Genomic DNA, 231,793 nt, shown 5'->3' with positions numbered 1-231,793 from the left:
CTCCCAAATGGTGCAGACACTCCCACTACCAAATGATGCAGACACTCCCACCACCAAATGGTGCAGACACTCCCATCACCAAATGGTGTTGACACTCCACCACCACCAAATGCTGCAGACATCAACCACCAAATGGTGCGCACACTCACACCACCAAATTGTGCAGACACTCCCACCACCAAATGGTGCAGACACTCCCACCCACAAATGCTGCAGACACTCCCACCACCAAATGCTGCAGACATCAACCACCAAATGGTGCACACACTCACACCACCAAATTGTGCAGATACTCCCACCACCAAATTGTGCAGACACTCCCACCACCACCAAATGCTGCAGACATCAACCACCAAATGGTGCAGACACTGCAACCACCAAATGGTGTAAACACTCCCACCACCAAATGGTGGAGACATCAACCACCAAATGGTGTAAACACACCCACCACCAAATGGTGCAGACACACCCACCACCATACACCCACCACCAAATGATGCAGATACATCCCCCACAAAGTGGTGCAGACACTCCCACCACCAAATTGTGCAGATACACCCACCATCAAATGATGCAGACACATCCACCACAAAGTGGTGCAGACACATCCACCTCCAAATTGTGCAGATATACCCACCACCAAATGGTGCAGACACATCCACCACCAAATGGTGCAGACACATCCACCACCAAATGGTGTAGACACTCCTGCCACCACCAAATGGTGCAGACACTCCAACCACCACAAAGTGGTGCAGACACTCCCACCCCCAAATTGTGCAGTCTGATCCACCACCACAAAGTGGTGCAGACAGATCCACCACCAAATGGTGCAGACACTCCCACCACCACCAAATGGTACACACATCCACCACAAAGTGGTGCAGACACTTTCACCACCAGATGCTGTAGACACTCCCACCACCAAATGGTGCAGACACTCCCACCACCAAATGGTGCAGACACTCCCACCACCAAATGGTGCAGACACTCCCACCACCAAATGGTGTAGACACACCTACTCCCAAATGGTGCAGACAGACCCACCACCAAATGCTGCAGACACTCCCACCACCAAATGGTGCAGACACTCCCACCACCAAATGGTGCAGACACTCCCACCACCAAATTGTGCAGACACTCCCACCACCAAATGGTGCAGACACTCCCACCACCAAATGCTGCAGACACTCCAACCACCAAATGCTGCAGACACTCCTACTCCCAAATGGTGCAGACACTCCCACTACCAAATGATGCATACACTCCCACCACCAAATGGTGCAGACACTCCCATCACCAAATGGTGTAGACACTCCACCACCACCAAATGCTGCAGACATCAACCACCAAATGGTGCACACACTCACACCACCAAATTGTGCAGACACTCCCACCACCAAATTGTGCAGACACTCCCACCACCACCAAATGCTGCAGACATCAACCACCAAATGGTGTAAACACACCCACCACCAAATGGTGCAGACACACCCACCACCATACACCCACCACCAAATGATGCAGACACATCCCCCACAAAGTGGTGCAGACACTCCCACCACCAAATTGTGCAGATACACCCACCACCAAATGGTGCAGACACATCCATCACCAAATGGTGCAGACACATCCACCACCAAATGGTGTAGACACTCCTGCCACCACCAAATGGTGCAGACACTCCAACCACCACAAAGTGGTGCAGACACTCCCACCCCCAAATTGTGCAGACAGATCCACCACAAAGTGGTGCAGACAGATCCACCACCAAATGGTGCAGACACTCCCACCACCACCAAATGGTACACACATCCACCACAAAGTGGTGCAGACACTTTCACCACCAGATGCTGTAGACACTCCCACCACCAAATGCTGCAGACACTCCCACCACCAAATGCTGCAGACACTCCCACCACCAAATGGTGCAGACACTCCCACCACCAAATGGTGTAGACACACCTACTCCCAAATGGTGCAGACAGACCCACCACCAAATGCTGCAGACACTCCCACCACCAAATGGTGCAGACACTCCCACCACCAAATGGTGCAGACACTCCCACCACCAAATGGTGTAGACACACCTACTCCCAAATGGTGCAGACAGACCCACCACCAAATGCTGCAGACACTCCCACCACCAAATGGTGCAGACACTCCCACCACCAAATGGTGCAGACACTCCCACCACCAAATTGTGCAGACACTTCCACCACCAAATGGTGCAGACACACCCACCACCAAATGGTTCAGACATCAACCACCAAATGGTGTAGACACTCCTACTCCCAAATGGTGCAGACAGACCCACCACCAAATGCTGCAGACACTCCCACCACCAAATGGTGCAGACACTCCCACTACCAAATGGTGCAGACACTCCCACCACCAAATGGTGCAGACACACCCACCACCAAATGGTGCAGACACACCCACCACCAAATGGTGCAGACACTCCCACCACCAAATGCTGCAGACACTCCAACCACCAAATGGTGTAGACACTTTCACCACCAGATGTTGTAGATACTCCTACTCCCAAATGGTGCAGACAAACCCACCACCAAATGCTGCAGACACTCCCACCACCAAATGGTGCAGACACTCCCACCACCAAATGGTGCAGACACTCCCACCACCAAATTGTGCAGACACTCCCACCACCAAATGGTGCAGACATACCCACCACCAAATGCTGCAGACAGACCCACCACCAAATGGTGCAGACACTCCCACCACCAAATGCTGCAGACACTCCAACTACCAAATGGTGTAGACACTCCTACTCCCAAATGGTGCAGACACACCCACCACCAAATGCTGCAGATACTCCCACCCACAAATGATGCAGACACTCCCACCACCAAATGGTGCAGACACTCCCACCCCCAAATTGTGCAGACACTCCCACCACCAAATTGTGCAGACACTCCCACCACCAAATGGTGCAGACACTCACACCACCAAATGGTGCAGACACTCCCACTACCAAATGATGCACACACTCCCACCACCCAATGCTGTTGACACTCCCACTACCAAATGATGCAGACACTGCCACCACCAAATGGTGCAGACATCAACCACCAAATGGTGCAGACACTCCCACCCCACATGGTGCAGACACTCCCACCACCAAATGCTGCAGACATCAACCATCATATGGTGCAGACATCAACCACCAAATGGTGCAGACACTCCCACCCCCACATGGTGCAGACACTCCCACCACCAAATGCTGCAGACATCAACCACCACCAAATGCTGCAGACATCAACCACCATATGGTACAGACATCAACCACCAAATGCTGCAGACACTCCCACCACCAAATGGTGCAGACACTCCCACCACCAAATGGTGCAGACACTCCTACCACCAAATGCTGCAGACACACCCACCCCCAAATGGTGCAGACACTCCCACCACCAAATGCTGCAGACACTCCCACCCCCAAATGCTGCAGACATTCCCACCACCAAATGCTGCAGACACACCCACCACCAAATGGTGCAGACACTCCACCACCAAATGGTGCACACACTCACACCACCAAATGGTGCACACACTCACATCACCAAATTGTGCAGACACTAACATCACCACCAAATGCTGCAGACATCAACCACCAAATGGTGCAGACACTCCAACCACCAAATGGTGTAAACACTCCCACCACCAAATGGTGGAGACATCAACCATCAAATGGTGCAGACACTCCCACCACCAAATGGTGTAGACACTCCTACTCCCAAATAGTGCAGACACACCCACCAACAAATGCTGTTGACACTCCCACCACCCAATGCTGTTGACACTCCCACCACCTAATGGTGCATATATTGAAGATAATATTTGGTAATCGTAGTCCTAAATAACTATTAAAAATAGCTATTTATTTATAACCTAATGGTGCAGGCACTCCCACCACCAAATGGTGTAGATACTCCCACCACCAAATGATGTTGACACTCCCACCACCAAATGTTGCAGACATTCCACCACCTAATGGTGCAATTGGACAGTTTCAGTTTCTGTATTCTCATGATCATGATGGAGACTACTATTCACCTGGCATTTATACCATTGATTCAATTGTGAATCCAAAAAATGATACTGTATGAGCAGAGCTGGTTTCGGATATACTTGAATCAGGTATTGGGAAGAATCATTATTCATTTTCCTGTTCTGATAGGTCATAGGTTGTCTTTTACAAAATTCTCAGAGAATTAAAAAGATTTGTGAGTCTCAGAGTTTCACAAAAAATTATACAGTAATAGTTCTGATTGGATGGACAAGGTGAATTATGCCCAAACATCCTCTAGTAGTCGGGTGAGGAAATATAATCAAGTAGACATCCATCTTTTTTTAAACTGGGAATCATACGAGCTACTAAAACACAAATCCAACTCATCCCAATTGGTAGTATAAATCCTAGTGACCTGAATATTTGTTTACGATAAAAATGTAAAGTGACAAAAAGAGACAATGATTATACATTTGACCTTTTGTTTTGAATTATTACAAAAATCTGGGTTTAAAAAGTTGTATTTGGCACCAACACTGTACTGTCATGCAACATAATGGATCTCTATGATAGTACATAATAAACAAATGAATATTGTCAGGTGCTTTTGGACTGCTCCAAATCAATGTCTTCTTGTATGCATCTTTATCACTGACATCTTTTTGCAAAAATAACAAGACAACGTAATGTAATAAAAACAGATACATTTATTAGTTCTCCTCAGTATAAATTATCTCAGCTTTTACTTCTTTTGACACATTGCTTACTGATGCCATTTTCACCATTTATTTCAGCGATCTACAGTGGCTTTCAATCAGAAGGCGATGCGTTAATCCAATTTGCATAGGAAATATCATAATAAATACAATTATTTACATGCAATATTACACAAGTTAGTTATTTTATTGTTGCACCCACCGTTCATTTACACACTCCATGTTACAGTAAAAGTATAATAAGTAAATAAGTGTGTAATTCAGAAGTTCATCTTGATTGGTCAGTTATTTATAGCATGCACACAATAATTCATGATGATTGGTCAGTTGTTTATAGCATTCAGACAATCCATTATGATTAGTCAGTTATTTATAGCATGGTACAATCACTGTAAACGTAAACTGAAAAATTAAGTCAGAAATATCAGGATTATTTTTGAAGGATTCACCATGACCAAACACCAAAAATTATCACTAAATTTATCATGGTTTACATCAATTTGCAATGCATTATGGGAGTTACTAAATAGACCATGTACATACATCAGCCAGGAAGATTGAAATGATAAAACTGTGCAAGATGAGAACTATAAGTTGTTACATCAGAAAGACGTGTCACATGACAACATGGGTACAATAAATAGTATAAAAATATATTAGTACAATGCAGTGGCATTGTTAGAAAATACATAGAAATTTGATTTGACTTTTAAAATTTTAAACTAACCTAAGGTTTAAATCACAAATACATATTCGCAATTAATTGATGGAAGATCTCGTCTGAATCATGCAATTAAATATTACAATAAGTTCTGTTTATATTTGTTATGTATATACATGTGATAGGAAACACTATGCTTATCACATTACTGCATTGACACACATGAAGAAGTAAGTCTCCTAATTTATGGTATATTCTGTCTTGAATGCACCAAGTGAACACAACAATGCTCTAAGATGAAACATAATTTTGGCTTTACTGGCTTTGGTTTTCACTATTTTGATGTCAGAGTTCAATAATCATAAATACCATAAGTCACTGAATATAGGGAAATATAGTAATATATGTTAATATTTTTAACTAAGATAGGTGTGCTTAAATACATTTCAATAATTAATACAATTGTATTACTGGTACACAGCTGCAGGAATCCTTATATCAAAGTTTAATGAAAGCACTTTTTCCACAAATCAGATGTAAAAATTTGATATTTTATGAAAACTTAATTTAAATACATTCTGGATAACTTACTGAGAATTGCTTTTATTCTAGTATAAAAAATATTATGGGGGCACAGCCACTTAAAGTTATGAAAGTTATTTTTGATATGAATAATACATCTTGCTTACATGCACTTAAATAGAAGACATTCCATAACTATAGTTTTTATGTAAATGTGAAATATAATATATGTAAATTATATAAATCACAGAGTATAACACAACAGTTGTAATTCTCTCTAAACTCATATTTGTACATGAATGGAAGCCCTTTATGTATGTACTAAAGCCTGGCGTAAAAAAATACAAAATATCCCATAATACTTCAATCAACATCTCCAAAGTTGAAAACTGAGGCACAATTCTCAACTGCACATTGATTGGTTAACATTCAAACTCTCCTCTCGGATTGGTTAACATTCACACTCTCCACTCAGATTGGTTAAACCAACTATAAGTGAGATCAAATTATATTTTTCACATGCACGGAGTAAACATCACGCATATGTTACAAGACAGATGTTGTTCAAGGAACACTTTGCTTTCTAAAGATGTTACCATTGGTTAATATTTTAATATTTAATATTAGAATAATAGGAGCACAGTATTTTAGTATTTCTACTGTGTTTTTAGACGTTCACTCCGTGAATTGTGTTTTGAATGGTGACTCTGACTGTAAATGTTGTATAAATTCTCTGGAATTCATTCTCATAATAGGATTGTCTAACACTGATACCCCCATACTGGTGAACGCCATGGTTTGGGCACGGGTATGTGACTGGGCAATTAAATTGTTTATTTCATCCATCCTAGTCAATACTCGTTGCTGATTCCTGTAATTAAAAAAGAAAATATCCTATTAAGATTTATAATAAGTGTTGCTATGACAATAAGCAATAGATGTGGATTCCACAATAGAAGGGGTGATGGGGGTCATTTAAAACCCTGTTTACAGCAGTTCAGACCCAATCCCACGATGGACTGCATGCTAATGACCTCATAATGTGCATACCTTTCAGATGCCAGGGTATCTCTAGACTTCCTAATGTTCTGTAGATGTTGTCGTAAACCATTCATCTCATCATGTAATGCCTGTATTTGTAGTTTTTCCACAGCTCGGAACGCTTTCTCCATTGACAAATCATTCTCTAGCTGAGCTAGCTGCAATGTACAAGTGTACAAAACATTGTCAATGAAAACTCTCTGTCCAGTTTTCAGTGACTGTCAGCATTAGTGCCAAATAATTATAGACATGATACAAAATGGAGCCAGTTTATTTGCGTGATTCCCTCCTTTATACTAAGTTACAGTTGCTTGCAGTTGCAATTATGAACTTTCATAGTGTTGATAAGGATAGTGCATTTCATTGAACAAACATCATTACTCCACGTATCATTGCTGGAAATATGAAAACATTTGGACTTTTGGTTTCAAACTAGTTGTCGAAAATAAATTTTTTTACCAAAAATGACAAACATATCCGCTAAAAATCCAAATTTGCATATTTTGACACAAATTTAACAAATCTGACAGGAGACCACCCCACGTACCTTTGCTGGAAATATGAAAGCATTTGGACTTGCAGTTTTGGACTAGTTGTCGAAAATAAAATTTTTTACCGAAAATGACAAATCTGACAGAGGACCACCCCCAAGTACCTTTGGTACAAATATGAGTGTAATTGGTCAAGTACTTTTAAAGAAGAAGTCGTTTAAAGGAAAACATTACCCAGGACACGGGACGGATGCCGTCGGAGAGAGGATTTGTTTCTAGCCCTTTGATGTTCAAAACAATAAAGCAGATAGGCCTGTCGGCTGAGATAGCTCTGCTGTTAGCAATGCACATGTCAATTAAAGAATTAAAGATATCATTAGAAAAATTCGAAAATATCACTTTTCACCAAAAATGACAAAAATATTTATCAAAATTGAAGATATCATTACAAAATGAACAAATCTAAGTGAGGTTTACCTGAGGTAGCAATATGTATAACATCAAAATATTCGAACTCAGTTTTTAACAAGAATATAAAAATATCACTTTTTACCAAAAACATTCATCAAAAATTTGAGAGAGATCTATATGTAGTACCTATATATACGATATCAAAGCAATCAGACTTGCAGTTTTTAACAAGAAGTGGAAAATATCACTTTTTACCAAAAATGACAAAAATATTCAACCAAATTAGAGAATTGAAGTTATCATCACGGAATAAACGAATCTAAGAGAGGTCTACCCAAGGTACATATACACCAAGTACATGTATCAATATCTTCATCTCATTAAACCTTGATATTACCTTTTTATTTTCATCTGCTCCACTTTGATTTTTCAGTACATCTTTTTGTTGATCCAGTTGTTTTTGAATTTGTCTGCTCAGATCCAAAAGCATCTGTTCAACTTCAAATCTGTAAACAAATAGTAATGACTTCAATGATTAATATTAGTTTATAAGTGAAACAGAAGCTCTCCACTAGTTATACTGTCATTACATGGTTCACAATTACCATATCATTCAATTTTATCCAATTTTTTCTTTGTATGATTGACTACTTTTTTGAAAATGAGCGTGTCTACTTGAACCATGTTGAGTGGCCCTGAAACCTGAATGCTCCAGACAACCTTCTTATATACAATGAATTAGTAGTATATGACGTCAAACTATGCACATTTGATCTGTCAAGTATCACATGACATTGTGGAGCTATGGATGTGATAAAACAAACACTATGAATTATGGGATAATCAAAGCAGTGAGGAATTTGGAATGATTCTCACCTTGACAAGCCAGATGGAGGTTGTTGATGATAGTGATTATAGATCCTAGAATGGGATGCAGGTCTGTAATACACCACAAACATTCACAAAAGTTACTCAAAGGAAAAAACAAATAATTGGAAACTCCTGACAAAATCCATAAGCAATTCAGTTTGTTCAGACTAACCTGTTTTGTAATTCTTTGTGTAAATCAAATTCAAGTTCAATACTGCTTCTTCTGCTGTTTGGTAACCCATCTTGTAAATCCATGTCATCAAAACTTCTGACAGAATGAAAAAAATATTGGGAGATGTTGATGTAACCACGACTTCTGTCGAGTTGCGCCAATGGGTGTTAGACCCATGGGGTTAATTTTTTGTCCTCAAATGAGGATATTAGTGTAGGTAGGCCACACATGATTGGGTTAAAATCACCTAGAGTAGTTCATTTTGTATTGTGAACGAGACCCTCATTTTTATTATTTAGTCAGCATTGAGTTGTATTAACCAGCACGTTTTTGTTTTGAAGATCTTTCTGGTGTCAAGGATAATTTGCATAAATTACGTCGGTGACCTAGTTTTTGAGTTATATTTATATTTTGAGTTATTTAAATATTTGTCTTGTATATTCCTAGGAGTAAGCAGTATTTTTTTTGTTCATTACCATGCTATTTTGATAGGGAATTTTCTTGTGTTATAAAATTTATGAGTGTGTTCTAATTTGACGCAGTATGGGCTGAACGGCGTGACTTTTGTTGACAAGTTGGTCTTGGAAAGTTGCTATGTGAGTGACGTCATGATTTCAACACGCGTAGGGCATGACCAGTTTTTTTTTTTAGAGGGTTTTGCTGCGCACCGCTAATGACTTTGTATTGTGTCAGCGCGTTGTTTTTTTTTGCTCCATAGGTTGTATTATTTTATAGTATTATTATAATTTTAGATGATATAAATTTCGTAGTTAGGGTTTAAATATTTAGAGTTGCAGGGATTTTAGATTGGTCTCCCGGCCTTCTTGCAATTGGTACGAGCCTACCTAAGAGCGAGACGGAGGCAGGCGGTTGTTATGGCGGATGTTGTGAGCTGACGTGCGACAAGAAGTCTCCGGAACATTTTGAATATTTCTACATTTTTGACGGACTATGTGCTCGGAAACTCAATAATCAAGCTGCAGAGAAACTCAGCGTGGATGTGACAGAAATTCCGGATCTTTTGAAGTTTTTCAAGCATCGTTTATTGTGCACGAAGAAATCAAGTTTGTGGACCGACAGAACCGCCGTTGAAGATACGTGAGTCCCGTATACTGTGTCCATAAAAACTTCAGTTGGACCCATTTAGATAGTGCATGCCATATGTTTTATAATCTAAGGTTCCTTAGTAATTTCCCCGTATGAGTTGTTTTTATGGAAGCGTATAATTTTAATTTTTGCTACGACATTTTATGTATTTTATCGTCCTTTGAATTTACTGCCCTATAGAGTACACTATCAGTGAAGAGTTTCGGGAGTACCGGATTCAATGAATAACTTGTTGCATTTATAGTGATTTTCTCTTGATTGTTCAATGAATCTGGCTACTTAGCATTTACAAATTGTTGTTATACGGGTTTGTGCGTTTAAGCGTTAGGGAGCATAAACCGTATTACTATTGCGTTTGTTACCTATTCCTGTTTTGAGAACTAAACATAGATTGTTCTGTGGTATATCTTACGTAGACCCCTTTAACTATTCTTATGTTTGGCCTATTTGTTAAAGGGAGAGTACTAAATTTTTATACTTACTGACATTGTGGTAAGTTGTAAATTTTGAGTGGATTCCTGTTACTGATAGGAGAAATTGAATTGGGCATTTAGTATTTTCTATTTTGAATTTACTAAGTAGTCTGTTGTATACCTTTTGCTGCTTTAGGCTAACTTATATTGATGTTGTATATAGTTAGCCAGTGTGCAATTTTTTGTTGTTATTTATTAAATCATTTTTTGTGAGAAACTACTCCATGTGTGTTTGGTCATACACCTTCCTTGCACTGGTAAATATAGTGAAGCTGTCCATGCCATAACCCGAACCTGTGAGATAAATTTGTCTGCTTCGAGTGCCTCTACTGTGACGTTAGGGAGACCTGTTGTCACTGGTTACAAAAGTCATTGGAAGGTCACTGAGAGAGGGCTTACATTGAGTTAGTTCCAGCAATATTCCATAATATTGATATTGACTAATTCCAACTGGCTACTTGAGTTATATCTAATGATGAGGAGCAATTTGTTCCAATACAAACAAATAATTTATTTCCTTCACATCTATTTGTGACCAGTTATCATGCAATAACTGACTTTAAATGCTTTTATTATTGACAACATATACATACAACAATATGAAATATGTAAAAATCTCAGATAATTAGATTTCACCTGTGTTGCTGTAGTCTCTCTTTTGACGTCAACCTTTCTTGGGATTGACTGAGTCGTGTCTGTAATTCCTCTTTTTCAAGTGATACTTCTCCCAATTCTCGCTTTACTTTCAATACATCATGTGATTTCTTTGTTACTTGCTCCCTGAAACAGGTAACATGAAAGCAATTAATAGTTGGTTAATGTACAATATCAGAAATAGTATACACAGACATATATATGTGAGCTCATATAGAAGCAGACTGATTGTGCAAACAAGCAGTGAACATTCACATCTAATTCTCTCTGTTAACATTCAGTTTCTACAGCAAATTCAAATTTATGAGTTAATATGTTAATTATGTCAGAACCAGAAGGGAACAGCAGTAGATAAAGTGGGGTACAACTGCACAAACTCTGTGAGGGTGGGGTACAACTGCACAAACTCTGAGGGTGGGGTACAACTCCACAAACTCTGTGAGGGTGGGGTACAACTCCACAAACTCTGTGAGGGTGGGGTACAACTGCACAAACTCTGTGAGGGTGGGGTACAACTCCACAAACATTGTAATTTGTGACACTAATGTCATCAGTTACTATTTTAAATGAAAAATTAACTACTGTTGCAGATATCCTCAAATAAAAAATCAATGGTTACAAACTGATTTTCTATTTGAATAAATATAAATTAGACATACATCAGCACTAATGGGATCTGAAATCTTACCTCATTTTGTCTAACTCTGCAGTAAGCTGTTTTACTTGATCCGCTAATTGTCTACGCTCACTCTCAAAAGTATCACTGTTAAGAAACAATTACAGAATAACAAGGATTTAATATAATAGAAACAATGTATCTGATATTACCAAGTTCACTGTCAACTGCTTCCACCGCAATCCTCTTCAGGATATTCTTGTTTCCATGAAAAACACAATTTTGTGTTCATAACATTGAACTGAAATAATACAACATTTGTCCTAATGTATTGGTGGGTAAGCTTTAGATGTAAGACCATCTCAATACCAATAAAATAAATCTTTTACCTTTTGTGTGCAAGTTCAGATGATAGAAATTTATTCTTCTCCGACCAATGCTCCTGTTGACTGTCAAGTTGCCTCTTTAGTGATGACACTTCAAGCTGAAAATAGAAGATGTTTTAATTTTAATATTTACCCCTACATTGCTTACCATGCAGCATTTTGTAGTCGTAGTGTGTTAATGTGTCCCAACTACATGGAAGGATACATTCACAAATGAAGTCACACATCCTGGCATTCAGGGTCACACATCCTGGCACTCAGGGTCACACATCCAGGCACTCAGGGTTACACATCCTGGCACTCAGGGTCACACATCCTGGCACTCAGGGTCACACATCCTGGCACTCAGGGTCACACATCCTGGCACTCAGGGTCACACATCCTGGCACTCAGGGTCACACATCCTGGCACTCAGGGTTGTACATCCTGGCACTCAGGGTTACACATCCTGGCACTCAGGGTTATACACATCATGGCATTCAGGGTTATACACATCATGACATTCAGGGTCACACATCCTGGCACTCAGGGTTATACACATCATGGCATTCAGGGTTATACACATCATGGCATTCAGGGTTATACACATCATGGCATTCAGGGTTATACACATCATGGCATTCAGGGTTATACACATCATGGCATTCAGGGTTATACACATCCTGGCATTCAGGGTTATACACATCATGGCATTCAGGGTTATACACATCATGGCATTCAGGGTTATACACATCCTGGCATTCAGGGTTATACACATCCTGGCATTCAGGGTTATACACATCATGGCATTCAGGGTTATACACATCATGGCATTCAGGGTTATACACATCATGGCATTCAGGGTTATACACATCATGGCATTCAGGGTTATACACATCCTGGCATTCAGGGTTATACACATCATGGCATTCAGGGTTATACACATCCAGGCACTCAGGGTTACACATCCTGGCACTCAGGGTCACACATCCTGGCACTCAGGGTCACACATCCTGGCACTTAGGGTCACACATCCTGGCACTCAGGGTCACAGATCCTGGCACTCAGGGTTGTACATCCTGGCACTCAAGGTTACACATCTTGGCACTCAGGGTTATACACATCATGGCATTCAGGGTTATACACATCATGACATTCAGGGTCACACATCATGGCACTCAGGGTTATACACATCATGGCACTCAGGGTTATACACATCATGGCATTCAGGGTTATACACATCATGGCATTCAGGGTTATACACATCATGGCATTCAGGGTTACACACATCATGACACTCAAGGTTACACATCTTGGCACTCGGGGTTACACATCATGGCATTCAGGGTTATACACATCATGGCATTCAGGGTTATACACATCATGGCATTCAGGGTTATACACATCCTGGCATTCAGGGTTATACACATCATGGCATTCAGGGTTATACACATCATGGCATTCAGGGTTATACACATCCTGGCATTCAGGGTTATACACATCCTGGCATTCAGGGTTATACACATCATGGCATTCAGGGTTATACACATCATGGCATTCAGGGTTATACACATCATGGCATTCAGGGTTATACACATCATGGCATTCAGGGTTATACACATCATGGCATTCAGGGTTATACACATCATGGCATTCAGGGTCACACATCCTGGCACTCAGGGTTATACACATCATGGCATTCAGGGTTATACACATCATGGCATTCAGGGTTATACATCCTGGCACTCAGGGTTATACACATCATGGCATTCAGGGTTATACACATCATGGCATTCAGGGTTACACACATCATGACACTCAAGGTTACACATCTTGGCACTCAGGGTTATACACATGGCATTCAGGGTTATACACATCATGGCATTCAGGGTTATACACATCATGGCATTCAGGGTTATACACATCATGGCATTCAGGGTTATACACATCATGGCATTCAGGGTTATACACATCATGGCATTCAGGGTTATACACATCCTGGCATTCAGGGTTATACACATCCTGGCATTCAGGGTTATACACATCATGGCATTCAGGGTTATACACATCATGGCATTCAGGGTTATACACATCATGGCATTCAGGGTTATACACATCCTGGCATTCAGGGTTATACACATCATGGTATTCAGGGTCACACATCCTGGCACTCAGGGTTATACACATCATGGCATTCAGGGTTATACACATCATGGCATTCAGGGTCACACATCCTGGCACTCAGGGTTATACACATCATGGCATTCAGGGTTATACACATCATGGCATTCAGGGTTATACATCCTGGCACTCAGGGTTATACACATCATGGCATTCAGGGTTATACACATCATGGCATTCAGGGTTACACACATCATGACACTCAAGGTTACACATCTTGGCACTCAGGGTTATACACATCATGGCATTCAGGGTTATACACATCATGGCATTCAGGGTTATACACATCATGGCATTCAGGGTTATACACATCCTGGCATTCAGGGCTATACACATCCTGGCATTCAGGGTTATACACATCATGGCATTCAGGGTTATACACATCATGGCATTCAGGGTTATACACATCATGGCATTCAGGGTTATACACATCATGGCATTCAGGGTTATACACATCATGGCATTCAGGGTTATACACATGGCATTCAGGGTCACACATCATGGCATTCAGGGTCACACATCCTGGCACTCAGGGTTATACACATCTTGGCACTCAGGGTTATACACATCATGGCATTCAGGGTTATAAACATCATGGCATTCAGGGTTATACATCCTGGCACTCAGGGTTATACACATCATGGCATTCAGGGTTATACACATCATGGCATTCAGGGTTACACACATCATGGCACTCAAGGTTACACATCTTGGCACTCAGGGTTACACATCATGGCATTCAGGGTTATACACATCATGGCATTCAGGGTTATACACATAATGGCATTCAGGGTTATACACATCATGGCATTCAGGGTTATACATCCTGGCACTCAGGGTTATACACATCATGGCATTCAGGGTTATACACATCCTGGCACTCAGGGTTATACACATCATGGCATTCAGGGTTATACACATCATGGCATTCAGGGTTATACACATCATGGCATTCAGGGTTATACACATCATGGTATTCAGGGTCACACATCCTGGCACTCAGGGTTATACACATCATGGCATTCAGGGTTATACACATCATGGCATTCAGGGTTATACACATCATGGCATTCAGGGTTATACACATCATGGCATTCAGGGTTATACACATCATGGCATTCAGGGTTATACACATCCTGGCATTCAGGGTTATACACATCATGGCATTCAGGGTTATACACATCATGGCATTCAGGGTTATACACATCCTGGCACTCAGGGTCACACATCCTGGCACTCAGGGTTATACACATCATGGCATTCAGGGTTATACACATCCAGGCACTCAGGGTTACACATCCTGGCATTCAGGGTTATACACATCCTGGCACTCAGGGTCACACATCCTGGCACTCAGGGTTATACACATCATGGCATTCAGGGTTATACACATCCAGGCACTCAGGGTTACACATCCTGGCACTCAGGGTTATACACATCCTGGCATTCAGGGTTATACACATCATGGCATTCAGGGTTATACACATCATGGCATTCAGGGTTATACACATCATGGCATTCAGGGTTATACACATCATGGCACTCGGGCCACACATCCTGGCACTCGGGGTCACACATCCTGGCACTCAGGGTTATACAGATCATGGCATTCAGGGTCACACCTCAAGTAATTATCACATGGCATATTGTGTTTCTAATGGATATTTACCTGATACTGGTTCAACTGGTCTTGTAAAGCCTGTGTTTTGTATTCATGGGAATGTGTTTTAGATTCCAATTCATTTCGATGTTCTTTCAATTTCCGAAGTCTGTCTTTCTCAAAGCTAATAGTTGCCTCAGCTTTTGAGAGTTTCAACTGCATGACATTGATGTCTTCTCTGAGTGCAGCCTAATAATGTAACATTGGATACATGATATGACTATAACCACTGGCTAAGTGCTGGTTACTAAAACATTTGTATATAAGTTAAAACATTACACAAAATCCATTCTGGATTAAATGCCGAATTCCAGCACAGTCAGCGGTACCTTAGAGTACCGGTACAGTACTTTTAGGCAATTTTTAAACTGAATCAGGCAATATATTAATGATGGACATGAACAAAACCAAAATGGCCAACAGTCAACCATTTTTGTTAAAATCATTATGCATGATCATGAAACAAGATTTGAATGAAATGACCCTGTTCATGCATCTCTGAGGAATATGGCCCGAACACATTTAAGAATTTGGTAATTTTGAGGACGAAAATGGCCGCCAGTCAGCCAAATTGATGCTCATATGCAAGTCATAGTCTGTGTGTTGAATTTGAATGCGGTCAAAGCATGTCTGAAAAATGACTCCAAATGCACAGATGGACAGAACCTAAAGTTAATAGTCCCAAACAGGGACTAAAATTAATGACAAATTCCAAGCACTGACTAAGTCTGTAACAACCTGGGTATCTGATTTTGGTAACAACTGAAAGTGCAGAGAAGAAGACTAAATTAAGTTTGACCAAGTAGATATTCACAGGATATGAAAATAACAATTTTAGATCTACCTTTTTCTTTCTTTCCTGCTCCAACATCTCTGAAAATGAATTCAATTTTTGTTCTGCTAATTTTCTATTTGCTCGTTCTTCTGCCAACTGTGCTTTGAGTGTACTGATGGTGTTTTCCATCATTTTCAGATCTACTCCAATCTGTGACTTCGATTCAAGAGCTGCATGGTAATTCTGTTCTGCGGTCTGCAGTAACACTTCAGCCTGAAGATCAAATAAGATCAAAAAAGTTGGACATGTTTTAAGATAAAATGTTACAATATGTCAAATCAATAAAATGTTCAATATATTTTCATTTTAATAGTAACTAGTGCACATGTATATATAGCTAAACCTTTTCACCACCATTGCAACATGTATTATACATCACAAAGTAGTTCCCCTAAATGTTGGGTTGAATAGATCATTTTTCGTTTCGTTTTTTCAAGAAATTCAAAAGTTCAAAATCAAATCATTTGATTTGAGCCAAAAAACATTTGATACGCTCATTTCAATATTTTGTATAACTTGGTCCAAATAATGAAATGTGAACAAATTGACCAATAAGTTCCAGTAATTTATTTGTATAATGTAACAACTGTGGTACAATTTACAGTTTTGACTGTGGCAGAGAATGCAGAATGTGACTACTTCATTAATAAACAATTGATACATGTACAATGTGTGGTGTAAAACACAAAGCTACAGTACTACTACTACCACATTACTAAGAGCATCCACCCCTGTATTATGACCCTTCCTACCCTTAACTGTACAATGGTATATTCTATAATGAATGGAAGACAATGGGTTGACTTAATGGTTTCTCTGCTGAGAAGGGGTTGCGGGGTGTTGTTGCAGGTTTACAGAACAACATTCATGTTTTTACCTTGTCATCAATCTTCAAGGGGAAGGAATGAAAATGTTCAAGAATAAGAAAAGAATGAAATGAAAAAAAAAAGGATAAATGGAGTTATAGGAGTGTACACAATGTAAATGGAATTTATCAGAATCACTTTGGAGTTAACTTCATTGGGTACACTAAACCATTTATGCTAATTTTTAAGCAACATTTATAAGCATTTATAATACAGCAAATTTGACTAACACAAGATAACACAAAAAATATTTATTTTACAAAATTATATTATTAATTGTTCATTTATTGGTGATTGTGTACATTCAACATGTGCAAATGATCTTATTTATTAACCCTTGTAACACCAAAGCTAAATTTACCATGACCTATATAGCCAATGAAAACTTAAGCCAATTAGAAAATACATAATAAATGTACAAAATGTGAGTCAAAATCAATGGCCTTAAAAGGGTCAATACAAATTTAAACATGTTCCACAATGAAATTAAAAAACTATATTGAAAAAATGTAGGAAAGTCTGGACAATTTGGGAATTAATATCAATTATAGTCAATAGGTGATGGGACTGCCATTTAACACGGGATGAAATAAAACCAGGAATGGAGGTGATAATCTTATTGGCATTTAAAACTAGTATATATGGTTACCATAGCAACAAAAACATGAACCAAAGCAGTGGAGTATACAGACATGAGCAATGCATCTAATATAAGTTTAGTAGCTATCAATTTAAAAGCAGTCAAATACATATACATGTATATATTGTTTTATCTCATAGTTCTCACCTTCTTGATATTGTGGGTGAGATCTTCCTGTTCACGTTCTTTGTTTCTCATTAGACTACTTGTAGCATCACGTTGTTGTTTTAATTGTTGTTTCAACGCTACATTGATATTCGTTGATCTGTCTAAGGCTTCTTCCAAATCATTCACCATGTCCTGTTTGCTTCTTTTTTCCGCCTTCAATTTATTCACTATTAGTTTCGTTCCATTCAATTCTTCTTGTAAAATCCTGGCCTGAGATTCCAACTCCTGGCGTTTTCTGTTGTGTAACATAATTACAGATTTATTCATACAAAATACATCTGAGTTTTGTGTAGATTTTTGCAGATTGTGTGAAACCACAATAACACATTGTGATTGCCATGACAGAAATGACAAGTGGGTCTATTGTCATAAAAATAAATCATATTTAATAATTCAGCACACATTAAATGCAATTTAGAAAAGATAAAATAAATATGGGGCTGCTTGTTTAAAAAAAAAATCAATGAACTGAACATTGATGACATACTAGCATACCTTTGTTCAGCCTCTAAGTCGAGCATTGCCTGCCTAGAAGTTGAATAGTGTGCATCTCTTTGGTCCATTTGCCTTCTCATCAATTCACATTCATCTCTTAAGTGTTGCAGCTCCTTCTTTGCCATGTCTCTTTCTTGTTCAATTTGATGTTTTTCTCTTTCATACTGTCTATTTAAGGTTTCCATAGTTGTGCCACTATTGTCATGAATCTTTGTGATGTAGTGGTCCTTGTCCGATAATTTCCTGATTGTTTCCTGGAAATCTGTATTCAATGAGTATCAATGCTGTTTACTTTGTTTTTATTTCAATTTATATTACTAGTATGTGTTTTATTCCATGCAATACACATAAACAATGACTTCCAGAGTCTTTCTTAACTTTTAAATTTATTCACTCCAAATTAATACACCTGCAGTGGGATTTAACATCACATTTCATATTCTGGAAACATATCAGGACTATATTCATTGATCCATTCACATCAACAGCTTAGTGTAATATCAGCCAGAGACGACAATCACAAGCACCTACAGACCTTAACCAAGGTTCCTCCAAAATGAATTTATTCAATTATTAACAGCTCTGATGATGATAATAGACACCCCACATACATCACCTTATATCTTTGCCATTTTGCATTTATAAAGAACACAATAGAAACAGGCACACTGCCATGAGTAAACATTACATTTAGTTGATAAAGTGTAAATTAGTACCCTTATAGAGTTGATCTTTTTCTTCTTGTAGTTGAGCTGCATAGTCTTTACTTGCTTCCAACGTAGCAGTGGTTGTATCTAACTCTATTTTGACATCACGTATTTGGTCATTAAGTTTCCTTTTCTCTGTCAGTTCCTTCTGCCATTCTTCCTGCAGATAAAAAAACAAAAGTTCATTAATAACAATCCACAAGAGGGCAGAATACACTAGTATTTTCCAATTGACATATTATTTTATAATATTTCTTTATTAATGGACAGCGTAGTGTTTCATCCAATCTGATTAAAATATTTGGTGGGAAATTTTTTTATTGATTTTTTGAAATTATTTTCAGATATTTTTTCACCATTTTGGCATGACATTTCAATTTTGTCTGATACAAAAAAAACAACAACAATAACAAAAGCAGATTGAAGTTACACTAAAACTGCTGAGAAATTAGAGAAACCTGGTGTACAGCGTAACTTACCCGTAGTTTTTCACATTGTTTTCTCTCTTCAGCCAACATTGTATTCAAAACACTATGTTCCTTTCTCAAGTTTTCCAAATCAACTTTTGCTGATGCTAAATCATATGACACAGATGACACTTTGTCACTAGATTCTGATGCTTCTGACAAGTTGAACTTGGTGTGAGACAATTCTGAAGTCAGAGTGTCTTTTAGTCTTTCTGAAGCATTTAACTATAAGAAATGAGACAAACTTATTAGCTGTAGACTTCATTTACAACCCACACCTGATAGTGATGCTGTATGTAATGGATGTCCCATGCATCCATTTTAGATCCATCAAACAGTTGTAAACTAAAAACAATCAATTTTGTCCATATATGAACTGACATTTTTAAATGTGACATGTTCTGCACAAACTCAATGACGTCAATTTTGATCTAACAATTGCAAGAGTTTATGAACATTTATTGTTTAGAGCAATGCCTTGTTCATCGAAATAAAATGAGATTTGTTAGTATTGTATTTAAACCATAGAAGAGTTTACGATTGGTTACGGTAACAACAGTAACAAGTCATAAACCATTAAAATTGATCGTCATTATTACCCAGTAACTAACGTAAAACATGATTATTTTGTATTAGCTACATGTAACTATAGTCCCACTTTTAATTATAACCTGTACATTTATTGGGTGTCTGAAATGGACGCCAAATCATAAAATAACATACCAGTAACATACATATGTATACCACAATGACATCAAAGCATATCTGAGATATGTCTATACAAAAACATAAATTGTGCTTTCTGGCGATTTTTAAGGTCTAAAAAGCTGCCAAATGGTCAAATTTGATTTAATTGAAAAATTAATTTGACAAGCATATACTGTCATTACATGTATATACACCAACTTTGAATGAAATTCATCAATTAGTTTTCTACCTTAGCCTTGAGTCCACTGATCTCTGCTTGCTGAATTTTACTATCAGCACTGTGTTGTATTTGATATTTCTCGTATTCATCTTTGACGGTGGCTAGTTCACTTTCCAATATTGTCTTTTCAGATTGTAGTTTGTATTTTTCATTACACAAATACTCATTAACTTCTCTATCTGCTGCTGATTCTTTCATCTGAAAATATAGACATCATAAATATTAAAGCATAGCTCTGCTTTAATTAGTCTGATTGAAATCTCACACTGCCCTCTACTGGTGAATCCATGACATGAAATACATTTGTATTTACTTTGCACAAGCAGCAACGTAAGAGTAAATATATTTCAGGAATATAGCAGAAAATCAGTCAGTTGTCATAGCAACAACATTACATCATAGCTTTATAACGTTACCTTAACAGTCAGATCTCTTGTAAGTTTCTCAATTTCTTCTCTATTTGCTCGGTTTTCAGCAAGTAATAAGGTCAATTTTTGTGCGTGAGAAGAACTCTCCATGGTATGCTCACTGTACAAATAAAGAAATATTTATGATTATTTGAATACAGGAATAAAACAGATTACAATTACTTAGTATTGATTATGTTTTAAATGTCACTGAGTTTAGTAAAAGCTTTAAGAATTTAAGTGAATAGGTCCATAATTTTGAAAGTTTTTTGGAATTTTAAATTTAATCATTAGCAGTACAACAAATTCCAACTTGCCAGATATGGTTATGTACGCTGAACTGAATTACAGTCATTGTCCCTGCCTAAAGAACTCCAGTCAACTTGTTGTTTTCAGCAATTCAGAATTTTATTTGAAAGAAAACTGATAGAATTCCACAGTGTGTAAGAATACTATGTGAACCATTGGTTTATTCATACCTTATGAAAATCTAAAACTACACATTGCAGCTATGCCAATATATTTTATAAAAACAAAGTAAAATACTAAATCTACCACAATATTTGATAAGCATGATTGGCAGAATAAAACGCTGTGGTTATTATAGTCAAGAAATAGCTGTGTTTGAATGACAGAGGGTTATCTTGTAATAAACTCAAATTCATGTCATATACTACACACCCTAGAGTGTTTAGATGATACTTAGAATAGTGACAATACATACATGCATTAACAAATGAAATAATTGTATGTACTAGATTACAATGATAAAAACTAAACACAATGATTCATTCACATATTTACACACAGCCCTTGGGGAAAATGGTTGATGTATTACTTTGAAGAACACCTTCAGTAATTCATTTGCCAGTACAATAAATCAGTGATTCATATGTATTGAATGTAGTATTACAGAACAATAATATTTTCACATAATCTTACATAGAGATACACTTCTAATAGAGTAAATTATTAGAGAATTATAGAGGTGTATGGTAAAGTCAATAAAAACAATAAATACCTGCTTGTTTCACACAGATCAATACTGGGTATAGAAATACAAACCAATAGGATAAATATATAGGCAGACATGCAATGGAAGAAATACAAGGTCAAAGGTTAAAATGAATGCCCACAATAATACACACAACTATATGCCTTCCATTAGGTTTATCATACTATAATGCCCTTCTAGCAGGTTTATCATACTATAATGCCCTTCTAGCAGGTTTATCACACTATAATGCCCTTCTAGCAGGTTTATCATACTATAATGCACTTCCATCAAGTGTATCACACTATAATGCTCTTCCATCATGTTTATCACACTATAATGCCCTTCCCTCAGGTTTATCACACTGTAATGCACTTCCATCAGGTTTATCATGCTGTAATGCCCTTCTTGCAGGTGTATCATACTATAATGCCCTTCCATCAAGTTTATCATACTATAATGCCCTTCCATCTGGTTTATCACACTATAATGCCCTTCCATCTGGTTTATCACACTATAATGCACTTCCATCAGGTTTATCACACTATAATGGCCTTACATCAGGTTTATCACACTGTAATACCCTTCCATCAGATTTATCACACTATAATGCCCTTCCATCTGATTTATCACACTATAATGCACTTCCATCAAGTTTATCACACTATAATGCTCTTCCATATCAAGTTTATCACACTATAATGCCCTTCCCTCAGGTTTATCACACTGTAATGCACTTCCATCAGGTTTATCATGCTATAATGGCCTTCTTGCAGGTGTATCATATTATAATACCCTTCCATCAAGTTTATCACACTATAATGCCCTTCCATCTGGTTTATCACACTATAATGCACTTCCATCAGGTTTATCATACTATAATCCCCTTTCATCAGGTTTCTCATACTATAATGCCCTTCCATCAGGTTTATCACACTTTAATCATGTTGTCAAACTCATATTTCACAAATAATTGTGGCTTTCTAATTTATTCTGCTTTCTATTTACAGTTGATCAATAAATTCTGCTTCTGGCATAAGGGGGAATAAACAATAACAATTCTGTGGTGTGAGGTATTCAGGTGGTACAACATGACATTAATGACATTTCATCTATCATAGGTTGAGACATTAATCATCTTGCATCACATCAACTAACATTCGCTAGATGTCAAAAAGATTAAAATTAGTTCATATAAAAAATGATCTTCTTTTTATCATAAAAAATGTGAATACCAGTAGTACAAAATTTTTTAGTTTAGGGTAGTTTTTGTGATATATATATAATATACTTACGCAACAATTGTCTGCAATGAATCTATCTGCTTTTGTCGTCCCTCAGCAACTAGTGTTGTCCCGACAAGTTCTTGTTCTAATGTCTCTAATTCTAGTTGTTTATCTTCAGCCCACTTGGTTGCTTTGTCTAATTCAGCTTTTAAAGATTCAACTTCCTTACTTTTATCTTTAGCTACTACATTAATATTATTTAACTGTTCCTGCAATGACTCCAACTGGTCATGTTTATTCTCCGCCATAATCTTTGATTCTTCCATTTCATGGACTATTTGTTCTAGTTGTCTATTTCTGTTTTCAGCGAGTCCACTTGCACCTACTAGCTCCTGCTGCAGCGAGTCAATTTCATGTTCTCTCCCCTTTGCTAGTTTCTGTGAACTCCTTAAATTTTGTTGTAAGCTTCTTATTTCTTTCTGTCTATCTTCTGCTAATTTTCTTAAAGTGTCTAACTCCTTTTGAAGAGATTCTGCCTGTTTTTGTCGCACTTCTGCTAGCGATTTAACTACTTTTAACTCCTGTTCCAGAGATTCTTTGCCACTGGCTAGACGCCTCACTTCATCTGCATCCTGAAAGATACATTCAGATTTTATTTTAGCAAAGCAATTTACACTAGAAACTGCACACACAATAAATGAATGTTGTGATAAAATAATTGCTTCTACTACACACATGCACATTAACAGTAGGTATGATGACAGAACACAATGATATCATACCGATGCCGACTCCAATCCAATTCAATATTATATTGTATACTAGCGGATACTTTATCTACTGAGAAGAACTGCACATCTAATACAGACATTCACCTAACACATTGTATTGAACACAATTTTGGACAAATCCAGCAAAAATCAACCAAAAATATAATTTGTCATTAGAAACATTAACAGTTTTTTTTTTATATCATCAAAATAGGAAGGCATCCTGTCAGATAGGTGATAAATTATTAAACTTTTTTATTTGCATTTCAGCAAAACTGACCAATGAAATACATAGAATTGGTATGACATACCTTTGAAGCCATTGACTGTGCACTGCTTTCAAGTCGTTTGATGAAATACATAGAATTGGTATGACATACCTTTGAAGCCATTGACTGTGCACTGCTTTCAAGTCGTTTGACACATTTCTTGGCATTCTCCAATTCTCTGGCGGTTGTTTCAAACTTCTTTTGCATTATTCTTTTCTCTGTATTCAGGTGATTGTGTTTTTCTTTCCATACTTTAATTTCAGACCTCAAGGTAGCAAGCTATTTGTGATCAAACAAAACAACTTTTCATAACCACCGATAAAAAGTTTCCAATCAATTCTCATATCATGCACTTGACTCAAAAAATAACTACTTGAAAGACAGGTGCATGCATGTCCCAGATTGTCACAATGTATTTATTCATTTTCAATAAGGAGTGATTTAGTGCAGGTCTAACATAACCAATATATACAAGCAGCTTGTGTATTACATAATGATACAACATGTAACTATATATGCATATATTGGTAATACATATGATCAAATAATAACTTTGAATTAGGGGAGGTTCTATTTAACTCCTCTGCCAAGACGTTTGTATCTAAATTGAAAATGAACTGGGAAATTTTGTGTATAAATAAAGTAAATGTATATGTTTATAATAGTATTTTTAACTTGAACAAGGTTTAGACATATTTCAATGTATACACTCCATGCTCTGTACACCAATCTATACCAAGCACCAATAACTTGAACGAGGTTTAGACATATTTCAACGTATACACTCCATGCTCTGTACACCAATCTATACCAAGCACCAATAACTTGTAGGATATATAGTAGAACGACCCAGCATTCATTGGTGAATTATGATATATACACATCATACAGTGCATATATTATTAAATATTAGTTATTATGTATTATTATACATCCGTGACTGTAACGCATAAGTTACAGCGTCCCATAATTTTGCGGTATTGCACTAGGTATTTTCATGCTACCATATTAGGAAACACAAATTCCAAATATGGAACGATTACATGTGTAAGCGTCCTCTAATGAAACAAAAACAAACATGGTTGCCCCCAGGGTTTGACTGAACCTTCACTAAATTTGTTCTAAACATTTTGGATTTCGACATTTTCATGATATATTCCTGGGAGGAAAAAATGTATAATAATAAGGTTATTATGAGGATACTGCAAAGTATGCACTCAGACAGTACACGGTCGCATCAACCTCCACTGCGCATTGGTCAATACTTCCACTGTACTGTCTTCGTGCATACTTTGCACTTTCCTTGTAATAACCTCATATTTATACTATTATGGCACTACCGGTACAATAAGTTAGTCTTTAGAATAATTTATATATAAAACCGTCTCTTTTTCAACAACAAAAACCATTAGCAAGTTAACTGAAAATTGTAATAAGTATAGGGGTTTGTTAATTCGTTTAACCATTTTACAGATACATGTACTACATGATATAAAATGGATGTCAAGGAAATCCACTCAGCTGAAACCTGGGTACCCACCGTGAAATTGAGGTTTAAATTCAACCCCTCAGCAAGTTCTGTTGATGTCAAGTTCAGAGGTAATTTTGTTTCTACTCAATTGTGCATTGTTTCTTTCAAGGCTCAGTTACCAAACTTTCAGCGGAGTGCTCCCCTCCTCAATTTAACATAACAGTTATTTTCCAGATTCCTCCAATAATTAGTAAAAGTATAAATTGGTATATAAAGAGTTTATTCAGTTATATGTGCCCCTCCCCACACACCCTTATAATGCATTATCACTACTCAAACATTACCTTGTCCTCAGAGTTGGAATAACTAGCAGTAGATGCCTTGCGTAGAGAATGAATAAAAGAACACAGCAAAAAAGAATGATTGTCTGAGATGAATACAAAATGTACATAAAACTGAATTTTGAGAATGATATAATGCAAATAGAGATGTAAGAAAAAGTGAAGACATTTTTACATAGATCACGTCTGAGTTACTGCTACAAAATAACACAGCTCTCTAATGAATGTGAGATGATTCAGATAATGATTACAGAGATACACACAACACAATATATTAACACATGGTGTAGACAGGATGAGCAGTCAGGTCTCAATTATCTAAGATTAGCATAGACAACCTGGATAATCAGTGGAAGACTGTAATGATACTTGAAAGACAAATAACACATTTCTTCATTTTTTTTTTTTTTGGCAATCCTGAAACCTTGGTGTATCATATTTGTCAATGCATGCAATGGTAGAACAGAACATTGCCACATTGTACACATACCTGGGAATCGGGGGTTTTAGCTCTACTTTCTCCTATTTTACTTCTATCTATTGGTAGGTTTGCATCTTCCATTTGTGATGTCAATGATAGTACCTCTCCTTCTAAGGAATCTTTATCTTCTAATACTTTATTGTATTCTTCTTTTAATTGACTCATTTCAATCTGTAATGACTCCACCTATAAATAACAGAAGTATGATTTACTCATCTCAATCTGTAATGACTCTACCTATAAATTACAGTAGTATGATTGACTCATCTCAATCTGTAATGACTCCACCTATAAATAACAGTAATATGATTGACTCATCTCAATCTGTAATGACTCTACATATAAATAACAGTAGTATGATTGACTCATCTCAATCTGTAATGACTCTACATATAAATAACAGTAGTATGATTGACTCATCTCAATCTGTAATGACTCCACCTATAAATTACAGTAGTATGATTGACTCATCTCAATCTGTAATGACTCCACCTATAAATAACAGTAATATGATTGACTCATCTCAATCTGTAATGACTCTACATATAAATAACAGTAGTATGATTGACTCATCTCAATCTGTAATGACTCCACCTATAAATAACAGAAGTATGATTGACTCATCTCAATCTGTAATGACTCCACCTATAAATAACAGTAATATGATTGACTCATCTCAATCTGTAATGACTCTACCTATAAATAACAGTAATATGATTGACTCATCTCAATCTGTAATGACTCCACCTATAAATAACAGAAGTATGATTGACTCATCTCAATCTGTAATGACTCCACCTATAAATAACAGTAATATGATTGACTCATCTCAATCTGTAATGACTCTACCTATAAATAACAGTAATATGATTGACTCATCTCAATCTGTAATGACTCTACATATAAATAACAGTAGTATGATTGACTCATCTCAATCTGTAATAACTCCACCTATAAATAACAGTAATATGATTGACTCATCTCAATCTGTAATGACTCTACCTATAAATAACAGTAATATGATTGACTCATCTCAATCTGTAATGACTCTACCTATAAATAACAGTAGTATAATTGACTCATCTCAATCTGTAATGACTCTACCTATAAATAACAGTAGTATGATTGACTCATCTCAATCTGTAATGACTCCACCTATAAATAACAGTAGTATGATTGACTCATCTCAATCTGTAATGACTCCACCTATAAATAACAGTAGTATGATTGACTCATCTCAATCTGTAATGACTCCACCTATAAATAACAGTAGTATGATTGACTCATCTCAATCTGTAATGACTCTACATATAAATAACAGTAGTATGATTGACTCATCTCAATCTGTAATGACTCCACCTATAAATAACAGTAGTATGATTGACTCATCTCAATCTGTAATGACTCTACATATAAATAACAGAATTATGATTGACTCATCTCAATCTGTAATGACTCTACCTATAAATAACAGTAGTATGATTGACTCATCTCAATCTGTAATGACTCCACCTATAAATAACAGAAGTATGATTGACTCATCTCAATCTGTAATGACTCCACCTATAAATGACAGTAGTATGATTGACTCATCTCAATCTGTAATGACTCTACCTATAAATAACAGTAGTATGATTGACTCATCTCAATCTGTAATGACTCCACCTATAAATAACAGTAGTATGATTGACTCATCTCAATCTGTAATGACTCTACCTATAAATAACAGTAATATGATTGACTCATCTCAATCTGTAATGACTCTACATATAAATAACAGAAGTATGATTGACTCATCTCAATCTGTAATGACTCCACCTATAAATAACAGTAGTATGATTGACTCATCTCAATCTGTAATGACTCTACATATAAATAACAGAAGTATGATTGACTCATCTCAATCTGTAATGACTCCACCTATAAATAACAGTAGTATGATTGACTCATCTCAATCTGTAATGACTCCACCTATAAATAACAGAAGTATGATTGACTCATCTCAATCTGTAATGACTCCACCTATAAATAACAGTAGTATAATTGACTCATCTCAATCTGTAATGACTCTACCTATAAATAACAGTAGTATGATTGACTCATCTCAATCTGTAATAACTCCACCTATAAATAACAGTAGTATGATTGACTCATCTCAATCTGTAATGACTCCACCTATAAATAACAGTAGTATGATTGACTCATCTCAATCTGTAATGACTCTACCTATAAATAACAGTAGTATGATTGACTCATCTCAATCTGTAATGACTCCACCTATAAATAACAGTAGTATGATTGACTCATCTCAATCTGTAATGACTCTACCTATAAATAACAGTAGTATGATTGACTCATCTCAATCTGTAATGACTACATATAAATAACAGTAATATGATTGACTCATCTCAATCTGTAATGACTCCACCTATAAATAACAGAAGTATGATTTACTCATCTCAATCTGTAATGACTCCACCTATAAATAACAGTAGTATGATTGACTCATCTCAATCTGTAATGACTCTACCTATAAATAACAGTAGTATGATTGACTCATCTCAATCTGTAATAACTCCACCTATAAATAACAGTAGTATGATTGACTCATCTCAATCTGTAATAACTCCACCTATAAATTACAGTAGTATGATTGACTCATCTCAATCTGTAATGACTCCACCTATAAATAACAGTAGTATGATTGACTCATCTCAATCTGTAATAACTCCACCTATAAATAACAGTAGTATGATTGACTCATCTCAATATGTAATGACTCTACATATAAATAACAGTTGTATAATTGACTCATCTCAGTCTGTAATGACTCCACCTATAAATTACAGTAGTATGATTGACTCATATCAATCTGTAATGACTCTACATATAAATAACAGTAGTATAATTGACTCATCTCAATCTGTAATAACTCCACCTATAAATAACAGTAGTATGATTGACTCATCTCAATCTGTAATGACTCCACCTATAAATGACAGTAGTATGATTGACTCATCTCAATCTGTAATGACTCTACCTATAAATAACAGTAATATGATTGACTCATCTCAATCTGTAATGACTCTACATATAAATAACAGTAGTATGATTGACTCATCTCAATCTGTAATAACTCCACCTATAAATAACAGTAGTATGATTGACTCATCTCAATCTGTAATGACTCTACATATAAATAACAGTAGTATGATTGACTCATCTCAATCTGTAATGACTCTACCTATAAATAACAGTAGTATGATTGACTCATCTCAATCTGTAATGACTCTACCTATAAATTACAGTAATGCAATGACTCAATAATATGAATCTATGACACTGAGATGTAGAATATAATAAAAACTAAATTGTGCAGAGACTGAATAATGTTTTGAAAAATATTGAATTTATCAGTTTCAAAATAGTAAAATGATTATTGTTAACTTTGCATTATTTTTTTTAATTTGTTCAGTATTATTAATACAAATTTTAATATTCTCTACCATATTCTCTGTTACATTAATTAGGATCTTGGTGTTGACAACGAATGCAAAGTATTCTTAGGAACTCAGTATTGACAAGGAATGATTTCTGACCTGAGATTCTAGAGACATTGAATTATTCTCTTCCCATTTGACTTCATGCTGTGCTTCATCTAGCTGTGTTTCCATGCTATGGATTTTACTGTTCAGTTCCTCTGTCTCCATCATCAATTCAGATTTCTCTTTCTCAAATGAATTTATGTCATTCCTTAGTGACTTTACCTGCAAAAATAGTGATGTATCATGATATACAACCTTATAGTATTGCACACTTTTCATATTGTATAGTTTCTAGACTGATATTCTAGAGAACTTTTTTTTTTCTGAATGTCCCATGGGGGGAAGTACAAGAAATGTAGCTATAGGGCCAAGCAATTACTTGGACTTTGATTTATTATTCACAATGGCGGCATTGCATTGTGGGTAATGCTGAGCATTACCAGGTAAGGTAAGTGAATGTTAATCTTGTATTTAGTTTCTCAATAACAAAAGTTATCATTCCCTTTAAAATATGGATCAAAATATTTGTGCATAATTAGCATGGTGCATTTGCATATTGTGAAATCAACATAGGAATTCTGAGGTGTACTATTTTTAGGTCCAGGGTTTACACAGCTTCAAACTGAGAATGTGATGCAGGGCAAAGCAGATTATAATTTTTATACATTTTTTCTTCTTCTTCTTTCGAATTAACAATTAAAATTTACAAAAACTTACCTCAGTCTGCAAAGACTCTATCATCTGATCTTTTTCATCGTTATTTAGACGACTGACTTTTAACTCAGTTTGTACTTGCTGGTACTGGCCTTCCCAGTCTGAGTTGTGATGGAGAAAATCTTGTAATTTGTCAAATTCATTCTGTATGCTCTCAAGCTCTGCTTTGGCTTTTTCCTTTAGATGGCTTTCATGAATCAGTTGTTTTCTCAGCTCCTCATTTTCCTGCCTTTGTTGGGCTGTAAAAATGTTTATTTAATTGTTATGCTATGCAAATGTATTTATGTGACTTTTTTTACCTTAAAGCATTGAACAATAAGAACAGACTAATAATAGTTGGGGAGTTATGGCTAATTTACATATGAATGTAATTTCCATTACAAAGAGAATGATTAGCATATTAACTGTAATCAGTTTATAATAATGCTATAAATGAAAAAACAAAATTTTGCAAAAGTAACTTTCAGCTTTACTGTCTTGTAATTCTGAGATATAAAAAATTAATGATAATTTGTTTTTTGTGCAATTTAAGCAGTTAACAATAACTAATAACAGATAACTACCTTCTCGATAAATAAAACAAGGTCTGTACCACGTACAGTTCTTAAAAGCTCTGGACAGACCATTGCTGAATGGCATAACTCATGATGACATAATAACAGTAAACCATGGTGATATTTTACACACAATTATGCAGTTATTATATCAATAATGGTTTTCTATTATACACAATACATGTGACCAATACAGTATCATATAATTATCATAGAATAACCGGTACTAATTACATTGATAAAAATTATCTGAAGAACTTTAGCTATTTATTAATGACAGCATAAATTTCCATTTACATCAATTACAATAATGAAACGTAGTGACAGACTAACACATAATTAGAGAAAGCATGCACCACACTAATATGATAGGCATTAAAACATTAAAAACCTGATTTACCCTTAGCTGCACCTGCCAGACCCCATATGAAGACAGTATACAGTACTTCTATCACTGGAAAACCCAGATCTGGCAACATTACCTCCCCAAATTTACTGCGCAATACAGACTAGTTGTGATTGGTAGACACGTATGTTACACGTCAACAAAAAATTATTTTAATTCCACATTAAAAAGGGGAAAACGGTGACACCTGTGTACAGTATTGTATACTTTGATGGTTAAGATATGTCAGATCAAATATTTGCTATTATCACATACTATAAGGGATTGTCACATTGATGAGGAGAGCTTCTAAACAACTATTGCCAAGGTTGTCATGAACTTTATTGAACTTTGCTTGTTTTTATAACTACATGTATATTTTATTATTACATAATATACATTTCATTCATTCATATTACCATGGTAACTCTGTATGGATTTATCTAATGATTAATATTCTCCCTTGAAATCAAATGGTTTCCTTTTCAACATTATATACTAAAAAGGTCACATCAAGGCCATACATGCATTGTATTGAATTATACTATGATCACTACCAGAGAAACATTTTACAAACAAATTGGTTTCCATGGCAACGGATTATTATCCATATAAATTCTTTTACAGTAATGGTGCAACTGCAGTCATTTGTATAACTAAATAATAGTTTAAAACATAAACAAATGTTTCTCTTCCTGAATGTCAGAAAATGAAGTCAAAAGGTCTATCATATGTATATCATGGGAAATCAGATTTTCATATCATGAATGGTATGTTTTAAATACTAACCTGGTGTGAGTATACCAGACTTCTCAGCTCCACCTCTGTCTTCCAATGCCTAGAATTGTTGAAAACCATTGTTAGAATATCCATGACATAATTACAATTTGTGAAATTAGGTCATCATACCATGGCATATAGGATATTAACATAATATATGCACAGACATGTACACAGATAATAGACTAGTTAGTAAATGCATAGAAGAAACATCTTGGGTAAAAATAAAAAGTTGGATACCCTGAGTGGGAAGTATTGAAATGCTAGCTGATAGAGAACATTTAGAACACTCTGTGTTAGTGCCAATAACCAATAAAGCCAGCTCACAATACATGTTGTATTTTATCATCTAATTACTATGCAAATATAGTATACTTGGTATTAAAATACCAGATGGTGCATGATAGACATATAATATAGATTAGTTTCGTGAATATTACGTTTTGAACTTTAATAGTAATACCACTGTCTCTAATCTCAATAATCTTTTATAATCAATATGGTTTCTTCAATATTTAAAATGTGGAAAAATTAATAGATACATGTGTATACACTTGGCCATCAAACTCGCATGTCTCGCATTTCATGACCAAACTATAAAAAAATATTTGAATAAATGAATTTGTAAAAACTAATAGTACAGAAAACTGTGTACATCAGGTAGTATACAGTATAGAGGTAAAAAACATCTGTACATATCAAAATTAAAACTACCAGCAATGTCTACATACCGAATGATAATAATGTAACTAAGTCTAGATAACTCATCCTTTAAATTAATTAAGACTACCTGCAAAACCATTTATGTATCTGATCTTTTATCAAATACAATGACTGATAACCTTTATCGTGTTCTAATTTCAACATTACTTACAAAATACAAAATGAAATGCACACAATAGAGACACAGTCACTTATATGGCACTAGATTTATTACAGATGAATAGAGTCTGTACTCAGTAAATTATCAGTATCTGTAGCTTTAAAAATGAATATTGATAGTGTCTATTTGTTATTGCATACTCTGTGAGACATATGGAGGAAATGAAATGATGGCCAATAAACAATGTATTGTTCTACAATAATAGAACTATTCATAACATGTGAAACATGCAATAAACATATCTCAACAATTGAGAAGTTTTTATCATATTAAAAAAAAAAACTATTCTGGTAAGTTAAAATGAATGAAATAAATCATCAAATGTGTGAAAACATCACTACTGCTACTACTATAGCTGTCTTAGATTACCCCCCCCCCCCTTCTCAAAACACACACACACACACACAAACACACATGTATTTTTGACATAGAGGGAGGTTATATTCACAGAAGTCAAGGTATCTTTTTCACAAGGGATTATATACAAACCTTTCAACACTAACGGGGTATATTATCATTACTGATATCTTTGCTGCAGTGTGGTTTAAAACTCGCATTAACAAATTTCTACAATATACAAAGTGTTTTCCATCTGTACTACTAGTACCTAGCGTAATGATCCTGTTTCACCAGAAACTATTATGATAACTTTATGCTCTGACGAATTTCCCATGATTCACCTCTACACTATGCTAATGAGATGATAATATTGCATTGTACCACCTGCAAGTCAGTGCCATTGATGACACCAAGAATACGCAAAATTTTCACCATTTCCACAAATTCCACAGTCCTATCCATATTCACTTCCAGATCTCCAATGGAACACATACTGATGGACTGATTCAATCATAGATCCAAGGTTGCCATTAAAAATCCATGTTATTGATTATATCACCATAGGACCATGAAATGATGTAGAAATGGAAAATAAAATGTCCACCATGTTTTCAATCTCTGCACACAGCAGCTGGTTATTGTTATGTAAATATGAAAACTACCATATGGAATATGTACAATATGTAATGGAAACCAAATATTATGATGAGAAAGTGTACATGATTCAGAAAAAGAATTTGCATATTGTCATAACAACAATGATGATAGTCAACCCTACACAATTTTAATAATAGGTAATTTTGACAAAAAATACATAAAAAATTACTGCAAAATGTGAGAGCCATTATTAATCTTATTTGGGGATTTATATAAAAAATTATTTTAATGAAAATCACTTTGGGTGAAGGTTAATTTATTCTACACCTGTTACCAAGTGATCTAATTGTGTCATACTGCATGTTTCAGGGGTCAATAATTTTTGTATGGGGGGGTCTATTGATTCTGGAGGGCACAATTATTAAACACAAAAAATACTAAGTATTTGGTCAGATAAAATTATTTTTGAATTTCTACATGTTAATTAATTTCTTCTGTTGGGATAACCATACTATTGTTTACATTGTTAGTGATAAGAATTCCCTGCACAGATTAATATCACTTCACCCAATATTGGTGTTACTACAACCTTGAAATGTAAAGTAAAAGTGAACTCCGATGTCATTGAAGTGCTTTTATTGATAAATAGTTTAATCTCTGCATGAATTTTAACAGCCACTGTTTATTGGGTGATATCAATACCTGGGCTAGTGATTCATAAACATGACATCTCTAGTTCTCTACAATGGAAAATAATTTTAACCAAAATCATATACCGGTAAACCACATTACAGCAGTATAGCGCCACCTAGTGTTATATTCAAATCAGATTGTGACGAATAATATTCAGCTGCATTTAATATTTGCCAACTAATAATGGTAATTACCTAGAATGTAGGTGCTGTGCACTTAAACTGTTCGAACAAAATTAAAAATTATCAATGCTTGAATGTTAAAATAGTATGTGCCAACCAAAATGATGACGAAGGAATGATATGAAAGAATAGTACATTCCACTCACTGGAAAGTAACAAAAAACAGAAAATTGCTTTAAAAAAAAAATATGCATAAATATATACAGAATAAAATTCAAAACTATCCAAAAACAGACGAGTATTGATAATTTAGAAAGCTCTTAGAAAATTGACGTATTTTCCAATGGAATATGCCAGGGGAAATGGCCTGTGAAACCAAATCATTCTGAGATATAACATAAAAACGAATTTTTTCGGCTGAATGCTTTCCACCATGATAGAAGTAAATACTAGAATGTGCCACAGCAAAGCAATGACCGAAAAAATAATACAAAATAACTGAACATACTGTAAATGACTAATTTTCACTGGGTTTAAATTTCACTGATTTACCATTCCAGGCATATTCAGTGGGTTTTAAATTTATGTTGTTATACAGTAATTTAGATAATGTGTTCTATGCTAAATGTTACATATTCACTGGGTTTTAATTTAGCGCATTTTCCAGTCAGCGAAATAAGCAAAATTAAAACCCAGTGAATAATTAATCCTTTCACAGTACATCCTTTTTCTATGATGAAACACAGTGGATGAAACTAACAGATCGACTTGACGAGTTTAAATAAGACATCACTCGTGTCAGTACTACTCTGATACCGGTAATACCTTGATTCTACCCTCTGGTTTACGTAATCAAATGTTTTAGCATTCACCTCCAGGATCAAAACATCTCAGGAAAGTGTCAAAATGCCACAAATGCCGAGCAACCACAGAAACGTTATCCATTTTACGTTCCAGTTAGAAGACTGCTACTTGACCTCAAGTAAAACTTGTTGACCTTCAACCTTTAACATTTGATAGAAAGTTCCATTATGTCCGTTGTGTTTTTGAGGGAAAGGGAAGCCGCATTAATTTGTTCTAAATTTAATGTTGCTGTTGTAATGACTGAGAGTACTATGTACAGCAAAATATACATAAATATATAACATTATAAATAAACTCTAATATAGTGCATATACAATAGCACAGTTTTTGTACTGATTTTCCCTTTTACCTGAATTTCAGGCCCTTGAGAAAATGTAGTTGCCAAATTCGCTTTGCATTCTGGGATTTCTTTTGAAGCGGAAGTTTTGAAAATGAACAACATACAGCACAGTAATATTTAGACCTTAGACTGTGTCAGTGGGGGAGGGGCTTAATTTGTCAGAAATAGATATGGATATGCTTATTGTTTACTATTATTACTGATATTGTGTATCGTGTTATATTATTATACTGTTTTATACCGCTTAAGCTTGAATGTAACAAAACGGGATACGACCTTGAACACTGTGCTATGAGCGAACGTGAGAGGCAACACCACAATATTTGTATTGACCAATCACAGTATTGTATACTTGTATCTAAGTTTCCCTGCTCGAATTCAGAATCCCCACGAGGGTATATAAGCATCTATTGTAATTGTTCAGGGCTCTTCTATGTTATGTTCATGAATAAACAACTTGTGTTGTACTATTGAAAGTACTTGTCTTGTCTGACTGCTGGTATTATAAAGAATATTACGTCCAAAAATATGACTTCCCACATAATTGTCTGTCTTTAAGTTCATCTTATGATTCTCAAATTTATTTTTGCTGGGTGCAGGATATGTTTTTAAAAACTTTTTTTTGAGCTTTTTCAGAAAATTCCAGTTTTGTAGGAGTGAAGTTTTCACAGTTTCAATTCTTGTTTGATCTATGTTTATAGATATCTTACCTGATAATGAGGTTGTGTGCCTGGTACCGTTCTATGTTCTATCTGACTGCAAGCCTCATCTAACATTCCTGATGATACAGAACACCGAGATGAAGCGATGTCCTCTTCAATGCCGGATGACATGCAGTCCAAAATACCGCTACCGTTTGGAGTTCCACCTGTGCCGCTGTCATGAAGTCTACTTACGGACGGGTGAGTTCTATCTGGAGTAGTGGTTCTTACTGTATGTCCTGCAGATAGTAAACCTGGCTTCATTCCAGCTGCAATAAACAAGTTCCAGTTGCATTGTTATTTTTTATAACTTTTGCCACTTTCCACAAAATAAAAACAACATGACATTTTTTCTATATTTTTCTATATAACACAAATTTGTGTTCATTTTTTCTAAATCGAAAAGTTGGCAGAAAAAAACAAATATTGTTGTTCAAAAAGTTGCAAGAACAAGAAATTAATGATGTTCATGTACAGTGAATTTCATGAATGCTTGAACGTTGAAAACATAATGTATTAATTAACGCATGGCTAATGATTGAAAGACACTTGCAAAGACTTGTGGGTAATACCTTTATGGATGTTACCAATTACTTTCTATAGCCAATGTTTTTAGATTTGAATGAAGAATGAGGCTCTTCCAGTGTAAATATTACATACATTTTTATGAAAACATTTATGCCTTTATGAAATTCATTGTATTTTTAGTCGTAGAATTATATTAGTTGTATAATTTATACAAAACTACACAGACACATGACCAGCCTATATACCTCTTGTCACTAGAGATTCTTCTGTTTTAAAGTTACTCTTTCCAATAGTTGATCCACTTGTGTATGTCTTTGGAGTTGACGATGACTGTGGACGACCATATTCCATTGAATTACTCCCAGTGCTTAATAATGATGAAGTTGATCTGGTGCTATCTGCACTGCGCCTTCCCGTCAAACTTGATGGTAAACCTACAAGAAAATAACTTCTTCAAAATCTTTTTGTGGGCTTGTGCAATTATAGATCATACAAACTGTTTGAAGTGATAACTCACCAATGGGTAAAGTACACTTTATAAATAATCTCATACACTGAAGATAACATTCCCACAAGGAAATCAGAATTCAGACGTAAAATACCACTATAACAAATTTGAATTGTCGTGGAAATGTTTCTCTTGGATCTCTCACTCTAACTTTTGGCAAAGATACGATATGGGTATTCAAATCTGCTATTGTTGCGAATATTTTTTGAACTATGTATGTCTTAGCCATCAATATTAGTCAAGAAGATAATGTTTGAATATTGACATTAGTGATTCCAAGATATGGTACATCAAAGATGATATGATCAGCATCACCATGTATTATGTTATCATATTATATATATTAGAAACATACATCAACCAACAATTCCTTATTGCATGCTAGAACTTTGAAATATGTCTTGCTTTGACCACAGACTTGTTTCTATCATTTACAACTTTTAATGGAGTAAATACCAGTATCACAGACTTTACCAGTATATTCAATTTTTTTCTATCTTTGGTGTAATAATTACGTGTTACTAATAGTAACAGATGAATACTAATAAAAGTAAAATTTAAACAATGAAAAGTTGCTTACCTGAAGGTGAATGATCTCTGTTACTTGAGTGATACATTTCTGAAGATTTGGTTTCAAAGTTTTGTGGACTTATTTGGCTTTCAGAAATGCTGAAAAAAATGAATAATTTTGTCATGGTCAGTCACTGTTCTGCAATGAGTTATTTGTATGCTATCTAGAAATGGTTAGTGAATATTAAGATTTTCAGAGTAAGTTTCCTTCCAGAGACATCTGTGAACACATTGCATGAATACATGTATCTTTTATGGCTTTCATACAAATTGATAGGTATATTTTGCAACCAAATTTAGATTTGAAGAAAAAGGGGTATAGGGACTATAAGAGAATCAAACAGAAAACTAAATTAACAAAATGTCAAGCAAACATAGATCATGGGCGTTGGTAACTGATAGTATTGATGTCATTAGGCTGACACAAAAGTAAATGTTTGTTTTTAAAGTGTACAAATAAATATTACTAGTTGTTATAATAAGAATAATACCAAAACACATTACACTTAAGTTTAATTGTATACATTGCTGCAATTGTCATATTTTATGTAAAACAATGTATTTTATTCGAAATAAATGTAAATGAAGAGCAGAGTTTTATCTTCATAAAAACAAAATAATTATAAAAGATGAACACTTGGTGGTGCCCTAAGTAAATTTAGCAAATACTCTCGTACCAGGTGATACCATTTTTAGAAATTCAAGCTCAAATTTAATAAATTTTTCATCTAATTCTGTTTGTTTATTATTACAGCAAAATGACAGAATTTGAATTATTTTGCTTTTATAAAAGATAGGTTTGGAAAATATTTATTGTTTATTCCTAATCAAATGCCTGTTATTTCATTTAGAAAAACATAATGTAAATTTATTCAAAGCATTACCTGTTATATTGCTGAGGTTGTATATCTAGTGTTGGACCACCATTTTGATGTTCTGTATTATGTCCAAAAGCAGTAGTACTCTGTAATTCTGTATTATGTCCAAAGCCAGTAGTACTCTGTAATTCTGTATTAAATGATGAACCAGTACTATTCAAAATTGTATTTTCTGGAAAATCACTACCAGTGTGTTCTTTTAGGTCTCCTTGACTGATGCCAGATGTATCTCCACCTGAAAAATTGAAATAAAATTAATTTTGTATCAAAAGATAAATCCTACTATAAATTCAGTACATGCATGCAGGCATACAGGACTTCAAAAACTACAAATATATGGCTTTGTTTCAAATTGATCATCTGATCACGGAGCTCCATGATCTGACCAATCACAATAATTCTTTATTTGACTTTTGTGCAGATGAACTTGAATTTGGACGATCTTATAATGCCATGTAGCTAATTAGTGTTCATAAATATAATGCTGAGAATATTCAACTGAAAATTGTTTCACTGTGGCTGTGGATATGTTTTGTACACCTAACTAGTAATATCGTCAGCTAATTGGCTGTATTGCAAGCAGTGTTGCTTCAGGAAGCCAGATTTGGAGACAACATTGCTTGTAACACAGCTGCATTGTTAGCAAATGGACTAATTGTCTACTAATTGAATTGAATACTAGTACTGTCAAATTCACTGAGCTGCTAGGGACATAAACATAACACAAAATATGATAGACTACAGTCTACTCACTTCCAGCTACTTTAGTCTGTATTGGAGCACGTTCTAAATATCCCTGCCTGCCCTGTGAATAGCAATAAATAACAATATGTGAATAGATTGGTATACACATGCAGTACGTCACTCACTGTGAAGCTCACATGCAGTCACTCGTCTCAGTCAATTGCTCACATGATCAAGGCAACTACTAATTCTAGATGTGTGAATCTGTGTCTCTGCTGCTCATTAATATTCATGAAATTGGAAACATAAACATAAACAAATGGGTTTCACTAAACACAACAATGGGGATTAACAATGGTTTACAGGGACTGTGGTCAAAATGCTTGCACAATCAACTTGAATGAGTGCATGGGGAATTGTATGCGGTATGATGAGTACATCTTGGATTGGTTATAGAGACTGTGATTATGATGAGGATATGGCTCAGATTTTGAAAGACGGAGCTACGTCACAATTCCCCAAACGTTGCCAGGACCAAACACAAACAAGAATAGACAATGAATTTTCGAATTAACACCACTAGTTTGCCCCAAGCTAACAAAAAAATCTTTTGTCTTCTACTGAATTCCATTGGGTACCAGACTTAGATGTAGATTTAATTTTACTTGCATGGTTAACAACATCCATAAATGTGACATTAGTTCGCCAAAATATTCATGTACATACATACATACAGTACAGTATATGAGAACTGTGAGTCTAGCAGTCCTGTATGCTATGGCTGACGTGCACATGATGCATATAGGGCTTCCTACTCAATGAATAGAATTACTGAAAAGATCCAAACCATAAAAATACAAATTGTCAATATCAAAAATTCACTCAATTGTCCTTTAAATATTCTGCAACAAAGTCAAACTCAAGCAGTTAACAAAAGAATGACAACTGAACAAATCATTCCCCGGGGTAAAAATTAAAATACATAGGATATGAAGTAGAGCATTAGTATGGATGTACCAGTACCTCTATATATAGTGAGTATTGCAGCCCGTCCACATATCTGATGTCATTCTAAGTTGTCTAGTTTGGTATATTGATAATGTTTCCAGACTTACCTACTTCCTCCTGTGTCTGTGTTGTGCGACTATATTACAGGTGAAAGATGTTTGGGTGAAACCATTTAAACAAGTGGGTGGTCAGCATGGCATAAGTGTATAAATATTAACTTATTGCATAACTAATAAATCTACTTAAAACACTTTACTATCTGTAATCATGAAAACATAAAAGAAGCTTCATTCTGTAACGATATCAATTACAGATATTCAGTTTTTTTCTTTATTTAACAGTGCACCCCTTTGATAGAATAGAACATTCCTCAATTTTCTCTTCTAGTAACCCTGCTTTTACTTGAACCATAGAGCTTCATGCATGAAGTGAAATCACTCTCTGTACCTGATTATTTTTGTTTCAAGTGGTAATTTAATCTGCTTTAATCTGTTACTGTACCACTTGAGGTGAAAGAAATTTTGCCCACCTCTTCCAATAGACCAGGTCCATACCCTTCAGAAATAGCCTACCTAAATAGTTAGAGTCAGAAATATGAATGAATATGTTGTGATCAATACATTAGTTTTCCTGTGTAAGTTAAATTCATGGATATTTTTCTTACTTTTGTTGTGGTGTATTTAACCATGGAAGGTAGTGATCTAACATACTACATTTTGGAAACTACGCATTCTGCCTGGGCAAACTATTTTACCTTTATTCCAGGCATGCTAGATTTCCACTTCTTCAAGCAGAATAAAGTGAAAATAAACCAATAACATATTCTGAGGCATTGTTAATAATCTAATCTGATTAAAATCTGATGTAGGTATAGGTTCCAATTGTTGTTTTTTTATTTTTATATTTCATATGTAATCATATTGTTAGTAATCATGATTAGATGATACCTGCAAACACTATGTCAGCCATTTTTAGTACCGGTATCACTACATTATTTTTTTTTATTTTTTTTAGAATTGTGTGTACTGGTAGTTTTAAAATGTACATTTTTATGTTCCAGGATTCATTACCTTGGCTTAACATTTTTGCAACTACTGTAAAATACTGTATTTTTGCTGAAGGAATGAGTCAGTGAAAATAAAATCAAGCGAATGTACCAGGTTACCTTTTTCCTATAATTTACATTCAACTTGTCAAAAATATGTGAAAATAAATTCAATTACAAAACAGCCAAAAAGTCTTTTCATCGAAAAATTAAGTTCAGCTAAAATAACAATTTACAGTAAATGACATCTGAGTGTGGTTGAAGTATATGGTGCAACTATGAGGGCGCTATGCATATTGAATTATCGGACAACATCACTGTACTGATTGGAATTCTTAGTACCTTCACATTGTACATGTTATTGCACTGATTTAACCCAAAATAGTGTATTGATCCTATGATTGATAGCTGGAATAAATTACATTACCGGTTATATTAAATTTAAAGGCAATAAATCTTGATCATAGAATGAGCTATTGTCTGTACAGGACATTGTGTGCTTTGATTGATGTCATCAATTTCTTTCATTTTAGTACTTGGACATAAATACGTCATATTAATTAGAATTATATTGATGTTATTATTTATTTGAGTTTACTGATTGCATGCAAGGGAACTATGTCCTAAGATAAGGTACTCAGTAAAACAGACCAGAAATCCTGAATAGTTTTTTGTGCAGAAGAATGACTTATTTATAGATATTCTACATTATAATATATTGTAGTACCGGTAGAAGTGGCATCCCTAATAGAAGTCGGACCCATTCTTTTTAAACAATTGGGAACCAAAAAATCATCATTTCTCATATGTGTAGATGCTCTAATAGAAGCCGCACCCCCTCTATTGGATTGTACCATTTTAATAGAAGCCGCGGTTTCTAATACAGATTTTACAGTAATGTCTCTTCATAATGTCTAATTTCTGAAAATGTCAATTTTTCTGTCAATGTATAAATCACACTTATCCTGGTGTTTATAATAAACACAGGCAAGTAATGCAGCTGTGTGAGAGAAATTTTTGCATGCTTTCACAATCAGGGAAATTTTATATCAAGTTTTTATAGTAGGAACATTTGTACTGTCAAAGCATTAATTTCCACCAGTATTTATTTTATTATATTTTACAGGGTTTTGAATTTTGAATTAAACTTTAGTATAATTGTACACGTCCATATGGATTTAATTTAGCACATTCACTTATCAGCAAAAATAACAAAACTGTGAATAACAAGTAACCTGTAGAATACTGTGTGGGTAATATTTTTTATATTGATTTTTGTTGCATTTGCAGCAAATAGTTACCAAACAATGAGAAATCTATAGGATTGAATATACCCCACAGCTGGCTTCACATGCATTGTTCATAGTTCATATGGTGCTTACACCAGGATTTAATTACAGCACCTAGGCGGTATGTGGTTACAGCTTAATGTTCGAGTAATCGCAAGAAATTGACATGACAATAGAAATTCATTAAAGACTGCCACTCCCATGCAATTAACAGCGAGTGAAATTCCTGGGATTGAAACATATATTTTGAAGTCACTGGTGTAGGCAACGAATAACTGCAAGTTGACATAAAGACGAGGTAGTTTATTTAATCAGTGGTCAACTAGAGGCTGAAATTATAATTAATTTGTTTATTTCAATTTCTCCTGACGTCAAATAGAATACACTGGTGAAACACGGTAGTAACTGTGGGTGAAAGGATGTTTTGGGGTGTAGTTTACATTGTATATAGAGTGGTAGGGTCGGGTGTAATGTGTTCATTTCCAACTATTATGAAGTCACGTAGAATTTCACTTAATTTATTTTTTCTGACATGTTTTCAAGCATTACATGTGAATCCAATTTTCACTGCGCTGTGTCTCAATAGAGTATGAGGGAAATGGCATATTCACTGGAATTTATTTCAGGGGAAAAATGTTTTCAGTGATAATGAAGTATTATGACAGATACCCTCCCCGTGGCTTTCATTGCGTATGGAAGTTATTTTCACGAGTGATGCGGTGTATCCTGCTGCCGTACTTTCACGAGCGAAGCCACGGGGAGGGTGTGGGGTTCTGTTATTATACACATGTCCCATATTTGATTATTTCATATTAAAAAAAGAACGTGCAACAAACCGGGATAGAAATTTAGATCGGGGAACCCAATTGCCCATTAATATGCTCCAAGACAGTGCTGCGACGCGACCTAGCAACGCTTGTCAGTGTAGAACGCGTGTCGCTGTACGTGTGAAAATAAAATAATCAGACGTCTAATTTAAGTCATTGTCCGAATAAATAACTCGGGGATGTTTAAGCGCGGTGGTCGTAGCGCAGCGCGTGTTCGAATTTCATGTAAATAAACAATGTATTTTACACGCGTTGTATACGTCGCTATGAGTCCCATATCGAACAGGACGCGACACGACGACTGTCGCCCTTTAGTTGGGACCACGACAGAACCAGAACTTAAACTGGGCGACTACGATACACTGTTGATGTTGAAGTTAAAAGTTCCTCCACAGATCTGTGCATTGGCAAACATGCCGTGCAACTGCAGTACTCCACTGACGGAATGACTTTCGTTGAAATCGGTCGTCGCTGACTCGTGAGCTGCACACTACAACCTCGTTTGTGATGTTGCTTGCTTGTCGTGGATGAACTGAGTCTTGGTTACCGGTTAAATTTTCCTAATTTGGCGTTGGTAATCTTTATTTGGAACTGAGTAACGCTGCAACGTCGCCAACAGAAACCTCATGGTATATCGATGTTGATGGTTGCGGCTCCATATTAATCGGAGATTTTACTGCGGGTCCAGGCAGCGGGTGGATCTTCCGAGAGCCCTTCAAGATTTATAAAACTCAGATTCCAGGTGGTCAACAAACATTAAGTTCTCCCAATCCTAGTATTCTATGTGATGTACATCTAACATGCCAAAAATGCTGGTGAACGATTTGAACCTGACAAAAATACTTGAAATAGATACCAGGAAGGGGAGGGGGGTAAAAGAAAAGTTATATAACATTTTATTATTCAATAATTTATTAAAATACATAAGTTTGTCCAACTCCCTGTGATACAACACCTCAGACATAGCTCATTGTACTCGGCTTGAGTGTGGGCAAAAAGTTACTATTTGAATTTTTGATATCTGTTTTCATTAATGAGAAAGTTGACCCCGAAGTTAGAGTAACTGTTCAGCAGGAATGGCTTTTTAACTCTTCTGTGATTTTTTTTGGCTTGGCTGATTTTGTCACGGTTCATACTTGACAGGCAGGTCGTACCATCACTAATTGGAAAAACAATCCTGACCCACCGCTACCATGGCAACAGCCAAAGTCTTGTAATAGCAGTGCCCAAATGATCATGCCTTTCATTGTGGCTACGTTGCGCACTGGTAAGAGATCACCGGCGCCGACATTGTTACCACTGTCAACGGAATCCCAACGCAGCTTTGAACTTTGAATAAAATGTAAATGCTGCCTCCAATCTAGAAAATACTATAGCAAAACGGTTGGAAATAATACATTTAACGGCTGAATACGTCCTAACAATAAAATAAAGTGACTTCTAATGACTGCCATGTTATTTTGCGAACCTCGTATAAGGTGCCCGGTTTTAGTTATAAACAGACGTTAGCTTCACGTTCATGTCCCTTCCATGATAACAGCCGAAAACATATTGCTTGTTTTTTTACCGGTTTTCATTGGCAACCGAAGTATTTTTATTTTGTAAACAAATTTTCGTCTGCTATTTTTATTCAGTTCAAATCGTTCAGCAACATTTTTGGCATATTAGGTGTACATCACATGGAATACTACGATTGAGAGAACTTGATGTATGTTGACTGATTTTTATCATAGTACGAAGTACCAGGAAGTTACTCAGTTCCAAATAAAGATTACCAACGTCAAATGTGCAACATTTGACTGGTAATCAAGATTCATGTAATCCATGGCTAACAAGCAACATCACAAGCGAAGTTGTAGCATGCAGTACCAGTAAGTCATCCCGTCAGTGCAGTACTGCAGTAACACGGCATGTTTGCCATCAGCATTGTATTCAAACGAATCACGTGGTGTGCCGTTCTCGTTCAAACCCGGGATTCGATCAATAGGGGAGTCCCATTAAAAAAACACATTGCAAATCATGCAAGTTCAACATTTTCAAACCAATATACTAAAACAGAAATGCTCAGAGATGCAAATGAAGGATAGATATTACTTTTCACTATACACATCTCTGTTGATACTATCCCTCACATATTCTACTCCCAATTACTCCTGCGTAAAATGGACTAGCCTCTTCATGTTGACATTCAGACTAAAATCACGTGACAGGCTGTTAAAATTGGCTGTTGTATACTCTTTCGCCGGTCTGGAAAATGTGTTTAATTAACTCACATTCAAGCAACAATGCAGATTTCCCAGTGGGAGTGAGACTATTCGACTATGTCACTAAAAAAATAGGGGTGTTTTCAGCAAAAAACGAAAAACCCTGGAATACACACAATATACTGAATTTCGGAACAAATCGTGCATTACTTACAGCAGCAGAATACCACAGAAATATCAGACGAAACATGAAAACACTATATATTGTATTTCAGCTTGAACCCTCTATATTGCAATTCAAGGAATTAACCCCATATGTGTATCCATTTCCCACCTTGGTATCACCCACCCCTGAAAACAAACTCTTAATACCACGCTGAAGCGTTTGGTAATAACATATGTCCATTATGCTTGGTTGGATGGAATTGTTCAAGTTGACTATGTATGTATCAGCAGAGAGACATGGGATAACTATCTGAGGACCGAAACAAAAATATTATGTTTCTGATCATCATGCAGTTATAAATCTGTGTAGAGCAGCATTTTTAAAAAAGTATTTCTCAGAACAGTGTTCTCCACAAGGGGTTTTAGGTGGGCGGCCCGCCCATCAAGCTGTACGGCCGCCTAGTAACTCTCAACACCCGCCCACCAACGTACATCCAGCTGAAATTATTTGTTAAAAGCTTGCATTGTTCTTCCCAAGCCTAAACAAAAGAGTAGTTGCCCAACCCTTTATTTTGCTATTGTTTCATGAGTCCAAACATAAACAATGACCACTGGAAGTCTGCAAGCAGTTATCGAGTGTATTCATGGCAATGTGTCAATCGCCTGACTTCATTGTCGCCCGACATTGTTGCCACTTATTGCTCACGATACGCAACTACAGTGGTTTCAATTTACAGCTGTATTTTTAATAATCGTCTTCCGATCACGAAAGAAAGAAGTAAATACGAACGAAATGTATATGCACAGAAAATAAACAAATATATTAGCAGATTGTATGTAAACTCGAACAAAAATTAAAATTCTAGCCGTATTTACAACGTTCGCTCGATTTTCATCATGAAAACAGCATGGAGAAGGCAAACTGGTGACCTTTTGGCCTACCCCATTCAACGACCGTCGGCCACCCATCGCTGTTGGCGCTGTAACGATTTAGTATCTAAGTTGCATAGGGGAACAACGCATTCTGGGTGTTCGTGTACTGAATTAGGAAAACGGTAATAAACATCAAACTTGGCTGCCGGATTAGTTTACCGCGAGTATTTGTAATTGAATAATATTTTAGTCATCTTTTCCACGTACTTTTTTCAATTTATCCATTTTTTATGTCTAATCTTTCGAGAACATAGCAGATTCTTTTATTTTGCCGATTGCTAGCATTTTTTCTTGAATTCCAAAAACAACGTGTGAAAACGCAACGTATCGTGATCGTACATGCGTAAATGCCGCCTGTCGGCACGGGTGAGTACTGATGGCACAAATAAAAAATGTTATGAGTTTTATTTTGACAAATCGTTCGTTTTGGCGTTGGGGACAAATCACATCGTATATTTTCTACATTAATGTTTTGTACTTGCTCTTGGTTACTCGAATTGCATTTCATGAACGCAGAATAATTTGCGAACGTATAAATCACCGATTTCAGACTTTTTGCATTTCGTAAATATTAATAGTGACCAATCTGTTTGTATTTTAAAAAATTGTAACATGTTTCAATTAAATTAAAAAGAGAATAGTAAATAACTTAGTGTGTATTGCAGTTCATGACATAAATGCTAGAATGCTGTATGTAAATGATATGCAAATTAATATGCAAATTTATGCTAATTAGGCCGCCCACCAGCTATTTTAGATTGTGGAGAACACTGCAGAATGCTAGAAAAATTATATATTGTGTATAGATGTACAATATACCCGGTACTTACCATTCTGACATAAAGACCTTACAGCCAGTGTATAGATATAATAACCTGTACAATATACTTGCCATTCTGACATAAAGACCTTGAAGCCAGTGTATATATATAATAACCTGTACAATATACTTGCCATTCTGACATAAAGACCTTACAGCCAGTGTATATACCGGTATATAATAACCTGTACAATATACTTGCCATTCTGACATAAAGACCTTACAGCCAGTGTATTTATATATAATAACCTGTACAATATACTTGCCATTCTGACATAAAGACCTTACAGCCAGTGTATATACCGGTATATAATAACCTGTACAATATACTTGCCATTCTGACATAAAGACCTTACAGCCAGTGTATATACTGGTATATAATAACCTGTACAATATACTTGCCATTCTGACATAAAGACCTTACAGCCAGTGTATATACATATAATAACCTGTACAATATACTTGCCATTCTGACATAAAGACCTTACAGCCAGTGTATTTATATATAATAACCTGTACAATATACTTGCCATTCTGACATAAAGACCTTACAGCCAGTGTATATACCGGTATATAATAACCTGTACAATATACTTGCCATTCTGACATAAAGACCTTACAGCCAGTGTATATACCGGTATATAATAACCTGTACAATATACTTACCACTCTGACATAAAAACCTTAAAGCCAGTGTATATATATAATAACCTGTACAATATACTTACCACTCTGACATAAAAACCTTAAAGCCAGTGTATATATATATAATAACCTGTACAATATTCTTTGCCATTCTGACATAAAGACATTACAGCCAGTATATATATATAATAACCTGTACAATATACTTACCACTCTGACATAAAAACCTTAAAGCCAGTGTATATATATATAATAACCTGTACAATATACTTGCCATTCTGACATAAAGACCTTACAGCCAGTGTATACCGGTAGATATAATAACCTGTACAATATACTTACCACTCTCATATAAAGACCTTAAAGCCAGTGTATATACATGTATATATATAATAACCTGTATAATATACTTACCATTCTGACATAAAAACCTTACAACCTGTGTATAGATGTAATAACTTGTACAATATACTTACCACTCTGACATACTTTACTATAACACCTGCTACTCTCCAACCAGTTCCCTGGAGAAGAAAAATAGTACGTCTTTTATCAAGATAAAGGGATAAACATTTACTTTACATCTGACAAACCTCTTACCTGAATTTGAACTTCCTAAAGAAGAAATAAATGCACAGATTTCACATTCTCTGCAAGTGCATCAATAATTTATAGTGTTTATTCTGTATTGTACTCTTAACCAAGACGTTTTTTTTCTAGAAAATATTCAAAATTACCAATAATTTACAAATTGTAAATTTACTTGATTTGAAGTGAAATGCATAAATTGGTTATTCTTTATAAATGCTCAAAATATACTGGTATGCATAATTTTCTTTTCACATTTCATTTCTGTTCATATCCAGGATAGAAAAGCAATTTCCTTATCCGTTTTATTCTAGTTTCCTGCATTCTAGATTAATATGCTATTTTGGACATTTTAGTTGAAACAAGAGTATTGATCAAATTATTTGCTTTAATGGAGGCCATTAAAAGTAGAACTGGCAATAATAGCTTTATGTTTTCAAAAACGAGGTTTTAAATGTCATTTTAGAGGTCATTCATGAAAAATGTATAACATTGAAACCACACTGCATGAACACTGTACTGCAGTATGTCATGCAGAGTGGGATACATGAATTGAATGTTTCACTCAATGTATGACAGTTTATCAGATAAATAGAACATGCCACAAACTGTGTATTGCTGTTTGTATGACATGTAATTAGAGTTATCAACAAATCCTAATGTGTTAGATTAAAATTATTGGATTTACGTTGGTTGGTTATTAAAGATGCAATGTGGATGAGAACATGTAATTTTTAACACCACTATTAAGTTGCCACAGTATGTTAATAAATACATTGGATTATGAATTATTATGAAATAGTAATGAACACATCTGAATATTGTTTGATGATCAATGACATTCTTTAATATGCATATTTAATATGCACTGGTTGTTTTGATAAATAACATTCACCACAAATGCTTATTAGTTTTTTTTCATCCAATTAATACTACCGGTATGCAGTATGCTGCAAATCAACATTCTTACTTCATAATAAATTATAACACAGTTCAGTTCCAGCGTGCTATCAAACAACAATATTAAAACATATTTTTTTCCATATTACATCTTTAATTTAACATGCAGTATGTATGAGTTGTCTCATAATTTGGTGGTTTTCTCAATTTCTGCTGTAGTGTAGACAATTAAATATAGTTGAAAATGAAAATTAAAACTACACTTACTTTTCCTTTATGGAATGACTTTGGTTGTTTTGTTTTGTTATCTGTTGACAAAAAACATTTTATTATTAAAAAAACTGAATGTTGCATATTTTAGGAGTTATATACCCTTAACGCCAACTGGTATAGTGCTGTGTTATTTCCCCTAAACAATTAACTACTGGCAAACATCTGATAAAGAACTCCATCATTCATAAACAAATCAGCCTATCAGGTTGGCTATGTACATTTCCCAGAAACAGTGTCAGTTAGGTGACATGCCAATAACTTCCACTAAATATAAGATGAATTCGTGCAAAAATGATTCAAAAGATTCATTGCTCGATTAACTGTCATAAGATTTCAGATGAATAGATAATAACTATTATTAATATAATTTGTGTTAATAATTATTGCTTTATATAAGGGTTGTAGTGAGAAATTTATGTTTTGGGAATATCTAAAAATAGTAATTTCTAGCAGTTATATTTCAGTATTTCCACATTTATTTCAAAAATATAACTTTCCTATTTCCATTCGACAGAAATAATACTACTGCTTCTTTTTAGAGTTTCTCAATTTGAACTCTAGATGGCGCACGCAAATACGTAATTTTAATGCATTTCCCCTGACATACGAGTGGGATAATGTCCGTGACGAGTCATTGCATACTCTATGTATTTGTGTTGTTTTTTTCGCATGGGTTTCAAAACAAAATAATATACATCAGTAATGTATGGTTAACATGTGATTTTAAAAACATTCCAACATTTGCATAGTTTTGGGATGAAAACTATGATCTTGGCTTTCAATACGAGAAACGCGTTACATCTTTCCAGGATAGAAATACAATTTATGTACAGTAAAGTGCCACCTTTTACAATGCATTATTTTCTCATATGAATATTGCCCATGACATCATATTCCAGTATTTTATTTGTATCATTATTTAGTGGTAGTTATTGGCACATGACCTTGGGAAGGTCAACGCACTGCGTTAATAGTGCAAGGTAGAACTCCACACCTATAGGAGCAAAGCATCTAATTCTCATTCTACAAGTATTTAATCTCGGCAACACACCATGAAAGAGACTTAGTGGTGGATTAATAAAGAGTAAATTTATAGCCCCAGGTCGTTCTTTTACACACAACAGGTAAAGTATCTAAGCTGATTCCCTGAAGCAATGAGTGCCATGTGAAGAATGAAGAAACATGAATATACCCAGGTTCTTCCACGTACAACAGGTAAAGTTATGTTAAGAAAGAGTGACAGTAGCATTCAGAGTTGCTAGCCTAGTTCAGCTATTGGTGCTAGCATTGCCACTTACTGACTTTCTCGATGTTCGGAGGATGCACTGTGGTTTGATCACGACAACAACACGTACAATATATACAGGACAAAACGAATACATAAACATTAATTGTATAAAATATAAATATTAGTTATTACACAATTGCACCACTCAGTATGACAATTTAATGAAGTGATGTGTGTTGGTAGCACAACCATCTGTAATAGAGCAATTGCATATCCAGTGAATATTGTGAGGAGATTCAAAGCTTGTAAAAAAGTAAATATACATTTGTGGGATTGTTGAATTGAGTGTAAGACTCTCTCTGTAAATCGTCCGTATTCGTAATAATTTGGTTTACTGCATAGTGGTATGTATCTACACTGTATTTAAAGGATAGATACCAACATTCGTCGAAGTATTTTACATTTACGTATATTAAAACAACCCAAGTGATATAAAACAGGTAAACTACTCCAAGATCTAATCCAGCAAAGTGTGGATACCTGGTTATTAATATTTTCAACAACAAAAACCATGCCTGAAAAATGAATGGTCGCTCTTTGGATTATAGCTTTGAAAGGTTTAAGAATCGATTATTCAATCATAAACGTATATTACATTGAATTCGTGGCAATAATGTCTTCCGGAGAAGTTGCCTTTGAATTATTAATGGATCAAGCCATATAAAAAGTATGCCATTCCGCTTCCGGACTCGTACTTAACCGTGACTGCCTCGAACGCAACATCTATACCTACATACATTTTGTATTATATTTAATGTTTATATGTTATATTGCGCGTTCATATTAAAATGTAATGGATTTTATTATTGAGATTAATAAAAAAATGTTTTGTTTTTGTTGTCAATATTTTAGTTGTTATAGTGCTTGTTATTAAGATAAAATTACAGTAAAATACATGTGCGCATTACATATATTTTAATTAACACTCAATCCAATTATCTTATTGTAATAAATTAATTCACTGCAATGATAATCCTACTGCCGATAATCGGATATCAAATTATATCACGGCGTAGAAATATGACGTACGGGATTAGGGTGGTCACTGATGTTGACTGTGGTATATATAGGGTGAACTTTTGACTCGAGTAGGATTATCGTCGGATGTTGCCATCACTCGGGCTTGTCGCCCAAAACTTACAAGTGGCCGTATTTGGCACCGGAAATTCCAGGAATACAGTTATGAGAAAGAATAGTTATATTATGAGTCGTATATCTGCCATGTTTCTTTCGCATGGTCACGACTGGTCGAGGGAACGACGTTTCAGTTCTTTTCCAAGTTCGCATTATTTTCGCCAAAGCAAAAAAGCTTATTTTGTCAAAAAATGCTCAGAAGTCAAGCAGAATAACAAATGACACATCAAGACAGTTTGGCAATGGAAAAGCTTGTTTTGGAAGTTCAATCTGAACTCAAATAAGATGGATTAGGGGATAATTTTTATTTAAAACCAGCCAACCTAATGGTCGTACATGTTTTAAAGACTTCGCTGTAAAAAAAAAATGTGTCGGCAATAGGCTATATAGAGGGACTGTGAGCTAGCAGTTAGTGCGGTGCAATACACCATATACCTTGGAAAACAGGTCTATTAATACACATAAACATATTTTTCTCGGATATTATCTAACGTGAAGTGTCTACTCACAGCACGATACGAGTCAATGTGACACATCTGAGCTGTATATTGTAACAAAACTCACCCTTTCCAAGACGATTGCGTTTCTTTTTTGATAGTGCGACAGATTTGTCTTCCTCCTCTGTTTTCTTGGTGTGTTTTCTTCTGCCACCTCGCTGAAATTATCATTAAGAAATGAATGTCACAAACTGTGAATTCTGATGCTTCTCGTAATAAATAAATTCCAATAGTTTGATTATATGAATACACAATTACAAATCAGAATAGTTATTTGTCCTCGATACCGGCATGGCCCAACCAGGCTACAGGACAATCTACAATGCCAGTGCGTCTTCTCTCACCTCGCTATGACTGTTTTCCTCTTCAACTACCGTTTCTAGTCGTTCTGTAACGAATACAAAATAATTCCGTTAGCTACATGAACAAATTGACTGCAACACATCGCCCATCTGCCCTTTGTAGCGCATGCAGGTGTTTGTCGCTGTCTCAGGCGTGTCTCCATTCGTCAGAAAAATACAACAATGTTATATTGTAATGAGTGCCATTAATATTGAAGTAGACATCGGCTTTTACCCGATACGTAGTTGCTTGGGCCTCGTTGGTCGTTCTTCACACGACGATATCCGTCATGTTTGATGGCAGGTCTCGTAGTATGTGCTGCGTTAGCCATATCTACATCCGTCATCTTAAAATATAAGACCGATGAACACATTCATCCTTTTCGATATTCTTGTAATCGATCGTTGTCATATCGTCTTTACCTTATCACAAAGTGTGCCGTAATTAACGTCACGTTGGCAGGTGAACATTTATTGTGAACAGTCGGAAACTGGGTAGTCGCCAGGTGATTTCTTGGTTGCTGGGATACTAGATTTTTAGATGAAGATTCTTTTTTTCCATCAATTGACAAACCATGACAGCATTGCGATATTACCTATTATTGTTTAAGTTTATATTTTTTGGAAGAGCATAGTATATTATTTCATAGCAACCGACAACGCGTGTTTAGTTCATATTTGAAATGCAGAATAACGTGTTTGTCCAATCTTGATTGACGCTGCCAATTCTTTTCTTTTTTGCCATTTATCTTGTTAATCGTATACTAGTAGTTTATTCAGGGGATAAGGACCTCCAGAAGAGTCTTTTGGCGACGAGCTGGTTCTCGTCATTTATTTCTTCAAGGATAAGATGATCACGTACCACAGCGCAGTATGTGTGTAAAAAAGCTTACAGTTTATATCAATATTTGTTTCTTTTTTCCTTGTACATAAGTTCAAGCTGATATTGATCAACGAAGTCTACACCGTAATCACAATGGCTCTCATTGCCATCGGACGGAATTTAGTTTATGTTAAACCCAATACTCTTTTCTAGTGTCTTTGGTTAAACATTACACACTATATACTGCACTTAGTTGTATGTTACATCGTTCAGTTGTATGTCTTGGTCGTGTTTCGTTTTATCCATATTTGCCTATAATGGTAAACCAGGTTCTACACTTTTCATTCAGGAGAAGAAACACGCTTATTTGATAATTACATATTTTTGAAGATTTTCCAACTCCGATGTGTCAGATAATCAATGCTGAACAAAACGACATATTGATTGTTAAAATTACTTTGATTTGCGTAATTAAATATTCATCGTGAAATGTTTCACTCATCTTTAACAATTCTTAACATGTACAATGTTCTTAAAATGTACAATATTTTTTCAGCATTAAAGCGTATTCCTCAAATTATATATATTAAAAATGTATTCTACGGCGTGTTTTTCTGGAGCAAGGAAATGTCTAATATGTTCCGTATGTGCATGGCCACCAGATGGCGCTGTTTGTCTGGATCCGTCCCCCGACTAAATAACAGTTGCTGTGTACATGTTTAATGCTTCTAACTTAACGTGCACAACATATCAGGTTAACTGCTCGCGCAATAATCGAGAGATAACACATTGACCAAACACCTGCAAGGCAAGATAAATTCAAAATTTCTCAACTTATGCCTTCTTAGTCATCGCCAGGATCGCCTGGGGCGTCTGGCGATTTCCAACGTATTTTTTTTAAGCACGTAATAGGAGCATGTCCCAAGTCAGGTGTCATGTATTTCAGACACTAGCAAACAGTATAATTGTTTAGCTTAGTATGGTAAGTTACTATTTAAAACAGCCGCCGTATTTAGTATATGCTCAAAAAAATGAAATATAGCAATGTTAATTTCGGCTTATGTGAATAAAATTAATTTTCGTAGCATGTGTATTGAAATTGGCGTCTTGTCGTTGCGATGGGGTATGCCATCTGATGCGGCCCAGCAGTTTTGATTATATATAGAAAGTGTGATAATGTAAAATGGTCGTACGTGTCGTTTCTTGATTTAATAGCATGGATTTTAAAATAACTTGTGAGGTTGGAGAACATGGCCTTCATAGTAAGGTTTGATAGTAAAAACACTAACTTAAGCAAGACTTTCGTTTTGATGTTTAAATTTCTAAAATAGTGAATACTACTTATCTGATTTTCACTTATAAAAAGTATTGTGTTACGGTATTTTCCGTCAAACTGTTTAAAAGAAGACATATTACATATGTTGGTTACTCATAATTATTGGACACCGGTTCCAAAATTTGAGTGAGGGCGCTGTATCTAAAAGGAGTTGTTAATAATGATTAGAGGGTTAAATGACATTTTAATTAGTTTCTTCTGTGGACCAGTGTTAGGAACTACCTGACAGGTGTATCGCGTGCTTTTGTCTGGAAGACCCTCATTCTGACCACTTAGGGTTCCAATTGGCAAAGTATGTTGATTAGAAAAAAAACACGATTCAGTTCACAAGGGGGAGTTGTTTCTTTAAAACATATATCGAGGGATTGTTTTGTAAAAACTTTAATTTCCAGGTATATTTTGCCAACATAATGAGTGCTAGGCAAACCAATGCAAACAATGACATGCTGCTCCCACCCGTAGAGAATAGCTATCCACGCAGGGAACATTATTCTCCAACACTATACAGCTGGTAGATGTGTCTCAATTAATACCGAGTAACGTTGACGGTCAAAACAGGTGAAAACTTACAGCATTTATGCCAGGTTTTATGCTTGGATTTGCCTGTAAAAATAACAATATTTACACAATGTTTGATTTCATTGAAGTCGGACAGTTTGAGAACGACACATAAAGTTCGCCTTGGCCTCACCAGAGCCGAACAACGATATCATTAGTCTCGCCTTGTTGCACTTTGCGTGTCAAAACATGAAAGTATCCCGTGGTTAGAAAGAAACACAGTCGTTGGAATTTCATCTTTTATTTAGTATTCATTGTTATTCTTTTCACGCGTTAGTGCTTTCAGCGTCCACTTTGCCGAACAGCAAGGTTGGCAAAATGCTGTACACGGTACTAGGCTGTGTTTGACGATCAGTGTTGACTATTATACGATATCTTGTTGACAGTGTGAACGATAAACAGCAAGCACAGAACGGATTCAAATCCATTTCATGATCTGATTCGGGTGTTTGTGTGCAAATAAATTTGGGTTTTATTACTCTAATTACAGGGATACGATATACACTCTCATCAACCGCTCGTTATCTCTTCCAATCAAATCAGTCTACGTTATCATTAGATCGCGTCTTAAACTTTTAATGACATTCGACATTCTGGAATCTCCTGGTAACCGCCATAAAGATCGTGATGTTACCTAGGTATGTTCCGTGCATGTACCACTATAGTGGTTGATATCAACAGGGTTGGCCTTTCAAGGCTATACATGGTTATCATGTGATTTTTGTTTTAATTTCACTATAGGTTTCAGAGCAGAAACAATGTCGGAACACTTTCAATTCAATTCAAATATGTTTATAAACATTCTATTGCGACCCTAGCTACCGAGCGTCAACTCTCTGAATGTTAATGAAATGTGACCATTTATAATAATAAGTTAATATTATTTCTACTTCAAATATATCTTCGCAATGCGCTCAAAGTCACAATGCGCACAGATGGTACACGCATTTTTTATATATTGCTTTTAATGGTTATGATCTGAGAAATCTAATAACAAATTGTTAGCGAAATTAATAAAAGTAAACCATGAAAGTAACACATGGTGGAGCCGTTGAATATAATACGCCAACCCTTCAATAATTCATAATCATGATCCTAGCTAGATGTGTTTACCGGATTTAGTCATACTTGTAATATTTTTCTCCAAAACAAATAGCGGAATGTTCTTATTTATCTTCGAAAATACCAGACTATAGTCTATATACACTATGTTTGTTATTTTAAATAAGAGATTCTCAAAGCTTGGAATAAAGGGTGTACCTACTATCTTGCAACAAACTAATTAGGTGAGTCTACACTGTGAATATACTCAGTTGGATTGTTAGTTTGTAACCATGTCACCACTATGTAGAGGTTAAAACAAATTAACCCTCTACTTACACATTCGTACACACTGTATTCGTACTATAATACTTGCATCGAAGCGTTCCAAGTTGTGATATACAATACGAAGGCGCACCCTCTATCGAATAAACGCCTCAGTGACGTCAAAATGACGTAGATATGTGTAAATAATGTCGCTCAAATTGACAGCTCTGTTTGGTTGGGAAGTTGTTCGTCATTTGCAAGAAACCGGATCTCTAAAAACAAACTTTTATTTACGTGTGACCATAGATCAAAACAATGAACGGCGCCATTAGCACCCGTTACATCACATAAGCGCTTCGTCGCAAGAGGGCGGGACTCATCGTAACGGCGTATTGTGTCAACGCCTGCAGAAATAAGCACGACCTTGAAAACACGGCTATGTTCCGAGCATAATTAACACCACAGTCCCTCTATCAGTGATATCAGTGACAGAGGGACTGTGTTAACACCTAGCTACTACGAGGAGTACATGCTTATATACACACATGTGAACCTGACCATTCATAACAAGTTGAATGTGAAGTTGGCATACAGTATACGGTGTACTAGTATAAAACTTGAATATAGTCGACAATATTGATCGCCTGTCTAATATGTGTCTCCAATTCCTATGCACTAAGGCACTGTAGTCTAGTAATACGATAATCGATTCCTATAATCTATAATAACCTTTGAATATAGACGTAGAAGTAGTTATAATGAAGGCAAAATAAAATGCCAATATGTCAGACGTGTATTATTTACTTATTTTACTTATTTTGGCAAATATTTCCATGGATTCCATTTCGCCCCAAATGTTGGTTACGAGTTGCTTTGATAATAGACTACTAGTATATGGAGTTTATGATTTAGTGTGTAAATAATTTCTAGAGGTTTTCACCTCGTTTGATATTCTGCCAGAAACTCCTGCATGAGATATGACGTCATTGAATCGCCATATTGTTCTGTTGTATACGGGTACTGATGCGAGGCGTCGTACTCGACAAAATGCCATGGCAACCAGACATACCTCTCTCCAAACTGACTGTTAGGATGGAAAGTGACATGACTGTAAATAACCCAAAATATTTGGCATTTAAATGAATTTTCGACCCATCACCAGTTGTCGACATACATGTATATAGTATATATAATAAACCTCGTTTCACGGTCGCAAAGTAAACATGGCACAGTTGACTTTATATCATCATTAGTATCCTGCTCCTGCTCAGATAAATACCCATCAGTGTTTTAGAAGAAGTAGACAGCCTTGGAGTGTACTTGTAACAGGACATTATTCCGTACCGATAGCCTTGGAGTGTACTTGTAACAGGACATTATTCCGTACCGATAACCTTGGAGTGTACTTGTAACAGGACATTATTCCGTACCGATAACCTTGGAGTGTACTTGTAACAGGACATTATTCCGTACCGATAGCCTTGGGGTGTACTTGTAACATGACATTATTCCGTACCGATAACCTTGGAGTGTACTTGTAACAGGACATTATTCCGTACCGATAACCTTGGAGTGTACTTGTAACAGGACATTATTCCGTACCGATAACCTTGGAGTGTACTTGTAACAGGACATTATTCCGTACCGATAACCTTGGAGTGTACTTGTAACAGGACATTATTCCGTACCGATAACCTTGGAGTGTACTTGTAACAGGACATTATTCCGTACCGATAGCCTTGGAGTGTACTTGTAACAGGACATTATTCCGTACCGATAACCTTGGAGTGTACTTGTAACAGGACATTATTCCGTACCGATAACCTTGGAGTGTACTTGTAACAGGACATTATTCCGTACCGATAACCTTGGAGTGTACTTGTAACAGGACATTATTCCGTACCGATAGCCTTGGAGTGTACTTGTAACAGGACATTATTCCGTACCGATAGCCTTGGAGTGTACTTGTAACAGGACATTATTCCGTACCGATAGCCTTGGAGTGTACTTGTAACAGGACATTATTTCGTACCGATAGCCTTGAATATTTATTTGTCCGAAGAGCACCTATATACCTGGACAAGGTACCATTGCATGTTTCGTCATAATACTTCAAATATAACCCTTAAAATTTTGTAAAAAACAGTTAATATACTCAATCAATATGCACAGTTTATTTACGTCTAGCAACAAATCAAACCGAACACTTCTGTGACGCTGATTTACCTTTCCTTATTGTGTTGTATCCGGTAATATTCTAATTTGTCTCGATGACGAGAACGGGGGTCAAAATACTGAATAACAATTATAACAATATTATAACACAGTCCATCTGTAGAAGGATTGTGTAATATATATTTATTTATTGTGTTATAAATCATAAAAATCCAATCAATTTTCCTCCAAAAGAAGTCTATGCTCTAATAACATCGTGTTATTAGTTTTACATATGCTGACCTGCGATGCAAGAAAATGTTATTAACATAATTCGAATGATATACACAATTACAGAGTAGCTTCAAGTGTAAGAGTGTGCTGTAATTTTTGGCATCAGGCAACAACTAACAGAGTGGAAAGAATATTCTGATGTGAGACATGAATTGTAGTTTTCAGGGAAAAGTTACATGTAATTAAGTTACTGCATTCAATGTATCAGATTTATTTCTAATCTATTGTAAACTGACAGCACATCTGTATCATCATTACAATATAAACCATTGTGTCATTATAAATAACACGGGTCAGAGGTCATCATATATTCTGTAGGACGATAAACTATTTTGGTTACAGTGTTATGTAACATGTGTTGTTTATCTATTCATTTTGTGCACAGTTGGTGTTCTGTCTGAAATGCACACTGAAATGAACAATATGACACACACCTGTGCACTGGACCACACGTGGACTGAATAATTTATTCCAATTCCATGCTGATATTGTAAAATATGGGTTTACAACACATACACCAGAAAGTGTAATAGTTTGCTTTTCAGAAAATGTTAATATCACATTTTACTATCATAAATGATAGATATCATTCCTTAACAAATATTCCACCTACACGTTCTGGTGTATACAATTGTGATGTGTGTGCGGCTTTTCTGAAATCTACAAAATCTTAGCAAATATAGTAAATAAGCAGTCTAGCACTCTGGACAGGTTTGCATTTATTTTTTGTAGTAGTAATAGATTACGGTGCAAGCAGAGGCTCCGATAAACCTATCGTGTACCAACACTCACTTTCCAGTTTCTGTCGACTCGCGTATGTATTTGCTGTTTCTATTTGTTAGACTGCTCTCATCGGTATTCGTTGTTGCCGACCAGACATCATTCCCCTGACGGAGATTATTTGTTGTTTTGTTTAAACATCTACCTCTTTTATGATGGTCATATTTAATTATGTTATGAATAAAATACAGATATTATAAATAATAGGTCATTTCACGAAAACACTACAAATACGATTTTAAATTACATAAAAAAGAAAGCAAACAAAATGATGGGAAGAACATTAAACTCAACACTTGTACAGGACAGCTATTCGAGGCTGAATATTCTGTCCCCAGATACGAAAGTAGGTCAAGACGCAGGCACGGCTGACAATGGAATAGTTTTAACGTCCAGTCCCATTTTACGCGTCTAATAATAGCTACATTGATTGACACGTTCTTATCAGTACTCTTAGAAATTCTCACATTTGTCACACCGAGTTGCCTAGGTACGAGAAATCATTTTTTTATGTGCGGCTGTTGAAATTAATTAATGCTCTATACTATCTAATTCATAAATTAACTCGGACTATTTTGTTCATTTGACAGCATGACTGTGGATGCACCATAACCTTTAACGAGGACCTACAGTGTCTTTTATCAGCATGGAGCAGTGCCAACGGTGATACTAAGTATGCAGCAGAAGTCACATGTTCGCAAGTTAAATATTTCGGAAAGCTTTATGATTGGTTGCCATAGTTGTTGCAAACATTATAAAACGCTGACCCAAAACTAAATGATGTGGTAAAATACTGTTTTTTAGTAGCGTATTTGCACTGCACTGCGCTGACCATTTAGAAGCACTACACCAAATAAGCGTTCTCCCACAGAACGTCAAACGTAGATACCGTCATAAAACCAGGCGCCGGATTACAATATACAGTAACAGGCTCTCGTTCTCTATATCGACGCTTGGACGCCTTGTAACCTGTCAAGTTGTTTTTATTGATCTCTTGTTAACATATTGACACTTTGTAGTTTGTTCAGTATATATTTTAAATGGATATTTAACCCTGATTAATATTACACGTCATTGACATTGGTTCATGTTTTTATTATTCCAATCTGTGGTTGTTACGTCATGTCACCAACATAATAGCCACAACATTGGATATCCCATTATACAATTGACAAATATGAACTTTAATGCAATTATAATATATCGTTTTCCCGGATATAGCTACATTATTTTATATATTTCGTATGAATCAGCTGTGATGATAATAGTTGTCTGAAACAGTGGCGTCTGTTTAGTAAGGACGTATACCGCAAAGATACACACAATCGACAATTTTTCGTATTTAATTTAATAAAATAAGCAGACTCACTCAGCCCTGTATAATGCACGAATAATCAAGGTCATTTTAATATTAAAAAATGCCTGTCAATAATGGCTAAATACTTTTAATGCAATCACGCCGTTCAGTCAAAATATGTTGAGAAAATATAAAAATGGATGATTCATGATATTGGATGAAATATCGTGACGACGGTGTCCATTCTTTATACGTGATATAGAAAATAATATGTACAATACATTGACACTCAAAGTCTGCGTTCCGATTGCCCGAAAATTGTTCCGAAAGTATGATATATGCAAGACACTGTTTTAGACAAAAATATATTTGTTCTAATTTTGAGTACATATATTACGTTGCATGGCGGACCGTGTCTTGTATCCGCATAGAAACGACGCAATGCGACTGGTTCGCCATCTTGGTTTCTTCTACAAATACGTTGTTTACATAGACACAAAATATGTCGTGTATGGTTTTATTGATTTAATCACTCATTAATGCTGCTTTAAAAATGTTTCAAATATGATAGTACCAGATAATTAAATATGTGAAAGTCAAATATGTGTTATCTCACTGGTTAGTATGACATGTATATAAATACATAAAATGAGATGTGTAAGGGGCCTCTATCAATCTAACACATGCCCTTCGCAGGGTGCAGTTAAAATATCGAGATTTCAAAAATAGCAATAATTACATTCAATATTTTAAATATTTTATTTCTTCAGAGTTTGATGTTTTATTAACTCGAGACTTTATCTTTCTAGTACATTCTCGTATGTACGGCAATAAATTCAGTGACAGCTGTCATGCTCATTTTATGAAATGTACAACAGAGAGCATGTTAGACTTTGTGAAACAATGCGATAAAAATTACTGCAATCATACGCCAATACACCACCCCCGGGGACTGAGTCCAATAACATCGAGGAGAGTTCGCACCATTGTGAACGCCTGTCTCGCCAGGATTTATCGTTTCCCTGATTAAATCGTATTTTACGGCCGTGGTGAGTAATTATGATTTAGTAATATAGGAAAACGGGAATATGTTTAAATTGATTAAAGTGCTGTCACGCTAGAAGACTAGTGTATGACAGTGTGCGCGCTCACCCTAGAAGACTAGTGTATGACAGTGTGCGCGCTCACCCTAGAAGACTAGTGTATGACAGTGTGCGCGCTCACCCATGCAATTCGCCTTTAAAGGGCCAACCTTATTAGATACCTCTAATGCGTGTTTTTATTTTTTTATTTTTTTTACTACGTTGTTGAACTTTCACATCAATATCTCATTTTGGATAATGACATTATTATTACGTATCGGTAAGATTTTGGTTACATGTAAACCCGATATTGTGATTTTTTTTCTTTAATGTGTAATACCTAAAAATTAAGGACGACCACAATTGCCATGGATACACACATATTGCACGTATATCTGTGTTATTAATAAGATTATCTGTCAGTGGGTAGCAGTAATCTGACACTGACCAAATCATGGCTTGATTATTGAATATGACTGTCAAACGTGAGTTTGCTGTCTTCCAAGACAATAACCATGATCTCAACGAAATAAGGTCACTTTTGCAACGTACATGTACCCTTATATAGGGTATATGCCAGTATATGCAGCATGGATGGTGTAGTATGAATACTTACTTGGTACTTCATTATACGGTGGAAGAACATCCATCTCCGCTGATATCCCGGTATCATCAGATCCCAGTGACGTTATGGCAGATTGTAGTTCCGCAAAGGCTTCCAAGTGTTCAGGAGTTGTCTGTCGAAAGCCAGACATCGTATTGTCCTTAACTGTAAAAATCAGTACGAAAAGGATAGACCCTAAAATAAATATATGACCGTTTTACCATAGCCTGGTTAACAAAGGATTTCTCTTGTGAGATGGGTGACCAGAGGGTGCAAAAACATATCCGTAAGTTCTGACCTATGCCATAATTCCTCAAACTGGAATGTTTTCAAAACACTACCGGTTTCGATAAACGACTTTGTTGATGTGTAATGGAGCACCGAATGAAAAAGGTCAAATCCAAAGCGCCATGTTAACGTAATACAATCAATGTACCTCATAGAAGCATGATCGACTTAAGCTTGGCAATGAGAGTGTCTTGGAGGTAAGTTACTTCATAATGGCCTCGTGCCCTCGTAATATATCATGTAATCCACAGGAAGAGAAACACAGCTGGAACGTAGTCCTTTCAAATATGGTTGTTATCCAGAGCTGATTTTCAACGTGAACTGTTACAAACCAGATTAACATAAAACTGGCTGTCATGTATAATCCTTAGTGACATGATGTTTCAAGTGTCCCCGGCACGCCAGTAGTTAGGGTGTGTTATCGATGCTCGTATATGTGCATATGTAGATGAGAGCGTCAGGGAAATTGAGACGCCCAGATCAAGTCATACACACAATGTACACACGCGTTGTAAACAGTACATATAATGCAAGTAAAATGCAGCCCTTTCAAAATAGACACAACTAAATCACATACGTCACAAACGAGCGGAGGTTCCCCCTGAGGACATACCGATTCCGACGGCAGGTCGGTTTCCAGAGCGAAAAAAAAAATGGAAATGTATGTAACTTCCTAGTTTACGAGTTATGCATGGGTTGACAAAAGAGCGTTGTATACTTTGTGTAAGCTATACGATAGCAAACTGCCAAGGCAGCGAACAATCTCTTTTCTAAAGGAACACATAAAGCACACAATAGATCTATGCGTGCCCCTCACAAAGGATTCTATAACCCCCTATTATAATGACCGCGTCCCGGTGTTGTAATTTCAGTGGAATTGCATTACTGATAATATTGTACTTGAACATTGGTTTATTTATCAACAGTGTCTGATTTCGGAAGAAAACTATAATTATATACTGTACACTGACTATCACACTTTTTATTTAGTTATTCTTTGATTTGGCGTTTAACGCATCGTACGTACTTAAAACAAAACAAGAACGCAGGGAATGTACACATGGAAGCTGCCACGTTGTGATTGTAATGATAATCATAATCTGAAGATAGGGAAAAGTGGAACCACAAGACAAGAAAAGCTGAATAAACTTCCTTTACAAATATATAGGATTACACTACAGTAATCGAGTGATTTACTGTCCTTAACACAGTGAGAATGAGGGCGCTGTTTCAATTGCGGACAACGATGCTTCGATTTTCATTTGTATAGTTATTGCTATAAGAGTAAGAGTAAGCATGACGGAAGCCGTGGTGACCAAATCACGTGACATTACAGTGCATTGCCCATCACACGGATTTACGTACGTTCCTGGCCCCACTGTCACAGCATTAGACTCAGACTGGATCGAAATCCTTAAATTTTCAAGTTGATTACATTGGTACATTGCTGTATCACAAGGATACACTCAAGTAGAATTAATTATTCACAATTATCATAAATTACAATATGATTGATGTAAATTAGTTGCAATCCGTTCAGGCCATCGAGGTATTCCTGTATATTTAGTAAATACTCATTTACGCACTCAACTATCACATGATTTCTGTACAAACTATTGCAACATACGAGTAGTTACATTGTTGCTACGGGCGACACTTCCACCATATGAACTTGAAGATGCATTTGCTTCTGTTTCGAATTCGTTCATTACTCAAGATGATGTACATACCTATATAGCCTGTGCGATTCATGATAATATACCTTTGTGAACTATTTTATTGGTACTTTTATTTTATTTTATATAAACGTTGTTATTTATTGTTTTCTTGAAGAAGATATTAGGAGAATAATAATAAAGTTATTAGGAAAATAATAATAAAGATCATATCGCACGGTCTGTAGCTGCCGTGAGAGGGCGCAACTCACGTTTATTGGGAGCTGAAAATCCTAAAAAAACGACCAGTACCATTTTAATTTTGTTTTTCGATTTTCCATCGCTATTACTGTGCAACCTACTACTGGTAGAATTAATAGGCAGTGTATTATATATTTATAGTAATGGCAATGAAAAAAAAAATAGTACTGATCGATTAATTTAGATTGTTAGACCTCAAGTGACTTAGGGTCTTTCTGTGTTGGGTTATTCTACGAGCGATGATACAGTGGTTCACCTGTCTAGTTTTTGGCGGGAAAAGGATACAAAACAGTGGGAATTGTTTTTGTTTTTCTGTAGTTTTCAGCTAGATTTGTCACGGATGATGTTGCTTGCTTCTATCAGATATATTTTTGATTATGTATATATATATTCATTTATTTATTTATTCAATCGCATTGTGAGAATCGGATATTGTTAACCTTTCAGACACCGAAATATACATGACATATTTTTCTCTTGACGTATTCAGAAATCCGATTTGGCTCTGTGCGCGCTTGTATGTGCACAACGATTGACGTCACATACTCTTTCCCATATATGGCCACTTGCGTTGGTTGTCATAGTCATATAACTCATTATATCGCTTGGTGGCGCTGTACAAAGGAAGTACTGAACGTTGAGATTTTTAGTGTGAAGGTCAACTGCGCCGTTGAAAAAATATGACGTAGGTTTTACTGATTATCTTTGACGGCTGCGACTGGTCGCCAGTCTGGATAATTTTGGTATTGAAAATGGTACTCAGGTAACAGTTAAGGCACGTAATTTACACGGCTTTCTAGCATTTTTTAGTTATAGGAAGAGAACGAATTTTGTTGTGATTGAATTATCATACATGCGCGTTATTTACTAGCTGGCAAATAATCCTGTCTTATGAAATCTCATGAAATATGCACATTTTATACCCCTATCCAAGTTTTACTTGAATGGAACTCCACCACCATGAACCATGAAGGTTTGGGTCAACTCTTTGATGAAACCAAATCATCGTAAACTCATCCAAATAGCACATGTCGGTTATTGAATAGACTGGAATTATCAGAAAATTATCTAGTTTTTAGATTGCTATTTATAGATTAATACTAGACATGCTGGGACTTAGGTCATGATCATTAAATTCAGAATTCTCCAATAATTAGCTAGTTTTTTGATCTATAATAATCCCATAATTACTACTTTCATAACGACAAATCTGACTCGTGTTATCAAATATTGAATACTGCATAAACCTTAATTGGGTTTGTATTATAGTTCGATAATTGTTCTATAATGAAAAAAATATGCATTATATTACATGTATACCAGGGATGATTCCGTGAAAATAAAATCCAGTGAGAATATACTTTTTTTTCCTATATTTCACATTAAACTCATCAAAAATCAGTAAAAATAAATTTCATACAAAACAACCAAAAAGCTTTTTTAGCGAAAATAAAGTATTTCACAGTATACAATGTATATTTCTGCATTTCAGCCAGCATTTATGTGCACAAAGGGCTTAAATGGCTAAACTTAGGTGGGTTATTGTTTATGGCAAGCCAAGTATTGCAATATTATTAAAAATGAATTTTTAAAATCCATTTTTTTTTCCCTAAATGCAATTTATGTTTGTAAATTCCTTATTTCATTTCATAAAATGCGATTTAAATTTATACAATCCATATTTCATTCCATAAAACGCAATTTATGTTTGTAAATTCTTTTTCACATTCCATATAATTATTATTTTATTTTCTAAAATTCGTATTTGATTTCATCAAATGTATTTCTGTTCGAAGAAGTCCTATTTAATTATTTATACCCCATTTTGTTTTGTACAATTTATATCTCACTCGGTAATGCATTTATATGTTCAAAAAAAGCTTGTTATTTTGTGTTATTCATTTTACTTCTGATACACCGAATTGTGCTTGGGATAAATATACGTTTCATTTCTGAACCAAAAATATTTCATTCGTAAAATGTATTTTACATGCATGATTCTGTTGTTTTTTTTTCGTTCGACAATTTTCTGTTTTGGTTCATAAACCATAACAAACTTACAGGGCCTACAATATATTGTATGCCTTGGCGGTGGCGGCGCTGTTCCGCAACTTTTGTTGATCAAACATGGTGGACTTTATAAACCTTGGTGCACAAGCCGAGAACTTTGAAGTTTGGCAAGATTTTTCTCCAGTATAGATCAGTTATGTGCCACCGTAACTTTAGTAATCAAGATGAAGCTTTCATACTGTGAGACTGCAGTCTTTGAAACAAAATTGAGGGAATCGAAAAACGCAATTTATGGCACAACAACAACGCAATGTAATGCAATATCACAACGAACGTTTCAAATGTTCGCTCAATCTTCCATGTTTATTTGGTGATTCAACCTAGGTTATTTATTAGAGGCGCCCGGGGAACCAAAATTTAGCGTGAATGGTTTTCCGAGCTGAAAAGGTCGTGGTAAAAAAAAAGAAAAGATTTTCCATTTTTTAGGTGATAGTTCATTGATTCAGCCCAGTGGTAATATACAATGTAGCTTATTTATTTGAGGTGCCCAGGAACCAAAATTAATAATAACCAAGAGGCAAGAGAATAATTAAGCCAAGGCATTTTCCATGTAAAAATCTGTAAACTATCTGGTTTTACACAATCAGGGAAGTTCAAATTACTAAACAAAGTACAGGATAACGAAGCTGAAATAACCAAGAACTAACACATACCAAACATTATATCTCAAAAGTTAATATTCGTGGTGTATTTTATGTCCAACCCGATCGAAAGTTGGAATTTGTTAGTGCTCTGAATATCCAAACATATTTTAGTATAAGGTAGTAATAGCTACATGTATAGCATCCATTTTAATGGTACACAGGACAACACTGTGGAGAAAGATTTGTGAGACTGGCAGTAATGTATCACCTTACAGTAACTTCAGTGATGATGTCCTTGATGGTATTATTCATCAGATATGCAGTGATCATCCACATTCTGGGGCAGTCATAATGATGGGTCATTTGCGGGCAAGGAATATAATAGTGCAACGCTACAGAGTCAGAAGTTCACTACACAGAATCGATCCTGCTAAATCAGCATTGCGTTTGGGCCTTATGGCCCAACGACGACTTTATTCTGTTCCGGGACCTAATGGTCTGTTTTCTATCAGAACCGAAGTCCACTTGCATCAGGAAATTGAGACCTCAAGGTTAATTTCTTAAGTCTCCCTCTGTGAAGTGGGAGGCAAATTACCCCCACTTTCATCATCCATACTCACTCTAATGTGAGAGGGACACGACACAGGACCAGACGCCATTTGTGAAATGGCGCTAAAAATGACTTGTTGCTTGTGTTCATACCAGACAGCGCCACTGCAGACGCAGTACAATTGTAGGCCTCTCTAAGTTTGTTACGATTTATGAACCAAAACAAAAAAATACAAAAACAGAATCTTGCATGTTAAATACATTTCACGAATGAAATATTTTTAGTTCAGAAATGAAACGTATATTTATTTCAAGCACAATTCGGTGTATCAGAAGTAAAATGAATGACACAAAATAACAAGCTCTTTTTAGCTCCGCTGTCGACTTTGTCGAGCAGAGCTTATCATATGAGTGATTGTCCGTCGACGTCCGTCGTTCGTGTCAATCTTTTACTTTTTCGACTTCTTCTTGAAAACTACAAGCCTGAATGCTTTGATACTTGGTGTATATGTATCTGGGGTAGACCTCTCTTAGATTTGTTCATTTCATGATGATATCTTCAATTCTCTAATTTTGGTGAATATTTTTTGTAATTTTTGGTAAAAAGTGATATTTTCGACTTCTTGTTAAAAACCGCAAGTCCAATTGCTTTGATATTAAATATATAGGTACTACATGTGGACCTCTCTTAGATTTGTTTATTTCATGATGATATCTTCAATTCTCTAATTTTGGTGAATATTTTTGTCATTTTTGGTAAAAAGTGATATTTTTGACTTCTTGTTAAAAACCAAAAGTCCAATTGCTTTGATATTACATATATAGGTACTACATGTGGACCTTTCTCAGATTTGTTCATATTGTGATGATATCCTCAATTCTCTAATTTTGGTGAATATTTTTGTCATTTTTGGTAAAAAGTGATATATTCACTACGTTCAATTACCCACCATAGACTCCGGTCAGTCAAAATGACTATTTTGAACTGTAGGCATTAATCAGCGATTCTGCCAGTGATGGAGAGATAAAATCTAGGTCAGTGGAAGCCCCATGACCTCGAGATTCTTTTACCCCTTACGTCACGAACCCACGTGACCGAGGCCATATGGCAGTGCCATAGGTAGCCATCCATCACTCTTCATTTTTCTCCGCCTCGACGGGGAATGATTCTGAGCGGCTCTGCCTGGCTCTGTTGCTTTTTCCTGTCCGGGTTTCTCGCGTGGGTCGTTGCCGCAGCCCTGGCATCCGACATTCTAGCTGGTAGGATAAGTCTTTCTTGTCTTTTACCCTCGTGTCGTTTTCCCCTTTGTGTGTTATGCTTTCTACAACAAAGAAATTAAAACCCGGCGCCACTACGTAATCACATGTTGATTTCATGGCGGCACCTTTTACAACTGTAATTCGTTTGCCCTCATGCATGTAGTCTTTTATTTTTAATGTATTTAGTGTACACAGCAATTGCAGGAATGGAACCCGCATACAAAGTGCTATCGTTGTTTCACGTGCGTTCAGGGTTCGGGTCTGCCCAGAGAATATTTGTAATCACTGGGGTTCGGAAGCCTGGGAGTCGTTCCAGCAGTATGTCAAGATAGCCGAGACTGACCACGGCGCTCGCTCGTGAAAAGGAATACCAAGAAAAAGGCCCGATAGTGGGGGTGCCGATATATTTCGGTCTCCCCCTGCTGATCGGAGGGCATCTACACAATCTGTTTTTTCAGGCAGTGGGTTACCCAACTTTACCGGCAACAGCGAGGCTGTGCCCCTGGAGGTCTTTCCTCCTATGGGTCCCGCGCTGAGTCCCGTTGTGGACCCATCCTCGCACGGCACCGGTTTTGCCGCTGAAATGAGGGCATTGGTCGAAGGACTGTCAGGGCAAATTGTGTCCCTGGCAGGCTGAGTAGATCACCTGCAGGCGGAGCAAGCTGTCTGCACTGCCGCCTCTCAGCCAGCAAGTAGGAAGAAACACAGAAAGCACCGTTCGCATTCTAAACACGTCTCTTCCGGGGAATCTCCCGTTCCCAGCCGTGGACCTCCCCGCTGATTCGGGGGAGGCCGAGGCTCAGGCTAGTGGCAACAGGTCTCCTCGGGAACCTCAGACACGTAACACCAACGGGGACGCTGGTAACCAAGACTCCGTTTTTGGGGCAGGGCGTTCGGGACAGGACATACATTGTGCCCCCCTGCTTTCAACCAGCCAGGGTTCACCACGCGGTACCGGACTGATTAATTTACCTTCAAGTCCGAGCTCCGCTGTGGGTTTCGACTTCCTTCTCGCTGACCCACAGGCGTTCCCAGAGGGAACCGACCCTGTCATGAGACGCACTCTCGAACATGCTCTCGCTCACATATTTAGGGTGAGAGGTGGCGTCGCGTCGGATACAGTGGGTACCTCGGGCGGTCCTTCAAAGTCCACATTGCGTAATGACTCGGTGAGCCGCGCCGTTGGCGTGATGCGGAATATTATCAGTCCAGGTGACGCTATGTATATTCCCCCACCCTTGATCCTAAAGCAGCCGCTTATGGTCGCTTCGACACTGATGGGATCACAGGCGCCGGGATCCAGATTGACCCCATCCGCACGTCTACCCTGGTCCAGCCGAGCGCTAAGCGTGGGGGACGGCACGCAGACGGTAATCTTTTGCATAACTCCTTCCGCTGGACTAAACGCTACCCCATCGAGGTAATCTCGGATTCGGAACCCAAAGAGTTATGACCCATCAATTTCCTTCAATTCGTGTGTGCCACACTGGAGCGCATTCTTGTGCGCGTCCAGGGCTCTGAGACCTCAGACGCAGAACGCACTCGCCTCGTAGACCAGGCGACACAGCTAATGGTAGGCCACCGCACGGGTATGTGCGATATGGGCCTGCGTTCGGCAAGAGATCAGGCTACAGCTTAGTAACCCCAGTAATCTCCCGGGAGGCTCACCTCACGGTAGAGGAGAACCCCCCCTCTTGCAACTGCCGAAACCATGGCCACAGATCCCTGTCGCACACAGATTGCGCCGGTGCTTTCCGGCAAGGAGGCAACGGGTAACCGATCCCTGGACGCTCCAGGTAGTCGTACGCGGTTACAGAATACCACTGACATCTCTCTACCCCTGTCAGTGTCCCCCCCGTCGGGGGCACTGCCAGGGTATCCCCACAAGGCGGATGCAATCAGACAGGAAGTAGACAGTTTGCTAAGAAAGGGCGCCATACACAGAATAGTTCAGCCGGCACTAAGTCTGGGCTTCTACTCAAATGTATTCGTAGTACCAAAATCTACAGGCGGCTGGCGTCCGGTTCTGGACCTAAGCAGACTAAACCAGTATGTGCTTCTCGATCGGTTCCGCATGGAGACACCATCCAGTGTCCTACTCTCCATCCATTGTCTCGACTGGCTAGCCTCTTTAGACTTATGCGACGCTTACCTGCACATACCGATGCACCCAGCGAGTTGCCCTCTCCTTCGACTCGCCCATCTGGGCCAAGTATTCGAATTTCGGGTGTTCCCCTTCGGGTTATCCACAGCGCCCTACGTGTTCACCTGAGTGATGAATCGGGTAGTACTGCTGCTCCACCAAATGTCGGTACACATCAATCCGTACCTAGACGACTGGTTGATACACAACCCAGACAAGGGGTTATTAGCCAGAATGTAAGGCTTACACAGAATTTACTTCACCAGTTGGGCTTCCTAGTAAATCACAAAAAATCCCATCTCGACCCGACAGTTGGTGTTTCTGGGCATGGAGTTCGACACCGAAGTAGGCCTGGTTCGCCCATCTCAAGCGTGTTGCTTAGCGCTAAGCAACCTAGCAGAACGCCTAGTCAGCATTCCTTCAGTGTCTCTCCAAGAACTAATGCGGCTCATCGGAATGATGACCTCCGTTCAAAGGGTAGTTCCGCAGGCCGCACTATGCAGCCACCCGGTCCAACGCTCGTTATTGGAACACCGAGCTCACCTACGGGAACTAAACAGGCGAGTATCGATCCCGGACCAAGTAAAGGAAACCCTGTACTGGTGGTCGTCACTGACCAACCTCAGACAGGGGGTCCCCTTGGACCCACTCGTCACAACTATGACTCTGGTAACAGACCTCTCCCTCCAAGGGTGGAGAGCGCATCTATTGGACAAACAAGCCCATGGAATATGGCCCTCGCAGTGGGTACGGGACCACCATATCAACTGGCTCGAGCTGAAAGCAGTGCACCTGGCACTTTCACGCTTTCGACCTGAAGTTTGAGTCCTGCTCCGCACAGACAACACAGCGGTGGTCTCCTACATCAACAAGGAGGGGGGACGGTTCCCCATCGTTGTCAGTCCTAGCAGAGCAAATTCTCCTTTGGTGCCTGGAATACAATGTGGAGCTAACCGCACACCACCTTCCAGGGGTGAGAAACGGTCTGGCAGACGCCCTTTCGAGGTGCCTCAGTCTTCAGAACACAGAGTGGCAGATCCCCCAGTGGGTTGCCTCCAGGCTGTTTCTGCTGTGGGACGGTCCAAAGATAGACCTGTTCGCCACACCCCGGAACGCCAAGCTCCCGACATACGTAACACTCCTGCCGACACCAGGAGCCTGGGCCGTGGACGCCTTATCGATCCCCTGGTTCCACATGGATGCGTACGCCTTTCCTCCTTTCCCGCTAATTCACCAGGTACTGGAGAAACTTCGACAGGAGCCCACCTGCATACTAACTCTGGTGGTGCCCAATTGGCCGACCAAGGCCTGGTTTCCGCTCCTGCTGGAAATGATAGTCGAAACACTGGTAGTACTGCCGGACATACCGGACTTGTTGTCCCAACCGGACGACACACTACCAACATACATACATACATACATACATACATACAGACATACAGACATACAGACATACAGACATACAGACATACAGACAGGGTAACTGCAAAGACTCCCTTTTGTGCTTCGCACACGGGAGTCAAAAACCTAAGTTAAGACCCAAGAAGGGTGGTGTCTCACCTTGCCTGTGCTGTCCCCGAAGCAAGAAGCCAATGCTGCTGTGGTGACAGGGTTCGGTGCGCCTGAGAAAGCTAGACCCAAGCCGAATGATAAGCTTGAAATAGGACCAAAACAGTTCGCATGAGGGAGTAGGTCGAAAGAAGCGAAACCTGGGAGCTTCCAGGAAGTGCTAGTGGAACAGACAATCTGCCCGCAAGAATGCCGAGACTGACTTATCTCCTATGCGCATGGGCCCCTGCGGTCGTTCGGGCTGGGTCAGTAACCAAAGCCTGTCCCGCTATGACGGGGCCTAACCTGAAGAGACCCTGCTCAATAGATTGGGTGTCTCTTAGGTAGTAGTTGATGAAGATGTTCTGCATTCTCTAGAAGCCTGCCTTCAGGATGTGTTCGAGGGGGGCGCCTGACGCCGGCGCTAGTGAGTTAGCAATCGCACGAACCTCATGCGCTCGTACTTGGTGTCTCTGCAAGGACTGTGTTGAAGATAGCGTATTATAGACCTCCAGGACAGTTGCAGTAATCCATCTGAAGATGGAAGTCGGGGAAGCCGGTTTATCCTGTTTGCCAGGGCCGTAACACAAAAACATGTGTCCGGTTCCTCGTCTGGATAACCTGGTACGGTTCTCGTAGCAACTCAGCGCTCAGACCGGGCAGAGAAGCAATTCCTCCTGATCCTCCAGACAGACAATATTTGACAGCCGGGGGATTATCTAATTATCTAATTTTGATGAATATTTATGTCATTTTGGTAAAAAGTGATATTTTTGACTTTTTGTTGAAAACAGCAAGTCCGATTGCTATACATACTATACATATTGTTCATTTTCTAATGATATCTTCAGTTCTTTAATTGAAATGTGCCTTGCTAACAGCGGAGCTATCTCAGCCGAGAGGCTGCTTGTTGAACATATAAATGCGTTTACCAAATGAAATATTAATTGTACAAAAACAAAATGGCGTCCGAATAGGAATTCTTCGAACAGAAATTTGATGAAATCAAATACGAATTTTAGAAAACGAAATAATATTTTATGAAAATTTTATGTAAAATAGAATTTACAAACATAAATTGCGTTTTATGGAATGAAATATGGATTTTACAAATGTAAATCACGTTTTATGAAATGAAATAAGGAATTTACAAACATAAATGTAAATCGCATTTTATGGTATAAAATATAGATTTAAAAAAACAAATTTATTTTTAATAATATTGCAACACTTGGCTTGCCATAGTTGTTAGACAAGGTACAAAAAGCAGGGGGTTCAGTATAAACTACTTCAGGTGCTTCCCTGTGATGATTATTGGCAACTAATTAAATAGGTTCAACTTCTAGAAAGTAAATAAGAGAACATGTTCATTTTGTTTATGGTTGAACCATGTAGCTAGGGGTTATGATTGAACTGTATTTTATGTCCCACCCCTCTTGATACCTCCTTTCCACCTTCCCTACTTTTTAATGTAATGACTCATCTCTTAAATCAGATGTTCTATTTCCTTTAGCCTTCCCATAAGTCCTGATAACCACAACTCGCATCAAAGGGACTGTGCTTAACTACAAGTATGGGTGAATGTCTGAAACTTGATCAACCCAAGAGAAAATTGTCAGGTATCAAAGATGAAGAAAAAACTAGTAGTTTGGAAAACAAAACTGCAAAAGGTAAACAAATTTATTTACGTTATTCAGCATCACCAGTAGATGAATAATAATAACTTTATTATACTACTATGCCATAAGAGAGTCCAAGTGATGCACAGTGCATAACTCTGGTGTCAACGTGACTAGGGGGCAAGTGTCCAGGGTTGAACTGGATAGCGGTTGAGGTGACTATAAATCAAGAATTCTATTTGCTTATGGTCTTTATCATTGGGATTGTGCATTGCAGAATGCAAATGCTTGTAATACATTCAATTGTTATTCTATTTTCTATTTTTGTGTTTTGTAGTATTGTACCCAGTTGATCTTTTACTAACTGACAGAGATAATGACAGTAATGGGAGACGGAATGAATATTATGATTCTATATGTTCAGTTGACAAGGATGATGTAGAGACTAGGCAGTGTCAATACTGTAATACTCAGGTACATATTATGAATCCATTTGTTAACATGACAAATTATTAGGCATTATCAAAACTGATAAATTTTATTGTTAGATGATGTTTACTACGGTATACGTTATGTTTCATTCTTTAGATCCAATTATCGTCTTATAATGTTTTACGTAGTTTAATCTTCACTGATGTATTTGGTGAAGACTCACATGGTACACTGCTCTTAAAATGTTGGAATTGTAAAGAAATAAAGAACAGAAGTGAGTTCAAATATTTGATCAGTCTGTAATTCCGACAATGAATAATTCTTAATGATAGGGTAAATATTTTACAATACCTTGGGTGGTCAGTGTGTGATTTTCTCAGTCCCCTGAAAACTTAATTTACCTGTAGAATGACAAAGTAGTATTTGTTGTCATAACTACCGGTACAATAGATTGATACAATATCAATACTAAGTGGGAGGGTTGTCACCTGAACATGCGTGAGAATTGAGTCCCAATAACAACGCAAGCTAAACCGCAAAGGCTCATGGGTAGATGCTTGTTTGTAAACACGCTATGGCCATTTGATGCATGTGCAGGTGACGACTCCCCCGCTTTAATCGTGTCATTCTAAAATTGTACATGAATTATTAAATTGCATCTTCTTTTTAGTCCCCGTTCAGACGTGTGTCCGTGTGTACGTGTGTGCGTCCGGACCTGTATCTTAGAAATGCCTGGACCAATCACAATCAAACTTCACACATACATGATATTATACAATGTACATATGCACGTCAATTTGTTTCACGATCTGATTCAAGATGGCAACCATTTTTGTGCTAAAAATCATCAAAATCAAGCATTTCTCGGCTGTTTACAGATGGATTTTGTTCAAACTTGGTATATACATTAGACATATATATATCTTTATTTCGTACTGTGGCCATTGGCCTTATGTACAGATACAAATAAATACATAATAAATTAGATTGGAATGGTCGCAGAAACAAGTAAAGAAAAACAAATATAAAATCATAATACATAACATTTGCATAATTAAGTGTTCTCTTCAAGCATAAGCTGACGTACTTGAAAACTATAAAATATAAATTTACCAAGGTTTAATTGTATATATGGGGTTTGATTCTGAAATAATGAAATAAACTTTATCTCTGTAGGTGGGGAGAAGTAATACTGTGCAATAAACTTCAACCTTAGGGAGCTATATTTGGGACAAACTAATGTAAAGTGGTATTCGTCCTCAATTACATTACAGCCAAAAGGACACAACCTCTGGTTACGTGGAGTACCACTGGCCCTACCCTTTTCAATTTGTAGTACATGGGACGAGATCCTTAATCTACATAAAGCATTTCTGTATATTGCATAAGACTGACCAATATTTGTAAGATATTTCTCACATGTTAATTCATGTTTCACCTTACAATAAGTTACTAGTTTGAGATTTCTATTAATTTCAGAGCTCCAATCTTGTCTGGAAATATCAAAGCACCTCTGTTTAAATAGTTCCAGGAATGCAATAGAGTTACTTACATATTGGTCAATCCAAATATGTCCAAAACCATATTTATAGAGAAGATTTTTAACTGTCAAAGCCCAGCAAATAGCACCTGCTCCTGCCATATTAAGTTGAAATTTATACGATTCTTTTAAAATATGTGGAGAAACATCACGTATTAGTTTTAACCAAAAACGAATAATTTCAACATTTACATACACTCTAAGATAATGCCGTCCAACATTAGACATTATAGGACCTTGATGCACATCATTTTGTTTTACGATCTGATTGAAGATGGCCGAATGGCGGCCATTTTTGTGCTAAAAATCAAGCATTTCTCGGCTGTTTACAGATGGATTTTGTTCAAACTTGGTATATACATTAGACATTATAGGACCTTGTTAGAACATTTTTCTGATGAGAATTCAATAAAGTTTGGTGCATGAATATTAGGACAATTCCCTGGGCTGTTTTGGATTCAAATCTGTATATATTAATTGTGTATAAAAATACTCATATTTATGTTTCAGCTATTGCTATATACCTCAATGGACAGTGGTGGGAAACAGAAGACATCTTGAAATCAGCAACACACAGGAAAGATGGTTGGTCTAAGGTAACTCTTATTATAGCTGGTAACTTACATGCAGTTCATGCCCATTGTTGATCTATTACACCAGGTAAATAGTGTCTTGGCAAATTTACTAACAATATGTTAAACATTTACTTAAAAAGACAAATTTATCTCTAAACGAACCCCCCTCCCCCCCACCTGAATATTGTACCTAGCCCCCTGGTGAGTCTGATAACAATTAACATCAGTAAAAATGTATTATACATGTATACCAAGACTTAATAGACAGCTATTCTTGAATAATATTCAAACACAAGCTTTAATTTATTAAAAGTATACAATGCATTAGGAAAAGAACTAAAATAATAAAATAAAAGGAAGAGTGTTTCTAAAATGTTAGTACACAGCTATTTGCACAGGAAAGTGTAATGACAAACTAGATGTTTGCTTTTAAGAATTGTCTTATGGAAGGCACTTTTTTGAAGTAGTGATATTCTGTGAAAATGTTCCAAATGATTGTTAAATTGAGGTAGTAAGAGGGGACAAGTACTACCGTAAAATCTGTATTAGAAGCCGCATCCCTAATAGAAGTCGCATCCATACTATTTGAATAATTGAGAACTAAAAATTCATCATTTCTCATATGTGTAGATGCTCTAATAGAAGCCGCATCCCCTCTGTTGCATTGTACCATTTTAATAGAAGCCGCGGCTTCTAATACAGATTTTACAGTAATAGTAGTTTAATTGTAATTAGGAATTTCCCTGCCAGTTACTAAAGCATGCATCTATGGCAATGTATGTAATATTTACTTGTGGGATTAAGTTAGCGATATTGATGTGAACTTCTTAAGAATATTTTTTTTTTTAATTTGATGTTTTTGATTTACCGATAATCACTGTTTCTTAACAAGAGAATAATCTTTTAAAGTGGGCTTTATAATTCATGTGTGCTTCATAGTTATGGAAATGTAGTCAAATTTCATAGACTCAATTTCATGAATGTATCTCAGTAATTTAATTTTTAGCTCATTTTGGTATGAATGAATAGTGTACTTTGTACATCATTAGCTTGGAAAGGTGTTGAAAAATGATCTTTCTTTAGTCATGACTGCCAGAAATAGTTACTATAAAAGTTCAATAAAACGTTTCTGTGTATTTGGCTGTGGATAAACAGATAATTAATTACCAAATGTATACGATTTTGATCAGACTCCATTAATATACATGTATCCGATCTGCAAGGACTTTTATAGTAGGAACAAAAACTAATTTCACCAAAGAGGCTACTAACATGAAACAGATGGCATATCAATTAATAATTTAATTCAAGTCTCTATGTTGAACAGTTTTACAGTGAATTGATTGGCCATTGTGACAGTGTATTTATGGGATATACATGCCTTAGAGTACAGTTCTCTCTACATGCCTTAGAGTACAGTTCTCTCTACATGCCTTAGAGTACAGTTCTCTCTACATGCCTTAGAGTACAGTTCTCTCTACATGCCTTAGAGTACAGTTCTCTCTACATGCCTTAGAGTACAGTTCTCTCTACATGCCTTAGAGTACAGTTCTCTATACATGCCTTAGAGTACAGTTCTCTCTACATGCCTTAGAGTACAGTTCTCTCTACATGCCTTAGAGTACAGTTCTCTCTACATGCCTTAGAGTACAGTTCTCTCTACATGCCTTAGAGTACAGTTCTCTCTACATGCCTTAGAGTACAGTTCTCTCTACATGCCTTAGAGTACAGTTCTCTCTACATGCCTTAGAGTACAGTTCTCTATACATGCCTTAGAGTACAGTTCTCTCTACATGCCTTAGAGTACAGTTCTCTCTACATGCCTTAGAGTACAGTTCTCTCTACATGCCTTAGAGTACAGTTCTCTCTACATGCCTTAGAGTACAGTTCTCTCTACATGCCTTAGAGTACAGTTCTCTCTACATGCCTTAGAGTACAGTTCTCTCTACATGCCTTAGAGTACAGTTCTCTCTACATGCCTTAGAGTACAGTTCTCTCTACATGCCTTAGAGTACAGTTCTCTCTACATGCCTTAGAGTACAGTTCTCTCTACATGCCTTAGAGTACAGTTCTCTCTACATGCCTTAGAGTACAGTTCTCTCTACATGCCTTAGAGTACAGTTCTCTCTACATGCCTTAGAGTACAGTTCTCTCTACATGCCTTAGAGTACAGTTCTCTCTACATGCCTTAGAGTACAGTTCTCTCTACATGCCTTAGAGTACAGTTCTCTCTACATGCCTTAGAGTACAGTTCTCTCTACATGCCTTAGAGTACAGTTCTCTCTACATGCCTTAGAGTACAGTTCTCTCTACATGCCTTAGAGTACAGTTCTCTCTACATGCCTTAGAGTACAGTTCTCTCTACATGCCTTAGAGTACAGTTCTCTCTACATGCCTTAGAGTACAGTTCTCTCTACATGCCTTAGAGTACAGTTCTCTCTACATGCCTTAGAGTACAGTTCTCTCTACATGCCTTAGAGTACAGTTCTCTCTACATGCCTTAGAGTACAGTTCTCTCTACATGCCTTAGAGTACAGTTCTCTCTACATGCCTTGGAGTACAGTTCTCTCTACATGCCTTGGAGTACAGTTCTCTCTACATGCCTTAGAGTACAGTTCTCTCTACATGCCTTAGAGTACAGTTCTCTCTACATGCCTTAGAGTACAGTTCTCTCTACATGCCTTAGAGTACAGTTCTCTCTACATGCCTTAGAGTACAGTTCTCTCTACATGCCTTAGAGTACAGTTCTCTCTACATGCCTTAGAGTACAGTTCTCTCTACATGCCTTGGAGTACAGTTCTCTCTACATGCCTTGGAGTACAGTTCTCTCTACATGCCTTAGAGTACAGTTCTCTCTACATGCCTTGGAGTACAGTTCTCTCTACATGCCTTAGAGTACAGTTCTCTCTACATGCCTTAGAGTACAGTTCTCTCTACATGCCTTGGAGTACAGTTCTCTCTACATGCCTTAGAGTACAGTTCTCTATACATGCCTTAGAGTACAGTTCTCTCTACATGCCTTAGAGTACAGTTCTCTATACATGCTACAGTCAGCTCATAGACTAAATTTTTTCGAACAGTGTATTGGTTGTTTTGTTCTGCACTTTACACTTGTTGCCATAGTAACTGTCACACAGGAATACTTGAATTCTGCAAACTTAGGCAGTGTTTTCTACCTATCCATGATTTTTTATCATTATGTTTACTGTGTTGTAAATTAACAATATAAATATTAATACTATTAACTATCCCTGCACAATGTTCTAAGTAATAACAACATAGAGAGCGCTATTTCCAAAAACTAGGCTAATTTTTTGACCATCACATAACATCACTAATTAATGTGCTTAATTTGATCATGCCATGGCATTCTATACAGTATGCCGTACAGTTTTAGCCATGACATTCTATACAGTATGCCGTACAGTTTTAGCCATGGCATTCTATACAGTATGTCGTACAGTTTTAGCCATGGCATTCTATACAGTATGCCGTACAGTTTTAGCCATGGCATATAATACAGTATGTCGTACAGTTTTAGCCATGGCATTCTATACAGTATGCCGTACAGTTTTAGCCATGGCATTCTATACAGTATGCCGTACAGTTTTAGCCATGGCATTCTATACAGTATGCCATACAGTTTTAGCCATGGCATTCTATACAGTATGCCGTACAGTTTTAGCCATGGCATTCTATACAGTATGCCGTACAGTTTTAGCCATGGCATTCTATACAGTATGCCGTACAGTTTTAGCCATGGCATTCTATACAGTATGCCGTACAGTTTTAGCCATGGCATTCTATACAGTATGCCGTACAGTTTTAGCCATGGCATTCTATACAGTATGTCGTACAGTTTTAGCCATGGCATTCTATACAGTATGCCGTACAGTTTTAGCCATGGCATTCTATACAGTATGCCGTACAGTTTTAGCCATGGCATTCTATACAGTATGCCGTACAGTTTTAGCCATGGCATTCTATACAGTATGCCGTACAGTTTTAGCCATGGCATTCTATACAGTATGCCGTACAGTTTTAGCCATGGCATTCTATACAGTATGCCGTACAGTTTTAGCCATGCCATTCTATACAGTATGCCGTACAGTTTTAGCCATGGCATTCTATACAGTATGCCGTACAGTTTTAGCCATGGCATTCTATACAGTATGCCGTACAGTTTTAGCCATGGCATTCTATACAGTATGCCGTACAGTTTTAGCCATGGCATTCTATACAGTATGCCGTACAGTTTTAGCCATGGCATTCTATACAGTATGCCGTACAGTTTTAGCCATGGCATTCTATACAGTATGTCGTACAGTTTTAGCCATGGCATTCTATACAGTATGCCGTACAGTTTTAGCCATGGCATTCTATACAGTATGCCGTACAGTTTTAGCCATGGCATTCTATACAGTATGCCGTACAGTTTTAGCCATGGCATTCTATACAGTATGCCGTACAGTTTTAGCCATGGCATTCTATACAGTATGTCGTACAGTTTTAGCCATGGCATTCTATACAGTATGTCATACAGTTTTAGCCATGGCATTCTATACAGTATGCCGTACAGTTTTAGCCATGGCATTCTATACAGTATGTCGTACAGTTTTAGCCATGGCATTCTATACAGTATGTCATACAGTTTTAGCCATGGCATTCTATACAGTATGCCGTACAGTTTTAGCCATGGCATTCTATACAGTATGCCGTACAGTTTTAGCCATGGCATTCTATACAGTATGCCGTACAGTTTTAGCCATGGCATTCTATACAGTATGTCGTACAGTTTTAGCCATGGCATTCTATACAGTATGTCGTACAGTTTTAGCCATGGCATTCTATACAGTATGTCGTACAGTTTTAGCCATGGCATTCTATACAGTATGTCGTACAGTTTTAGCCATGGCATTCTATACAGTATGCCGTACAGTTTTAGCCATGGCATTCTATACAGTATGTCGTACAGTTTTAGCCATGGCATTCTATACAGTATGTCGTACAGTTTTAGCCATGGCATTCTATACAGTATGCCGTACAGTTTTAGCCATGGCATTCTATACAGTATGGCGTACAGTTTTAGCCATGGCATTCTATACAGTATGTCATACAGTTTTAGCCATGGCATTCTATACAGTATGCCGTACAGTTTTAGCCATGCCATTCTATACAGTATGCCGTACAGTTTTAGCCATGGCATTCTATACAGTATGCCGTACAGTTTTAGCCATGGCATTCTATACAGTATGCCGTACAGTTTTAGCCATGGCATTCTATACAGTATGCCGTACAGTTTTAGCCATGGCATTCTATACAGTATGCCGTACAGTTTTAGCCATGGCATTCTATACAGTATGCCGTACAGTTTTAGCCATGGCATTCTATACAGTATGCCGTACAGTTTTAGCCATGGCATTCTATACAGTATGCCGTACAGTTTTAGCCATGGCATTCTATACAGTATGCCGTACAGTTTTAGCCATGGCATTCTATACAGTATGCCGTACAGTTTTAGCCATGGCATTCTATACAGTATGCCGTACAGTTTTAGCCATGGCATTCTATACAGTATGCCGTACAGTTTTAGCCATGGCATTCTATACAGTATGCCGTACAGTTTTAGCCATGGCATTCTATACAGTATGCCGTACAGTTTTAGCCATGGCTAATGTAATATTGTTTTTCTTGGCTAATTTCAAACCTACTTTAGCCTCTTCTCAAATTTAGAGATGAAAAATCACAAAATCTATTTTTTGTAGAACATTGAAACATGCTACTGTAACATTTTCTATTTCACGTTAGCAGTATGTTTTCTTGATGTTTAATTTACATTTCTGTGGATGATAACATATTTTTAGAATTATGACCATTTTCGCAGTATAATTAATGATTTAAAATTACTCTTATAGCCATTGGTGGCAACAGTGACATAATTTATTGTAGTTAAATCTGAATTAAAGTTGTATTTGGCAACTCGCACAGAGTTAGTCAAAACCAAGGACATGGTATACTTAATTTAAAGTCAAGATCAAGGTTTTATTCTGCCTTAAATGATTCAGTACAAAAAGCACTGATTTGATTTAATTTTTTGTTTTATGTCAGGTGACAAACTTTGGAGAGAGAATAGCCCTCTTTGTATTAAATTGTATCATATTTAATTCTTGGGAAATAGAAAAAGGTGATATCCCGTACTCGTATCATACTATGGATGAGAATGCACGGTTATTGTGGTACAATAATACAGCCATTGGATTTTATACTTACAATAAAAAAGGTAAAGTATTTATCAAGTCATTGTTTTTATGCATGACCCATAAAGGTCACACATCCTGGTACTTGTGCATGACCCATAAAGGTCACACATCCTGGTACTTGTGCATGACCCATAAAGGTCACACGTCCTGGTACTTGTGCATGACCCATAAAGGTCACACGTCCTGTTACTTGTGCATGACCCATAAAGGTCACACATCCTGGTACTTGTGCATGACCCATAAAGGTCACACATCCTGGTACTTGTGCATGACCCATAAAGGTCACACATCCTGGTACTTGTGCATGACCCATAAAGGTCACACATCCTGGTACTTGTGCATGACCCATAAAGGTCACACATCCTGGTACTTGTGCATGACCCATAAAGGTCACACATCCTGGTACTTATGCTTGACCCATAAAGGTCGCACATTCTGGTATTTTTGTCAAGTTGAAAGTGTTTTTCTTTTAGTGTAAATTTTTGGAGATAAGTAGTACCGTATTTATCCACCCACCCTCAATTTTGATACACCAAAGAAACTGAGGTCATGTGTGGGCATACACCTGGAGGTCTTTCTCCACACTTGTAATAAAAAACAATAATAAAAACCTATTTTGTTGGTTGTATTAACGATTCAAACAAATCTTACAGGGAGCCACGAGGCAAGTGTCACACTTGTCCGGCTTTAGCATCATCGACCATAACCAATGTTGCAATATTGTAGCAACCTGTACCTGAGAGAGTGTTTGAAATCACATTGTTTTGGCTTTATAAAATATTTGGTAGCAGCTTGCGAATCAATATCTGGAGTCAGCATTTTGCAATGTCACACCGAAGACTGCCAACTTTTTTACCATCTTTCATCACAGCTATTACATTTCTGTCATAAAAATTATTCTGTTGTTGAAGAAAAACAAATCGTCCTATTTCAAGCCCACCGCAATATCCATATAGTGAGACATTCCAGCCTCCGGATCTTGCTGAATGTTTTACTTTTGTTTCGACTTCTTCTTAAAAACTACAAGCCTGAATGCTTTGATACTTGGTGTATATGTACCAGGGGTAGACCTCTTATAGATTTGTTCATTTCATGATGATGTCTTCAATTCTCTAATTTTTGTGTATATTTTTGTCATTTTTGGTAAAAAGTGATATTTTTGACTTTTTGTTAAAAAACGCAAGTCCGATTGCTTTTATATTACTTATATAGGTACTACATGTGGACCTCTTTCAGATTTGTTAATTTCATGGTGATATCTTCAATTATTTAATTTTGATGATTATTTTTGTCTTTTTAAAGTGATATTTTTGAATTCTTGTTGAAAACAGCAAGTCCCATTGCATTGATACTATACATATTGTTCATTTTCTAATGATATCTTCTGTTCTTTAATTGAAATATGCATTGCTAACAGCGGAGCTATCTCAGCCGACAGGCTGCTTGTTCTGATTAGACATTGAATTAAAAGTGCCAAGCTGACAGACAGCGAAATCCATGGATTAAATATGCTAAGTCTAAATTGTGTGTGACGACATCGACAAACTTCAGATGGCAATGAACGTTCAGAGATCTGAAATAAACTATGAACTTTCGTAATTTTTACTGTGTATATTATTATTGATCTTGTATGACTGTTGATCTGGTATTGGTCAAAACTGGGAATAATTTTACGTGGTTTAACTGTGACATTTTAGTTCATTTTGAGTTTTTCGCTTATTTGGGTATGTTTGTCAGCGGAGAAATCCTAATTCAAATGATTCCTCACTGTACATTTTTGTTATTTTTGGTTTATTTGTCACATTATAATCAATAAATTATTTTTGTTTTACTTCTAGTGTTGCATATTGTTCATTTATTTTCGTTGCATGTTTTCATTTGCCATTCATTCCCTGCCGCAGTTCAATCTGCATGTTGTCAATTTTTGCGAATTTTCAATTTTTTGTTATACAGGGGCTGTCTGGGCCTACGCCCACCCCTATTTTTTGGCATTTTCCATGTTCAGGACCCTGAACTCTTCAGATTGTCGCCATATAAACAAAGTGCTATTTGCATAGAAACAGGCGATCTGTGCAAGTGACAACGGCCAATACAATAGTTCATGTGTGAGGTCAATTATAGCCCTGTCTTCATACACCTAATGTTCAGTATATATAATTTGTTTATGCAGGATCATCAGTATTTGACTATGGTCCTCCCACTTATGAAATAGCGGTAATAGACACCATATTTATACGCAAGCAATATCGGCTTAAAGGATTTGGTACATCTGTGTTGGTGGATTTCCTGAGAATGAATCCTAAAGAAAACATTGGATTGAGTCACCCTGTGTCAAATGCTATGATGACAGGTAAGTCAATATATATTGTCACTTTGTGTCAAATGCTATGACAGGTAAGTCAATACATATTGTGTCACTTTGTGTCAAATGCTATGACAGGTAAGTCAATACATATTGAGTCACTTTGTGTCAAATGCTATGACAGGTAAGTCAATATATATTGTGTCACTTTGTGTCAAATGCTATGATGACAGGTAAGTCAATATATATTGAGTCACTTTGTGTCAAATGCTATGACAGGTAAGTCAATATATATTGTCACTTTGTGTCAAATGCTATGATGACAGGTAAGTCAATACATATTGAGTCACTTTGTGTCAAATGCTATGATGACAGGTAAGTCAATACATATTGAGTCACTTTGTGTCAAATGCTATGACAGGTATGTCAATACATATTGTCACTTTGTGTCAAATGCTATGATGACAGGTAAGTCAATACATATTGAGTCACTTTGTGTCAAATGCTATGACAGGTAAGTCAATATATATTGTCACTTTGTGTCAAATGCTATGACAGGTAAGTCAATATATATTGAGTCACTTTGTGTCAAATGCTATGACAGGTAAGTCAATATATATTGTCACTTTGTGTCAAATGCTATGATGACAGGTAAGTCAATACATATTGAGTCACTTTGTGTCAAATGCTATGACAGGTAAGTCAATATATATTGTCACTTTGTGTCAAATGCTATGACAGGTAAGTCAATATATATTGAGTCACTTTGTGTCAAATGCTATGACAGGTAAGTCAATATATATTGTCACTTTGTGTCAAATGCTATGATGACAGGTAAGTCAATACATATTGAGTCACTTTGTGTCAAATGCTATGACAGGTAAGTCAATATATATTGTCACTTTGTGTCAAATGCTATGACAGGTAAGTCAATATATATTGAGTCACTTTGTGTCAAATGCTATGACAGGTAAGTCAATATATATTGTCACTTTGTGTCAAATGCTATGATGACAGGTAAGTCAATACATATTGAGTCACTTTGTGTCAAATGCTATGACAGGTAAGTCAATATATATTGTCACTTTGTGTCAAATGCTATGACAGGTAAGTCAATATATATTGAGTCACTTTGTGTCAAATGCTATGACAGGTAAGTCAATATATATTGTCACTTTGTGTCAAATGCTATGACAGGTAAGTCAATATATATTGTCACTTTGTGTCAAATGCTATGACAGGTAAGTCAATATATATTGAGTCACTTTGTGTCAAATGCTATGACAGGTAAGTCAATATATATTGAGTCAAATGCTATGATGACCGGTAATTCAATACATATTGAGTCACTTTGTGTCAAATGATATGACAGGTAAGTCAATACATATTGAGTCACTGTGTCAAATGCTATGATGACAGGTAAGTCAATATATATTGAGTCACTGTGTCAAATGCTATGACAGGTAAGTCAATACATATTGTGTCACTGTCAAATGCTATGACAGGTACATGTAAGTCAATACATATTGAGTCACTTTGTGTCAAATGCTATGACAGGTAAGTCAATACATATTGAGTCACTTTTTGTCAAATGCTATGATGACAGGTAAGTCAATATATATTGTGTCACTTTGTGTCAAATGCTATGACAGGTAAGTCAATACATATTGTGTCACTTTGTGTCAAATGCTATGACAGGTAAGTCAATACATATTGAGTCACTTTGTGTCAAATGCTATGATGACAGGTAAGTCAATACATATTGAGTCACTTTGTGTCAAATGCTATGACATGTAAGTCAATATATATTGAGTCACTTTGTGTCAAATGCTATGACAGGTAAGTCAATATATATTGAGTCACTTTGTGTCAAATGCTATGACAGGTAAGTCAATATATATTGTCACTTTGTGTCAAATGCTATGATGACAGGTAAGTCAATACATATTGAGTCACTTTGTGTCAAATGCTATGACAGGTATGTCAATACATATTGAGTCACTTTGTGTCAAATAATATGACAGGTATGTCAATACATATTGAGTCACTTTGTGTCAAATAATATGACAGGTAAGTCAATACATATTGAGTCACTGTGTCAAATGCTATGATGACAGGTAAGTCAATATATATTGAGTCACTGTGTCAAATGCTATGACAGGTAAGTCAATACATATTGTGTCACTGTCAAATGCTATGACAGGTACATGTAAGTCAATACATATTGAGTCACTTTGTGTCAAATGATATGACAGGTAAGTCAATACATATTGAGTCACTTTGTGTCAAATGATATGACAGGTAAGTCAATACATATTGAGTCACTTTGTGTCAAATGATATGACAGGTAAGTCAATACATATTGAGTCACTTTGTGTCAAATGATATGACAGGTAAGTCAGTACATATTGAGTCACTTTGTGTCAAATGCTATGATGACAGGTAAGTCAATACATATTGAGTCACTTTGTGTCAAATCCTATGATGACAGGTAAGTCAATACATATTGTGTCACTATTGTTACATTGTATCCCCTGGCATATTGCAAGATGGGATATAGCGTACGTCCATACAAAGTCATATCAGGAATACTATAAAGGTATTCAACCTGTGCTTTATTGAAGTCATTCAATATAAAACTGTTGACATACTGAAGCCAAACAGTCTATGCACCACCATTCCTTGAACTTTAATCAAACAAATTCAGTTTATAAATTACATTGTGACTGAAAGCTGCAGTGAGAATGTGTTACCTTGAGTGTCTTTGGTAAACCCTATTAAGATTTGTACTTTCAATATCTAAACTTGTATTTTTGACTATATCTTCAATACAGTGTGTCACAAGTACCTTTATGAACACCCCAATATTCGAGACCGGGTATGGCGATGTATCCCTCCAGCTGGAGAAAAGTACCGTAGTAATATGTGGTTGGAACTGGTACGTAGACAGAAAGAAGTGTTGAACAAAAAGACTGAAGTCACAACAACCATTAATACAAAAGAGAAAGTTGCATCAGATACAGTGAATAAGCAGAACTATTAAAATGGTTATTTACTTAACTCTAAATAACCTACATGTCCAGGTGCTACCAGTGTTTTTTTATTGCTGTATTTTTTCTGAAAATTTGACAGGTGAAGATTTCATAAGTTTGGTTTTCAAACATGTATTTACAAGTTTTAAAATTCTTTTTTTTAGCATTGGAATTATTAATTTGTATCGACTGGCATCCAGTCTTCTTTTTAGCTCCATTGTCGAGCGGAGATTATCATATGAGTGATTGTCTGAATAAGCTGAATTGTTTTCATTGACATTGTCATTTACCAGTACTTGTCACATTATGTACACTGTAAAATACTTCATTTTTGCTTGGAATGAATTTCGTTACTTTCGCTGAAGGAATGATTCAGTGAAAATTAAATCCTGAGAACAATACATTTTTTCCTACATTTTACATTCAACTCAGCAAAAATAAATTCTATACATAACACCCAGCTAAAATAAATTATTTTACAGTAACTTACCCAAAAAATATCTAGGTGCTGCCAGCGTTTTTTATTCTGAAAATTTGACAAGTTTGTTATCCTGACTGGTTAAACATTGTTGGAATTTACAGAAAACTGCTGAGATTGAGGGTCTTTAAACTGACTGGGTATCTACTGGGTCTTTCAAATAACTGCTGAGATAGAGGGTCTTTAAACTGACTGGGTATCTACTTGGTCTTTCAAATAACTGCTGAGATAGAGGGTCTTTAAACTGACTGGGTATCTGCTGGGTCTTTCAAATAACTGCTGAGATAGAGGGTCTTTAAACTGACTGGGTATCTACTGGGTCTTTCAAATAACTGCTGAGATAGAGGGTCTTTAAACTGACTGGGTATCTACTTGGTCTTTCAAATAACTGCTGAGATGGAGGGTCTTTAAACTGACTGGGTATCTACTTGGTCTTTCAAATAACTGCTGAGATAGAGGGTCTTTAAACTGACTGGGTATCTACTTGGTCTTTCAAATAACTACTGAGATAGAGGGTCTTTAAACTGACTGGGTATCTACTTGGTCTTTCAAATAACTGCTGAGATTGAGGGTCTTTAAACTGACTGGGTATCTACTGGGTCTTTCAAATAACTGCTGAGATAGAGGGTCTTTAAACTGACTGGGTATCTACTTGGTCTTTCAAATAACTGCTGAGATAGAGGGTCTTTAAACTGACTGGGTATCTGCTGGGTCTTTCAAATAACTGCTGAGATAGAGGGTCTTTAAACTGACTGGGTATCTACTTGGTCTTTCAAATAACTGCTGAGATCTGTTATTGATTTCTAACTTTACTGTTAATCAGTTTTGCAACATTGTAGATAAACCATTGTTTTACTTGATGCAGTTTATTCAGACATATATCCAGTACACCAGTAAATCCATCCACTGACCATCTTTGTAGTGAATGCACTACATAGTGTTTTTTTTTTTAAATGAGTCATTTTGGAGATTTGCTTAGCATCCATGTCTCTGTACAGAAGATCACAATTTGTGTTGCCCAAACCAAAATATTACCATTACATGGTCTCCCTTATTAAGTTTAAACATTAACTGTCAGAACATCTTAGAGTTATAGCTACTGGGGTGCATCATGTTCAATCTATGTATGAAATTTGAACAAAATCCATCGATACATGACCAAGATTAGGTTCTGTAATGGCAGAAATGTTGATTTTGATGAATTTTTAACATTGAACATACAATGTATGACATGCATAAATGGCCAATAAATTCTGATGTTTGTACTAATGCAATCTGTCTATACACAACTAAGGTCTGGTTCTGAAATGGCAGAAATGCTAATTTTTAGCTCCGTCGTCGTCTGTGTCAATGTTTTACTTATTCGACTTCTTGAAAACTACAAGCCTGAATGCTTTGATATTTGGTGTATATGTACCTTGGGTAGACCTCAGATTTGTTCATTTCATGATCATATCTTCAATTCTCTAATTTTGGTGAATATTTTTGTCATTTTTGGTAAAAAGTGATATTTTCGACTTCTTGTTAAAAACCACAAATCCAATTGCTTTGATATTACATATATAGGTACTACATGTGGATCTCTCTCAGATATCTTTAATTCTCTAATTTTGGTGAATATTTTTGGTAAAAAGTGATATTTTCTACTTGTTAAAAACCACAATCATTTATGGTGAAAAATGATATTTTTGAATTCTTGTTGAAAACAGCAAGTCCCATTGCATTGATACTATACATATTGTTCATTTTCTAATGATATCTTCTGTTTTTTAATTGAAATGTGCATTGCTAACAGCGGAGCTATCTCAGCCGAGAGGCTGCTTGTTTAGGATTAAAATGGCCATTATTCTGCTCAAGGTGATTCATCTTGAATTGACAAGTATCTTTATCTCAGTTCATCTATAGTATATATAATGATGTAAACATATGTTCATCAAGAATCCTAATCCATGGAAATTGTGTCTTGTGCAACCAAGAATGCATATCTAGACGAAATGTGTCTCATCTCTGTACATCAACACTATTGTACACAAATTTAACTTCAAATAATTAATATTCACCAAGTCTTTTGTAACTGTTTACAATTTTGTGGTTTATATAGTTGAAGAATTGAGACATTTTCACTAGCATTTCTATTTTATGTTTTCCTGATATTTATTTATGGCAGGTGAAAGTCTAAAATAAAGGCAAGTTAAACATGACAGTTCTGTACAGTTTTTAGTAACTCTGATCTATAAACAAATGTAGATTATTCAGTACAATAGTTTTCTATCGCTTTTTTTTTTTTTATGGTGAATGATATCTTATTGTATTGTCACTGATCAACATAATAATCAGACACACTACAAATTGTAAGTTTCTAAACTGGGTCTATTTACTGACATGTCTCAATCTACATACAGAGAAGAAATAAGTCAATAACAAATGTACATCCATCTCAAATGATCCAAACACAAATGGCAGAATGAAGCTGCTCAAATTAATCTATAAAACAACAAAATCTCTTGCGTTGGTCTACCTATAATGCTACATACTGGTACTGTAGATATGGAAATTATTCAGTTTTAGATTTGCTTAATTTGCAGAGCTGATGGTTCAGTGTTGTCGCAAAGATTTTTGAACAACTATGAAAGTACAGGTAGTATTGTCTGAAGATGAATATTCAGTTCAAAAACTGCAGGTCTTCAAACATTAGTAAATCCAAAATTAACATGCAACCTTTCAACCTCGGTGTAGTTTCTTTCAACATTGTGACATACCGGTAGGAAAGGTTATCAAGAATGGTATTACAAATTCAGCAAAGATTTCCAGTTTTACAGTACTTTCTAATTAACCATAATGCATCATACGTGTCCAAGTGTAAATAATCTGGATCACAGAAACGGTGACAAACTTGAGTGGAAAATTGGTTAAAAATTAGCCCACTTTGTAAATAGACAATCTCCCTAGTTCACTACTAGGGTATATATTTACTGTTACACATCTTTCAAGATGCCTTCCAGTTAATTGTTATCGTTTGCATATATCATCATGTCTGTCAACTTTAGTACACATCTTATTTAAATTTATTTGATAATTTAACAATATATGCACATCTCTAGTTATTAAAAAAATGCAGTCAAACCTGTGTGCATATAGTGACCAACCAATGGAACTTAAATAAACTGTACTCGAGTTATTTGATTCATGAACAAAAATATGATAAATTCTCAGTTTAAGAGACAATTTGGTAACATATATTTGAAGATGGGGCATAAATACAAATGTATGTTTACTGTGATTAATTGAAAACACTAGATATGTGACGGTCTTTGGCCATTTTGTCCTTTCATATACACATGTCAATTTGGGAGGCGGGTGTTACAATATATAGGTTACCGGTACTTCGCGTGCCAATTGCATTGACCCCCCCCAAGATGGTCAGTATATAAAGGTGGTTACTAAAACAGGTTTGACTGTATTATCTATTAAAATGAAACAAGTTATCAAAATACACTATAAAAATAACATACTTTCATTAAGTCAATCTTAAACTCTTAAACATTACAGTATTTCACAAATCTATTTTTTGCCTTTTCTTAAAAACTTCAATATACCACAATTATTGACACTAATGACAGCCAATAAGCTAAGTCATATAAAGTACAGAGGGTAATCTAATATTACATAGGCAGGCCAGTACTGTGTGCTATATTGATACAAAACAAAATTGTCTGAAAAGAGCTTATATGGTAGAACTCCAAGAACTGATAGTTCTCCTTTTAATTTAATGCATGATTGCCACCTTTGAATTTGTTGCTCACCTTAGCACTAATATTTCTAGAATTATCACCTTCATGCTAATGTTAGCAGTAACATAGCTAACATTCTTGCTAAAATAAACACTAACTAAATCATTTGGCATAGTCATTGTTACTATGGTTACTATCCAATGAATTGCACAAAAATAATGTAAATCTTGAAATATGGATATGTATAGTTGCACCCTCTTGTTAAAAATAAAGTTTGGGTGTATTTTCATATATATATATTTTTTTAACAAAATTCACATTTAATTAATGGAAATTAATTATCTGCTACAGGAAATTGATAGATGAGGGAAAAAACAAAAATAATCTGCCAGTTTATTAGGAGCTCCCTGAAATCTGAAAAAATTACATACTTGTAATCAGTTTTTGGACTCAACCATTATTCCTTAGGAAGATTTATGTACGTTATCCACCTACTAGAACATTCATAAATATTAACTTAATTACAGCTAAAAAAGTGGTTAGATGCTCTTCAAACATTCAAAGTAAGAATTCCACTTACAGACATAAATCATCAAAGAAAAACATTTTTACAACTGACAGTAATTTGTTATAAGGAATTGATAGTTCACAACCATGAATGTCTCATCTTTTATGACAAATAGGTAAATCACAGCCTGCACATTAATTCTATAAGTTCTGTGACTTCCCAACATTCATAGCTGTATACTCATCCACATCTGACTCTTCACTAAAGTGATCATGATCACTGTCTTCTGTACTCACTTTACTGAAACCTTTATGGCGGTTGAAAAACGATCCCAAGTTGACATTTCCATGACTGGTGGAGCGATAACCATTACTGAAAAAGTACTTGATATTCTGTACACGTAATTTTCCTTGTGCACGCAGTCGGAGAACCACTGTAACCAATGCCATGAGAACAATTGGAATAGCAAGAAGTGTCATAATTAACAAAGTTGGCATCATGTCCTTGCCGGTGTCATGATAGTTGTTATATAAGGGCTTTGGTAGGTCACCTTTATCGATTTTTATTTGGTCTTTATTATTAACTGTAATATTCACATCTGTCAAGAAAGAATTAAAACAAATTATTATTCATAAATAGTTCAGTGTAGACAAGTTACCAATTTACACAGGGTTTGGGGTTTAGAAAGGTTTCCGGTTTCACAGGGTTCAGTATTGGCAGGTTTTCAGTTAGACAGGTTTCCAGTTTCACGGGGTTCAGTGTAGACAGGTTTCCAGTTTCACAGGGTTCAGTGTAGACAGGTTTTCCAGTTTACACAGGGTTCAGTGTAGACAGGTTTCCAGTTTAAGTACAACTTAAATAACTTGTACTGTACATTAATCAGGTAAATATTTAATATACCGGTACCATCTAAAGTATGTGACTACATCATCAAATTATACCTTTTTAATATAACATTATAGTCAGAGTGTATTTGATAATTTGGTGATTTAAATGTCAAGCATATCTTACCTTTTCTAAATTTCCATAGTTTATTTGGGTTTATTTCAGTGATATAAACAGCTGAGTTTTCTGCAGTCACCGCTATGTCATGGGGTGTCATTAAACCCTATAAAAACATGAAGACATTTTATTTAGAAACCTTTTCACCTTTTTAAGAAAACCATAACCAAATACATGTATAGATACATAGTAATTACCTTTTTTAGAAACCCATAACCAAATATGAATACACAATAACCTTATTTAGAAACCCATAACCAAATATAGATACATAGTAATTACGTTCTTTAGAAACCCATAACCAAATAAGGATAAACAGTAATTACCTTATTTACAAATCCGTAGTCAATAGATGCACAGTAGCTAGCATATTTAGAACCCATAACCAAATAAGGATATACAGTAATTACCTTATTTAGAAACTTACAACCAAATATGGATACACAATAATTACCTTATTTAGAAACTCATAACCAAATAAGGATACACAGTAATTACCTTATTTAGAAATCTTGTAAATAGATACACAGTAACTAGTGTATTTAGAACACATAACCAAATAAGGATACATAGTTACGGCAATTACCTTATTTAGAAACCCATAACCAAATATGGATACACAGTAATTACCTCATTTGGTTTGAATGTCTCGATCACTTTACCAGTGTCTAGTTTGATAACAATACCAAGAGGTTCTTTACTTCCAGATTTCATAACTGGACCATTTATCGCATACAATAATCCACCTAACAATTCAAATGTACAGTGATATTTAAATACATATGGACAATTATGTTTACTTATAATAGTGTTGCAAGCTGAGGGTGCCACGCTTAATTGTTAATGTTGTGTCCTTTAAAATAAGATCTGAAATAAGGACGGGCGTACTGGAAAGGCAGTAATGTCCATTCATAACAGTATGTAAATTTGCCATAATCTGGGTCATGTGAGTGAAGCAGTAAGCAGGCAATTACAAGTTTGCAGATAGCTCCATATTCACAATTGGGATTGAGTCAGCAAGCAGCACAGTACAAAGTACAAACAAAGTACTGTCCTGTGCTCGTGAAAAGATGAATAAAACAAAAAAAAAAGCTTTCATTTCACTTGAAAATGGGAGTTACGCCGGATATCTTTAAATTATTCTGTGCAAAAATAACATCATACCAATTAACCATTTTATGTGGATGTGCAAAAGAAAAATAAAGTTGAGATCTCGACACATGTGAACATGTTTATTGACTTTAAACTCTGAATTACAGGTAGGTACCTTTATTTTCTACGATTCTGGGCCTGATTATGCATCGTCCTAGCATAAATTTTGAGATATATCCCTGCCATAGGAAACAACGATAAAATTCCCTAAAACATACATGCTTATTTCACTCCATGTTGTACATTGATTTTCTCTGAACACAGTATAGTGACCGCATATTTTTATTCCATTTTCCTCATCCTTCTGACATATCAAATATACAAATGAAGAAGATGACAATATTTTTACTTCTGTGTAGCATTCTACCTTAAAGGTAATTTAGCTTGCTTTAAAAACTGCTATATATAATAATACATTAGCAATATAAACAGGTCGCTATATGAGACCCAAGACACCAATGGAAGAGAGACTATGCACACATTGTAACCAAATAGAAGATGAAATACACCACCTAATAGATTGTAATTTATACACAGAATATAGAAACACTTTGTACAATGCCATAGGATTAATCAACCAAGACTTCAGAAACAAAAACGAAAGAGAAAAATTTGATTATATAATGCAATCAAGAGATAAGACAATTATATATGCTCTAACTAAATATTTGTTTCAATGTAAAAAAAACAAACACTGACTAACGATGTCAAAACTTATTATCAAAGTTTGTGTGAAAGGACTAATTTCACAATCAAAATACTAGTAGCATAGTCTAATGTTGCTATTTTTATTATATATTCTTTACTTAATACATTACTATATTTTCTACATTTCAATTTTTACATTACAATTTTTCATTTCAATTTTTCAACTTCATTGATGTACATAACCAAAAAAAAAATGTAATATTTTCTTTAAAGCACTATTCTATTCTATTCTATTCTATTCTATTCTAATATAGCAGGGCTGCAAGGATTGGTGAATAAGGCAGACACCACTGATTATAACACATTGAATAATTTAGCTGATTCCTATCTGTTCTTTTACTGGTCTGAGACTGAATCTGAAAAAGTGGCTTACCATTCATTGGTGTGTAATCTATAGCAAAGACTCTTCCATCAAACTCTGCTGGATGGTATTCAATTACAAAGTCACCATTTGAACTTTTGAAACACTGTATACGTCCATTTTTTCTATCAGCAACACAGACTTGATTTGTATCATCAATGTACACCAATGAATGAGGGAGATTAAAAGTACCAGGTGGAGGAAAACCTAATCCGGAAATATAAACATTACATAGTTTTAACTATTTTTCTATAGCTACAATGTTATACTTACCAGGATAAGGTGTATCAGGAAAAATAAACTACAAGTACCATATTTGTTCTATTGGTAGCACATGTGCTCATGTAAATTACAGAAGCAAGTTTATTGGCAAAATATGTGATATTTTGATGAATCAGTGAAATTTTACATTGTCAAATAAGGGTTATACAGCAAATGCATTTCTATTTGAACAAATATGGTACATGAAATGTCACAAATCATAATATACTAAAGATATTGGCAAAACCATAGACCAATTAAATATGCAAATGAGTTCCTGGGTTAAGTGAACTGAAAATTCCTCTTGTATGTACACATTATATAATTCCATTGCATAAAAAAATAACCCACCACAAGTAAAGACAACACCAAGTTTTAATTGAACCGAGAAAAGGTTGATGATATGAAGGTTGTCAGTCAACGATCATAATGAAATGAAAAACAAATCAACATGCATGTGACTAATAAAGGCACAATTTTGATGGCAATTTAAAAAAAAATGAAATTGACTAAAAGGTCATTGCTAGGGCTGAGTAGTGCTTGAAAATATTTTTAACAGACACACAAATACACATGCATATTCAAAAGGGTAAACTTGCACACAGAAATTAAAAACTTACTTTTAATAGAATGTGTTGAAGGCTCTCCCCACTGTAATATTTTCTCACCCTGTGGAGAATACTTAATAATGCGTGTATTGCAGTATCCATCGGCAACAAAGAAATATCCAGTGTACGGATCAACCGCTACATCAGCCGGCTTACAAAAATGATCATCATCATTTCCTGGTTCTAGTTTAGTTCCAAGCTCAATCAGTGGTGAATTGTTACCCCCTGGTGGGAATTTGAAAACTTGATGGAGAGCGACATCAGTGATCCAGATATTGTCATCATTATCAAGGGTTAGTCCATGAGGTAAATAGAACAGATTGGAACCCCATTGATGTTTGATTTTACCTGTCTTCTTGTCTATTGTTATAACTGTATTACCAATTATTGGTCCATCCGCAGCGAATTGAAAATTATTATTGGCGTCAAAAGTACTGTAAAATGAGAGGAAGGCAGATAAATGGACTAACAAGAAGAACTATGATGCATATTTTCAGACTTTTTTTAAGATTTGAATATATTCCTATTTGTATGAAATGCGAGGAAACTTACGTGGCATCCCAGATTCTATCTTTTCTATGAAATATCACAACATCACCATTCTTATCCAGATCTACAGCAGAAACTTGACCCAGGGTCATGTCTGACAATGTCAACCAATCTTGAACTTCCTGAAAACCACCTGTACAAATAAATATGCAAGATTTGTTTAAATTCAGCCAGATCAGCAGATAAATAAAAAAAAAGATTGGACATTTTAGAAAAATAACAAGCGACCTGACGGTCGAAATACAACTGTTGTCCAACAAGAACATTGTGGTAGTCAAGTCAAGCAACGCTAACCCATAAGTGTTCTTCTTTGAAACTGCCAGCTCAAGTCAAGTATCAAAGCAAATTGTCGAAAAAAGCATTTTTTTAACAAAAATTGAGAATTAAAGATATCATCATGAAATCAACAAATCTGACAGAGGTCCACCCAAGGTACCTATATACCAAGTATCAAAGCAATTAAGCCAGTAGTTTTCAAGAAGTCAAAAATAATTTTTTTTTACCAAAAATGACAAAAATATTTGCCAAAAAGTAGAGAATTGAAGATATCATCATGAAATGAACATCTCTGACAGAGGTCCACCAAAAGTACCTACATACTTAGTCTCAAAACAATTGACTTGTACAGGTAGTTTTCAGGAAGAAGTCGAAAATAGCATTTTTTATCAAAAATATGACAAAAATATTTGCCAAAAATAGAAAATTGAAGATATTGTCACCAAATGAATAAATCTGACAGCGGTCCACCAAGGTATCTACATACCAAGTATCAAAGTAATTGACTCAAAGTTTTCAAGAAGAAGTCTAAAATAGCATTTTTTAACAAAAATATTTGTCAAAAATAGAGAATTAAAGATATCATCATGAAATCAATGAATCTGACAGTGGTCCACTCAAGGTACTTATATACCAAGTATCAAAGCAACTGAGCTAAGAAGTCTAAAGTAGTCTGAAACAGCATTTTTTACTAAAAATTACAAAAATATTCGCTAAAAAATAGAAGTGGAAAAAGTCGTCACAAAATGAAAAAATCTGACATACTATATCAAAGCAATTGAGCTGGTAGTTTTCAAGAAGAAGTTGAAAATGCAATTGTTGACAATCAACGAACGAACAATGACGGACAATCACCTATATGAACAGCCCTGCTCTGTCATCTACAATGACAACAGGGCAAATAATATTCAGGAAATTATGCATTGTTAATTTTTATTTCTCAGCACTATATTCTAAAATGTCTGCTTGCAAAATTGATGTACAGAAAATAGCAGCATATCAGGTTAAAAATATTTGATACATATTTGATCAATTTCATTTGGACACAACCTTCACTGTTGTCATGGTTAGAAGTATGACATATGTCTTCATCTTTTAGGCTCTTAGTAACAAACATCTCTAAAGCACATTTTTACCTTGTTTGTTATTATTGTTTTGCACCTCGGCTGTTTTTAATGGTGTGGATGTTGTTTGTACTTTCTCATCCGTTTGCTCATTATGGTTTATATTAATCTCCTCATCTTCCTTATCTTCCTCCTGTTTATTTTCTTTCTCCTCAGCCTTGATTACATCATCTGGTTTGTCATCACTTTTCTCCACAGTCTGATCCTCATCATAGTAATCGTCATAGTAATTATAGTAGTTCTCATGGTGATGGTACTTGTCTTGTATCTTGTCTTGAAGGAACTCATTTGGTGGAGGGGGGATGTCTGAATCTGGTGGGAACTGTACATGAATGGCTTTTTTAGAGCAAGCCTGAATGATGTCTTCATTTTCATTGTCCATGTAATACATTATATAAAAATTACACATTTCATCTTTACTAGTTGAGCTGAAAAAATAGAGAAAAATGTAATACACATCTATTAAAATTGTTACATATCAGTTTATCAGTTTGTAAATACAACGATAACCCTGGCCATACAGCTCAGTGCTTTATAATCAAAATTATGTAACATATATTTCAAACACTGATACAACATTAAACCAGCTTTCAGTTTTAATGACAATTATAACTACAAATTAGACAGACATGTAGTCTATATGCAAATAAACATCTTTTATTATGAAATGATTCAGCCAATTTATTTCAGAACTTCAAACAAATGCACAATCTATAATGTAGTTGTAAATTTTGATTGTAATCTGTCAAGACATGTCAGAGACATGGTTCTAAAACAACAATTGTTAATACAAAATGACCGTCAGTCAGCCATTTAAAAAATGATCTGAAAAACAAAATGACATGGATCAAGGCTTAAGATCAGTTCAGGGTCTTTGGGGTTTTTCATATGGTGGCTTCTGCGCATGCGCCAACCAAGCGCTGGTTTATGAAATAAATTATCAGCAGTCCCTGACTGCCCAACCTTATTTTCTGTCTATCGCTTCCTTGACTTAGCCTAGTTTTGACAGTTCATTTAACTTGAATTTAACCATTTTGATTGTCAAACAAATGCATTTACATATGGGTGACATGATATATGTGCAAAGTTTGAAATTGAACAGTCAAGGGCATGTCAGAGATATGACTTTCAACATCATTCATTACAACAAATGGAGACCAGTCTGCATTTTTAAATCTGATCTGAAAAAAAATAATTATGTATACCAAGGTATAATAATGTCAAATTTATGTTTGAGCAAAATCCGCCTACATACAGAACAGAACACAGAAAAAAATTCCTCTATACATTGTTCAAATACTCACCTGACTATCAAACATTACCAAATGGAGAATTGTTTATTAATGTTTTCTCTAGTGTAGACAAATATATTTGTAGTATTTTAGCTAATTTTGTTTTTCAGATTTTAAAATTATTTTAGATTAGTTGTGATACTGTATGTTTCTTACGTTGGACTTTACTCAAGCATTGTTTTTGTGTACGTTCCAAATAAAATATCCTATCCTATCCTATCCTATCCTACAATGCTTGGTTTAGATGATTTTGTAGCACAAGAACGGCAATCATTCAAGTAAGCTGCAGATCTGTACTCAATTAAAATTGTGTGTACAAATCTGAAATAGAGTTGATCGACTTACCCAACATTAACAGAATGGTCCAGGTTCTCACCACTGAATGTACATCTTGCAGCTAAAGCATCATTACGCTGAATTTCAAAGTCGCTATCCATAGGGTAAAAAGCCTGTCATGTACAAAGTAAAGATTAATTGTCATGGCAACTACCTCACTCACAGAGATTCCCAGTGGGACATTTGGTATTTTCATTAATGCTTCCTATTTATTTTCACTTCTAGATGTTTTAGTAATGTGGTTACTAGGGTTCGGAATGTAAATCACTAAAGCTGTGTTATATATACAAAATATACAAAACTGGTGTTTGAATCCATTGACTGGAGACTACAAAATCTAAACCACTTATTTTGCTAAAAAATTATTTCTGCAAATTTTGGAATCAGGTAAAATCAGGAAATTGGAAAGCAATGATTATGCAATATTGAATCATCGTAACATGAAACATTGTTTACAGGATATTTTATACCTGTGGCCAAAGTGGGTTGGCTTTTCCTAACAATGACCATCGTCCATTGCGTACTCTGTAACCACTGACCACTCTACCATGGTTATGGGTGTGAACACGGAATGCAAAAGCATGGATTCTATGTCTTTCCTCATATGGACAGTAGACATCGGAATGGACATCTGAAAAAACATTAAGTAATACAAGTAGGATTACCATAAAAAAAGTTCCTTGAAATAATTGAATTGAAAATAATTGTAATTAATTTTTTAAATATTATTTAATCTGGAATTTGATGGTTGTGGTATTTTCTTTATAGTCAAGCCAACAAGAGAGGGCAGTAAACCGCTTTCATAAATCAGTGAATTGAAAAATGTTGTAGCAGTGAAAAGTTCAGAGTGAATCACAGCAACTTTCATAAAATGTTGTCTACACAATTGCCATTAAACTAGAGAGTATTTGATATGATAAATAGGGGTGAGCAATTTTTTGGTTTAAAAATGAATTAGTATGCAAGGAATTCAATCCTAAATTAAACATGTATATGGCTTACCCAAAAACCAAGTTTTATGAAATCAGTTGAGTGATTATTGACAGAAAATTGCCTAATGTATGCAAATTAGGTAATTAATATGCATAGATTTCAATCTTAAAGTAATCAAGTCATTGGATTATACACAAACATCCATGTACCAAATTGCATTTAAATTTGCTGAGAGATACTTGTGGTACACCTATAAATTGCCTAATTTATGCAAATTAGGTAATTAATATGCATAGATTTCAATCTTAAAGTAATCAAGTCATTGGATTATGCACAAACATTCATGCACCAAATTGCATTTAAATTTGTTGAGAGATACCGTAAAATCTGTATTAGAAGCCGCATCCCTAATAGAAGTCGCACCCATTTTTTTTGAATAATTGAGAACCAAAAATTCATCATTTCTCATATGTGTAGATGCTCTATTAGAAGCCGCATCCCTTCTGTTGCATTGTACCATTTTAATAGAAGCCGTGGTTTCTAATACAGGTTTTACAGTACTAGAAATACTTGTGGTACACCTATAAATTGCCTAATTTATGCAAATTAGGTAATTAATATGCATAGATTTCAATCTTAAAGTAATCAAGTCATTGGATTATACACAAACATCCATGTACAAAATTGCATTTAAATTTGCTGAGAGATACTTGTGGTACACCTATAAATTGCCTAATTTATGCAAATTAGGTAATTAATATGCATAGATTTCAATCTTAAAGTAATCAAGTCATTGGATTATGCACAAACATCCATGCACCAAATTGCATTTAAATTTGTTGAGAGATACTAGAGATACTTGTGGTACACCTATAAATTGCCTAATTTATGCAAATTAGGTAATTAATATGCATAGATTTCAATCTTAAAGTAATCAAGTCATTGGATTATACACAAACATCCATGTACCAAATTGCATTTAAATTTGCTGTGAGATACTGGAGATACTTGTGGTACACCTATAAATTGCCTAATTTATGCAAATTAGGTACATGTATTCCTGTATTCAATATGCACCAAAAACTAATCAGGCCTGTGCATTGTGGGACATTGTGCCCTGGGAGGGCATCTATGTACCAAGTTAAATTATTGAAACTCAACAATTGGTTCTTGAGATATCAGTAAAACAGACATACACACATAGACAGACATGGTAACCACAAAGATTTTGTATGCTTCACATGCAGGAGTTAATTAAAGAGTTAACAGTATGCAAAGCACCATGACAATACTTACTTTCTTCTCCTGGATTGATGTTGACATCCATGCTGACTAATAAGTAAATACCAGCTATGAACCGCTGACTACAACACACATACAATTTGAAAAATGAGAATGGTATAATAATATTATCAAACATGGTCGGTATTTAATTTATTAGTGATGAAGAAAACACAATGGAGTAAGCTTTTATCTAAGTTATAATGTTATATAATTAAGTGTATACATATTTACTTACGGAGTGTATGTCATAAATAATTTAACTCCAGATGTATCCATACCACCAGCTTAAAATAACAACACATTTGGTATTAAGCAATGTATGACTTAAGTATATTAAAATAGTACCTTGGAAGCTATGAACGTGTACCTGGGAATCTATGAGTGAGTGCCTGGGAATCTGAGAGGATATCTGACAATGTATGAGTAGGGGCCTTGGAAGCTATGAATGGGTACCTGGGAATCTATGAGTGAGTGCCTGGGAATCTGAGAGGATATCTGACAATGTATGAGTAGGGGCCTTGGAAGCTATGAATGGGTACCTGGGAATCTATGAGTGAGTGCCTGGGAATCTGAGAGGATACCTGACAATCTATGAATAGGGGCATTGGAATCTATGAATGGGTACCTGGGAATCTATGAGTGAGTGCCTGGGAATCTGAGAGTGGGTGCCTGGGAATCTGAGAGTGGGTGCCTGACAATGTATGAGTAGGGGCATTGGAATCTATGAATGAATGTCTGGGAATCTTTGAGTGAGTGCATGCCTGGGAATCTATGAATGAGTGCCTGGGAATCTGAGAAGATACCTGACAATGTATGAGTAGGGGCCTTGGAATCTATGAATGGGTACGTGGAATCTATGAGTGAGTGCCTTGGAATCTGAGAGGATACCTGACAATGTATGAGTAGGGGCCTTGGAATCTATGAATGGGTACCTGGGAATCTATGAGTGGGTGCCTGGGAATCTAAGAGTGGGTGCCTTGGGGTATATGAATGTGTACCTGGGAATCTATGAGCGGGTGCCTGGGATTCTAAGAGTGGGTGCCTTGAGGTATATGAATGGGTGCGTGGGGTCTATGAATGGGGCACCTGGGAATCTATGAGTGGGTGCCTTGGAATCTATTATTGGGTACCTGGGAATCTATGATGGGGTGCCTGGGTATCATGTGAGTGGGTGCTTGCTACAAGAGGGGGGCTAGCTGGGAATACATGAGGATGTATTTAGGAAGTGGAAGCTTTGAAATAGATTGGAGGTTGCATGGAAATACACAAATTTTCTGTTTTTACTTTTTTATTATCATGATTTTATTCTTTATTGTAATTTTATCTATATCTCAACAGAGATTCGATAACAATAAAGTTATTATTATTATTACACAAAAGGGTGTCTGGTATCACATGAGTGGGAGCCAAGGAACACTATAGCACAATTGACACAAAATAAATAGGTCAATGCACTATGTGTGTGATGACACCAGTGAATAATTCAATTTTTCAACCATTCTGGGCATTACAATCAAGTTTTATTCAAGAATTTGTTGTAACTTGAGGAGAATATTTGACAAAAAGAAATACATACCCACAAAGTCATCTACATTGTTATAATGCACTTGTAATATTAAATATTTTGAATGACCAGCACCACCAACTCGGAATCCAACACCTTCAGGTAGCTTTAGAGCAGGAGCATTTCTGGCCCAAGCATACATGATCTTGGTACCACCTCGACAGATTCGAGACTCACATTCCCTGCAAATTCAAACAAAAGATTTCAGAGAGTAATCAAATGAATCATGGCAGTTCATGGCTTTACCCCTTGCAATATAGTGTCACAAAATTCAATTAGGGTAATTCTGATTAAACTCTTTTGGTGGTTACCTGGGTAACCATAATATTTAAAATTTGAACCATAGAACTATGAATTGAATCTTAACAGTTCTTCTGAGTGAGATATGGTTTGAGATTTAAAATTAAACCAGTTCTCCAGAATGGGATAGGGTGAGATTTGAATCTTACCAGTTCTCCAGAGTGACATAGGGTTGAGATTTGAATCTTACCAGTTCTCCAGAATGGAATATGGTTGAGATTTGAATCTTACCAGTTCTCCAGAATGGAATATGGTTGAGATTTGAATCTTACCAGTTCTCCAGAATGACATAGGGTTGAAATTTGTATCTTACCAGTTCTCCAGAATGACATAGAGTTGAGATTTGAATCTTACCGATTCTCCAGAATGGGATATGGTTGAGATTTGAATCTTACTAGTTCTCCAGAATGGGATGAGTTGAGATTTGAATCTTACTAGTTTTCCAGAAAAACATAGGGTTGAAATTTGAATCTTACCAGTTCTCCAGAATGACACAGAGTTGAGACTTGAATCTTACTAGTTCTCCAGAATGGGATGGGTTGAGATTTGAATCTTACCAGTTCTCCAGAAGGGGATAGGGTTGAGATTTGAATCTTACTAGTTCTCCAGAATGGGATAGGGTTGAGATTTGAATCTTACTAGTTCTCCAGAGTGACATAGGGTTGAGATTTGAATCTTACCAGTTCTCCAGAATGACATAGAGTTGAGATTTGAATCTTACCGATTCTTCAGAATGGGATATGGTTGAGATTTGAATCTTACTAGTTCTCCAGAATGGGATGAGTTGAGATTTGAATCTTACTAGTTTTCCAGAGTGACATAGGGTTGAGATTTGAATCTTACCAGTTCTCCAGAATGACATAGAGTTGAGATTTGAATCTTACCGATTCTTCAGAATGGGATATGGTTGAGATTTGAATCTTACTAGTTCTCCAGAATGGGATGGGTTGAGATTTGAATCTTACCAGTTCTCCAGAAGGGGATAGGGTTGAGATTTGAATCTTACTAGTTCTCCAGAATGGGATAGGGTTGAGATTTGAATCTTACTAGTTCTCCAGAGTGACATAGGGTTGAGATTTGAATCTTACCAGTTCTCCAGAATGACATAGAGTTGAGATTTGAATCTTACCGATTCTTCAGAATGACATAGGGTTGAGATTTGAATCTTACTAGTTCTCCAGAATGGGATATGGTTGAGACTTGAATCTTACTAGTTCTCCAGAATGGGATAGGGTTGAGATTTGAATCTTACTAGTTCTCCAGAATGGGATAGGGTTGAGATTTGAATCTTACTAGTTCTCCAGAATGGCATAGGGTTGATTTGAATCTTACCAGTTCTTTAGAATGGGATAGGGTTGAGATTTGAATCTTACTAGTTCTCCAGAATAGGATAGGTTTGAGATTTGAATCTTACCAGTTCTTCAGAATGGGATATGGTTGAGATTTGAATCTTACCAGTTCTCCAGAATGACATAGGGTTGAGATTTGAATCTTACCAGTCATTCAGATTGGGATATGGTTGAGATTTGAATCTTACTAGTTCTCCAGAATGGGATAGGGTTGAGATTTGAATCTTACTAGTTCTCCAGAATGGGATAGGGTTGAGATTTGAATCTTACTAGTTCTCCAGAATGGGATAGGATTGAGATTTGAATCTTACTAGTTCTCCAGAATGGGATAGGGTTGAGATTTGAATCTTACTAGTTCTCCAGAATGGCATAGGGTTGATTTGAATCTTACCAGTTCTTTAGAATGGGATAGGGTTGAGATTTGAATCTTATTAGTTCTTCAGAATGGCATAGGTTGAGATTTGAATCTTACTAGTTCTCCAGAATGGGATAGGGTTGAGATTTGAATCTTACCAGTTCTTCAGAATGGCATAGGTTGAGATTTGAATCTTACTAGTTCTCCAGAATGGGATAGGGTTGATTTGAATCTTACCAGTTCTTTAGAATAGGATAGGTTTGAGATTTGAATCTTACCAGTTCTTCAGAATGGCATAGGTTGAGATTTGAATCTTACTAGTTCTCCAGAATGGGATAGGGTTGAGATTTGAATCTTACCAGTTCTTCAGAATGGCATAGGTTGAGATTTGAATCTTACTAGTTCTCCAGAATGGGATAGGGTTGAGATTTGAATCTTACCAGTTCTCCAGAATGACATAGGGTTGAGATTTGAATCTTACCAGTTCTCCAAAATAGGATAGGGTTGAGATTTGAATCTTACCAGTTTTCCAGAATGGGATAGGGTTGAGATTTGAATCTTACCAGTTCTCCAGAATGACATAGGGTTGAGATTTGAATCTTACCAGTTCTCCAGAATAGGATAGGGTTGAGATTTGAATCTTACCAGTTTTCCAGAATGGCATAGGTTGAGATTTGAATCTTACCAGTTCTCCAGAATGGCATAGGGTTGAGATTTGAATCTTACCAGTTCTTTAGAATGGGAGCAGGTTGAGATTTGAATCTTACAAATTCTCCAGAATGGGATAGGTTGAGATTTGAATCTTACTAGTTCCCCAGAATGGGATATGGTTGTGATTTGAATCTTACCAGTTCTCCAGAATAGGATAGGGTTGAGATTTGCATCTTACTAGTTCTCCAGAGTGACATAGGTTTGAAATATGAATCTTACCAGTTCTCCAGAATGGCATAGGTTTGAAATATGAATCTTACCAGTTCTCCAGAATGGGATAGGGTTGAGATTTGAATCTTACTAGTTCTCCAGAATGGCATAGGGTTGATTTGAATCTTACCAGTTCTTTAGAATGGGATAGGGTTGAGATTTGAATCTTACTAGTTCTCCAGAATGGGATAGGGTTGAGATTTGAATCTTACTAGTTCTCCAGAATGGGATAGGGTTGAGATTTGAATCTTACTAGTTCTCCAGAATGGCATAGGGTTGAGATTTGAATCTTACTAGTTCTCCAGAATGGCATAGGGTTGATTTGAATCTTACCAGTTCTTTAGAATGGGATAGGGTTGAGATTTGAATCTTACTAGTTCTCCAGAATAGGATAGGTTTGAGATTTGAATCTTACCAGTTCTCCAGAATGACATAGGGTTGAGATTTGAATCTTACCAGTTCTTCAAAATGGAATATGGTTGAGATTTGAATCTTACCAGTTCTCCAGAATGACATAGGGTTGAGATTTGAATCTTCCCAGTTCTCCAGAATAGGATAGGGTTGAGATTTGAATCTTACCAGTTCTCCAGAATGGCATAGGTTGAGATTTGAATCTTACCAGTTCTCCAGAATGACATAGGGTTGAGATTTGAATCTTACCAGTTCTTCAAAATGAAATATGGTTGAGATTTGAATCTTACCAGTTCTCCAGAATGACATAGGGTTGAGATTTGAATCTTCCCAGTTCTCCAGAATAGGATAGGGTTGAGATTTGAATCTTACCAGTTCTCCAGAATGGCATAGGTTGAGATTTGAATCTTACCAGTTCTCCAGAATGACATAGGGTTGAGATTTGAATCTTACCAGTTCTTCAGAATGGCATAGGTTGAGATTTGAATCTTACTAGTTCTCCAGAATGGGATAGGGTTGAGATTTGAATCTTACCAGTTCTCCAGAATGACATAGGGTTGAGATTTGAATCTTACCAGTTCTCCAAAATAGGATAGGGTTGAGATTTGAATCTTACCAGTTTTCCAGAATGGGATAGGGTTGAGATTTGAATCTTACCAGTTCTCCAGAATGACATAGGGTTGAGATTTGAATCTTACCAGTTCTCCAGAATAGGATAGGGTTGAGATTTGAATCTTACCAGTTTTCCAGAATGGCATAGGTTGAGATTTGAATCTTACCAGTTCTCCAGAATGGCATAGGGTTGAGATTTGAATCTTACCAGTTCTTTAGAATGGGAGCAGGTTGAGATTTGAATCTTACAAATTCTCCAGAATGGGATAGGTTGAGATTTGAATCTTACTAGTTCCCCAGAATGGGATATGGTTGTGATTTGAATCTTACCAGTTCTCCAGAATAGGATAGGGTTGAGATTTGCATCTTACTAGTTCTCCAGAGTGACATAGGTTTGAAATATGAATCTTACCAGTTCTCCAGAATGGCATAGGTTGAGATTTGAATCTTACCAGTTCTCCAGAATGGGATAGGGTTGAGATTTGAATCTTACTAGTTCTCCAGAATGGCATAGGGTTGATTTGAATCTTACCAGTTCTTTAGAATGGGATAGGGTTGAGATTTGAATCTTACTAGTTCTCCAGAATGGGATAGGGTTGAGATTTGAATCTTACTAGTTCTCCATAATGGGATAGGGTTGAGATTTGAATCTTACTAGTTCTCCAGAATGGCATAGGGTTGAGATTTGAATCTTACTAGTTCTCCAGAATGGCATAGGGTTGATTTGAATCTTACCAGTTCTTTAGAATGGGATAGGGTTGAGATTTGAATCTTACTAGTTCTCCAGAATGGGATAGGGTTGAGATTTGAATCTTACTAGTTCTCCAGAATGGGATAGGGTTGAGATTTGAATCTTACTAGTTCTCCAGAATGGCATAGGGTTGAGATTTGAATCTTACTAGTTCTCCAGAATGGCATAGGGTTGATTTGAATCTTACCAGTTCTTTAGAATGGGATAGGGTTGAGATTTGAATCTTACTAGTTCTCCAGAATAGGATAGGTTTGAGATTTGAATCTTACCAGTTCTCCAGAATGACATAGGGTTGAGATTTGAATCTTACCAGTTCTTCAAAATGGAATATGGTTGAGATTTGAATCTTACCAGTTCTCCAGAATGACATAGGGTTGAGATTTGAATCTTCCCAGTTCTCCAGAATAGGATAGGGTTGAGATTTGAATCTTACCAGTTCTCCAGAATGGCATAGGTTGAGATTTGAATCTTACCAGTTCTCCAGAATGACATAGGGTTGAGATTTGAATCTTACCAGTTCTTCAAAATGAAATATGGTTGAGATTTGAATCTTACCAGTTCTCCAGAATGACATAGGGTTGAGATTTGAATCTTCCCAGTTCTCCAGAATAGGATAGGGTTGAGATTTGAATCTTACCAGTTCTCCAGAATGGCATAGGTTGAGATTTGAATCTTACCAGTTCTCCAGAATGACATAGGGTTGAGATTTGAATCTTACCAGTTCTTCAGAATGGCATAGGTTGAGATTTGAATCTTACTAGTTCTCCAGAATGGGATAGGGTTGAGATTTGAATCTTACCAGTTCTCCAGAATGACATAGGGTTGAGATTTGAATCTTACCAGTTCTCCAAAATAGGATAGGGTTGAGATTTGAATCTTACCAGTTTTCCAGAATGGGATAGGGTTGAGATTTGAATCTTACCAGTTCTCCAGAATGACATAGGGTTGAGATTTGAATCTTACCAGTTCTCCAGAATAGGATAGGGTTGAGATTTGAATCTTACCAGTTTTCCAGAATGGCATAGGTTGAGATTTGAATCTTACCAGTTCTCCAGAATGGCATAGGGTTGAGATTTGAATCTTACCAGTTCTTTAGAATGGGAGCAGGTTGAGATTTGAATCTTACAAATTCTCCAGAATGGGATAGGTTGAGATTTGAATCTTACTAGTTCCCCAGAATGGGATATGGTTGTGATTTGAATCTTACCAGTTCTCCAGAATAGGATAGGGTTGAGATTTGCATCTTACTAGTTCTCCAGAGTGACATAGGTTTGAAATATGAATCTTACCAGTTCTCCAGAATGGCATAGGTTGAGATTTGAATCTTACCAGTTTTCCAGAATGGGATAGGGTTGAGATTTGAATCTTACTAGTTCTCCAGAATGGCATAGGGTTGATTTGAATCTTACCAGTTCTTTAGAATGGGATAGGGTTGAGATTTGAATCTTACTAGTTCTCCAGAATGGGATAGGGTTGAGATTTGAATCTTACTAGTTCTCCAGAATGGGATAGGGTTGAGATTTGAATCTTACTAGTTCTCCAGAATGGCATAGGGTTGAGATTTGAATCTTACTAGTTCTCCAGAATGGCATAGGGTTGATTTGAATCTTACCAGTTCTTTAGAATGGGATAGGGTTGAGATTTGAATCTTACTAGTTCTCCAGAATGGGATAGGGTTGAGATTTGAATCTTACTAGTTCTCCAGAATGGGATAGGGTTGAGATTTGAATCTTACTAGTTCTCCAGAATGGCATAGGGTTGAGATTTGAATCTTACTAGTTCTCCAGAATGGCATAGGGTTGATTTGAATCTTACCAGTTCTTTAGAATGGGATAGGGTTGAGATTTGAATCTTACTAGTTCTCCAGAATAGGATAGGTTTGAGATTTGAATCTTACCAGTTCTCCAGAATGACATAGGGTTGAGATTTGAATCTTACCAGTTCTTCAAAATGGAATATGGTTGAGATTTGAATCTTACCAGTTCTCCAGAATGACATAGGGTTGAGATTTGAATCTTCCCAGTTCTCCAGAATAGGATAGGGTTGAGATTTGAATCTTACCAGTTCTCCAGAATGGCATAGGTTGAGATTTGAATCTTACCAGTTCTCCAGAATGACATAGGGTTGAGATTTGAATCTTACCAGTTCTTCAAAATGAAATATGGTTGAGATTTGAATCTTACCAGTTCTCCAGAATGACATAGGGTTGAGATTTGAATCTTCCCAGTTCTCCAGAATAGGATAGGGTTGAGATTTGAATCTTACCAGTTCTCCAGAATGGCATAGGTTGAGATTTGAATCTTACCAGTTCTCCAGAATGACATAGGGTTGAGATTTGAATCTTACCAGTTCTTCAGAATGGCATAGGTTGAGATTTGAATCTTACTAGTTCTCCAGAATGGGATAGGGTTGAGATTTGAATCTTACCAGTTCTCCAGAATGACATAGGGTTGAGATTTGAATCTTACCAGTTCTCCAAAATAGGATAGGGTTGAGATTTGAATCTTACCAGTTTTCCAGAATGGGATAGGGTTGAGATTTGAATCTTACCAGTTCTCCAGAATGACATAGGGTTGAGATTTGAATCTTACCAGTTCTCCAGAATAGGATAGGGTTGAGATTTGAATCTTACCAGTTTTCCAGAATGGCATAGGTTGAGATTTGAATCTTACCAGTTCTCCAGAATGGCATAGGGTTGAGATTTGAATCTTACCAGTTCTTTAGAATGGGAGCAGGTTGAGATTTGAATCTTACAAATTCTCCAGAATGGGATAGGTTGAGATTTGAATCTTACTAGTTCCCCAGAATGGGATATGGTTGTGATTTGAATCTTACCAGTTCTCCAGAATAGGATAGGGTTGAGATTTGCATCTTACTAGTTCTCCAGAGTGACATAGGTTTGAAATATGAATCTTACCAGTTCTCCAGAATGGCATAGGTTGAGATTTGAATCTTACCAGTTCTCCAGAATGGGATAGGGTTGAGATTTGAATCTTACTAGTTCTCCAGAATGGCATAGGGTTGATTTGAATCTTACCAGTTCTTTAGAATGGGATAGGGTTGAGATTTGAATCTTACTAGTTCTCCAGAATGGGATAGGGTTGAGATTTGAATCTTACTAGTTCTCCAGAATGGGATAGGGTTGAGATTTGAATCTTACTAGTTCTCCAGAATGGCATAGGGTTGAGATTTGAATCTTACTAGTTCTCCAGAATGGCATAGGGTTGATTTGAATCTTACCAGTTCTTTAGAATGGGATAGGGTTGAGATTTGAATCTTACTAGTTCTCCAGAATAGGATAGGTTTGAGATTTGAATCTTACCAGTTCTCCAGAATGACATAGGGTTGAGATTTGAATCTTACCAGTTCTTCAAAATGGAATATGGTTGAGATTTGAATCTTACCAGTTCTCCAGAATGACATAGGGTTGAGATTTGAATCTTCCCAGTTCTCCAGAATAGGATAGGGTTGAGATTTGAATCTTACCAGTTCTCCAGAATGGCATAGGTTGAGATTTGAATCTTACCAGTTCTCCAGAATGACATAGGGTTGAGATTTGAATCTTACCAGTTCTTCAAAATGAAATATGGTTGAGATTTGAATCTTACCAGTTCTCCAGAATAGGATAGGGTTGAGATTTGAATCTTACCAGTTCTACAGAATGGCATAGGTTGAGATTTGAATCTTACCAGTTCTCCAGAATGGCATAGGTTGAGATTTGAATCTTACTAGTTCTCCAGAATGGGATAGGGTTGAGATTTGAATCTTACCAGTTCTCCAGAATGACATAGGGTTGAGATTTGAATCTTACCAGTTCTCCAAAATAGGATAGGGTTGAGATTTGAATCTTACCAGTTTTCCAGAATGGGATAGGGTTGAGATTTGAATCTTACCAGTTCTCCAGAATAGGATAGGGTTGAGATTTGAATCTTACCAGTTCTCCAGAATGGCATAGGTTGAGATTTGAATCTTACCAGTTCTCCAGAATGGCATAGGGTGAGATTTGAATCTTACCAGTTCTCCAGAATGGCATAGGGTGAGATTTGAATCTTACCAGTTCTCCAGAATGGGATATGGTTGAGATTTGAATCTTACCAGTTCTCCAGAATAGGATAGAGTTGAGATTTAAATCTTACCAGCTTTCCAGAATGGGATATGGTTGTGATTTGAATCTTACCAGTTCTCCAGAATGGGATATGGTTGAGATTTGAATCTTACCAGTTCTCCAGAATGGCATAGGGTGAGATTTGAATCTTACCAGTTCTCCAGAATGGGATATGGTTGAGATTTGAATCTTACCAGTTCTCCAGAATAGGATAGAGTTGAGATTTAAATCTTACCAGCTTTCCAGAATGGCATAGGGTTGAAATTTGAAGCTTACCAGTTCTCCAGAATGGGATATGGTTGAGATTTGAATCTTACCAGTTCTCCAGAATGGCATAGGGTGAGATTTGAATCTTACCAGTTCTCCAGAATGGGATATGGTTGAGATTTGAATCTTACCAGTTCTCCAGATTGGGATATGGTTGAGATTTGAATCTTACCAGTTCTCCAGAATGGCATAGGGTGAGATTTGAATCTTACCAGTTCTCCAGAATGGGATATGGTTGAGATTTGAATCTTACCAGTTCTCCAGAATGGCATAGGGTGAGATTTGAATCTTACCAGTTCTCCAGAATGGGATATGGTTGAGATTTGAATCTTACCAGTTCTCCAGAATGGCATAGGGTGAGATTTGAATCTTACCAGTTCTCCAGAATGACATATGGTTGAGATTTGAATCTTACCAGTTCTCTAGAGCGGCATATGGAGCTTCACATCCATAGAGTATCATATGATGAACAGTGTTCATATCAGCTTGTGGTTCATAATGCACTAAAAAAAAAGTACAAGTAAATGTGAATAACCAAAAAACGAGTCATTGAAAATGACACAGTCCCTGTTAAATTTTTGAAAGTTCTCTTCGTGCTTGTCATATTAAAGTGGAGGGGTTGTCGCAAGTGTGTCCTTGAAAGTTGAGTCCCAAGTGGCGTATACAACAGATTGTTTATTTGCAGCAAATTTGAACATGTGTTGCGTGACGACCCCACCGGTTTAAGACATAGCAAAGAAAAACATAGATCACAAGTGAAAGCATGTCCAAGTTATCACATTTTAAACAAACAAGATGGCCGCCAGTCAGCCATATTTGATCAAATTGCAAATTGAATTGACATGTACATGTATCCATTTATGACATACTAAATATCAATGAAATTGATACATAAAAACAGTCATTATTCGGGCATCCTTGATCTGATTATGAAACAAAATGACATGTATAATGTATGTGCCAAATATGAATGAAAATGGTACATAAATCTTGGAAATATAGTAGTAAGGCCAAAAGTTCAGATGGCTGTCAATCAGCCATCCTTGATCAGATTTTGAAATAAATTGTCACGGACATGTATCCTAACATGTAATAAGGTATGTGCCAAATTTGAATAAAAACTGAAAAAGCATGTCCAAGATACGACATTTAAAAAAACAAACAAGATGCCTGCCAGTCGGCCATCTTTGATCCAATTGCGAAAGAAATTGTCATGGATATGTATCCTAACATGTATAATCTATGTACCAAATTTGAATGAAAACTGACAAAGCATGTCCAAAATACGACATTTTCAAAAAACAAGATGGCTGCCAGTCAGCCATTTTGAATTGAATCGCTAAACCACTGCATGCGCATATGTCCCACATAAAGTACTAGGCACATGCAAAGAATGAACAGAATCGGTCCAAAGGATTCTGAAATATGACTCTGGACGTATATGGACGCACGAACGGACGTACGGATGGACGCACGCACGCACGGACGGACGGACGGACGGACGCACAGACATACAGACGAACGGTCAGAGGACATGTATCCTAACATGTATAATCTATGTACCAAATTTGAATAAAAACTGACAAAGCATGTCCAAAATACGACATTTTTAAAAAGAAGATGGCTGCCAGTTGCCCATTGTGAATCGAATCGCTAAACTACTGCATGTGCATATGTCCCAAATAAAGTACTAGACACATGCAAAGAATGAACGGAATCTGTCCAAAGGACTAATAATATGAATGGAAATATTCCATTGTGGGTGACAGGGTATTATTTGAGTGTTCTAGCTTTTACCCAAATTGACCTTTTCTGAGTTTAGTTCCCTCAAATGTTCAAGTCTGCCATGAGAGGGTGCTGCAAACACATTTGCAAGTATTGAACTGTTCAGTTTTTGAACGATGGGATCAATATGACGCCTATACTGATGTATGTAAATTAACTGATTCACAACTCTATCGCTTAAACTCGCCCATTTGTCAAATTTTGCACTGAACTATCTGAGTTAAATGTCTGTGTTTTGAATATTTTATTGGTGGAAATGTGGCAAAGTAAAACCTTGATTATAAACATTCAGTGTTGAATGATACGAATCATTTCTCAATATCAAGTCCAATACATTCTGATAGACTGTCTTACACCCGCTTACAGTAAAAAATCAATATACTTTTCCTATACAAAGAGCTAGGAAATTGTCAATTGACTGATTGGTAGATGAACCAACCAGAATTCTCATTAAAAGCAGATCTTCTGAAAGCTCCTATAAAACTGTCTTTGAAAATTTTACTGAAGAAAACGTAGACCAGACATGGTGAAAGTAATTTTTTACTAGATTTGTATATATACTACACATAAAAACGTCATGTAGTCTACTCATTGATTACAATCTTGTATGTGTAGCCTATATGATAAATGAACAGTAGTGTTGCTATGGTAACAATGAACAGAAGAACACATGGAGTAATCTTACAAATAATTAACCTATTAGCAATGTTGTGTGTTGGTAAGAATATCCACCTCTACTTGGGGCACAGACGGGAAACTACAGATGAACCTAACCAGACTTACCAATATAAATTTCCTCTTCTGGCATCTTGACAGATGTACAAAGATATGTATCAGTCTGCAATGCAATGTTGAAACATTAGTTTTAGTCTTCCCTCCAAAAAGAATAATTGTCAAAAAAAAACTGAGAGTTTTATTAAAAGACTGCAAAATATGATCAAAATATTTAATTTTTGTGAAAGATATACTGGTAAAATAATATAAATTATAATGAGATCTAAAAATAAAACATCTTGTTCAGTAACATTGCTTGAGTAACTGGATAGGACATGATATTAGTGGAATGCCATATTTGCACTCAATAATAAAAGGCTGGTCTCCAAGGCAACAATAGTAGCTATTGTTCTGCTTTTCAAAACAACCATTAGGCAAAGCTACTGCTGAAAGCAATATTTTTTTCATTTAATTGTATTAATAAATGCATACAATTTTAAAAATCTGTCTATAAACATTTAATTTGCAAATGTGCATATATGGCTTCCCAGCATACCTTCAAGGTCAAAGTATCTTCTATACCTCTTAAATATGTAATTCATTTGAATTGTTCAAGTAATGAACATGCACAAGACATTTAAAATAAAGTTCACCCACAAGAAAGTTAAGTTAGATACTGACTGTCAGATGCCCAACTAACTTCATCATCAGAAGTGTTCACATCAAATTTACAGCTATGCACAGCTGAGAGGTCAAATATTTTACGAGTTTATACCCCAATCAAAACTAATATATATCATGAAATGAACAAATCTGATAGAGGTCCATCCAAGTTACAAAGCCAAGTATCAAAGCAATCCAGCTAGTACCCGGTAGTTTTCAAACAGAATTTTACCAAAAATAACAAAACCATTTGCTACACAAAATTAAGAAATTAACAACCACCTATATGAAAATACTAGAGATTTTACCAATGATGATAAAATTTGCTTTGTTATTTGTGAATCACTACTTTTACTGAAAAATAAACTACCAGTATGCACCAAATCCATATACGCTGGTGGAATGGAATGTAATGGAGTAGAGTGGAGTGGCGTATACATGTAGTCTATTTTCTTGTGATTACAAAAAACATTGAGAATTTTCTAAATGTTTGTTAGCATTCAGATATTTTTTTTTGAAAAACGTAAATTTATTATTATTATCTTTAACCATTATAATTTATGTATTTTAACTGCTGATGTAGTAAATATACATTAAAATACATACATTAAAATTAAATGTTTTTTTTTTAATATTTTGTATATATAGTTGAATGACCTTACCTGTTTTGGAGAGACTTCAGGCATAAGGAAGTCAATACTGAAAATGTCAGTTTCTCTGGAGATGTCAACTCTGTGTTGTCTATCATAGTATGGTTCACATAGCATACACGTCAAACACAACACCAAAACAGTAATGATATGCACAACAGCCATTGCAAATCTTCAACCAATGTCTTCTTGGTTTTTTTAGGATTTCAGAGTCGTTCTTTCATCTTTGTTTTATTTTTCAGTTGCCTTCTTTTTTGCCAATAAAATCTTAATTTTGTAACAACCTTCTTATTTGGTAATCAATTCCTAATTTGGTATTATTCTCCTTATTTGGTAATCAATTCCTAATTTGGTATTATTCTCCTTATTTGGTAATCAATTCCTAATTTGGTATTATTCTCCTTATTTGGTAATCAATTCCTAATTTGGTATTATTCTCCTTATTTGGTAACCAATTCCTAATTTGGTATTATTCTCCTTATTTGGCAATCAACTCCTAATTTGGTATTCTCCTTATTTGGTAATCAATTCCTAATTTGGTAATGTACATGTATAAGGGATTCCCTGTAAAAAAATAAATGAGAGAAATGAGAAATCTTTGTGCATTATATTGTGTAAGGGTTGTAATAATTTTAACATAATTTTGTTGGAACCTATCATATTCAATATTGTATATCATGTTGAATAACAGTTAGTAATATTAAGGTAATAAATGTTAGCTATAAATTTGGAAGCAAATTGTTTGTAATTTTAACTATAGTCGTGTTCAGGCTACACGGAGTACGGGCTAAACTTTAAGATAATCTCATGTTTGCATATCGGCTAGATCGCATTCACAGTCACAAGAGGAAACAATGGTTAGCACAGGGTAACAAATGCCCAAACTTGTTAAGAATATACAAACCAGTCTTTTCAACTATGATTACTCAGTACAGTAACAAGGAAGGTATACATATTTAAGTTATAAAACAATACCAAAGTCATTTCGCAAATGGCATACCGAAATGAATACTAATGAACAATAGTAAATCTTCCAAATAGACATTAAATATAATGGCGTTTTAGGCCCTTAGCCCGAGCTAAGGGTTGGCGAACATTTTAATAGTTAGCCCACGCTAAGGATCTGGACCAGGTCTTAGAAGCAGACAAGATTTAACACATACTTAGCGTTTCTTAGCACTAAAATTTTGTGTTGAAATTAGAAAAAACTTTTAGATATGTCACAAACATGTTTTGGCAAGGATTATAAGTATTGGTTTGTTCAAACCAATTGTGTACAATATACTTTTCAAACTGTGTAGGGACTATGTACCTTCAACTGTGCGGGGATGCCGACAGTGTACTTTTAAAATGTATATGAGGACATTGTACTTTTTCACACTATGTGGCATCAGTGTATACACAATCTGTTTAGAATAAATGTACCTTTCATCAGCATGTAATGCAGCTATACTTTTACAAATAATTGAAAAGATATTAAGAAAGATTCATTTTACTGTGAAGTATCAATAGTTACCAATGTGAAATTTTCACTTGTTGTTTTTGAGGTAAATGGGAAAAATAAAATGTTAAAAACTGTTATTTTGAGTGAAAATAAATTGACAGTATCAAAATGAAAGTGGTCAGAGCAATAAAACAATGCAGCTGCATTAGATGAATTGCCCATATATGTCATTTGATACCCAGATTTAAACATAAATGCATTTGACCTATAACCTTTTATCAAATTCCATTCTTAGTGTATATTTCCTCTATAGCTCAGGGCTTTCTACGACTTTTCTTATAGACCTGGACTTTGTAAAGCAGATAATGAACTTTTCTATTAGCCGCAGGGATTACCGGTAATCAATATTTCCTATATATTCAAAATAAAAATTATGTAAACTGACCTGATGTTTTAAAGAAATTCAATTCAGACCATGTATTGACAATAAAACCTAGACACTTATAGATGACAGTGTGATAGAGGATTTTTTGAATTTATAACCTTATAGTATATTATTCATCTTCCAGGGCATATCGCTATGGAGATGTCTCCCATGGGGAATGTTCCATTTTCAGAGGGGCGAAAATTTACATAACATTATTTTCACATATGGCTTATTGAAATCATTTGAGACTGATTAATTATTTTACCTTTAATTGACTGGCATAAAATGTGTATACTTAAATTTATTATCTTATTACTTATATTTTTATCAATACATTTGAGATGCAAAAATTTTGAGAACAATTTGTGCACAAAAAAATTGTGAAATCAAATAACAATTAAAAAAAAACACAAATATACCGGTACTACTGGTATAGTGGAAAGTAAAACAAAAAAATTTCTACCATCTCCGTCCCCAGAGTATATAATAGTTATGCTCTAAAATAAACACAAATATAATTAGCTGACACTGTCATTTTGTAATTCTTCAGATTTCTGCTGGTTTTTATTAATAAACTGTGTGTGAATAATTTATGAGCAAATATTAAGGTGGAATGATACTCAAAAGTCAAAATAATGTCATTTTCTTATTTTCACATGTTTCATGTTTCAAGGAGAAAATTAAATAAGTAAATGGTAGGTAAGATACTGTACCCAGCTCTGAGGAAATTGCATGTTTTAATTGTCTGTTTTAATTGTCTGTTTTAATAGCCATTTTGCCACCAGACTTTCTTGTCCAAATTGTTTTGCACTTTATATATATATATATATAATAATTCATTTATATTCTTCAATATTTCTGGAAATGAACCCTAATTTTGGAGCCAACAGAGACAAAATTGAGTAATTTTTCAGTTTTTACTCTCAATCTTCTGAAGAAAAGTGCAGACTATAAACAGGACTACTTTGTGAATTTGTGATGAAAAGAGAGAACTGGTGGTGAAAAGGTTAGAGCATTTTAACATTGTCTCCTATGGCAAGAATATATCTCAAAATTCTGTCCAGAAGTATTGACAAATAGACAATAATTTCAGTTGTTTTACAAAGACAAAAGTGTTTTCATTGTGGCTTATAAAATCCACTGCTTATTTGCCTTTTTATGAATATTGTTTAACAGTTTTCGTAAACAGATTGCCAGTGAACAACAAGTAATGTTGATTAATTCTATTTTAAAAATAACAATAAATGTTGAAAAATTAACAAATATTAAATATTAACAAATATTAACAAATATTAAATATTAAATTTGGAAGAACAATGTGACTAGAAATGTGAGCTGAATATAAAGAAATACTGTTTTCAGTATGAATAAATACTAGTAGCACTTTATCGTGTGAATACATAATAATTCCTGCTGTGTTTGAAGAGATAATTAATTTGTAGTGAAATATGTTAGGTTTGATTTAAAACGATAAAACTCAATCAAAAATACATATGGGGACGCTAGCTGTCATGTTGGTAGTTCATGATGACAAAATTCACATTTCCATTGTTATATGGACAGAATAATAGTTGGTATATATCTGGACATAAGTGTGTGTGTGACATGGTGAAAAAAGCTAAGATGAAGCATTCCCTCTGACTGTATATATGAATAACTCGTGTAAAGAAATGTCATTATCAGTTGCTTGTTACATATAGCAGAGAATATTCCTAGCGCAACACATATTCCATGTAAAAACTTCAGTGTGCAAAATAATATTTACAAAACATGCTGTTGTATTTATTTATTTGTCACACTTGCAAAGTCATTTGGAATTGATTAATGACATTAAAGAACTTGCATTTTTATTACTAAAAAATATCTTATTTTCACTTGGAATTATTTTCTGTTATTTTCGCTGAAGGAATGATTCAGTGAAAATAAAATCCAGCGATATTTTTGCTGAAGGAATAATTCAGTAAAAATAAACTCCAGCAAGTATAACCTTTTTCGCCAAAAATCAGTGAAAATAAATTCCATACAAAACACCCAAAATGTCTTTTCAGTAAAATTAATTCCAGCTAAAATAATGTATTTTACAGTTTTATAACTCAATATAATTAAAATAAATTCGACATATACAGACTCAATCTATTCCTTGATCATGCCATGAGACAGATTAAAACTATTTAAAGTCAAAACTAATCTCTAAACCATAAATAAATCATGTTACTTGTTTGGTGCGCATGGATAGGTAGTTCTGTAGCTGCCTATATTACTAGCATTAGTTGCTAACAGTCAGCAAGTATATATTGATATTCAAATAAAAATAGCAAAGTTATCATTTTCAAGAAAAATTGGCAGCCATCTTGCATTTACAGTCAAAAGCTGGCTCTTTTACTGGGGTATATTTACATACACCATCCAGATCTTCAGCATTTATATTTAAAAAAAACAAACTAAATTTCATATCTAGGAGCTCTGTGTCATCTTCCTTTATCAATGCATGTCGGCTTATAATATAGTACTTAATATGACTTGAGATCATATTAATTGGACTCAGTTTGTGGAAGTTTTCATGGTGCAACAATTCCATGTACTGCATGTGTTGCTTTCCTGTGATAAGATGCTAGACAACACTGCAAATTATATACACTATAATCAAAACTATCATGTAAGTGTTAGTTGATCAGAAATGCAATGAGAATTACAGAATAGAAATTGTGTTTAGCGCGGCGGGGGGAGGGGGGGGGTAGAATTATGTTATAATCCGATTAAAATCATTCGGTTCAATTTTTAATATCAAACATCTAACATCATCGGCAACCAATCAGAATTTATGTTAGGTTGCTTTCTAGTAAGGCCTTCTTTAATTGGTTCACAAATCCCATTAGAGGATGTGTGTGTGTGAACAGGACTTGTATGGGTAATGTTGAGGTGAAATGTGACTCTACAGTGGTTTTTAATCAGATTGCCGAGGTTGAGGACATATCACATAATTGCATCAAATTAACATGTCACAATCTTCTTATAAACCTAGAACATAATAATGAACACATCTGGCATTTTGTCAGAATTCTCATTAAGTTTAGAGAAATCCCCGATGATGAAGAAATAAACATTTATTCATCCCAGAATGCGCATGCTCATGGTTACCATGACAACAATTTCCTCTTTGACAAATGGATGAAAAAGAACACAAATTTCACAGTGAATTAATTTTCCCAACACAACAGAATTGGCTGAAATACACATTTAGGTACATATTATATATAAACAAATCGTGGAATAATGTATAAAACATTTCAGCGTTCAAGTAAACTATATCATTTGAGTTCTAGACATGGCAAATAATAAATATTCATGTTGCACACTTCAGTTTAAAATGTGTGCATAGTATTTTTAGATTTTTTGGTGAATTTTAGTGTAATAAGAGATTAATTTACATGCCAAATCAGTTTTTTGGTTCGAACAGTATTTATTTTGAGAGGAATTTATTTTTTGACTAAAGCCTAAGAATTTGCCAATCATTGACAATATTTGAAATTGCCAAAATTACTTTGAAAGGTATCACTTGGGACACACTATTAAAAAAAAAGTATTTTATCATGTACAGATCAAATATACATGTATATCATATTAACCAACGAATGTCTAAGATGCATCAATGAATAAATGAATAAATGGCCAGACGAATGAACGGACAGACAGATGGACAGACATGGTCTAATCTATATGTGTCTCCGTTTTAAAACTTCATCCAAATGTGGACTACCAATAATAAAAGTGATACTAATATTCAGTTGAAACATTGTAGCAAAGGCATCAGAGGTGAATTATAAATTCACAGACTATTATTTGTAATAATAACTGAAATTACAGCCATACATGAGTGTTGGGAATTCTGCTTTAAACTATACTGATAGCTCAACTGCTTTGAAATAGCGCTTAACAAAGAAAGATCATTTGAAATTTTAAGCCAAAAAGTCTTTTTAAATGACATTAGTCCAGCTTAAAACGTTCAAAGATAAGGTACCTTATATATGTATTAGAATCAACTGAAAAAGATGCAATCTATTTGAAAAGCTATTAGGCTTGAAGACGACATTATCCAATTGCATAGATACATGTACTAGCATTCCTCTACTAGCATTCCTCTACTAGCATTCCTCTACTAGCATTCGCCCAATAGAAGCCTACATGTATGTATTTCCTCTACTAGCATTCCCCCAATAGAAGTCTACATGTATGTATTTCCTCTACTAGCATTCCCCCAATAGAAGCCTACATGTATGTATTTCCTCTACTAGCATTCGCCCAATAGAAGCCTACATGTATGTATTTCCTCTACTAGCATTCCCCCAATAGAAGTCTACATGTATGTATTTCCTCTACTAGCATTCCCCCAATAGAAGCCTACATGTATGTATTTCCTCTACTAGCATTCCCCCAATAGAAGCCTAGATGTATGTATTTCCTCTACTAGCATTCCCCCAATAGAATTCTACATGTATGTATTTCCTCTACTAGCATTCCCCCAATAAAAGTCTACATGTATGTATTTCCTCTACCAGCATTCCCCCAATAGAATTCTACATGTATGTATTTCCTCTACTAGCATTCCCCCAATAGAAGTCTACATGTTTGTATTTCCTCTACTAGCATTCCCCCAATAGAAGCCTACATGTATGTATTTCTTCTACTAGCATTCCCCCAATAGAAGCCTACATGTATGTATTTCCTCTACTAGCATTCCCCCAATAGAAGTCTACATGTATGTATTTCCTCTACTAGCATTCCCCCAATAGAAGCCTACATGTATGTATTTCCTCTACCAGCATTCCCCCAATAGAAGCCTACATGTATGTATTTCCTCTACTAGCATTCCCCCAATAGAATTCTACATGTATGTATTTCCTCTACTAGCATTCCCCCAATAAAAGTCTACATGTATGTATTTCCTCTACTAGCATTCCCCCAATAGAATTCTACATGTATGTATTTCCTCTACTAGCATTCCCCCAATAGAAGCCTACATGTATGTATTTCTTCTACTAGCATTCCCCCAATAGAAGCCTACATGTATGTATTTCCTCTACCAGCATTCCCCCAATAGAAGCCTACATGTATGTATTTCCTCTACTAGCATTCCCCCAATAGAAGCCTACATGTATGTATTTCCTCTACTAGCATTCCCCCAATAGAAGCCTACATGTATGTATTTCTTCTACTAGCATTCCCCCAATAGAAGCCTACATGTATGTATTTCCTCTACCAGCATTCCCCCAATAGAAGCCTACATGTATGTATTTCCTCTACTAGCATTCCCCCAATAGAATTCTACATGTATGTATTTCCTCTACTAGCATTCCCCCAATAGAAGCCTACATGTATGTATTTCTTCTACTAGCATTCCCCCAATAGAAGCCTACATGTATGTATTTCCTCTACCAGCATTCCCCCAATAGAAGCCTACATGTATGTATTTCCTCTACTAGCATTCCCCCAATAGAAGCCTACATGTATGTATTTCCTCTACTAGCATTCCCCCAATAGAAGCCTACATGTATGTATTTCTTCTACTAGCATTCCCCCAATAGAAGCCTACATGTATGTATTTCCTCTACCAGCATTCCCCCAATAGAAGCCTACATGTATGTATTTCCTCTACTAGCATTCCCCCAATAGAAGCCTACATGTTTGTATTTCCTCTACTAGCATTCCCCCAATAAAAGCCTACATGTATGTATTTCCTCTACTAGCATTCCCCCAATAGAAGCCTACATGTTTGTATTTCCTCTACTAGCATTCCCCCAATAGAAGCCTACATGTATGTATTTCCTCTACTAGCATTCCCCCAATAGAAGCCTACATGTATGTATTTCCTCTACTAGCATTCCCCCAATAGAAGTCTACATGTATGTATTTCCTCTACTAGCATTCCCCAATAGAAGCCTACATGTATGTATTTCCTCTACTAGCATTCCCCCAATAGAAGCCTACATGTTTGTATTTCCTCTACTAGCATTCCCCCAATAGAAGCCTACATGTATGTATTTCCTCTACTAGCATTCCCCCAATAGAAGCCTACATGTATGTATTTCCTCTACCAGCATTCCCCCAATAGAAGCCTACATGTATGTATTTCCTCTACTAGCATTCCCCCAATAGAAGCCTACATGTTTGTATTTCCTCTACTAGCATTCCCCCAATAAAAGCCTACATGTATGTATTTCCTCTACTAGCATTCCCCCAATAGAAGCCTACATGTTTGTATTTCCTCTACTAGCATTCCCCCAATAGAAGCCTACATGTATGTATTTCCTCTACTAGCATTCCCCCAATAGAAGCCTACATGTATGTATTTCCTCTACTAGCATTCCCCCAATAGAAGCCTACATGTATGTATTTCCTCTACTAGCATTCCCCCAATAGAAGCCTACATGTATGTATTTCCTCTACTAGCATTCCCCCAATAGAAGTCTACATGTATGTATTTCCTCTACTAGCATTCCCCCAATAGAAGCCTACATGTATGTATTTCCTCTACTAGCATTCCCCCAATAGAAGCCTACATGTATGTATTTCCTCTACTAGCATTCCCCCAATAGAAGCCTACATGTATGTATTTCCTCTACCAGCATTCCCCCAATAGAAGTCTACATGTATGTATTTCCTCTACTAGCATTCCCCCAATAGAAGTCTACATGTATGTATTTCTTCTACTAGCATTCCCCCAATAGAAGCATCTCCAATTTAAGTATGGTAGTTGCAGGTGTCAGGATCCAGGCAAATACCACAACTTATCAAGGTTGGTGACTTACCCAGGGGTCGACTGTCTTGTAAAAGGGGGTTCATGCATTGAAAATAGTTAAAAAGCACATATACATGGGTTTATTTATATTACGTTTTCTTCATTGAAACACATCATAGGATTTATGTTCGCATGGTTTCAACTCATTGCAGCGAATTAGCGAGGGGTCACTGTATATGTACTGTACTGTATTGTTAAAATTAGAAACACTCCTCCTTCTGATAAAGAAAAAGTACATATATATTTAGCTATACTTGTAATCTTGACTATACACATGAGCAAATATAGCAAGAGATGTTAAATTTTGCCAAACAACAAAAGGTATGGAGGGGGGGGGGGTTCCTCTGAGGGTTATTTCCTATGGCAAACATTGATTTTTTTAATCTTGTATTTGAAAAAATTGCTTGTTTTTTGTGTTTTCAGTTTGTAAAAAATATCCTACTTTGGGGTACAGGGATCCTCCACTTACCTCACTCAAAATCTCCACTCACTGCAAAATTATTCACGGTGAGTGGATGATTTCGTGGCGAGTGGGGTCTTTTGCAGAAATATTTTTTTTTTTTAATTCACTTGAGACAGGAATAATTGGATCTCTCTGACTGTAGCCAGTCCTACAATAAAATATCTGCATTTTTTGTCAAACTTTCCCAATTTGAGAACACCCCTGACAATAAAACCAACAATTTTATCACCAACGACACAATTTAGAAATATTTGTTTTCTTCTAGCAGAACATTTTTAAAAAAAATGTTCGCCAAGTAAAAAAAAAAATATGAAATTATCTATTTATAAGAGCCAGTAAACATAAATTAGCCAGACATCTGAGTTCGTTAGAGGTTCAATAAATAAATGAATAAATAATTAATTAAATTGAAGTGTTTACCTATAAATTACTGAATACAAAGTCAACATCATATAATATCCTGTTAATTAAATACCAGTAACACTATAATTTCCTCTGAGCGACTTAAGCCAGAGTTTTCCATGATATTTTGAGTAAGTATATACTTTCATTGTAGGGTAAACCTCTATTTTTATGTTGTTTTTTTTACCAGACATTTTTTCTAGTGTTCAGCTTTTAATAAAACCCTATGAGGCCTGGAGTAATTTTTTAATGAATAAAATACTTATGTCAATAATTTGTAACATTCTCAAGTTAAATTGCTTAATTCCCATCAAATCACTGATCTAATTGTTCATTTTAACCAAAACTTGGTTGGGTTTTTCTAATTTTAGCATGTTGTATTACTGATGTATTTAGCAGCTTCCAAATGTCAACTCTCCATTTACTAGATACTAGATTGTAGACTGTAACCTTTCCTTGAATATAGATAAGGTAATTATATCACACATCAGCTGAAGGGGACATCACACTGAATAACAAATCCTAACCCACTGCAATCACCGTTCAACCATCCAAACAGAAAACAACAAGATTTATAATCGTTCAAAATTTTATGATGTTCCAATAAAAAAAATAATATTTAATTTAAAGTAGAACGCAACTCAAAAACAAAATATTGTCATGGAATAAAAATATGAGGTCACAGTACTGGGTTCAGATAAAATCCATGTACAAAATTGAGTGAAAATAGCATAGTTTTCTGTTTTAGGGCATATTTTGACATTGTTTCCTATGAAAAGGATATATCTCAAAATATAGCTCAGTGACATATAGAGAAAAATGTGATATGTAGTGTATTATACGTATCAAAGAATTAACAATATTTTTAGAGGTCTTTTATCGAGGAAATGCGTCTATGGAAACCGCTAATATGTGACATTTTATGCATACTATTTTTCAAAAATCAGATTGACAGTGAACCAAAAAAGTCCACACAGTATTGACTAATACTAAAACAATTAATTGTAGACTGATTTTGACACTAAATTTAGTCCCTGCTATATCTGCTTAAATATGTGAAACACTCACGAGTACTATACTATCTTAAAATACATTATAGAAAAAAAATCATAGAATGAATTTTGGTATAATTGTAAAGAAAAGAGCTTTCAAAAAATGTATTTATAATACTATGTCCTGCGTGCAATGTACGTGGGTGTCTTATTTCAAAATATATTGACTTGATCTAGGATGCCACTTAAACAACACATGGAATACACCAACACTATCAGATAAATGGTAAATAATAAATCTGAAATAAATACATGTCAATTGATATTATAAAAATGACAATTCCTAAAGGTTTATTCATTAGGCACTGATACATGTTTTACGTTAATACAGACTTCCATTAATTCATTTTTTTATCAGAATATGAAAATCTATAATTACTGATCTTCTTTGACTGAATGAATGTATTTGAGAATTACCATAATTATAAAAGGGAAGAGTGATTTCATGCAGGTGTTATTCAGTTTGGCTGAATGTAAAAATGTTACACAATCATAATATCTATTAAAGAAAGTGAAATAAATGCTAGTACTCACCAAGATCTTCACTGATGAGAAATGAAAAAATAAATTCTTAATTTCATTCAAAAAACCAACTGACAGAAGCGATGCAATAAGGATCAAATGACATAAAAAAATTGGTGTGTAATATGAGACAGAATGCAGCTAAATAAGGACACCTTACAGAGTCATAGATTTCTTCAATGGCTGCTTATCTGGAGATGTGAATACATTATGTACCATGGATGACATCAATGCCCAGGGCCCCAGAACATGTATGGAATAATAAGCTAATCAATATAGATTTCAGTGATTCTTATAACGCATGATTAAAAACATCTAATTTTTTGTAATTTAAAAATACCGGTTGATTGTTTTTTTCTACATATAAAAACAGATGTGATGTTATTATATATTTATTTATTGGGAGGAGTGTGATAAATTCGACAAAATAATTGGAAAATCTAAGAGGAAGTTGCGGCTATCAATGTAATTCACTACTACCCTATAGTGATATATACAGTTTTAGAGCATACATGTTTCAAGCAGGAATATCCTTGGGTAAGGGGGGGGGGGGTTCTTAGTTGATGTCATTAAAATGAAGAAACTTGAGCCTAACAATGGAAGTTACATGAATCAAGACAGTACTAGTAGTATACAATTAACAGTAAGGAACCAATCTCCATATGGTATGTCAATTCTATTTGACATTTCAGGGTTTGGTTACAATACTACTCTAAATAACTGATTGCTTTCTTTCTACTTTGAACCTTAGATACATACATGCAGGCATTTCATGGAAAATGTATATTGTTGTTTTAGCCTGACCACCCAGGAGATGTGACTACCAGCTCTTTTTAATTGCCACTTTTACTCAGTGGTTAGGTTTTTCATGCAGCGAGCTGGTTTGGAATTTCTGCTACTATATTCTTCCAGCTTTCATGATCTTCCGATTCTCACAATTCATGACTTTGTTCACATACATACACCTTGGGAAAATTTAGCTGTTACAATTCATGGTCAAATACAAAAAACAATTTATTTAGGAACAATTTGAAATACATTGGTCATTTCTTACTTAGTAGAATGTTAGTCAAAAATATGCCCTCTCTAATCCATTCAAGCGATTGTGTAATTAAGTAAGTAAGTAAGTAATTCTTTATTGCTATCGTATCCCATTTGAGATCTTGACATAAAGTCAAAAACATGTAATAATAAAAAAAAAAAATGAAAATAAAAGGAAATACTAAAAATACTGTAAATGAATGAAATAAAGACATATCTCACAATAAGAGATAAATGAATAATTGTAATATAATGTAAATAAATGTGAATCTGTGTTTCGTGGTTTTTTTTTTGAGGCAGCTGGTACTGAAGTTATTGTTTAATTTTTTGCTCCCTAAGCATAAAGCAAGTATAAATGTGTTTTGAAACGTCTTTAATTATGTGATCGTTTTTATTATTTAATATGTTTATTAATGTCTCTCCATACATTTTATGTTTAGTAAAAAGGCTTGTTCTTTCTTTATCATATAACTGGCACGTGAAAAGGAAATGTTTCTCATCTTCAATTTCTCCAAGATCACAGACAGGGCATATTCTATCAGAGATGGAAATGTTTTTGTATCTGCCTGATTCAATCTGTAAACGGTGGGCACTTATTCTAAGTTTAGTCATTGCAGCACGATATAGTGGATTTTTAATTATTTGGAGGTATTTCTCAAAAGAAAAATCAGTTTTTAATTCTCTGTATGTTCTCAATTTGTTTTTGTGATGCACGCCCTTATCATCGTCAAACAATTTTATTGTGTATGTCTAAACAAAAATATACAGCATAGAAAAAGATATAGTCTTTGTTGGTACTTTTTTTTTATGTCCTAAACACTGCACATACCAAACAGATGGGTGAATTATGTGTTAATGAAAATAATTTCATGGAAGGGAAAAGAAAAAAAAAAACCATTTAAATGTATTAATTAAAGTTGATGATGCAGTAAAGAATGTGGAGATTTATGAATATAGTACATCCCTTAATTTCAATAATTTAAATGGAATGAAAAACAATTCAGATATGTGATTATATCTGCAAACAGATATGTTCCAGAAATGCTGAAGCACATATAGAAAACATAGTTAAACTCTGGTGACCTTGCCCTTTGTTATATAATATCATTCCCTTTATCATAGTTTGTTTCAATATTAATATGCATTGTCATAATTAATTTTGAATACAAACATGCAGTCTACCAGATGTCCTTGATAGATGTAAATATCTTACAAAAACATTGGTGCCTAATTTGTTTATTTATTTTAAGGGACACAATTTCCAGCTTTATTCAAAGTAATTTGGATATTTTAGTATAAAAACATCTCAGAAAAAAGTGCTGCATTTAGCTGTGAATAGATTCATAAAACATGCAAGATAACAGAAAATCTTAGCTGGCTTTTGTCCAAGTATTTTGTACAGGTGTCAAAAATTAATGATTCACTGAGATAAATATGTACTGCCTTATTACCAGGGTATATTCATTGTGTGACTACTTTATTATTTGAAAAGTAAAAAAACGCCCTCTATGAATAGCTATCATGTTGCAAGCTCTGCTTTGTATGCAAATCAACTTAAATAGTTAATTGGTGTCCAGTGGAGGGAGAAGTCAACAGTACTGTTGCTTCCTGAGAATCTACATCTTCAAACACTGCAATCTTTGTTTTTGAAGTTCATTTTTAAATTAGTATCATAAAAACTCTATCATTCTGTTCTAATAGCTGAAAAAAATTCCTGTGAATTTTCATTTGTCAAATGAATTGTCAAATAAAGAATACATATTTTTGAGTACAATTTTCTTTTCAAAATGTGGATGCAACGTTTTGCTTTTATGTATTATTTATGTATTGTTTTTGATTTGATAACTTTGGACTAAACAGATTTTTTAATTAGCTTCAGATCTTGATCAAAGTTTGGCACCCCGTTCAAAGGACTGCTTATATTGATTTTCTGACATCTTGTTTTCTGTAAAGATTTTATTGGTAGGTTTGCAAATGTGTATCAGACTGTGCAAAAACTCTCTCCATGAGTTGGTTTTAAAACCCGGTATAGTATTCCCATGGAACTTGGGAGATACATTACCAAGGATATTATTACAAGATAAATGATTTGCTACATTGAACACAAACAATGCATATTTCTACTGGGATCAGTGACCACCTGAACATGTATCACTAATGATCAGTCAAATGATCAGAAACAGTCAAAATATTTTATCAGATTTTCTCAATTTTGCATGATATTTTCATACAGGACATCTGTCGTTCATACTCAGGGAAGACTTTATACTGAAGAATAAGGTTACTAAGTTTGATAAAGTTTGGAATAAAATTAGTAAAGTTATTGTGCACACAATAACAATTATCAACGACGATGACGACAACACCGGACAGAATTTTTCCCCTTAATATACCTTTCCTCTCCATCTTTGATGGTACGGGCAAAGTAATAAAAATACTGTGCCTGCCAGTTGAATATTTAGAATCCAATCACAACAGAAATAGATATACGTAGGTAATAACTCATTGTTTATGATATTAACACAATGTGTGAATCAAATATGTCTGGGCATGCTCGAGAATAGTTGGTTAAATTTCATTAACACCTCACCTAAATATATGAAGAAAACATGAACCTATTGTATTAAATTTCAATAATTGTATGTGAGAAACAGGAAGAACACTTGCTGACTACATGTACATACATGTACTTATGTTTTAAAATGAGCCTGTTTTAGTGTCAAACAGTGTTCTCCCCAGGCCTTTCAAGCACTGCGGGCCCGCGTCGCTTAGACAAACAGCTGCGTCGCTTTTGTTTCGCCCGCGATCCTTGAAATCCTGCCCGCGATGCTCATTCACGTTGTATTGTTTACAAGTGTCAGCCTCATCTAGCACATCTTTAAAACAATAACATGTATTGATCGAAAGGTAATCCCGCCTTTGTACATAGTTACCCTTACAAAAACAGTGATAAAAACGGAAGTCTACAAGAAGTTACCAAGTCTATCAAGGGTGCGGAGCTGGCAAACCCAAAATTCTAGGGTAGTAATAATTTGCCCATTGCGTCGGGATGGTCTATCCCGAGTTGCTGCACTGCGGTTAATTGCGTTTTTACTACTTCATCGCCAGTGACACTAATTACCAAGAATTAAAAAAACAAGTGAAATTGAGTCGCATTGGAAAAAAAAACTGTAAATAAATTGAAGTAAAAATTATTCAACTGCAGACGAGACGGACTAGGAAAAAACGAACCCTGACCTCTAGAAATACCTCATTCATAGTGCGTCATTACCGAGGAACGCCACCCTAAGGCGACATAACGCATGTAGTGACATCACAACCGATGCATGCTGGTACTACAAACCCCACTTTTATCACAGTGAACAGATCTGCATAAAATCAAATAAAAAATGTCCATAATAAAAGTTTCTTGATTTTTGTCACCATTTTAGTACCAAAACATTCCTGTAAAATTGGGATAAAATAGTACCAAAACATTCCTGTAAAATTGGGATAAAATAGTACCAAAACATTTCTGTAAAATTGGGATAAAATAGTACCAAAACATTCCTGTAAAATTGGGATAAAATAGTACCAAAACATTTCTGTAAAATTGGGATAAAATAGTACTAAAACATTCCTGTAAAATTGGGATAAAATAGTACCAAAACATTCCTGTAAAATTGGGATAAAATAGTACCAAAACATTCCTGTAAAATTGGGATAAAATAGTACTAAAACATTCCTGTAAAATTGGAATAAAATAGTAACAAAACATTTCTGTAAAATTGGGATAAAATAGTACCAAAACATTCCTGTAAAATTGGGATAAAATAGTACTAAAACATTCCTGTAAAATTGGGATAAAATAGTACCAAAACATTTCTGTAAAATTGGGATAAAATAGTACCAAAACATTTCTGTAAAATTGGGATAAAATAGTACCAAAACATTCCTGTAAAATTGGGATAAAATAGTACCAAAACATTCCTGTAAAATTGGGATAAAATAGTACCAAAACATTCCTGTAAAATTGGGATAAAATAGTACCAAAACATTTCTGTAAAATTGGGATAAAATAGTACTAAAACATTCCTGTAAAATTGGGATAAAATAGTACCAAAACATTCCTTTAAAATTGGGATAAAATAGTACCAAAACATTCCTGTAAAATTGGGATAAAATAGTACCAAAACATTTCTGTAAAATTGGGATAAAATAGTACCAAAACATTTCTGTAAAATTGGGATAAAATAGTACTAAAACATTCCTGTAAAATTGGGATAAAATAGTACCAAAACATTCCTGTAAAATTGGGATAAAATAGTACCAAAACATTTCTGTAAAATTGGGATAAAATAGTACCAAAACATTCCTGTAAAATTGGGATAAAATAGTACCAAAACATTTCTGTAAAATTGGGATAAAATAGTACCAAAACATTCCTGTAAAATTGGGATAAAATAGTACCAAAACATTTCTGTAAAATTGGGATAAAATAGTACTAAAACATTCCAGTAAAATTGGGATAAAATAGTACCAAAACATTCCTGTAAAATTGGAATAAAATAGTACCAAAACATTTCTGTAAAATTGGGATAAAATAGTACCAAAACATTTCTGTAAAATTGGGATAAAATAGTACTAAAAACATTCCTGTAAAATTGGGATAAAATAGTACTAAAACATTCCTGTAAAATTGGGATAAAATAGTACCAAAACATTCCTTTAAAATTGGGATAAAATAGTACCAAAACATTCCTGTAAAATTGGGATAAAATAGTATCAAAACATTTCTGTAAAATTGGGATAAAATAGTACCAAAACATTTCTGTAAAATTGGGATAAAATAGTACTAAAACATTCCTGTAAAATTGGGATAAAATAGTACCAAAACATTCCTGTAAAATTGGGATAAAATAGTACTAAAACACTGGGATGAAAAAATTATTTTTATTTGTGTAATCTTATCTGAGGTCATGTATTTAGGACTAGTGTTACTGGTACATCATATGGTATTCATGGCAAATATTTTATGTCATGTAATCAGAATACAGAGTAAGTAAAAAGTCATGTATATTCTGATTGCATGTAACGCATGTCAATTACAGACAATATTTATATATGATGAAGAGTCAAGATGTTATGAGATCTGTTGGTATTTGAGAATCTGGAACATGTATGCATACCAATGTGAATGAACCCATGTGAAATTAGAAAGAGAAGATAATAAAAATTATATACTTCTGGAGCTGTTGATTAATTACACAAAACATTAAATCTATACGGATGAAGTCATTAAAGCATCAACTCATGGCAGCTTTTATGAGTTCCATAACCCAAACTCAATAAAATAAAAACTTGTCCAAATACAGTTTAATCAACACAAGATTTTTATAGAGTGTTGAATTTGTTATTTCACATATTCACATCGATAATATTTAGCAAATCCCAATGTATCAGCGAAAATAATTGTAACCCAGTGAATAATTAATGTATCAACAGTGAACAGCTGGATGGAACGTGAAGAACACATAAACACATAAAATAATTACGAGAGTACCAACACGTGTATTTTCTATCATTTATGTACAAAGAATGAACCTATGTACCTGTCATAAATTATGTACATGCTTCTACAGTTACCAACTAACAGATGCAGCCTCTCAGCTGAGATAGCTTAGAGAAGCATACAATGTCAATAAAATTATTAAAAGTAAATGGTTTAAAAACCTTGATTTGATATTAAAAAATATAAACCATTCTTATCTTTTAAATGAAACAAATATTATCTCATTATCAAAATTAAAAACAATTGATGAAAAATTAAAAAGAGTTAACAACTGAGTGGAAAAATGAAATGAATAAAGACAACAGGAAAAAATCAAATTCTAAAAATAAACTCCCTAACTTTTTAAAACCAAAATAGAACAAGAAAACTACTTACCGGGTAATAATTATGAAAAACAGTGAACTTTGCAAATCCTTTAGAAATTTAGAAAATTTAGACTTAGCAACCACTGTCTGAAAATTGAAACAGGCCGGCATACAGGATTGGATTTTAAAGACAGAGTCTACAGTATGTGTGACAATGACCATGTTGAAGATGAACAACATTTTGTCATAAATTGACCTCATTACAATGAAATAAGATTAAAACTTTACCTTGAGCTAATAAATGTATACCAAATTTTGACAAATTTAGTAATGAAAATAAATACATATCATTACTAAGTGACGAGAAAATGTCAATTCCTTTAGCACAATATTTAAAAAACTGTTTTTAATATAAGACTGCAGCACCAACATAAACTAAGCCAGTAACACATTGCTTGTATACAAATTTTTATAATATTTTTTTCTTTATGCTTTTTGATTCTTTACTTTTTATGTAGTTATTTTTCTTTTACTAATATTTGATTTGTAACCCTTTTCATCCCCTCCGGGGGATGTTGTGTGTTAATAAATAAATAAATAGAAAAAAAACGCTTGTTACCTTTAAGAAACAACTTCAGAAAACAAAAGCAAAGTTTGCGACATTATTGAAATTGTAGACTGTATGACAGTTGAAAATAACTTCCATTCCTTGTCCATGTAGTAAATTCAGAAGTAACAACTTCATAATATCACTGTGAACTGTCCAAGTACTAGGCCTACTTTCAACAGTACATATATTTTTGGCCACCAGATTGCCAAGTACTAGGCATACTTTCAACAGTACATATATTTTTGGCCACCAGATTGCCAAGTACTAGGCATACTTTCAACAGTACATATATTTTTGGCCACCAGATTGCCAAGTAATAGGCATACTTTCAACAGTACATATATTTTTGACCACCAGATTGCCAAGTACTAGGCATACTTTCAAAAGTACATATATTTTTGGCCACCAGATTGCCAAGTACTAGGCATACTTTCAACAGTACATATATTTTTGGTCACCAGATTGCCAAGTACTAAGCATACTTTCAACAGTACATACATTTTTGGCCACCAGATTGCCAAGTACTAGGCATACTTTCAACAGTACATATATTTTTGGCAATCAGATTGCCAAGTACTAGGCATACTTTCAACAGTACATATATTTTTGGCCACCAGATTGCTTTATATTTCTTTTAGATAAATATTGAGTATTAATTTCATGAATTTGGTTACACTGACATTGTTTGTAATTGAAGCATATGACTCTACTATTATGGATTGCTGCAGGAGTTGATAGACTTTGTTTACCTTGAATCTTGTTGACAAATAAAAGGAACACATACTCTGAACACTGACTTAGTGACAGCAGCCTGTAGTCAAGTCCAGATTAGAATATATGTGAGGGAGATACAAATTCTAGGTTTACAAAATGAAGTTGCTACATTGTCTCTGCCAGACAAATTTGATAAGGTCTAGAGCAGTAGTAAAAATGTTACAACAGATAAAGAAAACAAAGACAGACATTTGGAGAATGCCAACAACATCTTTCAAGTGAAAATAGATCTCCAATATCTTGTATACTATCCTTAGCAACAGATGTTACCAAGTTATATATATATCTGTAAAATAAGCAAGCCAAGATTTCATATGACCTCAATTGATGACACACTTGTAAGTGGGTTTTTATGTGCTATTGGTAAGCATTGTATAAATAGTTAGTGTCATCTTATTAATCAAAGTTGATTTATTAAGTTTTAAGTTTCATGAAACTGTCTACTTCTATGTATTATTGTGAGGTGAAGGACTAATGTGGTGTCCATCTGCCAATTGATATAAACATGGGATGACTGGATACAAATAAACATGTGCAATCAGTAGTAAAAGCAATTTACATTTATTTAATAATTTTTTGCTTCACAGTTCTGGTATTGTAGTTATTTAGTTCAAAAGCTGATGATAGTTTTAAACTTGATTGCTACGTGTGAGCTCACATTTCAGTAATTACATATTGCACTGTAATGCAGCGTCTTTTATTTAAAGTCTATTTGTTCAATGTAACCATTTTGAGCATTTATTAAATAAGAAAAAAGGTAAAATGATGATTGCTAAGTCATAAATAAAGAATGTCAGCTGGTAGAAGCTGGAAGAAAAGTTGCATTGCATATTGGGAAAATGGTTATACACCTTTTCATTGGTCAAGCCATTTTTGAAAGGGGAACGGTAGGCAAGAATATCTGCACTACTGTTTCAGTCTTTGATACCTCATTAGTTTGTCTGTAAAATAATAGGTTCGTTATAATTTGTAATTTCCTAAGGAATCACTAATCACCCTCTTATTCTTATAAACAGCAGGCAATATAGACAATAGACCCACTCATGAGTTGGTGTCTATTTTATTAGTGAAAGGTAATACAACATAATTTAAATCACTTGTGACTTGTACACTATTTCCTTCAGTCTAAAATTGTAAGACGATGACTAAACAGGACATGATCTGTACATGATTGGAAGAGATGTACAGAACATAGCTGCCTCACAGATACCTAATTAAGTAATTCATACATATATTTTATAAATATGCATTTCTAAGTATTTTGCTTTCTGTTTTTTTCTTCTTCTGTTTGTTTTTGTCATGGAATGACAGCCATGCTTTATTGTACTTTGATCTATGTTCATTTGTTAGGATATGACTTCAATAGAAAATATTATTACATTGCACAGACAAAATGCTAATCCACATTCTGTGCATTAATGTGTATGAATACAAATACATACAAACAAACGGTACGCCATATGAACCAATTTTTATGTGTGTACGCAGCCATGAAATATGATATATATCATTTTTGTTCTATTAGTACCACATGTGTTTATGTAAATGACAGTGGTTTAACTGTCTATGGTCAAAATAGGCAATATTTCAATGATATAATGATTTCATAGATAATATAGCATATGTACAGTATATTAAATATGGGGCTGTGTAATATGAATCAAATAGTTGAATTTCCACTATATGTGTACCAGTAATTGTATTGAAATAGCATTAATTTGAATTTATCTGACTTGTAACACATTGCAAGCTGACTTTGATTTTGATACATGTATGTCTATGGAGGCTTTCAGTGGGAGATGTGATAACATGTGAACCTACTACTGTGGAATACTTTATTTTTGCTGGAATTAATTTTCGCTGAAAAGGCTTTTTGGGCGTTTTGCTTGAAATTTATTTTCACTGATTTTTCATGAGTTTAATGTGAAATATAGGAAAAAAAGTATATTCGCTGGATTTTATTTTCACGGAATCATCCCTTCAGCGAAAATAGCGAAAATAAATTCCAAGCGAAAATAAAGTATCCATTTTTAAAGTATAAACCTATTGATAATTTTTTGAGAAAATTGGTCATAAATCACATGACAATGTTCATTGTATAAATTCATGGAGCTATGGTGTATTTTGAGAAACTAATATTTTTCAAAATCACTATTTTTGAAAAACAATTTCATAGAACACAATTGCACTGGCATTTTTTGACAATTTTTAAAAAACAGACTTTTGAAATAATTCAGAACAACAAAAAGTACCCAATCATTCACAGCATATTACTTTTTCAGCCTGCAGACCAACCTACATTTTGAGATATTGCATAATGTCTCTGTCATAGGATCCTATGGTAAAAGCGTTTATTACTGACAAAATGGCCACTTTCCACTAAAATACAATAAAAAATTAGTCTTGTGCATTTATGAGGAAGCTTCTAACAACATTTTGAAATGGGATCTATCGAGGATGCTTTGTTTGGAAAATTATAATATTGTGTTAATTGAGTTATCCACGGCGTGTGCATTATGGCTTCCATTGCCATGGTTACTGTGAGTAAGCATTTTGTTCATTACTACTGGCATAAAACAAACTATTACGTAGTATAATTAGATAATAGATGGGTCGATCCCGTTGTAGAGATTTCTTTGGTCGAGGTGGAATTTGACTTACCTGAGATATCTGCAATTAGCAATTATAACACGTAATCCCAAGAAAATAACACAACATACTTCATCCTGTCATACTTTTCGAAATATACTCTCACGAAGGACAGCACAAATCTGAAGAAATAATTCGAACACCGTGAAAAGAATTTTGAAAGGGAATCTTATTAGCGAAAATGAAAAACAAAAAAGTATCCCTAAGTTGCTCTCTATTATTTTTTATTTTTTAGTGTTATTTCAAAATAGAGAAAAAAATAGTTACACATTCAAAGATGTATATATATATGTACAATATATAGAGATACAAAATGCATAGAAAACTTTGTGAAACTGTGATATACTTGTGAAATTAATTGTAGGGGGAGCATAACACCCCCTAGCATAGCACCAACAATATTACAATGTTTGGCTTAAGCATAGCGCCCTCAGTTTCCGGTCGTTTTAATTGACAGGAAAAGTTAAAATTACGCGGATTTCAAGAATTAAGTATATGCATTGCTTGTCAATTTTATGACTTGCAAGGTAGTTCATTTTTTTATTAATGAATATACCAAGAGTTTTAAAAACAATGTTTGCAGTAAATGAATCTTTTGTGAACGAAGTAAAGTTTTCACTACATGTTTGATGGCGCTATAACGTTCGAGCCATAACATTCGAACGTCTAGCTTAGCAACAAAACATTCGAACATTGGCTGTTGTTTACGTCGAGTTTTCCGCCAAAATTCATATTATTTCCAAACGGACCACTGTCTGGACGCTCCATAATGACTACCTTGAACCCTAGCAGGACGATTAATAACTCGGATGGTAAATGTTTACTGGAAAATTGGGTTGAGGAGGTGAGTAAGAAATGTAGACGGCAACGATTAACAAATTCGATTATAAGTTAGTAATATTACAGCTTGTGAAATCAATTTACCCCTACCTCTGATCCCAACTTCAACCAGACTCCTACCCTCCATTGCCCCCTCACATTAATTGTATGCTCTACTTGAGAACAACTGTAGTTATCGGGAGGGGCATACACAACCGAATAGGGGGCTGGAGGATTTGAGTAAAGGGGTGGCGGTACATTGGAATATTTATAATGTACTACCATTTGAGTTTTCCAATCATCGCATGGCAATGAATATAACTTATAATAATTATTTCAATGTTGTTCTTTAATAATGTACATGTATGTTGTCAATGAAGGCTATAACCATAATGCTGGAACACATTCTGCCACCATGACCATGTGAAAGTTGCAGTCAAATAACAGTACGTTGTAGAGCTGTATTTGGACCTATTGTGTGCTCTGAATAGATGTAAATTGTGGGAATTATGCAATACATGTTTAATTTTCAATGCTTTTTAGAGCATTCAGTATTCAGTGACTGCCATACATATTTACGTTTGTAAGAATGCAAAATTAACTTTTTCTAGTGAAAACATAGTAATTTGCACCGCTGTAATGTACTGTAAAATGACTAATTTTCACTGGGTTTAAATTTCACTGATTTACTATTTCAGGCATATTCAGTGGGTTTTTAAATTCACGGTTTCGTCATTTAGATAATGTGTTCTATGCTAAATTTTACATGCATTTTCCAGTCAGCGAAATAAGCTAAATTAAAACCCAGTGAATAATTACCCCCTTTACAGTAATTGTTATATAACTGCTGATAATAAACTGTCAAGCATATTCCTTGGATTTGTATGTAGTAAATATGTCTTCCAGTGTTGATGTTCCCGTAAGACATATTTTTCGGCCCTGGCATCATTTTCCAGATATATCTGGAACTGTTTTGTTCAAAATTTGTACATAGACAAGTCATATTGCAATACATATGCACATCAATTTCTTTTTTGTTTGATTGACTTTTGACTGGTTACCAGTTTTGTCTACAAACTGTTTAACAGGCATAACTTGGTCAATTTTATTCAAACTTTATTATTCAAAAGAAAGAAAATATTTTATCCCAGCATGGTATTAGGTGACAAAGTGTACGTCATGACAGTGTCACAGATTCTACATTTATTAACATTGAAATTGAATGAATTATGGATATCATTTTAAGTAATGTCTTGTTTTCTGTACTGTATAGTACATGTAGTTGTTTGTCACAATCTCTCATTCTTTTCTGACATTTTCTTTTCTTATAGAGGAGTACCAGAGATCTTGGTTTGGATGACAAGAGTAAAGACAGTACAAACATCAAACAATTAGGTGTCAGAGGTCATAGCGGTATTCTTACCACTAATAATGAGGCAAAACAAGAAAAAATATCAACATGTATGGATTCATATCGACCACCTGAAAGCCCTGGTGTCAGATTAGTTGGTAAGTTTAAACCATTCTGTCTTGTAGTATTTACATTGCTTATATTTTTGCTTTTATATTCTATAGCTTCACCCAGAGTAGGATGAAAAGCTTGGTCCACCCACAGTCCGGATGTAATAAAGAGTTTAATTTCATAGACAAATTTTGTTTACGTTCAGACAGCAGTTGTGGAGTTTTGACAGGAGTGTGGGCATGGCAATCATGCCTCGTAAAAGGTTTCTCTGGTATGTTTTCAGCACTGGTTGAACTACATGGTTTATCTTTATGCACTTCATGGATTTCTTCCTCAATGACGTCTTTTAAAACAAAATCCCAATCAATGTTGTCATCGTCGAATTCGACAAAATCGCCGTAAGCCTTCCACATGGTAATGTTGTGATCGGTGTGCTGGTAATGACGCATGCGCAATGACCCAAATCGCTAAGTGTCATGGTAACTTCCAGTGGGTTAATGATATGCACGACTACATCAATGGGAGTTTATTTTCGGGATAACTTGGCGTAAGGTGTCAACGATTTATTTGCCCGTTACGAGGGTTAGTACAATAGAATACTAAGCGTTTCCAGACCGGTGATAGAGGGACTGTGGTCCACCAAACAGACTGTTTTTCAATCTGGCTTGCATAAAGTCTCAGGATTCATATTTATATCTGTCATTGAAAAAGAATATTTCATTTGAAATGTCTAGTTACATGTATATTAAATAATTATCAAGGACTATGATTACCTACTACCATTTTCTATATATTATATCGGTAATTATCATTCAGTCCTAGCAGCTTTCACCAATTAAAAAAAGTCTCAGGATTGAATGGGTGTAAGAGCAATGTGAAATTTAAAATTCAGAAAGGATAATGTGAATCAAAAAATTAATATCCCTCTCAAATGTACTAATCTTTAATATTTCAATAACAAATTCATTTTTTTTAGGTAAAAAGCAACAAATGTTGGAAAAAATGTTGTATGAAAAGGTCAGTCAAGAAGTGCATGAAGAATTCAATCCTCCTCCTCCAGAACCAGAATATGTTTCAGTGACAAAAAAAGACTTTACTGTAGAAGGCTTTGTATCTGAGTCACCGGAGCCAACAATGGATCATAATGTAGAAACAGAACAACCAATCACATTCTGGTCAGATCACAAGATGAAAATAACTGTGAGTATTCACATTAAGAGCCACAGTGTTGTGTACATACATACTGCATGTAAAATCATTGTTTATTATTAAAACAACTTTGGTATTTTGGTGCTGGATTAATTAAATATTTCAATGTACAATTCATATGGGCAGATACAATTGTAACCTTAACCTTGAAACCTTTCCTCTTCCCACAGGTTCACTGTATTTAATAACATGTTTATTTCCATATTTTTTCTTCAGGGTGTATCGCAAATCAAGACACATGACACTCCATTTAGGAAAAATGATGCTTTCAGCAAACCAATTGAAGAACGTTTTGATGAAGCACATCCTTATGAACTTGAGCAATACCCTTGGATGTGAGCGTTACAACATCTTTCGTCCTTATTTTATATTGAGATTAATAAATACTTAAATATTATTTGGTGAACCATCCATTGTGTGATTTGAAACATTGTATATATTATGTATTAAAATAATCATGTAAGTGAAACCTAGTGAATATTGTACCAAGTTCCATACCTCTATAATCAATTGCTAGCAAATAACACCGAATAAACGGCAAGGTAAAGACTATGTCTAATTATAGTAAACACGTCCTTACCTTGCCGTTTATTCGGTGTTATTTGCTTACTTTACTTCCTATGTCGACAGCAACTATGAGTAATCAATTGCTATATCCATTTGTAAGCAAATGTCACATCAACACTTGCTGTTCTCATTGTACTTGATATCAAAACTATTGTAATTCATATTTTGCTCACACTGTAAAACTGGATATTTTCAAGCCATTTTCACAGAATTTTTAGAGAACAAGCATTTTAAAATGTTTATGCCATAATATGGACATCTGTGAATTTATTTACATTGTAAAGTTTTTGAGTGCCCTATGTTACAGAAATAAATCTGACGTCTAATCAAAACTGCTTTGTATTTTTACAATAGTGGTCGACACAAATAGCATGTAGTACAGTATGGTTCAGAAATACTGTACACATGCCAGGCAAACAAACTGCCTTCTCAAATTTGAAAATATAACTGGGCAAATTCTATTCAGTATTTTTCAACAAAAAAGAAAAGAACAATGTTATTGAAATGTGAGAAAGAAGTAAACCAATACGATATGTGATGTACTGAAGATTGGAATTAATTTTAGATTACCTATCATTGGGTGTAACAAGTGATCTTAGGTGTACAGGTGATATGTAATATTAATGTTGTGATAGCTGGTGTGGTATGAAACTGACAATGTTTCTTCTTTGAACTGTCTTTAGAGGGCTAAAAGTGAAGAGCCACACATTTTGCATGTCAGGCAGGTGTTCTTTAGGCAGTGAGTCTCTGGGTGACGAGACTAGACTTTGGTACAATCATTTGACATGATACTCATGATAATGATTTCCATGTCTATTTTTTGAACCAATCATATGAAGTATATTCTGTTAGTATGCATGTAAACACCAGAACTTGCTTTACATGTCAAGTACACTGACTACGATACTGAGGTTTTTTTTTATAAAACATTGAAAAGGAAAAGCTGTGTAGTCTATCTTTACACCTGTTTAGGCAAAGAAACTCTCCTTACACCTACCTGGTTGGCCATGGAGCTCACTACACACCTTCCTGCTTGGCCATGGAGCTCCACTTACACCTCCGTGGTTGGTCCATTGAGCTCACTACACACCTTCCTGGTTGGCCAGTGAGCTCACTACACATTTTCCTGGTTGGCCATGGAGCTCCCCTTACACTTTCGTGGTTGGTTATTGAGTTCACTGCACACCTTCCTGGTTGGTCATTGAGTTCACTACACACCTTCCTGGTTGGTCCATTGGGCTCACTACACACCTTCCTGTTTGGTCCATTGAGCTCACAACACACCTTCCTGTTTGGTCCATTGAGCTCACAACACACCTCCCTGCTTGGCCATTGAGATCCCCTTACACAACGCTGGTTGGTCCATCAAGCTCACTGCACACCTCCCTGGGTGGTACATTGAGGTCACTACACACCTCTCTGGTTGGCCATGGAGATCCCCTCACACCTTCCTGGTAGGGCAGTTGAGCTCATTACACACCTCTCTGGCTGGGAATTGAGCTCACTACACACCTTCCTGGTTGGTCCATTGAGCTCACTACACACCTTCCTAGTTGGACATGGAGCTCCCCTTACACCTCCGTGGTTGGTCATTGAGCTCATTACACACCTTCCTGGTTGGCCAGCGAGCTCACTACATACCTTCCTGGTTGGCCATTGAGCTCACTACACACCTTCCTAGTTGGACATGGAGCTCCCCTTACACCTCCGTGGTTGGTCATTGAGCTCATTACACACCTTCCTGGTTGGCCAGCGAGCTCATTACCCACCTTTCTGCTTGGTAAATTGAGCTCACTACACACCTTTCTGGTTGGCAATGGAGTTCCCCTTACACCTCCCTGGTTGGCCATTGAGCTCACAACACACCTGCCTGGTTGGACATTGAGCTCACTACACACCTTCCCGGTTGGCCATTGAGCTCACTACACACCTTCCTTGTTGGTCCATTGAGCTCACTACACACCTTCCTGTTTGGTCCATTGAGCTCACGACACACCGCCCTGCTTGGCCATTGAGATCTCCTTACACAACGCTGGTTGGTCCATTGAGCTCACTGCACACCTGCCTGGTTGGCCATTGAGCTCACAACACACCTTCCCGGTTGGCCATTGAGCTCACTACACACCTTCCTTGTTGGTCCATTGAGCTCACTACACACCTTCCTGTTTGGTCCATTGAGCTCACGACACACCGCCCTGCTTGGCCATTGAGATCTCCTTACACAACGCTGGTTGGTCCATTGAGCTCACTGCACACCTGCCTGGTTGGACATTGAGCTCACTACACACCTTCCCGGTTGGCCATTGAGCTCACTACACACCTTCCTTGTTGGTCCATTGAGCTCACTACACACCTTCCTGTTTGGTCCATTGAGCTCACGACACACCGCCCTGCTTGGCCATTGAGATCTCCTTACACAACGCTGGTTGGCCATTGAGCTCACTACACACCTTCCTGGTTGGTCCATTGAGCTCACAACACACCTCCCTGGGTGGTACAATGAGGTCACTACACACCTCCCTGGTTGGCAATGGAGCTCCCCTTACACCTTCCTGGTTGTCCCACGGAGCTGTTTACTTTGATTTGACATAGTATTTACTGTGCCTTGCTCTCCTCACACCTTCCTAGTTGGTCCATTGAGCTCACTACACACCTTCTTGGTTGGCCAAAAAGCTCCCCTTACACCTCTGTGGTTGGCCATTGAGCTCACTACACACCTTCCTGGTTGGTCCATGGAGCTCCCCTTACACCTCCCTGACTGGCCATTGAGCTCCCCTTACACCTCCCTGGTTGGCCATTGAGCTCACTACATACCTTCTCGGTTGGCCATTGAGCTCCCCTTACACCTCCGTAGTTGGCCATTGAGCTCACTACACACTTTCTTGGTTAGCCATGGAGCTCCCCTTACACCTCCCTGGTTGGCCATTGAGCTCACTATACACCTTCCTGGTTGGTCCATTCAGCTCACTATACAACTCCCTGGCTGGCCAGTGAGCTCACTACACACCTTCCTGGTTGGCCATGGAGCTCGCCTTACACCTCCCTAGTTGGCCATTTAGCTCACTACACACCTTCCTGTTTGATCCATTGAGCTCACTACACACCTTTCTGTTGGTCCATTGAGCTCACTACACACCTCCCTGGTTGGCCTTTGAGCTCACTACACACCTCCTTGCTTGGTCCATTGAGCTCACTACACACCTCCTTGGTTGGTCTATCAAGCTCACTACACACCTTTCTGGGTGGCCATTGAGCTCACTACACACCTTCCTGGTAGGGACTTGAGCTTACTACACACCTCTCTGGCTAGCCATTGAGCTCACTACACACCTCTCTGGCTGGTCCATTGAGCTCACAACACACCTTCCTGGTTGGTCCATTGAGCTCACTACACACCTTCCTGGTTGGTCCATTGAGCTCACTACACACCTCCCTGGTTGGTTCATTGAGCTCATTACACGCCTTCCTGGTTGGCCATTAAGCTCACTACACATCTCCTTGGTTGGTCCATTGAGCTCACTACAAAACTCTCTGGTTGGCCATGGAGATCCAATTACACCTCTCTGGTTGGCCATTGAGCTCACTCTACACTTCCGTGGTTGGTCCATTGAGTTCACTACACAAATTCCTGTAGGTCCATTGAGCTTTACTACACACCTTCCATGTTGGCCATGGAGCTTCCCTTACACCTCATGGTTGGCCATTGATCTCACTACATACATCCCAGGTTTGCCATGGAGCTCCCCTTAGGCCTCTCTGGTTGGTCCAATGATCTCACTACACACCTCTCTGGTTGGCCATTGAGCTCACTACACACATTCTTGGTTGGCCATGGAGCTCCCCTTACACCTTCCTGGTTGGCCCATGGAGCTGTTTACTTTGATTTGACATAGTATTTACTGTGCCATGTATTTGGTGTTAACAACTTGTTTCCCTCACACCTCCCTGGTTGGCCATTGAGCTCACTACACACCTCCCTGGTTGGCCATTGAGCTTACTACACACCTTCCTGGTTGGCCATTGAGCTCCCCTTACACCTCCCTGGTTGGCCATTGAGCTCACTACACACCTTCTTGGTTGGACATGGAGCTCCCCTTACACCTTCCTGGTTGGCCCATTGAGCTGTTTATATTGATTTGACATAGTATTTACTGTGCCGTGTACTTACTCTCCTCACACCTCCCTGGTTGGCTATTGAGCTCACTACACATCTTCCTGGTTGGCCATTGAGATCCCTTTACATCTCCCTGGTTGGCCATTGAGCTCATTACACACCTTCCTGGTTGGCTATGGAGTTCCGCTTACACCTCTCTGGTTGGTCCATTGAGCTCACTACACACCTTCCTGGTTGGCCATTGAGCTCACTACACACCTTCCCGGTTGGCCATTGAGCTCACTACACACCCTCCTGGTTGGCCATAGAGCTCGCCTTACACCTCCCTGGTTGGTCCATTGAGCTCACTACACGCCTCCCAGGTTGGTCCATTGAGCTTCCCTTATACCTCCCTGGTTGGCCACCGAGCTCCCCATACACCTCACAGGTTGGCCATTGAGTTCACTACACACCTCTCTGGTTGGCCATGAAGTTCTTCTTACACCTCTCTGGTTGGTCCATTGAGCTTACTATACACCTCCCTGGTTGGTCCATTGAGCCTCACTACACACCTTCCTGGGTGGCCATTGAGCTCACTACACACCTCCTTTGTTGGCCATGGTGATCCCCTTACACCTTCCTGGTTGGCCATTGAGCTCACTACATACCTTTCTGGTTGGCCATTGAGCTCACTACACACCTTCTTGGTTGGCCATTGAGCTCCACTTACACCTCCCTGGTTGTCCGTTGAGCTCACTACACACCTCCCTGGTTGGCCATGGAGTTCTCCTTACACCTCTCTGGTTGGTCCATTGAGCTTACTATACACCTCCCTGGTTGGTCCATTGAGCCTCACTACACACCTTCCTGGGTGGCCATTGAGCTCACTACACACCCCCTTTGTTGGCCATGGTGATCCCCTTACACCTTCCTGGTTGGCCATTGAGCTCACTACAAACCTTTCTGGTTGGCCATTGAGCTCACTACACACCTTTCTGGTTGGCCATTGAGCTCCCCTTACACCTCCCTGGTTGTCCGTTGAGCTCACTACACACCTCCTTGGTTGGCCATGGAGCTCCCCTTACACCTGGTTGGCCCATTGAGCTGTTTATATTGATTTGACATAGTATTTACTGTGCCATGTACTTACTCTCCTCGCACCTCCCTGGTTGGCTATTGGAGCTCCCCTTACACCTCCCTGGTTGGCCATTGAGCTCACTACACACCTCCCTGGTTGGTCCATTGAGCTCACTACACACCTCCCTGGGTGGTACAATGAGGTCACTACACACCTCCCTGGTTGGCAATGGAGCTCCCCTTACACCTTCCTGGTTGGCCATGGAGTTCTCCTTACACCTCTCTGGTTGGTCCATTGAGCTCACTACACACCTTCCTGCGCCAGTATGGACACAGACCTGTTGTATACAGAGCTTGGACTACAACCAGACACTTCAGTTGGAGCGCTAACGAGCGAGTAACTCCGTTTATTTCTCAACGGGTAAACAGAACCAACATGGCGGGGAAAACACAACCAGAAAACAGAGCATGCGTAGCAAAATGTAAAGCGAACACAAGAGGGCGTTAACATGATCGTAAATACAATAAACACACATAGTGGCGCTGGTTGGTCCATTGAGCTCACTACACACCTCCCTGGTTAGCCATTGAGCTCACTACACACCTCCCTGGTTAGCCATGGAGCTCCCCTTACACCTTCCTGGTTGGCCCATGGAGCTGTTTACTTTGATTTGGCATAGTTTTAACTGTGTCGTGTATTTGGTGTTAATTACATGCTATCCTCACACCTCCCTGGTTGGCTAATCGAACTCCCTGTCATACCTTACTGGTAGGCCTATGAAGCTCCTCTTACACCCCCAGGCTGCCTTTGAAGCCTCCAACGTTGGCCAATGGAACTCTCGATACACCTCCTTTGTTGGTTCATAATACTTCCTTATACCTCTATGATTGGCCCATGGAGCTGCCCCCACACATGCCAGATTGGCCCATTGAGCTTTCTATACACATGCTGGGTTGGCACATTGAGCTCGTCACATACCTCCCTGGTTGGCCCATGAAGATCCTTATACACCTCTTTGGTTGATCCATCAATCGTTCTCTATACCACTCTGATTAGCCCATGGACCTCTCCTTTCAATTTTCTGGTTGACCATGAAACTCCCCTTACATCTCCCAGACTGAGGAACTCCTTCTACACCTCCCCCTACACTTTCCTCATTGATCTCTAAAGCCGAGTGGATATTCTCATTGTTGACTGTAAAACTGTTCTTGTCATTAGAATAACTTGTACAGTTTCCAATTCCCTTAAAACGTCATCCACCCATTTGTTATTTAGTCTAGATTCCCAATGAACAAGGCTGTAATAGTTACACTATGTTTATGACGATAATATTTTAACTTTAAATTTATATTTACAGTAATTAATGCTGAAATTGTTGACCCCATTCCAGACACCTAGCTCAGAAAGGAAACCCCATTTGGCGGCACATACCTACTACTCGGGGTCATCGAGATTCCCCTACATGACCCTGATTGGCCGATGGTGCTTAACCCAAACGTCTGGCAATGTCAGTTTCTTATTTTAAAGTCTATATCCCCTTAAGTAACATACATTTGGTTAAGAGGATCGAACTGCCAATTCACACAACTTTTTCATATTTACATAGAGGATTGAACCAAGGCATTTGACTGATTAATAGAGGGAATAAGTATTTTATAACTTTAAATAAAGTAAGTCAACAGTTTCTGAAGAATATTAATATATATGTTTTAAAACTTGAATCTCCTTAAGTAGCACACATTCGGTTAAAAGGATCGAACTAACAGATACAATTCACAATTCTTATATGAAGAAAAATATTTGAAAAAATGATAACTAAATAATATTGTGGCTAACTGTGAGAAAATTGTGGGCATGCTCTTAATATTGTACATAGAGAAGATCATGAGATATTAATCTGTGTATTTGAATGTGTCAAAATGCTTGACATATAATCTGGAACAACGTTATTCTGTTTGTACATATAAGTGGATAAGTGTAATTGTTTTCTATTGTGGCCAATTGTGCTAGGAAGTCAATATCCCACCCATAGATGTTATACCCAATGCATGACAATAATCAAACATTGGTGAAATAGAACTAATATCATTAATATAGAAATGTTATTTTCATGACAAAAATTTACATACAGGTAATTGCAACAACATTCTGTGACATGTTTTGCTGCATGTGTAAGTCGAGTTTGGTTAACTCTTGCCAATCCTTGTTTTGTGAGGATCATCATCTGAATTCTGTTTTGTGACGACCATCATCTGAATTCCGTTTTGTACACGTAACGTGTTCTTGCTCGGTTTCAATGACTGTTTTAGTTGGGAGTCTATTCGGGCCACGTACAGGTTTCCACCAGACAGTATCATTCTATTTAAACCACATTCCGTTTACAATATTGACGGGCCTAGGGACCCTCGTCTGGAGTTCAATTACCCTTGGTACGGTTGAGAAATATGCCTGTATAAAAAAAGTTTTACGATAACAATTGTGTGATAACTGATATCATGGACGCTGACAGTGTCGTCCCTGTGTCAAATGAGTCATGCAAGTGTGAACAGCGCCGTTGGTGGCAGCATACACACTCTGAAAGTCAGTTACGCGCAATGCTGACAAAGTTGACCGGAATCGCACCTATTGAATTCTTAGATCAAAAACACCGGTACCAGAACGTTTGGCATACACTTCAGAATTAAAAACAAAAATTGTTCAAAGAATTATAGAAACGAAATACCCCGTGAAATAAAATGCCGAATAGGTTTCTGATCACATATTTTTTAAATCAATGTGATTATATGATTTCGGGAAATGGTAAGGTGATACAAAATCTCAACCTCAAATATATGTATAGACTGATTCATGGAGGGAAGGAGTAATTTATAACCTTAAATGTAGTAGTAAGTCAGCTATTTGTGGAGGTTATTTTTAAATATGTACACATTTAGGAATTCCCCTTTCACCAAAACTAATGAACATTATCCTCAACGGTTTCTTCTCAAGTCCAGTTATCGGAAATGAGACTACCGCATGTTTAATGTATGCAGATGCATTAATATTACTCAATGATCACTACACAGACTACTATTTTGTGGAAGATGGAAGATTTATGTTAGTATTAAATAAAACTATAACCATCATTTTCAACAAAAGAGCAAATAAATAAAACTGATTTTACTCTGGCCACAAGGAGCTAGAAAAAATTGATGAATTTTCTTATTTAGGGATTACTTTAAGCAACATAGATTTTTTTAAATCTGGAATTAAAATGTCAGTAAATAAATCAAGGAAATCTAATTATTTTATTAGATAGTACTCGAATATTTATAGCGGAGCGCAAGTCATTCTTTGACTTATTTGACTGTACCATTAAACCCACCTCCTTATATCACAGTGATATTTGGGGCAAAGAAAAAAAGGGAAGACTATCAACGACAAAATGACAAGCACTCAGAGAAATTTCGTCTGAAATCCTGTACAAAATAATACACTGTTTTCGCATACTGGACAAGGGCTAAGAGTGTTATTTCATCACCTTCAATTTTCAGCTTCTCATACAGTAGATGCGAGTTAGAATTGCGCCATGAAGACACTGTTGACATTCGAACGCGATCTGAGCTACGAATGTGGCGCTTTAAACACGACTGACTTGAGCACATATCATTATTGTCTAACCCCTCACTGAATGTGGTAATACCGCTTAAATCATTGTTGACTTATGCAGCTTAAATATCTCATTGCAATATACATTTCTCAAACTACCCAATGCGCTATGTAACTCTAGATCTAGATTTAAAGCAGCTGTGTATAATTGCCCATAAGTGTAATCTCAGGAAGCCTTTTTCAACTAAAAGTGTTTCCTCGACAACATAAGCAGGACGACGTTACATGCCCTCCTCTCATATAACCTGACTGCATACTTATTGCTTAGCATTGATTACGTAACATATATTTTAAATATGCAACATCAATTAATATGATTAAATCCCAGCATCCTCCCACTTTATACGACAGTGATTTGAAAGGTCACTCTTTCATCCAAAACAATTGAATACATATCTCGACCATATGATTTATCGCCAGATGTATTAATTAATATCAACAATAATAATAGCAACACGTCATATTATCACGCCTCAGAATTATACCGTCACCATAGCAACACATCATATTATTACGCCTCAGAATTATACCGTCATCATAGCAACACATCATATTATCACGCCTTAGAATTATACCGTCATCATAGCAACACATCATATTATTACGCCTCAGAATTATATCGTCATCATAGCAACACATCATATTATCGCACCTCAGAATTATACCGTCATCATAGCAACACATCATATTATCACGTCTTAGAATTATACCGTCATCATAGCAACACATCATATTATCACGCCTTAGAATTATACCGTCATCATAGCAACACATCATATTATCACGCTTCAGAATTATTCCGTCATCATAGCAACACATCATATTATCACGCCTTAGAATTATACCGTCATCATAGCAACACATCATATTATCACGCCTAAGAATTATACCGTCATCATAACAACACATCATATTATCACGTCTTAGAATTATATCGTCATCATAGCAACACATCATATTATCACGTCTTAGAATTATATCGTCATCATAGCAACACATCATATTATCACGTCTCAGAATTATACCGTCATCATAGCAACACATCATATTATCACGCACAGAATTATACCGTCATCATAGCAACACATCATATTATCACGTCTCAGAATTATACCGTCATCATAGCAACACATCATATTATCACGTATTAGAATTATATCGTCATCATAGCAACACATCATATTATCACGTCTCAGAATTATACCGTCATCATAGCAACACATCATATTATCACGCACAGAATTATACCGTCTTCATAGCAACACATCATATTATCACGTCTCAGAATTATACCGTCATCATAGCAACACATCATATTATCACGTATTAGAATTATACCGTCATCATAGCAACACATCATATTATTACGCCTTAGAATTATACCGTCATCATAGCAACACATCATATTATCACGTCTTAGAATTATACCGTCATCATAGCAACACATCATATTATCACGCCTCAGAATTATACCGTCATCATAGCAACACATCATATTATCACGCCTTAGAATTATACCGTCATCATAGCAACACATCATATTACACGCCTCAGAATTATATCGTCATCATAGCAACACATCATATTATCACGCCTTAGAATTATACCGTTATCATAGCAACACATCATATTATCACGTCTTAGAATTATACTGTCATCATAGCAACACATCATATTATCACGCCTCAGAAATATACAGTCATCATAGCAACACATCATATTATCACGTCTTAGAATTATACCATCATCATAGCAACACATCATATTATCACGTCTTAGAATTATACCGTCATCATAGCAACACATCATATTATTACACCTCAGAATTATACCGTCATCATAGCAACACATCATATAATCACGCCTTAGAATTATACCGTCATCATAGCAACACATCATATTATCACGTCTCAGAATTATAACGTCATCAAAGCAACACATCATATTATCACGCCTCAGAATTATACCGTCATCATAGCAACACATCATATTATCACGTCTCAGAATTATACCGTCACCATAGCAACACATCATATTATCATGTCTCAAAATTATACCGTCATCATAGCAACACATCATATTATCACGTCTCAGAATTATACCGTCATCATAGCAACACATCATATTATCACGTCTCAGAATTATACCGTCATCATTGCAACACATTATATTATCACGTCTCAGAATTATACCGTCATCATAGCAACACATCATATTATCACGTCTCAGAATTATACCGTCATCATAGCAACACATTATATTATCACGTCTCAGAATTATACCGTCATCATAGCAACACATCATATTATCATGTCTCAGAATTATACCGTCATCATAGCAACACATCATATTATCACGTCTCAGAATTATACCGTCATCATAGCAACACATCATATTATCACGTCTCAGAATTATACCGTCATCATAGCAACATATTATATTATCATGTCTCAGAATTATACCGTCATCATTGCAACACATTATATTATCACGTCTCAGAATTATACCGTCATCATAGCAACACATCATATTATCACGCCTTAGAATTATACCGTCATCACAGCAACACATCATATTATCACGCCTCAGAATTATACCGTCATCACAGCAACACATCATATTATCACGCCTCAGAATTATACCGTCATCATAGCAACACATCATATTATCACGCCTTAGAATTATACCGTCATCATAGCAACACATCATATTATCACGTCTTATAATTATACCGTCATCATAGCAACACATCATATTATCACGCCTCAGACTTATGCCGTCATCATAGCAACACATCATATTATCACGCCTCAGAATTATGCCGTCATCATAGCAACACATCATATTATCACGCCTTAGAATTATGCCGTCATCGTAGCAACACATCGTATTATCACGGTTCAGAATTATACCGTCATCATAGCAACACATCATATTATCACGCCTCAGAATTATACCGTCATCATAGCTACACATTATATAATCACGTCTTAGAATTATACCGTCATCATAGCAACACATCATATTATCACGCCTTAGAATTATACCGTCATCATAGCAACACATCATATTATCACGCCTTAGAATTATACCGTCATCATAGCAACACATCATATTATCACGTCTTATAATTATACCGTCATCATAGCAACACATCATATTATCACGTCTTAGAATTATACCGTCATCATAGCAACACATAATATCACGCCTTAGAATTATACCGTCATCATAGCAACACATCATATTATCACGTCTTATAATTATACCGTCATCATAGCAACACATCATATTATCACGCCTCAGAATTATACCGTCATCATAGCAACACATCATATTATCACGCCTTAGAATTATACTGTCATCATAGCAACACATCATATTATCACGCCTCAGAATTATACCGTCATCATAGCAACACATCATATTATCACGCCTTAGAATTATACCGTCATCATAGCAACACATCATATTACACGCCTCAGAATTATATCGTCATCATAGCAACACATCATATTATCACGCCTTAGAATTATACCGTCATCATAGCAACACATCATATTATCACGTCTTGGAATTATACTGTCATCATAGCAACACATCATATTATCACGCCTCAGAAATATACAGTCATCATAGCAACACATCATATTATCACGTCTTAGAATTATACCATCATCATAGCAACACATCATATTATCACGTCTTAGAATTATACTGTCATCATAGCAACACATCATATTATTACACCTCAGAATTATACCGTCATCATAGCAACACATCATATAATCACGCCTTAGAATTATACCGTCATCATAGCAACACATTATATTATCACGTCTCAGAATTATACCGTCATCATAGCAACACATCATATTATCACGTCTCAGAATTATACCGTCATCATAGCAACACATTATATTATCACGTCTCAGAATTATACCGTCATCATAGCAACACATCATATTATCACGTCTTATAATTATACCGTCATCATAGCAACACATCATATTATCACGTCTTAGAATTATACCGTCATCATAGCAACACATCATAATATCACGCCTTAGAATTATACCGTCATCATAGCAACACATCATATTATCACGTCTTATAATTATACCGTCATCATAGCAACACATCATATTATCACGCCTCAGAATTATACCGTCATCATAGCAACACATCATATTATCACGCCTTAGAATTATACTGTCATCATAGCAACACATCATATTATCACGCCTCAGAATTATACCGTCATCATAGCAACACATCATATTATCACGCCATAGAATTATACCGTCATCATAGCAACACATCATATTACACGCCTCAGAATTATATCGTCATCATAGCAACACATCATATTATCACGCCTTAGAATTATACCGTCATCATAGCAACACATCATATTATCACGTCTTGGAATTATACTGTCATCATAGCAACACATCATATTATCACGCCTCAGAAATATACAGTCATCATAGCAACACATCATATTATCACGTCTTAGAATTATACCATCATCATAGCAACACATCATATTATCACGTCTTAGAATTATACTGTCATCATAGCAACACATCATATTATTACACCTCAGAATTATACCGTCATCATAGCAACACATCATATAATCACGCCTTAGAATTATACCGTCGTCATAGCAACACATTATATTATCACGTCTCAGAATTATACCGTCATCATAGCAACACATCATATTATCACGTCTCAGAATTATACCGTCATCATAGCAACACATTATATTATCACGTCTCAGAATTATACCGTCATCATAGCAACACATCATATTATCATGTCTCAGAATTATACCGTCATCATTGCAACACATTATATTATCACGTCTCAGAATTATACCGTCATCATAGCAACACATCATATTATCACGCCTTAGAATTATACCGTCATCATAGCAACACATCATATTATTACGCCTCAGAATTATACCGTCATCATAGCAACACATCATATTATCACGCCTTAGAATTATACCGTCATCATAGCAACACATCATATTATCACGTCTTATAATTATACCGTCATCATAGCAACACATCATATTATCACGCCTCAGAATTATGCCGTCATCATAGCAACACATCATATTATCACGCCTCAGAATTATGCCGTCATCATAGCAACACATCATATTATCACGCCTTAGAATTATGCCGTCATCGTAGCAACACATCGTATTATCACGGTTCAGAATTATACCGTCATCATAGCAACACATCATATTATCACGCCTCAGAATTATACCGTCATCATAGCTACACATTATATTATCACGTCTTAGAATTATACCGTCATCATAGCAACACATCATATTATCACGCCTTAGAATTATACCGTCATCATAGCAACACATCATATTATCACGCCTTAGAATTATACCGTCATCATAGCAACACATCATATTATCACGTCTTATAATTATACCGTCATCATAGCTACACATTATATTATCACGCCTTAGAATTATACCGTCATCATAGCAACACATCATATTATCACGCCTTAGAATTATACCGTCATCATAACAACACATCATATTATCACGTCTCAGAATTATACCGTCATCATAGCAACACATCATATTATCACGCCTTAGAATTATACCGTCATCATAGCAACACATCATATTATTACGCCTCAGAATTATACCGTCATCATAGCAACACATCATATTATCACGTCTTATAATTATACCGTCATCATAGCAACACATCATATTATCACGTCTTAGAATTATACCGTCATCATAGCAACACATCATAATATCACGCCTTAGAATTATACCGTCATCATAGCAACACATCATATTATCACGTCTTATAATTGTACCGTCATAATAGCAACACATCATATTATCACGTCTTATAATTATACCGTCATCATAGCAACACATCATATTATCACGTCTTAGAATTATACCGTCATCATAGCAACGCATCATATTATCACGCCTTAGAATTATACCGTCATCATAGCAACACATCATATTATCACGTCTTAGAATTATACCGTCATCATAGCAACACATCATATTATCACGCCTCAGAATTATACCGTCATCATAGCAACACATCATATTATCACGTCTTAGAATTATACCGTCATCATAGCAACACATCATAATATCACATGTCAAACCTCGGAATCATACCGTCATCAACGATGACATGTGTTTAGGCATAAATCATTTTAAAACTAATGTTTTCAAATATACGCTGAAATTCATAGCGTGCACCGGCCCTGGGCCCCGACAGTGGCAACATTATACATTTTGAAATCAGACACTTTTATTGTGTCTGGCCAAATATTTGGAGAGGCTCAACAACGTATTGTGCAGAAAAGATCACCGAATTCCACCACCTCAAGACGTCTCGGCATTTCTCGTGATTTAGAGGTCAGAGGTAAAACGCCAATTTCCCCAAGGGGAATATCAGCGGGAGTCAGAGCAAGGTCGTCTCGGCCACGTTGGAGGTCAGAACGGGGCACTGATGTTAGCTCGTGGACACAGTTTATTGTTGTGCAAAGTTAGTTTTTTCAATCTTATTGCCACATATCTATCATCACCTATTGGATTCATTTGCTACACAGTAAGTGTCGATTCACAACTATTTTAAATACGTCATTTTTGTGATTTATTGAACTCATACTGCTGGAGGGCATACCGACGAGAGCACCCTCATGCATTTCGCCGTATACGCAATACGACTTACGATTCGAGTTAACTAGCATGCTAGCATAGTAATGGTAAACATATCCCTAATTGTTACTCTAAATATAGTCTAGCGAGTTTTTGTCATCAGACTGATTAATTAATCGTGTTCAACGCAGTTTTAGGGGTTTAGGGTTAAAATCCTTCGTTTTCATGCTCTCTATAGTTTTGGTATGATTTAACGATGACTTCAGCATTATTCGCTTCATTTGTTACATTGTTGTGTGCTGCACCCAGTCTAGCTATACCGGTGAGTACAAACTTTTCATCTGCTCTTAATTACCACGTCGTGGGGACATGTATCCACGTACGTTGCAATTCAAACGTGAATGAACAGATGGAAATGACGTTTCACACAACCTTCAACTCCTAATTAACGCGTCTACAATAGGACACGGATTGCAGATTTGCATCATCTAATATAATACATAAAATTGCATTAGTAGCGTAAAGTGTTTTTAATTATGCCTTATTTCTTTTTATCGTTCAGATTGACGCCGGATTTGGTTTCTATGACCGTGACGCGGGTAACCTTGGAGACCGAGGTGAGTGGTTAAAGTTTCATTTGGTGGAAATAGCAGAAGAGGCGCCCGATTAAAATACATATGATTCCAAAGCAATATCATGTGTGTTGATGAGCATTCCTACCATCTGTAGCTAATCCTTGTAGTTTTTTTAGAAGAAGCGAAATATGTATTCTTGATTGACGTATGCGATACAGAGACATTTCTAATAATTGGTTTATACATTTTGCATATAACGCATTGTATTTTGTATAAACACTTTCCTAAACATCTATGCTCCACAAATTAAAGACATGTATTCAAAACTCCATGGTCTAAGGCGACTGGTTGGCGAAACACGTTTGGTAATTAAGAATGTTGTTATTACATGTACTACTATTAACCCAAAACGTTTTATCACGTTAATGTCGTTCACATGGACGATGTTTTGCTAGTTCAGTAGTGGCTTCGAGAGACTTCTTACAATGGTTTGGTGGTATGTTTCACATTAGCCATTTCTTTAGTGGTTTCGTGATTCTTCGTGCAATAGTGCGTATGGTATGTTTCACATTGATCATTTTAATGTAGGCTTCATCTGCAATAACACAGTGGTTTGGCTGGTATACTGCACATTAACCATTTCATTGGTGGTTTTGATTTGGCTGCTATGTTTCGCATTGTTCATTTCATAGATCGTTTTGTGTGCATGTCTTTGCACGACACCTGCAAGATCCCCGACTATTACCAACTTTTTATTTTTGCTTTGTTAGGATGTTAGGAAACTCTCGTCTGCAGCTTTGTTGTTCTTGTCGTTAAGGTGATTGTGTGTGCGATAACTTGAGTAATTTTCATCCAAACAATGTCAAACTTAGTTATATCGTTCATGGGTAATAATATCTTGCTTTAGTGTGAAAATACTATTTATTTTATTTGTTAATTGAGTATCCTTGACAGCTCAGGAACAGATGGTATATACTTCAATTACGTCCTTGTTTATAGGTATTTATAGTGGATAAATATTACAGTCTGTGTACTAAATCATCAAAATCCTTGGGGAATACTCAGCTCAAATGTTAATAGATTGGCACTGGTTACATCTTAAACACAAAATGGATGTCATTTAGACATCACCATTGTTAATTAACCTTTTTAGTGCAGACAGTAAAGTTTTGTCGCCTTTCTCAAAATAAAACCCACTTTTTGAACAAGGTATTTTGTCAATTTATGCTTATTTGGTACAAAATTATCAAAACAAATTATAGAAAAGTTGAATAAACAACTTAGATGTTGCACACACATTGCATCTTGGGAAAATTACATCTTAGAAAAGTAACTGCTCACACACTATGTCAGACATTAAAATATGATTGATAAAATGTGGTCTTATTATTTTGTTACATCAGAATTATTACTTTGCCAATACTCCAAGGAACTTGTCCCATTTTTAATGTGCCGTTCAAGTTTTCCTTTTTTGTTAGCTATTATATATTCTGTTTTTGTATATTGTGTACAAATGTTTCAAAAGGCTTAAAATAGTGAATTTTAACATCTACACGTGTAAATATACCTCTTTGCTGTCAATAGGGGGCTAGGGGTAGCTGGCACAGTTTTACGGGAAATAAAAAGGGCTTTGCACAATTTACAAGAAAAAAAAGACGTTTTTACAGTTTACAGTGAAAATTGAATTTTACAATGAATTGTGTCATCTAGTCGTTTTAAAGTTTCGAAAATGTAATTTCCCCGGATTATTTTTTACGACTTTTTTTATTTGGATGTAAATTCTTGTACGTAACGAGAAAAATGGCACATTTTACAGTGTACGAAAAAAATATTTGATTGATTACGTTGTACGTCTAGCCTGTGATTACAGAATTACGGAATTTATTTTTTCAATTTATGTTGTACGAACAAAAAAATATTGCAATTACGTTGAACGAAAATAACCCTTGCCCCCTATCAATATTAAAACAATTAGCAATATTGGGAACAGCAGGTTTCCCAACAGTAATGACATTGCGTTAAGGGAGCTTCAACTTTCCTGCCCCAATTGTCTAAGAATTTTTTCCGAAAAAATATTCACCAATGGACAATCAACCATGATATGTATTAATGTTTCATTCTCCTCATCATCTATCAGGTATATTTAAATCACCTTTGTTGATACCCCCAACAGCTGTTTTACGAGGCATCCGATCAGGGCCGTTCCAAATAAATTTAAAAATCAAACAGTTTATCTTTTTCAAAACATCCATATGAGGTTAAGAGAGGTTCCTCACATACCAAACTCTAGAGATTCCCAAAGCTTTAATTATTTGAACTCTACCTAGCAGAGTCAAATTTCTCATTTTCCAGAAATGTAAAGACCTATTAGGAGACTCCATATTTATTTTGTCTGCCAGTTTCTGGTTATAAGCTCAATAGATCCCAACAAATTTTATTGGTACAGTTGGCCATTTTACCTGAAGTGGTTTGTCTTTTCTGTTTCGCCATCTACCCAACCACAAAGTTTCACTTTTTTCTTTATTAACCCCCAATCCTGAAATAATTTTTAAATGCTTTAATTTGTCAAATAATCTTTGGGTAGAAGGCAGGTTCCCCTTGATTTGGCACTTCAAATCCTTTGATGTCTGCATCGGCTCGTAGTGAACACATAAATATCTCTAGAGCCAAAATAAAAAGCATTGGTGACACGGGTCACCCTGCTTGACCCCCCTTCCCAAAGGGAAGTACCCAGTACTGGTTCCATTGTTCATGACACAGCTAGTAATGTTTGTGTACAGAACTCTAACCCATTCCCTAACATTTGGACCAAATGTAAATGTTTTCAGTGTTTCGTGAATAAAGTGCCATTCCACTGTATCAAATGCTTTTTCTATATCGATTGTAGGCAAAATACCTGCTAAGTTTTGCTCTTTAGAAAATTCAAGTACACCATTTACTAACCGCACCACATCTCCTATAAATCTATTCTTCACAAATGCAGATTGTGTTACATGAATAATGTGGGGCAAAACCCTTTCTAACCTCTTGGCTAAGCATTTGGTACCCAGTTTATAATCTGCGTTTAATAAAGATATAGGGCGCCAATTTTTAATGAATCTCCTATCCCTTCCTTTTTTCTAGCAGTGTTATAACCTCTTGACACCGTGTGTGAGATAATTGGCCTTTTTCGTATGCCTCGTTCAAAGAGTCAACTACTAATTTACCAACAAGAGCCCAGAAACATTTATAGAAATCTATGGGTAACCCATCATTTCCGGAGGCCCTATTGGGAGGGAATTTTTATTTGGTTTGATACTTAATATGCAGGTATCTTGGGTGGTTATATGTCACATTTGTTAATTATTAATTCTTTATTGTTAGCAAATATATACCTGACTTGACCACCACAATATGTTATATAGATTATTAGATTTCGGAGTTCTTTTGATCTTGAAGTTGCTTGTTAAGGATTTTGTTGATTAAAAAATATATTAACGTGTTCGTTTTCAAAACTACCAATTGAAAATACTGTTAATTAAATATTGTAAATCAACAATAATGGCATTGTTTGTGTTTGATATTTGGTTTGCAATTTGTTTAAAATTCATATTGTCAGCATACTTAATCTATCATTTAAAAAGTTGTCATGGATCACTCAATTAAAAACTGATTATCATCTGTCAGTATTTTCGTTTATCACTTTTAATTATTCAGAGTTATCACATATTGGCCATTGAGTGCTTACATGTTATCTTTCCAAGTTTGTTTATTACATTATTTTTCCCCCCAAAATATAATATAATTGTATATGTTATATGATTGTCATTTCCATTCACAGAAACGACTGGACCAGCGTGTGCTTATTATATGAACAAATATACAATTCACGTAGGTAAGTATGTATCCATTATTCTGCAAAAGGAAGCTTAGAAACCAAAACAATTGAACACAAATAAATGACTGACACATGGTAAAATCGGCGAGAGAGTAAAAGATATATATATATATATACAATCTTGGATGATCATCTCTTGATGGGTTATTATATCCTTCTTAATTTGTTAGTGCTTGAATGTGACCAACGACCGTAATATACCAGCATTACTCTATTCGATACACCTTTGGGTGATTTGTGTGGTCTAACGGTCAATGTAAATACAATACAATACAATAGCTGTGGGGAGTATCAAGCGTTAAATACCAATAATTATGTAATTCACGGTCCAGTTTTTTTTCAGCTCCGCTGTCGACTTTGTCGAGCGGAGCTTATCATACGAGTGATTGTCCGTCGTCGTCCGTGTCAATGTTTTACTTTTTCGACTTCTTCTTGAAAACTATACGCCTGAATGCTTTGATACTCTTAGATCTGTAATATAATATAATACAATCGGGTGAACGCGGTGCTTTTCAGCGCTCCCCGATTTTCTGCCTGTTTTGCGTTTTTGCGCTCGTTGTGCGCCCGTGTTTCTACACAGCTGTATATATAGTGTGTCTACCTTTTACGTGAGTAATTTATAGTTGTTGTTTTCGTTATTATTGTGGGTTTTGGAGTGTTTTTGCCTTTGCCTTGGCAAGGTGGTCGGCAACCAAGATGGCTGCCGCTCACACAAGGCCACCGTCAACACCAACAGGTCACCTTACTAGAAACCATGCGGTACGATGTGAAAACATTGATGGCATTCCTGTTGAAACTTATGTGGAGTCGGTTGCATATTTAGTCGGGGCCAGTAATATTGTGGCTGCATCCCGTATGAACCGATCGGTTATTGTCTTTTTAAATAAGGTTACATGGGTCGACATGGTTTCTGCCGCTGGCCTTGACATTGGAGACCTCCATGTTTCTGTTGAACCTCTTGTCCGCCCCTCTACAAAAATTGTGCTATCAAATGTTCCCCCTTTTTTTACCTGACAATTTTATTACTGATGCCTTAGCTAAATACGGGCGTGTCATGAGCGCGGTGCGAGCGATCCCACTCGGGTGCAAAAGACCAGCACTGAAACATGTAAAGTCTTTTCGCCGCCAAGTTTATGTATATTTAAAAGATCTCAATATCAACGGTTTATTACCTATTACTTTTCAAGGTCAGACATATAATATTTACGTTTCGTCTGACGAATTGACGTGCTTTTCATGTAACATGAAGGGACATACACGTAAAACTTGCCCAAACTCTCAAACAACGAATATGCAAATGATGAATGATGAAAACAATAGTGCTCAAAATAGCACTCAAACAGACTCTCAACAGGTGAATGTAGTAACTAATTTAAATTCCCCTGACACATTGCACGACAAAGACGATGACATAACTGATATAATTAACACCCAAGCACCAGATACTGAGATAAACAATCATGAGACCGATGGTACAACAGATAACATTGAAATTGAAACTGAAATGAATACAGATTCATCCAAATATATGAGCAAAAAGCGCACGTGCTCTAGATCACCAGTTCATAGAGAAGAACAAAACAATGACCAGTTAAATGACGAAAATAAATGTGAACCAAGTTCTAAAAAGCGTAACGATGAAAATGCAATCGAAATTGTTGAACAAAATTGTCCGATTGATGAAGAGAGGGTACGAACCCCTCCTTCCCCTTCCATTGCACCACCATCGCCTCCCCCACCCCTCCACCCCACAAACCCTTTCCCCACGTATATGCCAATGTAACAGTGTGCACTCCAAAGCCACAGCCCGAGCTTACGGAGTCGGCCCCATTTCCATCATCTCCCTCACTTGAGTTCACAGTTGAATCCCCGCGCGATTCGCCGCTATCCGAACTCCCCATTGATTTAAGTGGTTTAACTGATCAATCACAAGACCTTTTCAGCACACCTATGTCACAAAATAAAACCGCTGATGATATGGAGGAAACTGCCAGCGAATGTAGTGAGAATGAGGGGTCTATTATTTCAAATGTTTCAACATGTACTGATAACAGCGAATCAACAATATCAAACGCTAATATCAAAACCTTTTTAGTGTCTACACTTCACTCACGTAGATTTATAGACAAGTGTTTTGAATTTTGCCCCAATCTTAAAATATTGGTTCGACATCTGATAAACTACCGCAATACCACGCAGTTGAACACATCTGATAAATCTCGCATGCACAGACTCATTAAAAAAATTAAACAGCAAATCAAAACGGGTAACTTTATCGCTGATTTTTAATTTCCCTTGTTATGATGGCAAACACAATTACATGCGCAACTTACAATGTCAATGGTTGCCGGGACGCCCTCAAACGGTACAGTGTTTTCAATTATCTCAAGCGTGACCATCCCTGTAATATTTATATGCTACAAGAAACACACTCTCTTGTCTCCGATGAAAATATTTGGAAACTTGTGTGGCGTGGCCTTGGTATTTTTTCTCATGGCACTGTTAATCGTGCGGGTGTGGCTATTTTGTTTTCGCCAGGAGCAACTGTGAATATTTTATCACAATCTGAGATCATGCCTGGGTACGTGTTGCACGCTCATGTTCAAATTAATGAAAATCTTGTTCACATTATGCACCAATTAATGGCGCTGAGCGTGTGGAATGCTTCACTAAAATTGAACAATTCATCAGTTCTCTAAATAATGACCCAGTAATCATGGGAGGCGATTTTAATTGTACTACTGAACCCGACATTGACCGTAATAGAGGGACTGAACCGGACATGCGCACTGCAAAGCTCCTCAAATCTGTCCTGAATCATCACAAACTGTTTGATGCATGGCGCCAATACCACGGGAACACATTAAACTTTACTTGGGGGCGTGGTGGTACGCTTGTGCGCCTTGATTGGTTTTATGTCAGCAAATGTATGCGTGGGAAAATTAAGAATATTGACATAAGCAATGGTGCATTAGCTTTTTCTGATCATTCCCTTGTCCACATCAAGATCGCCATTGGTGACAGTAAAAACAAAAGTCCAGTGTGGTGTATGAATACAGAAATTCTGCGCGATGAAGTGTATGTGGCAATCTTAACTGATTTTTGGGCGAAGTGGCAAACACTTCGAAATAATTATGTAAATATACAGACATGGTGGGATATTGGCAAAAATAAAATAAAGTTACTCACACAACAGTATTGCACACTCAAACAAAATAAATACAAAACCGAAAAACAAGCATTGGAAATGGAAATTAAAACCATCGAACGTTGTACTGCACACGATGCACCGCTCTTAAACAGTTACACTGAAAAGAAAAAACTTCTCGCACGCCTTGTTCAACGTGAACACAAAGGCAGTGCTACGCGTGCGCGACATCAGTTTTTAAATGAAAGTGATGTTTGCAATTCCTTCTTTTTCCAGTTAGAGAAAAAGAAGGGAACCAAAAAGGCGATCTTTCAGTTGAGGCACCAGGATAACACTCTTACTGAAAATCAAACTGAAATACGGAAAATCATACACACCTTTTACAATAACCTGTATACACCTGATAACATTGACATTGAAGCTCAAAATAGCCTCCTTGAAGGGCTACCTCAACTAAATGAAACAGATCGTGATGACCTTGACAAACCAATCACGTTTGACGAACTGAGTGCCACGGTCAAACTACTTCCCCATGGGCGTACTCCCGGTATCGACGGAATACCAAACGAATTTTACCAAACTTTTTGGCATATCATTGGAAGTGATCTGTGCGATGTATTTACTGCTGCCACAAACGAAAATGTGCTCCCCCTATCCTGCACAAGGGCCGTGGTCACTCTTCTCCCTAAAAAAGGTGACATTACCAACGTAAAACACTGGCGACCCGTGAGTCTGTTATGTAGCGATTACAAAATGTTCACTAAATCGCTTGCATTGCGTTTGCGCGGTGTTTTAGGCAGCATTATTCATCCAGACCAAACTTGCAGCATACCAAACAGGCATATTCACGACAATATAAATCTACTTCGTGACAGTATTGACTATGCCAACTTAACTAACTCGCCCCTGGCTATTGTTGCCATTGACCAGGAAAAGGCATTTGATAGGATACATCACGGATACCTCTTTAATACGCTTCGTGCCTTTGGTTTTGGTGACCGTTTCCTTTCTTACATTCGCCTCATGTATACCAATGCCCAGTCCCTGGTCCGCGTTAACTGCGCCCTTACTACACCCATCACAGTGGCCCGTGGCATTAGGCAAGGGTGTTCAATGTCCACTGCCCTCTACGTCATTGCCATTGAACCACTACTTCATAAAATTAGGAATGATGAAAACATTGAAGGGTTGGTTATACCTCACAGCAAAAACCAACGTTCTAAACTCACCGCTTACGCCGACGACGTGGAATTTTTCATAACTCGCAAGCAGGATTTCAACTTACTAAGTCGCTGGTTACATGTCTACGAGCTTGCGTCAAACTCTAAAATCAATCTCGAAAAATCAGAAGGGTTACGGGTAGGTAGCTGGCGCAACATCACCTACTCCCCTCTCAATATAAAATGGAACAGCGAGGGGTTGAAACTGTTGGGTGTTTATCTTGGGAATAATCTAACTTATACGAATCAGAACTGGGCTGAACTTGTTGCAAAAGTAAATAATAAGATCAACTTCTGGAATCATTTTGTTTACAGCATGTCTTACAGAACGCGCGCTCTTATCATTAATAATCTGATTTCATCGCAGTTAATGTATCGCTTTAATAGCCTTGTGCCGCCATCGGACGTAGTTCTGAAGGTACAGAAAATGCTGCTCGACTTCTTTTGGCAAGGGCGACATTGGGTATCTGCTGCAACACTGTACCTCCCCTTGGAAAGAGGTGGACAAAATGTTACACATCTTCCAACACGCATAAGTACTATGCGACTTTCCTATATTCAAAGATATCTATATAATAATCATGACCACCCCTGTTTTAAGTCCACAGACTACTTTTTTATGCAAGCGAGCAATATGTCATATGCAAGTCAACTTCTATGCACCACTATCAAAGCACCTTTACAAAGATTGCCATTATTTTATTGTGAGCTCCTCCAGTGTTGGAAATCTGTCGAGAAAGTGCGTAAGTTCAATGATAATAACGTAACTGATATTATTAATGAGCCACTGTTTAACAACCCACTCATCATACATCCCATACGAAATGAGCCTTTTGCGCTCAGACATTTTGTTGACGCGGGAATAACCAAAGTATGTGATTTGGTATCAGAAACGAATAAAACTTGGTTGGAGGCCGCTGATATGTCGGATAAAATTAAAATCCATTCCGAGCGTATTCTCCATCTCAGTATCAAGGTCATTCACGATTCTATTCCTACCAAATGGAAAGATACTATCAACACCTACTTCAAAGGGAACGGGAAGTGTAATCAACCTCTTTCACATCATAGCTTTGAACTGCACTTTTCTGATGAACTAAATTTGCCACTATATAAGTTTGAAAAAGGCGCAATCTATAAATATCTAATACGTGTCCAGTCAATAACACAACACTTACAAAAACTTGACACTGTTTGGCGGGACATCCTTAGTCTGCCTGAAAGTGCTAAACCCAACTTCAAGGATTGCTATGAAACACCAGTCATTAACAAATATGGGGATCTGCAGTGGCGTATTGTCCATGGTGCCTTTCCAACGGGGAGATTTCTGTTCAAAGCTCGTTTGAACAATTCAGATAAATGTCCCTTTTGTGATGAAGTTGACACACTTCAACACATTTTTTATGATTGTCCATCAAATAGCGCCTTACTCCATTATTTTAATAACATCGCGTCGCGACTGCTTCAACCAGATTTTCGCATTCCGATTTGGTGGTTCACTATTTTACCACCCCATCGCTCAAAACACTTTATGTCGAGCAAGGCACAAGGTTTATTTTGTTTCTTAGCGTGCATGGCTAAGGTTGCAATTCATGTCAGTCGTCGTAATAAAAGGCAAAACAAAGGATCGAGTGAGCCTCTGGACATTTTTATTCAAAGTATTAAGTCGAGGCTTGAAACAGAATATGAATGTTTCCGGATCATGAACCAACTGCCTGAATTTGAGATTATGTGGACGGTAGAGGATGCACTATGTAAAATCGAGGATAACACACTTCGCATTCTACTGTAAACATGGCAGGTACGATCTATTTAAAGCAGGAAGTTGCTTTGTCTTGTTGTTAAACATCGATACAAACGAACATCATTGTATTTACAAACTTAGCACACGCACAGGAGCCAAGAGTTTTGTCCTCTTGGTGGGCTATCATTGCACACACTTACAGCAGCGCATATATGTTTTATGTTACTTGTTCTGTGTTTTAAATGTTTTGATTTTCCCTTGGAATTTGGCAGGGGGGTTGGTACCCCCTTAAGTGCGAACCGGTGTCACCGGCCTGCCTACGGGGTTCCAAGGTGTTTTTGTACTGTTACGTGATCGTCTTTTATTTTATTTTACCCGTGAACCAAAAAGCATAATATAATATAATATAATATAATATAATATAATATAATATAATATAATATAATATAATATAATATAATATAAATTTATGCATAAAATCCTTTCATTGCAGAAGACAAAACTCGATTTCAAAGATCGACAGGTCGTGGTAAAGCAATGCACAATGTACGGTGTGACCGTGTTTCTGCTGTGCCACGAAGCGTCAAAAAATCCATGGATCTGAGCGACTTCTACGAGAAATATACGCATGCATACGGAGTTCCTATTATCTCTTCCAAGGAAGTCCCAGATAAAGCAATCCGACGAGCATGTTACGTTGTACAAGTTATGCTTGCTGACCGTCAGGACATCAGGGATAGTGTCTACAATTCGTATGGCCGGATAGGAATCATTGGTTTTCTACAGAATACGACAGACGTACCTGAACACGACTTTCTAGATGAATATTACAATACCAGAGCACGTGGTCTTGGTGGAACTATGTATGCGCCGATATCTACAGCTGGAGAAGAAAACATTCTCTGCTATCCAAAAGATTCTTACCACGATGAAGACATCCTCGTTCACGAATTCGCTCACGGCATCCATCGACTAGGTTTAGAACCTATCGATGACACTTTTACCCCGAAATTGTTGGCTTCGTTCGAGGACGCGAGAAACCGTGGTCTATGGAACCATACTTACGCAGCTACCAATTCTCAAGAGTATTTAGCAAAAGGAGTACAGATTTACTTCAATGTTAACGGTGTTCCATTCAAAGGTATTGATAACCAGGTGAACACTAGGGCTAAACTTAGAAGATACGATAGAAAGTTATACAAACTCGTGAGAGAAATATTCCCATGTGGCAATGAGATTATAGACCGGTGTTTCCATGCAGGTGAGACAACTATTATATTGACTGGCCATAGTGAATGATGTACACGTATATTTTCTATGTGAAAATGCAGTGAATGTGACAAACAAAGAGAGAAATGATTTTTATTCTTATGACATCTCAGCATGTCACTACACTTCATAACCATGTCATTTATATAACCCTTGTCACTAAAGTGACAAATGATTCGCATTCTTATGACATCTCAGCATGTCACTACACTTCATGAAAATGCCAATTATGGGTCAGGCTACCTTCAGTCACATAGAAGACGTGTAGAGCGGTTGTATTGTGATTTTGCTGGTAGTGCACCAACACTTGTTTTAATACAGTTTACATATGTCATATACGTCACTCCACATTACACTACGTGACGTCCTTTTTCATTTTATCGCCAATAAAACATCCTAATGCAGACTCCTATAAATCATATTGTTAATATGGCTGCTTTATTTTGTATTTTATTTCCTACCCAGAGTGTTCTGACCAAGATGTCGAAGAAAATTGTAGAATTTGGAAAGGCGACAATGAATGTGAAACGAATCCTAAATATATGATTACCCACTGCAAACGAACTTGTAATATATGTGATTTTGGAGGACGTGAGTATTCTTACTAAATGTCAGTATTCGTTCCTGCATTTAAGAAGCAATTTGAACGTGCTTTGATCATATTTAGATTTACGTGCCCTGTCGAGGTGAGGAACTCAAGTTAGTGACGTTTGAACAGTGTGTTCTTGACAGCCTTGAATTTCTGATTGAAAACTTAATTTAATATGCCGGCACGGAATCACGTTCCTCGAGTAATGAATTATGTGATGTGCCATTCCAATTAATGACATGTGACCTCGTTAGTAACTACAGATCATTGGATCAAAAGCTGCGAACGTGTCTAATTATGTCATTCTGTCATAGGTGGATACCCTGGTGACAAACCTCACATGAACTGTCAGTCCGATCAAAATTCTACTCCGCAACTCAAGCTAAGTAAGTAAATCTCTCTAGCAGGGACTGTGGTACAACTAATGCAAATGAGCCACATTTTAGAGATTGTAGCATTACCGTGAAGAATAAGTAAATTCACGAAAGCCACGTAATCCCCATATTGTATTTTCCACATCTCATAGGTTTCTGAAAATATTCGGGTCTGTTCACACCGAGACGTGTAGATATGAGACTGCCATTGCTTACCCATGAAATATATTTGGAATTTCAACTAAACAGTGCGCGTAGTGAAGCACTTGCATGGTTCAGTAAATATCTCAGGTACTATTTAGCGCCAATTAGCACAGACGTTTACGTATTATATTCTAAATAACGTATCACCATCTTGTATATTTATTTTACTATCGTCAATTTATTTTTTGATGATTATCTAGACAAAGTAAAGAAAGTCAACAACAAGAAATCAAAGAACCGTAAAAATAATCTAACGAAGGCATCCGGTAAGAAGCACGTGTACATGTATTTAATACGGCCCATTATACTCCCTATTGGATATCTGAGTACTGCATGGGAACAAGGCCGTATACAATTAAACTTGAGATTATTTTGGTTGTAACACACAGTTATGATACCCAGGGTCATAAGTTTAAATCTGTATCGTGTTCATGGATAAACTGCCACTTGGTGTTGACACTTTTGCGGGGTCTGGGTTCACAGAAAGGCAGTGGTATTGATACGAACCAAATTACTCTTACATAGATTGACAAAAAAAATTACAGTATTATTTTTGATGAATACAATTGTAATGTAGCACAAAGGGGAATTTCGGGGATTACTCGCTTCTGCAGTGTAGGGATACCATAAGACCTTATAACGGAACACTGAAGTCATTCACACACCCATGTAGTCAGACACAGTCAGTTTCTGGAGTTGAGCTTCGATGTTCTTCAATATTAAGACACGTGAGACACCCCTTGCTAGGTTATCGCAACCTTCTGTCAAGACCTGCACCTGGTATGACGTCCCAACGTCCACCCTGCTCAATTTCCCCCCTCCCCATTTAAGCGTTGGCGAGAAGTCAGTTCACACCTGTTGGCACATGAATTCACACTACGTGGACAAATAGTAATGCAGGAACAAAGAAATTTGAGTCGGCATGGGTTCCCACGCCTGCTTCCGTTTTCGCAGTGTGGTGTTAAAATGCCAGCATGATGCAAACATGACACAATAATATATTGCACACTGGTTAATAGTTTTCTACACAATAATGATCACGTGATTTATTATGTGAGTAAACTATTTATCAACCAATATAAAATGAACTTAGTCAATTTGTTTGGAAAGTTTATAGATGTACCCTATATGTGTTAACAAGTATAATAATGCATCGTCGTGATGTACAGTACTCATTTCGCCCAGCCTCCCGCCCGCTTCCGGATTTCGATCGCTTTTTTTTCGCTCGCTTTGTTTAATTCGACCGCGCAATTTCCGCTTTTTTTTCGACCGCGCAAATCCGGAAGTATCCGCTCGCGCAATCGCTCGCTCGCTCGCTCGCTCGCCTGGCAGAGCAACCGCCCGCATTTACAGTTCATTACCTACTGTTTCATGTACAAGTGTGTCAATTTTGTTTTTATGATGTTAAAATAAGAATAAATACAATCAAAAATTTATAGAACGACCGTTGAAAAAATACGGTGGATCACACGGCCATATAAAATTGGTAATAATACATACGCGTAGCAATAATGTCCACCATAAACAAGATCGAACCAAACATGTGAAATCAAATACGAGACTGACACAGACACAACTAATATGAAATAAAACCATTCAATTTTTGGTGGAGAGCTAAAAATGTATACTGTAGAGTATGGTATTCATTGAGTAACCGTGTGTAGGGTGACGGTTGTCATGCACGCATGGTTTGGGTTTAACACGGGTCAAGTTGTAGATATGTAAATCTATGGCACCTATAACAATTGAAGAATATCTGCAGGAATAGTAAGACTGTGAAAAAAACGACCAATCGATTGTTATAGAATGACAGCAGTGTAAAATTTGTCAAACAAATACAATACTTGCAAATGTAATGTCGGCCAGCGCCCATCTTACTTGTCCGAAGTTGTCGAAGCCGACATCAATGGAGATCGCGTTTTTTAACTAGGCGGCTGGCAAGCGGACTAACACGTTACATAAACTTGTTGAATTACAATTATGGTTTTTATTTTTGCGCCCAATGTCTCGTTATAAAATAAAGGATTCAAAGTTTGCAGGGTATTCCGTTTTTTGCGAACTCTGGGCGAAATACTTTCATGAGCTGTACGTAGTTCACTTACAGCCAAAACAAAGTCAGCTTGGACATTAAGTTGTGAGACGAAACAAAACAAACGCTGCCAGTGATAGATTACGTGAATAAAAAAAAACAAAATAAACGCAATCAAAGGCGCCGACCACACGCTTTGGAAATAAATAGAACGCGTTGCTAAGAGGAATCGCACCTGCATCTCGACGACGTCTCCGGTCATGAGCAGGGTTTGCCGCGTCTTAGAAAAATTGAAAGTTAAAAAAGAATCAGTGTCGGGGAACCATTCACAATGTTTGCATGAAAAATCCCCCGCGAAAACCTTTTTTTTTTCTGTTACAAACACTATGGTACCTGAATCCCGATTAATTCATAAATATGAATCGTTAAGGGTCAATTTCCTGCAATCCTTCAAGATTAAATTTGCCTCCGAAAATCTTTCTAACGATGACCTGGAAGATTGCCATGATTGAGTGCCACCATTTCTGTTCTAAGATTTAGTCAGTATAATAATACAAATGTTCACCCCACCAGAGGTGGACATACAGTTTTAGCGACCCGAAGAGCTCATTGTCAACCGAGGCGAAGCACTACGATAAAGACTTTCCGTTCCCAATAAATAATAACAAAAAAAAAACTTCTCGTTCCCGACATTATGAAATTCTTTCGTTTTGGGGGAAAAACCCTGAAAAAAAAACTGATTTTGACAAGATAATTTAGAAATTGATATTAAGAATAATTCATAACGAAATGTATTCCATATGTACCCATAATTTTTTTCATAATTACTGATTACACACGAATATTACAGAAAAAAATAATTTGCTATATTATCTATATTTGTGCCTTTTATTTGTCTTGAATTGTGACTGAAAGGAGCTGGATGAAATTACAAACTATGTAGTGTGTTCGACAACTCGTGTATGAACAATAATTTTAATAAATATGATTTTACTTGGTAAAATTACTGTATTTTTCTACATAAAAACAAAATAATTTCACAATGTCTTTATTATCATAGCGTTGTTGGTAAAAGTTGAAAATGATACATCCACGTGAACCTGCTTATATGAGATCGAAGGAGTCTCTGTTTTCAACAGCCGTATACATCTAAAACTGCGTCATCGCTAAGTTTCCTTGGTGGACCACGAGCTCTGTTCCTTGTTTGCACGTTATCATGTTCACACAATCGCAGACATTATTTGTAAGGGTGCTCTTTGAAATGGCACATTTTCTCGATGTTTTAGCGAGCACTCCGCGGGTATATGGCTTGTTCTCACATCAGCATAATTGTTCTCGAATTCACTCATCGCTTTCCCACATGCACTTCTCGTTCTTTGCTGCTAGCTTTTTTGCACTCTAATATGTTGTTGTTTTTGTCTTTCTAAACATCGAGTTTATTTTTGACATTCAACGAGATCTCTTGAATTTTGAATTTGATGACTGTTCGAATTTATCCACTTTTACAGTGATCAACATTGCGTTCGAGTAGAGTTACTAGTAATTATAAGCCTGATTTACATTTTTCTTGCGGTGTTTTTCGTCAATGTATTAAATATAAGTGCTTTGGGAAATAACATAATTATATTGCGCGAGTAAAAGAGTTTGGTGAGACTGTCACAACATACTAAAACAGATGTTTTATTTATTTCCAACGCGCGTGGTCGTCGCCTCTGATTGCGTTTATTTTGTATTTTTGTTTTCAAAATGTATCATTAGCTGCGTTTGTTTTGTTTTCCTCAACAAATTAACTGTTTCGAGATCTCTTTCATTTTTCGTCCGGCTGCTGCCAATCCAATAATTCGTCGTCGCATGTAATCAGACAAGCGATTAATCGTCACAGTCATTATACTAGTAGTTTAAGTCCAATTGATTTGTAGAAATTCAGCTATGCGATAATTATATGTGCAGTTTTGTTTTGCGCACCCAGACACGATCAAAAGTTAACCAATAGATTTTCTGAACTACAACATTCGTATTACTTGTGCAAATTGAGTAAGAGTCATAGTGTGAGTTGCGTTCGCAAATAACAAAGTGTCAAATTATTTTGAGCGCCGTTCGGAATAAATTTAGTCAAAATCACACAGAAACACACACACAACACACAAATACTAGTACTCAATACATATCGCGATTGACCAGTCATATAGCTGCTTGAACTACACACACAAGGACGTAAATATGTAAATACAGGTCACAGTTCGACTTGCGTAGCAAACGTTACAATGTGTCAAGTGATTTGAAGGCGTCTTTTTTCCAAAACAGAGAAGCAATAGGCGTTGTATTTTGAATCGTCATTAAAACCTAAATTTATTACGAATAAAAACTTAAGTTTATACATACAATGTACGATCATTGTTACTCCAGCGGTCGGTTGGCAAGCGGACGGTGTTTCTGAAGCCAGTCATAGCAGGAGCGAGCGAGCGAACAAAAGCGAGCGAGCGAGCGAACAAAAGCGAACGCGAGCGAGCGGAAAAAAAGCGGTCGGTTTCCGGTCGTAAAGCAGCGAGCGGTCGGAAATTAAGCGATAAGCGGTCGGAAAAAAAGCGATAAAAGCGGGAGGTTGGGCGGAATGAGTACTGTAATTAGCATACAAACACTTGCTTCGAACTCATGAAGCTTACGCTCGAATATTCTGTGATACTAAGAAGTGATTATAAAGTATACACTAAATCAACATATTTATTTTTATAAGTAAAAGCCAGTTTCAAACAAATTAATTTTAAATGAATGGATTGGCAAGGCAGACGTTTTACTTCAATCCTCGAAGCGCTCATTAATCACACATACATTAAAACAGGCCATGCCGCTGCACAAACTCACACAATGTAATAACTGCTGTTCTCATTTATACATAGTGTATTTTAGGTGGTGTCGAGTATTTATAAAAGTATTTTTGGTATTAAACTTCAATGTTGTAATTAGTTCTATAAAGTGCAGAAATTATTTTATAATATACAAAAATGATTCTATAATAAACCCAGGTGGTTATGTGCCACACATTTCAATAAGGTGCGAAACAAAATTCGATGATTTCCCATAACAGTAGAATTAACTGAGCGTATTTAATCTTTAAAAAGCAGAAAAAGCATACTACGATAAAAGGATGTCAGCGACGCGAATGTATTCTATGTTATACCCGAGACAGGAAGCAATTTAATGCAACTTAATATACGTAGACATGTGTGAATAAACAGCGGTTATATATGTGAATGGGTCAGAGTAAAGCTAGCAACTAGCAACATGCAACTCAATGGAAATACATTATACATGATGAATCACAGATAAACAAAATATTATGAAAGCAATTTACAAGAAAAATAAAAAAACAAATAAGTGAAAGATTGGCCTTAATATTATTGGGTTACCAGTTAATATGTGGACATATTGAAATTGGGGTTTATTGTGAATGAAATACACACATACAAACTTCCATGTCACATTGCTTCTCTTTACAATCTGTCATATGACAAACATGAAATAATTTCGAATCATCAGCATACATACAAAGACATGAGAAGTTGAGGCATTCCCATATATGAATGTAGTAGAGAATATTTGGAAATCGTTGTCCTAGGTAACTATTCAAAATAGCCAAATGTTTCAAGGAATGTTATATAATATACAAAAAAAGGATGACCCCTAGCAAAAATCTGAAGTAACATCCCATATGACGGATATTCGCTGTTAAAAACACTATCTCTACTCTACCATTCTACCATTTAAATTTGTGGATAGGCAGGTTAATGCATTTGTAAATTAACATTTGGTAATTAAAGCGCGGTAATCGTCGCGCCATGCATGCGCGTAATATTTGTATCTCATATAAACAAAGATGGCGACTTTGACTGTTGCGCAGATCAACGAGTACAAACTGAGACGTTACCAAGCTTTAATTAGCTACTTTTTAGATGATTGGAACGTATTGAAGGAGTCACCGGCGGTAATTAGTTCAAGTCGCGGCCAGGTCAAACCTCATACTTGTGATTTCTATTAGAAGAGCGCATTGTATTGTGGGAAAATCAATGTTTATCAACACAAATTTCGCACATGCGCGGCGCGACGCTTTTAGTCGAATCGGTAGCTTCGGAAATATCTAACTAAATGGATTTAACGTGGCTTATTTTTATCAACATCAACGCTATTGTTTTTATGTATTATTATTCCCGTTTCTGTAAGCGTTTTCACTCATTGTTTGTAATGCCCCCCTTTCATACGCTAGGATTAGACATTATACTTTGATTTGCAGCCAACTTTGAATGAAAAGATCTCATAACATACTGTGCATAGAGAATGTTCAAGGCAAATGTCTTCCTGTCCGGGCGATATTATTATCTTTTTCATTATACACGGTTCTCGTCGTTATGAATATGTAGCATTAGGTTACGATTCTACTCATTTCTGACGCGAAGATAACATTATCCGTATAATCACCGTCCCTCAACACGGGACGGTGGTATAATACACTATTTGCTTGGGCACATATTTGACAAGTGGAGGGCATATTTTTTTCAATAAATTATTGGAATTCCACTGTGAGCAAATTGTGCTCCCATGCTGTCTGTTATTTGTTTGTATGAAATATAGTATCTTATAAATTCGTTAAACGATGATCACTTTTCTCTTTCGCATTCGGATATGTTTATGTTGTCTTTTACACTAGGATTCCTAAATTTAGTGAATATATAAATAAGTTTGAAAGTAAGATAAGTACCGAATACGATTAGTTTACATTACACCTTTTTTCTTGATCTTCAAATCTTATATAGCAGAGTTTAACAATAGGTCTGTATAACACTCGGAACATTCGCAAATAGTTCGAACAACTATTGCAGATTATGGGAACAGTGAATTCGGTTCAACCAATGTCACTCAAAATTTGGGATTCGAATGTTCACACCAACGTAACAGTTACTTCCGATATGGGTTAAAACTCCACCACTCTATGATTTTTACGCTGGTTTTCTCTAATGAACACAAGAAACAAACAGATAAGAACTAGCTGTAATAATAATACTACTAATAATAATACTAATACTACTACTACTAATAATAATGATAATGTAAAAATATATAATTCTAAATATACGCAGCTAAGAATTCATGCGGCTTCCCAGCTTATGTTAAAATTTCGAATTTTATTTAAAAACAAAATTCCAAAAATGTGCCACCAACCTGGTTGTTAACCTCAATACAAATTCCAATCAAAATGTGGACTTTATACTGTGTGAACGACTGATATTTTCATTTCTTCTGTAATCTTTACAGATACTTTCAAAGAAGTTTCAAATACCATCAAATTAAGTAACAAATTAGAACATCAACAAGGCCAAACAGGTAAGCCACAGCGACGTTAAAGAATGCAGTCTTTTTCGTGGCAATGATTCCTCACGTATCACCCCTCACCCACACAAAAGTTGAGGTTACAGACAGACAGACAGACAGGCAGACAGACAGGCAGACAGACAGGCAGACAGACAGACAGACAGACAGACAGACAGATAATGAAAAGAATGTCTGCATTACTTATTTTAAACATTATTACATTGATCTTATCAACGTCAGCAGCTTAGTCAATAGACCGCAGTCCTTACGCAAATATAGCTTGTGAAAACAATGTATTGCAGTTTTTTTGGCTACAAGTTATATTATGTTTCAATATTTCAGATTGCGTTGACGACCACCCAGAATGTCCTATTTGGGCCGAAGCTGGAGGGTGTGAGAGCAATCCCACTATGATGTTGAATGAATGTAAAGAGAGTTGTGAAATGTGTACATCGGTAGGAGGTATGTTGCATTCTGGGAAAGCTAGCATTGCAATGAATACTTTACGTAAAACATTGTAAAGTCCCGGTACAGTTCTACCTAACCTATGGTGGAAATGTGACATCATTTATATTTATATTACAGTTTGTGTTGACTGTGCGCCATATAACTGACATACGTTTTAATTTATAGAGCACTGTCTGAGCACAAACTGTGACATCCGTCTTCAGGCAACTAATATTAGTTGTAAGAGATCTGTTGGAATACCATTTAATCTACTGAACAATTTAGTGTGGCTGAAATGACATTACAAGTCGCGTCGGTGAACTGTAAATTTTGACTACACATTTAGACGACTTATCTCATAATGTTAAATTTCTAAAAGTGAAATTCCACTTTACCCGCTAAAGGAAGGAAGGAAGCGATTGTAATCATCAATTTGAAAAAAAAATAGTTGCACAAAATGTTGTCAGGCGTGGGCGAGACAAGAGAGGGCGCGCTGCAATTTTAGTCTGTTTGAGAAATCACAAATCGGGATACTGTTTCTTCTGGTTGAAAATAAAATTGGTGCTAATTTCTCTATGACCTACTAACGGTAACCAAGCAACATGTGTGGCCCCATGACCATATCACGTTATGTATTAGAGTAATTCAATGTCTGCGAGAATCAGACATCTTAATAACAGTCAGCAGAGATGTATAGTCTATGCCGGAAGACTGACTAATCCACGATATTGACGTCTGGTATCCAGTTACCATAGCAGGGCATATGCATTCAAATCTCAGCGCACACTAAAATACAACATATGTCTAGTCCCGTCCCTTGTATAAAAAATCATTATCTATTGTTTGTTTGATGACGTTTCTAGAATACACCATATGAGGGCAGTAGTTATGTATATTTTATATCCGATGTTAGCTATCCTCGGGGCGGAGCTACGTCACGGACGTTCTACGTTGCTAAGACGCGCACCACTGTACCAATTATTTCTATGGGCTTTGTGCGCACTGCTGTGGAACGCCGGTGGAGCCGGTGAAAACTCGAGAAAACAACACAAACTCAACTTTGAAGTAATCCTGAACAACCAAATTCATATATGTTACACACGTAGGGCTAATCTTGTTACACTGTTCAGGGGACTCTCAACAACCATCGCAAAGTACCGTTTTATGCGAGTTTTTGGTCTTTGTTTTCACCGCGAGGGTTGTCAGGCGGTAGAAAATGCCCGGATGTCCGCCCCGAGGATACATGTATGTTTAGCTGCACCTTTTAATACAATAGAAACGATGTATTATACATGATGTATAAATTCTGCTTCTCTCTTTAGGTTGTGTCGACTTTTATCCGGATTGTGCCTACTGGTCAAGTTTTAGTCAGTGTTGGAGTAATCCAACATTTATGTGGCGTTACTGTCGTCAATCGTGTGGCCTTTGTGACGGTAAGAAACGGTTAATATCATAAGTCGCGCCCTCTAGCGGCGAAACGTTTATATGACGTAGATGGGTGAACATAATTACTCGCTTGGATGCTGCCTGTAAATGATAATTAATGAGACATGTTCTATATGTTATATGAGGAATGACGAGACAGCCAGACACATCATGATTGTGATAAACCAATCACGATGGAGATTGCATGGGTAAGCATGACAATCATGCCCTGGGCCATGGTTGTTGAGATTAATGATGGCGGACAGACGATAGGCGACCCCGGTCATTGAACGGAAGGCAAAAATTAAAACGTCTATTCTGATAAAATAGTTTCTGTTATTTTCGTGTGATTCGTATTGTTTAGAGCCTCAATGTCAGCGATGAGGCCGAAATAATCATAATCGTGTTAATCGATGTACCCCATGTGTATGTCTAAAAACATTCCATTTTTACAAATTATTGTTTTAAAAAAACGGTTATTTTGTTATTTTACATTATTGCATGGCATCAATATCCAAGTGAAGGTACGATAACAATACAGATACAAGTGCATTACGTCAACTAATTGTTTCTCCACCGTAGATGGCGTGCCTTATTGGGAATGTTAACTCACAGCTTCTACTGAGCATTACGTCCTCAAACCGTCTTTCATTCAGTTTCGCAACTTATTCTATAATCATTCTGTTTTCTTTATCAGATTGTTCAGATCGTAATCGTTTATGTTCACACTGGGCCAGAATTGGGCAATGTGACGTAAACCCGTCATACATGGGTAAAATATGTCGGAGAAGTTGTGGTATATGCACAAGACGATGTGAAGTGGGATTCTGTTGAATTTCAAACATATGGGAGTTATTTCAAAATAGTTTGCTTTCTTATATGTAATAGTGGTTTTATTAAAGTTAAATAAAGTTTCTTGAAATAAATAAAACACAGTGTGATTATAAATATGATACATTGTGTGTATATGGCTAGAATAATGAAATTAACGGAACAAGTCGCATACATCCCTGGCCATCGTATAACATTGCTGAATCAATCGTATACTATTGCCGAATTTGTGTTTATGGTCCACCGTAGCGATGCAATATTACATTTTGGTGATTGTTTAAAATTTCAAACGATGAAAGTCGCTAATTTTGTACAGTGTCACAGAGTAAGGCCTGATTATCGCAATTGAGAGGGCCAACCACAGAACTCACACTGGACAGGCGGTTCTTTCACTGCTAGTATGGGGTAGACAAGACAATAGTACTGGAAATGAAATACACGTACATCAAAATATCGAGTTAAAGCTCATGGCTTTAATACCTCTCAAAATAATTACAAGAAATAAGGCACAGAAAAATACAATGAATAAAGTCACTAAAATAGGGGATTGCTTAGGGAAGTGTGCATTGGTGATAACGCACAGGTACAGGATGTATTATTGGACGACAGTCAATGGCTTTTGCAACACAACGAAGAAATACAGAAGTCTTGCTTGCAGAGGAACGCTGATATTCTGGAGGGCACCGCTGAAAGCAGGAGATCGCAGAGCAGTTCATACAAGTCTCACAGCATGATGGCTGTAGCCTGTATCACTTGTCAAACAATATCGTAGCAGAACACACAGAAAAGCAAGTTGAAATGACGGACACAGAGTTGAAATGATTGACCCAAACTGTCCTTAGTCTGTCCAATTTATAGGCAGTGACACCACCTGGATTTCCACATGAGCCAATCAGAATGTGATCTTGCTAGCAGCTGTGTCACGTAGGCAACTCAGATCATAACATCCTTTGTTATTCAAATAACAGCACACCTGGTAGATTCCAATTCGCCGTCCAAAGTTGTAAACACCCTTTGTTATGTAAATCACAAGCACACCTGGTAGAACCCACCGTCCTTCCAGAGTTGAAACAAGTATGACCTGTCAATCATATTTATGACAGTTATCACAATGCACACCGTTTCTTCCCATGATTCCATGCACACTTCCATTTGCAGGGTTTTAGGTAATATGACAAAAACATAAAATAAAGGATGCTGACATACAGATATGGCCATGAAAACAGCAATTTCGGATTTATTTGTTACTTATAACTGATATCGGCCGATGAAAGGACGAACTCACTTTGATACAGATATTGGTAAGGTTATCACGGAAACGGCGATTCCGGGCATAATAATTCGTTTATAACTCAAAAACTTGTGTAACAACACTCGTGAACTTTTCAGGAGGGGTTGATAATGAAACAGCAATTCCATGCATAAACAATTATAAACACATTTTCATGAAATTATCACGTGACTTTGTTCTTGATGCAAGAATTAATCCATTAAATATTGGATATGTATCCAGTTGTTTTGAAGAAAATTATTCATCATTGCAAGACTATTCTCGGATTCCTTGAGAGAACACACATATTCAAAACTCAATTTGATTTTCCTTTTCAAAAACAAATTGTATTATGCGAGTATGATAACTTTATACAACAGGGTAGAGGTGGGGACATGTAATTCCTATCTATGGCAGACGTTTGTGTGGGGGAAGTAAGCATTCTCTGACCTAACCTCCATAGCAACCAATAATTTGGCAGATTCTTGCTTCCCCAACTTGGAATATAATGATGCTAAATATGATCATATACTTTACAAGTAATGTCAAATTATAATAAAAAGTCAGTGTCAATGGCAAGTTCCCGTCCAGTTTTTATAGTGACTGTTAACGTTAGAGGCAAATAGTTATTTACACTCTTGTGACATGCTTGATACCACATGAAGCCAGTTTATTTGTTCCTTTATTCTGCGCATGACATTCATAATTCATTTCTAGCACGAAAATGACGATCAGCCATCTTGAATCAGATTCTGAAACAGATGCATGTGCAAATGTGTTATGTGGAAAGATTGAACATAATCAGTCCAGCAATGTGGTTCAAAAACAACATTCGCTAAAAAAAATGGCCATTTTGAACTAAATCTGGGAAGAAAAATGACGTGCAACAAGGACCTATTACGTTTAATAAATGAAATATTTCAATGCACGACAGGGATCCAGAAAGCAGAAATGCTTGATTTTGATGATTTTTTAGCATTAAAATTGCCACCCTTCGGCCATCCTGAATTGGATCATGAAACAAAGGCATGTGCTTATGTGTGATATGATGTGTGATGTGTGTGTAATGTTTAAATTTGATTGATCGATGCATGTCCGAGATATGACCATCGAACTGCGTTGGTCGCGGCGCCATTTTCTATCCGATCCGATCAAGGACTGGTTCAAGAGACGTACACAGTTTAAATAAAATAAGTCCATGACTGAGATCCGGTTCCGAAATGGCAGAAATGCTTTATTTTGATGGAATGTTAGCACTAACTAAAAACTGTTGATCGTTGTGTCCACTGTGTCATGAATTTCATGAAGGATTTATTTTGATACCAAGAGTATTTTTGGTAACTATACCACAAGCAGTTCATCAACCAATCTGTCCTCCCTCAGGCGCCTTTCCAGTTAAACAGACAGCTTTTTTGGTGGACATACTGGGTTCGGACCAAAATATTTTAAGTTAAACATCATCGTGCATTCGACACCTATATTATAACCGCACACAACTCTTGATTCATCAAGTCATTCATCAAGTCATGTTTTATAAAAGTCCAACTACAATTATGGTACAATTGTGACCAGAAAGTCGGCCCGAAACAGGTACGCGCCCTCGCAACAACTAGATATGCATAAACTAAACGTCACAGACAATGACATACATATACAGCCAGGCATTCATGGTCAGTATGACATACTCCGGTTTTTTCTCAGACACTAAGTACAAATTCAGCAGCAGTGACATCTGAACATCTGAGCGGAACTAATATAAGTACAGGCAAATTACGAACATATAAACACACATACACGAGATTCAAACTTACAACCACAGAAAAGCGTCTTGTTATTTTAAGCAGGTGCGCACCCAGTACGCCACAGTCACATACCCCAACAAATCGGCTCTAAACAGCATCTAATGTACGATTCGGATCTCCGCGGCACATCTATATTCTGTGAAACCACTATGATAAAGAGGTTATTATTACAGAGTGTTGGGTCTCGGAATATACTACACTGACGCAAGCAAACGATCAAAGCTAAAGCTTTGGGAAATATATAATTTCCGAAAGTTATATAGTAATTGTTCTGAGCACCGTCCTAGATGGTATACACCATCTGCTAGTTACAGGGGTGTTATTTTATGCAACCAACATCATGGATGACAATATTTCATTGAAATCGTGTAATCAGACTGTCAGATTTCATTTTGTATGTAATTCTAAGGATGCTATTTTCTGAAAAGTATCAACGACTACAGATTATGTTTAAATCACTGAGTAACATGCTCTAGCTGCACCCCTCGTCAGCATAATGTTGAATCCAGTGACTAAAAAGCGTTCCACGCATGCGTCATCTGTTAATTTGGTGATGACTAGCATTGTTAACATCTAGTGACAACAACATTATAAATATCCAACTATACTATCTCATGAATCTAGGAAACATTTCTATATGTTACCAGGTTTCACCACTTATACTATTTTTTCTGAAAAGTTTTAATGTGAAAACAAGGGTGGCAGATTCCCATCTGAAGTATTGTTTTTTTTTGCTGTTGGCAACCCAGCCATATCAATATACAAATCAAAATCTAACAAGTTACTTGTTTCTCATATTGTTGTACAACGTGTTTTTCTCTGCTGTTTCGGGTCATGATCCCACGCCTAAGGTCAACCCCATTCCAGCACATCTTACACTCCCCCTTTGAATACCTGAGAACAGTGACAGCAAAGGAATGAATTCCGATATAACATCAAAAGCGAATAATCTAAAAGCAACTAAAATATGATATCAACAATATTAACATGATTGTTCTATATCATTTTTAGAAATTACATGCATTGTAATTAACATCTCTATAATCCATTCAACGATTCCGCTATACTGAGTAATGGTGTATCAATCATGCAATAATCGTATAACCATAACCACAGGGGAAATCTGGTCAAATTTTCATGTTTTTTTTTAATAATCGGTATATCACTTTCTTTTAGTGTATTCTTTCAGTACAACTAACAAAAAAAATAGTACTAATATTATTTTAGACGTAAATTGGAGAGAAAACTGAGCACAGCAAGCTGACTTCCATTTGCCATTCAAAATGCAAACAACCACTTAATTATTTACATAATCCAAATGATGGACAAATTGTGCACAATAGCATTACATTGCTTCGAGTAATCTGTTGTCTCTGCAGCTTGACTGTTTGCTATTGTAAATAAAAGCTCATCTTATCAGTTTCCGTTATATTGTTAGTGTCAACAGTTTCTGTATACACACATTCATTATTGGAAAAGCGAACGCACAATACCTTTTTTCGGCAAGGTCGTCAAAAAAAAGTATTTTGAATCATGAGTGAAGAGAAACGGGTCCGACTGAGTGGGTACAGCCGAACATTAAACCCTGTTTCAGATGATTTAGAAGATGCAACTTTTGTAGGAAGAAGATTGATTTGTATAGTGACATAATTATGACATCATTGTCTATATGAATATATTATCTATTGTAAATCTGATTCCTATAAAATGGTACTCTCTAGATCTAATATACATTCAATTTTCCCTCGTGTATTAATATTATCAAATGTCTATTAATGACTTATCAGTTTTAATCATCTCCGTCATTATCACTTAATCGCCTAAATCCATATATATTTTGAAGATGATTATGCCACGGGCTTACTCAATCATTTGCTGTTTTCCTTTGAGAACTGGTTTCAAATATTCAACAGTTTTTTAGCAGTTATAAAGAGGTTGTGATTAAATACATTAACAATCTTACATAGATGCTCTCAGATTGCACTTGTCTGATGTAAACACCGAGTTTCATGACTGAAAATAAAATGATATATATTATAGTGATCTGTACATACTTTATTGATATGCTAATTAGATGTACATTACATGTGTATGTGTACGTGTGTGCTTTTGTCACGAGTCTACCCTAGAAAACCATTGTATATAGTGGGTGCCAAATGCAGTAGTAGAATGTTTCCGGTTTACTGTTTACTGATTATTTTGATCTGAAAATAAATTAGAAGTTCAACTCTCTCAAAGACCGTGTGCTTCTCACATTCTTTTGTATTTCTCAATATTTTCTTCGTTATCGAAGTGTCCTGGATTGTTGGTCAGATAATCGTGTTTAAAACGATTGATTGATTGAAGTTTAGTCTGGTTTTGATTTGTATATTTTTACCTTGTCATACAGATTACAATCTACCAGGGCAGAAATATGTTATTACTATGACATAAGTATAGGCGTGACAGGTCGTAGTATAATTAAGATAAGGTTTGAACAATATATGATGATGGAAATTGACATTATAATATATACACATAAAATACATAAGAAAAAGATTTTTGTTAAATTTCTGTTTTAAAAAGAAACTCCTTTAGAGTAACAAACTACCCTATATAACACAAATCATTTTCCTTCTTCCTTCAACCTAAAGCACAAAAGATAATAAAAAAATAGTTGAACTCTGGTGACCTTGCCCTTTGTTATATAATATAATTCCCTTTATCATAGTTTGTTTCAATATAAATATGCATTGTCATAATAAATTTTGAATACAAACAAGTTTTAGCGTTGAAACAACAGTGGGGAATCAGTCTACTGAATGTCCTTAAAAGATGTAAATATCTTACAAAAACATTGGTGCCTGATTTGTTTAATTATTTTAAGGGATATAATTTCCAGCTTTATTCGAAGTAATTCAGATATTTTTATATATAAAAACAAATGCCTCATCTCAGAAAAAGGTGCTGCATTTAGACGTGAACAGATTCATAAAACATGCAAGATAACAGAAAATCTTAGCTGGCTTTTGTCTAAGTATTTTTACAGGTATCTGTCAAAAATTAATGATTCACTGAGACAAATATGAACTGCCTTATTATATTCATTGTGTGACTACTGTATTATATGAAAAATAAAAACACGCCCTCTATGAATAGATATCATGTTGCAAGCTCTGCTTTGTATGCAAATCAACTTAAATACACTGTAACCTCGATATAATGAACATCTTTATAATGAATTCCCTGATATAATGAACACATAGCATGTCTCCCGCTCACAACAAACCCAATGTACTATATGCTTCATTATAGTGAACATTTCACTATAACAAACTAATTGTATGTCCCCCAAAGAGTTCGTTATAACGAGGCTACAGTGTAGTTGGTGTCCAGTTGAGAGAGAAGTCAACAGTACCGTTGCCTCCTGAGAGTCTACATCTTCAAACATTACAATCTTTTTGAAGTGTGTTTTTAAATTATTATTATAAAAGCTCTATCATTCTGTTCTAATAGCTGAAACAAATTGCTGTGAATTTTAATTTCTCGAATGAACTGTTAGTCAAATACAGAATACATATTTCTTTTCAAAATGTGGATGCAACATTTTGCTTTTTATGTATTTTTGATGTATTGTTTTTGATTTGATAACTTTGAACTAAACAGATTTTCTATTAGCTTCAGATTTTCTGACATCTCGTTTTCTGTAAAGATTTTATTGGTAGGTTTACAAATGTGTAAAAACTTTCTCCATGAGTTGGTTTTGAAACCCAGTCCCGTATTCCCATGGGATTTGGGAGATACATTACCAATGATATTATTACAAGATAAATGATTTGCTTAACTGAACACATACAACAATGCATATTTCCACTGAGATCAGCGACCTTTGAATGTGTATTTTTTCCGATTTTTTCAATTATTGCATGATGTTTTCATACAGGACATCTGTTGTTCATACTCAGGGAAGACTTTATACTGATGAATAAGTTGACAATTTTTTTTATGAAGTTTGGAATAGAAATTAGTAAAGTTATTGTGCACACAATAACAATTATTAACGACGACGCCGGAAAGAAAAGTTTCTCTTAATATACCTTTCCCTTCTATCTTTGATGGTATGTATGTGCAAGGTAAAAATGATATAATTCTTATATTATTGTTCCTAAATGTTGATAATAGCTTGAACAAAAAGATTTAACAACATTAACCACGGAATTTTATACTACTAGCACGTATTTCATATATATTTTTGTTACTAAAAGTTGATAATAGTTTCTAACCAATAGCATTAACAACGATTTCTGCGCAAATCGATAATACTCGCATATATTAAGTTTATTAGTAATTGCAGCTATTATCAATAATCATTAGCGTGTTTGGCTTTCTCCGAGCACTGTCAAGCTGTAAAAATATGCACCCACATCACGTATGTAGTTGTCAACCCTGTATTTAATCTTGACTTCAATTTTCTTGTTTTCTACCAACATTCTGTAAATGTCCCCTTCTAGAGAGTTGATGTGCTTCTCATTTACTAGAACACAGATCATTCCATCTGTAAAGTCAATTATGTATGTAGAAACTCATAATTTGTAGTAGTGTGGGCGCACATGCACTGCTAGTAGTAGGCGGCTTTCAACAAAACATATAGAAAACAGTTGGGGATATACCACGTGAAGTATTATCATACTGTCACATTTATTTGTGATATACCGCCGACGAGTATTGTCACACTGACACTAATTTAGGCGTAAAGAGTGCTATCTAAACAATGATACGTCGCAAAAACTACTTTACACTGGCGGCAGTTTCGGCGATGCGCCACCATACAATATTATAACATTTTCCAGTTTTGGCAATACACCGCCACAGAGTATTATCAGTTTTGGCAATACACCGCCACAGAGTATTATCAGTTTTGGCAATACACCGCCACAGAGTATTATCAGTTTTTGCGATACACCGCCACAGAGTATTATTAGTTTTTGCGATACACCGCCACAGAGTATTATCAGTTTTGGCAATACACCGCCACAGAGTATTATTAGTTTTGGCAATACACCGCCACAGAGTATTATTAGTTTTGGCAATACACCGCCACAGAGAATTATTAGTTTTGGCAATACACCGCCACAGAGTATTATCAGTTTTGGCAATACACCGCCACAGAGTATTATTAGTTTTGGCAATACACCGCCACAGAGTATTATTAGTTTTGGCAATACACCGCCACAGAGTATTATTAGTTTTGGCAATACACCGCCACAGAGTATTATCAGTTTTGGCAATACACCGCCACAGAGTATTATTAGTTTTGGCAATACACCGCCACAGAGTATTATCAGTTTTGGCGATACACCGCCACAGAGTATTATTAGTTTTGGCAATACACCGCCACAGAGTATTATTAGTTTTGGCAATACACCGCCACAGAGTATTATCAGTTTTGGCAATACACCGCCACAGAGTATTATCAGTTTTGGCGATACACCGCCACAGAGTATTATCAGTTTTGGCAATACACCGCCACAGAGTATTATTAGTTTTGGCAATACACCGCCACAGAGTATTATTAGTTTTGGCAATACACCGCCACAGAGTATTATCAGTTTTGGCGATACACCGCCACAGAGTATTATCAGTTTTGGCAATACACCGCCACAGAGTATTATCAGTTTTGGCGATACACCGCCACAGAGTATTATCAGTTTTGGCAATACACCGCCACAGAGTATTATTAGTTTTGGCAATACACCGCCACAGAGTATTATTAGTTTTGGCAATACACCGCCACAGAGTATTATCAGTTTTGGCAATACACCGCCACAGAGTATTATCAGTTTTGGCGATACACCGTCACAGAGTATTATCAGTTTTGGCAATACACCGCCACAGAGTATTATTAGTTTTGGCAATACACCGCCACAGAGTATTATTAGTTTTGGCAATACACCGCCACAGAGTATTATCAGTTTTGGCAATACACCGCCACAGAGTATTATCAGTTTTGGCAATACACCGCCACAGAGTATTATCAGTTTTGGCAATACACCGCCACAGAGTATTATTAGTTTTGGCAATACACCGCCACAGAGTATTATCAGTTTTGGCAATACACCGCCACAGAATATTATTAGTTTTGGCAATACACCGCCACAGAGTATTATTAGTTTTGGCAATACACCGCCACAGAGTATTATCAGTTTTGGCAATACACCGCCACAGAGTATTATTAGTTTTGGCAATACACCGCCACAGAGTATTATTAGTTTTGGCAATACACCGCCACAGAGTATTATTAGTTTTGGCGATACACCGCCACAGAGTATTATCAGTTTTGGCAATACACCGCCACAGAGTATTATCAGTTTTGGCGATACACCGCCACAGAGTATTATTAGTTTTGGCAATACACCGCCACAGAGTATTATCAGTTTTGGCAATACACCGCCACAGAGTATTATTAGTTTTGGCAATACACCGCCACAGAGTATTATCAGTTTTGGCGATACACCGCCACAGAGTATTATTAGTTTTGGCGATACACCGCCACAGAGTATTATCAGTTTTGGCAATACACCGCCACAGAGTATTATCAGTTTTGGCGATACACCGCCACAGAGTATTATTAGTTTTGGCGATACACCGCCACAGAGTATTATCAGTTTTGGCGATACACCGCCACATAGTATTATTAGTTTTGGCAATACACCGCCACAGAGTATTATTAGTTTTGGCGATACACCGCCACAGAGTATTATTAGTTTTGGCAATACACCGCCACAGAGTATTATCAGTTTTGGCAATACACCGCCACAGAGTATTATTAGTTTTGGCAATACACCGCCACAGAGTATTATCAGTTTCAGCCATACACCGCCACAGAGTATTATCAGTTTCAGCCATACACCGCCACAGAGTATTATCAGTTTCAGCCATACACCGCCACAGAGTATTATTAGTTTTGGCGATACACCGCCACAGAGTATTATCAGTTTCAGCCATACACCACCACAGAGTATTATCAGTTTTGGCAATACACCGCCACAGAGTATTATCAGTTTTGGCAATACATCGCCACAGAGTATTATCAGTTTTGGCGATACACCGCCACAGAGTATTATTAGTTTTGGCAATACACCGCCACAGAGTATTATCAGTTTTGGCAATACACCGCCACAGAGTATTATTAGTTTTGGCAATACACCGCCACAGAGTATTATCAGTTTTGGCGATACACCGCCACAGAGTATTATCAGTTTTGGCAATACACCGCCACAGAGTATTATTAGTTTTGGCAATACACCGCCACAGAGTATTATCAGTTTTGGCAATACACCGCCACAGAGTATTATCAGTTTTGGCAATACACCGCCACAGAGTATTATCAGTTTTGGCAATACACCGCCACAGAGTATTATTAGTTTTGGCAATACACCGCCACAGAGTATTATCAGTTTTGGCAATACACCGCCACAGAGTATTATTAGTTTTGGCAATACACCGCCACAGAGTATTATTAGTTTTGGCAATACACCGCCACAGAGTATTATCAGTTTTGGCAATACACCGCCACAGAGTATTATCAGTTTTGGCAATACACCGCCACAGAGTATTATTAGTTTTGGCAATACACCGCCACAGAGTATTATCAGTTTCAGCCATACACCGCCACAGAGTATTATCAGTTTCAGCCATACACCGCCACAGAGTATTATTAGTTTTGGCGATACACCGCCACAGAGTATTATCAGTTTCAGCCATACACCACCACAGAGTATTATCAGTTTTGGCAATACACCGCCACAGAGTATTATCAGTTTTGGCAATACACCGCCACAGAGTATTATCAGTTTTGGCGATACACCGCCACAGAGTATTATTAGTTTTGGCAATACACCGCCACAGAGTATTATCAGTTTTGGCAATACACCGCCACAGAGTATTATTAGTTTTGGCAATACACCGCCACAGAGTATTATCAGTTTTGGCGATACACCGCCACAGAGTATTATCAGTTTTGGCAATACACCGCCACAGAGTATTATTAGTTTTGGCAATACACCGCCACAGAGTATTATCAGTTTTGGCGATACACCGCCACAGAGTATTATCAGTTTTGGCAATACACCGCCACAGAGTATTATCAGTTTTGGCGATACACCGCCACAGAGTATTATTAGTTTTGGCAATACACCGCCACAGAGTATTATCAGTTTTGGCAATACACCGCCACAGAGTATTATTAGTTTTGGCAATACACCGCCACAGAGTATTATCAGTTTTGGCGATACACCGCCACAGAGTATTATCAGTTTTGGCAATACACCGCCACAGAGTATTATTAGTTTTGGCAATACACCGCCACAGAGTATTATCAGTTTTGGCAATACACCGCCACAGAGTATTATCAGTTTTGGCGATACACCGTCACAGAGTATTATCAGTTTTGGCAATACACCGCCACAGAGTATTATTAGTTTTGGCAATACACCGCCACAGAGTATTATTAGTTTTGGCAATACACCGCCACAGAGTATTATCAGTTTTGGCAATACACCGCCACAGAGTATTATCAGTTTTGGCAATACACCGCCACAGAGTATTATCAGTTTTGGCAATACACCGCCACAGAGTATTATTAGTTTTGGCAATACACCGCCACAGAGTATTATCAGTTTTGGCAATACACCGCCACAGAATATTATTAGTTTTGGCAATACACCGCCACAGAGTATTATTAGTTTTGGCAATACACCGCCACAGAGTATTATCAGTTTTGGCAATACACCGCCACAGAGTATTATTAGTTTTGGCAATACACCGCCACAGAGTATTATTAGTTTTGGCAATACACCGCCACAGAGTATTATTAGTTTTGGCGATACACCGCCACAGAGTATTATCAGTTTTGGCAATACACCGCCACAGAGTATTATCAGTTTTGGCGATACACCGCCACAGAGTATTATTAGTTTTGGCAATACACCGCCACAGAGTATTATCAGTTTTGGCAATACACCGCCACAGAGTATTATTAGTTTTGGCAATACACCGCCACAGAGTATTATCAGTTTTGGCGATACACCGCCACAGAGTATTATTAGTTTTGGCGATACACCGCCACAGAGTATTATCAGTTTTGGCAATACACCGCCACAGAGTATTATCAGTTTTGGCGATACACCGCCACAGAGTATTATTAGTTTTGGCGATACACCGCCACAGAGTATTATCAGTTTTGGCGATACACCGCCACATAGTATTATTAGTTTTGGCAATACACCGCCACAGAGTATTATTAGTTTTGGCGATACACCGCCACAGAGTATTATTAGTTTTGGCAATACACCGCCACAGAGTATTATCAGTTTTGGCAATACACCGCCACAGAGTATTATTAGTTTTGGCAATACACCGCCACAGAGTATTATCAGTTTCAGCCATACACCGCCACAGAGTATTATCAGTTTCAGCCATACACCGCCACAGAGTATTATCAGTTTCAGCCATACACCGCCACAGAGTATTATTAGTTTTGGCGATACACCGCCACAGAGTATTATCAGTTTCAGCCATACACCACCACAGAGTATTATCAGTTTTGGCAATACACCGCCACAGAGTATTATCAGTTTTGGCAATACATCGCCACAGAGTATTATCAGTTTTGGCGATACACCGCCACAGAGTATTATTAGTTTTGGCAATACACCGCCACAGAGTATTATCAGTTTTGGCAATACACCGCCACAGAGTATTATTAGTTTTGGCAATACACCGCCACAGAGTATTATCAGTTTTGGCGATACACCGCCACAGAGTATTATCAGTTTTGGCAATACACCGCCACAGAGTATTATTAGTTTTGGCAATACACCGCCACAGAGTATTATCAGTTTTGGCAATACACCGCCACAGAGTATTATCAGTTTTGGCAATACACCGCCACAGAGTATTATCAGTTTTGGCAATACACCGCCACAGAGTATTATTAGTTTTGGCAATACACCGCCACAGAGTATTATCAGTTTTGGCAATACACCGCCACAGAGTATTATTAGTTTTGGCAATACACCGCCACAGAGTATTATTAGTTTTGGCAATACACCGCCACAGAGTATTATCAGTTTTGGCAATACACCGCCACAGAGTATTATCAGTTTTGGCAATACACCGCCACAGAGTATTATTAGTTTTGGCAATACACCGCCACAGAGTATTATCAGTTTCAGCCATACACCGCCACAGAGTATTATCAGTTTCAGCCATACACCGCCACAGAGTATTATCAGTTTCAGCCATACACCGCCACAGAGTATTATTAGTTTTGGCGATACACCGCCACAGAGTATTATCAGTTTCAGCCATACACCACCACAGAGTATTATCAGTTTTGGCAATACACCGCCACAGAGTATTATCAGTTTTGGCAATACACCGCCACAGAGTATTATCAGTTTTGGCGATACACCGCCACAGAGTATTATTAGTTTTGGCAATACACCGCCACAGAGTATTATCAGTTTTGGCAATACACCGCCACAGAGTATTATTAGTTTTGGCAATACACCGCCACAGAGTATTATCAGTTTTGGCGATACACCGCCACAGAGTATTATCAGTTTTGGCAATACACCGCCACAGAGTATTATTAGTTTTGGCAATACACCGCCACAGAGTATTATCAGTTTTGGCGATACACCGCCACAGAGTATTATCAGTTTTGGCAATACACCGCCACAGAGTATTATCAGTTTTGGCGATACACCGCCACAGAGTATTATTAGTTTTGGCAATACACCGCCACAGAGTATTATCAGTTTTGGCAATACACCGCCACAGAGTATTATTAGTTTTGGCAATACACCGCCACAGAGTATTATCAGTTTTGGCGATACACCGCCACAGAGTATTATTAGTTTTGGCGATACACCGCCACAGAGTATTATCAGTTTTGGCAATACACCGCCACAGAGTATTATCAGTTTTGGCGATACACCGCCACAGAGTATTATTAGTTTTGGCGATACACCGCCACAGAGTATTATCAGTTTTGGCGATACACCGCCACATAGTATTATTAGTTTTGGCAATACACCGCCACAGAGTATTATTAGTTTTGGCGATACACCGCCACAGAGTATTATTAGTTTTGGCAATACACCGCCACAGAGTATTATCAGTTTTGGCAATACACCGCCACAGAGTATTATTAGTTTTGGCAATACACCGCCACAGAGTATTATCAGTTTCAGCCATACACCGCCACAGAGTATTATCAGTTTCAGCCATACACCGCCACAGAGTATTATCAGTTTCAGCCATACACCGCCACAGAGTATTATTAGTTTTGGCGATACACCGCCACAGAGTATTATCAGTTTCAGCCATACACCACCACAGAGTATTATCAGTTTTGGCAATACACCGCCACAGAGTATTATCAGTTTTGGCAATACATCGCCACAGAGTATTATCAGTTTTGGCGATACACCGCCACAGAGTATTATTAGTTTTGGCAATACACCGCCACAGAGTATTATCAGTTTTGGCAATACACCGCCACAGAGTATTATTAGTTTTGGCAATACACCGCCACAGAGTATTATCAGTTTTGGCGATACACCGCCACAGAGTATTATCAGTTTTGGCAATACACCGCCACAGAGTATTATTAGTTTTGGCAATACACCGCCACAGAGTATTATCAGTTTTGGCAATACACCGCCACAGAGTATTATCAGTTTTGGCAATACACCGCCACAGAGTATTATCAGTTTTGGCAATACACCGCCACAGAGTATTATTAGTTTTGGCAATACACCGCCACAGAGTATTATCAGTTTTGGCAATACACCGCCACAGAGTATTATTAGTTTTGGCAATACACCGCCACAGAGTATTATTAGTTTTGGCAATACACCGCCACAGAGTATTATCAGTTTTGGCAATACACCGCCACAGAGTATTATCAGTTTTGGCAATACACCGCCACAGAGTATTATTAGTTTTGGCAATACACCGCCACAGAGTATTATCAGTTTCAGCCATACACCGCCACAGAGTATTATCAGTTTCAGCCATACACCGCCACAGAGTATTATCAGTTTCAGCCATACACCGCCACAGAGTATTATTAGTTTTGGCGATACACCGCCACAGAGTATTATCAGTTTCAGCCATACACCACCACAGAGTATTATCAGTTTTGGCAATACACCGCCACAGAGTATTATCAGTTTTGGCAATACACCGCCACAGAGTATTATCAGTTTTGGCGATACACCGCCACAGAGTATTATTAGTTTTGGCAATACACCGCCACAGAGTATTATCAGTTTTGGCAATACACCGCCACAGAGTATTATTAGTTTTGGCAATACACCGCCACAGAGTATTATCAGTTTTGGCGATACACCGCCACAGAGTATTATCAGTTTTGGCAATACACCGCCACAGAGTATTATTAGTTTTGGCAATACACCGCCACAGAGTATTATCAGTTTTGGCAATACACCGCCACAGAGTATTATCAGTTTTGGCAATACACCGCCACAGAGTATTATCAGTTTTGGCAATACACCGCCACAGAGTATTATTAGTTTTGGCAATACACCGCCACAGAGTATTATCAGTTTTGGCAATACACCGCCACAGAGTATTATTAGTTTTGGCAATACACCGCCACAGAGTATTATTAGTTTTGGCAATACACCGCCACAGAGTATTATCAGTTTTGGCAATACACCGCCACAGAGTATTATTAGTTTTGGCAATACACCGCCACAGAGTATTATCAGTTTTGGCGATACACCGCCACAGAGTATTATTAGTTTTGGCAATACACCGCCACAGAGTATTATCAGTTTTGGCAATACACCGCCACAGAGTATTATCAGTTTTGGCGATACACCGCCACAGAGTATTATTAGTTTTGGCAATACACCGCCACAGAGTATTATCAGTTTTGGCGATACACCGCCACAGAGTATTATTAGTTTTGGCAATACATCGCCACAGAGTATTATTAGTTTTGGCAATACACCGCCACAGAGTATTATCAGTTTTGGCAATACACCGCCACAGAGTATTATTAGTTTTGGCAATACACCGCCACAGAGTATTATCAGTTTTGGCAATACACCGCCACAGAGTATTATCAGTTTTGGCAATACACCGCCACAGAGTATTATTAGTTTTGGCAATACACCGCCACAGAGTATTATCAGTTTTGGCAATACACCGCCACAGAGTATTATCAGTTTTGGCGATACACCGCCACAGAGTATTATTAGTTTTGGCGATACACCGCCACAGAGTATTATCAGTTTTGGCGATACACCGCCACAGAGTATTATTAGTTTTGGCGATACACCGCCACAGAGTATTATCAGTTTTGGCAATACACCGCCACAGAGTATTATCAGTTTTGGCGATACACCGCCACAGAGTATTATTAGTTTTGGCGATACACCGCCACAGAGTATTATTAGTTTTGGCGATACACCGCCACAGAGTATTATTAGTTTTGGCAATACACCGCCACAGAGTATTATCAGTTTTGGCAATACACCGCCACAGAGTATTATTAGTTTTGGCAATACACCGCCACAGAGTATTATCAGTTTCAGCCATACACCGCCACAGAGTATTATCAGTTTCAGCCATACACCGCCACAGAGTATTATCAGTTTCAGCCATACACCGCCACAGAGTATTATTAGTTTTGGCGATACACCGCCACAGAGTATTATGAGTTTCAGCCATACACCGCCACAGAGTATTATCACTTTTGGCAATACACCGCCACAGAGTATTATCAGTTTTGGCAATACACCGCCACAGAGTATTATCAGTTTTGGCGATACACCGCCACAGAGTATTATTAGTTTTGGCAATACACCGCCACAGAGTATTATCAGTTTTGGCAATACACCGCCACAGAGTATTATTAGTTTTGGCAATACACCGCCACAGAGTATTATCAGTTTTGGCGATACACCGCCACAGAGTATTATCAGTTTTGGCAATACACCGCCACAGAGTATTATTAGTTTTGGCAATACACCGCCACAGAGTATTATCAGTTTTGGCAATACACCGCCACAGAGTATTATCAGTTTTGGCAATACACCGCCACAGAGTATTATCAGTTTTGGCAATACACCGCCACAGAGTATTATTAGTTTTGGCAATACACCGCCACAGAGTATAATCAGTTTTGGCAATACACCGCCACAGAGTATTATTAGTTTTGGCAATACACCGCCACAGAGTATTATTAGTTTTGGCAATACACCACCACAGAGTATTATCAGTTTTGGCAATACACCGCCACAGAGTATTATTAGTTTTGGCAATACACCGCCACAGAGTATTATTAGTTTTGGCAATACACCGCCACAGAGTATTATTAGTTTTGGCGATACACCGCCACAGAGTATTATCAGTTTTGGCAATACACCGCCACAGAGTATTATCAGTTTTGGCGATACACCGCCACAGAGTATTATCAGTTTTGGCAATACACCGCCACAGAGTATTATTAGTTTTGGCAATACACCGCCACAGAGTATTATCAGTTTTGGCGATACACCGCCACAGAGTATTATTAGTTTTGGCAATACACCGCCACAGAGTATTATTAGTTTTGGCAATACACCGCCACAGAGTATTATCAGTTTTGGCAATACACCGCCACAGAGTATTATTAGTTTTGGCAATACACCGCCACAGAGTATTATCAGTTTTGGCAATACACCGCCACAGAGTATTATCAGTTTTGGCAATACACCGCCACAGAGTATTATTAGTTTTGGCAATACACCGCCACAGAGTATTATCAGTTTTGGCAATACACCGCCACAGAGTATTATCAGTTTTGGCGATACACCGCCACAGAGTATTATTAGTTTTGGCGATACACCGCCACAGAGTATTATCAGTTTTGGCGATACACCGCCACAGAGTATTATTAGTTTTGGCGATACACCGCCACAGAGTATTATCAGTTTTGGCAATACACCGCCACAGAGTATTATCAGTTTTGGCGATACACCGCCACAGAGTATTATTAGTTTTGGCGATACACCGCCACAGAGTATTATCAGTTTTGGCGATACACCGCCACATAGTATTATTAGTTTTGGCAATACACCGCCACAGAGTATTATTAGTTTTGGCGATACACCGCCACAGAGTATTATTAGTTTTGGCAATACACCGCCACAGAGTATTATCAGTTTTGGCAATACACCGCCACAGAGTATTATTAGTTTTGGCAATACACCGCCACAGAGTATTATCAGTTTCAGCCATACACCGCCACAGAGTATTATCAGTTTCAGCCATACACCGCCACAGAGTATTATCAGTTTTGGCGATACACCGCCACAGAGTATTATCAGTTTCAGCCATACACCGCCACAGAGTATTATCAGTTTTGGCAATACACCGCCACAGAGTATTATCAGTTTTGGCAATACACCGCCACAGAGTATTATCAGTTTTGGCGATACACCGCCACAGAGTATTATTAGTTTTGGCAATACACCGCCACAGAGTATTATCAGTTTTGGCAATACACCGCCACAGAGTATTATTAGTTTTGGCAATACACCGCCACAGAGTATTATCAGTTTTGGCGATACACCGCCACAGAGTATTATCAGTTTTGGCAATACACCGCCACAGAGTATTATTAGTTTTGGCAATACACCGCCACAGAGTATTATTAGTTTTGGCAATACACCGCCACAGAGTATTATTAGTTTTGGCAATACACCGCCACAGAGTATTATTAGTTTTGGCAATACACCGCCACAGAGTATTATCAGTTTTGGCGATACACCGCCACAGAGTATTATTAGTTTTGGCAATACACCGCCACAGAGTATTATCAGTTTTGGCAATACACCGCCACAGAGTATTATTAGTTTTGGCAATATACCGCCACAGAGTATTATCAGTTTTGGCGATACACCGCCACAGAGTATTATCAGTTTTGGCAATACACCGCCACAGAGTATTATTAGTTTTGGCAATACACCACCACAGAGTATTATTAGTTTTGGCAATACACCGCCACAGAGTATTATTAGTTTTGGCAATACACCGCCACAGAGTATTATTAGTTTTGGCAATACACCGCCACAGAGTATTATCAGTTTTGGCGATACACCGCCACAGAGTATTATCAGTTTTGGCAATACACCGCCACAGAGTATTATCAGTTTTGGCGATACACCGCCACAGTATTATCAGTTTTGACAATACACCGCCACAGAGTATTATTAGTTTTGGCAATACACCACCACAGAGTATTATCAGTTTTGGCAATACACCGCCACAGAGTATTATCAGTTTTGGCAATACACCGCCACAGAGTATTATCAGTTTTGGCAATACACCGCCACAGAGTATTATTAGTTTTGGCGATACACCGCCACAGAGTATTATTAGTTTTGGCAATACACCGCCACAGAGTATTATTAGTTTTGGCAATACACCGCCACAGAGTATTATCAGTTTTGGCAATACACCGCCACAGAGTATTATTAGTTTTGGCGATACACCGCCACAGAGTATTATCAGTTTTGGCAATACACCGCCACAGAGTATTATTAGTTTTGGCAATACACCGCCACAGAGTATTATTAGTTTTGGCAATACACCGCCACAGAGTATTATTAGTTTTGGCGATACACCGCCACAGAGTATTATCAGTTTTGGCAATACACCGCCACAGAGTATTATCAGTTTTGGCGATACACCGCCACAGAGTATTATCAGTTTTGGCAATACACCGCCACAGAGTATTATTAGTTTTGGCAATACACCGCCACAGAGTATTATCAGTTTTGGCGATACACCGCCACAGAGTATTATTAGTTTTGGCAATACACCGCCACAGAGTATTATTAGTTTTGGCAATACACCGCCACAGAGTATTATCAGTTTTGGCAATACACCGCCACAGAGTATTATTAGTTTTGGCAATACACCGCCACAGAGTATTATCAGTTTTGGCAATACACCGCCACAGAGTATTATCAGTTTTGGCAATACACCGCCACAGAGTATTATTAGTTTTGGCAATACACCGCCACAGAGTATTATCAGTTTTGGCAATACACCGCCACAGAGTATTATCAGTTTTGGCGATACACCGCCACAGAGTATTATTAGTTTTGGCGATACACCGCCACAGAGTATTATCAGTTTTGGCGATACACCGCCACAGAGTATTATTAGTTTTGGCGATACACCGCCACAGAGTATTATCAGTTTTGGCAATACACCGCCACAGAGTATTATCAGTTTTGGCGATACACCGCCACAGAGTATTATTAGTTTTGGCGATACACCGCCACAGAGTATTATCAGTTTTGGCGATACACCGCCACATAGTATTATTAGTTTTGGCAATACACCGCCACAGAGTATTATTAGTTTTGGCGATACACCGCCACAGAGTATTATTAGTTTTGGCAATACACCGCCACAGAGTATTATCAGTTTTGGCAATACACCGCCACAGAGTATTATTAGTTTTGGCAATACACCGCCACAGAGTATTATTAGTTTTGGCAATACACCGCCACAGAGTATTATTAGTTTTGGCAATACACCGCCACAGAGTATTATTAGTTTTGGCAATACACCGCCACAGAGTATTATCAGTTTTGGCGATACACCGCCACAGAGTATTATTAGTTTTGGCAATACACCGCCACAGAGTATTATCAGTTTTGGCAATACACCGCCACAGAGTATTATTAGTTTTGGCAATACACCGCCACAGAGTATTATCAGTTTTGGCGATACACCGCCACAGAGTATTATCAGTTTTGGCAATACACCGCCACAGAGTATTATTAGTTTTGGCAATACACCACCACAGAGTATTATTAGTTTTGGCAATACACCGCCACAGAGTATTATTAGTTTTGGCAATACACCGCCACAGAGTATTATTAGTTTTGGCAATACACCGCCACAGAGTATTATCAGTTTTGGCGATACACCGCCACAGAGTATTATCAGTTTTGGCAATACACCGCCACAGAGTATTATCAGTTTTGGCGATACACCGCCACAGAGTATTATCAGTTTTGACAATACACCGCCACAGAGTATTATTAGTTTTGGCAATACACCGCCACAGAGTATTATCAGTTTTGGCAATACACCGCCACAGAGTATTATCAGTTTTGGCAATACACCGCCACAGAGTATTATCAGTTTTGGCAATACACCGCCACAGAGTATTATCAGTTTTGGCAATACACCGCCACAGAGTATTATTAGTTTTGGCAATACACCGCCACAGAGTATTATCAGTTTTGGCGATACACCGCCACAGAGTATTATCAGTTTTGGCAATACACCGCCACAGAGTATTATTAGTTTTGGCAATACACCACCACAGAGTATTATTAGTTTTGGCAATACACCGCCACAGAGTATTATTAGTTTTGGCAATACACCGCCACAGCGTATTATTAGTTTTGGCAATACACCGCCACAGAGTATTATCAGTTTTGGCGATACACCGCCACAGAGTATTATCAGTTTTGGCAATACACCGCCACAGAGTATTATCAGTTTTGGCGATACACCGCCACAGAGTATTATCAGTTTTGACAATACACCGCCACAGAGTATTATTAGTTTTGGCAATACACCGCCACAGAGTATTATCAGTTTTGGCAATACATCGCCACAGAGTATTATCAGTTTTGGCAATACACCGCCACAGAGTATTATCAGTTTTGGCAATACACCGCCACAGAGTATTATTAGTTTTGGCGATACACCGCCACAGAGTATTATTAGTTTTGGCAATACACCGCCACAGAGTATTATTAGTTTTGGCAATACACCGCCACAGAGTATTATCAGTTTTGGCGATACACCGCCACAGAGTATTATTAGTTTTGGCAATACACCGCCACAGAGTATTATCAGTTTTGGCAATACACCGCCACAGAGTATTATCAGTTTTGGCGATACACCGCCACAGAGTATTATTAGTTTTGGCAATACACCGCCACAGAGTATTATTAGTTTTGGCGATACACCGCCACAGAGTATTATCAGTTTTGGCGATACACCGCCACAGACTATTATCAGTTTTGGCAATACACCGCCACAGAGTATTATTAGTTTTGGCAATACACCGCCACAGAGTATTATCAGTTTTGGCGATACACCGCCACAGAGTATTATCAGTTTTGGCGATACACCGCCACAGAGTATTATCAGTTTTGGCAATACACCGCCACAGAGTATTATTAGTTTTGGCAATACACCGCCACAGAGTATTATCAGTTTTGGCAATACACCGCCACAGAGTATTATTAGTTTTGGCAATACACCGCCACAGAGTATTATCAGTTTTGGCAATACACCGCCACAGAGTATTATCAGTTTTGGCAATACACCGCCACAGAGTATTATTAGTTTTGACAATACACCGCCACAGAGTATTATCAGTTTTGGCGATACACCGCCACAGAGTATTATCAGTTTTGACAATACACCGCCACAGAGTATTATCAGTTTTGGCAATACACCGCCACAGAGTATTATTAGTTTTGACAATACACCGCCACAGAGTATTATCAGTTTTGGCGATACACCGCCACAGAGTATTATCAGTTTTGACAATACACCGCCACAGAGTATTATCAGTTTTGGCAATACACCGCCACAGAGTATTATTAGTTTTGACAATACACCGCCACAGAGTATTATCAGTTTTGGCGATACACCGCCACAGAGTATTATCAGTTTTGACAATACACCGCCACAGAGTATTATCAGTTTTGGCGATACACCGCCACAGAGTATTATCAGTTTTGACAATACACCGCCACAGAGTATTATCAGTTTTGGCAATACACCGCCACAGAGTATTATTAGTTTTGACAATACACCGCCACAGAGTATTATCAGTTTTGGCGATACACCGCCACAGAGTATTATCAGTTTTGACAATACACCGCCACAGAGTATTATCAGTTTTGGCAATACACCGCCACAGAGTATTATCAGTTTTGGCGATACATTGCAAGCAGAATTATTAGACTGGGTGTCATGTTATTGTAATTACTCAGTATATCGATTTGTATACCTACTTGGCTTAACGATCCTCGTCCATTCTGTCAGGACACTGTCATCGAGATGTCCAGTCAAAAAACACCCGCAGGTAATTGTAGCATCATATGTATCTGTACATAATAAACACTTAAAATGAGTTTTCTACTTCACTTATTCTTTATAATATCATAAGCAAACTGTATATTTATTACCTTTCTTAATGCCTTCAATTGGTTCTCCACTCAGTTTGGCACACATTATGTTTTTGTATACACCTTTCTCATGTGCAATCTTTAAACAAGTTTCCGACATATCTATTGCATCTACATTGGCATACCCGAGACGACGAAGCTGTAAGACAAACAAATAGATATACAGGAATGGGTACTCAGCAACTATACAGTGTACTGCAAATATATTACTCATTGAAGTACGTAAATTAGTATATGTACAACAATCACATGACACTCAAAATGTCACAATTTACTTGTACCAATCCAGAAACATAAAATGTATACACATGGTGATAACACAAATGCCCAAAAATGAATACAAGCATTACACCATAAACCCATGTAGATAAAATATGCACGATTTTAGTTGATGTGAACTTTTGATTAACACATGCACAATGTGTTTATTGTTAGATTTAATATTACACATCTAAACAGAAAAACATTTATTATGTATAGAGCACTGACAATTAAAATTGTTATTTAGTACAGTAATCACATGTACACCATCAAAAAGAAATGGGAACAAAACATGTGATCAATGAACACGTGACACCGAATCATTAATTGAGCGCTACAACCAAACTCTTCTACATGTAAGTTTTGATATAAGTTGGTTTGTACTCGATGATTACATGTTGCAAACAGTCATTCAATCGATTTAGAAAAGAACCGCACACACCAAAACCTTTTTATTGCAGTCCAGTTTGAAATGGGTGAATTTTTAAAAATATTACTGCAAAAATGCTCACCAAATTAAGGCTCCAAAACATATTTCAAACATATTTAAAGGGTATACTACCATAAATATTTAAGATAAATGGTTTATAAATACATTTCAAGTACATCAAATTCCTAGGTATTGATTATATGCATTAACAACGTATTTTAAACACGTTTGAACGGTACAGCGTGCTCAGTACGGGAAATACCATCCACCAAGGGAATGGATATATTCTAGATAAATTAATTCAGCAGTTAGATAATTGTGCCTTTGACAACATTCTCAAATCAGAGTAAGACTACTCAAAACAGACTTTTTTAATTCATGAAGCTACAAGTTGGGCAATGTTTTGCAAGGGATGTAGTTTGACGGTTGGAAAATATTCAGTACGCTGCCATTGCTTTTATCTTGAGTGTAACATTGTCATTACTGTGTTGCAAAATCCAAGCTGTGTTGTCGAACACAGGCAACTTTAAGTTAATGAACAACTCACTTTACGGTCAGGCTTTACTGATGATTACATTTAAACGCCAGATCATTTAAGGATCGATTGAGCATGTTTACCTAATGTTAGTAGATGTTTAGGTTCGTAAACTAGAATTAGATTTAAATTTATTTTGAGCACGTTTATTCAAAAAGGCTAAAGACTTTTCTCTTGTTTTTTATAATGTTGAAATGCATTTTAAAAACATTTGTAAAATACATGAGTTAGAAATATATTTCGATTTAGTAACAAACATTGTGTCAGGTATAACAAACATAGTAACAGTATAACAAACATTGTGTCAGATATAAAAACATAGTAACGGTATAACAAACATTGTGTCAGGTATAACAACATAGTAACGGTATAACAAACATTGTGTCAGATATAAAAACATAGTAACGGTATAACAAACATTGTGTCAGATATAAAAACATAGTAACGGTATAACAAACATTGTGTCAGATATAAAAACATAGTAACGGTATAACAAACATTGTGTCACTGTCAGGTATAACAAACATAGTAACGGTATAACAAACATTGTGTCAGATATAAAAACATTGTGTCAGATATAAAAACATTGTGTCAGGTATAACAAACATTGTGTCAGATATAACAAACATTGTGTCAGATATAACAAACATTTTGTCAGGTATAACAAACATTGTGTCAGATATAACAAACATTGTGTCAGATATAACAAACATTGTGTCAGATATAACAAACGTTGTGTCAGATATAACAAACATTGTGTCAGATATAACAAACATTGTGTCAGGTATAACAAATATTGTGTCAGATATAACAAACATTGTGTCAGATATAACAAACATTGTGTCAGATATAACAAACATTGTGTCAGATATAACAAACATTGTGTCAGATATAAAAACATTGTGTCAGGTATAACAAACATTGTGTCAGATATAAAAACATAGTGCAATGTGGACAATTTCTGAGAGGAAGGTAAACATATTACATCGTAAACTGACCAATCATTATAACCAACGCCTTCGCAGGACTAATGATACATAAATACTAAAGGATAATCAAAACCTCTGTTATCTGTGAATACCTAAAAGTACACACCTCTTCTCCTACCAGCCCTGTTCCAGCTCCACAGTCAAGAATTCTCAAGCTCCGATTGGTGACGATTTTTGAAAAACACTCTGCAACCACTCTCGGTCCAGAATAATCATTCGACAAGAACTAGCGGGACATTGATATTAAAATCGGTTAATAATAAAATGCGAGTAATTCATTATGAAGTTGCTTTTGAATAATATTGCAAGGAATTCAAATAGTTGAGTTAGATTCCGAAAGTGAATGTACAAATTTATTTTAATAGCTTTAAACTCTTTATACAATTTTTATATATAAATGAAATGAGGTAGCAACTGATCCGTGATTACTAATAACTACAGACATGCTACTAACAATCCATTTTATAGTCATGTTGAATATCAACTTTATAATTTCGTGTAAACAAACATTGTAAATATCGAACACGACGCGACGACTACGTTATTTGAATATGTTGGAGATGAATGAGAAATATCATAATAAAACGCACATTTTTACATGGTATGTAGACGAATCATACACTCTCTAACAGGTAATTGACATTCATAAGTAGGTGATTATAATATTAATAATTAATGAATAATTACCATAAATTACTCAAAATTTTCAAAATTTCCATCGATACAAAAAAGCTAAATATGAAATGTTCGGATTGATAATGTATTCAAATGAAACAAAATATTGTTATCACCAGTTAATCTGAAGCACAAGATTATAAATAAGAATCTCACCGTGTCGTATTGCGTGCCGTATTTTTCGTACAGATTATAAACGTCCTCGGGTGTGACAGCCGGATCATATACTTCATCAAGGAAAGTTTTTTTATCCCTTAGCATCGATTGATCAGATTGTTCGGCCATCTGAAGAAAGACAGAGTCAAAGGTTAATATCACGTATATTTTAAGCTACCACATACTATGCCGCAATATGTACTACCGTAAAAACTCCAAAATTTCGAACGGTTTTCAATGATTTGTGTTAGAAATGTGACGTGTTTTTAGAGTCAAAATTAAGGTGCGTTTTCGGACGGTCGAATTTTTCAGAATAGAAATCAGCAAATGAAAAAATGGGGATGATAGACAGTGTGCTTCGTTAGTTTTTAAAAAAATGCAATGTCCGTCAATTGACGGAAACTTCCCCATGTTTCACGGTAAGAGCAAAGGTCTTGGCCGAGTTGTACGCTAAACAACTCAAAATCAAAACAAAGTCATCAATCAGTGAGTATTATGACAAGGAAAACAAAACATCAAGACGCGGAGGAGAGGTCAGCACAAAATTAGGTCAAAAGACAAAGCCGTCTGGCACTACCTAGGAAAACTTGCGAATGTTCGAAGTACAGGTACCCATTGGTACGATGGCCGATACGGTTCATCACTATTCAAAATTCCGATTTCAAATTTCGTAATTCAAAACTCATCATTCAAAATTCAGAATTCAAACATTTTGTAATTATCCGTAAGAGGGCGCTTCACTAGCACACATGTGACTGATAGCGTTGCATCCACGCAGTGAAAGCCCGGAGTGCAAGCTTTACAGATCTACTAAAGGAGGAGTGCCACGCTAAAATATAACGTGAATTTAACAAAATTGGTAAGTAAATATAAGGTTTTCTTGTTCTACATTTGTGTATTCTTTTGATTTTCGGTATAAATCATGTTATGACAGTCGTCTGCTTGTGTACCATGAGCAACATTTTGTGAGAGTCAATCAGATTGCAGTAAAATGCTATCTGACAAAGTCGGATATTCTAAATAAGTGTATGTTAGGTTTTTGAGTGTGGGACGGGCCGGGGGGACGGAGGTGTCAGGTTTCGGCAGTGAGGTGAATTGCTGAAATCATAAGCTGTGAGTGGTAAAGTTGCCAACTCTAACGGATTAGGCGTGAAACTGGTAAATCAAAATACCTCAAACTTAAACCCTTAAATTCAACAAAAGTTTGTTTATTATGATATATAGCGCTACACACTACTTTATCTTGGTCCTAATCAGTAACATTGAAACAGTCTTCAAATTGAAACATTTTCTTCGCCTGCCCCCCCCCCCCCCCCACACACACAATGATTTTTAGGCATTTGACTTTCATGGTATGTTTTGGGTTTCACAGATATTTGTTTTTAGAAAACTTGGTAACTATGGGGTGATCATAACTACAGTACACATATAGCATAACATGTGGCTTCAATATCGCGTCATTGTTGCATACTTGTAGCTTTATTGTGGCATCAAATTCATTGCTCTACAAAGTACACAATACTACATGCCAGAATTATGTTGCAGTGAACAGTGACTTGATACAAACGTGACAATGATGCCATTTTGAAGCCATGAATATGCGAAATGTGGCAACAGGTTATGCTATATGTGTACTGTACAGGTCACTTTCACTGTGACTTATGGGACATTTGATCAATATTTCCAAAATTGTATAGTGGTAAATTATTCATATTTTTGAAGCATACCCAGAATCCTATTGTGACTATAGGACATTTACGGACCAGGTTATTTGATAGAGTCCACTGATTATGTGAATGCTATCTCAGTTCAAGGAATGTGGTTTTGGTTTTTAGCCAATTCACAAGCTAGTAGGTTTAGCTCAGCAGGAATACTAATTTTGAGAAAAATAACTCTTTCTGTTTCTAATATTATCAAGTTTTTCTGTGTGACGGATAGAACAAAACAACGTGACTGATGGAACGCTATCCCCACAAAATCATTAAAATGCTATCTCTTCCAATTTGCTGAATTTTGTACTAAATCATTGCACACAAATTTATAATTAATACATTTATAGGCGTTAACATTTAATTCAATCAGACAAGATTAGTAAATGTAGAAATGTAGAAAAACCATGACTACTAAAGACTTTACTGTCAACTGTCCTATTTAGGGGGAAAAAGTATGAAAAATAACTTGATTTTGTCCTTACTGTACCAAATTATGTTTTTTTCTCATTATAAGATTATGATTTGCCTGACTGATTAGTTTAAAGCATTTAATTTGTTATTAGCCATCAGTTGCATTAAGTGTCATATCATGCTAGTTTTCTGATTCATATTCTTTTTTTTTATCTTTTCTCTCTTTTAAGAACATTGCCATTTCTTCTTCCCCTCCTAGTGCCTATGGTATTGTGGCTGTTTTTTTCTTACATTCTTTATGTTTTCCCATATTTTCCAACCATGTCTGCCTTCTCCTTTGTCTCTTGGTGCCACCTTTTAGTGACATCTTACAGTTCAAACACAATTTTTGTGACTTATAGGACAAAATTCTTGGGTAGCACAGAAGAAACAATTGAAATGAAACTCAAACACTATATTGGTCTCTGATGAAGTTGAACACACTACTAGATAGCAAGAACAAAAACTCCTTCTAGAAACATGTATAATTAACATACACAGTAAACAAATCCCTAATAGTTGTGACTTATGGGAAATCATTGCCACGTCATATTCAGGGCAAATTAAACACAGGTACTAAATACAGCAACAAATTCTGCAGTCCAGCATGTCAAAGTGCAGTGCTCTGAGGTCTTAAATTAAATTACTAATAGTATGATAAAAGTGACAAGAAAAATGAAACATGGTTATTTTTATAGTTTTTCTTTTACCAAAAACATAAAATGGGATAGCTTTAGATAGTAGAGATGTTATATACATCATTCCTGGGTATGATTTGATAGCCAATTAAATTTGAAAAATTGGTGGAAAGGCAACTTTACCATGAAATTGACCTACAGCTATGATAACAGAATAATTTAAAACCTGAATTTCTCATTCCTCTACAGACCTGTTTAAACATAGTGGTTTAAACGTCAGACAAGTAATACAAGTCTGAGTTTAAACTGACAGTATGTCCCAGACAGTGTGCATTAGTGATAGTGATGGTGAAAAAATGGCATTACCAATAGTAGATGGAAAAGTAGGAATGACCCTCGTGAGTGAGTATTGTCCCTGTTTTGCATGACTGTAGGGGAGGGTGGGGGTGTAAAGCCTGGTGTAATTCTGACTTATGAACTTTGACAACATGGTTATAGTTATGGTATTACATGTAATTTGATTTAAATACAACTGACATTCCAGTGTTATCCACATAGACATATTATATAGCATGTCAATATGGCATACAATGTTTGCACATTTTCCTAATGATGATAGTGGTTTTATGTCCATATTCACATAAAACTGTTGTCATGTATTGTTTTTCGTGTATATTAGAACAAGTGTTTCCTGAAACTAGTGGGTTGACTTATCATGACCCAGGTGATAAAGTTGGAACTGTGATGATCCTAGAAGATGGGAAATTCTGTGAACCTCCAGGAGGTTGGAACAAGAGTGGAAGGACCTACTTGGTTCTTAAAGGTAATTATGCAATAAATGTGCGGTGCATGGCACATCTCGTGTTAACCACACCAAATTTATCATATATGAAGAGAATGAAAAACAATATTTTAATGAATTAAATAAGAAAACTTGTAATTTGTAAATATGTGAACTATGTTTGACTGAATATCTCATCCCCAGACAATATAAATATAATGTTATGATTCATTTACAATGTCACACAGACTTATAATATGTAATAATCACATATTACAGAGAAAAAGAAATCTACTGAGAGTCAAAGAATTACTCAAATCCATAAGGGAGAAAAAGAATAAATCAAAATGTACATGCCAAAGCAAACATAACAAAGTAGCAAGTGTAAATAAAGTAAGTATACCTGTAACTTTAATAAACTAAACAATGTTTAACTTAAAGTTGTATTTTCTTCTATTTTTTAGTCCCCGTTCAGACGAAGTCAAAAAGCGGGGACTATTAATTTGGGTTCCGTTCGTCGGTCCGTGCATCCATCTAGAGCCATTTCTCGGACCAATCAAACTTGGCATACAGACAATGTATGATAACCTACATATGCTGGCCGATTTTCATTATGATTCGTTTAAATATGGCTGACTGGCAGCCATTTTGTCCCTCAAATTTGCGAAAATCTGATATTTAAACATTTCCGTAACTGTTTCTCGGGTGATTTCATTCAAACTTAGTATGGTGATCATGCATAGGTATAGGTGCACGTCACTTTTTTTTCCAAGATTAGGTCCAAGATGTCCGACTGGCAGCCATTTTGTTTTGTTTTCCGTTTTCATGCTGATTCCTCCATAAGATGTGGCCTGATTCAGTTCAAAGTTTTTACATAAATAACACAACACCATGTTTTGTTTTGAGATTTGATCAAATTTGTCGAAATGGCGGCCATTTTGTTTAATATTCAAAAATCACAGTCTATAACGAGTACGGAACAGTTTCTCGGAGCTGTACAGGGTGATTTCAAACAAATTTTGTATGATAATCATGCATATTGGGTTATAGGTGCACGTCACTTTTTTCTTCGGGGTTCGGTCCAAGATGGCCGACTCACTGCCATTTTGTTTTTTTCCCTTTTTGTGCTGATTCCTCTGAAAGATATCTCCTGATTCAGTAAAAAGTTTGTACATAGGTAGTATACTGCAAGGTAACACAATAACATGTTTTGTCTTGAGATTTGATCAAATTTGTCGAAATGGTGGCCATTTTGTCAAAAAAACGTAAAATCATATTCTGTAATATGTCCGGAACTGTTTCTTGGAGCTGAACAAGGCAATATGGCCTGATTCAGTTCAAAGCTGTATAGGGCATTTTCAATCAAACTTTGTATGATGACCTTACATATTAGGTTACGATGCAAGCCATATTTCTTTTGGAGATACTTGAACAACGATACCCGATTGACTGTGTTTTAATTTCACGCTATTTCCTCTATAAGATATAGTTCAACTCAGTTCAAAGCAATTCAGTTTCCACGTATGTACTATACTGACAGTAACACAATCTATAATCTGTGTTAGTGTTAAAAAACATTGATCTTTCATTTTTACATGTCACTTATACTGAACATTTACTTCGACTACAGCTAACACTAAACGGGGATTACAGTATGCATTAACAATGCTTGTTTTTTTAAAAAATATATGTTCTACTGGTATAATGCCTGAAAACAGTCGGTTTTAAAATACAGAGTTCTTAGCAACTTAGGGGGTCTCAAACCAAGAGTCAACTTTGAACTGGTGTATTGCTGTCATTTTTTCGTATTTTAATGTGCAACCTGACTCTTAAGTTGCATTATGGAATAAGATTAACTTTATTGCCACTTATTGGGCAAAACCCTTACACTTTTCCCTGGATTTCTTGCAAATGTAGCAAATTGCTGGATTTAGTTAAGCTTTCAACTAAATATAGAAGATAATACAACTTTAAATATTGAACTGGAAATCTATTCAGTATGCAACACTTTGACCAATTACTATTCAACAACACAGGAGTATTAAAAGTGCATTACAAAACAGTAACAATATATATACATTAAATAAGTGTGTAATCTAGAAGTTTGCGACATGACTAGAGAGGTCACTGTTATTGATTTTGATGTTAAATCTAATGTAAGCTCTCACATCTCATTGTTTGTTACAAAATAATATATTTGCACATTTTTTCACAGGTAGAAAATATACAATCAAGTATTGCAAGAAAAAAAAGTGCCAGAATACGAGTAGGTTGGAAACACTACAAGAAGACAAAGTACAACTCAGCATACAAACAGATTTACATGCGGGAAGGTGGGGGGATACGTGATATTGAAATGCCTTCATTAGAAATTAGCACAGAAATGATACTAAAAGCATCTATTGAGGTATTTTTTCCAAATGGAATTTCAACTTTTGGAAATATTGATGATATGGAGTATGTCTTGGGCGATTTTTGTGGTAGAAAAATTAGTATGTTTGTCGACCAGGATGGTGGGCCGGGCACATATAATGATTACTTAAAAGTGCATGGGTTGTTCACTTCGAGAAATACTATGTATTTGATGACCAAGTCTAAGGAGGCAGATGAAGACATATATGACTCTCAGAAGACTGGAGAAGTGGAGTCAGATGTCAGAGTAACTAATACTGGTGTAAGTGCTGAAGTACAAAGCCTTAGTGGAGATACTGGTGTAAATGAAGGAGAGATTAGCATGGCTGAAGCTAATACTGATATAGGTACAGAGGTACAAAATCTCAGTGGTGGTATTGGTGGAGTTATAGGAGAAACAAGTGTGGCTGAAACTAACACTGTTATAGGTGCAGAGATGCAAAACCTTATTGAATGTACTGGTGTAGATGAAAGAGAGATTAGCAAGTCCGAAGCTAATACTGGTATAGGTACAGAGATACATAGCCTTATTGGATGTATTGGTGTAGATGAAGGCAAAACAAGTGTGGCTGAATCTAATACCAATGTAGGTGAAGAAGTACAAAGCCTTAGTTGTGGTATTAGTAGAGATACACAGGAAACAAGTGTGGCTGAAACTAATACTGGTATAGGTGCAGAGGAGCAAAGTCTACCTGGAGCAGGTGGTACTGATGTAAGAGAGCTCACAGATAGTGGTTGCAGTACCAAAGAAGGTAATTTGGATAGCAATTCACACCATTTGTTTCCATTATCAACTGAAGGTAAAATAATTGATAACAACAGTATCCTCCACATCAGGTATTCCACAACAAATGAGTCAAGATATAGTGATAAAGTAGTTACACTAAACTGTTTGCAGCGGTCATCCTGTCGAGAGTTTACTGAAGTTAACTGTCCTGCTCTCAAGGATTTCAATGAGTATGATCCCATGAACTATGGATTCAGGGTTACACACATAGCAATTGGACAGACTACATATCTAGATACCGCTTATGATGAATGTCACATTTATACCTCCTATCCATCGGCACATAATATTAAAGATGATATAATTCTTCACCATCCTAATGAGATATTTGGTTATGGTGGGAATGAATTCATTGTAGGCATAGTAACAAACAACCATGGTAGAGATGACGTAATGTACTCATGGTATAGAGATGGTCAACTGATGCAGTATGGACAACATAATCCAGGAGTCTATCAGTGCAAGATCACCATTGGTGAAGGTGAGGAAAATGTAGCTGACATCAAAACCAATCCAGATAGTGGAATTCAAACAACCCTATAAACGATCATGCAGTGGCAGCTATACAATGGATACATGTTCAGCAGACACATCTACTGATAATGGAGCTATTCCTGAAATTACACGAGAAGAATTTGTGATGGCAGGTGAAATTGGTCGTGGTGCTTTTGGCACAGTTTACCAAGGTGAATGGACAGGGACTCCAGTTGCAATTAAATACATGCAAATAAAACGCATGAAAAGGAAGATGCTGAAAATTGTGAAGAATGAAATCAAAGTAAATGAGAGAATTCGCCATCCAAATATTGTTCAGTTGATTTCAGTGTGCTATGAGCCTTCTGGAATATATCTTTTATCAGAATATATTGAAGGATATAATATGGAAGATTGTGCATTTGATGATGATATCAAAAAAATAATGAAACTTTCAACAGAAAACAAGAACAACATTGCCAAGCAATGTTTGCAAGGGTTGGCATACCTTCATGCACTAAAGCCTCCTATAGTTCACCAGGATATTAAACCAGCAAATGTTGTGATTGCAGCAGCCACTTATCTCACTAAAATATGTGATATGAGCATGGCTAAGGTAAAATCCATTCAAAGTGTCACCTCAAACACTATGGTTGGCTATTGTGCTGGTACCCCATCTTACATGGCACCAGAATGCCTTCTCCATAAAGAAAAAGCCAAGACTGCCTCTGATGTATGATCTGTAGGTATGACTCTTATTGAATTTATGACAGAACAAGATGCTTGGAATATTGATGATGATGAGGTTGAAGATCCTTTAACCATAATACTACAGATGATGAGTGAAAAAAGAAAACCCCATATAAAGGATTCCATGAACCACTATAATATACTAAACAGATGCGTTGAATATGTTCCATCAGTGCGTCCTTCAGTGATTGAAGTCTTGTCAGCGTTTCAGTAATTATGTTTTGAATTATTGTTATTGTTTCAATCCATATTAGCTGCATAAATAACAGTTAATTGTTTTGTTGTCAGTCTAGCCATCCAGCGATTTATAGTAACACATTAAGGCTGCATATATAGTGCTATTATGACTAAGAAGACATTTCATTCTAATCAGCATTATATGGTTTATGTTTTATTTAACGGATCCATAATTTAGTATAATATGAGGTTATTACGAGAATGCCTCAAAGTATGCACAAAGACAGTACAGCAGAGCTTGATGCGTGGCATACTGTATGAGTGCATACTTTGAGGTATTCTCATAATAACTTCATTATTATACATCTTTTCCTTCCAAGTATACACCATGGTTTAAAACAGAAATAGTGAACTTCTTTGTGTGAAGTCTGGTCAAACCCCGATGATGGACATGTTTGTTTTTATTATTAGAGGATGCTTACGTGCGTAATCATTCCATATTTGGAATTCACATTTCCTAATATGGTACCGCAAAATTAAGGCACGCTGTAACTTATGGCGTTACGGTGACAGATGCATAATAATGTCAAGTATTTTGTTATATAAAAGTTTCATGCTCTAAATTGAATCTTTCATAACTTTCATAATATTTTGGGCAAGTTTTCAGAAATTCTGAATTTTGAGTTGTGAATTTTGAGTTTTGAAATGATAATACTTAGGATGAAACCAAGTGTGTTAATTATTTATTTTTTACACAAGTCTAATATAATAGTTATCCATTATATTCTCTGGGTCATGGAACAGGAAAATACATACATATCTTTATATTGCTCTACTATATATATCATGAACATTTTGCAGAGTGGATCTTCCACTGGACATGTTTAAGATTATCAACCGCAAAATAAGTTGCTAATGTAACTTTGTTTTGGTGGTAAATAAAATGGTCAATAATTTCTCTAACAACCATTAACAACAATTTCTAACTAAAAATTATATGTAATGTATTTTGTTTAAATGTGACAAAGCATCATGTTTTCAGTCCATGCTCAAAACTATTATATTATGCATATGAAGTGTATTATGCTTAGTATGATTTTAATGCTTCAGGTCAAAATTTGTCAAAATTACATTTATTATTTGAACATGACAGTTTGTAAAAGAACCCTGTGCAGTCTAAAGAAGTGTTTTATTACATGTTTCTTATACTGGTGTGATATTAGATACATTTTATCTCATATAATAAAACAGTCTGTTTGTTTTCATATTACATGCACTTTTAAAACAAAATGGGGCAAGGATCACTAGGATTCGTAGTCTTAGTTTCACAATACATTTTGGTATTATTATTCTTGATTTTTGTCCATCTGTGCAAAATCACTGAAATATCTAAAAGTCGATTGGGATGATACATGGTACACAAACACTATGGGGATGCAAGATCTGATTAGTTGGTGCTATTTTATTATGCTAATTGCCAAATTTGCATATTATCTTCAAATGATATTCACTCCCCTGTACAGCTTCCTATACTGACCCCCCCCCCCCCGAGTTTTATTTTTCATTTACTTCTTACCAAACTGTGACCTGCAGCATCTCCTATTGTCCTTATAGTACATACATTTTTTATAACTTTTTTTTAAATTTTTTCTTGGCTATCATTTTAAGCAATCTTTTAGATCTGAAGTATGAAAACATCTGCTTTTTAAATTGCTACACCAGTCAATGGGGGTATATGCTAAAACATCAAGTTGATAAAGTAACACCACTGTATTAGTTACTTTCTGCTAGTAATTGTTAAAGCTGTACTGTTTTATATTTTTTATAAAATTGATCATTTCCTGGTTTCAACAATACAAGTTATACTATAATGCCAGAAAGCAGTTTGTTTGAAAAGGATTTACAGCAACTTATGGAGACTCAAATAAACATTGTAAATGAAGACAACTGCAAACTGTTGTATTTCTAGCAAGTATCCACTGTTATTGGTTGAACATTGAATTGGTTCACATAGAGGAATACTCAAATTTAAAAGAAAGCCTTGCTGTTGTAGTTTGAATTACTTATTGTTAACCATTTGTACTATTAGTTGTTTTCTAATAAATCATTTTGTTACAATATCTGTTTGTTGTTATATATGTATATACAATGCAAACAGTGTCTGCAACTTGTCTTATCAACCTATATAATCTCAGTTTAAAAGTTCCATGGAGACTGTTTTTACTGTCATTGCATTATTGAGAGAGGGAGTTATGTTTTGATGCGAATAATAGACTATTCAGTGGATTTATTTTAAATATTGTGTCTTAATTACACTAGATGTCGTGGTATTCTTTAATTTGTTCGACTAATGTTAAATATAGTATTAAGGCATCCTCAACATTTGTGGGCATTTTCACTCCCGGAACCAAAGTATCAATCAACTCTAAACATTCAGGTGAGCAACCGTATGGTGAAGGATCACGAGGGTATATTTCCTTCAGGGTGGCCACGTCATCATTATCAATTGGTACTTTATAATCACAACATCCAACTGTTTCAGGTTGAAAGTACAATACATCTGGCTTGCCACTTAAACTCTCAGCATTCTTCTTGCAGGTAATGTGATGGATGTTCCACAATGATGCCACTTTTTCCATCTCTTTACGCAGTATATCCATAAAGCAAAATCGTAGACATTCTACATGTACTGGGTCATTTTTATCAAACATCCCTTTGTCCTGAAGGTCTTTAAACAGACGTATCCACCAATCAGCCCCCTGCCTACGTAATATACTCCACCAGGCTTCAATACGCTGATTGGATGTGCTTTTTCCATACATGAAGCTTTTTTCACCTGACAGAGAATCAGTTGAATTATACCGAAAATATATTTGCATCTGTTCTAGCGTACTGTTTTCGGTTCCATAGTCAGCTCTTATGACACGAGGCACATGTCCAAAGTGATCGATGTAAGTCAGGAAATAAGAAGCGATAACTGTAGGATCATTGTTTGTGGATGCTACTTCAAGCCATGAGATCCTACGGCTAAATCCACAAATACCACCATGAATACAGAAACCATACGGTTTTAACTTATCATAACCATCAATGTGCCATGAAAAATTCGGTCCAGGATTCACATATTCTCGCCTGAGCAACCGATGTTTTTTTCTTCGAACTACACCTTCTGGCTCACATATCCTCATGGCTTGCATTACAGTATCTCTGCTCACTTTCATACCGTGGTCATGAACTAGTCTCTTCCACATTGATCTATATCCCAGACACTCGGAGCTTCCGTTTTGTTCAGCTCGAATTGCTTCTATTATGTCACCCATTGATGCTGCATTATTCCCATGTCTTCTAACCATTCCATTGCGATGTAGAATTCTCTTAAGTTGGGATATAACCAACACAAAACCATGATTCAGAAATAAGGCATTTATTATTTCTTCATGTGTGTAACTAAGGGAGAAATACCAATAAATTAGATAATTTCTATCTTGTGGGTGATGTCCCAAAGCTGGAGTGTATTCTAGCAGTCTCTGGGATAAATAGAAAGAAAAAAACATCTAGATTATAAATCAAGTATCGTTGGTATTAGTAGTAGTATCAAGGTTATGAGAGAAAATGCTACTAGTTAAAAACATTAACATACAACATGATATCCAAAAACATTGATTCAAAGACTATTCTTCTCTATAGTCTTTGATTGATTACAAGTATGAAATAAATGAAAAAATACTTACCCACGCCATGAGGACCTGGATAAAATGGTTGTTCTTCTTACTTCTTATCACTTTTGAATATTGAATTATGCATTTTGAATAATGAGTTTTGAATGACGAATTTTGAATTACGAAATTTGAAATCAGAATTTTGAATAGTGATGAACCGTATCGGCCATCGTACATTGGACAAAAGATACATGGAAGTTTAGCAAACTATCTCCCCGACCCAGTGCAATGTATCCGGTTAGAATCAAAGCTCACGTGTCCCTTATTTGAGGGACCAGATTCTGCCGTAAATTCGCCCTTGGATTAAAAAAATAAAATAGGATTTAAGAAAATAAAATGGGGCTTTTAAGGTGTATTTTGGCGTCATTTTTCGGACATTTCAATCATTCCTGCCGGCTAAAATAGAGTCTAAGTTTTACCGTAGTCATTTACGTCTATTCAAGAGTACACGTGTATGATTTTTATCGTGACTAGCGTGAGCTGGTAAGCTTCGTTTTGAGAATGAGCTGTGAACAATGTTAAATTATTCTTCAGTTGCTGCAGTTTAGCAGCTCTTATTGGCCGCTTAAGCTATTTTGATATTACGTCGCCCGCAAGGTATACCACGACCAAGAGAGCTGCATAAACTGCAGCAAATTCTTCAGATGCCCAGTTTATTTTTTAAAAACAACTAATTTTTTTATTTAAAATAAAATCATGCCGTTTTCGCATCAAAATCCAAGCCAAAAGATCGTACTACAACATCAATCTTTTCTGCATTGCGTTCAATAACATTAACATATTTAAATAAGCTATGATAATTTGAACACGTTGGCATCATCCAGCATCATCTAGCGATTTGACCTATTTGACCTAAGAGAACATGGCGGATATCCTACAGCACCAAACATTTATACGAGACCGGAATCATTCGCTTACGACGAAACTAAGTTGACTTTTATTTGTATTTCATAACAATTCAACGAATTTATTTTGTGTACATTATTACAATCACTACTGAGTAATAATCAACAATTCAGAAACGCAGCATGCCGATATTTTTGTGTTCGTTTTTATTTGAAACTTCGTTTCTTTAGAATATATTTTCGTTACCAATAAAAAAAATCTCTCAGTCAATCAGAAACCCGGATTCATGCCTTCGGGGAAAGTCCCGTTTGAACGCTCACATCGTTTTTTTTTTTCGTTTTGGGGAAACCCAAAACTGGTCGCAATTTTCGAATAAGAATGAGTCGGCAATTTTTAATTGAGTCGAAAATTTGGAGGTAAATAAAATACCGAAACCCGGCAAATAATCAGGTGACCGAATTTTTAGAGGATTCGAAATTTTGGAGTTTTTACGGTATATCGTTTTTCCATTCACCCTGCTTTATTCATATTATACCAACACGTTATTATAATAGTAATGTTGAATTTAGGTATTGGGCTGCTCATCATTTTGGGTGATTTCTTCAAATCTGACTTCTAAACAACACAAAATCACTATGCACCATGATTCGATTTGATTTAATTAGATAATTATGGTAAATGTTTTGAATCAATAGTGATAATCTGTGTTCAAATCATAATTCATGTTTTTTTTCTTGATATTTTTATTAGGTAGCATCAACTTTTCAGATGCTACCTAATAAGAATATCAAGAAAAGACGTCTTTAACATTTGCAAAATTATCAGTGATTGTACTAACGGTAAACATGTTGCAGTACATTGCAATTTGATGAACTATAAATTCATTTGCACAAAAAGCTCCCAAATTCAACTATTTTTCAATTCTGATTGTGGTGATTTTTGGTAGCAACAATAATGAATCCTCCACAACGACATATGGTATAGATGTGGGAATTAATTATTCGGGTCAAAATGTTTTTGCCTATAAAAACTGACTGAGGACCGTTTTCAACATTTGGAATTGAACACTTTGCCCTAATTTCAAGTTCGTTAATGCATATTACAAAAGAATAAATAAATGGCTTCCATATGCTATGAATCCGGATTTGCAACCTTGAAGCTCAACCACGTGATGATTTTATTGAAACTTAAGACTTCATCAACCTACAGCAATCAGTTTCTAAATTATTTGACGAGACGATCACTTACTAACACCGGGTCTTTATCCTTATAACGCACAAATTTAACAACAACTGGCTTTGAACCTCTAACATTTGGAGCATTAAATACGCGATGTGCCCTCTCTATGTCCATAGATGACGAATCTAATTCAAGATTTTCCGATATTTGGCTCTTCACTTTTTCCTCTGTCATTTCCCAGGTCTCATTTTGTTCTTGTGGAATACCGTAGAATACCAAATTTGATCTCCTTGCTCTATCTTCACTTTCACTTTTTTCCCTTTCATATTGTAGCAAATGGTGATTTATAGAACTGTTTTGAAGTTTTAACTGTTCATTTTCCGATCTCAACTGAGTCATCTCTTCTTTAAGCACATGGATGTCTTCAGTATTACGTTGTATTTGTTTGGATAATTCATCCTTCATTTCCTTCACATGTTCTCAACTTTATCAACCCTTTCACGAATATCAGCTCCCATTTTCTTTAATGTGTCCATAATGGCCGCATTTGTCACTTCTTTGATCTGTTCGAAGAAACGCTTACAAACTGAAAAATACTAACTTTTCAATCGAGGAAGATTTTTCAAGAAACACTAGAGCTAAACGCAAGCAACTTTTTGCAAAGAAGAAAGACATTCTGCAGGCAAATAACAGTGCAAAGGTATATATAAATTATGTTACCATGTCTGTTGTATATCCAAGTGGGGAGAAAGTTAAGTATATGGTAGATGATACAACTGGTACTGTCAAAACCCTTAATACACATAGATAGAGGTGGGGCCAAGGCCCGGGTATACGAGATGTTCCCAAATCCAGTATTCGTTTTCTGTCATGGAATGTTCAGGGGTTAAGAAATAAGTTATTTAATGAATCATTTCAACAATTTGTGTCAGAGTTTGATATTATTTCCTTTGAGGAAACATAAGCTGAATTTACCCGATATATGTTTAGCTGATTATGATGTTTTTCATTCAGTCAGAGAGAAAAAGTCACAATCCGGTAGATGTGGTGGCGGGGTATCTGTTTTCATTAAAAGATGGTGCCGCCAAGGGATAACTAAATTGTCAACTAAATTAAAAGATTCGGTTTTCATTATGCTAGATGCAGGTCATTTTGGCTTGCAAAATAACATTATTGTAGGTTCTCTGTATATTCCTCCAGAGCGGTCAACCGCCTATACAGACGAAACTAATGGTATTGATTTATTAGGTCAACAATTGAGTAGTTTGGGGGCTCAGTACCCTGACTGTTACTGGTTACTTATGGGCGACTTCAATGCCAGGACAGGTCAAGATTTTGAGTATATTATTGGCGATTCTTTAGACCACATTCAAACTTCAACTGAAAGTTATGTAGAGGATACCTTTGAGATTAAGAGAAATTCAAAAGATATGCTTAAAAATAATTTTGGGAATAGTCTGCTTGAATTGTGTTGTGAATATTCAATTCATTTCCTGAATGGTAGATTGGGGGCAGATTTAGCAGGGGAGTTCACATGTACAGCTAACAGGGGATCCAGTGTGGTGGATTATGTTATAGCATCGACTCCACTATTTCAAAACATTACCAGTTTTTGTGTAGGGGACAGAGGTGATTCAGACCATTTCCCATTATTGTGTTCTATGAATATTAAGTTGTTGAATAACACATCAGAGGAATCTGAAACACTTTATTATACGTATTCACCATTTAAATGGGATAAGGAAAAGAGTCACTTCTTTCTAGAAAATATGATGTCCAATAAGGGGGTAAATATGATAAATCAGGTTCTAAATTCTAATACAGAATGTGTAAATGATATTATCGAAAATCTGTATAATGTTTTAAACTGGGCAGCTAGTGATTTCAGGAAACGTGCATATTGTGGCAAAGGTGTTCACAGGCAGCCATACTCGACCTGGTTTAATACACATTGTATGTCAGCTAAACGTGACATGTACTCTGCATTACGTAAATTCAGAAAGCATGATGATCTTGAAAGCTTACAAAATTATAAAACATTAAAGGTAGCTTTTAAAAAGGTATGTGAAAAAACAAAAAGCAAATTCAAACGTGATGCTTGTAAGAATTTACGAGAGGTAGATAGAAATGATTTGTGGAAACAGGTCAAACGGTTCACGGGAGTCAGTAAGCATTGTCCAAACATTGCACCGACAAAATGGCTGCAACATTTTGAAATACTTCACAACCCCGAAAGACAAAAGTCACCTTTAGATGCCACTGTTGAGCAATATTTAGAAGATTTTGATTACGCGGGCAATAGTCAGGATGGCAGTATAGATGAAATTTTGAATAGGAAAATTTCAGAAATAGAAATTTTACATGCACTGAAAAAACTAAAAAATGACAAATCCCCTGGACCGGATGGCATTCCCAATGATTTTTATAAAGCTGCCAAAAATATACTTGTTCCCGCTCTAATGTTCATGTTTAATGTTATTTTTGACACCGGTGTCTTTCCAAATGAATGGTGTAAAGGTATAATAGTACCAATACATAAAAAGGGAAGTATGACTGATCCACAGAATTACAGGGGAATTACCTTATTAAACTCAATGAGTAAAATTTTCACATCAATATTGAATATAAGACTGGTAAAATGGGCAGATGCTGTGGGTTGTAATACAGATTGTCAGGCAGGTTTTCGCAAAGGTTATTTACCAATTTTGAGTTACGGATCAGAGATATGGGGACATAATAGGTATCAGGTAGTAGAAAGAGCCCAGTTAAAATATTGCAAAGCTTTTTTAGGAGTTAAGTCTTCCACATCCGACGTTGCAGTACTCGGAGAGTGTGGTAGATACCCTATATATAATTATACAATCAAAAAGTGTATGAAATACTGGCTAAGACTATTAAGCATGCACCCAAGTAGAGTTGCTAAGCAAGCTTATAAACTTGCGCTCAATCTTGATGAAAATGACAGAACGTCATGGGCAACACACATAAAATCTATTCTTTTTGAGTTTGGTTTTGGTGAAGTGTGGTTTTGGCAGGGTCCTGGTGACCCTGAAGCCTTTCTTTGTCAATTCATGTCAAGGGCAAATGATATTTTCAGACAAAATTGGAGAGCTGAGGTCTGTACAAAAGACAAACTACGTACATATTGTAATTTCAAAGTCCTATTCCAGAGGGAAGATTATTTATTATTTATTAGTAATGTTAAATTGAGAAGAACATTATCATGCTTTAGATGTTCCAGTCATGTATTGGCAATAGAGGGCGGCAGGATCATGGGGCTTGACATTGATTTTAGACTTTGTCGAGTCTGTGACATGATGGAAGTAGAGGACGAATATCATTTCATTATGATATGTCCTCTGTACGAGATGCTTAGAAAGCGGCTCATTCCCATTTGGGCTTATACAAATCCATCTGTAAATAAGTTTTATTCTTTAATGTCATGTAATTCATTTGAAATTATTAGTAACTTAGCTGTTTTTATACAAAATGCATTTAAGTTGAGACAAGATGTACTTGACCTTTGACCAAAGATTTGTTGCATCAGTATTGTAATAAGCAAAAGGGGCCAGTGGCCTATAAGAGCAAATAAAAAAAAATATATAACACCAGGTCTTTACCGAACCGAAATTTGAATTCCAGATATAACGTCAGGTTAGGCTTTCATCGACTTGTTGACTACATAACAAGCACCATTACTAACATGCTATACCTGCCTATTTATACCCAACCTTGTATAGACATCCTACAAGAAAATGATTTTGCCTGACGTGGATTATAGTAACTCGCCTGCCGCTCGCAATATGACCCGGATTATATTAACTAGCCTTCCGCGTAACGAATCGTTGCCAGGAAGTGACATGGTTGAGTTAGTAGGAATGTTTCATATCAGGATTAAAGACTCAAAACAACGATACTATAGAGATAATTCAGTTGAGAGATGAAACACCCCATCTTCACGATGGCGGCATGAACAAACGATTTTTTCCATTGGAAACAGTCCAGTCACACAGATAGGTTACCTGTTTGTAAGTGGTATGGTTTCCCACACTCGGACCCCGTCCTAACAGGGGCAACACTACTAACAACAACTGGGACAATAGTGGTTTTGAATTTTCAAAAATATTACACAATTAAACCAATACATAGACCAGTCCAGTCACACAGTTAAGTAACCTGTTTGTAAGTGACATGCTTTCCCACACTCGGACCACAGTCAGCTGGTGCACAAGTGATAATAAAATAAATGCGATATTTACTATATGGGAGCCGCCATCTTGAATGCGGCATAAAACTAAATAAGAGACAAGTTGTAAATCGCGTTTTTCAGATTCCTACAAAGCTGGACAAAAATGCCAATTTTACACAGAAATACGATTCGTTGGGGGTAATATTAAGCCAACTGATAACAACATTCGGCCGAATTCGTCGTTTTTGTGTGGAAAAATCCCTTAAATACGAACTCCTAATTACACGAAGAACATAGAACACTTTCCTGTGGTATTTGAAACCAAAAATTGTCATTCCAGCTCAGCAGCCAATCAGCGACGGTCTTACAGTAAGATGTCAATCTCGGTACCAGGCGATATCTGCAGGAGCTAAAAATTTAAATATTTGATAAATCTGGATCTCCAGGATGCTTAGGCCAGCCTTTTATTGTCCCTTGTTTCGCGAACCCGTCGAATGAACAGGAGCCGAAAATGAAATAGAAATAGTAAGCGCGAAAAAATGCTAAACAGATATTATTTTTATGAGAAACAAGGTTATACATAGAATAAAATTGTATTTCATTTCTTATCTCCGATCAATGATCTCACTTACAATTTTTTGAGAATCACACAAATCTGATGGAAAAAAAGAATTAATTTTATTTTTTTCCGCCCTCCTCAAAAAAATGTCTTATAAAAACTCGCGAAACATTGAATAAAAAAAGTCTGGCCTTATCGGCACAATCCAGTACGCTGAGACAGCTGAAACGCATGGCTTCTTTGTCCTTCTTGTTTGCCCTGACCAACACTCCATAACGGTATTTACAAAGTTGTTTCAGTTATTCAGTGACCATGTATGTTCACCTACCATATAAAGCTGGTATTCACAGTTAAAACTCACCTTTCAGCTTAGAACCGACGCTTACAGTGTCACTATTCGGCTAATATGAAGTGACCTGTGCTCTGTCACATGACCACAAGTTGACCTTAGCAAGTAATGCGATACGATCTTTTATTCATCCTTTCAGTCAACCTGTTTCTCGACCAGACAGTAAGAGGTCAGTTAGAACACTATTACTCAGCCCGTAGCAGAGTTCGTTTGGGTGTTCATTTCATATTGGAAAGCAAACCGAGGAACAGTAAGTATAGAGGCGCAGCCGGGTGCCTACCAGTGGCGGATTCAGAGGGGGGTGCCTCGGCCCCTCCCAAACGCATGACGGTTTATATCATCTGGATTACGCATAGCTTCTTTGCGACTTACGCTCCGTATAACTTAAGCGAAGCTTTGAGCCCCCCCCCCCCCAATACATTTTGCTGGATCCGCCACTGGTGCCTGCAGCTAATGGTAGTAATGTATTCCAGGTAACTCTCGGAAATTGTTACTTTCATTATTTATATTTTATTTTTTTCAAAGTTGTATTTACAAATACTAATAGATTGGTTTATAAATTTCATAAACATAATACATTGATACAATCAAAAACATTTTCGTTTTAAAGTTGTATCTCATTTTATTGTTAATTTAGTTTTAGAAGAGTGCTTGCTATCCAGAGGGACTATTGCAGGCACGTTTCAATTATCATCATTTGTCTCAGACATCGGAAAAGAAAATATGCGGCCAGCCCCAGTTTGGCCAAGAAAGTTCTGCATCGTAATATTCAGATTTCAACCACAATGATAATTAAACTTCACCACCCTGAAAATATCCTAGTTTTTACCAATACTGTGTTGATATATATATATATATATATATATATATATATATATATATATATATATATATATATATATATATATATATATATATCAGTTCTTTTTATTTAGATCATGGCAATTTTTTGGTCAGAGCGCCCTCTAGTTTTGTGGAGAATCATGTTCATTTGGAATGCTCTGATTGGATGGAAGTTCAAGCCTAGCAAGGTGTGATAGAATTGGCCTGTTATGTTCAGATTCAAATAAGCATGAACCACTAATTTGACAGGGAAGTGATACTTATAATGCAGCAAGCTGTTCTAATTGCTGTTGTGGTAGAGTTTTTCTATTTTCCTGTCAAATGCATTTATTGGTCCACTGAAAAATGAAAATAATGTTCCCTGTAACTTAGACTCTTATTGATCAAGGCATTTTAAAAATCATGGGTGTTAACTCCCCTCAAGTTATGACCCGTTGTCCCCTACAGAATAATGGTTGCATCTAATATTAAAATAAAGATGGCGGAGTATAGCGTTGATTCATCTCGTTCTACTCTGGATTACTTGGAGTCAATAAAGATCCTAGAAAGTTAGTATTTATATGCCTGTGTGTTTTTTGTTTGTTTGTTTTTTCACTGTCTTTGACTTTCCCAGTATGTTTGTTGCTGTTGACAACAATTCAGTCCTCTGCCAGGCTTCAGTCAATGTTTTTCTTCACTACCTACCCAACTCCTCGTCGGGCACTATGTAGCTGGTGTGGTATATTTATCACAGACA

General features: G+C 36.4%; 7 protein-coding genes across 14 annotated transcripts; 4 read left to right on the top strand and 3 right to left on the bottom strand.

Moving 5' to 3' along the window:
• Positions 1-4,720: 4,720 nt before the first annotated feature.
• LOC102802260 (uncharacterized) lies at positions 4,721-65,628 on the bottom strand. 6 transcript variants are annotated; one of them, XM_085507235.1, is made up of 37 exons: positions 65,353-65,628; positions 64,929-65,081; positions 54,684-54,727; positions 54,407-54,497; positions 52,719-52,745; positions 51,415-51,455; positions 50,136-50,183; positions 40,793-40,844; positions 40,046-40,274; positions 39,172-39,260; positions 38,329-38,517; positions 37,565-37,824; positions 33,026-33,074; positions 31,301-31,536; positions 30,638-30,805; positions 27,048-27,224; positions 26,561-26,596; positions 24,857-25,024; positions 23,776-24,338; positions 22,508-22,531; positions 21,496-21,607; positions 21,089-21,277; positions 20,164-20,376; positions 19,694-19,844; positions 18,978-19,239; positions 18,462-18,717; positions 17,686-17,697; positions 16,818-17,021; positions 15,983-16,162; positions 12,157-12,251; positions 11,840-11,914; positions 11,134-11,277; positions 8,918-9,013; positions 8,752-8,814; positions 8,273-8,381; positions 6,983-7,131; positions 4,721-6,803 (listed from the first exon to the last, which is right to left on the bottom strand). In XM_085507235.1, the coding sequence occupies exons 2-37, from the start codon at positions 65,065-65,067 to the stop codon at positions 6,608-6,610; spliced, it is 5,136 nt and encodes a 1,711-aa protein (XP_085363361.1). In that variant the 5' UTR covers positions 65,068-65,081; positions 65,353-65,628; the 3' UTR covers positions 4,721-6,607. The 6 variants fall into 6 exon arrangements, with proteins under 6 accessions (XP_085363361.1, XP_085363360.1, XP_085363362.1 ...); XM_085507234.1 differs by having other exon boundaries at positions 64,929-65,628; XM_085507236.1 differs by having other exon boundaries at positions 8,918-9,010; positions 64,929-65,628.
• Positions 65,629-67,726: 2,098 nt separating this feature from the next.
• On the top strand, positions 67,727-93,773 carry LOC102802374 (protein FAM169B-like). Of its 2 annotated transcripts, none has more exons than XM_085507232.1 (8): positions 67,727-67,883; positions 76,788-76,944; positions 77,231-77,367; positions 77,482-77,599; positions 79,376-79,461; positions 85,549-85,720; positions 87,871-88,050; positions 90,837-93,773. In XM_085507232.1, exons 2-8 carry the CDS (start codon positions 76,848-76,850, stop codon positions 91,043-91,045), a joined length of 999 nt encoding a protein of 332 aa, XP_085363358.1. In that variant the 5' UTR covers positions 67,727-67,883; positions 76,788-76,847; the 3' UTR covers positions 91,046-93,773. The 2 variants fall into 2 exon arrangements, with proteins under 2 accessions (XP_085363358.1, XP_085363357.1); XM_085507231.1 differs by having other exon boundaries at positions 67,727-67,895.
• Positions 93,774-93,861: 88 nt separating this feature from the next.
• On the bottom strand, positions 93,862-142,304 carry LOC102808073 (peptidyl-glycine alpha-amidating monooxygenase-like). 2 transcript variants are annotated; one of them, XM_085507229.1, is made up of 16 exons: positions 142,133-142,304; positions 120,097-120,648; positions 118,841-118,895; positions 116,688-116,775; positions 107,214-107,383; positions 105,873-105,921; positions 105,650-105,717; positions 103,891-104,051; positions 103,430-103,533; positions 101,805-102,220; positions 100,396-100,525; positions 99,856-100,277; positions 98,987-99,181; positions 97,384-97,499; positions 96,763-96,859; positions 93,862-96,349 (listed from the first exon to the last, which is right to left on the bottom strand). In XM_085507229.1, the coding sequence occupies exons 2-16, from the start codon at positions 120,247-120,249 to the stop codon at positions 95,952-95,954; spliced, it is 2,622 nt and encodes an 873-aa protein (XP_085363355.1). In that variant the 5' UTR covers positions 120,250-120,648; positions 142,133-142,304; the 3' UTR covers positions 93,862-95,951. The 2 variants fall into 2 exon arrangements, with proteins under 2 accessions (XP_085363355.1, XP_085363356.1); XM_085507230.1 differs by lacking the exon at positions 142,133-142,304 and adding an exon at positions 131,203-131,352.
• A 472-nt stretch (positions 142,305-142,776) lies between these two features.
• LOC100375146 (sperm-associated antigen 8-like) lies at positions 142,777-146,088 on the top strand. Its single transcript, XM_002739331.3, has 4 exons — positions 142,777-142,964; positions 144,271-144,448; positions 145,378-145,601; positions 145,827-146,088. The coding sequence occupies exons 1-4, from the start codon at positions 142,890-142,892 to the stop codon at positions 145,947-145,949; spliced, it is 600 nt and encodes a 199-aa protein (XP_002739377.1). The 5' UTR covers positions 142,777-142,889; the 3' UTR covers positions 145,950-146,088.
• A 26,207-nt stretch (positions 146,089-172,295) lies between these two features.
• Positions 172,296-184,877, top strand: LOC100375291 (uncharacterized). Its single transcript, XM_085507414.1, has 9 exons — positions 172,296-172,302; positions 172,739-173,506; positions 173,980-174,105; positions 174,418-174,489; positions 174,882-174,947; positions 182,018-182,086; positions 182,417-182,536; positions 183,844-183,954; positions 184,644-184,877. Exons 1-9 carry the CDS (start codon positions 172,296-172,298, stop codon positions 184,778-184,780), a joined length of 1,476 nt encoding a protein of 491 aa, XP_085363540.1. The 3' UTR covers positions 184,781-184,877.
• A 7,169-nt stretch (positions 184,878-192,046) lies between these two features.
• On the bottom strand, positions 192,047-230,303 carry LOC146735243 (methyltransferase-like protein 27). The gene is made up of 6 exons (XM_085507228.1): positions 230,227-230,303; positions 211,193-211,321; positions 210,468-210,587; positions 208,147-208,285; positions 207,973-208,065; positions 192,047-192,383 (listed from the first exon to the last, which is right to left on the bottom strand). Exons 2-6 carry the CDS (start codon positions 211,319-211,321, stop codon positions 192,199-192,201), a joined length of 666 nt encoding a protein of 221 aa, XP_085363354.1. The 5' UTR covers positions 230,227-230,303; the 3' UTR covers positions 192,047-192,198.
• Positions 218,541-219,185, top strand: LOC146735244 (putative serine/threonine-protein kinase DDB_G0267514). Its single transcript, XM_085507413.1, has one exon. It carries the CDS (start codon positions 218,541-218,543, stop codon positions 219,183-219,185), a length of 645 nt encoding a protein of 214 aa, XP_085363539.1.
• Positions 230,304-231,793: the final 1,490 nt, after the last annotated feature.

The sequence above is a fragment of the Saccoglossus kowalevskii genome, chromosome 13 (genome assembly GCF_978046115.1).
Source record: "Saccoglossus kowalevskii chromosome 13, keSacKowa6.1, whole genome shotgun sequence".
NCBI lineage: Eukaryota > Metazoa > Hemichordata > Enteropneusta > Harrimaniidae > Saccoglossus > Saccoglossus kowalevskii.
Note: the sequence above shows the minus strand (reverse complement) of the source record. Positions and strands in the feature narration are given on the sequence as shown.

What these genes read in the sequence shown, in the direction of transcription:
- LOC102802260 (XM_085507234.1), bottom strand. Translation starts at nt 65,067, where the DNA reads ATGTCTGGCTTTCGACAGACAACTCCTGAACACTTGGAAGCCTTTGCG. An exon ending in CAGAGATCATTCACCTTCAG is followed by an intron (nt 38,518 to 39,171) that starts GTAAGCAACTTT and finishes ATTTTCTTGTAG; the next exon opens with GTTTACCATCAAGTTTGACG. An exon ending in CAAGAGATCTGACTGTTAAG is followed by an intron (nt 21,278 to 21,495) that starts GTAACGTTATAA and finishes CTATATTTTCAG; the next exon opens with ATGAAAGAATCAGCAGCAGA.
- LOC102802374 (XM_085507232.1), top strand. Translation starts at nt 76,848, where the DNA reads ATGGGTGAATGTCTGAAACTTGATCAACCCAAGAGAAAATTGTCAGGT. An exon ending in TAAAGAAATAAAGAACAGAA is followed by an intron (nt 77,600 to 79,375) that starts GTGAGTTCAAAT and finishes TTTATGTTTCAG; the next exon opens with CTATTGCTATATACCTCAAT. An exon ending in GGAAAGATGGTTGGTCTAAG is followed by an intron (nt 79,462 to 85,548) that starts GTAACTCTTATT and finishes GTTTTATGTCAG; the next exon opens with GTGACAAACTTTGGAGAGAG.
- LOC102808073 (XM_085507229.1), bottom strand. Translation starts at nt 120,249, where the DNA reads ATGGCTGTTGTGCATATCATTACTGTTTTGGTGTTGTGTTTGACGTGT. An exon ending in GATAGAATCTGGGATGCCAC is followed by an intron (nt 100,278 to 100,395) that starts GTAAGTTTCCTC and finishes CTCATTTTACAG; the next exon opens with TACTTTTGACGCCAATAATA. An exon ending in AGACATTCAAACCAAATGAG is followed by an intron (nt 96,860 to 97,383) that starts GTAATTACTGTG and finishes ATGTTTTTATAG; the next exon opens with GGTTTAATGACACCCCATGA.
- LOC100375146 (XM_002739331.3), top strand. Translation starts at nt 142,890, where the DNA reads ATGACTACCTTGAACCCTAGCAGGACGATTAATAACTCGGATGGTAAA. An exon ending in CCCTGGTGTCAGATTAGTTG is followed by an intron (nt 144,449 to 145,377) that starts GTAAGTTTAAAC and finishes CATTTTTTTTAG; the next exon opens with GTAAAAAGCAACAAATGTTG. An exon ending in ATCACAAGATGAAAATAACT is followed by an intron (nt 145,602 to 145,826) that starts GTGAGTATTCAC and finishes TTTTTTCTTCAG; the next exon opens with GGTGTATCGCAAATCAAGAC.
- LOC100375291 (XM_085507414.1), top strand. An exon ending in TAATCTAACGAAGGCATCCG is followed by an intron (nt 174,948 to 182,017) that starts GTAAGAAGCACG and finishes TAATCTTTACAG; the next exon opens with ATACTTTCAAAGAAGTTTCA. An exon ending in ACATCAACAAGGCCAAACAG is followed by an intron (nt 182,087 to 182,416) that starts GTAAGCCACAGC and finishes TCAATATTTCAG; the next exon opens with ATTGCGTTGACGACCACCCA.
- LOC146735243 (XM_085507228.1), bottom strand. Translation starts at nt 211,321, where the DNA reads ATGGCCGAACAATCTGATCAATCGATGCTAAGGGATAAAAAAACTTTC. An exon ending in CAGGGCTGGTAGGAGAAGAG is followed by an intron (nt 208,286 to 210,467) that starts GTGTGTACTTTT and finishes TTTGTCTTACAG; the next exon opens with CTTCGTCGTCTCGGGTATGC. An exon ending in AATTGAAGGCATTAAGAAAG is followed by an intron (nt 208,066 to 208,146) that starts GTAATAAATATA and finishes TATTATGTACAG; the next exon opens with ATACATATGATGCTACAATT.
- LOC146735244 (XM_085507413.1), top strand. Translation starts at nt 218,541, where the DNA reads ATGGATACATGTTCAGCAGACACATCTACTGATAATGGAGCTATTCCT.